Source organism: Bos javanicus, chromosome 22 (assembly GCF_032452875.1).
Source record: "Bos javanicus breed banteng chromosome 22, ARS-OSU_banteng_1.0, whole genome shotgun sequence".
Classification (NCBI taxonomy): Eukaryota; Metazoa; Chordata; class Mammalia; order Artiodactyla; family Bovidae; genus Bos; species Bos javanicus.
Genome location: NC_083889.1, coordinates 34340126 through 34628483, shown reverse-complemented (window position 1 = coordinate 34628483; position 288358 = coordinate 34340126). Strand labels below are relative to the sequence as shown.

The window sequence follows — 288358 nt, the reverse complement described above, 5'->3', positions numbered from 1 at the left end:
ATCAATAATTACCTTAAATGTAAATGGGTTGAATGCCCCAACCAAAAGACAAAGACTGGCTGAATGGATACAAAACAAGACCCCTATATATGTTGTCTACAAGAGACCCACCTCAAAACAAGGGACACATACAGACTGAAAGTGAAGGGCTGGAAAAGCATATTTCACCCAAATGGAGACCAAAAGAAAGCAGGAGTAGCAATACTCATATCAGATAAAATAGACTTTAAAATAAAGGCTGTGAAAAGACACAAAGAAGGACACTACATAATGATCAAAGAGTCAATCCAAGAAGAAGATATAACAATTATATATGCACCCAAAATAGGAGCACTGCAATACGTAAGGCAAATGCTAACAAGTATGAAAGGGGAAATTAATAGTAACACAATAATATTGGGAGACTTTAATACCCCACTCACACCTATGGATAGATCAACTAAACAGAAAATTAGCAAGGAAACACAAACTTTAAATGATACAATGGACCAGTTAGACCTAGTTGATATGTATAGGACATTTCACCCCAAAACAATGAATTTCATCTTTTTCTCAAGTGCATATGGAACCTTCTCCAGGATAGATCACATCCTGGGCCATAAATCTAGCCTTGGTAAATTCAAAAAAATTGAAATCATTCCAATCATCTTTTCTGACCACAATGCAGTAAGATTAGATCTCAATTATCACTCATTATCAGAGAAATGCAAATCAAAACCACAATGAGGTACCATCTCACACCAGTCAGAATGGATGCTATCCAAAGGTCTACAAGCAATAAATGCTGGAAAGTGTGTGGAGAAAAGGGAACCCTCTTACACTGTTGGTGGGAATGCAAACTAGTACAGCCACTATGGAGAACAGTGGGGATTCTTTAAAAAACTGGAAATAGAACTGCCATATGACCCAGCAATCCCACTGCTGGGCATACACATCAAGGAAACCAGAATTGAAAGAGACACATGTACCCTGATGCTCATCACAGCACTGTTTATAATAGCCAGGACATGGAAGGAACCTAGATGTCCATCAGCAGATGAATGGATAAGAAAGCTGTGATACATATACACAATGGAATATTACTCAGCCATCAAAAAGAATACATTTGAATCAGTTCTAATGAGGTAGATGAAACTGGAGCCTATTATACAGAGTGAAGTAAGCCAGAAAGAAAAACACCAGTACAGTATACGAATGCATATATGTGTAATTTAGAAAGATGGTAACGATAACCCTATATGTGAGACAGCAAAAGAGACACAGATGTATAGAACAGTCTTTTGGACTCTGTGGGAGAAGATGAGGTTGGGATGATTTGAGAGAATAGCATTGAAACATGTATATTATCATATGTGAAACAGATCGCCAGTCTAGGTTTGATGCATGAGACAGGGTGCTCAGGGCTGGTGCACTGGGATGACCCAGAGGGATGGGATAGGGAGGAAGGTGGGAAGGGGGTTCAGGATGGGGAACACATGTGTACCTATGGCTGATTCATGTCAATGTATGGCAAAACCACTACAATATTGTAAAGTAATTAGCCTCCAATTAAAATAAATTTTAAAAAATGAAAAAAAAAAAAGAAACCTTTAAGGAAGAGGAATACATTATGACATATTCCCTCACATATTAAATGTGAACGGATTCATTTCTAGAAATTATACCTCACTTACCATGATCATTTGAATCTTAGCTGAAACTTGAACACCTAAAGTTGCCTAAAATGTCTAAAATGATACTGCATTGTAATACTGAAACAAAAATGTATTGGGTAAGGAGAAGACTGTTGTCAAAATAGCAAGCAACACAAACAATGCCAGTAGAATCTGTATGTGACAGGATAACTAAGAGGAATGCAAAGTGAGGAGATGTTGGCATGTTTGATTTATTCATCTAGAAAATCTATTATATCATTTCTGGACATCTATGCATCAAAAAACTCTCTCATTTTTAAAAGAAGTTTAATATGTAATAAAATTTAAGAGGAAAACAAAATGATGTGCTCTGTCAAAAAGAAAATCCAGAAACCCCAGTGTGCCTTAGTATGCCTCAAGAAAATTCTGTGAGAAAGCAGGTCAGTGATTGCCTGGAGAGAAACAATGGTGGAGAGAAAGAGGGAGTGATGCCAAAGGGGTACAAGCAAACTCTGGGGGTGATGGACAAGCTTATTATCTTACTTGTAGTGATGGTTACATGGGTATATACATACTTCAAAACTCAAAGATCATTCACCTTAAATATGATATGTGCTTGTGGGCACATTTCAGTTATACCTCTGAAAAGGGGCTCATTCTGTCAATAATAAAGATAACACAAAAATCATGGTCATGAGCATGGATTATCAAAGACAGCATGACATGAGATGCCACACCAAAATGATTCAGGAAAATCTTCAGACTCTGAATAAATCTGAAGATCATTACCACCTTCATCATCAACACAAGCATATATTCAATGCTTGCTCAGCATGGACCAGGTTTCCCACAAAAACAATTACTTGTTTTATTTTGTTTAATCCTCACAACCACCCCAGAAGCCATATCTTACTATTATTCCTGTTTTTGAGATTGGGGGGTGAGAGACATAACAGGATTAAAACCTGCCCTGGATCACACAAATAAAAGGCAGCAGATGCAAGATTTGAACTCTACAGTCTGTGTTCTGAAAACACTCTACGTGGCTTTTAGGACTGGGAAGATGACACTTAAAGGTTGTTTTTCAACAGGATTTTCCATACTGGTATATAAGGATAGAATAAGGAACAATGACATTTCTTTAAAAGTTCTGTACTTTGTAGGACCTTCAAGAATATCTCAAATCTGTGGCCTATTAGAGGGTAACCACAAGTTCAAAGGCTATGTTGAAAATGGTACATGAGTACTTTGGATGATCTGTGGTTTGACCAGTATGCAGTTAGGGTTTCCAAATGTGGTCAACAAGGGGCAAAGGTGCATAAATTTTGGTTTGGTTATTTCATTACCTTTTAGAAAAAGGGGGTTGGTGAATCAGAGAGTCTAGAGGGACTTGGAAACTCTGAATATTTCTAAACATCTTATTCTGTGTGAGTATATAGTCTTGGTCTTTGATCTTTTTACTGTAGTAAAATATACACAATGTAAAATTTACTATTTTAACTGTTTTAAGTGTACAATTTAGTGGCATTAAGCACATTTTTCACCTTATTTTTAAAGGTAATATTTTACTCTGGGGAGACAGTATGCATAGTGTTGAGGGCATGCGTGCTGGAGTCACACAGGTCGGCATTTGATTTTCACTTTTGATTCTTACTGGTCCATGGTCTTGGACAAATTAAAAACGTCTCTTTCAGTTTACTCTTCTTTAAAATGGTGATAGTAAAGACCTACCAGATAGTACAGTGGCTAAGATTAAGCAATATAATATTCAAATTGCTCAGTAAAATTCTTGGCATGGAGTAAAACCTTCAATATGCAATACAAAAAGTAGTTACTCTGTTTACCATTTCTGTGAGCCAGAGGTTTGTAACCTGGGGAATGCGAACCTTAAGAGGGTTTGGACTTTTGACAAGAGTCTCCTAAATAATGTACAAATTTATGTTTTCTTACCTAGTAGACTGTGCATGCCCTTGTCAGCATTTTAATGTGCATGTGAATCACCTTTGAATCTTGTAAACATGTGACTCTCAGTAGGTTCTGGGTGGGTCTGAGCTTCTAAACTTCTAACAGCTTCCTAAGGGACCACCCTAGGAATAGGGAGGCTCTAACCTCTTTATACAATTATCAGTATACTTGCCTTCTCATCAACTTTCTCTGGACAAAATGAAGACAGGGTCAGGGGTGAATCTGATTCTATTTCCCAGGGGCTTTGCACAGAGGACAAACAGAAGTCGAAGTAAATGCTGAATGATGTATGAGATACACACTGAAGAGAAGGAGGTTGTTCTCTGGAGGCATGAAGGTATTTCTCCAGTTGTCACAACTGGACACATTTTCCAAATACCCATTTCACATACTTTCCAGGTATTTTTCTGCCTCTAAGGTAAAAGTTTCCTCCCTCTCTGGGTCTCAAGGAAGGCTCCCTCCCATGCTAATCACTAACAAAAAGACTTGAGTGTGTCCAACATCAATTCCTAGAGAATAAGAACATTTACTGTGTAATGAAGTTCATTGTGTAAAACCTGCCCTGGGCATTAACATCTGCAGGACATAGATCCTCACCTGGCCATTCATGCACTTTGTTGTAGAAGGGGCTGTGCTTTGTCTAACATGGATTAAAAAGGATTAACTGACGCAGCTATGTTAGCCTGTACTGCTGATACAGGAAAAGTAAAGACCCAAGGAAAGAAGGAGGAAGCTGCATTGGAGCAGACACAGTAAAGCTCAACTTCTATGAGCAGGTGGGGACAGCTGCAACACCAGGTGTGACCACGTATTAGCTTTCCTGCTCAGAGTCACCGTTGTCTTTACTTGCCCGTGAGTCGGCTCACAGAGAGGCAGAGAAAGTGAGTGCCATCAGTCAGAACACTGTGCCCTGAGAGCACGTGGTTTCGTCGAGCGATGATGGATCACACTGACGCTCTCACATCTCCTTTCCCACGACCTCTGAGCGACTGGGGAAAGCCAAAGAACAACTCTGGGCATTCAATTTCCCTAACAAAGCCACAAAAGTCCCAGATTAAACTGGCCTCTTTGAAACTTCAAAGAGACCACCATTTGTCACCTTTTAAGGAGGCACACTGATGAATGGGCAGTGAATAACCGCTAGACAATTCCCTGATTAAAAGTGTAGCCATTATAAATGCAGATTCAAGTGCTTAGAAATAAATGTGGACTCTTGAGTTCAGCTGAGTCTGCTCAGAAGTTTTGTATTTATAAAGAAAGTGAAAATTGCAAAGGCAACTTCTGAGCAAGTGTTTAAGAGACACAAAGAAAAAAGAAAATTTTTAGCACAAATTCTGAATGCATTACTCAACAGTACCGAATACATTACTAAATTGCTAAACACTGTCTTTATATTACAATCAATCTTCTGTCACCATTCTAACAAGGGCCTCAAAAGCTGGAAAAAGCCACCCATCTTCAACAAAATGTCAGTGTTATCTGACATTTCCTGATAACGGTGATGGTAACTGTTACCATCAACCACTCTTCATATATTAAACTGTTTATTCCTCATGACAATATAAAATCGATGATTATTTAACCTCATTTTTAAGGTACAGCGTTTAGGTAACCTGCCTAATGGTACATGCTGGTTAGTGGCAGAACCTCCTCAAACTTGGGTAATCTGGCTCTAGGACACATGCTTCCCATTCACCTCAGTTTGAATGAGATATAATTGACATTCAACATTGTGTATTTTAAGGCATACGACTGTACTGATTTGATAAATGTGCAATGTGATTACACCACAGCATTAACTGATGCTTTCCTCCATTGCATTATACAATTACCCTTTACTTATGGTGACAACATTTCAGATCTACTCTCTTGGCAACTGTCAAACATATAATTCAGCACTGGTGACTATAATTACAACACTGTGCCTTAGATGTCCAGAACTTTTCCTCTTCTAACAGGAAGTTTGCACTTTTTAATCAACATTTCCCACTTCCCTTACCCCACAGCTCCTGGTAACTCACCTTCTACTCTCTGTTTCTCTAAGTTTGCCCTTTTTGGATTCCATATATATTTGAAATCAGACAATACTTGTCTTTCTCTGCCTGACTCACTTCACTTAGCATAATGCCCTCAAGTTCCACCTATCTGGTTGCCAACAACAGGACTTCCTTCTTTTCTCTGGCTGAATATCACACACACACATGCATGTTCACACACACGCTCTCTCTCACACATATACAACACCCTACATCTTCTTTATCCATCTATCCAAGGGATAGACATAAGGCTATCTGACAGACACTTAGGCTGTTTCTATACTTGGCTACTGTGACTAATGCTGCAGTGAACGGGGTGGGGGTGGGGGTACCACAAGTGCTTTCCATTCCTCCTGGCACCAATCATGAGGGTACCAGCACATTAACTGCTATGCTTACAGGGCATTGCAGATTCTACCATATTTACTTCAATTATCCACCAAGTTGCTCTCCCAGCTCTCATATTCCATGAGATCATGAGCCAACTCATGGCAACAGGAAGGTGAGTTTAGTTGAAGTGGTTCAGTCCAAAATCAATAAAATATTAAGTGACCAGTAAGTCCTTTTTGTGGCTCAGGAAAGGAGACGGGTGGTGGCAAAGGACATAAATGACAAACAAAAATGTGGTCCCTCTCCTCAGGTGTTATATTCTCTTTTTTAATATTTATTTATTTGTTTATGGGCTTCTCATTATGGTGGTTTCTCAGTTGTGGAACATGGGCTTAGTTTGCTCTGTGATATGTGGGATCTTCCCAGACGGGGGTTGAACCCGTGTCCCCTGCACTGGCAGGTGGATTCTTAACCACTGGACCACTAGGGAAGTCTCATGTGTTATCTTTTAAAAGATAGTAGTCTTAGTCATGTTTGACTCTTTGTGACCCCACGGACTGTAGCTTCCCAGGCTCCCCTGTCCATGGGACTCTCCAGGCAAGAAAACAAGTGGGTTGCCATCTCCTTCTCCAGGGGATCTTTCCAGGACCCAGGAATCAAACCTGGGTCTCCTGCACTGCAGGTAGATTCTTTACAATTTGAGCTACAGGGAAGTCTAGAAGATACGTTTGAACTAAAGATGCCTGAACCTTGGGAGGCCTCACCAAGAGAACTGGATGACCACCCTAAAAGGAAGCCAAGGGTGGTGGTGCTGATTTTGTTGCCCAGGACCCTTTAGCTCCTCCACTGGTAATGGCATCCTGAACTTCTATTAGTGTCTAATACTTTCTACTCTCAAGATTCTCAGTCTTGTTTTGATATCTAGGGGCAGACAAGTGGCTTGAGTTATACCATCTGGAGTCATTGTCTTGGGAATTCAAATCTTGAGCAGAGCAACGCAAGGACAAAACCTTTTCAAAATAAAGAACAAACAAAAAGCCCATTAATATCAACATAAACTGCATACCCACTTGGAGAAGGTGTTAATTCAGTTCTACTACCTGGATCTCCAGAACCCTGATGAGTGCCTTTGAGTGTTGTTCTTCACTGTTGCCTCCACAAATTCATTTCGAGCCTAGGCTTCCCAGTTTCTGCTGCTTGTAACAAAAAAACCCTAACTGGAATACCAAAATTACATACTCAGTTATTCTATGCTGCTGCTGCTAAGTTGCTTTAGTCGTGTCTGACTCTGTGCGACCCCAGAGACAGCAGCCCACCAGGCTCCCCCATCCCTGGGATTCTCTAGGCAAGAACACTGGAGTGGATTGCCATTTCCTTCTATAGACCAGTTAATATTGAACTACACTTATCTCAAGTCATTTTAGCAAAGCACTCTGTTGGCTATAAAGGGGAGTTCAGATAGGATTCAAAGAAACCTGCTCACATGCTACTCACAGTGGCCAAACATGGAAACAACCTAAAGGTCCATCAACAGGTGAACGGGTAAAGAACATATGTGGCGTATATGTGTGTGTGTGTGTGTGTGTATATATACACACACATACATATATACACGGAATAGTGGTGGTTTAGTCACTAAATCATGTCTGACTCTTGCGACCCTATGGACTGTAGCCCTCCAGGTTCCTCTGTCCATGGGATTCTCCAGGCAAGAACAGTGGAATGGGTTGCCATTTCCTTCTCCAGACACTTGGAATACTCAGCCATAAGGAAAGAACAAAATAATGCTGTTTTCAGCAAATGAATCCACCAGAGATCATACTAACTGAACTAAGCCAGAAAGACGAACACCATATGATATTACTTATATGTGTAGTCTAAAATATGACACTAATGAACCTATGTATGAAACAGAAACAAAATCAGAGACACAGAGAATAGACTGGTGGTTGCCAAGGGGAAGTGGGGGGAGATGGACTGGGAGTTCGGATTAGCAGATGTATACTGGTAATATATAGGATGGATAAACAAGGTCAAAAAAAAAAAAAAAAGAAACAAAATCTCAAATAAACCTGCTGATGAAAGTCCATGTGGTCATATTTTATATAGAAAAATAGCACATTATAAATTTATAATAAATGTCCCCCAAACTCTCTATGCAGCCTTCATTAATTGAACTGAGCACTGAGTCAAGAATCAGGAGACGTTACCAGCAGACCCAGCTCAGCCATGAAAAGAGTATGTGTCCTTGGGTAAGTTACTTCCCCTCTCGGAGCGTATTTCATTTCTATAATATTAAGGACCGGAGGGTCTTTGAGTATTTTCTAAGCCAGGGTTTAAGGTTTTAAATGAAAAAAAGATAAGCTTTAGAAATTACTGAGGAATTGCGTAGATGCACCTTAAGACCTCTTCTTTCTATAAAGACTTTTTCCTCATATGGATGGGTAAGCTGGAGTTGAGTTCCGACATGACTCCTTGAATTCTCAGAGTATGAATGTTATAGTATGTTTCATATGCTGCTTGTAATGATCTTACCACTCAAGGGGCGATCTCCAAAAGTCAGGATTATTAGAGAACTCCTCTGTCATTTAACTGAAATCTAGTTATGGGCCAACCCCAAGGAGGTCAGCAACAAGTGTAATTTAATTCTTAGCTATTAATAAATGAGTTTTAGATTAATTTGGATCTTCAAAGGAACTCTGTGTTGAAGCAAAATTAATCATAAAGCTTATTGCATTATTTTGTTGGCAACTGTTCAAACTTCATGGTTTCAAGACTTAGCTGTATCACTAAAGAAGAGCAAAGGAAAAATACATCTCTCAGTTGAAATAAACAGTTAGAGTCCTAAAATGTATTTGTCTTTTCAACATATTTCCTCATCTTATACTCCTCTGACTTACAAAAGCCACCCAAACCATAGATTTCCTAAAGCTACTCCTGATCTCTTTTTTCCTTGTTCTAGAGCTTACTCTTGAAACATACTGACATCATTTCTCAATCCTGTGGTCAGTGGCCGTGAGCTGAGCAGAAGGATCAGTTCATAAGGTGAAAGGCTAACTATCAAATGATTCTGATCAATTGTATTTGCAGTTAAATTCCAAGTGTTGACTAAAAAAGATGCACAACTTGAGAGTTGCGAGTTAAGTTTTATCTGGGGCAAAATGAGGACTGATCTCCTGGGTGTTCATTGGAAGGACTGATGCTAAAGCTGAAACTCCAATACTTTGGCCACCTCATGTGAAGAGTTGACTCATTGGAAAAGACTCTGATGCTGGGAGGGATTGGGGGCAGGAGGAGAAGGGGACAACAGAGGATGAGATGGCTGGATGGCATCACCGACTCGATGGACATGTGAGTTGGTGATGGACAGGGAGGCCTGGCGTGCTGCAATTCATGGGGTCTCAAAGAGTCGGACACGACTGAGTGACTGAACTGAACTGAAATGAAATGACTGAGGACTGCAGCCTGGGAGGCAGCACCTCAGATAGCTCTGAGAGACTGCTCCAAAGTGGCAGTGGGGGAAGGTCAATATATAAGGTTTTGGTGAAGGATGAGTTCAATACCATTAAGCAATCATTATTCAAAAGGTTTTTTTGTTAGTCATGAGGATCTGATGTCACCATGAAGGGATTTAATGTTTTTCTCCATATGAGAAGATGTAAGGATTGAGATCATAAGATCTGTTCCGAAAAACAGATCAGATCAGATCAGTCGCTCGGTCGTGTCCGACTCTTTGCGACCCCATGAATCACAGCATGCCAAGCCTCCCTGTCTATCACCAACTCCCGGAGTTCACCCAGACTCACGTCCATCGAGTCAGTGATGCCATCCAGCCATCTCATCCTCTGTTGTCCCCTTCTCCTCTTGCCCCCAATCCCTCCCAGCATCAGAGTCTTTTCCAATGAGTCAACTCTTCTCATGAGGTGGCCAAAGTACTGGAGTTTCAGCTTTAGTATCATTCCTTCCAAAGTAATCCCAGGGCTGATCTCCTTCAGAATGGACTGGTTGGATGTCCTTGCAGTCCAAGGGACTCCCAAGAGTCTTCCCCAACACCACAGTTCAAAAGCATCAATTCTTTGGCGCTCAGCCTTCTTCATAGTTCAACTCTCACATCCATACATGACCACAGGAAAAACCATAGCCTTGACTAGATGAACTTTTGTTGGCAAAGTAATGTCTCTGCTTTTGAATATGCTATCTAGGTTGGTCACAACTTTCCTTCCAAGGAGTAAGCATCTTTTAATTTCATGGCTGCAGTCACCATCTGTAGTGATTTTGGAGCCCAGAAAAATAAAGTCTGACACTGTTTCCACTGTTTCCCCATCTATTTCCCATGAAGTGGTGGGACCGGATGCCATGATCTTTGTTTTCTGAATGTTGAGCTTTAAGCCAACCTTTTCACTCTCCTCTTTCACTTTCATCAAGAGGCTTTTTAGTTCCTCATCACTTTCTGCCATAAGGGTGGTGTCATCTGCATATCTGAGGTTATTGATATTTCTCCCGGCAATCTTGATTCCAGCTTGTGTTTCTTCCAGTCCAGCGTTTCTCATGATGTACTCTGCATAGAAGTTAAATAAACAGGGTGACAATATACAGCCTTGACGAACTCCTTTTCCTATTTGGAACCAGTCTGTTGTTCCATGTCCAGTTCTAACTGTTGCTTCCTGACCTGCATACAAATTTCTCAAGAAGCAGATCAGGTGGTCTGGTATTCCCGTCTCTTTCAGAATTTTCCAGTGTTTATTGTGATCCACGCAGTCAAAGGCTTTGACATAGTCAATAAAGCAGAAATAGATGCTTTTCTGGAACTCTCTTGTTTTTTCCATGATCCAGCAGATGTTGGCAACTTGATTTCTGATCTCCGGATCCTCTTCCTTTTCTAAAATCAGCTTGAACATCAGGAAGTTCACGGTTCACATATTGCTGAAGCCTGGCTTGCAGAATTTTGAGCATTACTTTACTAGCGTGTGAGATGAGTGCAATTGTGTGGTAGTTTGAGCATTCTTTGGCATTGCCTTTCTTTGGGATTGGAATGAAAACTGACCTTTTCCAGTCCTGTGGCCACTGCTGAGTTTTCCAAATTTGCTGGCATATCGAGTGCAGCACTTTCACAGCATCATCTTTCAGGATTTGGAATAGCTCCCCTGGAGCACAGAATGCCTCACTCCACCCTGAACTCCCTCAAGGGTTGTTGAAGGTCAACAGCTATAGAAGCAGGGTTCTCCATAAAAGCAGATGGCAAATGCCTTTGCTGTTCAGTCACTGGCAATGTTCTTGGTAAGTGCCAATTTGTAGCTGACACCAGACAGGATGGGAGAGCATAATTGATGGAAAAAGGTTACTTCTTCCAAGTATCATGAAAACAGATAAACAAACATAAACATTACTAAGATACACAGGGCTTCCCAGGTGGCACTAGTGGTAAAGAACCCATCTGCCAATGGAGATGTAAGAGATGTGGGTTCAATCCCTGGGTCGGGAAGATCCCTGAAGGAGGGCATGGCAACCCACTCAAGTATTCTTGCCTGGAGAATCCCATGTACATATCTCTATATTAATATGGTTTTTCTTTCAAAAATAACATCAGAAAACATTCTTTGCTCAATAATTCTGAATTTAGCCATTGGTATTAAGGTTTAGATTAAGATTAAATAAGGTAATATATGGAAATTGATTAGTTGACAAACTTCAGCTTGCCAACTCCAGAGCTCTGACACTGAGCCAGGGACTGTTGGAATCATACTTAAACCACAACATTTGATTCTACCGCCCTTTAAAATAGCACCTATTACTATTCCATTTTTCCTGATTAAAAAACAGACTCAGAATAACTGAGTCTGTGTCCAGGGTCACATAGCTAGAGTGGCAAATTCAGGTTTACATCTAAGTGTCTTATAGTTCATCTTTTCAACTTCTCTGCCATGTTAACAGATTAAAGAAGAATCTGAAGTAAAAAGAAGGCAGACAGTGGTTTCTTGAGAACTTTGAAATATTAACTGAGTATTATGCCAAAAGGAAAAAAGCATTTTTACCCCTTTAAACGGCATTGTTAGGAATTGTTGATACTACTGTGTATGTACATGATACCTGATGCCACTGGCAAACCTGGTGACTGCAAATCTGATCTGATTGTCTGGGTCTTCCTGGGGGTATGATTTAGAGGGAAGGAAGGTTGCCATCAGAAATAGTGGCTCCCTGTCATTGAGAGGTAAAACCTAGAGGTATGTGACCTAAGCAGAAATCTTTTCAGCCAGCAACCACCGCTGGCTTGGACTAGAGACTGACCCTGTATGAGGATCCATCTGTGCTGTCTACTCAGGAGGGGTTACATATTTATCTCCAGAGAATTTGACATAAGCCATTTGTCAGCCACTGTCACATGTGCTTGGTGTGGCCATGCTTTAGTCCTTTAGTCAAAGCAATAATTCCTCGTTGAGAGAGCAACTGTGGGATGCCAGGTGTTGATATTTTAGAAACACTGGTAGGGACAGCTGTGAGGGCAGATTTCAATTTTTTTCAGTCAAGCTGGTGGTTGAATTGGATGCCAGATGAAATCAAAGAGTTCCAGTTTTATGTCTTTGCATCTCCACAATAATGTGTGATTTGCCATGACCTTTCTCAGGGATACCATGGGATTCACCTTCATTCTAGAGCACGAGACTCTAAAGAGGGGCTTTGCTCAGGCACCTAGACCTCCTCAATGCAGTCAGAGATCCCTCCAGTTGTCCATGCTGGGGCCCTCCACCACTGTGCCTGTTCTCATCATTATCACTCATCACTCTGATGACCTTCTTGTCAGATCAAATTCAATACGACCTTTGCTTTCACTTTCTTTCATGGATTGATGTCCATCTGACCCACACTAAGTACTGCCTCTGACATAATTTTTACTGTTTTTTGTGATAATCATTTCTATGAAGAGAGAAATAATACTTTAAGGAGATTTTAATGGAATCTTTGGTTTTTCAGGTAAGAGCAATGCAGATTTAACAAAATTATGCTCTAGATTCTTCAATATCTAGTAAACTCAGGCTCTCAAATAAAACAAAATTTCACTGCAGTACAAGACTAGTAGGGAATTACTTTGTTCAGTTCAGGGATGTAAGAAAATGCTATGTTCACAATGGTACTTGTGTGTATGTGTGCTCAGTCGTGTCCAACTACTTGCGACTCCATGGCTTCTATGACATCCTGCCAGGCTTCTCTGTCCATGGGATTCTCCAGGCAAGAATACTGCAGTGGGTTGCCATTTTCTTCTTCAGGGGATCTTTCTGACGCAGAGATTGAAACTGCATCTCCTGACTTTGGTACTTAACTTCTTTGAAAGCCATGCACCTCTTTCCAGAAAAAGACTCAAGTATCCTCAAAGTTTCCTATCCTCCATTTTCAGGTTTTCATGGATCTGAATACTCTACAGTGTGTGCTCCAGACCAGTACTTCTGTAACACGTTCCTAGAAGGAAAATGTTTTCTATCTGCACTAATATGGTAGCCACTAGCCTAGACTGGACAGATAGCTCTAGACTAGAGGTTCACAGACATCAAAATAAGAACTTATTTCATATAGATGTATTTCTAAAAAACAGCTTTATGCAGCTATAATATGTATCATACAATTTGTTCCAATGACGTATACAGTAATTCAATGGTGTTAAGCATATTACAGCTCTGCAATCATCGGCACAATCAATATTAGAATATTTCTGTCACCCCCAAAGAAATCCCAAACCCATTAGATGTCATTAATTTTCCCCAGTCTCTCCTAGCCCTTGGTAACTATTAATCTATCCCCACTTCATAGATATATCTATTCTGGACATTTCATATAAATGGAGTCATACAGTATGTAGTCTTTGTGACTAGCTCTTTTATAACTTCTGTAAAAGGTTCTTTAAAATACTTTTAAGGTTTATTCATGATGTAGTATCAGTGGTACTGATCAAGATACTTCAGTGATCATAATGTGTCAGCACACCATTCCTTTGTACTGTTGAATAATGTTTCATTCTAGGATAGATGACATTTTGTTTACCTATTTATCAACTGAACAGCTTTTGAACTGTTTCTGATTCTTGGCTTTAATGAATAATTCTCCTATAATTATTCATGTGCAAGTATCTGTTCACATATATGTTTTAATTATCTTGGGTATATACCCAGGAATGGAATTGCTGGGTTACACGGTCACTCCATTTCTAATATTTTGAGGAACAGGCTGTTTTTAAAAAAACAAACTCAGAAAAGTTTTTCAAAGTGGCTATACCACTGTATATCCTTATCAGCAAAGTATGAGGGCTCCAATTTCTCCCCATTCTTATCAACGTTTACTACTATCTACCTATGATCATTTAAAAATTATTTTTAAAATATTTACCTATGATCACTAAGAAAATCATTATCTACTCTGATCATGTAAAAATTATTTTGTTTAATTTTGGCTGTGCTGGGTCTTCACTGCTATGCCAGCTTTTCTCCTGTTGTAGCAAGTGGGGGCTACTCTTTGTTGTAGTGTGTAGGCTTTTCCTTGCAGTGGTTTCTCTTGTTACAGAGCACGGCTGTAGGGCACGAGGGCTTCAGCAGTTGCTGTGTGTGGACTCAACAGTTGTGATTTCTGGGCTCTAGAACATAGGTTCAATAGTTGTGGTGTGCAGGCTTAGGTGCTCCATGGCATGAGACATCCTTTTGGACCAGGAATTGAACCTGTGTCTCCCGCACTGGCGGGCAGATTCTTGACCACTGAGCCACCATGGAATCCCCTCTGATCATTTTTTATATGTGTAAAATTTATAAGTATATTATGTCCTTTTCTGGATTGTTTTTTCACTTTTTAAATAAGTGCCCTTTGATGTGCAAAAATTAATTTTAATGAAGTCCAGTTTATCTTTTTTTTTTCTTGTCAGTTGTACTTTTAATGTCATGTCAAATAAACCACCTGATCCAAGGTTGTGAAGGTTAACTCCTAAATTTTCTTATAACACTTTTTGTTCTTATATTTTGGTCAAGAATCCACTTTGAGTTCATTTTGGAAGGGGTCCAATGTCATTTTTTTGTATGTGAATATACAGCTCTCCCAGAACCCTTTCTTACAAAGACTATTTTTTTTTTCCCTGTTGAATTATCTTAGCACTAACAAAAATCAATTGACCATACATATAAGGTTTCTTTCTGGACTCTCAATTCTATTTTATTGTTCTATGTCTATCCTTAAGCCAGTACCACACTACTGTAGCTTTGTAGTAAGTTTTGAAATTGGCAAGTATTACTTCAACATTTTTGTTCTTTTTCAAGATTGTTTGGGTATTCTGGGTCTTTTTCATTTTAAGTTGAGTTTTTCAATTTATGTAAAAAATAAATCCAGTTGGGATTTTTATAAAAATTCTGTTGAATCTGAAAATCAGTTTGGAGAATGTTGTCATCTTAATAATGTTAAATTTTCTGCACATTAACAAGGATCTACATCCCGGAATATATTTATCTGAGGTTTTTCTCCAATAATCCTGTCCCACAGAATTTTTCTTTCATTTACTTCAAATTTTCACATCCATCTGATAACATAGAATCATTTTAAAATTCTAATATTATAATAGCATTAATTACCTTAATTTTTATGGTACCTCATTTTTCATTCACTTATTTAACATTTTACATATTATATACTTACTATGTTCCCTGAACTTTACTGATCATTCCTGTGCTGTGCTTAATGGCTTAGTCATCTGACTCTCTGCAATCATCCCTTATTTTAGAAATTTGAGTCTTCTCTCTTTTGCTGATCATTCTGATCATTCCAGCAAAAGATACATCAATTTTATAGATCTTTTCAAAGAATCAAATTTTTGTTTCAACAATTTTTATATTGTTTTTCTATTCTTTTTAAAATTAATTTTCATTCTATTCTTCATAATTTCCTTTTTTTAGCTAGGTCTAGGTTTAATTAGCTCTTTATTCCCCACAGTGTCTTAATACGGAAAGTTATGTTACTGACTTGTAACCTTTCTTCTCTTATAATATAGGCATTTACAGCTATAATAAATGCCTGTGTTATAGTTTAGGAACTCCTTTAGCAGTCTCCCAGAAGTTTAATAAGTTATTTTTTATTTTCATTAATCTAAGGATTTTCTAATTTTCCTGGGAACTTCTCTGATCCATTGGTTAGTTAGGCATATAAGTTCCTTTTGAAATGTAATCTAGTTCAAAAATTAATTATGAAAGGGAAAATACCAATTTTTAACCCATTATATTTTAATTTTTAAAATGAGTCATTTGGATTCAGCAAATAACACATTCTATAGTGATCAAGTTAATTTTCACGACTACATCTCTGTACTGCTTCTCAAGCTTTAACATAGACACAAGTCACCCGAGCTTTTGCTAAAATGCAGATTCTAGGTGTGGTGTGGGTGGGCTCCAAGAATCTGCATTTATATTAATAACACATTCCAAATGCTGCTGATTCTGATGCTGCTGGTTCAAAGAATCTGCTTGGGGTACAAAGGCTCTGTTCAACTGCTTGGGATACCTTTCATGCAGTCTTGTGCTCAGGTGCAAATGGCCTTTTCTCCCAAAACTCTTACACCTTGTCCTTCTAGTCAGAGGGTGAACATTCTTTTGTGTAACTTCTAACACCTTCCCCATACCCTTTTTTTCAACTTGTCCCATTCTTGTAATAATTTCTTAATGTACTGTTTTCTCCAGGTAGACAATGAGACTAAGAAGAGTAGGTCTCTGTTCTCTTCATGCTGCTGTTGTTTAGTTGCTAAGTTGTTGGACTATAGCCCACCAAGAACAAAACCTCATGTCTGTCCATGGGATTTTCCCAGGCAGGAATACTGGAGCGGGTTGCCATTTCCTTTTCCAGGGGAATCTTCCCAACCCAGCAATCAAAACTGGGTCTCCTGCTTGGCAGATGGATTCCTTACCATTGAGCCACCTGGGAAGCCCCATTCTCTTCATGACTTTATCTCTATTGTCTGGCTTAGTATTCAATGGCTCAGACTAGATGCTTAGTAACTCTCCATTAGTAATGATAAATAACACTTACTATATGTTTACTGTGGGTCAGCACAGAGTCAGATGCTTGGCAGACATTATCTCAGGTCAGCCCTACAAAGAAGGTCCTACAATTATCCCCATTTTGCAGATGAGAACTGAAAACCTTGATGTCCATGATTAGTTGTGTTTGATTCTGTTTCCTTTAGAAAATTAACTCAGTTCAATTTAACAATACTGATCAAATCTCTGAGCAATCTAACACATGTTACATTCTAAATGTATATATTATGGCAGCCAGTTCAGAAAGAGAAAACAGCAGAACACCTTTCTATCTTCTTCCTGCATGGGATATTGAGACAGGTGGGCAGCAACAGTGCCCCTCTAACTTTAGCCCTGCCCTCACCTCTTCTTGCTTGGTCACAGCATGTGCCTCACATTTTGGTCTCCTGCCTCCAGATCCCTCTCTTTTGTGCTTCTTCTAAAGTGTATTTGATCATGACGCTGGCTGAAATTTTCAATGACACATAATATATAATATCCAAATTTCTTAGGTCTGCTTACAACTTTCCTACAAACTACTTTTGTTTAGCATTTCCTCCTGCTGGAAGAGGGTAGTTCTGGAATGCAGAATGACTAGTCATTCCTCAAACAAGACAATTTCTACTCCTTTGTGTCTTTACACACTCACTTCCCACTGCTCTCGGTGTCCTTGTCGAGACCTGTCCTGTCCCTTAACCATTCATTTTTTAGGATCCAGTTCCTAATAACTATATTGAGAAATGACCTTAGCTCTACTCTAGGCTCCATTCCTTCTCCTTTGTGCTTCTTTACAATTACACACGTACCTCTAATGCTACAGTTGCCACATTTCATGACAGTGATCTATTTATGTCTTCATCACTAGCTTGAGAGCTTCTCAAGAGCAAGAAATTTCCCATCTTCCTATTTTCAGCACCCAGCACAGGACTTGGCCCTCAACAGATGTAGTTGCTTAAACAAATTAGGTCAAAACATAAGACACCAACTGTTAACCTTCTCTACAGAGTTCTTTCACATTCATTCCCAAAGCTTTCCATGTGTTTGATTACTATAGTAAATATCAGATCTTCTTTGAATGATAATTACACTTGTGCATGGGATTTGTGAGGACTGGAATAGTACCTGTTGGCTTGTCACATATGACAGTATCCTGTACACTGAAACCGTTCTGTGAAGCTCTCCAGATCTGAAATGAACCTAACGAGCTTCTTGGGTTTTAGCCAAGTTATTATAATGCCTTCTACTACTCTGAGGAAACAATTATCTCCAACATAGGAGTGAATGATCTATCACAATGCTGTTTGATGTTTCACAGTTTCACATTCCTATGACAGGAGGTATGTTCAAATCAGGTTGGTGTACTGTCAACTCTGATTACATCGGTCAACACCTAACCCAGATAATGGCAACATAGAGGGTTTGAAAAGAGGGGAATCATTTTAGAAAATAGAAGTCAACTGAAGAAGAAGTAATAATTTAGAGGGAAATATACTTCAATTTGAAACAGTGTTCATAGATCCACTCTCTTTCTCTTTTCTTGCATCACAAATTTGTTCTCAGTGAAGAAACATTCATGCATCTTACCTCCTGTCAGAGTCCCAGAGCATGTAAAGGTGAACCCACTGGGGCTGGCCAGGGTAGAAGAGGAAAGCTTTTTCCAGAAGGAACTGTCTGAGGAATCATAAGAATTTTAAACATGGCAAAGGGAGGAACAAATTACTATTTGAAAAATCAGTTGTTTTCCCCCAGGACTGAAGAAAGAACAAAGCATACCCAGTGGACTCCAAATCTTGGAGGATATAAAAAAATTGAATTTTCTTGGGAATTCTTGGTGGGCCAGTCATTAGGACTCTGCACTTTCACTGCTGAGGCCTGAGTTTGATCCCTGGTCAGGGAACTAGAATTCCACAAGTCTTGAGGTGCAGTCAAAAAAACAAACAAACAAAAAAGGTCTTTTCTTAAACAACCTCACTGTTCAAATTAGCATACAATCATTTCAGCTTTTCTAAATAAAAGTGTTTTTGTTTTTTTTAAAGAAAGAAAGAAATTTGTGAGATACTAGCACATGGCTCTCTCAATGACTCCTTGAGAGGCCTTTGCATTTTGCATTCTAGAAGGCCTCTGGCAACCTCAAGCTCATTCTTTCTCCCTCACCACCCTGCAAGCATATACTGATCACTGGCTAAGCATGAAGCACTGTGCCAGGGACCACTAGGACAGATGATTAGGTAGAGAAAATATAGAATCAGAAAGCATTATTGGGTACTTTAAAATAATACTTTCAAAATCAAGGGCAAGAAAGATCACATGCCAACAGCAAGAATAACACTAGTAACTCCACTAGGCCATACAGGTATTTGAATTCAGACTTGTTGGATACTGCACAATGGATAACAGAGATAATGAGTCTAATGGTTATAAATGATCAACATTTGCTACTCTAAGACAGTGATAACTGAAATTAATGTAACTGCTCTTAGGATGAAGACAAATATTAATATGGCCACTGCTTTCTTCACCAACTTTACCTCTTATCACACTCCCCCTCCTCAAGTATTTCAATCACAGTGGCCTTTGTTCAGAGTCATGGACACTCTCTGCTCCCATGATAAGATTTGCATATACTCTTCCCTCTGTATGGAACATTCTTATCTCCTTCCCCTCCCTCACTCACAAAAGTAACCCCTATTTATTCTTTCTGTCTCAGCTCAGTGTCACTTTCTCAAACTCACTTCCCTGACTTTTCAAACCAGATTATATCTTCCTTTCATACACCCTCCCAGCATCCTTTACCTCTTCTTCAGAATATTTATGGTAGTTACAATTTTAAAAACATCTTATTCTTATCTACTTATCTGGCACCTCTACAAGACAATGAATTTCATGAAAACAGGGAGACAATTACTTTTTGTTCACCACTGGCTCCTCAGTGCTCAGCAACATGAAGGGAACAAAGAAAGTACATGATAAAAAAGGGCAATAAATGAATAAAATATAAGTTGAGGTGTCTTAAAAATATTAATATAGTGATTACTACTATAATATTAGAGTTTGAAAAGAATTCTATGTTGGCAGATATGAAACATAGATATGAAAAAGTTCAAAGTGAAAAAGAAAAAAGCTATAGAAAAGGACTGTTGGAGAAGAAATTCAAATATATACAAAGGTGTAGATTTAATGTAGATTCTGAAAACATGAGGAATGATGGACAAGACACTTCATAAACAATGGGAATTAATGGATGAATTACAAGAATCTTCTCCAAAAAGCTGTAATGCTAAGAAAAATACGGGGACAGATCTTTCAAACTCTGAGGAAAAGGAAAGAGCGACATATTAATGGTAGAATTACAGACTTTTTCTGGACTGAGTATTAAAAACACATGAGAATGTAATGACTTTAAAGATTGAGAAATTCCAATTCTAAATTCTAAATCCACCCTGTATATTTCACCAGTGTGAACTATGAATTAAGCACATAAATTATGGATGCAGGAGTGAGGTGAGGGTGTAGGCCTATGGAAATAAAAACTTGTGATTAATACATCTGTCAGAAATTAGAATGCTATGCCAGCTGGTGATTTGTTTTAAGCTTGTCTCACTGAGAGTTCATGTTGCAAAAGATGCCAGCTGTTCAATTCAACATCACCATTTGTTTCTGGTGGACCACCTAGAACTGGATCTTAGACTCAGTTCTGCATCATAAGAAGAAAATCACCTTCTTTCTTAGCTTGAAAGAAGTCTATGGGCTCCCATATAACATGCATGGCTATGGCTAGGTGGAATCTTTGGGCCAATAACCAAATTCTACTTTTATGAAAGTACCCTATGGAAAACCCTTGGTGAGGGTTGCATGGCTGTTTCCCAAAATTTACTTACAACATCTAATGGACCTGGCCCAGGAAACTGGTCCCCTCAGCAATTACAGAGCCCTCTAAAAGACTAGGTGTGTAGTCTGATGATTTAAATTCTCAGCAGTTCAGGGCACTTCCATGATGTGAAGTCCCCAGGCCCACATGAACAGACTTGCTCTGAAATGACATTCTGTTTTCTCTGCCTCTGCTTGTCTTTATCCTCTATCCCGATACCAGGTGCCTTCCTGCCTCTGTAAGTGGTGGGTTTCTTTGCAACATGACTCTTGTAAAGAGCCTATGATTAATTATAGAAGAGACAGAGGCTTGGATAATCAATTGTGCAATGCACCTGTTTATAACCAATTTCATGCTTGCTCTCATCCTCTTAATGGCACATGGCCAATTTCTCAAAGGCTTAGGGTGAATTTGCACATATGTCCGCAGAAAATCCTGTGGACATAACGTTAGTTGCAGTGGAGAGCTATTAATACTTGCCTACACAATACTTAACAAATGACAGAGAAACTCTATGGAAGGAAATTTGGCAAAATTCACCAACATTAGAAAATGTTTCATAGTATTTGACACAGTGTTAACACTTTCTTTTTACCAACGGGTGGAAGAAATAACCCCTATAATAAGAAAAAGTACATATACAAAGCTGTTTTTTGATTCACTCACATTATAGCAAAGAAATGAATACAAATTGAATGGCAAATAGAGGAAATGTAAAGTAAGATATGGTATGTCCACTTCTGGAAAATAAGTAGTTAGCATCAATGGTAGTTATAAAGACCAGGAAGCAAAATGAAAACAAAACAAAACAAAACAAACAAACCACTTACAACTAACGTAAAGAGGGAAAAAAAACAGAATAAAAGTTAAATGTACATGTGAATTACAAGTAATAAAATACACAATAAACTGCAAGTAGGAAACACATTAAACGTTTCAACAAAAGTTTTTAAATTGTGGGTATATTGGCTATTTTTTAAAATTTTATTTTAATTGGAGGCTAATTACTTTACAATATTGTTGTGGGTTTTGCCATACATTCACATGAATCAGCCATGGGTGTACATGTGTTCCCCATCCTGACTCTCCCTCCCACCGCCCTCCCCATCCCATCCCTCTGGGTCATCCCAGTACACCAGCCCTGAGCACACTGTCTCATGCATCAAACCTGGACTGGCAAACTATTTCACATAATATACATGTTTCAATGCTATTGTCTCAAATCATCCTACCCTTGCCTTTTCCCACAGAGTCCAAAAGTCTGTTCTTTACATCTGTGTCTCTTTTGCAGTCTTGCATATAGTGTCATCATTACCACCTTTCTAAATTCCATATATATATGTGTTAATATACTGTATTGGTGTTTTTCTTTCTAACTTACTTCACTCTGTATAATAGGCTCCAGTTTCATCCACCTCATTAGAACTGATTCAAATGTATTCTTTTTAATAGCTGAGTAATATTTCGTGTGATATACCACAGCTTTCTTATCCATTCGTCTGCTGATGGACATCTAGGTTTCTTTCATGTCCTGGCTATTATAAACAGTGCTGCAATGAACACTGGGGTACACGTGTCTCTTTCAATTCTGGTTTCCTTGGTGTGTATGCCCAGCAGTGGGATTGCTGGGTCATATGGAAGTTATATTTCCAGTTTTTTAAGGAATCTCCATAGTGGCTGTACAAGTTTGCATTCCCACCAACAGTGTAAGAGGGTTCCCTTTTCTCTACACCCTTTCCAGCATTTATTGCTTGTAGACCTTTGGATAGCAGCCATTCTGACTGGCGTAAGATGGTACCTCATTGTGGTTTTGATTTACATTTCTCTGATAATGAGTGATGTTGAGCATCATTTCATGTGTTTGTTAGCCATCTATATGTCTTCTTTGGAGAAATGTCTGTTTAGTTCATTGGCCCATTTTTTGCTTGGGTCATTTATTTTTCTGGAATTGAGCTGCAGGAGTTGTTTATATATTTTTGAGATTAATTCTTTGTCATTTGCTTCGTTTGCTATTATTTTCTCCCATTCTGAAGGCTGTCTTTTCACCTTGCTTGTAGTTTCCTTCGCTGTGCAAAAGCTTTTAAGTTTAATTAGGTCACATTTTTTAATTTTTGCTTTTATTTCCATTACTCTCGGAGGTGGGTCATAGAGGATCCTGCTGTGCTTTATGTCAGAGAGTGTTTTCCCTATATTTTCCTCTAGGAGTTTTATAGTTTCTGGTCTTACATTTAGATCTTTAATCCATTTTGAGTTTATTTTTGTGTATGGAGTTAGAAAGTGTTCTAGTTTCATTCTTTTACAAGTGGTTGACCAGTTTTCCCAGCACCACTTGTTAAAGAGATTGTCTTTTCTCCATTGCATATTCTTGCCTCCTCTGTCAAAGATAAGGTGCCCATAGGTGCGTGGATATATCTCTGGGCTTTCTATTTTGTTTCATTGATCTATGTTTCTGTCTTTGTGCCATTACCATATTGTCTTGATGACTGTTGCACTGTAGTAGAGCCTGAAGTCAGGCAGGTTGATTCCTCCAGTTCCATTCTTCTTTCTCAAGATTGCTTTGGCAATTCAAGGTTATTTGTATTTCCAGAAAAACTGTGAAATTATTTATTCTAGTTCTCTGAAAAATACCGTTGGTAGCTTGATAGGGATTGCACTGAGTCTACAGATTGCTTTGGGTAGTATACTCATTTTCACTATATTGATTCTTCCAATCCATGAACATGGTATATTTCTCCATCTATTTGTGTCATCTTTGATTTCATCAGTGTTTTATAGTTTTCTATATATAGGTCTTTTTTTTCTTTAGGTAGATTTATTCCTAAGTATTTTATTCTTTTCGTTGTAATGGGGAATGGAATTGTTTCCTTAATTGCTCTTTCTGTTTTCTCATTGTTAGTGTATAGGAATGAAGGGATTTATGTGTCTTGATTTTAAATCCTGCAACTTTACTATATTCATTGATTAGCTCTAGTAATTTTCTGGTGGTGTCTTTAGGGTTTTGTATGTAGAGTGAGAGTTTTACTTCTTTTCCAATCTGGATTCCTTTTATTTCTTTTTCTGCTCTGATTGCTGTGGCTAAAACTTTCAAAACTACTATTGAATAGTAGTGGTGACAGTGGGCACCCTTGTCTTGTTCCTGACTTTAGGGGAAATGCTTTCAATTTTTCACCATTGAGGATAATGTTTGCTGTAGGTTTATCATATGTGTCTTTTATTATGTTGAGGTATGTTCCTTCTATGCCTGCTTTCTGGAGGGTTTTTAACATAAATGGATGTTGAATTTCATCAAAGGCTTTCTCTGCATCTATTGAGAGAATCATACGGTTTTTATTTTTCAATTTGTTAATGTGGTATATCACATTGATTGATTTGCAAATACTGAAGAATCCTTGCATCCCTGGGGTAAAACCCTATTGGTCATGATGTATGATCTTTTTACTATGTTGTTGGATTCTGTTTGCTAGAATTTTGTTAAGGAGTTTTGCATCTATGTTCATCAGTGCTATTGGCCTGTAGTTTTCTTTTTTTGTGGCACCTTTGTCTGGTTTTGGTATTAGGGTGATGGTGGCCTCATAGAATGAGTTTGGAAGTTTACCTTCCTTTGCAATGTTCTGGAAGAGTTTGAGTAGGATAGGTGTTAGCTCTTCTCTAAATCTTTGGTAGAATTCAGCTGTGAAGCTGTCTGGTTTTTGCTTGTTGGAAGATTTCTGATTACAGTTTTGATTTCCATGCTTTTGATGGGTCTGTTAAGATTTTCTATTTCTTCCTGGTTCAGTTTTGGAAAGTTATACTTTTCTAAGAATTTGTCCATTTCTTCCAAGTTGTCTATTCTATTGGCATAGAGTTGCTAATAGTAGTCTTTTATGATCCTTTGTATTTCTGTGTTGTCTGTTGTGATTTCTCCATTTTCATTTCTAATTTTGTTGATTTGATTCTTCTCCCTTTGTTTCTTAATAAGTCTGGCTAATGGTTTGTCAATTTTACTTATCTTCTTAAAAAACCAGCTTTTAGCTTTGTTGATTTTTGCTATGGTCTTGTTTCTTTTGCATTTATTTCTGCCCTAATTTTTAAGATTTCTTTCCTTCTACTAACCCTGTGGGTATTTCATTTCTTTTTTTCTAGTTGCTTTAGGTGTAGAGTTAGGTTATTTATTTGATTTCTCTCCTGTTTCCTGAGGTAGGCTTGTATTGCTATGAACCTTCCCCTTAGCACTGCTTTTACAGGGTCCCCCAGGTTTGGGGTTGTTGTGTTTTCATTTTCATTAGTTTCCATGCATATTTTGATTTCTTTTTCGATTTCTTCTGTGATTTGTTGGTTATTCAGAAGTGTGTTGTTTAGCCTTCATATGTTTGTACTTTTAATAGATTTTTTCTATAGTTGACATCTAATCTTACTGCATTGCGGTCAGAAAAGATGCTTGGAATGATTTCAGTTTTTTTGAATTTACCAAGGCTAGATTTATGGTGCAGGATGTGATCTATCCTAGAGAAGGTTCTGTATGCATTTGAGAAAAAGGTGAAATTCATTGTTTTAGGGTGAAATGTCCTATAGATATAAATTAGGTCTAACTGGTCCATTGTATCATTTAAAGTTTGTGTTTCCTTGCTAATTTTCTGTTTAGTTGATGTATCCATAGGTGTGAGTGGGATATTAAAGTCTCGCAATATTATTGAGTTATTGTTAACTTCCCCTTTTATACTTGTTAGCATTTGCCTTACATATTGCAGTGCTTTTATGTTGGGTGCATATATATTTATAATTGTTATATCTTCATCTTGGATTGATCCTTTGATAATTATGTAGTGTCCTTCTTTGTGTCTTTTCATGGCCTTTATTTTAAAGTCTCTTTTATCTGATATGAGTACTGCTACTCCTGCTTTCTTTTGGTCTCCATTTGGGTGAAATATGCTTTTCCAGCCCTTCACTTTCAGTCTGTATGTGTCCCTTGTTTTGAGGTGGGTTTCTTGTAGACAGCATATACAGGGGTCTTGTTTTTGTATCTACTCAGCCAGTCTTTGTCTTTTGATTGGGGCATTCAACTCATTTACATTTAACGTAATGATAAGTATGATCCTATTGCCATTTACTTTGTTGTTTTGGGTTTGAGTTTATAAACCTTTTCTGTGTTTCCTGTCTATAGAAGATCCTTTATCATATGTTGAAGAGCTGGTTTGGTGGTGCTGAATTCTCTGAGCTTTTGCTTGTCTGTAAAGCTCTTGATTTCTCCTTCATATTTGAATGAGATCCTTGCTGGATATGGTAATCCGGGTTGTAGGTTTTTCTCTTTCATCACTTTAAGTATGTCCTGCCATTCCCTCCTGGCCTGAAGAGTTTCTATTGAAAGATCAGCTGTTATCCTTATGGGGATCCCCTTGTGAGTTATTTGTTGTTTTTCCTTTGCTGCTGTTAGTATTTGTTCTTTGTGTTTGATCTTCATTAATTTGATTAATGTGTGTCTTGGGCTGTTTTGTCTTGGGTTTATCCTGTTTGGGACTCTGTGGGTTTCTTGGACTTGGGTGACTATTTCCTTCTCCATTTTAGGGATGTTTTCAACTCTTATCTCCTCAAGTATTTTTTCATGGCCTTTCTTTTTGTCATCTTCTTTTTCTGGGACTCCTATGATTTAAATGTTGGGGTGTTTAAGATTGTACCAGAGGTCTCTGAGATTGTCCTCATTTCTTTTAATTCTTTTTTCTTTTTTCCCCTCTGCTTCATTTATTAACACCATTCTATCTTCCACCTCACTTATCTTATCTTCTGCCTCAGTCATTCTACTGTTGGTTCCCTCCAAAGTGCTTTTGATCTCATTTATTGCATTATTCATTATTGATTGACTCTTTTTTATTTCTTCTAGGTTCTTGTTAAACTTTTCTTGCATCTTCTCATGTTTTGTCTCCAGACTATTTATCTGTAACTCCATTTTGTTTTCAAGCTTTTGGATCATTTTTACTATCATTATTCTGAATTCTTTTTCAGGTAGACTGCCTATCTCCTACTCTTTGGTTTGGTTTGGTGGACTTTTGTCATGTTCCTTTACCTGCTGAATATTTCTATGCCTTTTCATCTTGTTTAGGTTGCTGTGTTTGGGGTGGCATTTCTGTATGCTAGAAGTTTGTAGTTCCTCTTTATTGTGGAGGTTCCTCCCTGCGGGTGGGGTTGGACGAGTGGCTTGTCAAGGTTTCCTGGTTAGGGAAGCTTGGGTCAGTGTTCTGGTGGGTGGAGCTGGATCTCTTCTCTCTGGAGTGCAATGAAGTGTCCAGTAGTGAGTTTTGAGGTGTCTATGGGTTTGGTGTGACTTTTGGCCGCCTGTATTTTTGTGCTCAGGTTTATGTTCCTGCATTGCTGGAGAATTAGCTTGGTATGTCTTGCTTTGAAACTTGTTGGCTCTTGGGTGGAGCTTGGTTTCAGTGTAGGTATGGAGGCTTTTGGATGAGCTCTTGTTAATGTTCCCTGGAGTCAGGAGTTTTCTGGTGTTCTTAGGTTTTGGATTTAAGCCTCCTGCCTCTGGCTTTCAGTCTTATTCTTACCATAGCCTCAAGACTTCTCCATCCATACAGCACCAATGATAAAACATCTAGGTTAATGGTGAAAAGATTCTCCACAGTGGGGGACACCCTGAGAGGTTCACAGAGTTACATGGAAAAGAGAAGAGGGAGGAGGGAGATAGAGGTGCCTTGGAGTAGAAGAGGGGGAGTCAAAAGGGGAGAGAGCAGTCTAGTGAGTAATCAATTCCCTATTTGCACTCCACAGTCTGGAACACTCAAAGAGGTTCAAGGAGTTTCACAGAGAAGGGAAGAAGGAGGAAGGAGATAGAGGTGACCAGGAGGAGAGGAGGGGGGAATCAAAAGGAAAGAGACCAATTGAGCCTGTGATCAGCTCCCTAAGTGTTCTCCACAGCCTGAAATATCCAAAGAGATTCACAGAGTTAAGTAGAGAAGAGAAGCGGGAGGGAGGAGATAGAGGTGACCTGGGGGATACCATACAATCCATCTTTTAAGTGTACAATTCAGTGTTGGTTTTTTTTTTTTTTTTTAGCATACACATAGAACTGTACAGTCATCACCACTGTCTAATTACAGAGTGTTTTCATCACCTCTATAAGAAACTTGGTACCGTTAGTACTCATTCTCCATTTTGCCCTTCCCCTAGTCCATGTGAAAGTGAAAGTCGCTCAGTCATGTCCAGAGAGTCAAAAGGGGAGAGAGCAATCAAGCCAGTAATCACACTCCTAAGTAAAAATGGGTACTGAAGATTGGATTCAGTACAGAATTGATAACAAATACCAAAAAGCAAAGATTAAAAACCTAGAGTAGGGGTTATACTCTCGAAAATACAATATTAAAAAAACAAAACAAAATCGCAAAAGTTATAAAAAAGTATATGAAATTTGCTTTAAAAGTAGGGTCTTTTATTTTGCAAGGTATTAGTAGGTTTTAAAAATGAAAATTAAAGGAGTAATAAAGAACTTAAAAATAAAAAAAAATTTTTAATTAAAAAATGGTACTAGTAAAATAGTCTAGGAATTTCTCTGGAGAATTAAGGGCAGTGTGGAGTCAGTTCAGTTTCAGATAGTTCCTTGTTTCAGCTTATACTTCTCAAGGTCTATAGGTCCCTTCCAATGTACCCAATGTTAAGTACAGGGTTTTAATCTATTGCACCTGTGACTTCCAAAGTGGTTACCTCTTCCTTGTTTATTTTGGTTTCCTCTGTTTACAAGTCTCTTCAGTATCTAACTTTCACCCTCACACAAGGGGGCAAAGGTGGTCATTTATTTGCTGCTGCTGCTGCTAAGTCACTTCAATTGTGTCCGACTCTGTGCGACCCCATAGACGGCAGCCCACCAGGCTCCCCCGTTCCTGGGATTTTCCAGGCAAGAATACTGGAGTGGGTTGCCATTTCCTTCTCCAATGCAGGAAAGTGCAAAGTGAAAGTGAAGTCGCTTAGTCGTGTCCAACTCTTCGTGACCCCATGGACTGCAGCCCACCAGGCTCCTCCGTCCATGGGATTTTCCAGGCAAGAGTACTGGAGTGGGATGCCATTGCCTTCTCCGGGTCATTTATTTAGGCTCACTTTATTCAATTGTGCTGCCGGGAGGGTGTAACACTGCAAACAAGTATCACTGGAGCGTGTCGGGAGTGCTTGCAGTGTCTGGGTCACACTGGGTTTGCCCTCACTCAACGGTGTGTGCTCTTTCCAGGTCTACACTGCTCAGGCTCCAGGTTGCTCTGCAGGGGAACCGTCTAAGGTGGGCCCTGGCTTGTGTGCGCTTCCCAGGTCTAAGCCACTCAGGTTCAGGTTCTTGGGTACTCCACAAAGGCACAGACTCGGTTAGGCTTGTATTTTGTGCCCTTCCCAGGTCTGAGCAGCTCAGGCGACCAGGTGCTTGGCGAGCTTATGCTCCCCAAGTGTGGCAATGCATCTTATCACCTCTTCCGTCCCAGCTGCTCAGTTTCCTGGTGTGCAGTGGGAGGGCTATCTCAGGTGTGCCGTGTGTTTCCTCTGGGGAACTGATCTTTGCTTGCGACCCTCCTAGCAGATGTCAACGGTCCAGGATCCCAGGAATCTTAGTTAGCAACTGGGAACCTGCTCGCAGTTTGGTAGAGGATGCCATCTCTGGGGCCGAGTTTGCCCCTTGCCTTCCGGCTATGGCTGTCTCCACCTCTGGCGGGGCATGGGCCAATCTGCAGCTGGCTAGCTCTCCTCTGGTATTCGCTCAGTCCTTTGTTCTGTGAGCAGCCTGGCAGTGCCTTAGGTTGGAGCTTTTTGCATGAAAGTTCTCTCTTTTTTTTTCTTTCTCTGGCTATCCCACAGTTGGGCTTCCCTGGTGGCTCAGAGGTTAAAGTGTCTGCCTGCAATGTGGGAGACCCGGGTTCAATCCCTGGGTAGGGAAGACCCCCTGGAGAAGGAAATGGCAACCCACTCCAGTATTCTTGCCTGGAAAATCCCATGGATGGAGGAGCCTGGTAGACTACAGTCCATGGGGTTGCAGAGTCGGACACGACTGAGCGACTTCACTTCACTTCATCCCACAGTTAGCTCCCTCAGATTGCATCAGGGCATTCAGGCCCAGTCCTTACCCTAAACAGTAAAGCCCGGGCCTCCCTGTTCAGACACACTTGCTGGTGGCAGACCCGAGTGTCTGGGCTACTTCTCCTCTGGGAGTTGCAGTTATGCACGTAATCTATGGGTTTTATTTATTTTTTCCTCCTGGTATGTTGCCCTCTGAGATTCCACAACTCCCCACAGACCGCCAGTGAGAGGGTTTCCTGATGTTTGGAAACTTCTCTTTTATGACTCCCCCCCAGGATGGGTCTCCATCCCTAATTCTTTTGTCTCTCTTTTTATCTTTTATCTTTTGTCCTATCTCCTTTCAAAAACAATGGGCTGCCTTTCTGGGTGCCTGGTGTCCTCTGCCAGCATTCAGAAGTTGTTTTGTGGTATTTCCTCAGTGTTTAAATGATCTTTCGATGAATTTGTGGGGGAGAAAGTGGGTCTCCCTGTCCTATTCCTCCGCCATCTTAGTACCACCCCCCTATTGGCTGTTTTTAATCTTCATCTTTGTTTTTTAAACGTACAGCATTGTGCATTTTTTAAAAGAGAGTTTTATGGAGATCTAATTCCCATACCATACAATCCATCCTTTTAAGTGTACAATTCAGTTTTTTTTTTTTTTTTTAGCATACACATAGAACTGTACAGTCATCACCACTGTCTAATTACAGAGTGTTTTCATCACCTCTATAAGAAACTGGGTACCATTAGTACTCATTCTCCATTTTGCCCTTCCCATAGTCCACGTGAAAGTGAAAGTTGCTCAGTCGTGTCCAACTCTTTGCAACCCCATGGACTATACAGCCCATGGAATTCTCTAGGCTAGAATACTAGAGTGGGTAGCCTTTCTCTTCTCCAGGGGATGTTCCCAACCCAGAGATCAAACCCAGGTCTCCCTCACTGGAGGTGGATTCTTTACCAGCTGAGACACAGGGAAGGCCAAGAATACTACAGTGGGTAGCCTCTCCCTTCTCCTCTCCCTTCTCTATTCCTCTTTCTGACCCAGGAATAGAACTGGGGTCTCCTGCACTGCAGGTGGATGCTTTACCAACTGAGCTATCAGGGAAGCCCCCGTAGTCCATGGTAACCCTCAATCTACTTTCAGTCTGTATGAGTTTGCCTATTCCACTGACTCTATATAAATGAATCTGCACAATGCGGCCTTTACATTTGGCTTCTATCATTTAGTATGACGTTTTCAAGGTGAATCTATGCTATCACACATATCAATACTTCCTTCCTTTGATGGCCAAATAATATTCCATTTTACAGATATACCACATTTATTTATCCATTTATCAGGTGATGAACATTTCAGCTGTTTCTACTTTTTAAATAACATTGCTATGACAATTCAACTACAGGTGACTATTTTTATCATAGGTATTTATCTAGAAATGGAACTGTTACATCACACATAAACTTTATGGCTAGCTTTTCTGATAAACTGCTAAAATCTTTTCCAAATCAGCACCACTGTAAAACCCTGCCAGCAATATGTGAGAAGTTCCAATTTACCAACACTTGTTACTGTCTTTTTTACTGTAGACATTTTTGTGAGTGTGAGGTGATAAATCATTTCAGGTTTGATACACATCTCCCTAAGAATTAATGATGTTGACTTTATTTTTCATATGCTTATTGTCCATTTGAACAATTTGACATATTTTTTGCAGAAATGTGTATTCAAAACCTTTACCCATTGGGTTAATCATAGTTTTATTATTAAGTTGTAAGGGCTCTTTTAATATTGTTTTTTCCTTTTTTAAAAATTGAAGTATGGTTGATTTACAACGATTCAGGTGTTTAGCAAAGTGATTCAGCTATATGTATGGGTGTGTGTGTATATATATATACATATATATACACATTCTTTTCAGATCTTTTCCATTATAGGTTATAAGATATTGAATACATTTTCCCTGTGTTCTTTTATTGATACCAAGCCCCTTATGATCTTCAAACTTTTTTTTCCATTCTAAGTATTATATTTCACTTTCATAATGCTGTCCTTTGAAGCCCAGATATTTTTAATTTTGAAAAAGTTCAATATATCTATTTTTCTTTTGTTACTTGTATTTTTAATATCAAATCTAAGAAACCACTGCCTGAGCTAAGCATCATGAAAAAACTACTTCTATTTTTTCCTAAGTTTTTATAATTTTACCTCCTAAATTTAGGCATATTATACACCTTAATTTAAATTTTGTGTATGATGTGAGGAAGGGGTTCAACTTGATTCTTTTGTATGTGACTATCTAGTTGTCCCAGTACACTTTGTTGAAAAGATTATCTTTTGCCCATTGACTTTTCTTGCAGCTTTGTCAAAAATCAACTGACCACAAAGGGAACAGTTTATTTATGGACTTTCAATTTTATTTCATTGATTCTTATGAAACAGCACACTGACTTGAATAGTGCAGCTTTAGAGTAAGTTTTGCAGTTGGAAAATATAAATTCTCTAACTTTGATCTTTTTAGAGACTGTTTTGGATACTCCTTGCATGTTAGATGAATTTTACAATGAGCTTGCCAGCTTTTGCAAAAATGGCAGCTAAGATTTTGATAGGTATTCTGTTGAACCTATAGCTCAGTTTGGAGGAGTATTACCATCTTAACAACATGAAAAAAAGGGAACCCTCTTTTATTGCTGGTGGGAATGTAAATTGATACAGCCACCATGGAAGACAGTATGGAGATTCCTTAAAAAACTAGGAATGAAACCACCTTATGACCCAGCAATCCCACTACTATATACCACTAGGCATATACGCCCCTAGGCATATATCCTGAGGAAACCAAAAATTTAAAAAACGCATGTATCCCAATGTTCATTGCAGCACTATTTGCAATAGCTAGAAAGTGACTTAGCAGCAGAAAAAGGAAACAACCTAAATGTCCATCAACAGATGAATGGATAAAGAAGTTGTGGTACATATATACAATGGAATACTACTCAACCATAAAGACAAATGCATTTGAGTCAGTTCCAATGAGGCAGATGAACCTAGAGCCTATTATACAGAGTGAAGTTAAGTCAGAAAGAAAAATACAAATAACGTATAGAAAGAAAAGTGAAAGTCACTCAGTAGTGTCCGACTCTTTGCAACCTCATGGACTATACAGTCCATGGAATTCTCCAGGCCAGAATACTGGAATGGGTAGCCTTTCCCTTCTCCAGGGGATCTTCAAAACCCAGGGAGCAAACAGATCTCCTATACTGCAGTCAGATTCTTTACCAGCTGAGCCACAATCGAAGCCCAAGAATATTGGACTGGGTAGCCTATCCCTTCTCCAGCAGATCTTTAAATATTGTATACTGACACATATATATGGAATCTAGAAAGATGGTACTGATGAATTTATTTTCAGGGCAGCAATGGAGAAACAGACATAAAGAACAGACCTATGGCTATCGGGGGAGAGGAGAAGGAAGAGGGTGAGATGTATGGAGACAGTAATGACAGCTTATGGTGATCAGTGTTGGATTCTTGATCTCCAAAGAAGAAGATTTAGCTTTGGGACCAGGCTTGATCACTCAAGAGCTTTTGTGTAGCAGAGTTTTATTAAAGTATGAAAAGGGACAGAAAAAGCTTCTGACACAGACATCAGAAGGGGGATGGAGAGTGCCCCCCTCGCTAGTCTAAGGGAGTTATATACTTTTTAATTGGTTATTACAATAAATCTAAAGAATGTCTCAAGGTTGTAAAGATCTTACTAGACCTACTCACATACTATTCATTTTAAGATAATAGGATTAGTCAGAAGGTTTTCAGGAAGAAGAAACTGTCCTCAATCAGGACACATTGTTGCTATATAATCCTTAGTACAGAGTTTAAACTGAGTTGTTTGTTGTGTAATCATCAGTTCCCGACTTAAAGAAAACAACATTTTATGTAACTAAGACTAAGGAACTAGAGGGAAAAAAAAAAAGATGTTTGTCCTTTTCTCCTCCTTGAGAATTCCAGACCCTTCTTTCCTCCTCGGGGACCCTGGACTTCTTATCAACCTGCTTATTGACTCTCTCAGTAACATGGAAATTTACAATTCAATATGTAAAATCAATAGCTAATGGGAATTTGCTGTATGACTCAGGGAACTCAAACAAGGGCTCTGTGACAATCTAGAAGGGCGGGATGGGGAGAGAGTTTCAGGAGGGAGGAGACATGGGTGTATCTATGACTGATTCTTGTTGATGTATGACAGAAAAGCACAAAATTCTGTAAAGCAATTAACCTTCAATTAAAAAATAATAATAAAGTGGCATAAAAAATAAAAAAGAAATGCACAACATGTTTTAAAAAAACCTGCTAAAGAGAAGAGAGCAAATAGCGTTTCAGAGAGAGTTGTGGATGGAAGGAAAGGGAAAAGTCATCTGGTCTTAAAATAATGTATCTGTTTCTAAGCAGCCATGTTTTAGCTTCAATGTATTAGGGAACATTAGAAAACTCAGCAGTGGTCACAGGACTGGAAAAGGTCAGTTTTCATTCCAATCCCAAAGAGGGCAATGCCAAAGAATGCTCAAACTACTGCACAATTGCACTCATCTCACATGCTAGTAAAGTAATGCTCAAAGTTCTCCAAGTCAGGCTTCAGCAATACGTGAAGAGGAACTTCCAGATGTTCAAGCTGGTTTTAGAAAAGGCAGAGGAACCAGAGATCAAATTGCCAACATCCTCTGGATCATCGGAAAAGCAAGAGAGTTCCAGAAAAAGATCTATTTCTGCTTTATTGACTATGCCAAAGCCTTTGACTGCATGGATCACAATAAACTGTGGAAAATTCTGAAAGCGATGGGAATACCAGACCACCTGACCTGCCTCTTGAGAAACCTATATGCAGGTCAGGAAGCAACAGTTAGAACTGGACATGGAACAACAGACTCGTTCCAAACAGGAAAAGGAGTACATCAAGGCTGTATATTGTCACCCTGCTTATTTAACTTCTATGCAGAGTACATCATGAGAAATGCTGGGCTGGAAGAAGCACAAGCTGGAATCAAGATTGCTGGGAGAAATATCAATAATGTCAGATATGCAGTTGACACCACCCTTACGGCAGACAGTGAAGAGGAACTAAAAAGCCTCTTGATGAAAGTGAAAGAGGAGAGTGAAAAAGTTGGCTTAAAGCTCAACATTCAGAAAATGAAGATCATGGCATCTGGTCCCATCACTTCATGGGAAATAGATGAGGAAACAGTGGAAACAGTGTCAGACTTTATTTTTTGGGCTCCAAAATCACTGCAGATGGTGATTGCAGCCATGAAATTAAAAGACGCTGACTACTTGGAAGGAAAGTTATGACCAACCTAGATAGTATATTGAAAAGCAGAGACATTACTTTGCCAACAAAGGTCCGTCTAGTCAAGGCTATGGTTTTTCCAGTGGTCATGTATGGATGTGAGAGTTGGACTGTGAAGAAAGCTGAGTGCCAAAGAATTGATGCTTTTGAACTGTGGTGTTGGAGAAGACTCTTGAGGGTCCCTTGGACTGCAAGGAGATCCAACCAGTCCATTCTAAAGGAGATCAGTCCTGGGTCTTCTTTGGAAGGACTGATGCAAAAGCTGAAACTCCAGTACTTTAGCCACCTCAAGCGAAGAGTTGACTCATTGGAAAAGACTCTGCTGCTAGGAGGGATTGGGGGCAGGAGGAGAAGGGGACGACAGAGGATGAGATGGCTGGATGGCATCACTGACTCGATGGCTGTGAATTTGGGTGAACTCCAGGAGTTGGTGATGGACAGGGAGGCCTGGCGTGCTGCAACTCATGGGGTTGCAAAGAGTCGGACACGACTGAGCGACTGAACTGAACTGAACTGATATGCTTTTTGATAAACGGCACTGCACTTAAATATTCCCTCAAACAGTTGTATTTCTTTAGCCATTAGCAGTATGTTCTATAATTAAAGCATCATAAAAGATCCTGGATTAAGAGGCAGGGAAGGAAAGTCAGGTGTCAGCCACTTAGTTCCTCATGTTTGGAGCAGCATATACCACTGATGGTACCCCCTCATCCTCTATAATAGCCCACTTTACTTTATATCTGAATACCACTGGCTGAATCAAATCTATCACTTCTTTGCTACTTTCTATTTAAAGATAAATAAATAAGGCATAGGTAGCACTCTATTTTTTAATGCTTTCCTCTTTTAGAAACTGATACAAAGCCTTCCAACTTGGAAACATATTCAGGTTTCTATTTCAGATACTTTCATGTTTCTACAGTCAACAAATTCTTCAGTGGCACTGATCTGTGTACAGTGATTTATAATCCTCTTTGGCTACTCAGGTCTTTATCACACATATGAATAGGACTGATGTTACTTTTTTGTACTGTGAATGTTACCACGTTTTTTTTTTTTTTTTTAACTTCCTCTTTCCCCTCAAAATCATTCAGGTCACTTACTTCCTGCTCCACTTAAAGAAAAATGTTTGCTATTTCTTTAAGAAACTTGTTCAGTTCAGTTGCTCAGTTGTGTCCGACTCTTTGCGACCCATGAATTGCAGCACGCCAGGCTTCCCTGTCCATCACCAACTCCCGGAGTTCACTCAAACTCATGTCCATCAAGTTGGTGATGCCATCCAGCCATCTAATCCTCTGTCGTCCCCTTTTCCTCCTGCCCCCAATCCCTCCCAGCATCAGAGTCTTTTCTGATGAGTCAACTGTTCACATGAGGTGGCCAAAGTACTAGAGTTTCAGCTTTAGCATCATTTCTTCCAAAGAACACCCAGGACTGATCTCCTTTAGAAACTTGTGGTTGCATGCAAATACATAGAAACCATTTTTCTCTTACAGAAAACCTAAACTCTCAAATATCGCAGGAACTTTTAAACTGATCCATAAATAGGAATCTCAAAAGTAACATTTCCAGCTTACTTTGTTTAGAAATATCTCCAAAGAGTTGGACACAACTGAGCAACATACACACACACACACACCAATTTACATTCTCACCAACTGTTTGCAACAAATTAAGGAGTATTATGCAAGAAGAATGGTAGATGTTCAGTAAGCACCATGAGCTTCATAGCAGTTTATCTTTCCTTAATTTTATCCCCTCACCTCAGTTCCATGCTAGCCTTTTACAGTATCAACCTATGCTACAAAGCTACAGTAATCAACACAGTATGGTACTGGCACAAAGACACAGTGATAATGGAACAGGACAGAAAGCCCAGAAATAAACCCACATGCCTATGTTCAATTAATCTATGGCAAAAGAGGCAAGAATATACAATGGAGAAAAGATAGTCTCTTCCATAAGTGATGCTGGGAAACTGGATATCTACATGTAAAAGAAATCAGAACACTCTCTAATACCATATACAAAAGTAAACTCAAGATGAATGGAAGACCTAAATATAAGGCTGGATACTATAAAACTCCTAGAGAAAAACACAAGGAGAACACTCTTTGACATAAATCACAGCAATAATTTTTTCAGACCTATCTCTTAGAGTAATAGGGGCTTCCCAGGTGACACAGTGGTAAAGAATCCACCTGCCAATGTAGGAGATCCAACAGATGTGCATTCAATCTATGGGTTGGGAAGATCTTCTGGAGTAGGAAGTAGCAACCCAATGCAGTATTCTTGCCTGGAAAATTTCATGAACAGAGGAGCCTGGTGGGTTACAGTCCATGGGGTCACAAAGAGCTGGACAGGACTGAGCAACTGAGCTCACATACCAAGAGTAATGGAAGAAAAGCAAAAATAAATGATGGAACCTAACCAAACTTAAAAGATTTTGTAGACCAAAGGAAATTGTAAAACCTATGGAATAGGAGAAAATATTTGCAAATAATGTGACTGACAAGGGATTAATTTCCAAATTATACAAACAGCTCATATAGCAAACTACCAAACAAAACAAAAACCCCAAAACTATCCAATCAGAAATGGACAATAAACTTGAACAGGCATTTCTCCAAAGAAGACATCCAGATGGCCAACAGTCACATGACAAAATGCTCATCATTGCTAATTATCAGAAAAATGAACATCAAAACTACAATGAGGTATCACTTCACATTAGTCAGAATGGCCATCAGCAAAGTCTACAAATAACAAATGTTGGAGAAGGTTTTAATAAAAAGGAACTCTATTATGCTGTTGGTAGGAATGTGAATTGGTATGTGTGTGTGTGCTCAGTCATGCTCAGTCGTGTCTGACTCTTTGTGACACTATGGACTGTAGCCCACCAGGCTCCTCTGTCCATGGGATTCTCCAGACAAGAATACTGGAGTGGGTTGCCATTTCCTCCTCCAGAGGATGTTGCCAACCCAGGGATCGAACCTGTATCTCTTGAGTTGGCAGGCAGATTCTTTACCACTGGAAGAAAACAATGGCTACTATGGAAAACAGTATGGAGGTCTGGGTTCCTTAAATAACTAAACACAGAATTACCATATGACCCAGCAATCTCACTTTTTGGCATGTATCTGGAGAAGATGAAAACTCTAATACGAAAAGATACATGCATTTCAATGTTCACAGCACCACTATTTACAAAAGCCAAGACAGGAAAGCAAACAAAATGTCCGATGACAGATGGATAAAGAAGATGTGGTACATATATACAATGGAATATTACTCAGCCATAAAAAGGATGAAATAATGTCATTTGCAACAACACAGATACTGCATAGATCTAGAGATTATCATACTAAGTGAAGTAAACCAGGAAGACACATCATATTGCTTATATGGGGAATCTAAAAAAAATGATACAAATTAACTTACATACAAAATAGAAAAAGACTCACATACATAGAAAACAAACTTACAGTTACCAAAAGGAAAAAAGGAGACAGAATATAGGAATTTGGGACCAACATATACATACTATTATATATAAAATAGATAAACAACAAAGCCCTACTGTATGGCACAGGAAATATAATGTCTTGTATATAATCTACAATGGAAAATACTCTGAAAAATAATACATGTAAGAATGACTGAATCACTTTATTGTATACCTGAAACACTATAAATCAACTATACTTCAATAAAAAAAAAACTGACCTTGAATCTTTAAAAAAACTAAAAAACAAAACATTGAAAAAAAAAAACTGGCTCTAGGAAAGACCAAAAAAAAAAAACAAAACAACAAAACACTCAAAGGACTTAGCTAGATAACCAAACAAAAGAAAGAGACTGAAGTTACTATGTTAAGGACTTTAAAAGAAGCATGTCACTATCACTCTTAGAGGAATAACAGAAATTATAAAGGTATACTATGAATACTTATATAGCAATGAGTTAGGTAGACAGACAAAAACTTCTGAAACTGACTCAAGAAATAGGAAGTCTGAATAGATATATAACAAGTAAACATACTGAATTATTAATCAAAAAATTCCACAAGATAAGCCTGGGCTCAGGTAAGCTCAGACTTTGCTAGTAAATCTACCAAATGTTTAAGAAAAAAAATTATTACACATATTTCATCAACTGTTTCAAAAAAGTAGAAAAGGATGGAATATGCCCCAAGTTATTCTATGTGATCAGTAATATCTTTATAGCAAAACCAGACGAAGACATGACAAGAAAAGAAAACTATGGCTGAATATCTCTGATGATTTATAAATGCAAAAATCCTCAACAAAAATACTAGCAAACCAAATCCAACAAGATATAATAAGGATTATACAGAAACTGACAGCACTCTGTAACAAAAGTGCAATTTATTCCCCAGGGATGCAAGATGAATTCAACATATGAAAAATCAATGTAATAGGCTGTATTAACAGGATAAAGGACAAAAACGACACAATCATCTCAACAAACCTAAGAAAAGAATTTTACAGAAATCCAGCAAGCATCCTTTCACAGTAAAATATTTAGCAAACTAGGAAGAGACAGAAATTTCCCCAAAAATGCTATTTACGAAAACCTCACAGCTAACATCATACAGAATGCTTTTTCTTGTAAGAACACGAAGAAGATAGTAACACTCTTGACATTTTTATTCAATGCTGTATAGAGGTTTTATCTAGGGCAATTTAGGCAATAAAAAACATTCAGATTAGAAAAAATAACTAAAAGTATCTACCTGCATAGCATGTGATTGTATATCTTAAAAAATCCAAGAAATCAACTAATAAATAATCAGATCTAATGAGCCAGTTCAGAAAAGGTACAGGACACAAAATCAACTTTTTAAAAATTATATTTCTATACACTGTACTAAGTCCCTTCAGTCCTGTCTGATTCTTTGTGATCCTATGGACTGTAGCCCACCAGGCTCCTCTGTCCATGGGGATTTTCCAGCAAGAATACTGAAGTGGGTTGCCATGCCCTCCTCCAGAGGATCTCCTGACCCAGAGATGGAACCTGCATCTCTTGTGTCTCCTGCATTGGCAGGCAGGTTCTTTACCATTTGTGCCCCCTGGGAAGCCCCTTTCTATACCCTAGTAATCAACAATTCTAAAATAAAATTTAGATGACAATTACATTTACAAGAGTACCAATAAAATATTAAAAATAAATAAAAATATAAAATTATCACTAATAATTGTAGAACTTTTCAGAGAAATTAAAGAAATTAAATAAATGAAAATACATCTCATGCTTATGGGTCTGAAGACTTGATTAAGATGATCTACAAACTCAACCTATCCCAGCACAATCCCAGCTGCTACTTCTACAGAGATGAAAAAAGTGATCCTAAAATTCACACGAAAACATAAGGAACCCAAAAAAGACAAAATGATTTTGAAAATAACAATCTTTCTTTAGCTGATGAAAATTTTCTGAACTAAAACAATGTGCAATGCTGAACATGTTAGAAACCTCCCTGTCCCACCACCCGCCCCCTAAATTGTACACTTTAAAAGGGTGAACTTTTTGGAATGTGAATTCTGTCTCAGAGATGCTATTTTTATGAAAACCTGTAGCATTCATGTCAGGTGAAACATATTGATGGTGTAGAGATTAGTTTATTTTCCTCATATTTCTTTCACACTGAGAGATATTGGCATATTTATGATTTATTTGGAGAAGGCACTCCAGTACTCCTGCCTGGAAAATCCCATGGACGGAGAAGCCTGGTAGGCTGCGGTCCATGTGGTTGCTAAGAGTCGGACACGACTGAGCGACTTCACTTTCACACATTGGAGAAGGAAATGGCAACCCACTCCAGTGTTCTTGCCTGGAGAATCCCAGGGGCGGGGAAGCCTGGTGGGCTGAAGTCTATGGGGTGGCACCAAGTCAGACACGACTGAAGTGACTTAGCAGCAGCAGCAGGATTTATTTAGAATGATTGCTTCAGAATTATTTTCTAGAAAATAATATCCAATGTCTGAGTTCAGAATAATTACAGTAGAAATGACTGTTTCTAAGAATTTTCCAATTTGGTCATAATAAGCAACATTTACCAGGTGATCAATACTGGTCTTGCAAATGTTCTTCAATGGAACAGTGATTTTAAAGATCTTTTTTTTTTTCTTTTAAATTTTATTTTATTTTTAAACTTTACATAATTGCATTAGTTCTGCCAAACATCAAAATGAATCTGCCACAGGTATATATGCGTTCCCCATCCTGAACCCTCCTCCCTCCTCCCTCCCCATACCATCCCTCTGGGTCGTCCCAGTGCACTAGCCCCAAGCATCCAGTATCGTGCATTGAACCTGGGCTGGCAACTTGTGTCTTACATGGTATTTTACATGTTTCAATGTCATTCTCCCAAATCTTCCCACCCTCTCCCTCTCCCACAGAGTCCATAAGACTGTTCTATACATCAGTGTCTCTTTTGCTGTCTCGTACACCGGGTTATTGTTACCATCTTTCTAAATTCCATATACATGCGTTAGTATACTATATTGATGTTTTTCCTTCTGGCTTACTTCACTCTGTATAATAGGCTCCAGTTTCATCCACCTCATTAGAACTGATTCAAATGTATTCTTTTTAATGGCTGAGTAATACTCCATTGTGTATATGTACCACAGCTTTCTTTATCCATTCATCTGCTGATGGACATCTAGGTTGCTTCCATGTCCTGGCTATTATAAACAGTGCTGCGATGAACATTGGGGTACACGTGTCTCTTTCCCTTCTGGTTTCCTCAGTGTGTATGCCTAGCAGTGGGATTGCTGGATCATAAGGCAGTTCTATTTCCAGTTTTTAAAGGAATCTCCACACTGTTCTCCATAGTGGCTGTACTAGTATGAAAATTACTACAAGAGGTCTTATTTTGCAAGTGTTCAAAAATGTGTACTGTTGTGACCTTCATCAACAGAAGGTCAGACTTGTTGGATTAAGACCAGATGTCAAGGCTTTTCACTCTCGGTTAAAAATCAAGGAAGCAATTTCAAGAAGTGTCCCTATTCTTCTCTGCCAGATATTAGTCTTTGTAAGATCAGTTCATCTGGACTCTTAAATTATGGATTACTGATTTTCAAAACACTAGGCTAACAAGCTTCCAAGGATAAGTATGAAACAAATATTTCACAAATGGAGAGCTGTAGGCCTAGATCACTAATTTCAGATTCCGTTTCCCTGCTTTCTCCTCTGACTTCTTACATTAAGCAGATACAAAGAAGAAGAAAAAGAAAGCCTAAGGCTATTTGAAAAACCAGTTACCACATGCCAAAAGATTCTTTTAAGGTCTTATGTATTTTGGAGACCATACTAAAGACAGGAAAGTGTTCTGCATAGTGAATTTATAGTAGAAATAAACAACCAGGAGCTAGGTATTTATTTTAGCTCTTGATTTTCAGAAAAGATGGTACTGACCTTGAGATAATCCACTAGAAATCCTTACCATTCTCATGGACACCTGGCAACAGGATCAGTATATATGGAGACAAGTCAGCTCATATGACATAACACTGTCTATCAGGAATACCATCTTTACCAGCTAAGCTTAGTACTATGGTCTGGTTCAGATGGTAAAGCGTCTGTCTACAATGCGGGAGACCTGGGATCGATCCCTGGGTCAGGAGGATCCCCTGGAGAAGGAAATGGCAATCCACTCCAGTACTATTGCCTGGAAAATCCCATGGACAGAGGAGCCTGGTAGGCTACAGTCCATGGGGTCGCAAAGAGTCAGACATGACTGAGTGACTTCACATACATGGTCCCTACCATTAGGAATGAGCACCAATAAGCAATGCCAACTGAAAAAAAGACTCCCTTGTGCTAACATGGATGGGAGACATATAAACAAAGGTACATATCTGAAGGCATAACTCAGATGATGCTTGTGATAAGGATGGGAGTTTTGTGAAAACTTATGTGGTATCAACCATAAAACTGGAAAGCTATTCAGCTGTCACTTACTGAACATTTCCAAGTTGGTGACACATTGTTAAGATTTATCTGGGATTTGTTACTAAGATATGAGATTCTAAAGTCCATACAATTAATCATAATTCTATTTGCCTCCCCAAAGTAAAAATGAATTTCATTCAGTAAAGAGCTCTATTAGAAGGACAAAAGGAGAATTTTCTTTGATTGCTTTTTCCAAACAACTATCAATATTGTATATAATATTCTGTGATTCTACAAAAATGTATTAACTTCCTGCTATGTGCACGGAATACAGTCTTTAAAATACTATATAATGTGGCTGAATGGAAAAATGCATAGGTGAGAAGTCAGGGCAGGGGTCTTGTACTGTATCATTTGCAGTATTTTGAATTAGTTTGACTTCATGAGGAGGATCTTGTTACAAATAGGTTCATTACCAACTATCAAATTCTCTGAATGAAAAGAAAAATGATCATATATCTGTACCATGATGATTTTACATATAAATATTAATAATCTTGTACTCACTCAGATCATTACATAATACAGTCATTTTTCAGTTCAGTTGCTCAGTTGTGTACGACTCTTTGCAATCCCATGGACTGCAGCATGCGAGGCCTCCCTGTCCATCACCAAATCTCGGAGCTTACTCAAACTCATGTCCATTGAGTTGGTGATGTCACCCAACCATCTCATCCTCTGTCATCCCCTTCTCCTCCCACCTTCAATCTTTCCCAGCATCAGGGTCTTTTCAAATGAGTCAGCTCTTCACATCAGGTGGACAAAGTATTGGAGTTTCAGCTTCAACATCAGTCCTTTCAATGAATATTCAGGACTGATTTCCTTTAGGATGGACTGGTTGGATCTCCTTGCAGTCCAAGGGACTCTCAATTCATTTTTAGATAACTTTTCAAACACAGCTATGGGTCTTCTACTAGCATGTTATCAGATCAGACCAGATCAGTCGCTCAGTTGTGTCCGACTCTTTGCGACCCCATGAACCGCAGCACCCCAGGCCTCCCTCCCTGTCCATGACCAACTCCCGGAGTTCACTCAGACTCATGTCCATCGAGTCAGTGATGCCATCCAGCCATCTCATCCTCTGTCATCCCCTTCTCCTCTTGCCCCCAATCCCTCCCAGCATCAGAGTCTTTTCCAATGAGTCAACTCTTCGCATGAGGTGGCCAAAGTACTGCATGTTATAGGGGACACTAAAAAGAAATCAATAGGCTTATAACTAATTATCTTGTAGAGTAATTACTGAATACAAATTAGATGGCTGACAATGTTTATGTTACCATTTTAGTTTTTTTCCATCCCAATCTGTAATATATGCTAGGTAAAAAATTAGAAGCTCAAACTCAGGCCTAAAATTATGTTCAGCACAGAACAAAAATACCACATCTGTCCTTAAAAACCCTTTGCAGATTAAAAAACACACCACGTGCATAGTAGAAGGAGTCAGGTTTTATCTGACAGACTTGTTTTAAGAAGTCTGACCTCTGGCTGCCTTTACATTACTGCAACTTAACTTTTCATGTAGAAAGTGTCCAGCGTACTTTTTTTTCCCAAGCAAATTTCCTTGTCAAAACTACAAACGGACATTTGATCAAAGGTCAGTTCTTTCACTGTTTGATAAAGAAATTTCTATTTCATCTTCAGCGATCAGGCCAGTTTGAGAAAGTGTTACCTGACAGAGAAATCACTGATGCATTTCTTTCTGGCCCTCTTTAATTTTTTTCTGCCTCCTACCTTTTCCCTTCTTTAAATTTTCTGGGTATTTAAATATGTTTTCACTTTTTAATGAGATACTTAAAATAGCTGTGGAAGGAATCTGAGCTTTGCTTGTTAACCGAGGTCCAACTGTGGGTAGATAACACCTAGTAACTTAGAGAATAACTTTTTTTATCAGCAGTATTTCATGCTTAACTCAGAACTTGTGTATTGATATGCCTAGAAATGGCAAGTAGTTACCTAGGGCCGAATAAGGACTTTCCCCCCTAACCAGTATTATTTTTTAGTTTAAAATGAGTTTAATTTTTTTAACTAAAGTTTAGCTGATTTAAAGTGCTGTGTTAGTTTCGGGTATATAGCAAAGTGATTCAGTTATACACACACATACTTATATATATATATAATATATATACACACACATATACATATTCTTTTCTAGAATATTTTCCAATATCAGTTATTACAAAATATTGAGTATACGTTCTCTGAGCTATACTGTAGGTCCTTGTTGATTATCTGTTTTATATTCAGTAGTGTGTGTGTTAATCCCAAACTCATAATTTATCCCTCCCACTCCCTTAACCTTTGATAACCATAAGTTTTCTATGTCTGTGAGTCTATTTCTGCTTTATATATAAGTTCATTTGTATCATTCTTTTTTAAGATTTCACATATAAGCGGTGGTATGATATCTGTCTGGCTTACTTCACTTGGCATGACGATCTCTAGGTCCATCCATGTTGCTGCAAACAGCATCATTCCATTCTGTTTATGGCTGAGTAATATACCATTGTGTATATATATATGGACCATATTTTCTTTTGTCATCTGGTAATGGATATTTAGGTTACTTCCATGTTTACACATAACCCAATGTTCACTGCAGCACTATTTACAATATCTGATTATTCCTTTGTTTTTATCACTGAGAAGAATAAGGAAAAGAGAAACTAAGAAATTCTTAAATTAGTTCATATAAATATACTGTTAATATTCTGTAATCAGTTTTTCACACCGAAAACCCAGGTTGAGTTTGCTGCTGCTGCTGCTAAGTTGCTTCAGTCGTGTCCGACTCTGTGCGACCCCGTCACACAGGGAGCCCACCAGGCTCCCCCATCCCTGGGATTCTCCAGGCAAGAACACTGGAGTGGGTTGCCATCTCCTTCTCCAATGCATGAAAGTGAAAAGTGAAAACGAAGTCGCTCAGTCGCGTCCGACCCTCAGCGACCCCATGGACTGCAGCCCCCCAGGCTCCTCTGCCCATGGGACCTTCCAGGCAAGAGTACCGGAGTGGGTTGCCATTAATATTTATTATATTTTCAGTTACAGATGAGAAGGTTAACTTGAGATGCTACAAGATAGGCAAAGATTCACTTGAATCTTCAACGAGACTGCTTCAGCTAGTTATAAATGGTGTAGACACTTGAAAACTTCAGTAAGTTTTTTTAAGAAATGGAACTCCTGATTATAAACACAAAAATTTCATCTGACAAAGAAGAAATTGTCAAGTGAAAATTTGGTGATCTAAATAACACTGTACCTGTAGAATACTTCACTATTTAATAAAAAGAAAAGTGACCACTGGAAGAAAACGACTTTGAAAGGAAACAGACTGGGTTTGAACCAGTCCTGGCACTATCTAGGTATTTGACCTGGCATCACTTAGTGAATTTTTTCAGAACCAACTTGCTGATTTATAAAATGGGATAATGACAGTTCATTACTTAGGTACACTTAATAGATGCTGCTATTTCTCCCTTCCTTTTTTACATATGGTAAGTATATACATATTTATATATATACTTATCAGTAGTATAAGTAGATAAATATATATTTATCAGTAGTAGATACATGTAATAACCAAAACAGTAATAGTGTTGTGGGAAAGCCAAGTAAAAAATTTTCTTCACCACCCATTAAGAAGGCGAAGATTAGTGAGGTAAACTAGCCTGCCTAGAGTCCCTGAGCTAAGAAGTGAGTCAAGCTTTTGTGTTCAGATCTTCTCTCTCCCCAAGAGCTCTTTTCTAGATTTTTCTCAATAGAAACTAGGAGCAGAAGGACTTTTAGAATTCCTGTGTATTAAGGAATCTGAAATCCTTCTCCAAAAAATAGTGTTGTCTACTTACCCCACCTCTATTGTTAAAGTTTTATCAATTTAGTTAATACTTGGCAAAATAAGCTGTCACTAGTTCTGTCCAATCCTATTCATTTAGAAAATCTGATTTGTGTTAACCAAGGAGAAAGTTTACTTTCCTTTAGGTAAAGTGCAGTGTCCTTGTATTCTGTCCCCAGGATTCTAAAACCCTCTGCTTACCGTCTAAATGTACCACCAATTGTTTTTAAAAACATATCTAAGGGGTCCTCTCTCAGTGGGAACATCCAGGGAGAATTCTTGACCCATGTGGTGAGTCTCAAGGCAATGTATTAAGCAGAGGCAATAAACCCATGGCCCAAAGAACTGCTGGGGTCAAAACCCTTACTTGTATCTTTCAAAGCTCAGGAATATAGGAGTGGCCATTTTTCCTTAGAGTATCCAGCTTTTTCCTCCCCCAATTTTTCCTTTATCTTATAAGGCATTCTTTCCTATGCAGATTAGAGTTTCTCCTTAGGGGAATCTGGAGAAAACTACCTACAGTTCTGGTTTCTCTTCTACAAGCTAAAGAAGCAGGGAAAGCTAAGAAAGAGACTCCCCCTGTGCTGTGACACACATCAGCTTTAGTTTTGTGGATCAGAAAAAAAAAAAAAAGAACATTGTTGAGGATGAGAGTTGTTTAGGACAGGAGGCACCCCGAAGTGATCAGCAGTTACTAAGGTCACAGGTGGAGAGAAGCGGGAAATCCACCTCCTCTTGGATGTTCAGGGTGAAATTAATCAAGATACTGAAATAATAGGGTCAGTAGATGCCGATAGTTAATGGTCACTGGTCCTGCCACACTAATCATCTTTCTTTTGTTGGATGTCCCTGCCTCAGGTGAGCTGAGGCTCATTGTGAGTCTACGTTTTTCAAAGCTGAATGGCAGTTTCCCCGCTGCACAGCTTCCCTACAGTCAACATCTCCTGGAAGGTTCAGTTCAGTTCAGTCGCTCAGTGTCCGACTCTTTGCAACCCCATGAATCGCAGCACGGTTAAGAACAGCATATTGGTTTGTGGAACTCAGTTACGGTTTACTTTTCTAGTCCCTTTTGTTGTTGGGAGTTAGGACAAGAAGAACATTTGTGAGGCAAAGTGGTCATTGTAATTGCCTGGGACATCTGGATGTGGGTCCCTAAGTAAGGCCACATCAAAGGCAGGCATTCACAGGATTCTGTGCTGTTTTCTTTCAGATGCTGATGATCTTTCTTACTTTTAAAGGAGCAGAAGAGGGTGGCTGCACCCAGAGCTGCTTGCAGGCTTCCTAGTCACGGGGCTCAGTAACCTTGTGCCAGATCAGCAACAATCTGAAAAGGAATACTTTCTGGAACCCCAAATCCTCCAGCCCACAAATATATGCAAGTGAAAACCAAGCACCATTTTATGAAAAAAATTACTGGTTGTGAATATGAGGAGTAACAGCGGCATTACTGCCAGTTCCTACACATGTGCTGTATTTGGTTATCCAATAGATTTGGTAAAAATTCTAGTGCGTTTTTTTTTCAATCACAGTTTTTGAGATAGAATCCAGATAACTGACAAATCACTCGTTGGAAGTGTAGAATTCATTGTTGTTGCTGTTTTAGCATATTCGCAGGGCTTTGCAATAGTCACCATAATCAATTTTAGAATATTTTCAACACCCCACATGAAAACCTGTATCCATGAGTAGTCAGTTTCCATTTTTTCTTAATCCAAAGCCCTAAGTAATTTTAAATATACTTTCTGTCACTATATAATGGGATTCCTTTCACTCCTGCCTTTTAAATCAGTGGGAAAAAAATCTACACATCACAGTACTAAGAACTACGGACAGCCTTCAGACCAGGGCCAAGCACAGAAGTCATTGCTAAAGAGGGTCCTGATGGAGTAACAGCTGAGCATCTAAGAAGAAAGACTTGGATTCAAGTCCTAGTTCTGCATGGGTTGGGGCTTCCCTGGTGCCTCAAATGGTAAAGCATTTGGCTGCAGTGCAAGAGACCTGGGGTTCAATCCCTGGTTCAGGGAAGATCCCCTGGAGAAGGGAATGGCAACCCACTCCAGTATTCTTGCCTGAAGAATCCCATGGACAAAGGAGCCTGATGGGCTACAGTCCATGGGATTGTAAAGAGTCAGACACCACTGACCGACTAACACACACACTGCACAGTCTAGCTGTGTGCTTGCTGAAAAGTTAACTTCTCTGAATCTCTTTTCTCAACTAAAAAATAGGCTTGTTTTGAGTATTAAATAAGAATGCATATAAATCATTACATGTTAATTAATATGAGTATATTTCGTCTCATTATTTACAAACCTCTTTGCAGAATGGATTCAGGTTTTATAACAAGTGACTGGAGCTGTCACTTGACAGGTCAGTTGTGAGAATGGCTTCAGAGCAGGGGAGATGGATGAATGAGAGCTGAACAAATGACAGCAGCAAAGGCAGACTCTTCTACCAAGAACTCGGGCAGTGGCATGAGGCAGAAGGTCTCTCCAGGATGGAGAGGATATTCAGAAGGAATCAAAAAAAGGAATGAGACTGGAGATGCCACAGAAAAGAGGGTCAAGATCCCAAAGACAAGCCAAGAGTCAAGGGCAGTCTGTAAACAGACATACCATATGAGTAACTGGGTAACCATTTTTAAAGTCAAAGCTAGGAAAATTAAAAACAACTGTTTTATCCTGGGTTCCCCTGAAAGTGGAGCTGAAGACAAGCTTTCAAGTGCACATGGTTTATTTGGGAAGGCGATCCCAGTGAGCAGGAGTACAGGGGAACAGGAGGGAAGTAGGGAGGAAGTTTCTATATGGGCTTGGCCTCCTCTGCAGGCACCTGGTGTTTAATTCCAAACCTTCTGAAAAAGCTCATAAAACATGTTTTAAAATTGCCTACCTAGGAGCAAAAAAAAAAAAAAAAAGAAATATTTTTTTTTTTGTTTCCATTTCACCTAGGTCAAAGATAGTCCACTAGATGAACTTCTTTGCATTTCTGGGATGAGAAGATTTTGAGTACCAAGCAGGTTGCTGAGGGTACCCCATGATGTGGCATCTTAGAAACCCAGGGGCTGAAAGAAAAAGGTACAGGGCTGTGGCCCAGATGGAAAACTGTGCCACTGTACATATTAAAGCCTTCAAAGCTGGCACAGAGCTGTCACAAGTAGTGGCTGGTGACATAAGAGGTAAGGCTGAGAGGATTTTACAGTGATAGGAAGAGATGTCCCACATAGACAGTTATCATCATTCAACATTTATTATACATCAAGCAGTAGGGTCTAAGCTTCTGACATTAACTCATTTGATCTTCACAACCACCTTGTGAAGACAGACAAGATAAGACAGACAAATAAGAAAACTGAGGCACAAAAAAGGTAAGAAACTCAGTCAAAGTCACAAAGCTAGTAAGTATCAGAATTAGGAGCCAGAATCCAGCACACAAGCTCCTAACCATTACACTAAACATCCTCTGATAGAACTGGGCTGGTTGAAACTGGGGTAGGGGAATGACTGAGTGAATGAGTGAGTGAGTGAGTATGTGTGTCTTTTACATTTTTCTGGCCCTCTCCCTGCAATGGTCAATAAATGACTGCTAATGAACTTGAAGTGTAATTTATTCCTGGAAAGTGCCCAAGACAGTCCACTAGGAAGACCCTGTAGTTATCTCCTCCCAAGGGCACACCAAAAATTAAAGCTACTCACAGAACAGCTATTTGTGTGAACAACGTAAAGACTAGCAGAAAAGAATCTCCACAACTAAAGATATAAAGAAGCAGCCTCAACATGACAGGTAGGAGTGGCAGAGATGTGGTTTAGTCACACTCTGGGGCTGGTGATTCACAAACGGGAGGAATATCACAACCGCAAAGGTCCTCCTCAGGAAGTGGGAGTCTTGAGTCCCACATTGGGCTCCCCAGACTGTGAGCCTGAAGAAGCTGTGGGCAAGCAAACCATGTGGCCAGCCATGTGGGAACCTGGCCCTGACTACCAACAGGCCAGAAGCAAGGGTGTCTGCAGGGCTGTGCAGCTGACCACGTGAGAAGCCTGCCCTGTGCACCCAGGGGCCTGCAGAGTCACATGCCACTGGGCTGTTGTGCAGGAGGCCTGCTCTGTTCTCCAGTGGACCTGCAGCCACAGCATAAAGCAGGGCATCACAGCCAAGAGGGCCCGTGGCCAGCCCTGCCTAGCGGTGCACACAATGGTCCCTGCACAAGGGTGCACAGTCACACAGGCGCATCCCAGAGCACACAGCTCCAGTGACCAGCGGGGAGCATGCTGCTGGTAACATAGGACATCTCCTACAGAAGGCCACTTTTCCAAGACTGGGAGACACAACAGACCTACTAATACACATAAACAAAATCAGAGAATTAGGTAAAATGAGGGAACAGATGTTCCAAATGAAGGAATAAGATAAAACCTCAGAAAAAGAACTAAATGATAGAAACATGCAATCTGTCTGGTAAAGAGTTCAACCATAAAATTTTCAGAATAAGACAGAGGCGGTATGGCCTTTGTCATTGGTCTTACCAATATATATTTATATTTTTGGATCTGTCTCTTTAGGAAAGGGAAATAAAAGCGAAAATAAAAGAAACAGCACTACATCAAAGTAAAAGGCTCTTGCACAGTGAAGGAAGCCATCAAAAAATGTAAAGGCAGCCTACCAAATGGGAGAAGATATTTGCAAACAATGTCTGATAAGAAGTTAATATCCAAAATACGCAAAGAACTCATATAACTGAATATCAGAAAAATAACCCAATTAAAAATGGACAGAGGATCTGAACAGACGTCTTTTTAAAGAAGACAGACAAATGGAAAAAGACAAATGGGTAGATGCTCAACATCACTAATAATCAGGGAAATGCAAATCAAACCCACAGTAAGATACCACCTCACACCTGTAGTTACTTCCTTACTTCTTCACTTGTATCCAGTTAGGGTGAAGAACTGGATCAGTAGCTCAAGGATGTTTACAAGAGTCTTTTCCCTCAGAAGGGGCGTTGACTTGCCTGGCCTTCCAGTGAAAGTAAAAGTCACATAGTCATGTCCAACTCTTTGTGATCCCATGGACTGTAGTCTGCCAGTCTTCTCTGTCCATGGAATTCTCCAGGCAAGAATCCTGGAGTGGGTAGCCATTTCCTTCTCCAGGGGATCTTCTCAACCCAGGGATGGAAGCCAGGTCTCCTGCATTTGCAGGCAGGTTCTTTACCATCTGAGCCACCAGGGAAGCTGCCAGTACCAAGGGGTTCCCATCCTCTCCCATTCACAGGTGCCTGAGTTTTCTTTTCTTCTGTGTCCTCTAGCTTCAGCGACAGCAGAGGGCAGCAGAGTTCTTTGCACAGGGTGCATTATGAGCAAAGACCCAACAGTCTCCACTGTGCATAAAAAAGCCCCCTTCAGAGAGAGATTGCTAATTAGTCCTATTATGTCTAAGATGGGACTTACAGAAATGACATATTTTCTTTCATATCTAATATATAAATGATTCAAATTTCTGAGGGAGGAGGGTCTGCATATTTGGAAGTTAAAGTATTTTTGCAACTTTGTCAGAAAAAAAAATCAGTTTTATGTTCCATATCCTCCTTATTAAATTATTTTATCTTAATTTTTATTTCCTTCTTTCCATTGTATTTAATTTAAGAGTTTTCTGAGAAGCTGTAGGACTAGAGTAAGTTGATATTTGGTAGATTTGCATGTATTTGGCCTACATCTCATTCCTGGACTTTCAGGAATGAAAGCTGGCTCCTTGTGGTATGTAAGTCCTGAATTCATCTATACTGATTTCACTGAAAGGCAGGTGATTTTAATTCTAACTTTCCATATGACCCAGAAATAAAAGTCTGCATTAATCCATTACCATTATAGCATTGGAAATTCTCAATTAAAAAAAAAAGACATATAGAATAATTAATAACTCATTTCTGGGGGTAAATTTTCCACTCAATTTCCCAAAAGTAATTTTAAAATCCAATAGGTAGTGAGGGTGCTGGTAAGGAATTACTAAGTGTCTTGGCCCACCAGTAATTTTATTTTTTTATTTTTTTTAAATTTTATTTTATTTTTAAACTTTACATAATTGTATTAGTTTTGCCAAATATCAAAATGAATCCATCACAGGTATACATGTGCTCCCCATCCTGAACCCTCCTCCCTCCTCCCTCCCCATACCATCCCTCTGGGTCGTCCCAGTGTACCAGCCCCAAGCATCCAGTATTGTGCATTGAACCTGGACTGGCAACTCGTTTCATACATGATATTTTACATGTTTCAATGCCATTCTCCCAAATCTTCCCACCCTCTCCCTCTCCCACAGAGTCCAAAAGACTGTTCTATACATCAGTGTCTCTTTTGCTGTCTCGTACACAGGGTTATTGTTATCATCTTTCTAAATTCCATATATATGCGTTAGTATACTGTATTGGTGTTTTTCCTTCTGGCTTACTTCACTCTGTATAATAGGCTCCAGTTTCATCCACCTCATTAGAACTGATTCAAATGAATTCTTTTTAATGGCTGAGTAATACTCCATTGTGTGTATGTACCATAGCTTTCTTATCCATTCATCTGCTGATGGACATCTAGGTTGCTTCCATGTCCTGGCTATTATAAAGAGTGCTGCAATGAACATTGGGGTACACGTGTCTCTTTCCCTTCTGGTTTCCTCAGTGTGTATGCCCAGCAGTGGGATTGCTGGATCATAAGGCAGCTCTAGTTCCAGTTTTTTAAGGAATCTCCACACTGTTCTCCATAGTGGCTGTACTAGTTTGCATTCTCACCAACAGTGTAAGAGGGTTCCCTTTTCTCCACACCCTCTCCAACATTTATTATTTGTAGACTTTTGGATCGCAGCCATTCTGACTGGTGTGAAATGGTACCTCATAGTGGTCTTGATTTGCATTTCTCTGATAATGAGTCCATCAGTAATTTTAGAATTAACACTTAGCTGGAAGCTTCAGTAAACCAGCAGCTTTGAGGGTGTTTTACCTGTTGGATTTATACAGTTTTCAAATTTTCATTACATTTACTTTAAAAAATCACAATTATTTCTTCATCTCTGTATTTCATGGACCAAAAAAATGGCTTAGAAAAGACCACTTGACCTTGGCATGTTGCTCATGAAAGTTAGGAGCTGGTGACTTAGCAGCTTCCTCCACTAGCTGTACTCAGTAGGTTTCCACCTAGAAACTGTTGTTTGTTGTCTCAGTTAACGGCATTTTGATTTATAACTGAATTTATTCTGAAATTACATCCTACTGTTTTGCTACCTAGTAGTTACATGGATGTCTGCTATCCTGTTCTGGTGGCTTTTATCGTGAGTGTTACATTCTCGACAAATTCTGTTTAGGAAAAACAGTTCCAAGTGTGCAGGGCCCAGAGGAGAGAAACTTGACTGTTATGTTGCAATCATAGTTATTATACCAATAGCTACTGGAAGATTGTTACTGTTTATGGCCACACAAATCAGTCTCAGCTGGGATTGTCTGGGCTTTGTCTAAATTTGATACTTAACTTTGAACTCTAAGTTTTGAAAATTTCCAGTCTCAGGAATATAACCTTAGGAAATTGGATTCTCAAGAGATGGCAGGAGATAGTGTTGAGCATGCCTTTTAGATATAAAATAGGATTAAAGAGCTTCATCCTGTTGAAATTACTTACCACTGGAGTCTCTGAATACAAATAGACTCCTAAAAGCAGTGTAGCTTAAAGCAGCCATAGAAAGGAGAACAAGAAAGGACTTCTATTATTATACATATGAGATACTGAGAAAGAGATGAGAATAAACTACAAGGAAAATATAGATGTGGGACAGACATTCCATTTTGAACGTATAAAGATAAGTCAGGGGCAAATTCTATTTTCACTTATAGTATCTCTATGCAATATGCATAAACCAACCAACTCTTACTCAAAAAACTAATTCTGATTTAAGAGACAGGAAAAAGATCTTTGCATCCTGAATTTGTCTTTGTAGTGAGAAAGAAGTGAGTTATGATCACAACTCTTACTGATAGATATGAAGTCAGGACACTGAAGTATACATTTGATAAAAAATACAATGAATATTTCTTTGTGCCAAATATGGTGCTAGGCATAGTGGATACAAAAATGAGCAGGAAGGAGAAAGATGGTCTCTGGCCTGGAGGACTTCAGTGTTTGAAGGAAGAGACAGAACAACTAATTTAATACATTTATTGAACAATCACAGTACACTATGAGAGTATGGGCAAAATGCTGCAAGAATGAGAACTAAGCGGAAACAACTTCTCGAAAACAAATCTTACATATGTACCTATTCAAAACACTTTGAAAATAAATCAGCATACCAATACACAAATACAAAGGTTACACAACTTATTTTGTAACCTCAGATTACTTCTGAGTATGATTTGTTGTTGCTTAGTTACTCAGTCCTGTCCGCTTCTTTGCAACCCCATGGACTGCAGCACACCCGGCTTCCCTGTGCTTCACCATCTCCCGGAGTTTCCTCAAACTCAAGTCCATTGAGTCAATGACGCCAATCCAACCATCTCATCCTCTCTTGCCCCCTTCTCCTCTTGCCCTCAATCTTTCCCACCACCAGAATCTTTTCCAGTGAGTCAGCTCTTAGCATCAGGTGGCCAAAGTAGAGGAGCTTCACCATCACATCTTCCAATGAATAGTCAAGGTTGATCTCCTTTAGGATGGACTGGTTGGATCTCCTTGCAGTCCAAGGGACTCTCAAGAGTCTTTTCCAACACTACAGTTCAAAAGCATCAATTTTTTGATGCTCAGCCTTCTTTATGGTCCACCTTTCATGTCCATATGCGACTACTGGAAAAACCATAGCTTTGACTATACCAACCTTTGTCAGCAAAGTGATGTCTCTTCTTTTTAATATGTTGACTAGATTTGTCACCGGAGAAGGCGATGGCACCCCACTCCAGTACTCTTGCCTGGAAAATCCTATGGACGGAGGAGCCTGGTAGGCTGCAGTCCATGGGGTTGCTAAGAGTCGGACATGACTGAGCAGCTTCATTTTCACTTTTCACTTTCATTCATTGGAGAAGGAGATGGCAACCCACTCCAGTGTTCTTGCCTGGAGAATCCCAGGGATGGGGGAGCCTGGTGGGCTGCCGTCCATGGGGTTGCACAGAGTTGGACACGACTGAAGCGACTTAGCAGCAGCAGCAGATTTGTCACAGCTTTTCTTCCAAGGAGCAAGCATCTTTTAATTTCATGGCTGCAGTCACTGTCCACTGTGATTTTGGAGCCCAAGAAAATAAAGTCTGTCACTGTTTCCACTTTTTTCCCCCATCTATTTGTCATGAAGTGATGGGACTGCATGCTATTATCTTAGCTTTTTGAATGTTGAGTTTTAAGCCAGCCTTTTCACTCTCCTCTTTCACCTTCATCAGGAGGCTCTTAAGTTCCTCTTCACTTTTTGCCACTAGGGTGGTGTCATCCGGATATCTGAGATATTGATATTTCTCCCAGCAATCTCAATTTCAGCCTGTGAGTCATCCAGCCTGGCATTTCACATGATGTGCTCTGCATATAAGTTAAATAAGCAGGGTGACAACATACAGCCTTAACATAGTCCTTTCCCAAATTTGAACCAGCCTGTGGTTCCATGTCAGGTTCGAACTGTTGCTTCTTGACCTACATGCAGGTTTCTCAGGAGGCAGGTAAGGTGGTCTGGTATTCCTGTCCCTTTAAGAATTTTCCACAGTTTGTTGTGATCCACACAGTCAAATACTTTAGTGTGGTCAATGAAGCAGAAGTAGATGTTTTCCTGGAATTCTCTTGCTTTTTCTATGATCCAACCAATGTCAGCAATTTGATCTCTGGTTCTTCTGCCTTTCCTAAATCCAGCTTGTACATCTGGAAGTTATCTTATCACATACATAACTGTATCACATACAGTTGAAGTCTAGCTTGAAGGATTTTGAGTATTACCTTGTGAGCATGAGAAATGAGTGCAACTGTGCAGTAGTTTGAACATTCTTTGGCATTGCCTTTCTTTGGGATTGAAATGAAAACTGACCTTTTCCAGTCCTATGGCCACTGCTGAGTTTTCCAAATTTGCTGGCATAATGAGTGCAGAACAGTTTTTCAGTATGATTATTTCTCTGTCATGACAGCCCTTATATGGTTGACCTTTGAACAATGAGGGGATTGGGGGGCCAACCCTTGTAGCAATGGAAAATCTGCCTATAACTTACAGTTGGCCCTTTGTATCTGTGGCTCCTTTTGAATCCGCAGTTCTACATTAGTGGATTCAACCAACACAGATGTTGTGGTACTACCTCATTGACTCTTGAAAAAAACCTGCTCTTAAGTGGATCCTCCCTGTTTAAACCCATGTTGTTCAAGGGTTAACTGTAGTTTTTATGGCTATTTGGGACTCCATTTGTGTTGAGTCATTCTAAGTCTCTCTCACAAAACAGAGTTCTCTTATTCTGGCATACCTCCATAGCACCTAACTCTGGGTCAGCATTTGACAAAAATTTTAGAGCTAAATTAAGTTTGAGTATGTTCTTATGGGGCAGATGAAATGGAAAAAGAGGTTACTCATTGGTAATATCTGAAGCAAAATTGGATAAGTACTTAAAGAAAGGAAGATTATATGTATTTAAACCCTGCATATGGTCATCCACCCAGACTCTACATTAAATACATGATTTACAACTAAAAATGTAACCTTAAAATTTCCATCACTTGATACATATTTATTAGGGTTTTATGACAGAAAATATATATCTAGTAACTAAAAAATAGAAATAAGACATTACGTATTAAGACATTTTCTTCTTAATACAAATGGGATCAGCTTACAAAGCATGTTTTATCCACAGCGGTCTGGTCTTAGGTAAAAATGTAGTCTTTAAAGTCTGCAGATTTCATAATGAGTTGTTTTTTTTTTTCCCTCTTAGAATTCATTATGACTTTTCATAGGGATAGTTGCATTTCTAAGCTTTGCTTAACTGGGGTAAAAAAAAAAAAAAAAAAAAAAAAGCCCTATCTAAAGTATCAGCAGGCAGATAGAGCATTTGTTTTGGGAGGCAAGGTGTCTTTCCCTGGCAACTCCCCTCCTAAACGACATCTCATAGATACATGCTGCTGCTGCTGCTGCTGCTAAGTCGCTTCAGTCGTGTCCGACTCTATGTGACACCATAGACGGCAGCCCACCAGGCTCCCCCGTTCCTGGGATTCTCCAGGCAAGAACACTGGAGTGGGTTGCCATTTCTTCAATACATGAAGATGAAAAGTGAAAGTGAAGTCGCTCAGTAGAGTCCAACTCTTAGCAACCCCATGGACTGCAGTGCACCAGGCTCCTCCGTCCATGGGATTTTCCAGGCAAGAGTACTGGAGTGGGGTGCCATTGCCTTTTCCAAGATACATGCTAACAAGGTCCAAATGAAACTTGGACTTCCCAAATGGTTCTGTTTTTCTAAAACAGCAAGTCTTAGACCAAAAGTTCTCCATGCAAGAAGCTGCTTGAACCACCATGTAACCACTGGCTTCCCTCTGCCCAAAGCCACAAGTAATTAACTGCCCATAATAATCACAGCACCTTGTACTTGCAGCAAACATGTGACATGAGTAACATCACAGCCCACGTGGCAAATCTCCGCTTTAAGATACAGAACCAGCTTACACAGTTTACAAGAGACGAAAAACATGAACTTACAGATAAGCACAAACAGTCCACCACTAACTAGAGACACTGGTCTCATTTTGTAGTTTTTTCCCCTCTAGGCATGGTGTTTTATAAAACTAGAGAAGATGCTATTTATTTCATGGACCCAAACTCTGTGGGTAATTTAATTTGCTAACTAGTGGAAATCATCACCCATTCAGAGCAGGCACCAACAACAATGGATTTCCAGTGAGTCTGTTACTGGCAGGATTTGAGAATGCCTCTGTTTCTGAATTCTGAAACAAAGATTTAATGAGTTCCTGCTGCTCTGAAGATACAGTATTCAAAGCTCAGGGTACCAAAAAATAAATATAAGTCTAGGTTTAAAAAAAATTTATAGTCTACTTGCAGAGGCTAGTAAGTACACAAAAATTTAACCAGTATTTGGAGACATATTTAATAATATGATAGACTGGAAAGTCAGATAGAGGAGGCAGGGATTTTTGTCTGTCACCACTGCCCCCTCAGCTCCTAACACAGTAACAAGCTCATATTTAGTGCTCCATGAAACATTTTTTTTTTTTTTTTAATGAATGAGCCGCACAGGCAATGGGTATCATGGGATTCAGGGGGAGAGAGCTGCATGAATGAAGAGGTCATCAAAGGCACCATGGATGAGGCGATATGCCATCTGAGCCTTAACATACATAGAGTTAGGTGAGCTTATTAAATTTAGTATATCATTTATTCAGTGTCTCCTACACGGTGAGGTACTGGTCGGGAGGGGAGAGCAAAAACCAAATCCCTCACTGATCAGGATGATCCTGAGAGTTTCACTCTGAGGCTAAAAGCCAGTCCTCTTTGCCAAATACTGCTTATCATTCAAAACATGTGCAGAAAACCAAAAGAGTGAAATAATTAAGAAGTCAGTAGTCTGAAAGCAGATGGTGTAGCAGTAGAAAAAGAGAGGGTACACTGTTTCTTTCTTGCCTGCCATTTCCTTTCATTTCTTGCTAAACACAGTTCAAAAGTCCTGGGAAGGGGTGGAAATGCAGAGGAACAAAAATGCTGCCCTTTTTGTCACTGTGTGCTGAAGGGATTCCCTTCACCTTTGTTTTCCAGCCTAGAGGCTGGTTATACATTAGGCACGGTCATCTGAACATCACTGTTGTCTAATGCTTAACCTCACTGCCCTCTCCTCTCTCAACCCATTCACAGCTGCCACCCTGAAGTGAACAACAACAGACACACATACACTGCTGTCTGCGTTCCTGGGAAATCAACATAGTTGTTCTTCATCATTTCTCTTGCAAGTATAAAAATTACCCTGACCCTGGCCAGTCAGGATGTAACTGGGAGACTAGAAAAATAGACACCGAGAGGAGGTCTGAAATCTTTCCACCACCTGCTCCTTAAGTAGGAAAGCCATGCAAAGTGACGGGTCTTTGATGGTAGAAATCTCACCATTCTTAACTGTTACCTGGCATCTTCGCTGTGTAGGATTCTCTGATGGCTCAGCTGGTAAAGAATCCACCTGCAATGCAGGAGACCCCGATAGGATTCCTGGGTCGGGAATATCCCCTAAAGAAGGGATAGGCTACCCACTCCAGTATTCTTGGGCTTCCCAGGTGGCTCAACTGGTAAAGAATCTGCCTGCAATGCTAGAGACCTGGGTTCGATACCTGCCTTGGGAAGATCCCCTAGAGAAGCGAATGGCTATCCACTCCAGTACTCTTTCCTGGAGAATTCCATGGACAGAAGAGCCTGGTGGGCTATAGTCTGGGGTTGCAAAGAGTCGGATATGACTGAGCCGTTTTCACACTTTTGCTGTAGCAAATTAGCACACATTATTGTTTCATGTTGCGGGACTCGTGTTTAGAGGAAAAACCCCCCAAAGCATGTGTATGTGCACATATATGTGTGTGTATATATATATATATATATATATATATATACACCTTTTGGCTTCACTGCTTCTATTCATTGGCTTCACTTGGAAACATGGTGAATTCAGGAAGCTTCTGTGACATACAGTTTGGCTCTGAGCTTCAGGGTTCAGAGACCTTGGCTGAATTCAGGCACTACAAGAAGTTAAACCATCTATGTTTCCAACTACATGTTGCTGCTGCTGCTGCTGCTAAGTCGCTTCAGTCGTGTCCGACTCTGTGCGACCCCACAGACGGCAGCCCACCAGGCTCCCCCGTCCCTGGGATTCTCCAGGCAAGAATACTGGAGTGGGTATCTACATGTTGAGGGATGTCAAAACATACCTCAAAGCATTATTTTGACCAATAGACAATAGGATCACCCCCTCAACGTGTTGCTTACAGTCCCTGAGGTAGTGCACATATTAATATGTTAGCTATTCCTATAACTATTCTCCTCTGTTTCCCAGTCTTGAGCCTGACATCAAATTAATCATCTTAGTCACACTTTATTAGCCTAATTACTTAGGCCAAACACCTTAGGGTAGGCTTTCTCACTCAATGTATGGCACTTTGAACCAGATAATTCTTTGTTGTGGAGGGATCTCTTGTGCCTTTTGACATATGTCCCCTGGGGGGCAAAAGCATTCATGGTTGAGAACCACTGTGGTAGAGTCATTCTTGACTTTTCTCTTTTTTGCACACTTTTGTACCTAATCCATCAACAAACCCCATTAACTACTTTAAAAATGATCTTTTCTTACTCTCTCTACTCTTACCTCCCTCGCCTACGCTACCAGCATCTTTCTTGGTCATTTCTGCGTCAGTCTCCTTGCCCATCTGTCATCCCCTAGCCCTCTTCTCTACCCTCATTCAGTTCCAACCACAGTGGCCTCCTGGTTGCCTCTTAAACACAACAGACAGGCTTTGCAAAAATCTCCTTTTGTTCTTGCAAAACTGAAACTCTCTATCCATTAAACAGTAACTCCCAATTGCCTCTTTTCCCCAGCTTCTGGCAACCACCATCATACTTTTTGTCTTTATGAATTTGACTACTTTTAGGGAGTGCTTACAAGGGCAATCACATTACTCTTTGTCTTTCCACAACTGGCTTATTTTGGTTAACGTAACGTCCTCAAGGTTCAATGATGTGTCAGAATGCCCTTCTTTTAAGGCTGAATGTATTTCATGATACATGTATGCCACATTTCAGAAAGTCCATTCACCTATCAATGGACAGAAGGGTAATTCTTGGATCAAACAGTAATTTTATTTTTACTCTTTTGAGGAACTACCATATTGTTTTCCATAGTGGTTGCAACATTTTATATTCTCACCAACAGTACACAGGGTTCCAATTTCTTTTGCTGTCTCGTACACAGGGTTATTGTTACCATCTTTCTAAATTTCTTCACTCTCTCACAACACTTGTTACTGTCTTTGTTTTTGATACTAGCCACCTTAATCGGTGCAAGATGGTCACTCACTGTGGTTTGGACTTGCATTCCCCTAATGATTAGTGATGCTGGGCATCTTTTCATGTGTATCATCACTGTTTTTAACTTCTAGAGTCCTCATCAATAGGGTGCGTGCCTTATCCAGGCAGTGTTACATACATCTGTGTCTCATACCCATGTCTGTTTTACTTGATATATCTTGAGGCTCTGAATCTCTGTCTCAGTCTTTATTCACCTGGCTTCAGTTGTTAGTGAGGGAAGGGGCTGCCCTTTTCTGTTTGACAATAAGATAGAAACCTGTGGATTAAAGTCCATTTTTGTCCTTCTCTCACTGACATCATTCTTTATGCTTCTATAAGCAATTATCTCACAGAAAAGTTACAAGAGTAAACAACTGAATGTTTAAATTAGAACATTTATTGGTGAGACTTTCAGAAGCTCTCTGGGTGGATGATCATTCAGTTGACTTATTTATATAATTTTAATGTAACACTTGTTAATCAGATGTTTAATCTAGAACATGGCTTCTTTCCCATCTAGTTTCAAATTTTTTCTCTTTTCAATCTTGCAGCATCTTAGCTTTACAGAGTTACTTGCAGTCACTGACTTACTTTATCTTGTACATATGATCCATATTAATAATCCATAATAATTAGTATTCCATACAGTCTGGAACAAGCTCATGTGTATTCACTAGAAACCTACCAATAATAAAGACATCTCATATTCTCATGATAAAATTTTTTCCATTTAGCACTGATGAGTTCCTCTAAGACACTCTGAAATATTTCTCCAAGAAATATTACATTTTGCATATAAAATTCTGGACTGACCTGCCTTTGAGAGCTCATTTCAGTCAACACTTGCTTTCTTTACTGTGACTTTAAGGCTGTTTTGTAACAATGATCCAATGGTGATTATACTGTCAAATGACAATACAAATTTGCACATTATCCTAAGCTTCAAGAACACAGATGACTGACTGCCCAGAAAGTAGATGGTATCTTCATTCTTCCTTTCTTTACTGTCTTCCATTTTACCTAACAACTTTTAGAATAATTCTTTGGCTTCTCTATAAGTTGTTTTCTATTCCATGTGGCAGAGAGCTCCCTCCCAAATTCTTTCAGAAGTTCCTCTTCTTTTTGCAGTCTTTAAACATAGGTGTTCCTCAAGTCTCTGCTCAGTCTCTTTACCATGCCTTCCTGTCAATCCCATTCATCTCAAATTTCCATTTCTATCTCTCTGCATGCCCAAATGCATGCCACTGGCATGGTCTTTCCTGAGCTCCAGACAGGAATCCCCAGTGCTGGTAAGGAATTTTGTCAAAGTCACCTTATCGCAGTAAATCCAATCCTCCTCTATACCTCCTTTCTGCTTATAGACACGTATCCTACTCATCTGAGTTTATGAAACTTAAATATCTTCTCTACTTTCATTTCTGCTGTCAACAACAAGTAGCCAGTACTTAATGCATTTAAAGGAGAGAAAGACTGTTCCGGGTTGGGGAACTCAGGGAAGGCTCCAAGGAAGAAATGACTTTGGGGGTGGACTTTAAAGGATATGGAGACGACTGTGCCAAGCAGAGAAGAGTGAGGGAGGGTTTTCAGACAAGAGGATGAAAGAGGTAAAAAGGCCATGTTTCAGGAGAAGACTTAGCTGGACCAGTTAGAACAGAGTGGAAGAGGAGTTTAAGGTCATGGAGAATCATGAGTTTAGAGTAAGAAGTTTGATTTGAAGTGAGAAGCCCTGAGAATCTAGTGAAGACGTCCCAGTTGAAGTAACATCATCTGAATTTACAATCTATTCTGTTGTATCCCACACTCTATCTTCTCTGAAAAACTATCCATCCTTAAGTAATCCATCTCTCTCTTTCTCTCTCTCTCTGATTCTTCTCTGTATTCCCCAGAATGTTACCCAGCACACTGGTAAATGTTTCATGCATGAGTAAATAAGAAAATAGTACAAGTATAAGGGAGCAGTGAGCACAGACAACAAACCACTAAAAAATACATGTTCCATTTAGCACTGGTACTTCATAAGCTTTTAGGTTTTCCCTCTAGGCTCAGCTGGTAAAGAATCTGCCTGCAGTACGGGAGACCTGGGTTCGATCCCTGGATTGGGAAGATCCCCTGGAGAAGGGAAAGGCTACCCACTCCAGTATTCTGGCCTGGAGAATTCCATGGACTGTATCGTCCATAGGGTAGCAAACAGTCAAATGTGCCTGAGAGAGTTTCACTTTCTAACCATCCAATGTCTCATTTATCATCCTCCCTTCTCTCACCCAGCTAACTAGTCCTGTTTACTTATAATGTATCAGATATAAAAGAGTAAGGCCTCAAGAATGTACTTGTGGGAATCAAACAGATGTATTAACAAACTCTGAAATAAGCCACAAGAAGGATTTGAGAGAAAAATGCTTAAAGTGATAACGGAACACAGTGAAAAGAACAAGTTCTGTGGAATGATGTATGAGCCATATAGACCATTCACTCAAAAAATATCATCTATGTGTCTGTCTCATCACTGGCAGGATTGTGTGTGGGATGTACACCCTGTTCCTAAGAACTCAGAATCTGATTAATAGAAAAATGCTCTTATTTATTGGGCACTGCCATTATCCCATAACTCCTCACATAAAAGCCTTTATACAAAGAATCTGAGAAGCAGAGAAGACAGGTAATCTACCCAGTTGGAGCTGGGGTTGATTTCAAAGCTCATTATTTGTTTACTACACAGTGCCTCTCAGAACAGTACAGGGAAGGATGTACAAAGTGTTATGAGAACTTAGAACAGGGTATAACTGGAGGGAAACTAGGAAAATCTGCCAGGAAAAGATGGGATTTTATAGCAGAAAAGCAACAGGATGGCTGTTACCTTTATTTGCTCTAATTAAAAAATCTTTAATATTAAGATCTAGTGACAGAATGTTTTTCATCCATTCTGCTATGCATTTGAAGCAGCATACAGATGCAATTTTACTGGGTTTTTTTTTTCCCCTTTTGGGTACCCAAGGTTATATGCAGAAGTGATTTAGAGGTGACATTTCCAGAAGAATGTATTTGCCCCATCAGAAGTCTGTTGCATGAGGCCTCTTCTCACCCATCCTAACCCAACAGCAAAAATATCTGGGGCTCAAAGTTCACTGCATATTAGTACAGAAAACAAAGCCAGGGCACTGAGGAAAATCGGCTCATCCTTTTCCCTTATCCAAGCATAGCTCAACTGGTATAAATCAATTTATTTGCTCTGGGTTTGAGAACAGACATTTGAGCCTTATGTGTATAAAAAGCAAGTCACAATATCCCCAGCCTGAATAATTCATGTTGTTTGTAATGGCTCTTTTAAGCCTTTCTGTTAAACTTGAAGATTAGTTTTTTGGTTGTTTTTTTTTTTTTTTCTTCCTTAATCAAAGCTTATTTTGATTCAACTTTGAACAATTCCTCAAGCTGGATTGCTCAACTATTGGATTTCGTATTGTGGGCATTTGGAAGCAGGTTGCTGCTGGTTCTTAGGCCTGCTGTATTATTCAATGCCTTTGTAAATGATAAATAGGTTGAAAGACTAGAAGGCTATTTTCTAATTTCTCAAGGGTCTCTTTACCACCTAATTTTCTTTTCATCAAATGTTATTTACTGAGTAACTCCAATCAACTGCTTTGGTATTGCAGCTTGCTGTGATTTTAGCAGATAATAAATGTTAGCATGGGGAGGGTAAGAGATCCTAGCCTCAAATTCAGTAATACTGTTTGTTTGAAACTGACTCTGCTTTCATCAGACCAAGTCTCACAGGGGGCAAGCCCTTTACTCAGCCATCTTGGTAAGATACCCCGGGTTTCTGTTGGAATCTCTAGAATTTGCCACATGTGCAAGAGAAGAAAACATTTCAGTGATCTAAGAAACAATGTGATTTCATTTCTGTTTTGGAAATTGCTTTATATTATGTGTTTTACAGGCACACAGGCATATTAATGTGAAATCTATCAAAAACATAAGAACAAAGATGTTAAATTAATATGTCACAAAGAGATTAACAGGAAAGAATCATTTCTACTTGAAAGGGAAGAAGACTTAGGATGGGAAGTCACAGAAGGCAAACATGTACAAGGCAAGTCAGAGTAGCCCCTTCTACACCACCAAATGTCAAACTGAGCACTCTTTCATGCTGAGCTCAAATGCAGCTCAGAATCCTTCTTAACAAAGTTCTCCAGTAAGCAACTGGTGATCCTCAGCTGCTATGCCAGAGAAAAATTTCAGCCATTACTGATTTCTTAGAATAATTTTGTCTAAACACAGGGACATTCATAAACAATCCAAGAGGTGGCCTTATTAAACACTGTAACAAAATAATCTAACCACAAATGGGGAGGGAATCCATGTGATTATTTCAGAATTGACAAGCAGAATGCCAGGGTTCCTGTTGCAGTGGGTTTTCCATGACAGTTTACTGTGAGTATTTTATCTCATTATTAGCTAGTTTATTGCATGGCCATCTAGTTTACTCCATTAACATTTATTCTGCCTCATTAATAGCAGGCTTGCACCTCCTTTGAACATTTTGGCCAAGATCTCTGTGTAGGATCTCCTGACATCAGTAATGGCATCTTTGGCCTTCACTATGCAGAGCTTCCAAATTTTGTATTAGTCCCTAACTTCTGTCTCACACCTTTTATGCCTGAAATATAAAGAGCAGTTTTTATTTCCCTGTGTGAAATGCAGGCAAACAAGAGATGCCACATTTTACCATTTTACAGTCTAAAAAAGGCAGGTGTTTTTCTGTTCTTTTGAGCTCTAAATATAGTTTTCATCCAGATGTTTATTTCTCTGTGCCTTTCAGTATGACATTTCATAACAGTTATATAAAACCTATGCCAAACACTATTGCTTCACATGTGTTAAGTCTTAGCCTCACAAAAAGATGTTGTAAAGCTCTTTGAGAATTCAGGTAAGGACAAGACAATATCCCTGTTTTCCTTCTGACCTTGTCGTTTTCAGAATTTATGAAAAGCTGATTATGAGAAGACTAAAACTTACTTTAAACAAATGCTAGAAGATATTTTATCATTCAAGTTAGTAATATCAAATGTCAACTTTATGGCTTCACTCAAAAAGGAATGAGGTAGAGACAGGGACACACAGGTTGCCTTCAACACCATGGGTTTCTTCTAGTTGCCACCTGCAAATGAGTGAGTGTGCCAACCTGTGTATTGTCAGCTTGGTAAAAAGTAACCACCTTCCCACAACTTTGTCAGACTATTTTAATACAGTATTTAATAGGGAATTAACCACTACCAGCCTTCCAAGCTTCCCTGGTAGCTCAGTTGATAAAGAACCTGCCTGCAATTTAGGAGACCCTAGATTGATTCCTGGGTCAGGAAGAGCCACTGGAGAAGGGATAGGCTACCCACTCCAGTATTCTTGGGCTCCCCTGGTGGCTCAGCTAGTAAAGAATCTGCCTGCAATGTGGGAGACCGGGGTTCGATCGCTAGGTTGTGAAGATCCCCTTTGAGAAGGGAAAGGCTACCCACTCTAGTATTCTAGCCTGGAGAATTTCACGGACTGTATAGTCCATGGGGTCACAAAGAGTCGAACACAACTGAGCAACTTTCACTTCACACCAGCCTTCCAAGCTTTCTTCTGTTTCACAGAGGAGAAGTCAGGGACTATATCCCCAATCACTGTCCCCATACAGTTCTAGATTACAGCTGGCCCTCAAGAAGAACAAATATAAGATCTGAAAGGTGAAAGAGAATAAGAAATCTTTATTTCCTCAGAGCAGTGGTAACCAGACATGTAGGCTGAGATATTTCACAGCAGCTTCCCAATGAGCTGATGAAAACTATGCTTTGTGACTCTGCAGTGGGAGCTGGTGGGAGTTTCCTGGAGACTCGAGAACCACAGCAGGCTCTGAGTGAGCTCTACAAGCTCTATAAGCCACCTGCTGAGATCTGTGTGCCATCCCCAATCTTTACTTCCCTAGCACTTCTAATATAAGCCCCTAATTCCTATCTATCGGGTTGGCCAAAATGTTCTTTCTGGTTTTCCCATGTCATGAAAAAATCCTAACAAATTTTTTGGCTAACCTAATAAAATTCATCACTACTGAAATATAGCGTAGCATCTTTTGTTCCCTGCCTGAACATTATCTAACATAAGTAAAGGAATAAAAGAATGAATACTCAGAATACTGCTCATCCTATTATGAAAACAACTGAGAAACAGACATTTGTTGCTAAGCAAATACTTGAGTTTCCCATATTTCCAATCCTCTTTTGCAGTTGGTTGGGATCACAGAATTAATTCTGGCCATGAGGACTATCCATAAGCAAACTGATGGACCATTTCAGGGCCAAGGCATTTAAGAGCTTCTCTTTCTACCTCCACACTCCGTTCCTCTTTCGCAGAGGTTCTGTGTTACAATGGTTCAGCTACAAGATGACAGAGTTTCCAGGAGATGGGGGCTCTGAACACTATGAGCAGTGGAGCTACCTTGTTGACCTTTGTTGAACAGGTAACATTAACAAGAAGGAAATCTTTGCCGAGTACAAAGTGCTGAGATTCTGGTTAAATTTGTTAACACAGCTGGCCCTAGCTTGGTCTGTTTAACAGGCACAAGACCTACTTAAGAAACAATGGGACCTGTCTTAAAATTTGAAACAATTTCACTTCTAAGTAAAATGTACTATATTATCATTAAAAGAAATGCACTATATTATTATTGAAATAATCCTACTGAAATAGTGTATGCAGATACTGACACAGACACAAACACATACACGTATATGTAAAGCGTTAGTCGTTCAGTCGTGTCCGACTCTTTGTGACCCCATGGGCTACAGTCCGCCAGGCTTCTCTGTCCATGGAATTCTCCAGGCAAGAATACTGGAGTGGGTTGCCATTCCCTTCTCCAGAGGATCTTCTAGACCCAGGAATCAAACCTGGGTCTCCTGCATTGCAGGCAGATTCTTTACCATCTGAGCCACCAGGGAAGCCCCTATGTATATGTAAAGCATACACTCAAATGTTGAGAACTACAAAACAATTAGTCAATAAATGAACAGAGACACAAAAATATAATTCACACAGTGAAAATATGAACTCCAAACAAGGTATTTTCCTTCACTAGTAATAAAAATGCAAACTGAAATAAGCTGTCACTTTAAAGTTATGAGATTATCAGTTAAAGTGTCCATCTTAGAAGAACAATACTTCAAGTTGGCTGAGTCATAATAGGAAAACTTTCTCACCCAAATTTTGGTGATGCAGTATAAATAAATGTTTTTAGAAAGGAATTTAGCAGGAAATGTGAAATAAAACTGGTCCTAACCTTTGCCCTCATAGTCCCACTCTGGTGAATAATTGCAAAGTGGAGAAAGAGTGGAGCCATATATAAGAACAAGTTTGTTGCCAATACTGTACATAATAGTGCAAAAACTGAAGAACAGATGTAACAACTATGGTACATTAACATGATATGATGCTATATCACTATTAAAAAGGTAATATAAAGCAGGTTTTCAACTCAACCATGCATCACAATTATACACTGCTTGGCCCCAGTCTCAGAGGATGTGATCTGGTGGATCTGGATTGGGAGCCAAGAGTTTGTATTTCTAAGAAGTTTTCAGGAGATACTGCTGATGCTGGTCTAAGGATCGCACCCCTAACATAAGGTTTGCAAAATATAAGGCAACATTTATAATATAATGTTAAGTAAAGGAAAAAAACTTTGAAATCATGCACTAAGACACATCTAGTCAGTAATACAGAGACATTTTTAGAGGAATAGTGGTTAAGAGCATAGGATGAGGAACTGGCTAGACAAAATGGAGTTTCAGCTCTGATGGTAGACGCTATGGGCCCAGTGGTCTAGTCCTATGAACTCTTCATGGCTCTTTAAAAATGCTGTCAGAGAAAAAAGAACTAGCAAAGTACACAGAGAAAATTGCAGGATAAATTAGTATTTAAGCGTCTAAAAAAACAATATATTGGGCTTATATCAATTAAAAGTCAACTCAAAATTATACACAGATTTATTTCAACACTAGCAGTAGGAGTGTACTAAATTGTGGAGTAGGAAATGGCAACACTCGAGTATTCTTGCCAGGAAAATCCAATGGACAGAGGAACCTGGCAGCCTACAGTCCAGGGGGTCACAAAGAGTCGGACATGCCTAAGCAACTGAGCAATATGTGTATGTGTTTTGATTAATTTTTTGCCATGGTATGCAGTGGTGCTTCCAGAGTAAAGAAGTTGGCACCTTTTTTTGTCAATAGTTTTTAAACACCAATCTCAATTAAACTTATCAATGGCAAAGGAAGAGTCCTTGTTACATTTGGCTCTCTGCCATTCATCAATAGGCTTCACTCATCTCATCTCCCTAAACGGTGTCAGTTAATCTTTATTTCATGCATGATCTATTCTCCACAAATCTACCACAGCAGATTAAATATGTGTGCATGTGTGTATGTGTGTGTGTGTATGTGTGTATCTCAGTTAAAACTCTCCAATGGCCTCCTACAGAAATGTGAAGGAAAGAAAAAATTCAAACTCTAAGTACAGGGACCACGTGACCTGGTTTGCTTGAGTCAGACATGGTTTTTACCTGATGTCCTGGATTAGCTGTCAGTAATGCCCAAGTGATCCAGAAGTGTTTTTGTTTGGACAATAAGGATAAGGATAGTTGTGATATTGTGATTTATAAGAAAAATATATGTTTGGTCTTTACCCAGGGTTCCTGAGCCACAGTGCACCAAACCCTTGGATTCTTAAATAGGGGGAGTGATGAAGCTGTCTCTTATCATGTTAATGAGGTCAGGGCCCCACCTAGGACAGCAGTTGCCTGTTAGAAAGAATCAATCAGGTTAGGTTCCATCCATTACTCCCCTCACCACACCCACTCTCCTCCACCCCTGACCCCCAAGGCGGGCAGAGAGAGGGCCAGTGGTTTATTTAACCAATCACGACTATGTAATGAAGTCTCTGCAAGACCCGAAAGGACAAGGTGTGGGAAACTTTCAGGCTGGAGAACTTGTGGAGATTTGAGGAAACTGGTGTGTCCAGAGATGGCATGGGAGCTCTGTGATCCTTCTTCATACCTTGCCCTAGGCATCTCTTCCATTTGGCTGTTTGCCAGTTATATCCTGTCATAATAAACAAATAATCTGCTGAGTAAAATGCTTCTGAGTTCTGTGAGCTACAGAAGAGTCCAAGAAGGGGATCTTGGGAACCTCTGTTTTACTGTCAGTCGATCAGAAGTACAGGTAAAAAACAACCTGAACTTGCAACTGGCATCTGAAGTTCAAGGAGCAGGTGGTGGGAACCCCTCAGTGTAGCCCGCCAGTCAGATGCACAGGTAACAGTCAAGACTCAAGACTGACTGAAGGTTAGCGGGAAGGAGGGAATGCAGTCTTGTAGGACTGAAACTTAACTTGTGGAATCTGAAGCTGTCTTTGGGTAGATAGTATCAAAATCGAGTTGAATCACATGACACCCAGTTGGTATCTGGAGAACTGCTTGGTGGTACAGGAACACTCCTTACTTCAGAAATGATACCAGGATTGCACTTAATAGGATTGCCAGATAAACTGTAAAATACCAAATATTGCATAGGATATACCTATAGTAGATGTTTTTCATTGTTCATCTGATATTCAAGTTTAACAGTCTCTTCTATTTTTATTTGCTAAATCTGGCAACATTATTAACTTCACACAATGGCCTTAGGAGTTATGCCCCTGCCTACCACTCTGTCCTCTCTGCACCAGCCCTACTTGCCCTCAGACACCTTGAACATCCATACTCATTCCCTCCTCTGTATCCTGCACTTGCTCTCTGATCTCCATAGATCACTCACCTTCTTTTTTTTGTCTTTACTCAGCTGACTGCTTCTGATCAACAGGGTCTCAGCAAACGTCAGCTCAGAAAGACTTTTCCCAACCACCCGAGTGAAGGATGGTCCATACCCTCTCCTCTCCTTCTGTCACTATCTAAAATTAATAGCAGCTATTTCCATGGCTGATTTTCTCATTATAATAGATAGTCCCTGAGATTAGAAGACTTGCCGGGGTTAAGTATACATGCCAGAGCAAAGCTTGGAATAGTCGATACCCAGTAACTAACAATACTTTTGTATCAAAACCCTAGTCTTGAGTTTCTGGGCACACACAGTATTTTTCTCTAGAAGGAGGGTCACACTTCTTTAGAAAGATCTAAGACTTGAATCTGAGCTATTTCCAAAAATGCAATGGTTGTGCACATGATAATGGTTTTAGAAAGTATGCTAATCAAGGAACCACAAAAATCATTTAGCCTAAGAAGTTTCCTCACCACCATCAAATACTGATTATATTTCCATAGAAACTGACTCATTACCATGCAGCTGATAAACATGGCTGAAGGGAGACCCCTGCAGAAATGTATTTGTCAGAATCTCCAATTTCATCTGCTGGCAGGAAATAATAATTTTTAAGACTGACACACAAAAAGTAACAATACTGCATACTTCCTTTCCCTACAGTAGAATCAAAGATTAATAAAGATAATAAAAATAAAACTACCGTATTAAAAAATACGTTAAGGGCTTAGAAATATACAATGCTAGGTGTTGTGATGATGTCTAAAATAAAGACCTAAAATAAATATTTGAAGTTCTTAAAAAAAACTATTTGGTTGTACTCTGTTAAAAAAATTTAAAAAGATGAGAATAACGGAATGATTCCATGGATGATGTGTATGCTTGAAACAATTCTCTGTGTATGTAAATAAACACATAGGTACACACATGTGAACTTTTGTTTTCTATTTAAATTTAAACCAAAGGTATGAAATGCTTAAATGGAAACCCACCCCAGTATTCTTGCCCTGAAAATTCCATCAAAAAGGGAGCCTGGCAGGCTACACAGTCCATGGGGTTGCAATGAGTTGTATGCTCACATTCAAACACCATATTTTCATTCTTCTTTGTATATTATTTTAAAATAAGCCTCCTTTTCATTTATGCTGCAGGTAATTTTAAGGAGCACACCCCCATGAGAATCTGAGCTCCATACTGACCTGTTGTTGAAACCAGTAGGAAGGCTGTCACACCAGCACCCTGGTCTCCCAGGTGATTTTCCCTGCCCTGTTCCACGTTCAGAATTCAGGCCCTCAGCGTAAAAAGCCCATTCAGACTATGATACCTGACTCAGAATTGGCTCAGCACTGATCTCAAGGTAAGGTAAGTCACTTCAGTCGTGTCCGACTCTGTGCGACCCCATAGACGGCAGCCCACCAGGCTCCCCCGTTCCTGGGATTCTCCAGGCAAGAACACTGGAGTGGGTTGCCATTTCCTTCTCCAATGCATGAAAGTGAAAAGCGAAAGTGAAGTCGCTCAGTTGTGTCTGACTCTTAGCGACCCCATGGACCGCAGCCTACCAGGCTCCTCCGTCCATGGGATTTTCCAGGCAAGAGTATTGGAGTGGGGTGCCATTCTACAGCCCTCTCTTGTTCTAGAGAGCATTTTTATATTGAGGAGCTAAAACAGTTTCTATAATGCAAAAATGTGTTATCTGATGATTTTAAGGTTTAAGATCAATGTAGTGATTAACTTTTTTGTTCTGATTTACCTCTCAGTTTCACTCAGATACATGTAATCTTACTATCTAAAGTAATAATTTTCACAAATGATTTTCTAATTATGAGTAATTAGTTCATGATTATAGAAACAGGTTTTCTACAAACTCTTTCAGTTACGTTAAAAACTGCAGTAATTAAAAAGTCCAGTAAAATGTGCTGAAGATAAAACAGTTTGGAGAAAGTAAAGAAGAACATTCTATAATTTAATGCATTCTTCTTCTATTTCAGTTTGTACTCTGGGATAATCAGTTAATTTAAAACGACCCCTAGACTGAATACAGAGTATAGCACCTGAAGATTTGGGGTGGCCTTTGTTTGACTCTGGATAATGGAATATACTTTTGTTTACACCACTTTACTCCCTAGTCAAGGCAAACCTCTAGCTGACATTACTGGCTGGAGACCTGCTCCAGTACTCTTGCCTGGAAAATTCCATGGACAGAGGAGCCTGGTAGGCTACAGTCCATTGGGCTGCAAAGAGTCGGACATCACTGAGCACACACTCATAACAATATATTGTAGTAAGAGTTACTTGAATGTGGACTCTGTGTCTATCAAAATACCTTGTAGTCCAAATTTACTGCCTTTTTCCATCTTATCTAAGTACTCGTTGTGCGCTGTGGCCTTAACTTTTGCAGTTTGAGGTATGACAGCAAAACTAGTATGATTTCTTTTTCCTTTTTCACATGTTCATTCTTACTGCAGAAGCAACTTCAACATATGATTTTTTTTCTTATTAAGTTGAGAACTTTTACCTTTTCACTTAAAGGAAGTACTTTATGGTTTCTCTTTAGCACATCTGAACTGCCAGCATCATTGGTCTTGCCCTTTGCGGCCATTTATTATTATGTATAACGGAGAAGGCAATGGAACCCCACTCCAGTACTCTTGCCTGGAAAATCCCATGGACGGAGGAGCCTGGTGGGCTGCCGTCCATGGGGTCATGAAGAGTCGGACACGGCTGAGCGACTTCTCTTTCACTTTTCACTTCCCTGCATTGGAGAAGGAAATGGCAACCCATTCCAGTATTCTTGTTTGGAGAATCCCAGGGACAGGAGACCCTAGTGGGCTGCTGTCTATGGGGTCGCACAGAGTTGGACATGACTGAAGCGACTTAGCAGCAGCAAGAGTGACTTACACACAAGCACTGTCATACTGCAACACTTGATTTGATAACTGAAATGGTTACTAAGTGACTAACAGGCAGACATGCTGGACAAAGGACCATTCAGGGCAAAATGGAGTGAGACTGTGAGAGATTTCAGGACAGTACCCAGGACAGTGTGCAATTTAAAACTTACATAAGATGTTTATTTCTGGAATCCTCCATTTACTATTTTCAGACTGTGGTTAATCATGAATAACAAACTCTGAAAGAGAAAACATGAATGGGGGGGTCTACTGTATTTTGTAGACTCTCCTTCAACTTGTGTTTGATGTTTCCTCATGATTAGACTCTAATTAATGAATCTTCAGCTTGATGGACAGAGGGGGAATGCAGTGCTGTTTTCATTGCATCCAATCAGATGTCAGATGGTTTCTATCTGTCCCATTCTTAATGATACTCATTTTGATTCCCTGGATAAGCTGGCCTCTGCCAAGTTTCTCCACTGTAAAGTTATTTGGTCCACCTTTGTAAATTATAAGTATTTGGGAGGGGGTACTTTAAACCATGCAAATACCTAATTCTTCATCAAACTTTCTATTTATTCATTCATTTACTTGTATCATATGATAATGGGGTTTCTATTTTTATTTAATGCGTTATACTCTATCCTCATCTATTTTGATGTTCATACTGTCCCATATTTACACAAAAGGCGTGTCTTTGAGCTGACATAGCCCCATGGTTCTTTGAGCACTTCCTTGTTTTCTCACACAAGATATTCAGATTCATCTTCTCCTTTGCCTGTTCCAGCCTTGAAATCAGCCATTGCTAAAAGAACCCTTAATCTTTTTTAGTGGAGAATGATTTTGAGCAGCCAAGATGTGGATGCCAGCTGTGCTGATTGCTACTGTAATTGTACTGGTACAAATTCTGTTAGTAGACAGAGTTGAAAAAACATATACCTCCCCAAGTACACATACAGAGACATGTACATACACCTATATAAATTTGCATGTTTATCAGTATGTGTATGTATGCATATATATATACACACACACATATGTACAACCATCCATATATAAAATCTATGTATTTTGGGGGCTTCTGCTAAGTCGTTTCAGTCGTGTCCAACTCTGTGCGACCCCATAGACGGCAGCCCACCAGGCTCCCCCATCTCTGGGATTCTCCAGGCAAGAACACTGGAGTGGGTTGCCATTTCCTTCTCCAATGCGTGAAAGTGAAGTTGCTCAGTCGTGTCTGACTCTTAGCGACCCCATGGACTGTAGCCCACCAGGCTCCTCCATCTATCTATATTGATTAATTTTTGTTGTTGTCATTTAGTTGCTAAGTCATGTCTGACTCTTTGTGACCCCATGGACTACAGCTTGCCAGGCTCCTCTGTCCATGGGATTTCCCAGGCAAAAACACTGGATTCGGTTGACATTTCCCTCTCTAGGGGGTCTTCCTGACCCAGGGATCGAACCCATGTCTCATGTTTGTGAGGTGGATTCTTTACCACTGAGCAACCCTGGAAGCCCGCATTCATGAATGTGTATATATACTGATTTTCATATCAATCTATATATTGAAAATATGAATTAACACCAAAACATTTAATTTCAACCCCACATCACAGGATTCATTCTGGTATTCTGTCTCCATAGCTTTATTTTCCTTCTCTGACAGCAAGAAAACAGATTTACTCTTCCCTCTGTGTCATCAATTTCCCATCACCGCCTCATCCCTCCCATTTGGTGATGCCTTCCTCAACCCACTTGGGCTCTGTCTGGGCCACACTCTTACATGGAAGCCATTTTTACCAGTTTGGGCTCTGACTTCGTGGGCCAGGCTACCCATGTATGGATACTTTACTCACCACATGTGGGCTCTTGCTTCTGATGGGAGCCATCCCCTCTCCTGCATGGGCTCTGATACCAGGCAGACTCTTGGCAAGAATCCCTCCTCACTCCATTTGCACACTGTGACGGGCCTTTCAACTTCATGGATGCCCTTATCAACCAGTTTGGGTTCCCCATGCCTGCCCATAGCTGTTTGGGTGACTTTATCACCTGCTTGGTCTTGAAGATCCCATACCAGGCCACTCCCCCATGCAAGGCCTACCTAGCTCTGCCCTACTTAACTGATCTACTCTGTGGCCTGGATTGTTAGGAGATGGAAGGAAATAGAAAGGAAGGAAAATAATCTAAAGGAAAAGCCATTAGATTATTTTCAAGGACTTACTGTGGTGATCATGTATCAAATCATCATATTGTACTCATAAGACTAATTTATATGTCAATTATATCTCGACAAAAGTAAATAATACATTTAAAAAGAAACAAATGCTAAGCATATCTACTCTTACTGTGGCTATTAATTATCTATATGAGAAAGGCACTGATATAATAAAGACACAAACTATTTGTGGTTGAAAAAAGAAACAAAGGCCTCAAATTGACACTCTAAGTGTCCATCTTAGCAAACCAGAAAAAGAGTAAATTAAACCCAAAATAAAGAAAATAATAAAGGTAAGGCCAGAAATTGATAAAACTAAAAACAGAGAAACAACATAGGGGGAAAAAATGAAACCAAAAGTTGCTTCTTTGAAAAGATCAGTATAATCTACAAAGCTATAAGGGCAAACAGGAGAGAAGACACAACTTAACCAATATCAGGAAGGAAAAGGGAAATATTACTACTGATTCAACAGACAATAGAGAATAATTAAGGAATACTATTTAACTTATATGCAGAGTACATCATGAGAAACGCCGGACTGGAAGAAACACAAGCTGGAATCAAGATTGCCGGGAGAAATATCAATAACCTCAGATATGCAGATGACACCACCCTTATGGCAGAAAGTGAAGAGGAACTAAAAAGCCTCTTGATGAAGGTGAAAGCAGAGAGTGAAAAAGTTGGCTTAAAGCTCAACATTCAGAAAACGAATATCATGGCATCTGGTCCCATCACTTCATGGGAAATAGATGGGGAAACAGTGGAAACAGTGGCAGACTTTATTTTTCTGGGCTCCAAAACCACCGCAGATGGTGACTGCAGCCATGAAATTAAAAGATGCTTACTCCTTGGAAGGAAAGTTATGACCAACCTAGATATCATATTCAAAAGCAGAGACATTACTTTGCCAACAAAGGTTCGTCTAGTCAAGGCTATGGTTTTTCCTGTGGTCATGTATGGATGTGAGAGTTGGACTATGAAGAAGGCTAAGCGCCAAAGAATTGATGCTTTTGAACTGTGGTGTTGGAGAAGACTCTTGAGAGTCCCTTGGACTGCAAGGAGATCCAACCAGTCCATTCTGAAGGAGATCAGCCCTGGGCTTTCTTTGGAAAGAATGATGCTAAAGCTGAAACTCCAGTACTTTGGCCACCTCATGCGAAGAGTTGACTCATTGGAAAGGACTCTGATGCTGGGAGGGATTGGGGGCAAGAAGAGAAGGGGGATTGGGGGCAAGAAGAGAAGGGGACGACAGAGGATGAGATGGCTGGATGGCATCACTGACTCGATGGACGTGAGTCTGAGTGAACTTCAGGAGTTGGTGATGGACAGGGAAGCCTGGCGTGCTGCAATTCATGGGGTCGCAAAGAGTTGGACACGACTGAGCAACTGATCTGATCTGATCTGATGAGCAACTTTATGTGAATAAGATCCTCCCCAATTTTTTTTTTTTTACATAAAAGAGTTCAATTGTAATCAAGGAAACAGAAAGGAAACCTTCATCACACACTAATAAACAATAAAGTAACACATGCAACCAATGAAAACGCATGCAATTTTAAGGACCACTTCAAACCCCAGTCCACCTGTATGCATACATGAACTTAAGTAAGAAAGATCTTCTCTTTTTCCCACTAAGTGGGATCATACTACATTAACTGGTTACCAATTTTTAATTTTCCCATTTAACAGATCTTGAAGATATTTACGTGGCATCACAACACATTTATAATAATAACTGCATAACATTTTTCAGTTTGAATTATGAACAGTATCAGTCTTCTACTGTTGGACACAGAGACAGTTTTAGATCTTTTCTTCTTACAAACAACACTGTAGTGTACATCCATGGAGAAATGCCTTTGGGTATGTGTCACATTTTCAAATTGTAAAATTTATTTAGTCTTAAAATCAGGTAGTTCAAGTACAAGAATGTGAAACGAGGGCACCGTATCCTAATCGTGAGTTTGTGCCATAGAATTTAAGGTTAAAAGGTCATGAGAGATCATTTTGTCCAAATGCTAGAGCCTGCCTGTTGTTGTAATTGTTTAGTTGCTTAGTCATGTCTGACTCTTTGCAACCCTGTGGACTGCACCACACCAGGCTTCCTTGTCCTTTACCATCTCCTGGAGTTTGCACAAACTTATGTCCACTGAGTCAGTAATGCCATCCAACCATCTCATCCTCTGTTGTCCACTTCTCCTCCTGCCTTCAATCTTTCCCATCATCAGGGTTTTTTCAAATGAGTCAGTTCTTCGCATCAGGTGGCCAAAGTATTGGAACTTCAGCTTCAGCATCAGTCCTTCCCATGAACAGTCAGGATTGATTTCCTTTAGGACTGACTGGTTTGATCTCCTTGCAGTCCAAGAGACTCTCAGAGTCCTCTCCAACACCACAGTTAGAAAGTATCAATTCTTTGGTGTTCAGCCTTCTTTATGGTCCAACTCTCACTCCATACGTGACTACTGGAAAAACCATAGCTTTGACTACACCGACCTTTGTTGGCAAAGTAGTATCTCTGCTTTTTAATACGCTGTCGTGGTTTGTCACAGCTTTTCTTCCAAGGAGCAAGTGTCTTTTAATTTCACAGCTGCAGTCACTGTCCGCAGTGATTTTGGAGTACAAGAAGATAAAGTCTGTCATTGTTTCTGTTGTTTCCCCATCTATTTGCCATGAAGTGATAGGACCAGATACCATGATCTTAATTTTTTGAATGTTGAGTTTTAAGCCAGCTTTTTCACTCTCCTTTTTCACCTTCATCAAGAAGCTCTTTAGTTCCTCTTAGCTTTCTGCCATAAGAGTGGTGTCATCTACATATCTGAGGTTACTGATATTTCTCCAGCAATCTTGATTCCAGCTTGAGCTTCATCCAGCCTGGCATTTAATATGATGTACTCTGCATATAAGTTAAATAAGCAGGGTGACAATATACAGCCTTGACATACTCCTTTCCCAGTATTGAACCAGAATCTGCCTAAATCTCTTTAAACAGGTGAAGGAAGGTCAAAGCAATTTATGGACAAGGTGACTACTAGCACCCATGAAAATCCAGACAGGGCTCCATACAGAAGTTGCCATAGGACCAAAATCCCAACCTCTAGGAGGTGACCTTCTCACTATCTTCTTTGCATCACTTGCAGCTCCACCCGGTACTGCACTGCTTACATTCACAGAACCCTTTGAACTTCATGATGTACAATTTACTCATTGACATAGTTGAGACCCTAAAGTTGAAATCAAGTTAAACTTTTGGCTCCTCTTCTATTAATGTTCCAGCACTAAATCAATGACTTTGTTTTTAACACTTAATTATCTTTATCATCCCCAAATGCATCACATTAATGAAAGATAAGATCAATAAGAAAGAGGATGATCAAAGAAGATAAAACTGAAGACATGATCTTAAAGATGAGGACAACCCATGGAAGAGAATAAACAAATAAAATAGAACAAAACAAGGTAAAAGTGTTTCAGAAGGCAAATTACCTTTTAAGAGTTGAGAGAAAAGACCACTGAGTTACAGGAGATACAACAAACTGTAGGCTTAATCAGCTACAGAAATTTACCAGACAGGAAGTGGAGTAAGAAAAACTTGGACATATCAAGGAAAAAGAAAAAAAGCACAGTCTTGGCTTGTTTGCCTTCTACTTTAAATATTTCAATGTGTCAAGTTACTTTCCACTGCATGCCTGCTTAGTCGTGCCCGACTCTTGGCGACCTCATGGACTGTACCGGGCCACTCTCCTCTGTCCATGGGATTTCCCAGGCAAGAATACTGAAGTGGGCTGCCATTTCTTTCTCCAGGAGATTTTCTTGATCCAGGAATCGAACCCACATCTCCTGCATTGGCAGGTGGCTTCTTTACTACTGAGCCATGTGGGAAGCCCCCATCTCCCACTAAATCTTCTTAAACCCCAAACTGAGTAGTTATATTTGGATTGCATTAATTAGCCATCCCTTTAAATTACTGTCAATTATTTGTCTCAACTAAATACAGAGGAAAAAATAATGTAGGAATAAAACATAAGGTATATCCTTACAAAGAAAATCTTCCATCACACACACACATACAACTATCTTAACACATCAAATTAACAAGATCCTAAACTTAAAAAGGAGATACATGAATTTTTCATGTCTCATGCCACAGAAACGGCAACCTGCAGTAGTTTTTAAGTAATTTTTTTTTTTTTTACAACTCTAAAATATGCCAACTCAAGTTTCTGATGATTCAGCTGGTACCATCTTCAGGGGACCACACTATTCCTTGTGATTTCCTTCCACCCTGCCCACATGTTTATAAATAGTCCTTCTATTAACCCTTCTTGAATTGCCCTCAATTGCAGTGTGCCTTCTATTTCCTGCTGGGACCCTTGCTTCTTCTTACAGATCATGAGTGGTGTGCAATGCTCTTTCAGGGGACTTGGTCATAAAGGAAAGGTAGGGTAGATATGAGTAGAGGGAGGAACAGGATGCAGTCACCTTTTCCTTCTTTCACTCTTCAGATGCATGTGTGCGTCATATTATGTTATTTAAGAGTGCAAAAAAAAGTCATATTTTCAAAAATTCTTACAATGACACCTAACTCTAGCTTTACTTGTTTGAGATTAAGCTCTAGAGAGCTACTTTTAACTGGGCTGGCAAAGCACAGGAGAGCAGGTCAAATTCTGATCTTCTCTCCTGGGCACTGCTCAAGCTGGGCTCCTTTGCCCTTGCATCATGGTCCTTTTGGAGGCAGGCATCCTGTGTCTTAGTTTAGAACTGGGATGAGGTCTCCAAGGCCTCAGAGACCATTCCACAGCTATTCCTCCAAAGTCAGTCCCTCCTGGGATATATGGTGACCCATGTCACCACCATATGCAGTCCCAGCAACCTGAATTCTCCAAGCCAGAATACTGGAGTGGGTAGCCTTTCCCTTCTCCAGAGGATCTTCCCAACCCACGGATTGAACCCAGGTCTCCCACATAGCAGGCAGATTCTTTACCAGCTGAGCCATCAGGGAAGCCCAAGAATACTGGAGTGAGTAGCCTATCCCTTCTCTAGCAGATCTTCCCAACTCAGGAATTGAACTGGAGTCTCCTGCATTGTGGGAAGATTCCTTACCAACTGAGCTACCAGGGAAGTCCAGAGTTTGGCGTATATCTCATTTAATTCACCCACTGACAAGGCCACTGAGGCTCAGCACGTAGGAACTGGTGAAGTCTTTGAGCGGGGCCCAGCCTTTCTAACACATGTGACCTCCAAGGTTCAGAGCTGCCACTGGCAAAGCCCTCCCCAGAATGTTCTTCCTCACCTCTCCACCTGGTAGAATCCTTTGCTTTCTTAAAGCAAAGCCTGGCTTTTTATCTCCCTGAGCTCTTCCATGGCTGCAGTCAACAGGGTTGGTCCTTTGTCTCCCTGTCCCCAGAGCTACTTCAAGGCCTTTTTGTTACAGTTCTTATTACTTGCCTCCTCCTTACATGCATTTCTGAGGGTCTGTAAAATACTAACTGCAAGATGTTTGGGAAACCAAGACTGAAGGTATATTATTCATCTTTGATCTTTAGCTCTTGCACAGGGCCTGGTGAGTGTGATATGCTCTATCTTATTTGGTAAGATAAGAAAAGAAGGAAGGAATTTCTTACACTATCCTACCACCATCTATGGAATGGAACAAACAAACACACACACACATGCTTTATCTGGTAGGAAAGTTTCTAACCAGTAGTATCTTGTCATCCCAAATAATGAGATGTGTCACATACACAACTGGGAATAACAGATAAGCTAAAAAGGCAGCAAAAAAATAATATTTAATGAAAATAATATTGAAAGTAGTGACAAGAACATCATTCCATAATGATTCCAAAATTGATCTAGAACATAAAATACCCTGAATTAAGTTGAAAAAAGGAGAGCAACACAGATGAATTATTTTTATGTAAGGAAAAAGATAAAGAACTTGCAAAAATAGAAAACTGACAGAAAGATTAACATTTAAGATCAAGGCAACATCTCTAAAATTTTAAAGCTTGAACAGGAATTTTAAAAAGTGGACTGTGCTTGTGTACTAAGTCAACTCACTAGTAGTGTCTGACTCTGTGCAACAATATGGACTGCAGCCCGCCAGGCTCCTCTGTGCATGGGATTCTCCAGGCAAGAATACTGGAACAGGTTGCCGTGCCCTCCTCTAGGTATCTTCCTGACCCAGGGATTGAATATGCAATGCTTATGTCTCCTGCACTGGCAGGCGGGTTCATTAATACTAGTGGTTTATACTCATTTATAAAATGGATTATAGAGTAGATTACAATGATTCTATATTGTCTTCATGGTGGTTGAGATGAATAAAAATCTGCAAAAGTAACACAATTAGGGTCGAAAACTGTCATTTTCAATGTTCCAATCTAGAACTAAAAGGAAAAAAGAGAAAATATCAGTTTGTATAAAAAATACAAAGTGAACAGTATTAATAAGATCTCACTTTTAAGGTACAGAATAAAATTAACTTACTCTCCTCAACATACTGTGAGGCATGGTTTTAACAAAATTCTTTTAGTTTTCCCTGTGTACAATTATATAAAATATTATACCACTGCAAAGCTAATTTATGTCAAATTGAGACACTAAAATGTAAATTTAGGATATCATATTCAAAATTCAGCACTCTTTCCACTGGTTGCATTAAGCATAAAATAAAAACAGTTCTCAGGAAAAAAAAAAAAGACTGTCAATTTCAGAAAGAAAAATACTGTTGACCACAAAACAAGATGTTTACGGAAGAACTTTAAGGTCATAATTTATAAAGTAAGAGAATCTTACTTTAAGGTGATAATTCGTAAAATAAGAGAATCTAAGAAGATCATTTTAATCTTGCATATACTGAACCAGTTATTTCAAGAGTCTTCTTAAAAGTGACTCAGTACAAAACAAGCATACTTTTACTAAGACATCAAGTCCCTGAGCTAATTACTATACAATGAGTGAGCCTGAAATACACCAAAGACGATGTTACATTATTTATCCAAAGAAAGTTCAAGAACCTTTGTACCAGGTAGTTAATGTTGCATTTGGAGAAGCCATTCTGTTGCAAATTACTTGATTAGGAGTTAACTTGAAAAGATCCTATCAGAACAGACTGGTTCAACAGATATTATTTGTAAACCTTTTTAATAAGGGATTTTGTAACAAACTTTGCTATTTTATCTTAAAAACTCAGGATCTAGAAGGAAGATAGTTATTTTAAATTCTAGTCACACATTCCTCTCAATATGTTCACTAAAATCCATCCTGAACTCAACACCAAATGCCTACACTCATCCTCTCTAGTAAAGAAATATTAGTAGCTGAAAAATAAGTGTTATGAAATACAGGAAGTGAAATAAGTCTGTATGATTATTTATGTTTCTAAAGCATTTCTTGTTTGTTCATTCAATTCATATTTCTTGAGCACTTACTCAGGATTCAGGAAGTGTGACAGGGCAGACAACAGGGCAGTAAGTGAGGAAAATTCTGTCTCTGTTCTCAAGTTTACAGTCTAATGGTAAAGACAGGCAGGAAATAAATATTTGCACAAAAATGTATTTCTTCCATGCAAGATGGTGAAATAGAAAGCTCTCAAGGTTTGGAGTCAGACAACCTGAAACCAGAATCCTGCCTAGCAGTGAGCTTGTGATCACATTTTAGTATGCTTATTTTTAGCAAAATAGGAATTGTGAAACCCACCATTGAGAATTCTCCTGAAGACTAACTGGAATAATGTCTGGGAAAGACTGACAATTTACAGGTATTCAAATCATTCTGTTTCTTCCCTCATTTCCTCCCTAATTCTTATTTTCCATCAGCTAAATTTGGCCACAAAAATGTGACAGTGAAAAACCCTTTTTCTCTATTAAATTTAAGAAGTTATTTAACAAAACAATTCATTTCAAAACAAAAACTAAAATAATTTTCTTAGTTAATGAAAGAATTATCTCAATTGAGAATAAGTGTATATTTAATTTTGTTATCAAGTTTCCAGTCCATTCTCAGTGTTCATCCATTTTCCCTACAATTTAAAACTTTTAAAAAAAGGAATAACATTTTCATTGCCTTAGGGAAAATAAGATTTTATATTCAAAACAACAAAGCTCACACAAAGCAAAGAATAAAACACATATATTCTGAGCTATTTCTTCTTAGGTATAAGAAAATCAAGTTCATGGAATTAAAATTACTTAGGGTTATGAAATCAGTGTAAGTTTCACAAGCAAATGCAGTTAAGACAATTATTTGTAATTTATAGACTAACACTTTTTTTTTTTTTGCTTACTGAGGTTATTGGGTACAATAAAATATTAATCTTCATTGGAAATGTTCATGAATATTAAATTTTCTCCAGCTTTTAACTATATTTTTAAGACACTAGTAGTGTTAGAAGACTTGATCTTGTATGTGACATTTTGAAGAATGACAACCATACTCTTCAGTACTGATGATGCCTTTTTAAACCCTATAGATTTAAACTCTGAGCATTTGAATTTATTACAGTCTATTTTAATATAACCTTCCTTGAAAGAAGGTTTAACATTTTGCTTATAATCTAAAATTCTGATGAGGAAAAGAATCTTGCTGCCTTTTGTACTTGAGATGTAAAGAAAGAAAACAGATGTCAGAACTTCAGAATAATAGCATTCTGTTGTTGGAAGGGAACTTAAAACAAATTCCCTTATTATATTGAAGAGCAAACGCCAGTGGTTTAAAGTCCTATTTCAAATAAGTATCAGAGTCAGGACTGGAGTGCAACCTACCAGAGTGGATGGGTGGGGGTGCGCATGCACAGCGGTGGCGAGGGGAGTGGTATGGTAATGTGTATGCTAACTTGTGTTTGCCTCTGTATATTGTTATATACGGTCGCTAAGTCATGTCCAACTCTGTGATCCCATGAACTACAGCCTGCTGGGATCCTCTCTCCATGGGATTTTCCAGGCAAGAATACTGCAGCAGGTTGCCATTTCCTTCTTCAGGGGATCTTCCCCACCCAGGGACAGAACCCGTGTCTCCTGAATTGATAGGCAGGTTCGTTACCACTGAAGCCATCAGGGAAACCTCTCTGTATACTGATGGCAAATTTAACACTCAAAAATGTCTGCTCTACTGAAAGTTGGGAGGGAGAATTTTACTATTTTTCTCCAAGTAGTTTTGCATCCAAGTTTTAGGGTTCACACATGTGCTTCCAGCATTCCATGAACATTAAACAGTTCTTATTTTTATATCATTTTAATTGTTTTCAAACAATAAGTAAAGGAACAAATCACATGAACAACTAAATGTATTAGACACCAGATTTTAACTCATTAGAACTCTTATATACAAATCTTTGCAGCTTAGTTAACCTGCTTTTCTGAAGACCTTGGAATAAAGCAGGAATTACAAATGACATCAGGGACCAAGGAGGTAACATGAGGGACTGAAGGCCGTGAGGACGCAGCTGCATCTCATCCAGGCAGCTGATCTCTGTGTGAGGAAATACAGAGCCAATGTCGGCCACACTGATTCTCTCAAGTCAAGAACAGAACCCTGTGTCTCTATGAAATTAGGAAAGCAGGAAAAAAAAAAATTACTAGTTAAGGATTCAACCACTGACTAACTTCATCACCACCTGTTCTAATTAACTGACTAACCATAAGGTGAAAACGTAAGTCAATGAAAGAGATATAACACAGCATAAGGACCCAGAATGTCCCGGGACTGAAAACATCACCCTCATTTGAAGTGTTTCATGACCACCTGCAAGTACTTAAGTCAAAGACTCAATCTGCATCTGTCAAATAGAGAATAACAATACCACCTCATGGGAGTCAGTGGAAATTAAATGAGATAATACACACAGATACTGAGGCAGAGCGCCAGCCTTCTAGTAAACCTCTCTTGTCACTGTCATCACCATTTATTTGGGGACTGTTTCTCCAAGAACAAGCTGAATTGAGTCAGTGGACTCAATAATACAATACAGCATACAAGTGAACACGTACTCTGTAAGAAAAAAACAAACTCCAAAAAAATGCATATATATTTTGGTCTTTTAACACAAATGTATCAAATGAAAATAAAACAATTTATCTTCAATGTACTTACAAGTCAAAAATTACTGATTTATAAATACAATATTCACCTAATAAAGAACACAATTATACACAGGAAGAGAAAATATAGGATGAGATTCCCCCAACATAGATTATCATTTAAAGCTATAGTCTTTTATGTAGTACTCGGCATAATCTGCCTGATTTCTTAAAACTGTAACTGCTCTTGGCCCTATTAAAATCCGTAAAGGCTATCATTTTTAGATTAATTTTTTGAAGTCATTTATATGAGATTTTTTATTTTTCTTCAGTATCAAATTTTAGTAATTTAGGAAGCTTTTCTTTCCCCAACCACATTACAGATAACCATTGGTTTCAACAGAATTGTTTAATAAAATTGTTTCCATTTGTAAGAAGAGACATTTGTTACCATTGGAAGATCAATAGTCTATTAGGTTTTCTGCTTCAATCAGACTCTCCAACCTATTGCCTCTGTGGTATAACCAGAAAAAGCACTAGTATATTTCAAGGAACTTAGTCAACACAGGAAAATGAGGTGAAAATTTAAAAGATAATTTACCTTTAAAGGTACTATAAATTTAAGCTTGTGCAAAAATAGATCATTGTAATAGTAAGTTAATCGAACCAATTTAAAATAACTTTAAAACATGGATTTATATATAAGGATTTATATAGTGCTTTTGCTATTTAGTTTCAAACACATTTGTAACTTTATAGGCATGCTTCCTAAATAAATATAAATAAGAGTAATCAAAGAGATAAATCTTTTCTTCTGTAAAGTTTAGAAGTCAAGGAAACAAGCCTCCAGATACTTGAATAACGCAATACTCAAAGAGGAGATGGGAGGAAAATAAAAACAGGGAAGTTAAGGGCTTTTCTGTATCTGTACACAGGAACAGAAAAGCCCTTAACTTTTCTGGCTATATTCTCCATATGTCTCCCAAGAAAGTTCTCAAGTACAGAGCATCATCTTTTTCCTCAAAATGTTTAGGACTGAAGGCCAAAGTTCAAAAATTGCTCTGGAGCTTTCCAACTTCATTTTTGTCAAACCAGATAACTCATTGTATAAAAGGACCAATTTGTGAGAAGCCAGACGACAGAAACCACAGGTGAAATTCTACTAAAGAAGCCTGCGTTGTATTGTCACAGGGCTGACTCTGAAACTGAAGCCAATTAGTTCATACAAACAAATATCTGAAATCCACCTCGGTTAACTTTTATTTCTCGACTCATCACACTGGAGTATCAAACCTCATTTTCCAAAAGATCAAGGAGTTGCCAAATTAAAAAAAAAAAAAAAGGAAAAGCACGCATAAGTTGACTAACGTTTCATACAACGTAAAGAATACGCCTTGCAAAACACAACCAGATTCCTAGCCAACAGAAAAGGTTAACATCAAAAAAAAAGCGCGACCTTTCTCGGCGAACAGCGCTAGGTGGCAGAAGAGAGTCGGGTAGGCGCCAGCTCTGAGCCAAGCTGAGGCCTGTGCTGCTCTTCCGCTCACCTTCTTGGTCTCACAGAGTAGCTATTTAGACTGACCTGATTCCAACCCGCGGCCACCTCATCAACGGGAAACCGTATGAGCTAAATACAATCCTCTGAAGCTTCCACTGCATCTTATCTGACTGGCGGAATTAGGCCCAAACTGAAGGGACCAGGCTGGACAGCCCTTTCCCTCAGTCTAGCATATCACCAGTCACCAGACAGCGCCACATAAGTAAGAGAAACATGCCCCAGACGGCGGTTGGGGACCCTTTCCCCCCTAAAAAAGGGGAAAAAAAAAAAAAAAAAAAGATGAATTACTTACAAATACAGAATCTCTGGAGGAAGAGCTGAGAGGGCGCCTGCTCTCTGAGACGCCGAGGCCTGAACCGGCTTCATCTGATCCGGCTTTAAGAAGCTTGCGTGGGCGACGCACGCAGGCGCGGTGCCTGCTGGGATGCCGCTAGTGGCCCTCGTGTTGGTGGCGATCGCAGACCTGGAGGATGTTTTCTAGGCGTCAAGCTTCAGTAGTCACCTAAGCCACCTAAGCCTCATTTTATTTCAAAAACGTGAGGCTAATAACAGTACTTATTTAAAGGGTTGTTGTGAGGAGTGAAACAGGTGATCCATACAAAGTGCTTTGGTGCTTTGTCAGAACCATAATCAATGTGAGCTGTGGATCTGCCCACCATCAAATGCGACAGGAAATGGAAGGGGGTTGATAAAGAACAATCATCATTATCACCGTTATTGTTATTAACATTCTCTTCATGTCCTCTTTGCTCCATCTAAACCAGATGCATTGCGGTTTTTGCTGGCACGCCCTGTAATGTCTCCTGTCTCTTTAGAATTCACAGCTCTTGCTATAGAATCACATACAATTGATTCTGAAGTCTGTGTGCGTGCCTGCGTGCTAAGTTGCTTCCGTAGTGTCCAACTCTTTGCGACCCCCATGGACTGTAGCCCGCCAGGCTTCTCTGTGCATGGTAATATCCAGTCAAGAATACTGGAGTGGGTTGCCATGTCCTCCTCCAGGGAATCTTAACAACCCAGGAATCTAACCCAAGTCTCTTATGTCTCCTGCATTGGCAGGTGGGTTCTTTACTAGCGTCTCCTGGGAAGCCTCTTGTGAAGTCTACCTCTGCCATTTACCAGCTATGTAACTTTGGGCAACTGGTTTCATTTTTCTGAGCCTCAGTTTCTCCACATGAAGAATAAGGATAGCAATAGGACTTCTCTTCATAGGTTACTTATGATAATAGGATGCCGTAGCACCTCATGCAGAGTAAGAATTCACCAGACATCCTTGTAAATAATTAGTATTTACTTTGTTTGGCATATGCTGTCCATCTAAAACCTACTTTTTCTTTAAGGCTCATCCATTCTGTCATGTAAAATATATTCTTATGTCTCTTTCATACTCTCGGGGATTAATAAGTGAATTGGACTTAGCTTCTGAGCTTCAGGTATCAAGGAGTTCCTAGCATGGGAGCAGGAACAAGTCAAGTGTACATTGCTCTTAGTGAAATGTAGTGTTAAATGACCAATGAAGTGTTTATTTTAGAGATGGTGTTAATTTCACCCTGGAAGAATCTGAGAAGGGAGACAATGTGTACCATTGTGATTAGAAGAATAGAGTTTTGTGTTACATCTGAGTTCAGCTTTGCCACTTGTTAGCTGATCACTTGGGATGAATCACAATACTGTCTCTGAATCTCACTTTGTGTTCCTGTAAAACAGATTTATTTGGAAGGAATGATGCTAAAGCTGAAACTCCAGAACTTTGGCTACCTCATGCGAAGAATTGATTCATTGGAAAAGACTCTGACGCTGGGAGGGATTGGGGGCAGGAAGAGAAGGGGACGACAGAGGATCAGACGGCTGGATGGCATCACTGACTCGATGGACGTGAGTCTGAGTGAACTCCGGGAGTTGGTGATGGACAGGGGGGCCTGGCGTGCTGCGATTCATGGGGTGGCAAAGAGTCGGACATGCCTGAGCGACTGAACTGAACTGAACATAGGTAATATCATCATTAACACTTTGTGATACTGAACACACTTTGTGTGTAACACTTTATGATGGGGATACTGAATATGGTTCTTGAATTATGAGGTAGATTCAGTATAAGTTTGGGGCAAGGAGATGAGGAAAACTCAGAAGTGAAAAAGCATAGAACATCTGAAGCAATCTGAGAGCGGCTCACTTTGGCCTCATCAAACATTAAAGTGTGTAGTTTGGGAGACCACCTGTCCTGGTTTGTCTGGAATGATCTGTTCTCCAGGGAAGCAGGACTTTAAATACTAAAACTGAATAAGTCCTGGGAAAACCAGGATGAGTTGATTACCCTAGACTTAGAGGACTGTGGCCCAGGAAACTAGGGTCTTAAAGGCCATGCCGTAGGGGTTAGGCTGTATTTGTACGCAATAAGGAGCTCTTGAAGTTCTTGAGTGGGGGAAATAACTGTTCAGAAGTGTGTTTCAGTAGTCTACAAAATGAATGCTTTCTCTATTCCTTACCAAATCAGTATCCTCATGGCTCCCCCACGGTCTTTCGTTTGTCTGCTCTCTACCACTAACATGTCATCTGTATTAAAGATGTGTATGTGTGTCCTCATAATTTTATAATAGAATCTCCTTGATACAAAGTTTGGATCTTATTACTATCTTCAGTATGTACTCAACTGATTAAAACCATGATTCTATGGGCTTCTCTGGTGGCCCAGATAATAAAGAATCTGTCTGCAATGCAGGAGACCTGGCTTCAGTCCCTCGGTCAGGAAGATCCCCTAGAGAAAGGAATGGCTATCCACTCTAGTATTCTGGCCTGAAGAATTCCATGGATGGAGGAGGCTGGTGGGTTACTCTTTGTGACATGGGGTCACAAAGAGTCAGACACAACTGAGCAACTAATACTTATAATTCTATACAGTATAATATTAATTGACATTTACTATTCATCTCAGTTTGAAAATGAACATCAGTTTTCTGTGTGCCTAGTAATTTTTCTTCTGGTGACACATAAAGTCAATTTATTAAAATATTGATTGGCAAATCTATACATAAAATCAGTTCAGTCACTCAGTCATGTCCGACTCTTTGCAACTCCATGAACTGTAGCATGCCAGGCCTCCTTGTCTATCACCAACTCCCAGAGTCCACCCAAACCGACGTCCATCGAGTCGATGATGCCATCCAACCATTTCATTCTCTGTCGTCCCCTTCTCCTCCTGCCCTTAATCCTTCCCAGCATCGGTCTTTTCCAATGAGTCAACTTGCATCAGGTGGCCAAAGTATTGGAGTTTCAGCCTCAGCATCAGTCCTTCCAATGAACACCCAGGACTGATCTCCTTTAGGATGGACTGGTTGGATTTCCTTGCAGTCCAAGGGACTCTTAAGAGTCTTCTCCAACACCACAGTTCAAAAGCATCAATTCTTCGGTGCTCAGCTTTCTTTATAGTCCAACTCTCACATCCATACCTCACCACTGGAAAAACCATAGCCTTGACTAGATGGACCTTTGTTGACAAAGCTTTTTAATATGCTGTCTAGGTTGGTCATAACTTTACTTACAAGGAGTAGTGTGTTTTAATTTCATTGCTGCAATCGCCATCTGCAGTGATTTTGAAGCCCAGAAAAATAAAGTCAGCCACTGTTTCCACTGTTTCCCCATCTATTTGCCATGAAGTGATGGGCCCGGATGCCATGATCTTAGTTTTCTGAATGTTGAGCTTTAAGCCAACTTTTTCACTCTCTTCTTTTACTTTCATCAAGAGGCTCTTTAGTTCTTCTTCTTCACTTTCTGCCATAAGGGTGGTGTCATCTGCATATCTGAGGTTGTTGATATTTCTCCCAGCAATCTTGATTCCTTGGAATCAAGCACAATCTTGATTAGCTTGTGCTTCTTCCAGCCCAGCATTTCTCATGATGTACTCTGCATATAAGTTAAATAAGCAGGGTGACAATATACAGCCTTGATGTATACCTTTTCCTATTTGAAACCAGTCTGTTGTTCCATGTTCAGTTCTAACTGTTGCTTCCTGACCTGCATACATTTTTCTCAAGAGGCAGGTCAGGTGATAATCCTCTGTAAAATGTAAAAGAGTATTCTTCCCTTTTCTGGTAAAATTTTGAAATAAAGATGTTTTTCTTATTTATTAATTTATTCAGTCATTCAACCAGCAAATGTACCTTAGTGGTTATTATGTGCTGGGTGCTAGCCTGTGGCCTCAGATACAAATAAGGAATCAGGGTTCCTCACTTTATTAGGTGGCTGGTTAAATCCTTGTAAGGCAGAGCAACAGAGTATTCTCTGCAAAGTTCAAGTGAGCTTAAGGTCATTTTCAAATGCTTAACTAACCTCATGCAAAGGCCTCTTTTAGGCACCATAAAATCAACAATCGAGTATAAAAGAATTAACTTATTTCTATGCATAAGGAACTGTGGAGGAAACCAAGATATAGTAGTCAGTGAGATACTAGAGCATTTCAGCTTTAGAATACAGGTTCTAGAGTCAGAAAGGCATGGATTCAAATCCCAACTTTGTGTCTCACTTACTTACCTTTGACAAGATATTAACCACTCTAATCCTCAGTTTCTTCACATTCAGAATGGGAACAAAATAGTATCTGCTTCAGAAGGCTGTTATAAGACTAAAACGAGATTATGCATGGAAGGCACTTAGTGGCCCTGAATATGTTATATGCAAGGAATATGTTCCTGAAGCCCTCAGATAATCTAAGACTGACCCAAACAGAGGATGGAGGGCACTTTTATCTACTGGCTACAAAGGGACTTCCTGGTAGTCAGTTCATTCATTCATTCACACAAGAATATAATCGCTTGGCTGACCAAACCTTGAAATTATGAGATTCTTGGGCTTCCCTCATAGCTCAGTTGATAAAGAATCCGCCTGCAATGCAGGAGACCTGGTTCAATTTCTGGGTCGGGAAGATCCTCTGGTGAAGTTAAAGGCTACCCACTCCAGTATTCTTGGGCTTCCCTGGCAACTCAGCTGGTAAAGAATCCACCTGCAATGCGGGAGACCTAGTTTCAATCCCTAGGTTGGGAAGAACCCAGGAGAAGGGAAAGGCTACCCACTCCAGTATTCTGGCCTGGAGAATTCCATGGACTGTATAGTCCATGGGGTCACAGAATTGGACATGACTGAGTGACTTTCACTTGGCACATTTTGGTTTGGTTGGGTTCCTGGGAGGCAGACTCTGTGTGGAGGTGAGCATTTGGGAGATTTATTAAGGAATACTGTAGGGATCAGTACATACAGAAGGGAAGGATACAGCTGTAAGAGGGCCCCAGTCAACCCTCCAGGATGCTCTGAGGCTGAGATGGCTCTTCTAGGGCATCCAGTATTAGGACTTTCATCCCCTTGTTGTAACCAGTTCTTGGAGGGAAGGGGTTATGGTCTTGAGCAGGGCAGCTCTTTTCAGATGAGGCGATCTCCAGAGAGACACTGACCTGAGGCCAGTCAGATTATTTCTCTTACAGCAAGCAGCTAATTAGGCCCTCAAGTGGGGATGTTGGCAATGTAGCATCCCATCCACTGCACAAGTGACTGTCATAATTTCAGGTGTTGTATAGTGGTATAATTTTGAAATTATATACATGACTACCTTTGTGTGTATATTCCCTGTTACTACTATTTTGCTACCTTTAGCCACTTCTTAATTTCTTATCTGTTTGCAGTGTCTATCTCATAGCATTTTGGTGAAGATTAAAAATCATATAATGTATGTAAGGTACTTTGCAAAGTTCCTGGCATGCAGCAAATGTCTGGTTTGTGTTAGCTATTTTTTTATTAAGAGAAGGTCTTGGAATATAGAAGGACTCAGTAATAAATGGAGAAAAGGAAACTATGTTAAAATTCTAAAACTTACATACTGACTTTAAGCACTGAGCCTGTCACTGGCAAAGTTTACATTATGGTATTTGACTAGTGGGTGTCTTGGGCTAGTCTTAAGTCAATATTAAATAAAGATTTGGGTTTTGGCACCTAGTAGGAAGTCCTGGCCAGACTGTGAACATTCTTCTCTCTCTCTTTAAAAAAAAATTTTTTTTTCACTCCTTCCTATGAGAAGGGAATGTGGAATGTTAGAATGATACTCTTGTCCATTTGGGGAATGAACATGAAAATAATGATAACAGGAAAGGGATAGAACTAAAACCTACTTACTAAATGATCTAAATTCAAGTTACAGGGTATTTATCGCTCAATTAGGTCTTCATATCATTTTTTCATGTTAATTATCTCATTTGAATCCTTAGAACATGTATTCCCTTAGCCAGTGACCAAAATTCTGTAACTGCTTTTTAATTTACTGAACTAATCAGCACTAACAGACAGAATGATAATCTTCCTTTTCACTGTCTTATGAAAGTGAAAGTCACTCAGTTGTGTCCGATTCTTTGCGACCCATGAACTATATAGCCCATGGAATTCTCCAGGCCAGAATACTGGAGTGGTTAGCTTTCCCTTCTCCAGGAGATCTTCCCAACCCAGGGATCGAACCCAGGTCTCCCACATTGCAGGTAGATTCTTTACCATCTGAGCCACAAGAGAAGCCCAAGAATACTGGAGTGGGTGATCTATCCCTTCTCCAGCGAATCTTCCCAACCCAGGAATCGAACTGGGGTCTCCCACATTGCAGGTGGATTCTTCACCAACTGAGCTATCAGGGAAGTCTTAGGGGCATGGTTATCTTTTTAAAGTATATTTCATGTTCCTATTGGTAAAAGAAGCTTCAAAACAAAGCCTTCCTACTGTTGTCCTGCTCCTGCTGCTGCTAAATCGCTTCAGTTGTGTCCGACTCTGTGTGACCCCATAGATGGCAGCCCACCAGGCTCCCCCGTCCCTGGGATTCTCCAGGCAAGAACACTAGAGTGCGTTGCCATTTCCTTCTCCAATGCATGAAAGTGAAAAGTGAAAGTGAAGTCGCTCGGTCGTGTCCAACTCTTAGCGACCCCATGGACCGCAGCCTTCCAGGCCGTCCATGGGATTTTCCAGGCAAGAGTACTGGAGTGGGGTGCCATTGCCTTCTCTGTGTCCTGCTCCTACCCAACCCCTAAAATGGGGTTCAAATGAGTATTTAGGGATCAGGAACCATGTCCTATTCTGATTGTGTTTCATTTTATTCTGGTTTGTTTTATTGATCCACCTAGAGCAGCGCTTGGAATGCAGTGGGTACTCAATGAAAATCTGTTGCATGAATGAATGAATTGAGGAGCTGGGAACAACATTGGAGTCCTTATTTTAGAATCCTGTTCAGGGAGATGGAGGCATATGCAGGAGGGTGCTGAGCTGTCTGAGTCACAGCAAGAACCTAGGTCTCTGAAGTTTCCACTGCAATACATTTCTGCATTTTGTATTCTGGGAACCCAAGGAAATCTGCTCATAGCATTGCTGTACAATTATCCCCACCCCAGGCATTCCTTTTCTTAGAGCTATTTTCTTCTCTAAAGCTAGATGTTGAATAGAGCATGTTTTCCTCATTGCAGGCCCATAAAATAATTTATTAATATCATGTCCCATTTACCTTCATGCTTTTTTTCTTTCATATCTTTGGGAAACTTTCTTTTATTTTTAGGGTATATCAGATGCCTTCTTTAATGATTCCTTGTAGTTCTGAGGTTCTTCTTAATTACCTACTTAATTCCACAAATTTGGAATAGATCTAGATCATACACTAGATAGAGAAATCAGGACAAGAGCAAGTTGGAGACATGTAAACCTTTAGATCAATTATTATTAAAATCTGTATACTCCCAGTGCACCAGCCCCAAGCATCCAGTATCATGCATTGAACCTGGACTGGCGACTCATTTCATATATGATATTATACATATTTCAATGCCATTCTCCCAAATCATCATCAGGATGGGGAACACATGTATGCCTGTGGCGGATTCATTTCGATATATGGCAGAACCAATACAATATTATAAAGTTTAAAAATAAAATAAAAATTAAAAAAAATCTGTATACTCATCTTCAATAGAGAAAAGTATTTCCTGAAAATCTTCTATGATTTTGCCTCACTAACAAAGGAATGATAATAGCATTCTGGTGAATTTATTCACAGTATTTTTCTTGTTGACATATTTTCTCCTATGTTATAATCAGAGTGTACCACACTAAGATCTACAAATTCTACCTGTCTATTCAACATTATATGATAAGCATTTCCATTTTTAAGATATCCTTTATATAACGTTCATTGGCTGTACAATGTTCCATTACAGGCATACATCACAACTGACTTTACACTTTTTCTAAAGGTGGACATGAATGCTTTTTTTCCCCATCATTTGGTATTATTGACCAAGTAGGCCTGAATATTTGGGGTCATATAGCCTTTTCCATGTTTTGGGCAGCTTCCTTAGGACACATACCCAAAGTAGAATTACTGAGTCAAATAGACTAGACATTTTTATGGCTCTTAAATCACATATGATCAAATTCTTGGTTGGGGGATAGAATTCTTTGTTTAAAAATTGGAAGAAAGGGTAGCTATGGTGATTTTCCTGCAATCACTATTGCCAGGCAAGCAACTGAGTTCAATGGTGTGAACAGAGAGAGTTGTTTTAAGGAAGTGTCCACCTTTCAGCCCAACCTCTGGAGACTTATTAGAATTCTAATGGATCAGAAAATGATTTCTGAGAGATCTGCACTAGAAACTCTAGCTAGACTTCACTGTTGACTCTTCTTAATCCTGTTTTGGTCTGTTACAGTTATCTAATAAGCAGAAAAAAGAAAGCTTTTCAGATAAACACATTTTTATGTCCTTCCTTCTAATGATAGGTTCTGAAGTTGAGACTTAAAAGAGACAGAATATTATGACTCTGAACATTTCTGTAACATTAAGTCACACTGTCAGAAGCCACTATGATTTAAATTTAGATTTAGATTATGATTTAGACCCTGATCAAATAGGGTCCTCGGGGCCTGGGTTCACCACTTGAAGCTCATAGAAGTGAGACGGAGAGATTCCTCTAGAGGTGGGACCCTTAGGAACACATCTGAGTAAGTCAGGCAAACCCTTAGAACACATCTGAGTAAGTCAGACCCTTAGGAACACATCTGAGTAAGTCAAGTATCTGGATGTTTAAATCAGGACAAAGAGACTCCCATCTATTCTTCAACCACACGTCTAACTTTTGGGTAAAAAAAAAAAAACAACAAAAAAAAAACTTCCTTTCCTGCATGTTTATTTCTCAAAGCAAAGAAGACTCTGTGATGTGTCAGAGACCCACTGCATGATGACGACAGCGAGCTCAGCCCTGGGGGTGGGAGGGAGACTCAAGAAGGAAGAGATATGTTATACATACAGCTGATTCATGTTGTTGTACAGCAGAAACTAAGACAATGCTGTAAAGCAATTCTACTCCAAAGGAAAAAAAATACAATAGATAAAAAATTTATGCTGATCCCCCAAATTTAAAAACAATTAAAAGAACCAATAACACCTCCTATCATTTGCACATGCTCTCCAGTTTTATGAGTGATTTCACACACATTACCCTCACAAGAGCCTTGAGAGCTTAATACCTTTTGAATCATGATTTTACAGATAAAACAGTGAAGGCTCAGGTGCATCTCTGATTTCCCTTCAGTCAGCAGGCCAGCAAAAGACTGAATGAAGACCTCAGTTCCTCTGATCTCAAATCTTGTAAGTTTATTACTCCCTTCATCATAAAGGACCAAAGACAGAAATATATTAGGTGACTATCAAAAATCCTGCAGTCATTTAAAAGAAAACCTCTGAATATGAGAATTACAATTGACAGAAGGTAGAAATAAATAGTAATAATAATAAAATTGGGTCAGAACTATTATGGAGCCCAAGCCAGCAGAGAAAACAGGAAAACAGAATATCCACCTTCCAATTACAGATGAGCTACTTATTGAGGCCAAGGAAGACACTGTACCCAGAAGAGCTTGAGATCGTGCCCTGAAACACACCTTTTCCATTCAAATAGCTTTCCCCACAGCCAATTTCTCATCATTCAGAAGACAGATTATGCACCTCACAGTCAGGTCTTCATAAGTACATACATTTTGTGCTGCCTTTAAATCATCAGTGTGCCATTTGGAATGTTCTTAAGATTTTAAGAGATCTCTATAGAGTATCTGAGCCAGCTCCTATTCTGAGAAATATGGAATATTTTGAGTTGGAAGGAAGTGAGGTCTGCAAAGTTGTGCCTTGTTCAAAGAAAGAGGAAAAAGAATGGGTCTCCTACAGGTAAGATGCTTTTTGAACCATGATTGAGGGAGAACCAGTCTTGCTGTCTTTCAATAGTTCTTTCAGCTAATAAGATAGAAATGCTACCCTACTGGAAAGGTTGAAGCTCTCACCTCTTCAACACTTCCATGAAAGGAGAAATGAATTATCTGGCTGGTGAGAAGATGAACAGTCTGACGTCTGTGGTCTGTGTTTCCTTACTAGAAGACCTGGATGAGTTAGATGCTGTTCTGTTCCTCTGGCTGCACTCTCTCCATCTCCCTAGATTCCTCTTATGCTAAGAAACCATTCAGAATTCCCCTTTGAGTATCTGTCCACGTTAGGGTCTCCAATTGGGCTTGTACTCTGGTGCCTGTGTACTTTCTATGCCAAATTCTCAGTTGGTTTAGGATACATAGGGTTGTCGGCCGGGGCGGGGGGAGGTGAAGGCGTGTTTCGTGCATTTACTGGCTTACTTAGGAAACGCAACAATTCCTAAGTCTTGACATCATTTACACTTTGAACTTATTTAATTACTGCAAACATATAAACATATAATAGAAACTCCTTTAAATCTCTACTTAGCAACTTGCCAGATCAACTAATGCTCTCCAATCCAGAACTTCTCAATCTCAGGACTTTTGACATGTGGGGCTGTATAATTCTTTGTTGTGGGAGGCTGTCCTAAGCATGGTAGTGTTATTTAAAAACTGGATTCACCTCTTGGTGGATGTCAAGCCCGAAAGACATAACCAAGACAAAGAATGGGAAGAGGAGGATTTATTCCTTACAGTAATAAAGAAGGACACCAGGGATACTTCCCAAGCAGGGTCTCTCCAAACAGCACCACTGAGGAAGTTTTAAGTTAAGGGTATATGCATGATCATGAAAGAGTTTGAGCAGAGAAGTCAGCATAGAATTAGGTCAAAGGTCAACAAGTCCAATTTCAGTGGACTAAAGTCAGGAGAGTTAGAAAAGATCAATACCATCAACCCTTAGTTCCAACTGATCTAGTGGTTCAGCACCTAAGTTCAGTTCAGTTCAGTCACTCAGATCAGATCAGTCGCTTAGTCGTGTCCGACTCTTTGCGACCCCATGAATCGCAGCACGCCAGGCCTCCCTGTCCATCACCAACTCCCGGAGTTCACTCAGACTCACGTCCATCGAGTCAGTGATGCCATCCAGCCATCTCATCCCCTGTCGTCCCCTTCTCCTCTTGCCCCCAATCCCTCCCAGCATCAGAGTCTTTTCCAATGAGTCAACTCTTCACATGAGGTGGCCAAAGGACTGGAGTTTCAGCTTCAGCATCATTCCTTCCAAAGAAATCCCAGGGCTGATCTCCTTCAGAATGGACTGGTTGGATCTCCTTGCAGTCCAAGGGACTCTCAAGAGTCTTTTCCAACACCACAGTTCAAAAGCATCAATTCTTCGGTGCTCAGCCTTCTTCACAGTCCAACTCTCACATCCATACATGACCACAGGAAAAACCATAGCCTTGACTAGACGAACCTTTGTTGGCAAAGTAATGTCTCTGCTTTTGAATATGCTATCTAGGTTGGTCTTAACTTTCCTTCAGTCACTCAGTCGTGTCCAACTCTTTGCGACCCCATGAATTGCAGCACGTCAGGCCTCCCTGTCCATCACCAACTCCCGGAGTTCACTCAGACTCACGTCCATTGAGTCAGTGATGCCATCCAGCCATCTCATCCTCTGTCGTCCCCTTCTCCTCTTGCCCCCAATCCCCCCAGCATCAGAGTCTTTTTCAGTGAGTCAACTCTTCGCATGAGGTGGCCAAAGTACTGGACTTTCAGCTTCAGCATCAGTCCTTCCAAAGAACAGCCAGGACTGATCTCCTTCAGAATGGACTGGTTGGATCTCCTTGCGGTCCAAGGGACTCTCAAGAGTTTTTCCAACACCACAGTTCAAAAGCATCAATTCTTCGGCACTCAGCTTTCTTCACAGTCCAACTCTCACATCCATACAAGACTGGAAAAACCACAGCCTTGACTAGATGGACCTTTGTTGGCAAAGTAATGTCTCTGCTTTTGAATATGCTAGCTAGGTTGGTCAAAACTTTCCTTCCAAGGAGTAAGCATCTTTTAATTTCATGGCTGCAATCACTACCTGCAGTGTGGTTTAAATTCTGCAAAGCAGCTCAAGAAAGTGCTTCAGGCTAATCTTTATGATTGGGGGAAAAAACTGGGGATCTTGTTATATCATTTATTATCCTTGCTACAGTTACTTCATTTGCCTTTGACCCTTAAGATCATTACTACAAGACCTATTCAACGGCAACTGTCATGGGCAGGCTTGGATCACAAATGGCTTAAGCCTAAAATGGCTTCTCTTGTGTCAGAAAGCTCTATCTGGCTCTTTCCCTAGGGGAATCCCCTTCTGTGCTTACAGTGGGAATATTTAGCAGCTTCCCTAGCCTTCACTGACTAGATGCCAGTAGCACTTCCTAGTAATTACAGTAAATCTAGAAGAATTACGTTGCTCTAAATTAAAGTTTTTCAGATAATTAAAATTTTATATAAAATTATATACATATTTAATATTAAGTTTAATATTTAAGATACATTTAACTGTATAAATATATTAATTTAATTTTAAAAACATTTTAAAATATCTCCTACTTATATTAGAAACGTGTGCCAACTTAAATTTAAGGATGCAGTATGTTTGAAAGAAAAAGGAGGAAAAAGTTAGATCATGTAAATACCAATTAAAAGAAACCTGTGTGGCTATGTTAATATATTTTTTAATTAATTTTTTATTGAAGGATAACTGCTTTACAGAATACTTCTGTTTTCTGTCAAACCTAAACATGAATCACCCATAGGTATACATAGATCCCCTCCCTTTTTAACCTCCCTCCCATCTCCCTCCCCATTTCACCCCTCTAGGTTGATACAGAGGCCCTGTTTGAGTTTCCTGAGCCATACAGCAAATTCCGGTTGGCTATGTATTTTACATATGGTAATGTAAATTTCCATGGTACTCTTTCCATACATCTCACCCTCTCCTCTCCTCTCTGCAAGTCCATAAGTCTATTCTCTATGTCTGTTTCTCCATTGTTGTAAATGGAGTAAATTCTTCAGTACCATTTTTCTAGATTCCATATATATACGTGTTAGAATATGGTATTTATCTTTCTCTTTCTGACTCACTTCACTCTGTATAATAGGTTCTAGGTTCATCCACCTCATTAGAATTGACTCAAATACATTCCTTTTTATGGTTGAGTAATATTCCATTGTGTACATATACCACAACTTCTTTATCCATTCATCTGTCGATGGACATCTAGTTTGCTTCATTGTTCTAGCTATTGTAAATAGTGCTGTGATGAACAATGGGATACATGTGTCTCTTTCAATTTTGGTGTCCTCAGGGTATATGCCTAGCAGTGAGATTTCTGGGTTACATGGTGGTTTTATTCCTAGTTTTTTAAGGAATCTCCATACTGTCTTCCATCAGAGAAGGCAATGGCACCCCACTCCAGTACTCTTGCCTGGAATATCCCATGGATGGAGGAGCCTGGTAGGCTGCAGTCCATGGGGTCGCTAAGAGTTGGACACAACTGAGCGACTTCACTTTCACTTTTCACTTTCCTGCATTGGAGAAGGAAATGGCAACCCACCCCAGTGTTCTTGCCTGGAGAATCCCAGGGACGGGGGAGCCTGGCGGGCTGCCATCTATGGGGTCACACAGAGTCGGACACGACTGAAGTGACTTAGCAGCAGCAGCACCATACTGTCTTCCATAGTGGCTGTATCAATTTACATTCCCACCAACAGTGCAAGAGTGTTCCCTTTTCTCCATGTCCTCTCCAGCATTTATTGTTTGTAAGCTTTTTGATGAGGGCCATTCTGACCAGTGTGAGGTGATATTTCATTGTAGTTTTGATTTGCATTTCTCTAATAATGAGAGATGTTGAGCATCTTTTCATGTGTTTGTTAGTCATATGTATGTCTTCTTTGGAGAAATGTCTGTTTAGGTCTTTTCCCCACTTTTTGATTGGGTTGTTTGTTTTTCTGTTATTGAGTTGTATGAGCTGCTTGTATATTTTGGAAATTGATCCTTTGTCAGTTGTTTCATTTGCTATTATTTTCTCCTGTTTTTAGGGTTGTCTTTTCAGCTTGCTTATAGTTTCCTTTGCTGTGCAAAACCTTTTAAGTTTAATCAGGTCCCACTTGTTTACTTTTCTTTTTATTTCCATTACTCTAGGAGGTGGGTCTAGAGGATCTTGCTGGGCACAGTAATCTTTGTTATAGATTTTTCCCTTTCAGTAGTTTAAATATATCCTGCCATTTCCTTCTGGCCTGCAGAGTTTCTGCTGAAAGATCAGCGGTTAAATGTATGGGGCTTCCCTTGTATGTTACTTGTTGCTTCTCCCTTGCTGCTTTTAATATTCTTTCTTTGTGTTTAGTCTTTGTTAGTTTGATTAGTATGTGGCTTGGCGTGTTTCTCCTTGGGTTTATCTTGTATGGGATTCTTTGTGCCTCTTGGACTTGATTGGCTATTTTCTTTTCCATGTTGGGGAAATTTTAAAATATAATCTCTTCAAGAATTTTCTCATACCCTTTCTTTTTCTCTTCTTCTTCTGGGACCCCTGTAGTTTGAATGTTGGTGGATTTGATATGGTCTCTGAGACTGTCCTCAGCAGTTATTTCCACTATTTTATATTCCAGCTCCCTGATTCGCTCTTCTGCTTCAGATATTCTATTATTGATTCCTTCTAGAGTATTTTTAATTTCAGTAATTGTGTTGTTTGTCTCTGTATGCTTATTCTTCAATTCTTCTAGGTCTTTGTTAATTGATTCTTGCATTTTCTCCATTTTGTTTTCAAGGTTTTTTTTTAATCATCTTTACTATCATTATTCTCAATTATTTTTCAGGTAATTTTCCTATTTCCTCTTCATTTATTTGGACTTCTGTGTTTCTAGTTTGTTCCTTCATTTGTGCAGTATTTCTCTGCCTTTTTTTTTTTTTTTTTTACATTACTGTGTTTAAGGTCTCCTTTTCCCAAGCTTCAAGGAAAGGTGAATTCTTTCCTTGAAGAAGGTTGAATGCTTTCTTCCTTTTGGTTTCTGCCCTCCTAGGTTTGGTCCAGTGGTTTGTGTGAGCTTCGTATAGGTTAAAATTTGTGCTGAATTTTTGTTTGTTTGTTTATTTTTCCTCTGATGGGCAAGGCTGAGTGAGGTGGTACTCCTGTCTGCTGATGATTGGTTTGAATTTTTGTCTTGTTTGTTGTTTAGATGAGGCATCCTGCACAGGGTGCTTCTGGTGGTTGGGTGATGTGGGGTCTTGTATTCAAGCGGTTTCCTTTGTGTGAGTTCTCACTATTTGATACTCCCTAGGGTTAGTTCTGTGGTAGTTTAGGGTCTTAGAGTCAATGATCTCGCTCCAAAGGTTCAGGGTTTTATCTTTGTAACAGCGTGCTCTATTGATTTGTCTCAATCAAATCCACATAGTTTTCCATCTCTAAATATACCAGTTAATTATGTCATTCAAGGAAACACTTTTACTGTCCTTCAGTATCTCCCAGAGTTTGGTCAAATTCATGTCCATTGGGTCGGTGATGCAATCTAACCGTCTCATCCTCTGCCAACCCTTTTCTCCTTTTGCCTTCAATCTCTTCCAGCATCAGGCTCTTCGCTTCAGGTGGCACAAGTATTGGAGCTTCAGCTTCAGCATCAGTCCCTTGTAACCAATGGATGAAATGTGGGCTGGTGTGTGGATGTCAGTCTAGCAAGGCAAGTGGAAAGTCCCGTCTTGGAGCTTGTCTTATTTTTTTGGCAAGGTCCAAGGGCGGGGACCACCAGAGGTGGGCTCAGGAGAGAAGCCCACCCAGTTGTGGTGGATCTTCCCTCCTGGGTTTCAGCACCAGAACTTAAGGCGAGTGCAGAGTAAAAGAGAATGAGTTGGGCAGTCAGGCAAGAAAAAGGAACTTTATTAAAGGGAAAAGAGAGGGTGACTGACTATGTTAATCTTTGACAAAATAGACTTTAAGATGAAAGGCATTACTAAAATGCAGAAATAGAAAGATGAACATAAAATAATTCTTAAATACTATATACCCACATGTGACAAAAGTCATATCAATCAAATTTACTAAAAAGTAGTTGTTAAAACCCTAGTTAAGCTTTCCTACACATACTATATATATACATATATGAAGTTAGTCAATCTAAGAAAGGAATGGAAAATTTTAGTCAAGTCAAATTTGAGGATTATAATCCAGGAACAGCATCTCAGAAAGTTCTGAGAACTGTTTAATCTACTAGAAGTCAAGGCACAGTTACATAAATTTTTTGAGACAGAGGACTGTATATTACATATTATTGCTGGCTTACACAGTCCAGATCTAAGCACCATGTCACCTCTTAAGAGATCTACAAGGAACATTATCTTTCAGGAGTTGTTTCATTGATGCTAGGAGAATACTACTGTTTATGATTGAACAGGTATTTCTGTCACTGGGAAGGCCTGGAGCATGCAGAATGCAGATACACAAAGCACAGTTGGGAGAGAGAGGAGGCCAAAGGGCAGAGAAGATTTTTTGTTTAAATTTTTCTTGTCTTGCTATAAAATATGAATTCTATTTCATTTATATCATTGATGCATATAATGAATGTGTATATTTCAATAGGGAAAAAACATTGGGATGGTTTGGTGACAAAGTATGACAAAATAGGAGAAAATTCTTCAATTAGGTGTTTAGATTTCTCGGTCAATCTATGCCTAAACCCACTGAGTTCATTTTATTAGTCTGTGTGGCAAGTGAAAATGCAATTGAAGTTTTTTTATATTGTAGATGAAAAATTATCACTCGCCATCTCCCTCTACAAGGATTAGGTCTCTAGGCAGTCTAGTCACTGACCTTCAACACACCCTGAAACGAATTCAGGGTGGAAATTAGGAAGGAGGCACTCTGTGCTATGTGAAAGACTGGCAGAACAGGACTTCGGATAGTTAGACATTTTTCTTGGAGTTGTGACATCTTTTCATTATTAATTTGCCTTTTATGATCATCACCAATTTCCTCCAAAAGCATATTTCTATTTTACTATTTTTTCTCATGTTATTTATGTATTTATTTTTGTATTTGGACTATAGCCAATTACCCTGGGTCGGGAAGATCCCCTGGAGGAGGGCATGGCAACCCACTCTAGTATTCTTGCCTGGAGAATCCCATGGACAGAGGCGCCTGATGGGCTACAGTCCATAGATTTGCAAAGAGTTGGACATGACTGAAGCGACTTAGCATGCCCGCATGCATAGCCAATTAACAATGCTGTGATAGTTTCAGGTGAACAGCAAGGGGACTCAACCATAAATATACATGTGTCCATTCTCAGAAAAAGATTTTATGAACTCAAATTCTTACATCTTCTCATATCTAGAAAAGCCCTAAAATCATAAACAGAGATTATCTGTTCCTTATGACTGGCAGCAACCTTCTTGTGAAGAGCAGTAACCTCCCAAAATGTGTACTTTACATACCCTCCTTCACTAAAATAAAATATGTGATCATCTTTCTTTCCTCTTACCTTTTTGGAGCAGTTCCTCAGAGTTATCTGAGAGGCTGTCTCCCAAGCTACAGTCCTCAGTTCAGTTCAGTCACTCAGTCGTGTCCAACTCTTTGTGATCCCATGAATCGCAGCACGCCAGGCGTCCCTGTCCATCACCAACTCCCAGAGTTCACTCAAACTCATGTCCATTGAGTAGGTGATGTCCTCACTTTACCCCAAACAAAACCTGACTCACAATTCTCATGTTTGCATTTCTCTTTGTGGTTGACAATATCTGACCTCATTCCTTAAACTACCCACCCATTTCTGACCATTATCCATTAGGTAGAGTCAGGACCAATTCGGTGACAGCTTTAGAGATGTAGGGAATGTCAAAATTGGGTTGGAAAATACAAAGTGTGATATAAAAAATAACATGAAAATTAAACTTCAACCATAAGCTGAGAATCATGTAATAATTAAAATCATTTTCTTAAGAAATTATTTAGGGTTTCCTCAGTTGTTTTTGAAAGATGTTTATTGCTATTACCTTTAATATTATTTTTTTTTAGTACAAGAAATAGGCAGAGCTGACAATTTTTAGAATTACAGGGAGAAAGTTATGACCAACCTAGATAGCATATTCAAAAGCAGAGACATTACTTTGCCAACAAAGGTCCGTCTAGTCAAGACTATGGTTTTTCCAGTGGTCATGTATGGATGTGAGAGTTGGACTGTGAAGAAAGCTGAGCGCCGAAGAATTGATGCTTTTGAACTGTGGTGTTGGAGAAGACTGTTGAGAGACCCTTGGACTGCAAGGAGATCCAACCAGTCCATCCTGAAGGAGATCAGCCCTGGGATTTCTTTGGAAGGAATGATGCTAAAGCTGAAACTCCAGTACTTTGGCCACCTCATGTGAAGAGTTGACTCATTGGAAAAGACTCTGGTGCTGTGAGGGATTGGGGGCAGGAGGAGAAGGGGACGACAGAGGACAAGATGGCTGGATGGCAACACCAACTCCATGGACATGAGTTTGATGAACTCCGGGAGTTGGTGATGGACAGGGAGGCCTGGCGTGTTGCGATTCATGGGGTCCCAAAGAGTTGGACACGAGTGAGCAACTGAACTGAACTGAGCTTTCTGATGAAATTTAGCATACGATGGTATGCTTTCTATGTAACCAAATTGTGTTATGTATTTCTAAAGTGAGTGTTATAATACACTCTGGTGTGACCTTATATTGTAATTTTATTTACCACCATCTTCTTGCTAATACAATATGACAAGAGACTAGAAATTAAAACTGTCTACCTTTCTGTACTGCTAACTGATATACATGTGTGTACATGTGTAACATCCTAGGCAAGACCTCTCTCCTGCAAGTAATAAAAGAGTTTTAGTTTTAACTTTCTTTTATTATTGAAGCTTGAAAAAGTGAAAGTGTTAGTCACTCAATCATGTGTTATTCTTTGTGACCCCATGGACTGTGTAGCCTGCCAGGCTCCTCCGTCCATTGAATTCTCCAAATAAGAATACTGCAGTGGGTTGCTAGTCCCTTCTCCTGGGGATCTCTCCAAGCCAGGAATTGAATCTGGGTCTCCCGCATTGTAGGAAGATTCTTTACATCTGAAACACCAAGGAAGCTCCCATTATTGAAGTCTACAGAAAATTAATTCACATTAGCAAAGTATATTATGTTTTGAAATACTTTATGATTTGGAAAACTCAGAAGTGGCCACAGGACTGGAAAAGGTCAGTTTTCATTCCAATCCCAAAAAAGCCCTGGCTAGTAAAGTAATGCTCAAAATGCCAGGCTTCAGAAATATGTGAACCGTGAACAACCAGAGATCAAATTGCCAACATCCGCTGGATCACGGAAGAAGCTGTATTGACTATGCCAAAGCCTTTGATGGATCACAATAAACTGTGGAAAATTCTGAAAGAGATGGGAATACCAGAACACCTGATCTGCCTCTTGAGAAATTTGTATGCAGGTCAGGAAGCAACAGTTAGAACTGAACATGGAACAACAGACTGGTTCCAAATAGGAAAAGGAGTTTGTCAAGGCTGTATATTGTCACCCTGTTTATTTAACTTACATGCAGAGTACATCATGAGAAACGCTGGACTGGAAGAAACACAAGCTGAAATCAAGATTGCCGGGAGAAATATCAATAACCTCAGATATGCAGATGACACCACCCTTATGGCAGAAAGTGAAGAGGAACTCAAAAGCCTCTTGATGAAAGTGAAAGTGGAGAGTGAAAAAGTTGGCTTAAAGCTCAACATTCAGAAAACAAAGACCATGGCATCCAGTCCCATCACTTCATGGGAAATAGATGGGGAAACAGTGGAAACAGTGTCAGACTTTATTTTTCTGGGCTCCAAAACCACCGCAGATGGTGAATGCAGCCATGAAATTAAAAGATGCTTACTCCTTGGAAGGAAAGTTATGACCAACCTAGCTAGCATATTCAAAAGCAGAGACATTACTTTGCCAACAAAAGTTCGTCTAGTCAAGGCTATGGTTTTTCCTGTGGTCATGTATGGATGTGAGAGTTGGACTGTGAAGAAGGCTGAGCACTGAAGAACTGATGCTTTTGAACTGTGGTGTTGGAGAAGACTGTTGAGAGTCCCTTGGACTGCAAGGAGATCCAACCAGTCCATCCTGAAGGAGATCAGCCCTGGGATTTCTTTGGAAGGAATGATGCTAAAGCTGAAACTCCAGTACTTTGGCCACCTCATGTGAAGAGTTGACTCATTGGAAAAGACTCTGATGCTGTGAGGGATTGGGGGCAAGAGGAGAAGGGGATGACAGAGGATGAGATGGCTGGATGGCATCACTGACTCAATGGACGTGAGTCTGGGTGAACTCTGGGAGTTGGTGATGGACAGGGAGGCCTGGCGTGCTGCGATTCATGGGGTCGCGAAGAGTCGGGGACGACTGAGTGACTGATCTGATCTGATCTTACCACTTACGGGCTTCTCAGGTGGTGCTAGTGGTAAAGAACCTGCCTGCCAATGCAGGAGATGTAAGAATTGTGGGTTTGATCCCTGGGTCAGCAAGATTCCCTAGAGGAGGGCATGGTAACCCACTGCAGTATTCTTGCCTGGAGAATCCCATGAACAGCGGAGCCTGGCATGAGGTCACAAAGAGTCGGACAGGCTGAAGTGACTTAGCATGCATATTATCACTTACACATTATTTTGAATTTATTTGCTTTGACACTGTGTCCTCACATGGAGAGGGAGAGCATCAGCTCTCTGGTGTCTCTCTTTATAAGGGCACTAGTCCCAACATGAGGGCCTAGTCTCATGAATGCACCTAAACCTGATTACCTCCCAAAGGCTGCATCTCCACATGCCATCATACTAGAGGGAAAGGCTTTGACATAGGAATTTTGGGAAGACACATTTCAGTTCATAGTGGCAATCAATAAGGAGGTCTCCAAGGTCCAATCCACTACAATGAACTATCAGGTCTCATAAGCACTGAGTGCTGACAAAGCATTTTTTTCTACCAGCACAAACTGGGACTAGTCAACCAGGTAGCTTCGAGTCCAGTGTTGATAAATCAAAGTCAGCTCAGACTAAGTCATTATAAAGAGGCGTACGTTTATTGTCACCTTCTTGAGTAGGTCTCTCCCTCTTTTTTTTTTTTTCTTTTTCTTATAATGAGAGATATCAGTTGACACTGTGTAGCTAACTCTGGAATCATCCATCATCACTGATAGAAAAACACCTTGAGGAGAGAAGCATCATCCCCTTCATTTAACAAAGATGTATTAACAAATAGTGTGTTCCACCATATCCAAATATTCTTTCTTAATGACTCAACCTACAACCTTACTTCTACCAATTTACTTTAAAGAAAAATTCAAAACAATTTTTATTGCCATCTCATTTTAAGATTTTAAACTTTAATAGGAGAACCTCCTTTCTACTGCCTCACATATCTGGGATTTTCTTTGCCTGCCTGCTTGTTCTTTACTTCTTTATTTGAAACAGTGTAAATAAATCTGCAAGAGTAGAACAATACAGTCTTGTAAGTGTTTCACTTTGAATCACCAAAAGGTTAGTATTTTGTTACGTTTGCTTTATTCCTGTGTAGGCGTATATACTTTATTTTTAATTGAAGTATAGTTGATTTACAGTGGCATGTTAGGTTCAAGTATACAATGGCACCCCACTCCAGTACTCTTGCCTGAAAAATCCCATGGATGGAGGAGCCTGGTAGGCTGCAGTCCATGGGGTCGCTAAGAGTCGGACACGACTGAGCGACTTCCCTTTCACTTTTCACTTTCCTGCATTGGAGAAGGAAATGGCAGCCCACTCCAGTGTTCTTGCCTGGAGAATCCCAGGGATGGGGGAGCCTGGTGGGCTGCCGTCTATGGGGTCGCACAGAGTTGGACACGACTGAAGCGACTTAGCAGCAACAGCAGCATACAGCATAGTGATTCAGTTAAAAATATGTACGTGTAACTGAAATATATATGTGTATATATTTATATATACATTTATATATGTTCTTAGATTCTTTTCTCTTACAGGTTATTACAAAAAATTGAGTATAGTTCCCTGTGCTATACAGTAGGTCCTTGTTGTGTGTGTATACTTTTACAATTATTATTTATCCTAAACCATTTGAAAGTATGTTGCAAGAATCATGACTCTTCACACCTAAAGCTCAAACCTAGAAGAAAAGCATTTATGTAACAAAGTCCAGTGCATGAAAGGGAGAATATGCTGGTCTCCACCAAGGACAGGTGTGAAAGGGGCCAATTTTTTTTAATGAAGATGCATAGCAATTAAATTTCCTCTATGACTGTAGACACTTGATAAATGAAAGAATTCCAAACTGAATTTAGGCGTGCTCCTTTGATGTGAGTCATTCAGAAAGTGTTGGGATTGTATTTGCACTACAGGAAATCTAACACAGGAGGAAAAATCAGCAATTTATTGATTTGGTCCAAACACTTCCTTAGACCATTTCTGAGACCCCGTGCTGGATGCCTTCTTGTAAATGATTGTACTGGCTCTCTCTCAGCCATCGGGATTAACATACTGCTGGGCCAGGGTTTGCTTTTTGATTTACAGATTAACAACCCACAGATCTCCTTTTGGCAGGCATCGCATCATGGTTCTGGAGCCAATCATTCTACAAGCCTCAGGCTTGAGGCTCAGATGGGGAAACAAACCTTGCCATGTTTTGGGATCCAACCTTAAACCCAAATTCTAACACAAGCTGACAGTGGAGAGGCCAAAATTACCTTGGTGTAGTTTACTGACAGCTCCTGACCTTGAAGTACTATAACAAATTCCTTCTATTTCCTCCCTTACTTCTGGATTTGTGTCTGACAAAACTTGCCCACAAACTCAGTTAGCACCATGGATTTTTACTACATCCCCCTTCCCTGGTCACTAACCACTGATCATTTCCTGACTCCTCTTACCATGCTAGACTTTTCTTAGAGAAAGGTGCTTCAGGGCAAGAAGGTCTCACCATAGCCCTCACCTTATTATCCACAGTCAGCATCTAATTATGTCATGCCACTCTTTTTTTTTTCCCCATTGGGACTAAATCTTGCTTAATCAAGCTGGCCAATATATCAGTGGCTTTGGTTTCCTTTTCCCAGGTCAAGTAATCTTAGCAGCTGCTAGTTAATTTCAAAATCAGATGTGGGGACTTCCTTCGTGGTCCAGTGGCTAAGACTCTGTGCTCCCAATGCAGGGGGCCCAGATTTGACACTTTTCACTTTCATGCATTGGAGAAGGAAATGGCAACCCACTCCAGTGTTCTTGCCTGGAAAATCCCAGGGACGGGGGAGCCTCGTGGGCTGCTGTCTATGGGGTCGCACGGAGTCAGACATGACTGAAGCGACTTAGCAGCAGCAGCAGCAGGGAACTAGACCCAACCTGCTGTAATTAAGTGTTTGCATGCTGCAACTAAAGATCCCCCACGTCACAATGAAGATGGAAGATCCTGTGTGCCACACTGAATACTTGGTACACCTAAATAAATAAATGTTTTTTTAAAAAGTCATATGTGTTCATCACAGATTGCCTCTTATCTGTCAGGTCACTGAGAGTAGCTGATAGGTTTTGTTTATGCCCAATCACTAAAAGCGCCCAGCATAATCTTTGTATGGTATGTTTGTCATTGATGTGGATCTCCAAATATTTCTGGCTTTCTTCCTTCTGAGAATGGTAGAATTGAATGTTCCATCCTATTTGCAATGAGGAGTGCCCACTTGACTTTTCTGGCCACTGAAATGGGAAGGAAAGTGATGCATATTTCTCCAGGTGGAAATTTTAAGAGCCAGTGCACAATTCACCACCCACTTGCTTTCTTTCAGACATGGCGACCATCCCCATTTATGATGGTGGCCACCCATCATTCTGGGTCTCTGAGTGACTACAGTGAGCAGAGATTTCTGCTCGCCTCAGTTGGACATACGCAACAGTGAAAAATAAAATTTTTGGTGAGTTACACTACTGGAAGTATGGGATTATTTGTTACCACAACATATTTTAGTCTATTCTAAAGTATAGATGCTTCCCTGGTAGCTCAGTGGTAAAAAACTTGTCTGCCAAGCAGGAGATGTGGGTTTGATTCCTGGGTCAGGAAGATCCCCTGCAAAAGGGAATGGCAACCCACTCCAGGATTCTTGCCTGGGAAATCCCATGGACAGAGGAGCCTGGCGGGCTACAGTCCAGGGGGTTGCAAAGAGTCTGACATGACTTAGCAACTAAACCACAATGCGTGCTGGGTTTAATGTCAGGGACATTTGGATTTGGAGCACCCCTGAGGGTGTTTTGGTTCCTCTTTCCTTACCCTTAGCAAGGCTAGAGGTCCCTGATGGTGAGAGCCGGGGGAAGAGCTGCATCTCAGGTTCCTGATAAGGTTAACTCTAAGCTGCAAAACTGGTTAATGTTCCATGGAGAATAAAAAATTAATTGCCATAATTATCTGGAAAATTAAACTGAATCTTCACTATCACAGCCCTACTACTACTAATAACGAATATTCACTGAGCATTTTCTTTGTGCCCGTCAATGTACTAAATGCTTTGCAATAATCTATATAAATTATCTCCTATATTCTTTATAACTGTAAATGCTATTATTAGCTCAGTTTTAGAGCTGAGGAAACAAAGGTGTCAGGAAGTTATTCATTTGTTTGCGGTCACAGCTAGAATGCAGTTCAATAAGAGTTTGAACTGGGGTAGTCTGATCTCATATCCTGCACTTCTTGACAGCTATGATAATCTACTTCCTAGAGAATGATTCTCTGATTTTCCAGAAAATGAGGTCCTGGTAAATGTGCAGACATGTGCCTACATGTTAGGGCTACATGTTCTCTAACAAGGAAGTCTTATGAGATGGTTGGAAAAAATAGCCATATATTTGAAATGAGGCGAGATCCTAAACCTGTAACCAAATCGATCAAACCTATGTATATAAATGAACACATTTCTTTCTGGGGGATGGATTGGGTCATGCAAGAAAGCTGCATGTAAGACACCATCGGGTTTGGGTCACTTCTAATGTAGTGAGTGTTATAATTTTGGTTCCAGACCCACAGAAAGAATTCTGCCACAATTATGAGGCTTGAAGTCTCTATCGTGTGTGTGTGCATGTGTAAGTCACTCAGTCACGTCTGACTCTTTGTGACCCCATGGACTGTAGCTCTCCAGGCTCCTCTGTCCATGGAGTTCTTCAGGAAAAAAAATTACTGGAGTGGGTAGCCACTCCCATCTCCAGGGGATCTTCCTGACCCAGGGATCAAACTCAGGTCTCCTGAATTGCAGGCAGAGTCTTTACTGCCTGAGCCACCAGGGAAGCCTGTCTCTATCATAGTAACCTGTTTATCTTCAAGATTTAAATCTAGTAAAGTGGCTAATCTCTAGAGATGGCCACAAAGGAACCATACCTCCAAGGTATTCAAGTCCTCATCCCATATGAATCTCACTCTCCTTACAAGATGACCCAGTGAACCCCTGCTGCAGTCAAGTGGACCATCCAATTAACGGACAGATGTGGGCTGATTGTTTACCTCACAATTTCTCCTTTAAAGTATTACTCTTTGAGGTCTTTCATATTTTGAAATTCTCTCAATTTGTATGAATATTAAACATTTGATGGAGAGACAAAGAGGAGACAGGAAAGAGAAGTTCAACTGTTAGAAAAGTTTTGTACACTTATCTTTGTATTAATTCATCCACTGTGTTACTTTCCTATCGCTGCTGTAACAAATTATCACAGATTTAGTGGCTTAAAACAAATGACCTTACAGTCCTGGATGTCAGAAAACCCGAAACTAACACGTCAGCAGGACAGACTTCCTCATGCAGGCTCTAGGGTATAATCTATTACCTTGCCTTGCTAACTTCTCCAGCCTGCCTGCATTCCTTGGCTTATGCTCCTGAGTCATCTTGAAAGCACATCACTCATCCTCTGCTTCTGTCATCACGTCTCCTTGTTCTGGCGTTGACCCGTTTTTCTCCTCTTATAAGGACCCTTGTGATTATACTGAGTCCACCTGGATAATCCAGGGTCATCTTCCCATCTTGAAATTCTTAATTTAAGCACATCTCCAAAGTCTCTTGGAGAAGAAAATGGCAATGCACTCCAGTACTCTTGCCTGGAAAAGCCCATGGATGGAGGAGCCTGGTAGGCTACAGCCCATGGGGTCGCTAAGAGTCGACACAACTGAGTGACTTCACTTTCACTTTTCACTTTCATGTATTGGAGAAGGAAATGGCAACCCACTCCAGTATTCTTGCCTAGAGAGTCCCAGGGATGGAGGAGCCTGGTGGGCTGCCGTCTATGGGCTCGCACAGAGTCGGACACGACTGAAGTGACTTAGCAGCAGCAGCAGCCAAAGTCTCTTGTGCTTTATAAGGTAACACATTCACAGATTCTAGGGCTCAGAACATGGACGTCTTTGGGCAGCCACTATTCTGTCTACTATTCCCATTCACCATCTGATGTATTCACTTATGCAATTAATTATGTGAACACTTATTTGGCACCTAACATACATCAGACAGTAAGCTAGTTGATGGGGATATAAAGAAGAAGGATTGACCAGATGCACAAAAGCAACATACACAGATCTTAAAACACAGTACTGAGTGAAAAAAGTAAGATATAAAAAAGATCCATAGCACAATACCATTATATAAAGTGCATAAAACAACAATCAGAATTTACAGAACAGATGTAAACAGAGGGATCCACATCAAACCATTACAATGGCTGTATATGAAGTAGGAGAGGATGGGATTGGAGGATATGGAGAGGGGTAAAGAAAGTAGGACATCTGTAACACAAGAGATGGGGCTTCTGGACCAAAGACACTATTGTGTTATGAACACAAGAGATGATTAACTCAAATCCTTGCAATGAATATTTAAAAGGAAGATAAACAAAACAGCTTTAAATAATAAACATAGTAGATCGATATAAAGTGTAATAGAACTGTTAACAAAGCAGGAGGGCCCAGAACAGAGAGGAGAATATTGCACTACAGTGGTTCTCAACTGGGGATGGTTTTCCCGAGGGACATTTGACCACCTCTGGGGACATTTTTGGTTGTCAAGTCCTCATGGAAGGTACTGCTGGCATCTGGTGCATAGAGACTATGGATACTGGTGAGAGCATTTTGCACAGGACAGAACCCCCCTGCCCTCCGCCACCAAAAACTTATCTGCTGGCAAATATGGATAGTGCCAGGATTAAGAAATCCTGGGGTAGAACAAGCAGAAATAAAAATTAAATATCTCTGAAGTTACTGTGGCATGCCAGCAGATTTGCTTTCTAAATATTTGATTCTTTTAAGGATTAAAGTACCATCAGCTCTTCATCCTTTGTGTTCTCTCTGCTGTGTTTAATATACTTCTTTCCTAATACCTTATGCCTCTTCTCCATGAATTTCTGTTCCTATCGCTATATGCTGAAGACACTTATGTTTCTTCTCTTTATATTTTCCAGTGATACCATGAGCTTAAAAATTTGGATCATGACTGAGGTTAGAAAGAAGCAGCAATCATTGATTAATTCTATCAGTCCCATTTGGGTTATAAGATAATCTTCATACAAGGAAAGGTGTTGATGTCTCATATTTTGACAGTGGCTTTGGCTCTCTCAATCATTCTAAGTTTAATATTGTAACCAAAGGGTCCAGTAGAGTAATTCTGTTCAAGGTTTCCAGTTTTTCACTCAGTTATATAGTAGAATAGTGAGTTATGATCAGCTTAACAAATATCAATGGTTAATATGTTTTTTCCAGTAGTCATGTATGGATGTGAGAGTTGGACTGTGAAGAAAGCTGAGCACCAAAGAATTGATGCTTTTGAACTGTGGTGTTGGAGAAGACTCTTGAGAGTCCCTTGGACTTCAGGGAGATCCAACCAGTGCATTCTAAAGGAGATCAGTCCTGGGTGTTCTTTGGAGGGAATGATGCTGAGGCTGAAAGTCCAGTACTTTGGCCACCTCAGGCGAAGAGTTGATTCACTGGAAAAGACTGATGCTGGGAGGGATTGGTGGCAGGAGGAAAAGGGAACAACAGAGGATGAGATAGCTGGATGGCATCACCAACTCGATGGACATGAGTTTGAGTGAACTCTGGGAGATGGTGATGGACAGGGAGGCCTGGCGTGCTGCGATTCACGGGGTCGCAAAGAGTCGGACACGACTGAGCGACTGAACTGAACTGAACTGAACTGAATAATGAATACATATGATATATAATTATATGTGATTAACCATATACATGTAATTATATATATGGTTAATCATTCATATATATGTAATATGGCTTCCCTGGTGGCTCAGACCATAAAGAATCCACCTACAATGCAGGCGACATGGGTTTGATCCCTGGGTCGGGACAATCCCCTAGAGAAGGAAATGGCAACCCACTCCAGTATTCTTGCCTGGGAAATCCCAAGAACAGAGGAGCCTGGTGGGCTACAGTCTGGGGAGTCGCACAGAGTTGGACACAACTGAGCACATATGCACACACAAAGCACATTATATCATTTACATCTATCTATCCATCCATCCATATATAAGCCTTAGTCTACTCAAGCTCCTATAACAGAACACCATAGACTGGGTGGTTTATGAACAACAGAAATTCATTTCTCACAATTCTGGAGGCTGGAAAATCAAAAGCTCAAGGCACTGGAGGGTTTGGTTTCCAGTGAGGACTTGCTTCCTGGTTCACAGATGTCTGTCTTCTCACTGTGTCCTCACACGGTGAAATGTCTTTGGGGGTCTCTTTTACAAGGGCACTAATTTCTTTCATGAGAGCTTCACCCTCATAGTCTAATCACCTCCCAAAGGCCCTGTCTCCAAATACTATCACATTGGAGATAAGGTTTCCACATCAGTTTTGCAGAGACACACTCAGTGTCTCTATCTGTACTGCTATCTTTATCTCTATCATCAACATGTACTGTTTCTGGTATCAGGAACACTGCTTTATACAGTGTCTGCTCAGAATGCAGGTTCAGGTGAAGGATGGAGATGATAAGTATTCTTGAGGAACTGACTATCCCAGCTGCTACTTTTAGTGCTTCCCTGGTGGCTCAGATGGTAAAGAATCTGCCTACAATGCAGGAGACCTGGGTTGGGACCATCCCTTGATCGGGATCCCTTGGAGAAGGGAATGGCTACCCACTCCAGAATTCTTGCCTGGAGAACTCCATGGAAGAGGAGCTTGGCAGGCTGTAGTCCATGGGGTCACAAAACAATTCCCCCCTCCCTTTTTCTCACATACATGCTAAATTTCAAATCCTTAAAAGACAAATTAATATGATTTAACATCTTACAGTATGATCAAATTCAGCGATTTACAAAATGCAATCTTCTAGTTACTACCATGTTGAGTCCTCACATAACCTTAGATGGAATAAAAATTAAAATACAATAAAGGTTACTAATGTTCAATCAGTAAACCTGATGCTACTATCTATTTAAAGTTTTGTATTTCAAAGAAAGTAAATCATATACAAAATGTAAGGTTCTAGAAATTACCCCCCCAAAATCTCTTTCAATGTGTAATATTATATCAAATTTATATTCAAATAATCACTTATTTTCAAATAATCACTTTTATATTCAAATAATAAAATTGAAAATATAATTATTTGAAAATTACATTCAAATAATCACTTTTGTTACTGCACTTGAGGCAGTAATCCAGTCACCTCAACAGTCTTCAGCAAGGAAAATGTCATCTTTTATTGTAGCCATAGCCTGAAAAGAATGATACTATATATATACTATAAGATGTCATTTGTTAAAAAGTAGAAGTCACAGGAATTCTTTATTTTCCTTTTAAGTTGCTCTTGTCAATTTCATAGCCTGAATCAAAACTGAATAGGGAAACTGGAAAACTGCAGAAGAGATTTGCAGAAGTGAAGTCCTATTTTCTTTTATACTTTCTTCATCAGAGTTGCTATCATTCTTGTGTTATGTGGTATTATTATGGACAGGAGCCTGGGCACACCTGATAATTGCTAAGTCATTCTCTTAAAGTAGAAACAGAAAAAAAAAAAAACAACTAGGGCAACTGTGCAATTTTCTTATTTTCCAAATTTGTAGCTTTCCTTTCATCTCTGTCAGAATTTAAATGTGAAGACTTTTCAACTTTCAAACAACTATGGTTATAGAAATCTCCTTTGCCTTCAGTTCCTAGGTAATAAATAATAAAGTAATAACGCTCTAAATGTCTAATTTGAAATAAATATAGGTCCTTCAACTATTTTGATTTGCTTTTTCAATTTTCATCTTCACTAAAATTTACTTTTAAACTCTATTTGAGAAGATTGTTTCAGAGGACAATTCAGTACTTAGTACATAAAGAAGAAAACGGGTTTACCCTTGCTGCTGCCTTTCTAGATTGGCAATGAGTTCTTCTTAAATTTCAAATCAGAGCTATTTGAAAATAAAGCTCTAGTCTTTGGCTACTTAATATCAATCCTGAAAAAAATCTCCTTTGTGTTCTTACAGATCACTGAGAATAACTGCTATGGGACTACTGACTCAATTTTGACATTTTCCCACTTATTCTGTATTTTTCTAAAGTGCCTTTTGAATGATGATGGACTCTACCAGGTAATGCCATTTGCCCAGTAGGATGAAGTTTATTTATAGTGTCATATAAATGGCAACCTTGTAATTATAAATCTTCATTTTTTCCCTATTTATATTTAAATTGACTTTTGCTTTTTATATTCTGCCCACCTCCAAATTTAGAAATACCTGTGGCTCAAAGAATCAGAAAACTTAAAAAAATGGAAAAAAAATATTGCCAAATCTATTTCTTAGTTAAGTGAAAATTAAATGAAAAAGCAAATTGGCCAAATTTCTAACACCTTAAACAGGTGGCTACCAAAAACCAAACTCAATAAAACCCCTATTTTAACAGACTTGAAAAGGTTGACAGATAAAATACAAACACCCAATTAAATCTGATTCAGATAACAAGTGATATTTTACTATAAGTATCTCCCCAATACTGTGCCTTCTGTGTTTTTATTCGCTAAATTTGGCAACCCTAAGGATTGATGTCATTTGTTTTGTGTGTGTTAGTTGCTCAGTTGTATCCAGCTCTTTGTGACCCCATGGACTGTAGCCTGCCAGGCTCCTCTTTCCATGGAATTCTCCAGGCAGTAATACTGGAGTGGGTAGCCATTCCCTTCTCCAGGAGATCTTCCCAACCCAGGGACCGAACCCAGGTCTCCCGCTTTGTAGTCAGACTCTTTACCATCAGAGCCACCAGGGAAGCCATTAATATTGTGAGTGAAATTCCCACTATTTCCATAAGGTAGAATGCAACAACATTTGGCTCATAAAAAAATGGAAATTTAAAGTCCTGAATAACAGAAGTTAAATCAATTTCATTCATGCAGAACTGTGTATATAGGGTTATCAATGTCCACATATCCCAGTCCCAAAGAAACACCAATTCTTGTTAACCTGAAGAATATCACAGAATTATAATACTTTGAGGTCTAAATTATTCAGCCGACCTTGTAGGACAGAATTGTATTGTTTTTCCTCATTCTCTCTGTTCCACAATTACAACTTAAATTCCGAGATCCTTCATCAGGAGATTCAACTATTTGGTCTTTTCAGGATTAGAAAAGCTATGCTCATGCACTAACTATATATCATCCAAAACTTCCTTCCTATTCACTGGTAAGACTTCCTTACAAGTCATATATTTGGAAATAGCATTTCCAATGTTAGCTCATTTATGCCTTACATTTATTTTTCAAATATTAACTACCTATAATGTGCCAGGCACCCTGTTAGATGCTAGAAGTACGGGACAAGAAAATCAAAACATGTCAACAGTAAAAACATTTTTGTTTTCTTTCAAAAGGCTCGCTGCCTATGAGGCAGCTAGAAAAGGAATTATTATTCACACATTACAGGTGAAGGAGCTAAGTGACCAAGAATTAAATGGTCTTATCTAAAGGTCCGACATTAAGAAGTAGAGCCAGGGAGTCAATAATCGTCCCTCGTTTCAGGCTCAGGGCACTTTTCAGGATTTCTTCAAAGGAAAATCCAGACTACTTAGTATCTTCACTACTCAATTTACCAGGAGCAAAAAGGAAAGCGTCTTGATTCCCTCTGTAATGTTCATGTACTCTTAAAAGTGGAACAGGTGTTCCCCGGGTGCTCAAGAAAAGCAACGCATTGAGTGTGAGTTAAAGATCCTGAGCAGCGGTTGTAACCAGACCAATTAATCTGTGGAAACCGCAGCACTCAGCCAAGTCGATGCTGTTTCAATTGGGTGTCACAGGTGACTCATCAAAGATGGCTTGCTTTTTGGCCTCCTGATATTTTTCTTAGGGGTGAGGTGTCAGGTTTCCTTCCCATTTTTGGACAACAGCTCTCTTGTCCATTTCCAAATTTTTCTGGTTTCACAGCCCTCACGTGGACCCCCGCTTTCATACCGGAAGCTAGTCATTGGCAGGAGGTTTAGGAAACGAAGAACGAGGTGGGGAAGAAAAAAAAAAAAAGAACCGGGGGCCTGGAGAGAGGCCTAAAATGGGGAAATTTGCACTTCAAGAGCTTTCCCTATCCTAGCCTCTCAGAATGACAGCTCTCCTCAGCCAGAAGACTACCTCTTCCGGCAGGCGCTGCGCGCCCCACAGACACAGGCTGGCGGGCTCCCTGCTCTCCGCCTCCACCCAAAACAGCCAATAGAAATTCCGAGCTTGGGCCTCCGCCCTACACGGACCACGCGGGAGCGGGGGCAATAAAACTACATTTCCCGACGCGCCGGTGCGCTCCTCGTGACCAATAGACCCCCTGATTTCGGAGCTTAGGGGCGGAGCCGGATGCATAGGTCACCCCATTGGCTAGGGACGGCTTAGAAGAGCCGGAACCCGGGAGAGAGAGAAGCGAAATGACATTTCCTCTTTAAATAGCTGGAGCCCGGGCCGCGTCTAGAAATGGCCGCGTCGGCAGGTGGGTCGTGTGGTGGCTAGGGAGGTGTGGAGGGGAGGTGGGCCGGAGGCCAAGTTCGGGCTGCGAGCTTAGGCGGCGGCGCTGAGGACTGGGAGAGAAGGATGGAGAGGTGGACAGAGATGAGGAGAGGGAGGATGAATGGCGTGGAGGGAGGTGGGCGGTCCGGCCGGACAGGGATGGGGAGGCCGGGTACCCGCCGCCGCTCCGACCTGTTCGCAAGGCGGTTGAGGAGGCAGTGGCGGCCGCCATCCATCGAGCTTCCCTTGTGAGGCTCCTGCCCTCCGCTCTCAGCTGGGACGTTCTGGCTGTCGGCGGAGTCGCCGCAGACACCTCGCCTGTTCTGCCTGCGCTGTCTATCGGCGAGCACGGGGCTTCGGGCTCGCCGGGCTCCGGGAGAAGCAGGCTGGTGTTTGAACTTGCATCTCACCTCGCTCTTTCCCATATCCTATCTCGCGTTCTCACTGAGGGAGTCTATATACATATGTGTATTTTTGTAGCGGGGAGAAAGCAAGCCAAGCAGACAAACAGTCCCCAGCCCCATCCCACAGACAACAACAAAACCAACCAAACACAAAAACAAAAAAATAAAACCCGCGACGCCGAAACTGGCCCCGAACTTCTTGTGGTTGTACGATTTTTCTCCTCCTAGATTTAAGTAAGTCTTCCCCAACACCGAATGGAATACCATCTTCAGACACAGCCAGCGATGCCATGGACCCCTTCCATGCTTGCAGTATTCTTAAGCAACTCAAAACAATGTACGATGAAGGACAGCTGACAGACATTGTAGTGGAAGTGGATCACGGGAAAACATTTTCCTGTCATAGAAACGTTCTTGCTGCAATCAGCCCTTATTTCAGGTATGATGTTGGTGGAAACCTCTATTGATGTCTGCACCGAGTCCCCTTTCTCCTTCAGTACTGCCCACTTCATTTTTATATTGAGATGCAACAATGGATGAAACTAATGTATTTGTTTCCTGAGAATAAATAACAGGCCCTATTTTATTAAGCCCCCCTTTTAAAAAAAACTGACAGATTCTTCTAGAATTCAGATGACTGGTTTTAAGTCAGTAAATATGTTTTTGTTTGTATGTTTCAGAAAAATCTAAAATTGCATTGCCCAATATGGCGGCCACTAGCCACGTGTGGCTAAACTTCACTTATCTAAAATTAAATAAAATGAAAAAAAAAAAAAATCAGTTCCTCAGGTACACTAGCCACATTTAAAGTGCTCAGTAGCCACATGTAGCTAGTGGTTGCCCCACTGTATAGCCCTGAAACAGAACCTTTCCATCACTGAAAGTTTTATTGAACAGTGCTGATCTGGAATTTGTTCCAGAAATTTATCCAGGATTTCTTTAGTGCATGTTGACTCTTTTAGAATTTAAAAATTAATAGCCTTTTCTTTTAAAAACAAATTGCCCACTTAATGGACTATTTTAATCCCATGATGATAACAGCAGTGAAATAAAAATCGATGAAATACAGTTTCTATGTGTGTTAGGCCCCACACTAATGACTATTTCTAAGATTTCCAGAAGTATTTTAGAGGTCAGTTTTCATTTTCATTTATATTCATCTTTATATATTATAAAACTTTGAAAAGTACAATTTCAAAACTTGAGTCTAAAAAATAATGTCGTACTCTAAGACAAGATCAGTGATAAAGGCAATTTCCTGTTCAAGTTTAACTTTTTTTTGTTTGAAGTACTCACTTTAAGCCTTTTTGTTTTCAAAAATGGTGCATGAATGACTGTGAAATAATTTTCTCAACCACACAGTAAATATATTTTTTACTTTTGAAGGTGCTTACCTTTATAGGGCATATAGCAGTGTAATGTTCCCGACAGTAGTTTCTGGTTCCTCTTTCTCAGAATACTGGGTTAAATATAGTCACTTCAGTTTGATGTTTGTGATGTAACCATTTAGATTTGCATTGGATAGGCCATTGCACTATTAAGAATTAACCATAACAAGGGTGTGACCTGTAAAGAAAAAAGAAGAAACTGGTATACACAAAAGGTATGAAGTATGAAAATTGCTGGTGAGATTCAGTTATCAAGGCTATCCATTAGATATGGTTAGGTCATTTATGTTTATATATGCTACAGTTATGCTTATCAAGCTCTAGGCAAAGCTCATTTTACCTATGTCACTTTATATAATCTTTATAATCCTATTTCTACACTCTTGTTATTCCTATTTTACATGTGAAAAAACTGAGGCTCAAAGAGGTTACGTGAACTGCCTAAATCATCTAACTAGTAAGTGGCAGAGGCTGGATTGGAGTCCAGAGCCAGGCTTCTTAGTCACTGTATATAACTTTTAAGGAACAAGAGTGGGTCCTCTTTAAATTTTAATTTACAGAAGTGTTAACTGTATATTAGATTTAAATAGTAAAAAAAAAAATTGAAACTTTAAAGTGAAAATATTTATATCTCAGTGTAATTTTATATTCTGGTTTATATCATTTAAATATCATACTTGCTTAAAATTAGTTTTGAGGACCTGACAAATCTCTTGGAAAGAAGTATGCTACAGTAGATTTCCTTGCTTTCCAAGAAGTTCAGGAAATGCTTGGAAGGCTTTCTAAGCGTAAGACAGGAGAAGTCAAATGAAGGTATTTGGCTAGAAGACTCAAGGATTAGGTTCTTCTCACTTGACTAGAGCTTTTGTACAGAAGTTTCTTGGGCACCAGTGTTGCACCTTATGTGAGATGTAAAAAAATCATACTTAATATTTGCAAATCTTGCATCACTGATGGAAAAAATAGAATAGCTTGCAATCTGCCATGGCTGTTTCCTGATCCCAGAGACTTGTCAGAAATAAAATGTGCAAAAAAAAAAAAAAAGAAATAAAATGTGTATAATTATTAGAAACATGCTGCTCAGGATTTTGTGTGAGGAAGTACTCCCACTTGAATTAGAGTTTACATACAGAACATGATAGAACAGTGTGTGAGGCCAGCGTATTCAAGTCAGTAGAGTAGCTCCCTTGATAAAGGGTTATGTGGTAATGTTCTCCTTTGGGATTTAATCTTTGCATAATGAAGGGCTTTCTTTTTCTTTTTAATTGGGACCTATATAACTGAGTTTTTCAGTACCTGAATTAAAAAACCAGCTCATACATTGGAACATTTAATTTTCAGTCATTTAAGGGGAAAAAAAAGTCTGCAGGATATTAAACTTAAATTTTGCATAATAGCAGTAAAATTAGGACTCAAAGGATAGTTAACCCAGGTAACAAGCTGGGTCCAGGTACCCCTGTATACCTCCAATATTACATATTGCATTTTTGAATTAATTTCATGTTTTTGACAAACACATTAAAAGTGATCTGAAAATCTTCCCACTTTTTTTTCATAACATCACACTTAATATAGGAGAGGTCTGGATCTGAATAATCAAGTTTATCCCCAGTGTTAGGTCAATATTTCAACAGACATCTATTAAGCATTCTAGGGCATACCATCCTTTTCTCAAGAGTATTTTTAAAAGAGCTTTTGACCTTTTTATAAGTTTAATTTTAAGAACTTCTTAGAAACATCAAAGGAGGGAGAAGAAAGGCAAATGATGTTTAGCAATGACACCCCACTCCAGTACTCTTGCCTGGAAAATCCCATGGATGGAGGAGCCTGGAAGGCTGAAGTCCATGGGGTTGCTGAGGGTCGGACACAACTGAGTGACTTCACTTTCACTTTTCACTTTCATGCATTGGAGAAGGAAATGGCAACCCACTCCAGTATTCTTGCCTGGAGAATCCCAGGGACGGGCGAGCTTGGTGGGCTTCCCTTTATGGGGTCGCGCGGAGTCGGACACAACTGAAGCAACTTGGCAGCAGCAGCAGCACTTTAAATGGAGAAGGTGATGGCACCCCACTCCAGTACTCTTGCCTGGAAGATCCCATGGATGGAGGAGCCTGGTGGGCTGCAGTCCATGGGGTCGCGAAGAGTCAGACACGACTAAGTGACTTCCCTTTCACTTTTCACTTTCATGCATTGGAGAAGAAAATGGCAACCCACTCCAGTGTTCTTGCCTGGAAAATCCCAGGGATGGGGGAGCCTGGTGGGCTGCCGTCTATGGGGTCGCACAGAGTCGGACACGACTGAAGTGACTTAGGAGCAGCAGCACTTTAAATAAAAAGCTAGGATTTTGATGTCTTAATGGTTTGGCCAAGAAAGTACCATGCTGTGCTGTGCTTAGTCGGTCATTCTGACTCTGTCCATGGGGATTCTCCAGCAAGAATACAGGAGTGGGTTGCCATGCCCTCCTCCAGGGCATCTTCCCAACCCAAGGATCAAACCCAGGTTCTCCCGCATTGCAGGTGGATTCTTTACCAGCTGAGCCACCAGGGAAGCCCAAGAATACTGGAGTGGGTAACCTATCTCTTCTCCAGGGCATCTTCCCCACCCAGGAATCAAACTGGGGTCTCCTGCATTGCAGGTGGATTCTTTACCAGCTAAACTACTAGGGAAGCGCTGAAAGTACCATAAAAGCACATTAAAAAAGAAAAGGAAAAGAAAGCTTGGTCTCAAAGACAAGAACCTGGAATTTTTGAAAACCAACAAAATCAGATCTGCAACAAATCCGTTAATTCTTAAATTCTCTTTAGAAGTAGGCATTTAATTGATATTAACCCTACTCAGATCTTTATTTATGGCCTCCCAGGTGGCTCAGTGTAAAACAATCCCTCTGTGATGCAGGAGACAGGGCTTCAATCGCTGGGTTGGGAAGATCTCCCAGAGAAGGAAATGGCAACCTACTCCAGTATTCCTGCCTGGGAAATCCCAGGACAGAGGAGCCTGGAGGGCTACAGTCCCTGGGGTCTCAAAGAGTCAGACACAACTGAGCATCAATGAGGCTAACATTTTTATTATATTTTATAAATAGATAAAACTATGATAACTTTGAGAAAATCAAGTATATTTCTTGATTCTCTCAAGCAAAAATTTTCAAAATATCCAAGGTTAACTGATGAATTGATGTGCTTTATATTCTTTATAATGATTAAGGAAGCATTCAAAGGATAATTATTTTAAAAAGGAGTAGGAAGAAAATAAGAACTTCTGAAGAACATCTTATTTATCTAAGCTAAACATTTTAAAGATACATTTTGGGTACAGGTTGCCTTGTAAATTTCCACTGGGTTATGAGAAGTTTTATTAGACAGTTTCTATATGTTAATGTGTCACACTGATACCCCATAGATATTTGTAAACTTTCTGACTGACCTGGTGATTGAAGTAAGTCCCTAAAGCAACTTGATCAGAAGCCTGGATAGGGCTCCAAGGAAAATAAGATGTCCTGGAATATGCCTTGCCACTTTTCAGTTTGATTTAGTTGGGTATACTCTGCTTTTCTCAGAGTTGGCACAAAGTGGACTGACTGGCCCTGACAATGGGGTTTCTTTGAGATTACCCAGATTAAATCCTTCTGCTAGATGATCAACTTTTATCCCTTTCCTGATATTCAGGATATCAGGAAACACATTAGGAAATGTTTTTCAGTTTCAAAAAGTGATCCTTGTGATAACTTTTTACAAGCTTGCCACAGTAATTTTTATTTGTAGTGCAGATAAATTCACCACTCTTTCCTTCCTAGATCCATGTTCACTAGCGGCCTTACAGAAAGCACTCAAAAAGAAGTTCGAATTGTTGGTGTTGAAGCCGAGTCGATGGATTTAGTGTTGAACTATGCCTATACCTCCAGAGTTGTTCTGACAGAGGCCAATGTTCAAGCCTTGTTCACTGCAGCTAGCATCTTCCAGATTCCCTCCATCCAAGACCAGTGTGCCAAGTACATGATCAGTCATTTGGACCCACAAAATTCTATCGGGGTCTTCATCTTCGCTGATCATTATGGTCATCAGGAACTTGGAGATCGATCTAAAGAATACATTCGTAAAAAGTTCCTGTGTGTCACCAAAGAACAGGAGTTTCTTCAGCTGACAAAAGACCAACTGATAAGTATCCTAGACAGTGATGATTTAAACGTAGACCGGGAAGAGCATGTTTATGAGAGTATTGTAAGGTGGTTTGAACATGAACAGAATGAAAGAGAAGTGCACCTTCCAGAAATTTTTGCCAAATGCATACGTTTTCCTCTGATGGAAGACACCTTTATAGAGAAAATTCCACCTCAGTTTGCACAGGCTATCGCCAAAAGCTGTGTGGAAAAGGGACCAGCCAGTCCCAATGGCTGTACACAGAGACTTGGAATGACTGCATCGGAAATGATCATATGTTTCGACGCAGCCCACAAACACTCAGGAAAGAAGCAAACAGTGCCTTGTCTAGATATATTCACAGGAAGAGTGTTCAAACTATGCAAACCACCAAATGATCTAAGAGAAGTTGGAATTCTTGTATCACCAGATAATGATATTTACATTGCAGGAGGTTACAGGCCAAGCAGCAGTGAGGTATCCATTGACCACAAGGCAGAAAATGATTTCTGGATGTATGACCATTCCACCAATAGGTGGCTTTCCAAACCTTCCTTGCTTCGAGCCAGAATAGGCTGCAAACTGGTGTACTGCTGTGGTAAGATGTATGCAATTGGAGGGCGTGTCTACGAAGGTGATGGGAGAAACTCACTAAAATCTGTGGAGTGCTATGACAGCAGAGAGAACCGCTGGACTACTGTTTGCGCCATGCCTGTTGCAATGGAGTTTCATAATGCCGTGGAATACAAAGAGAAGATCTATGTTTTACAGGGTAGGTGCCCAAGGGGTTAAAGTATTTCTTGGAATAGTCTGTTCTTTAAGGGACTAGTAAAGAAAAGAAAATTTTCAATCAAAAAAGGCAGGTACTTTCAAGTTCCTAAAAAGATCCTGTAAGTTTTTTATGTTCTTACTGTCTTTTGACATCATGTGACATAAGTATTTTTGAAAACTTTTTTTCCCATAAATAATAGTTCAGCATTTGAGAAAAACTATTTCTGTTCCATTTTTAAGACTTTAACAAGGAAGCAAGTTTGATACATAACTTTTTGCAGTTGAATGATATATAATCAAGGGATGGTAGCAAGTATTCTTCTTATGGAACGTACTGGATTAGTTTAAAAGAGAAAAAAAGAACAAAGCCTCAACTGCAGTTGTACTATTCAGTTGCCAAAGAATTTTGTATGAAGTCTTATGATGGCAAAGGTTATGAAACTCACAAAGAGTTTGAAATCACGCTGTTTAAGATTTTAGTTTCACTGCAGTTGATGTTGTCACCCATAATACAGTGTTTTCAATTTTTTTTTCACTGAAAAATTTTGAGATGCCATCTTTTTAACATAAGATGAGAGGGATGGTAATATACTTAGCTTAAAAATTTTTGTTTAAACAATTGAAGACTGGTACCTTGGTAAAGATACCAGAAAGAAGAACTGAGTAACAGTAAATAAGATACTTGATTCAAGGTTCTCATTTGTGCTAATATTTTCCTTGTGTTTGGTTTCTTATTTTAGTTGCTTGAATGCTGAATACAGTATTGACAATGCCAACATCCTTCTTCTTTTGCATTTCTTAACTGCTTACAGATAAATGCTTTCCTTCACTACTATAAAAAAAAAAAAAAAAAAAACAAGGAAAGGGGTGCAAGTTCTGTGTAGATACATATGATTTTTTAGTTTTTTTCCCCACTGTAAGTTTTTTTTTTTAATATTCTTTGCTGTAATCCTTTATTTGACTTATAATTTCTTAGAAATGCCTAAACCCATTTGTTTAAACTTCAGTGTAAAGTTAATTCTCCAGAGAGAGTAAGGAATACTCTCTCGTGCATTTTAGTTGAATGGAAGCCTGGGATGATGGAGGTTTGTTGGTCTTGCCAAAAAATGGAGTATCTGAATGGATGTAAAAATCTATAAAGAATGGTTAGATAGGGCTTCCTAGGTGGCTCAGGTGGTAAAGAATCTGCCTTTAGTCCTGGAGAGCCAGGTTTGATCCCTGGGTTGGGAAGATCCCCTGGAGAAGGGAATGGCTACACTCCAGTATTCTTGCCTGGAGAATTCCATGACCTGAGGAGCCTGGTGGGCTACAGTCCATGGGGTTGCAAAGAGTTGGACACAACTCAGCGAGTAACACTTTGACTTACATGGTTGGATGGGTTGTATCATCCAATATGATGAAGCTCTCTCTTCATAGATTTTTGGTTTTACTGGCTAAGCAGTTATTTTTTAGTAGAGGCAGAATTAATTAGAAGACTCCCAAATGGAATATAAGGTTGTATACTAATTTAAATACTAAAGCAAAGTAACAGTGAATTAACAGAATTTCAGGGTTGGAATGAACATTGTTTAATCAGATTGTATTTTATATAAGACAGATCTGAGGCACTGAGGGTTTTAATTGCCCATTACTGGTTTTAGTTTATTAAAGTCAACTTTAGGTTTAAAAATCAACTTTTAAAATGTATTATCTTTCCTTTTTATAAGAAATTTGTAGCAAGGTAGTACATGGTAAAAAGTGTTCATTCCTGTCTTCTTTATTAAGAATCCTGTTACATTTTAGTCAAGAAGCATAGGGAATATGCAGGCAAAAGCTGAGAGTTTAACAAATTATTTTATGAAAACATATTTTTTCAGCATCACTTTTATTAGGTAGGTAGTTATATTTATTGATATGAGTTAACCTAGTTCAAAACAGTTTTCAAGGGGAAGCTCAATTTAGAAGTAGGTATTTCTGATCTAAACAAAGCCTCTTTATATAAATAAACTTGACGTGAACAGTCAGAAGATCATGCCCGACTGCGAGTGGCTTATTGGAGTACCATTTAATCTGATCATAAAGGGTTCAGATTTTCATATCAAAGACTTTGATTCTTTCAAATCCAAGATTTTAATGTTATAATTAGCCAAGCTCTTGTAAATCTTCACTAGCTTAATTCTTTTAGACAGTTCTACATAGGCAGTGTGACTCAGCACACCTTTTCATTGTCAAAACAGAATGGAAAAGGCCTCATAGTCGATTCCATAAATGATGTGCATGTTTTCTATCAGCTTAAGGTCATATTTTCTCCTCTTGATATTTGTCTTTGCCTTATAGCAACACTAAAGTAAACACATTAGTGGCCCATAGACACAAATCTGAACAATTCTATGTACTACCTTATAATTAAATAACTAGCACATAAATTTATCATGGCTTATTCATGATTGAACCTATATTCATATTTTGATCTTACTGGCTAACCATTAGTAATAGTACTTTTTATAAGAGCTAGCTTAAAATCAATTTTCTGAAATACCCAGATATTTGGATAGAGTAAATGAAACCAAGCTCTTAACCCTTATACTGCCATCAAGCCAAAGTAACTTCTCACACTTACCAGTTTGAATGCCCCAAATCAGGTTGATTCTAATATTATGTTGTGCCATGGGATGTAGATGTTTTAAGCTATCTTAAATTTAAATGTTCATATTCTTGTTTTCTTTTCTCTCTCTCTCTCTTTTTTTTTTCTTTCTCTTTCTTTAGGAGAGTTTTTCCTCTTCTATGAGCCTCAGAAAGACTACTGGGGTTTCTTAACCCCCATGACTGTGCCTAGAATCCAGGGCTTAGCAGCTGTATACAAGAACTCTATCTACTACATAGCTGGAACCTGTGGAAATCATCAGCGGATGTTTACTGTAGAAGCCTATGATATTGAGCTCAATAAGTGGACTCGTAAGAAGGACTTTCCATGTGATGAGTCCATAAACCCATACCTTAAACTGGTACTTTTCCAGAATAAGCTCCATTTATTTGTTCGAGCTACTCAAGTGACCGTTGAAGAACATGTCTTCAGAACCAGCAGAAAAAATTCCCTTTACCAGTATGATGATATCACTGACCAATGGATGAAAGTGTATGAGACCCCAGATCGCCTCTGGGACCTCGGCCGGCATTTTGAATGTGCTGTTGCTAAACTGTATCCTCAGTGTCTTCAGAAAGTCCTTTAATGAATGGCAGGCCTTAGTGAGCTCGCCGGCATCTTGTGCTGGAGGAAACGTAGTCTTTCAGTGATAAGAAGTGCTGTCAGTATTTAAGAAAGCTGAAGAGAGTTTACACATGGAGATGGGTGCTGTTTAAGATGAGTGTAGGGAGGGATTTCTTTTCATCCATGTGATGTTTTCATTTCAGTAAGCAAAAGGTAACAAAGTGCAATTATCTGCATTTTTTTTTTCTGGTATAAAAGTAATTACATCATTCTAGAATTTCGTGATGAATAGTCACTGAGATACCAGACGAATTGACAACTATGCACTCTTAGAAGAGCAGTTGGGGTACTATGGATTAGAGACATCCAAAATAGTTTGATGTGACTTTTTATTTTAAATACGGGTAAAAATTTGAGGCAATATCACTAGGACTTTAGCTGTGACTTCTCTGCTACAGAGACGCACTAACTTAGATCCTCATTCTGAATATGTGTATATTTTGTGTACTGTTTTCACGTGTACTGGATTTAAATGTGTTATTAGTTTGAAGGAAAAACAAATCAGTCTCAGAAAGAGCTTTTAGCTGGATTGTTTTATATTTCCCATGTTAGTTTAAATTAAGCTAAAGTTTTAAAGTAGTTTTGTGTTGACAATTTTTTCAAGTGCTAACACTGTCTCATTTTTTTTTTTTTGAATCCCGAGAAGGGCTCAAATTCACAGGTGGCTGGTGCTAGAATAAGTTAACTCATGTGTATAGTTAGGTATATTTCAAATGTCTGAGCCTATGCTTACCTTTCAAATTGGTATGTTAGTTTCATGGCCATAGTACTTGACTTGCTGAACTCTTGTGATTTCACAAGATTCTCTGCTTACATGATGGCAAGCTATGGCTAGTTACTGGTCTAACTGGATTCACTCTGAGAATAGTGAGAAGACTATTATCCTCATTTTGCACTAACATGGGCCATTTGTCGCCTAACCTCCTTTCCATCCTTACCTGTCCATTCATTATCGGTACAATGAAAGGTAACTTATTTGTCTTCTGCACAGAGCAGAATGTGAAGTTTTAACTCCTAATTTGAAAATTCTGTTTTCCAGAAACATAAAACTCCTGCAATAGTCTCATTTAATGTCTTTTGCATTACCTATGACAATTAAAACCTCATTTTTAAAAAAGTTTTTGCACTTAACAGTTATGAATAGTTTTGCATTGAAAACCTTTGTTCTAACTGCAGGTGACTGAGAAGGAAAAGTGTGAGTGAATAGAAGCGTAGCATTATAGGTACTAAATCATTTTTCATATTTAACTGATTAATTTCTAACAGAAATACTCACAGAGAGGACAAACCAACTCATGTGTTATACCTAAGGCAGATATTTAGATCAGTAACTTATTTTTTACTCTTCCCGGAATAAGTAATAAAGGATATAAGTATAGCCAGAGTCTGTCCTTAACTGGAACATTTTGATTCCCTTAAAGAAAACAAACTGGCACAGTTTGTATTAAAAACTCTTGCACAAATTGTAATGTGATACTGTGAAACAAATCGAAAACATTGCCTCTTTGCATCACATACCTCGTTTTTCGGAAACTTTCCAAACTGCTTGTCATAGCCCTCTACAAGTAGGGAATGTTTCCTGAAGCCGAATTGAAAGTGGACAGCATTTAGAGAATTGACATTTTAAAATCCAGTCTTGGGAAGCTGGGTACGTGCTTTCTTCCTGCTGGCCTTGGTAGTGTGTCTATAGTCTCCTTATTGACTGTCAACTAACCAGCTATTTTTTTTTTCTTCTCAGCTTTTCTTTCTCTTCGTGCTGTTTTGGGGCTTTTTCTGTGAGCATTTTGAAGCATCTACGCCGTGATGCATTGCCAAGGGGAGGAAAAACCAAACTAAACATTACAAGAGATGTTCCCATAATTTATTTTTGAAAGCTTTGTTGCTTCCTGTGACTTCCTGCCGCTTTTTGACAATCTCCTGTATTTATTTAGAACACTGTGTTACTTGAAAACATGACATTAGAACATTAACAATTTCCATGTGCCGTGTGATGTATAGGAGTACAATGTACTGTGGTTAATTCTGCAGTCGATTTATTCTATTGATCTGCACAACAGTTGATCCTCTAACAATTGATCCTATAACCGTTTATACTGAGGGTGTGCTCTAAGGATAGTGTGTCAAAGCCAAGGTTTAGAATTTGCTATGGAAGTATCAATAGAATATATATTGAATTTTGTATGAATAACTATTTGTTTAAATTATATAGCTGGGATATTTTGCCACTTTTCAGATGATTTCAGAAGAGGTTCTAGAAAACTAGGATTAGTAATATGTGTGGGTCTGTGTTTAGATATTTAAGGTACATTTGCTTAGTATGATGAGAATATAAGTAAAAGGCATAATGGGTACTATAGAATTAAAATAGAGGGTGATAGATGCCAGTCCCACTTGAGCTTTGTTTTTGCATTTGAAGAAAGTATGTAGCACTTTCCTATGTATTTTTTATACATTGAAAACTGGATGTGGTATAACTATGTTATAGGAAAGTAGAAATTGTATTATTTTCCATCTTTGTTTTCTGTTATCCTACAAAGTTGATGCTTAAGCATCAAGCTGATTTCACTGGTGCATGAGAGAAAGTGGATGTGATCTTGCAAGGAATCAGATTTTCTACGTGAAACAGTTTAAAATGGCATTCGATGTTCTGTGCTCAGGTATGTAGTTAAGTACTGTAGTCCTTTGGGGGCAAATGTGTAGATATTTTTAAACATTTTGCCATAATTGCACAATTTTTTGCATTTTTACCTGATGGCATTGTTTCTTGTAATAAAACTTTTTCTGACTGACAAGTTCCATTGTCATAAATTGATCTCTGACCTAGCAAATTTGGAAGAATTAAAACTTTGTGAAAAATCATGTAATACCTTTTATCGGGAATCGGAGGAGATTTTCATCTACCAGATGCCTGGTCTCTGGTACAAAATGAACAAGGTAATTCATAAGGCTTGAATAACGCTCTTGAAATTCTGAAGCAAGCGCACTCATCAGTAGCCCCTTTGTTGAGTGGTTCTGCCCTCAACTCTTGGTGTCCCACTCCTCTCTCTCACAATTCATGTCAACCCATCAGGAAATCTTGTTGCCTCTTCCTCAAAATATACCTCAACTCTCACCACATATCTCTTGCACCACTATCACTCTAGTCTAAACTAGCCGACCTTGTCTGCCTTAATGCTGTGCCACTGAGTGGATCTCTCCATCACCTTTGACTCCTTGTAATCTATTCTGTCCACACAGTAGCCAGAGTGTTCCTGTTGAAACATAAGTCAGATTACTTTCTTCTGCTTGGATCGCAGTGGCTCCCCATCTCCCATCATGTGAGAGCCACACCCCTTCCTCCCATGATCCATCCCAACCCTACTCTTGGAACCACATTGCTGTTGCATCTGCTCACTCCATTCCAGCCATGCTGACTGCTGTTCCAAGCCCCTCCAACATCAAGGCCTTTTTCCTTGCCGTGTTTTCTGCTGAGGAAGCCCTGACAACTCACTTATTTCAGTATTAAGACTCCAGACAGGCCTTCCCTGACCACCTTGTGTAAAACAATTCCTTCCAAACTCACCCTCACCCGTACCACCAGTCTTTTCCCAATTTATTTTTCATACATCTCCCCCCATTCAAATGTAAGTTCCATGAAGGCAAGGGATTTATTTTATTTCTTGTTCACCTCAGCCTGGAACCTACAAGGCATTCAAAGTTGTAAAAAACAAATTTTCATTTCAGTCTTAGAAAACCCTGAGAAGTGACAGAACCAGTGCTATCACCTCCGTTTTATCAGATCAGAAGCACAAAGCCCAAGTAAATTGCTGAAGGTCGTGTAACTAATGAGCAGCTCACCAGGATTAGAGCCAAGCACTCCACTTTGACTCAATCTAGTTCTGATAGGTGCTCCATTGAAAACTGAAAGTGAAAGTCACTCAGTCCTGTCTGACTCTTTCCTACCCCATGGACTATACAGTTCATGGAAATCTCTAGGCCAGAATACTAGAGTGGGTAGCCTTTCCCTTCTCCAAGGGATCTTCCCAACCCAGGGATCGATCCCAAGTTTCCCGTGTTGCAGGCAGATTCTTTACCAGCTGAGCTACCAGGGAAGCCCAAGAAGACTGGAGTGGGTAGACTATCCCTTCTCCAGCTGATCTTCCCGACCCAGGAATCGAACAAGGGTCCCCTGCATTGCAGGCAGATTCTTTACCAACTGAGGTATCAGGGAAGCCCTAGGTTCTCCATCGTGTGTTAGTTGTTCAGTCTTGTCCGACTCTTTGTGACCCCATGGATTGCAGCCCGCCAGGCTCCTCCATCCACAGGTTTTTCCAGGCAAGGATACTGGAGTGGGTTGCTATTTCCTTCCAAACAAAACTGATAGAAAAGCAGATGTTCTACATTTTGTGTTTACTGGTTGCCTTTTCTGAGTCCCACCTTTTTTCCAACACTATTATTTAAAATATCTATGTCATGGGATTGCAAAGAGTTGGAGAAAACTTAGAAACTGAACAACAACAACTGTATATTATGACTGTGATTAGCTCTCAACAAGGGAATGGATGAGGTAGGAACACATCTCTGTCACCCCACCTGCACTCCCATAATTATATCATTATGCTTATATACCACTGTGCTGAGTTCTATCCCTCAAACAAGTTGAAAAAAAGAAAAGGCTTGAGAAATATTGATTTAAATTAGAGTGCTGTTACTTTGGTTCTCTGTGAAGTTAAAATCACTTGCCAATTTAAAAACCTTGGCTGTATGACTTTTTTTTTATTGACAAATTATTTGCAAATACAAAAATTAAAAATAAGTGGTCTGGAATCTAACTTCAAAAAGTGAAAGAAAGTGAAAGTGAAGTCGCTCAGTCCTGTCTGACTCTTTGCGATCCCACGGACATGGGATTCTCCAGGCAGGAATACTGGAGTTGGCTGCCATTTCCTTCTCCAGAGGGTCTTCCTGACACAGGGATTGAACCCAGGTCTCCCGCGCTACAAGCAGACTCTTTTCCTGTCTGAGCCACCAGGGGCTCCAAAAGAATGCTGGAAATGACACCTAGTTTTTTGAAGTGAAATTTGGAATTTTATAAAATGGAGTAAGGAAAAAAGTATTTTCCTTCGGTTAATGTATCCCTCAATTGTGCTTTCAAACTGTGGTGTTGGAGAAGACTCTTGAGAGTCCCTTGGACAGCAAGGAGATCCAACCAGTCAGTCCTAAAGGAAATCAACCCTGAATACTCATTGGAAGGACTGATGCTGAAGCTGAAGCTCCAATACTTTGGTCACCTGATATGAACAGCCCACTCATTGGAAAAGACCCTAATGCTGGGAAAGATGGAAGGCAGGAGAAGAACAGGACGTCAGAGGATGAGATGGCTGGATGGCATCATCGATGCAATGGACATGAACTTGGGCAAACTTTGGGAGATGGCGAGGGACAGGGAGGCCTGGTGTGCTGCAGTCCATGGGAGTCTCAAAGAGTCAGACATAACTTGGTAACCTGCTTTAGCCAAGTTTACTTGTGTAGGTTCGTAAGAAAGCTATTCTACACATTTGAACAGGGGAATCAATAGGGCTACCATCCCAGAGAAAGGAAAAAGTGTAGACATTCCATCATAAAGTATATATTTGGAGATTTAAATTGCTAAGCCACAGGCAAAATTTTAATTTATGTAAGTATAAAGTATTTTATGCCTACTGAGAGGAGTATAGTTCAGTATGACTTAAGTAACCACAGACACAATATTCTACTTTTAAGTCATGCATTTTAAATCACTCAAATGATAGAAAGTATGTAATAAGCTTCCTACTAGCTACCACCTCTATTATTTAAATCTACTTGCTCAAGAATCCTGCAATTAGGTTTTTTGGATTTCATTGAGATGCCAATCCACTGACCCCAGGACTTTTTCTACTACCCATCATCCCCTACTGGGGACTTTTTCTGAACTTACCCATCTTAAATTCCATAATCTATTCAAAATAATGCCATTTTACATTTCCTCAATTCCTTCTTGTTACTGCTGCCATACTTGCCTGCAAAACCCCAACTCTGAAGATCCCGGCTATGAGCCTCCTCTGTGCTTGGGCCCTGAGTGAAGGAATATTGCTGGAGAAATTCCATATGTTCATACAGACTCTCTTTTGACATGATGGACCTCCCATGGGTTCTCAGCATAATGGAGCAGTTTTTACCTTTTCTCAAACTTCTGTATATATATCTTTTATCCTTCTTGGTTATTAGTTCTCTACTTTTCTTCCTGATGTACTGAGGTGGCAGCCATTATATAGGTGCTCCCCTTTCCTTCCACCATCTGCCTAAATCTTCTCTGCTCACCGTTTTAAAATATGTGAAGGCTTTTTCTACCCATGGTTACTTTGTGCTCTTCACCATCCACTCTCCTAAGTCATCCAAAAATCCCTCTCAGATCATTTGACGAAAACAAAAAATTCACTTTTCTTTACCACTTAGCAAAACAAAAACAAACAACAACAAATTGTCCTTTAGTCCAGCAGCTCCCTCCACTTAGTGCCCCTACTCTTGGCTTCCATGAAAGCCACAGTTTTGTAATCGGGTTGTTTCTATAAACTTTCTATTTCCCAGCTTTCATTCACTCTTCAAACCACTGCAGTCACTATATTCTCCTCATAACCAAAACTCCCGTCATCAAACTTAATGCTTAACAACATTAAGCTGTATATTCATTTTGCACATTTCTGTCCTTAACTCACTTGACTTCACAGAGGTGTTTGGCACAGCTGACTGCCATCTTCTGAAGCCCTCCTGGGACACCATGCCCTGAAAATTCTTGTTACTCACTTCTCCTTACTGCTGCTGCTGCTAAGTCGCTTCAGTTGTGTCCGACTCTATGCGACCCAATGGACGGCAGCCCACCAGGCTCCCCGTCCCTCGGATTCTCCAGGCAAGAGCACTGGAATGGGTTGCCATTTCCTTCTCCAATGCATGAAAGTGAAAAGTGAAACCCCCCCTTTACTGGCTCCTTCTCTCCCTGAGTCCTCTTCTGTTTTTTCTTCTCATCTGACCTCACCTATTTCTTTGGCATTGGAATGCTGTATGCATACTGATGACTTTCAAATCTATATTTTCAAACCATATCTCAACTCCTGTCTCGAGGTTCCCATCCGACTGACTACTAGATAGCTCCTGTTCGATTGGTGGACACATCTCAAGCTTTGCATCTTTAAATCCTCCTTTTCTGTTATCCCCTGAAAAGCTCCATCTGCAAAATGTAATTTATACCTGTCCACCCCTCTCCATTTCCACTACTCTCACCTATGCTGAAGCTAGACTTCTACTGCCTGGACCACTATAGCAGGACCATAACAGTTCTGCCTATTTCAATTTACGCCACATCCTCAGTCTCCATTCCCAGTACAACAGCCGGAGTGATCTCACACAAATGGTGTTTTGTTATTGCCAAGTGTGGAAGGTAGCAATTGCCTGCCATCAGGTGCTACAGAACTGGCCTCTTGCTTACTCCTCCAACCTTATCCAGTGCTACTTTTCTCCTGGCTACCTGTTCTTTAGGTCCAGTGCTGTATGTAAAGACCTCGTGCGTGTTTCTCCCATACACACTTGGCACTCACTGTTTCCATGCCTACTGACCTTTATGACTTTCACTTGTCATACAGGTATTCAAGTTACAGGTAGTTACCCCGGAGGAGCGGCTTACAACCAGTTTCTTATGGGAGCTGGTGGATAAAGATCCCAGTTTCTTTCCATAGGTAGGATAAGTGAGGCATGTTATCCACTGTCTCCTCGAGTTCCCCAATGAGAATGAGCCCTGCTGCTGCTGCTGCTGCTGCTGCTGCTAAGTCGCTTTCAGTCGTGTCCGACTCTGTGCAACCCCACAGACGGCAGCCCACCAGGCTCCCCCATCCCTGGGATTCTCCAGGCAAGAACACTGGAGTGGGTTGCCATTTCCTTCTCCAATGCATGAAAGTGAAAAGTGAAAGTGAAGTCGCTCAGTCGTGTCCGACTCTATCGACCCCATGGACTGCAGTCTACCAGGGTCCTCCGTCCATGGGATTTTCTAGGCAAAAGTACTGGAGTGGGGTGCCATTGCCTTCTCCGAGAATGAGCCCTAGTTGCCCATAATACCTGCTTGATAACTGTGTCTTCTCCCATTCATTTTCTTCCTATCCTACCAATGCTTCTTGGGACTACCTTCTCTCCCCATAACTAACTACCTGCATTCAGATCCTTGTTCTTACACTGAAATCCTGGCTCATGACTGGCTTCTGCAATAACTCAACCTAAGACAGTGGTCATTTTTTCAATACCTCAAGGCACCTATATTATGAGCTTTGTTCATGCTGTCTCCTGCACCTGGAAACTTCTGTCTTCACCTCTGCTCTTTGCAGGACCATTTCCTTCTTATATTTCAAGTCTCAACAAGATCTCGCTAGCCAAATCCTATTGAAGTATTTAAACTTTTGTTTAAAGAAAACAATCCTAACTGAACTAAATGTCCCTGTCACGTTAGATCTTACCACCCAAAGTGGTCTATTCCCCCAAGGGCAGAGCCCAGGCATATTGTCATCCAATATTTGCCCATACCTGGAACAGTGTCTCACATATAATTTTTTTAAAAATTATTTTTAATTGGAGAATAACTGCTTTACAATATTGTAATGGTTTCTGCCATCCATCGACATGCATCAGCCAAAGACATACTTCTCAAGCCCTCCTTCTCAAACCATTCTCCTACCTTCCTTTGCATCCCACCCCACTAGGTTGTCACAGAGCATCAGTTTTGGATTCCCTGCTGTTCCACGTTCAGTCACTAAGTTGTGTCTGACTCTCTGCAGCCCCATGAACTGCAGCATGCCAGGCTTCCCTGTCCTTCACTATCTCCTGGAGTTTGCTCACATTTATGTCCATTGAGTCAGTGATGCTATCTAACCATCTTATCCTCTGCCACCCTCTTCACATTTTGCCTTCAATCTTTTCCGGCATCAGGGTCTTTTCCAATGAGTTGGCTCTTTACATCAGATGGCCAAAGTTGCAGTTTCAGCTTACACATCAGTCCTACCAATGAATATCCAGGACTTATTTTCTTTAGGATTGACTGGTTTGATTTCCTTGCAGTCTAAGGAACTCTCAAGAGTCTTCTCCAACACCACGGTTGGAAAGCATCAATTTTCAGCACTCAGCCTTCTTTATGGTGCAACTCGCACATCCGTACATGACTACTGGATTCCCTGCATCATACAGCAAATCCCCACTGGCTATTCATTTTACATATTGTATATGTTTCAGTACTGCTCTCCGAAGTCATCCCACCCTTTCCCTCCTCCACTGTGACCATAAGTCTGTTCTTTATGTCTGTGTTTCCTTTGCTGCCCTGTACATAGGTTCATCAGTACCAACTTTCTAGATCCTATATATATTTATTCAAATATATATATGTTATAAATATATATGTTATATATATATATAACATATATGTTTTTAAATAAACTTTTTACTTCAAAATAATTTAAATTTCCAGAAAAACTGAGTAGAACAGAGAGTTCTCATATATCCCACACCCAGTTTCCCTTATTATTAATGTATTAGTAAGCAAATATAGATTCATTCAGTTCAGTTCAGTCACTCAGTCATGTCCGACTGTTTGTGACCCCATGAACCACAGTATGCCAGGCCTCCCTGTCCATTACCAGCTCCCGGAGATTACCCAAACACATGTCCATTGTGTCAGTGATGCCATCCAACCATCTTATCCTCTGTTGTCCCCTTCTCCTCCTGCCCTCAATCTTTCCCAGCATCAGGCTCTTTTCCAATGAGTCAGATCTCTGCATCATGTGGCCAAAGTATTGGGAGTTTCAGTTTCAACATCAGTCCCTCCAATGAACACCCAGGACTGATCTCCCTTAGGATGGACTGGTTGGATCTCCTTGCAGTCCAAGGGACTCTCAAGAGTCTTCTCCAACACCACAGTTCAAAAGCATCAATTCTTCTGTGTTCAGCTTTCTTTATAGTCCAACTCTCACATCCATACATGACTACTGGAAAAACCACAGCCTTGACTAGATGGACCTTTGTTGGCAAAGTAATGTAATTAACTAAATTCTATACTTCACTAAGAAATTCTTAGTTCTTACATAATCTCCTATTTATGCTCCAGGACCTCATTAAGGATACATAACATTTAGTTGTCATGTCTCCTCAGGCTCCTTTTGGCTGTGACAGTGTCTCAGAAATTCCTTGTTTTGGATGACTTTGACAGTTTTCAGAGACACTAGTCAGGCATCTTATACAATAGCCCTCAACTGGGATTTGTCTGACATTTTTCTCATGATTAGACTGAGGTTATGTGGTTGAGGAAGGAAGACCATAGAGGTAAAAGTACTAGTCACATCATCATATTAAGGGTGTTTAGTCTCAGTATGACTTGTCACCACTGATGTTAGCCTTCATCACCTGGCTGAGATAGTGTTTGTTAGGTTACTTCCTTGTAAAGTTATGTCCCCCTCTTTCCTCTGATAGGAAGCCACTGTATGCACTTCCTCCTCAAGGAGTACAGAGTTATGGCCTCCTTGAAGGCAGATTATCTAAGTAAGTTATTTGGAATTCTACTGTACAGATTTATCACTCTTCCCTGATTTATTTATTTATTCAATTATTTATTTATATTAGTATGGACTCATACTTTGGGCTATTATATATATTTATACTTTGGGATATAATCTACTGCTACTTTATTTTGTGGGTCAAATTGTTCCAGCTCTGGCCACTGGGAGCTCTTTCAGTTGGCTCCTGTGACCTTTGGACATACTCCCATTAGCATATTTTCTTTTTTTATATGTACATATTTTATGAGCTGTTCCTATTTTCTGGTCCTACAAGATGCTCCAGGCTTAAATCATAAGTTTCCTTTCCCAGTCCTGGGATTAGCCATTTCTCCAAAAATCTGTAGTTCTTTTTCATTGGACATCTGGGCACTCGGTGTTCTCATTGCGACTGGAATATCTTTGTGTCTAGACCCTCTTAGCTGACTGAAAAAAAAGTCATGTGTGTGTTCTAAGAGCTTTATAAGCACATATCTAAAAAATTCCTATATGCATTCGTATCAACATGAAGCTAAATTTTAGTTTATACTGTGTCCTACCCTAATGCATTGCTACATGGAAATTCCTAGCCTTCTCTCCCATTCAGTGAGAAGCCTGGCTCCAACCATCTACCATTCATTTACTAAACTGTTCATTTCTACTGTATGCATCCAGTGATTTCAGAAATGATAACCCACACTCCCATGAGAAGCAGCTTTATCAGTGAGAACATGGTGCTTATATATAGTTCTTTCAACTTTACTCTTATAGACTCCATTCATTTCTAGAGTTATTTAGGTCAGCACCTTTCCCTCCCTGGTTTCCCTGGTGGCTCATATGGTAAAGAATCCACCTGCAATACAGGAGATCTGGGTTTGATTCCTGGGTTGGGAAGATCCCTTGGAGAAGGGAACGGCTATCCACTCCAGTATTCTGGCCTGGAGAATCCCATGGACAGAGGACCCTGGCAAGTTACAGTCCATGGGGTCGATATTGTTTCATACAGTTTAAATAATTTATGTGATGATATAGTTTTTCTTTTTCAGCCTATGGTGTGGTGGATTACACTGATTGATTTATAAATGTTAAACCAGACTTGCTGCTGCTGCTGCTAAGTCGCTTCAGTCGTGTTGGACTCTGTGCTACCCCATAGATGGCAGCCCACCAGGCTCCTCCATCCACAGGATTCTTTAGGCAAGAATACTGGAGTGGGTTGCCATTTCCTTCTCCAAACCAGACTTACATACCTAGAATTAAACGTATTTTGTCATTATATATAATCCTTTTTATACATTGTTGTATTTGGTTTGCTAATATTTTTTGAGGATTTTTGTGTCTGGGTTAATGAGAAATATTGGTTAATGTCTTTATTGTGTTTGGTGTGAGGATAATGCTGGAATCATTAAAAGTCATTAAAAGAAGTTTTCCCTCTGATTCTGTTTTCTGAAACAGACGGTGGAAAACTGGTATAATTCCTCCTTTAAAAGTATGGTAGAATTTACAGTTGAAACCATGTGAACCTAATGCTTTATTCTTGGCAAGTTTTTTAAAGAACATTCAATGTCTTAAATAGATATTTGGTTACTCAGGCTATATATTTCTCTTTGAGTGAATTTTGTTCATGTCTTTCAAGAAATTGGTCCATTTTAAAAAGACGCTTACTCCTTGGAAGGAAAGTTATGACCAACCTAGATAGCATATTCAAAAGCAGAGACATTACTTTGCCAACAAAGGTTTGTCTAGTCAAGGCTATGGTTTTTCCTGTGGTCATGTATGGATGTGAGAGTTGGACTGTGAAGAAGGCTGAGTGCCGAAGAATTGATGCTTTTGAACTGTGGTGTTGGAGAAGACTCTTGAGGGTCCCTTGGACTGCAAGGAGATCCAATCAGTCCATTCTGAAGGAGATCAGCCCTGGGATTTCTTTGGAAGGAATGATGCTAAAGCTGAAACTCCAGTACTTTGGCCACCTCATGTGAAGAGTTGACTCATTGGAAAAGACTCTGATGCTGGGAGAGATTGGGGGCAGGAGGAGAAGGGGACGACAGAGGATGAGATGGCTGGATGGCATCACTGACTCAATGGACGTAAGTCTGGGTGAACTCTGGGAGTTGGTGATGGACAGGGAGGCCTGGTGTGCTGCGATTCATGGGGTCGCAAAGAATCGGACACGACTGAGCGACTGATCTGATCTGATCTGATCTACATTATCAAGTTTGTGGGCACAGACTTATTCAGAGTATTCCTTTATTATTCTTCTAATGTCCATGGAATTAGTAGTGATTAACCCTCTTTCATTCCTGGTGTTGGTAATTTGTGTCTTCTTTTTTTCTTGGTTTATTCAGCTTTGGTTACTCTTAGTTTACCCAGCTAGAGGCATCAATTTTATTGTTCTTGTCTAAGAACCAGATTCAGGTTAACCAGTTTCCTTGATTGTTTTGTGGCTTTATCACTGATTTCTGTTCTAAGATTTATTATTTATTTTCTTATCCTGGCTTTAAGCTTTAATTACTCTTCATTCTCTAATTACCTAAGGTGGAAGCTTAGGTTACCGATTTTAGATCTTTCTTCTTTTTCTAGTATATGCACTTGAAGCTATTAATTTTCCTCTAAGCACTACTTTTGTCGCCTTTCACAAATTTCAATATGTTGTTATTATCACTTTTGTTAGTACAAAATATCTTTATTATGTCTTCTTGGAGAAGGAACACTTTCATAGTTATGTAATTTCTGATAATCTTCCTTGTTCTAGAGACTTCTTCTGTGAAGTTAATATAGTTATTCCAGTATTCTTTTACCTAGTGCTAACTTGATATCATCATCTTTCCCCATCCTTTTTAACTATCTGAATCTTTATACACAAATGAGTTTCTTGTAAGCGACTTATACTTGGGACTTGTTTTGATGTCCATTATAAGAAGCTCTATCTGTTCATTGTATACATAGACCATTCACATTTAATGTGACTATCAATATAGCTGGATTAATATCTACTGTTATTTGTTAGCATTTTGTTATCCTTATTAGTTGTTTCTTCTTTTCGTCTATTTCCCTGCCTTCTCTTCACTTATTCCTTCTCTGACATTGTCCATCTCTTTATGTAGATCCAAATTCCTGACCTACGTTGTTTAACCAGTTTCTGAAGAACTTTTTACATGGCTTGCCGAGCAGGTGTGTAGGTGATGAATTCCTTCAGATTTTGTTTGTCTGAGAAAACTTCTTTGTTTTTAAGGATAAGCTTACTGAATCAAAAATTCTATGTTGCTTTTTATTTGTTGGCTTTTTTTCAACCTTTTAAATATTGCATAGCTTCCAATGAGAAGTATAATGTAATTCTTATTTTTGTTCCTTTTTAAATAGGGTGTATTTTTCATCTTATCAAAAAGAAAGATTTTCCCTTTCTATTTGGTTTCCTTCAGTTTGAACATGGTATCTCTACATGATGGTTTTTGGTATTTATCTTGGTGTTCTCTGAGCTTCCTAGCTCTGTAAGTTGGTGTCTGTCATTAATTTAGAGAAATTCTCAGTCATTGTTAAATGTTTCTTTTTTGCTCCTTTCTCTCTTTCTTCTTCTGGTATTAAAATTATGCTTATGTTACACATTTTGTAACTGCCTAACAGTCTTTGGATGTTCTCTTCCATTGTTTTCATTCTTTTTCTTTGTGTCAATATGCCAAATTTCTACTGACATATATTCAAGTTCACTGATTGTTTTATCAGACATATCCAGTATACTGATGAGTCCATCAATGGCAATTTTCATTTCTTGTACAGTGTTTTTGACTTCCAGTATTTACTTTTGATTCTTTCTTAGAGTTTCCATCTCTTTGCTTACATTACCCATCTGTTCTTGCCTGTTGTCTGCACTTTTCCATTAGAGCCCTTACATGTTAATCAGTTATTTTAAATTCTCACACCGACCTTTCCAAAATCTTTGACATATCTGAGTCTTGTTCTGATGCTTGATTTTTCTCTTCAGATTGTGTTTTTCTTGCCTTATTTTAGCATGCCATAGTTTTTGTGAAAGACAGACATGATGCATTGGGTAACAGGAAATAAGGTAAACAGACCTTTAGTGTGAAGATTTATGTTAAAATGGCTAGGGCTGTATTTAATGACTAGCTACTGGCATTAGAGGCATCAAATTCCTGTAGCTCCCTTGTTTTGTCTTCTCTCTTTCTGTTGGACTTTTCTAAGTACTTGTCAGAAACAGTTTGTGTCTTGTGGCTCTTTCTGCTATAATTCACTCTTATTATCTACAGTCCTGTTGGTGTGGTGGTATGGGTGAGGGAGAGCACCGTAAAGTTTTATGATTTAATCTCAGTGTTTTAGTGTGCCTGTGTCTTGGGCTGTTACCTTCTGTACTGGTACAGCTTTTTCTTTTCTCTTGCCTCATTCCCCCTTCCTTGGTGCAGCGTCCCTAAGCTATTTCCTTAAAGCTCTGATCCCTGTGGACCTGCTCATTCTTTTTCCCCTTAGATGAGATGGAAGGCTAGCTCTTCCTCCAGCTTTTATCAAGCTGTCTCAGAGTATTTTTCCCTGGAGAGGAGGCCTTTGTTGTGGAAAGGCTCTGGGAGTATTTCACAATTATCACCCCTCCTCTCCTGCCACAGCTGCTAGGAAACCTTTCTCAGCTCTTCACTATGAGAACTGGTGCCTGTAGGCAATGTCCACTAAGGTGTAGGGGTCCAGGAGTTTCACACTCTCCTCCTTCTCTACACTCAATTTCCAGCAATTCATCAAAATTACCGTTTTAGCATTCTTATTAGTTGATAGCTCTTGGGATTTCTGGTCTAGGTGAGCAGATCTTGACGACAGCTGTTTGGACTCACCTGCACTCTAGATTTCAGAGTGACTGCCCTGCAACCTAACTTCTCTGATTGGGCCAAGAAAAGTCATTAATTCTCAGTTGAATAGCTTTTCCTTGTTGTAAGGTTGAGAGTGACAACTTCCAAACTCCTTACATTTCAGTGCTGAATCTGGAAGTCTCTATAATAAGCTTCTATTTATTTACCAAGTGAATGAGTTATTCTTTCCCTCATACATAAGTATTATATAGCCTGTTTTATATGTATATATTTCACAATAAAAAATAAGTTTAAAAGTTAGTCTTTCTTTGTAAACATGTCCATAAACTTAATCATATGTAGGTATCCTTACATGGTCACAGAGTTATTTTTTTTTTCCATTGGAGGCTAATTGCTTTACAATGTGTTGATTTGTGCAGTACAATGCCATGAATCAGGTATACACATGTCCCCTCCCTCTGCACCTCACTCCCACCCTCCACCCCATCCCATCCCTCCAGGTCATCACAGAGCACGAGGCTGGGCTCCCTGTGCTGCACAGAGGCTTCCCACTAGCTAGCTATTTCACACATACTAGCTTATATATGCCAGTGCTTCTCTCTCAATTCATCCCACCCTTGCCTTCCCAGAATTATTTAATACATAGTTCAGTGATTATTGACTCTTGAGTACCTAATAGCCCAGCTTTTCAGGACCGAATCAAAATTATATGATATAATTTAATTAAGATTTTATTTTTGAGCATAATTATATATTTGAGTATAAAATCTATTTTCATATATATAATTATACTATTAAAACTAAATTGGACATTTGAATGTAATCATTTTAAATTATCCTTATCATGCATATACCGAACATTTTCTATTGATTAGTTTGTTAGAAATACATGAAAGTTAATAGATCCTTTTCTTTCTTTCTTTTCCCTTCTACGGATATATACACAAGCATATGATTTGGTGGAAAAGAAAGCTAGACACAAATATTAACAAACAGAAAATGTGTAATATGTTTCCTAAATATTTAGGTTGGTCTTATGAACAGGAATTACAGTGTTTTGGGTGACTGAGCAGATTACTTGAAGTCCCCAAGTTTTAATCTTTCTCATATATACAGTAGGACTTTTAATATAATTCAATTTATAGTTTTTTGAAGAGAAAATAAGCATGAAAAAATCATATCACAGTGCCTGGCACGTAATAAACACTCTAAAATGGTCCCTGTTAATGTTATTCACAGCTGTCCTGCCATCTCTTGGATACACTTAAAACAGCCTCAGTAGAATAACATCTCCTTTACAGCTAATATAAGGTACATGCTAAAAAGAAGGGTAGCCGTTTGGACTCTTATTAATGAGACTGTGCCCATAATCCACACATGAAAACAATTTTCACAGTTTCACAGTCACACAGTTCTCACTTTCACTTCTTCACCACTCATTTCTAAAGGATTGAAACTAAACAGCAGTACCCTCAGCAATTGCCACAAGGCTAGTGACTTCTGTCTGCAAAATAAAAATTGGGCTTGTGTGTGTTTGCTTGCCTATTTTTAAGAACTGAAAAGAGTCTGTCCTCAGGGCTTAATCCTGTCCTCTGTTCTCACTTATGGATGAGGATCTACAGGATTCAAGTGACATAGTTCAGTTCTTGAAAAATGTCATTCTAAAGCTCCTTTAAGGATAAAAAAATACAGCCAAAGCATTGTATACTGACACCTAATTAGGATATCTGAGGCCTATGCCTGAGTCAGGGGATCAAAGTTTTAAAGGTCACATGCTAAGAAGAGCCTACACAACACAGGGGGGCATTTCCTTGTAGCTAGTGAGCATCTCAAATGACAAGAAATCCACAGATGCTCTCTGACAGTTGGTCTAAAGCCGAGATCAGGGTTAGCAATGGAACTTAGGAGTCTGGCACCAAATTAGCTGATTTTAGTTAAATTTCAGTAAATAGATACATTGGCTAAAACATAAAGTGTAAAGGGAGAAGAAAAATTATCTAAGAACAAAAATCTGAGAAATTGAGTTGAAAAGGCAGAAGGAAGGCAACTAGGAAGTTATCAGAGGAGAATGTGATCCTAAGAACATGAGGAAAATGCAGCTAGCTCCAGGCTCTGGCAGTTTAGAGATCGGAAAGGATGCAGCGGTTTCAGCAGAGTGCTAGGGACAGAAATCAGATTGCTGTGACTTAAGGTACAGGTTGAAGGTATGAGTGGGGGAGGGTACAGGTGCTCAGCCCAGGAAGCCTAGAAGTAGCAGGAGTCAGAAACAGAGGCCCTGGACACATGGAGTTTAAAAAATAAATCAGAGCACGTCATGCTTTTTCAGTAAAAACAGGAAATGAGCAATACCCATGCAGTCAGAACCGACTCTATTTCTAGACTATTCCCAGGTGAGAGTTCTGCAGTACCCCTGTTCCCACTCAAAGTAATGAAGACTACAGAGACAAGGACACCCAGAGAACTGCAGGCTGAGCTCTGAATCAGCACAAGACAAACTCTTAGAAACAGGAGCGGATGAAAAACCATGCAGGAAAATACTGACCCAGAGAGAAACAGACACCCTTTCTGTGGCCTCTCACATCTCTGCCAGAGAGTACAAATGTTAACCGATTTTGCAAGTTCTTGCTACTTCGCCCCACAGGCCGGATGAAATTCAGTTGAGAGCCCAATCTAGTTTCCACCCCTGACCCAAGACATCTGGTTTGTGATAAGTACTCGAATATCCTGTGTTTTCTAAAGTATGTGGTGGGTGTGGTGATGGCGGGAGTCACAGGCAGAAGAGCTGATGAGCTAATCAGAACAGGCATATGTGAAGGTATGGAGGACCTAGTTGCTCTCACATGGTGTTCGTGCAGCATGTTTGGGCAGCCGGGGTGGCTAGGGAGATGGTACCCATCCCCTGGCCAGCCCCCAATGAACACAGACTTCCCCGAATTTCAAATTTCAACTCCTGGTTGTGCAGCATGTGCCTGGGGATTTAGTCCTAGAGCAACTATTGTCCACAGTTCATAAAACCACAACAGAATGATAACTGGAGCGGCAGAAATGAGGCAATTTGGGCACGTGGATATTACACTTTCATAGTCATACATAAATGTGATACACAGCAAATTTTGTGCCTCTGTATTCTTGAGGGCTTCTAAGAGGTGATTCTGTTTTTTTTTTTTTTTTCTTAAACCTACATTTCACTCCTCCAAAAATACAATACTATCCACCCTTTTCTGGGCACTGGGCTGTTCAAGATTGATTTGGAGTTTGGCATGACAGACTCTATATTTTAAGGCTGCAGATCCTCTTGATCATACTAATATATGACAATAGCCTCCCACGTGAAAAATATTTTAAGATTTATGAGCCAATAGCTGATATCTCAGGGACGGGGGAGCCTGGTGGGCTGCTGTCTCTCGGGTCGCACAGAGTCGGACACGACTGAAGCGACTTTTAGCAGCAGCAGCTGATATTTTATTCTTGTGTGACACTTTCTACTTTTCAGAACGGTTTTGTATGTATTATTTGCTGTCATCTGTCACTGCCTCTATTTTTACTGTTGAAGAAACAAAGGAACTGAAAGGCAATTGTCAAACTAATGGGATAAGAACGTAGCTGTAAATGGAAGCGGATTTATGAATTTCTCCCTAGTCCCTCGTGAGTGGGGACCCAAGCGATGGCCAGAATGGGTTCTATTGAAAAACAGAACATGTTGGTGTGAGGACAGCAGACGGCTGGAAAGGCAGCCAGCGTGGGATGTAAAGCGAGTGAGCTCACTTTTGGAAGAGCCCGAGTTGCAAGTGACAGAGGGATAACTATGTATAGACTGCTGTGCGGGGAAACAGCCAGGATGGGCCTGGAGACAGGAAACTGAAGGAAGGTGATAGGTCAGGCAAAGATGTGAATTTGGCAGCCAGCCAAGACTGAGCAGAGCTGGAGCCCCCAGGCATGCATGCGAGCATTCACGGAGGGAGTGTGGAGAGAAGGGTGTGGGGAGAAGCCAAGCCTTGGAGGGCCCACGTGAGGCACGGGAAGGGGAAGAGTCCTTCGAAGGAGCCAAGAACAGAGAGGTCCTGGGAGAACCAGGAACTCGGGACTGAGAAAGGAAAGAGGCCACACAGTGTCAAGTGCAAACCGGGTGTTCACAATGACAGGACTTCTGAAATGATGCCTGGAAACTCAGTAACGCCTTTTGCTTCTGAGTTCACTGTTAAGTGTAAGTTTCAAATTCTGACTCTGAAAATTGTTTATTCGTATAGAATAACGAGATGATTTGATGAATCAGAACGCCTCTCTCCCTAACCAATACGGCTCAGAGGAACTTGATTTTGTTTCTTACTGCATGTTGCTGAGTGTCCTCTTACACACCTGTACCTTACAGGACACTGGTCCCCCTAAGCTCCCACATGGATTTGAAGCTCCCGAGGACAGGGACCATGTACCTAGTGCATTTAGTCTCAAGTGTCCCCTGAGCGCAGAGCAGGGTGTGTGGCAGACAGGAGTTCCCCAACTCTGATTAACGGAGGTGTGTGAAAGTCCTTTTTTCACTTGCCACGGGTTTCTTTCTCCTCTCTGGGACTTTCAGATTCCACATTCCCCCACACTGTTTGGAAAGATACATTTTCAGGCTTAGCAGTGATTGGCAAACATTTTTATACGGGGCTTGGCATTTAACATCCGGAAAAGTTGTGAAATCAATTTGCTGCAGATAAAGATGGACAGATGGAAATATCTGGTGCTTCCTTCACATGTACAATATACATAATGAGATCATTGCTTACTGTGATACACTTGAACTCTGTTTTACCAGGGTTTAGGAAGAACATTGTCCTTTGTTCTGCAGCAAGACCACGTGGGTAGAAACATTGTCCCCTGACTAAAAAGAGGACTGGGTATGGAATATTTGTCAGTGTTGAGATTTCATACGCTTTTCCTAAATGCTTACCAAATCTCTTTGGAGACTTTAGATTTCCTTTTCATTTGAAAAATGGTACATTTGCACTGACTCTATTTTATCATGCTGTATGTGTAGGGGGAGGGCAAAGAAAAAATAAAATTAACAGAGATGGGAAAAGGGGAAGGGAACTAGTATTTTTTTTAACCACACATGGGAGCCTATCTTGGAAAATAAAAAAAGTGTGTGCACCAAGAAGGAGGTTGTAAGACTTTAATATTGTAACTTATGGGGTGCAATAATAATTTCATTATTTTAAATATAATCAATCAGGCCATCTTTCTAGGTGAATGGGAGGAAATGTATAACATGTCCACTTTCATTTAATTCTAAGTTTGATCCAAAAATTTAACAGTTGCCTTTCAGGAGTCTTCAGTTTCTTGGATAGACACACCCAGTTTTCTCTCTGCCTGAGCAGGCAGTTCCACTAAATCAGAGTGGCCTGCCCTGGATTGGTGTGGGGACAGTGCAGGGTATCATTTTGTCCAGGATTCTAAACAAGGATGAAGGATGGCTCTGCTCTTGATGTTATTGCCACATCTCTCACACATCCTTTCTTCCCTTTGAGAAGGAAATAATGACACAGTCATCTGGTAGCTCAGTGGTAAAGAATCTGCCTGCACTGCGGGAGACCACCTCCAACGTGGGAGATGTGGGTTCGATCCCTGGGTTGGGAAGATTCCCTGGAGACGAAATGGCAACCCACTTCAGTATTCTTGCCTGGGAAACCCCAGGGACGGAGGATCCTGGCAGGCTACAGTCCATGAGACAGCAAAAGAGTCAGACATGATTTAGCAACTAAACAACAAGAACACATCTTGACCACTCAGTTCTTTTCCTTTCTGTCTACATCTCATTCTCTCTCCATCTCATCCTTCTCTCTCTTCTCCTTGATTCCTGTCTCACAGAAACCTCTATGCTCCAGGTGACTAACCCTGGTGCTTGGTCGCATGAAGGTGAATGGTCAGGCACGGATAACTTTCCCTCAAGAGAGAAGTTGGCTTTGCACGATTACCTTCTTGTTGCATAGTCTTACTTCGTATGCCATAAGCCAAGTATCGCTCTATTCCCTCTCTCTGCAGTCTTTCTCTAAAAGAATTCTAACCATCAGCGGGACACACTCTAACTCCTAGAGGCCAGAGGAACATTCTTCAACGGTAAAAGAAAAAAAAAAAAATATTGGTCCAATTTAAGTACAAATACTTAATTTTGTGTCTAAATACCCTCATCTCCCCTTGTCTCTCTTTCCCTCTCCTCATCTCTTCCCTCTCCTTTTCCTGGAGACCTCAGTGAAGCATCCCACAGTCCTGAACACTTCTGTCTCCAAAGCCAATTACATGCTGTCATTTTAGAACTCTTGTCTTAATCTTGTGTCAGACTTATTATTTCTTCTTTCTTAACCTCTGCCTAATTTTACATGAGCTCATTTTCTACCAGTTTTCTAAAAACACTTGGAGATAAATTGTATTAAATCCTGTTCATAAAGGGTTCACAAGCTAGGTATACTTTTAAATCCTTGTGTATCAGAAAATGTATTTTACAATTTAATTTTACTCTTGCCCTTGACTGTGAAAATTCACAGTCCTTTACTCCTAGAACTTGGTAGGCATTTGTTCATACCTTCAAGCATTTAGTAGCATGGCTAAGAAGGCTGATGCCAGTTTAATGCTTATCGTTTTGCAAATAACCAGTTTTAGCTTCATTCTAGAACATGTAGTATATTACCCTTAGTCTGGAAATAAGAAACATCATGAAAGACTACAGTGGGCTGGTGGTTGTGGGAAAGATACCAGGCTTTCACTACTTGGTATGGATCAGAAGCACTGTTAGGACTGGGGAATGTGCTGCCACTGTGTGTGCTCAGCCGCGAAGTTGTGTCCGACTCTTTGCAACCTCATGGACTGCAGCCCACCAGGCTCCTCTGTCCATGGGATTTTCCAGGCAAGAATACTGGAGTGGGTTGCCATTGCCTTCTCCACGGGATCTTCCTGATCCAGGGATTGAACCCATGTCTCTAGCCATGTGTCCTGCATTGCAGGCAGATTCTTTACCACTGAGTCACCAAGACAGCCCAATACTACTATCACCACACAGTAGTATTTTCTTCTGGGTCTCACACCTGAGAGAAAGTAAGGCTTAAAAGGATCATCTGGGGGTCTCTCGGGTGTTTTAACTTTTATTTTTTTAATATTTAACTTATTTGTGCTGCGTCTTAGTTGCGGCATTTGAACTCTCAGCTGTGTCCTGAGTCCCTGCATTGGGAGTGCAGAGCCTTAGCCGCTGGACCACCAGGCAAACCCCTCATGTGTTTAAACCTTAGACCCCAACGATGCAGAGAAATAAACAGTTCATCAGTCAAAGACCTGATAGCCGCCATTCTCACCCAACTTCTTACCAAAATGGCATGCTGACCCTCAGATTTCAGGAGTTCCCCTAGGAAGGGTTTTAAAAGTATCCAGTTGAGCGGAAGTGATCCTTATAGCAAAGGATTCAACACTTTCAGAGAGAAAGGGCAGAGTATCACTCGCTGTGAATATGCATAGGGGAGAGGTTACTTCCCTCTCCTCTCAGAAGTTGGATAGCTGAATAGATACTATTAATATAATACCCAACTTTTATCTCATATCTAAAGGGTAAGCTTCATATGACACCCAGATAGATGTAGAAATGTGGAATCAAGGAAACATCTCATACTAAAACTAACTGGGATAGATTTGTATTTTCCTCAGAAGTCAGTGAAAGTAGCCTGAAAGATCCTACAAATGAGTGATAACTTTCATCAATAGGTAGGCCATAGGAAAAGAAAAAGACCTCGTTACAGGGGTGCCACTTCAGAGTAGGATGGGAGGGTAGGGATGAGGAGGAAACACATAAGCTTGCCATCCAGATTCACTCTAAACCTTCCCAGGAAGAACAAAACAAAACATGCCTAAAAGTGTGAGGAGGTAAGTGACAGAAAAGAAGCAGTGAGGAACTCTGTATGTGCCAATCCGGTCAGCTGAACAGAGATAAAGCAACAGGGAGTCATGGAAGGATTTGTGACACAGGAAGACACTCTCGCCTCCTGCTCACCCCAAAGTGAAGAATGCTAGAAACTGACAAATGATGTTGCCCCTAGGAAAAAGACACATGATTTGATAAGAAAATATTAATATTTAAAAACAAGAATACAAACTAAAGCTACTGGCTAAAACCCAGCTCCCCTAAACTGCTCCTACTTTGTTAACCAGGTGCCTGAGGAAAAACTCTCCACATACAAAGAAGAGGAACGTGCATAAAGGAATAACATTGGGATCTATGCTTTGATAATACAAAAGAAAATGGGGGGTTGAGAGAAAGAAGAAGGAGGAGGAGGGTGGGAGGGGGACAGGGAAGGGGTAGAAAGAAAGAACAATAAATAACCTGTAGATAATGAAAATATGAGAGCAGAATTACTCCAGGAAACAAAAGAAAACTTCACACACATGTAAATCTATTCTCATATTCTCCTATTAGTTGAAGAAACAATATACTGTACTATAGAAAAGGAGAGGTCAAAGAAATCTCAAGAAGACAAAAAATAAGATGAAAATGTGCTGGGAAACTTATTTAAGAAATGGGAACCAAACACATATGTTAAAGGACAGACATTCCTACTCAAATCAGAAGAAGGTGTGCACCAACCACTGTGAAATTAGACAAGGGAACAAAATAGATTTTGTGGGTAAAGAGAGATATTATTTGTCTGTGAATGATTGGTTTGCCTACCTAGGAAAAAAAAATCTAAGGAAACCAAACTGATAAGAGTGGAACTAATTGTACAGTTTAGTGTTGGGCAGTGACCATAGATTGTGCTTCCCTGATGGCTCAGACGATAAAGAATCTACCTGCAATTCAGAAGACCCAGATTTGATCCCTGGGTCACTCCAGTATTCTTGCCTGGAGAATTCCACGGACAGAGGAGCCTAACGGGCTATAGGCCAATGGGGTCACAAAGAGTTGGATACCACTGAGCCACTAAGTGCGCACACACACACACACACACATCAAAACTACTGAGTAAATAAATCAGAGAAAGACAAATATCATATGATACTGTTTGTATCTGGGATCTAAAAAAAATGGTACAAAAGAACCTTTTTATAAAACAGAAATTAAATCATAGATGTAGAAAACAAACTTATAATTACCAAGGGGGAAAGCTGGGGGAGGGATAAATTCAGAGATTCTGATTGACATATACACACTACTATACATAAAATGGATAACTAATAAGAACCTGCTGTATAACAAAGAGGACTCTACTCAATACTCAGTACTCTGTATATCCTATGTGGGAACAGAACCTAAAAAAAAGTGGACATATGCATACATATATATAACTGACTCACTTTGCTGTACAGCAGAAACTAACACAATATTATAAATCAACTATACTCCAATAAAAAATTAATTTAAAAAATCAAACTTGTGTACTGGTTAAAAAAAAGAAAACACTGATGCATGCACACCAAAGTTTTTCAAAACAATGATTTTAAAAGGATGATCAGATTTTAACATTATATTTAAGGTGAAAAGTGAAAGTCTCTCAGTCGTGTCCAACTCTTTGCAACCCCATGGACTACATAGTCCATGGAATTCTCCAGGCCAGAATACTGGAGTGGGTAGCCTTTCCCTTTTCCAGGGGATCTTCCCAACCCAGGAATCGAACTGGGGTCTCCTGCATTGCAGGTGGATTCTTTACCAACTGAGCTATCAGGGAAGTCCATATTCAAGGTGGTAGTTAATTATTTTAGTTAATTAATTAATTCTCATCTTAGAGGATAATTTGTCATTATCTGTCAATGTTTCCTTAAGCACACAGACTTGAATTAAGAACTTTACTCCTCAGAATTTGTTTCAGAGAAATTCAGCACATGTAAAAACATATATGTGCATAAGAATGGTAATTGTTGTATTATCCATAATAGGACATGGAAAGGTGTATTTTAAAGACACAGAAACATGCATGTTAGATATTAAGAAAAAATGATATGCATCGTATAAAAGTATCCCGTTTTTGTGAAAGTACTGTGTCTATACATATGTGTAAGTCTATGTACTTAAGTCTCAAACTGTTATTTTTTGAGCCCAGGATGGAGAGGTGTTCTCACTGCTTCATTTTATATACTTCTAAACAGTTGTATTTATTTGTTTCTGAGTATCTTTTTAGCTAGTTGACTTTTGTTTACTTATTCTTTTTTTTAATTTATTTATTTTTTAAATTTTTTTTCCCTAATTTTATTTTATTTTTAAACTTTACATAATTGTATTAGTTTTGCCAAATATCAAAATGAATCCGCCACAGGTATACATGTGTTCCCCATCCCGAAACCTCCTCCCTCCTCCCTCCTCCCTCCCCATACCATCCCTCTGGGCCGTCCAGTGCACCAGCCCCAAGCATCCAGCATCGTGCATCGAACCTGGACTGGCAACTCGTTTCCTACATGATATTTTACATGTTTCAATGCCATTCTCCCAAATCTTCCCACCCTCTCCCTCTCCCACGGAGTCCATAAGACTGTTCTATACATCAGTGTCTCTTTTGCTGTCTCGTATACAGAGTTATTGTTACCATCTTTCTAAATTCCATATATATGCGTTAGTATACTGTATTTATGTTTTTCCTTCTGGCTTACTTCACTCTGTATAATAGGCTCCAGTTTCATCCACCTCATTAGAACTGATTCAAATGTATTCTTTTTAATGGCTGAGTAATACTCCATTGTGTATATGTACCACAGCTTTCTTATCCATTCATCTGCTGATGGACATCTAGGTTGCTTCCATGTCCTGGCTATTATAAACAGTGCTGCGATGAACATTGGGGTACACATGTCTCTTTCCCTTCTGGTTTCCTCAGTGTCTATGCCTAGCAGTGGGATTGCTGGATCATAAGGCAGTTCTATTTCCAGTTTTTTAAGGAATCTCCACACTGTTCTCCATAGTGGCTGTACTAGGTTGCATTCCCACCAACAGTGTAAGAGGGTTCCCTTTTCTCCACACCCTCTCCAGCATTTATTATTTGTAGACTTTTGGATCACAGCCATTCTGACTGGTGTGAAATGGTACCTCATAGTGGTTTTGATTTGCATTTCTCTGATAATGAGTGATGTTGAGCATCTTTTCATGTGTTTGTTAGCCATCTGTATGTCTTCTTTGGAGAAATGTCTATTTAGTTCTTTGGCCCATTTTTTGATTGGGTCATTTATTTTTCTGGAGTTGAGCTGTAGGAGTTGCTTGTATATTTTTGAGATTAGTTGTTCGTCGGTTGCTTCATTTGCTATTATTTTCTCCCATTCTGAAGGCTGTCTTTTCACCTTGCTAATAGTTTCCTTTGATGTGCAGAAGCTTTTAAGGTTAATCAGGTCCCATTTGTTTATTTTTGCTTTTATTTCCAATATTCTGGGAGGTGGGTCATAGAGGATCCTGCTGTGATGTATGTCAGAGAGTGTTTTGCCTATGTTCTCCTCTAGGAGTTTTATAGTTTCTGGTCTTACGTTTAGATCTTTAATCCATTTTGAGTTTATTTTTGTGTATGGTGTTAGAAAGTGGTCCAGTTTCATTCTTTTACAAGTGGTTGACCAGATTTCCCAGTGTTTACTTATTCTAAACAAAGACCATGCATTACTTATTACACAAACTAAACAAAACTAACACTCAGTTCAGTTCAGTTCAGTCGCTCAGTCATGTCTGACTCTTTGCGACCCCATGAATCGCAGCACGCCAGGCCTCCCTGTCCATCACCAACTCTCGGAGTTCACTCAGACTCATGTCCATCGAGTCAGTGATGCCATCCAGCCATCTCATCCTTTGTCGTCCCCTTCTCCTCCTGCCCCCAATCCCTCCCAGCATCAGAGTCTTTTCCAATGAGTCAACTCTTCACATGAGGTGGCCAAAGGACTGGAGTTTCAGCTTTAGCATCATTCCTTCCAAAGAAATCCCAGGGCTGATCTCCTTCAGAATGGACTGGTTGGATCTCCTTGCAGTCCAAGGGACTCTCAAGAGTCTTCTAAAACTCCTTAAATTTGAACATGAACTCTACCACTCACTGGCTTCTGTGATCTTTGCCAAGTAATTTGAGTTTTCATGGTGTCAGTTTTCTCATTTCAACATGGGAGTAATAATAATACCTACCTTGTAGAGTTGTTAGAGGATTATTAAATTAATATATAATATATAATATAAAACATATACAAATATTCCAGCATACACTGGAATTCTTTGTTAACTACTGTTTAGGGGCACTCTTTTAAGAGTTGTGAATTATTTGCCCTAAGCTTACTTTTTGAAGACCATTTAGTTTTTATAAATAACATATTAAATAAAGCTTTGATATATATTTTTATAAGTGGATATCTTTTATGTTTTATATAATTATACTTTTTTACTGCTCAACTGAATAAACTGATTTGCAGAACAATTTTCTCAATTTTCTTTTTTAAAGAAGATATGACACACTACTTAAGATATATATTCTCTTGATATATGAAACTGATTTTTATAAAAACAATGTAGAACTCTTCCCTCAACTCTATTCATTTTATTGCCTCCCTCAAATTTTATTGCTATTTAATTTTGTCACTCACATCCAGAAACCTGCAGAACTTTGAAAAAGCCCTCCTAGGAATCCACGGTAAGAAAATAATACATTCATCTCTTCTTTTAAAAAGAGTACTTTGAACTTTTTATGCATATAGTTTTTTGCATATATTTCAGTAGAGAAGGTAGTTAATATTTTGTGGTTATATTTTTATCACCATGTTAAGTGGTAGCTTGAAAAACCAGTTTATCCTCTGTCTCAGGGATCATATGAATCTGAAATTGTGTGGGTTAAACTCAGGTCCTCTAGCATGGAGCTCCCTTTCTGGTTTAGAAAAAGTGATGTGTTTTCATTATATTCTGGGGTAAGAATTAGTGAGGCTGAATACTGTCACAGCTCTGTTCAAGTTAGGACTCCGTATGACTTTAATTCTTTTGTCTGAAGGTCTACACTATGAATCTCTGAAGCTGATCATACTTAGGGGCTGATAATATTAAAGTTCTAAAATTAGCTTTTTGGTACAGTTGAATGCAGCCTTAGTGATCATATTTCATAACTAATCTGGTGGCAGATAGAAAGCTCATTGGTAAATAAATGTCTCATACTGCCTAAAATGTACTGTATACACTGAAGAGGTTTTTTAAAAAAACTTCCATTAGTTTGTAACCTTTTTTTAAGAATTAAAAAACTATATAATGTATGTTCTTTTAGTGTGAGGAGATCAGGTTAAATGAAGCCATTCTAGCTGTAGGAATTTAATAGTGGCAATGTTATTAAAATATCCTCATATCGGAAAAGTTTGGTGCAGAAGTAAGCCTACTAACCCAGTTATATGGATTTTGAGTTAGAAAATGTAGGAAAATTTAATGAAATATGTGAAAAGTTCTGAATATTTATAGTTTCTTCCATTTCTCCTGGGAACATTGTTTCACAGATGCATTTCAAACTTTTTTACTACAGCTTCATAGCAGTCATCTACATTCTCTTGAAATTGAATGAAAAAGGGTCTGCTGATTCTTCCCTATTGTACAAACTTTTCTGTTAATGACAAAGGTGTGATTTTGAAAGTGCATTTTGGTCTTTGATCATCAAATCGTGACTCTTTGCAAAAGGTCCTTGAGAAGGCAGCTCAGCATCTTCAGCTGGATGAGCATCTAATTAGCAGAAAGAGGGCTGCCTTCTCTGACAGAGGATCTCTGGGCAAGGCGAGTGCACAGTCGTTCTCCAGCATCAGCAGGAACCAAGCCCTCCCCTGTGTGCCCTACAACCTTAACTTCTCAGCAAGAGGACCCTCACCTCTCAGTGATGATTTCACGGTCATGGAGGATACCCAGTTAGATCTTTTCTGCAAACTCTTCACATAATTGTAAAGGGTAACTATGATGGTTAATCATATGTGTCAACTTGACCAGGCTAAGAGATGCTTACATGGCTGGTTAAAAAAAAAAAAAGAAAGAAAGAAATGTCTGTTTGTGTCTCTGAGGGTGTGTCTGGAAGATATTAGCAGCTAAATCAGTAGACTGAGTAAGAATATCTGCCCTCCTCTTTGTAGGTGAGCATCATTCAATGCAGTGAGGGCTCAAATAGAACCGAAGGCAGAGAAAGGGTGAATTTTCTCTCTACTTTGCTGGCTTTAAGGATGAAGAAAGGGGCCACAAGCCAAGGAATGCAGGTGGCCTCTAGAAGCTGTGAAAGATGAGGAAACAGATTCTAACTTAGAGCTTTTAATAGAAGCAGAATAGACCAACTGACAGCTTGATTTCACCCATTGGAACTGATTTTGTACTTCTGACCTCCAGAACTGGAAGTTGATAAATTAATGTAATTTTAAGTCACTAAGTGTGTGGTAATTCACTACAGCAGAGGGAATGGAAACATACTCATCACACTGTCCTACCCTTTCAGCCTCCCTCTCTCCCTTGGTTCCTTGCTTTCTTAGCCTGTACATGCTCTTGAGCTTCCCTGGAGTCTAAGCTCCTGGATTCTTTAGGCCAGTCTGTCTTCACCATCATCTTTCTTACTGCTTCTATGTCCTAACCATACACTCACTACTTCATTCTCTGCAAATGGAGTTCAGTGCTCACTGAAATGTATCTTTATTTTTTTTAATTTAATTTTATTTTTAAACTTTACAATATTCTATTGGTTTTGCCAAATATCAAAATGAATCCGCCACAGGTATACCTGTGCTCCCCATCCTGAACCCTCCTCCCTCCTCCCTCCCCATACCATCCCTCTGGGTCATCCCAGTGCACCAGCCCCAAGCATCCAGTATCATGCATCGAACCTGGACTGGTGACTCGTTTCATATATGATATTATACATATTTCAATGCCATTCTCCCAAATCTTCCCACCCTCTCCCTCTCCCACAGAGTCCAAAAGACTGTTCTATACATCAGTGTCTCTTTTGCTGTCTCGTATACAGGGTTATTGTTACCATCTTTCTAAATTCCATATATATGCGTTAGTATACTGTATTGGTGTTTTTCTTTCTGGCTTACTTCACTCTGTATAATAGGCTCCAGTTTCATCCACCTCATAAGAACTGATTCAAATGTATTCTTTTTAATGGCTGAGTAATACTCCACTGTGTATATGTATCACAGCTTTCTTATCCATTCATCTGTTGATGGACATCTAGGTTTCTTCCTTGTCCTGGCTATTATAAACAGTGCTGCGATGAACATTGGGGTACACGTGTCTCTTTCAATTCTGGTTTCCTCAGTGTGTATGCCCAGCAGTGGGATTGCTGGATCATAAGGCAGTTCTATTTCCAGTTTTTTAAGGAATCTCCACACCGTTCTCCATAGTGGCTGTATTAGTTTGCATTCCCACCAACAGTGTAAGAGGGTTCCCTTTTCTCCACACCCTCTCCAGCATTTATTGCTTGTAGACTTTTGGATTGCAGCCATTCTGACTGGCGTGAAATGGTACCTCATAGTGGTTTTGATTTGCATTTCTCTGATAATGAGTGATGTTGAGCATCTTTTCATGTGTTTGTTAGCCATCTGTATGTCTTCTTTGGAGAAATGTCTATTTAGTTCTTTGGCCCATTTTTTGATTGGGTCATTTATTTTTCTGGAGTTGAGCTGTAGGAGTTGCTTGTATATTTTTGAGATTAGTTGTTTGTCAGTTGCTTCATTGCTATTATTTTCTCCCATTCTGAAGGTTGTCTTTTCACCTTGCTACTAGTTTCCTTTGATGTGCAGAAGCTTTTAAGGTTAATCAGGTCCCATTTGTTTATTTTTGCTTTTATTTCCAATATTCTGGGAGGTGGGTCATAGAGGATCCTGCTGTGATGTATGTCGGAGAGTGTTTTGCCTATGTTCTCCTCTAGGAGTTTTATAGTTTCTGGTCTTAGGTTTAGATCTTTAATCCATTTTGAGTTTATTTTTGTGTATGGTGTTAGAAAGTGCTCTAGTTTCATTCTTTTACACGTGGTTGACCAGTTTTCCCAGCACCACTTGTTAAAGAGATTGTCTTTAATCCATTGTATATTCTTGCCTCCTTTGTCAAAGATAAGGTGTCCATAGGTGTGTGGATTTATCTCTGAGCTTTCTCTTTTGTTCCATTGATCTCTATTTCTGTCTTTGTGCCAGTACCATACTGTCTTGATGACTGTGGCTTTGTAGTAGAGCCTGAAGTCAGGTAGGTTGATTCCTCCAGTTCCATTCTTCTTTTTCAAGATAGCTTTGGCTATTCAAGGTTTTTTGTATTTCCACACAAATTGTGAAATTATTTGTTCTAGCTCTGTGAAGAATACCGTTGGTAGCTTGATAGGGATTGCATTGAATCTATAAATTGCTTTGGGTAGTATACTCATTTTCACTATATTGATTCTTCCAATCCATGAACATGGTATATTTCTCCATCTATTAGTGTCCTCTTTGATTTCTTTCACCAGTGTTTTATAGTTTTCTATATATAGGTCTTTAGTTTCTTTAGGTAGATATATTCCTAAGTATTTTATTCTTTCCATTGCAATGGTGAATGGAATTGTTTCCTTAATTTCTCTTTCTGTTTTCTCATTATTAGTGTATAGGAATGCAAGGGATTTCTGTGTGTTGATTTTATATCCTGCAACTTTACTATAATCATTGATTAGTTCTAATAATTTTCTGGTGGAGTCTTTAGGGTTTTCTATGTAGAGGATCATGTCATCTGCAAACAGTGAGAGTTTTACTTCTTCTTTTCCAATTTGGATTCCCTTTATTTCTTTTTCTGCTCTGATTGCTGGCCAAAACTTCCAGAACTATGTTGAATAGTAGTGGTGAAAGTGGGCACCCTTGTCTTGTTCCTGACTTTAGAGGAAATGCTTTCAGTTTTTCACCATTGAGGATAATGTTTGCTGTGGGTTTGTCTTATATAGCTTTTATTATGTTGAGGTATGTTCCTTCTATTCCTGCTTTCTGGAGAGTTTTTATCATAAATGGATGTTGAATTTTGTCAAAGGATTTCTCTGCATCTATTGAGATAATCATATGGTTTTTATTTTTCTTGAAATGTCTCTTTAGAATTTGACTGAGGAAAGTGTAACCCACAGGTCCATCCTGACTGCCTTCTCTGCATATCTGAAGCATTTCATAAAGTGAATCACTTAACCTACAAATCTTTCTCCCCTTTTAAGTGGACTTTATTTATAGAACATTTTTGGATTTATAGAAAAATTGACAATATAGTGCAGCGGATTCCCATACACCCACTTCACAAGTTTCTCTATTTATTAACATTGCTGAGTTGTCCAGTCATGACAACTCAGAGTGGTATTTCATCTTTCTTGCTAACACCTAATTCAGTAATTTATCACTTCCTGAAATCCTCCATGTAAAATATTTTTCTCATCAATCTCTTTCTTTTCGTCCCCATGGTCAGCCAGAGTCAAGGTCTCATTTCCTCTTATCTCAGTAGTTCCAGCGGGTATCTGATCACATGCCTCTTTCCTCACAGTCTGTTCTATTGTCTATTGTCAGATGATTCATTCAATACAGCTGAAGTTACAGAATCCTGATACAAGCATCTCTATGGCTTCCTATTAGTATCTCCCTTCTTCCCTATCTTCTCCCTTCCCTCCCTCCTCCCCAACCCTTCTCCCTCCCTTTCCTCACTCAGCCACACCACCACCAGCGATTACTGAATGACATTTTGATACTAGTGGGATAGAGACAAAAATTGTTAAAATGTATCTTCTGTCAACCAAGCTAAAGACACAGTCTTCACTGTGACATATCAGGCACCAAATATACCAGTTCTCAGCTTCAAATACATCCTCTGCTCACTGACACCAAAATATGTCTTTACAAATGTTTATTTAAACATATTATTTAATTTATATAGAAGGCCCTGCTTTCTGAGACAGCCCCATTACACACAGAGATAGAGACATAAACACACACAAACACACACACATGATGATGTCTCTCTGGTCAAATTCAGATAGTATTTTGTATCCTCAATACATGGGGTGCTCTTTTTGCTAAATTATAGCCCTTTGTGTACATGTCTTTTCTCCCTTACCAGATGGGTAGTCCCTCCAAGCAGGTGCTTTGTCTCACTTATCTTTTGTTATCTTCTATAGTGTTTGCACAAAGTGGACACTCAGTAAATCACTGTTGACAGTTTACCTTGCTTTGGATTAAAGCGAAATCCTTGAAATCAGAAACGGTGCCTAGATAATTACTGTGAGCATTGCCCTGCATCCCACACATGACTATCAAGAATGGACTGTAGTTTGTATCCAGTTTGGTAGGCATCAAATAATTATCTGTCCAGTATGTACGTACTGTTGGAAATTATTTTATCATTAGAAAGAACGTTAGTGATAAGAAACAAAGTGAAACACATAGCTGAGGGTTTTCGACCTACTTATAATAAGCAGCTATTATTTAGTAGCTTTTAAAATCCCTTGTCAGCCAAGATATTTTAAGCACCTTTCTATGACTTAATTGTGTGAAATAAACATGGTCTTACAGTTGAACTTCTAAGTGATCTTTCTTTTTTGTGTCCTTCCCAGATTCACTTCGGACATAATTTTCAGTTTTGAGTAATAACATTTAAATTCAACCCCAAGGTAAAAAGTGTAAGACAACATAAAAAATGAAGTCTTTTTCATGTTTCCCATTGGCAAATTACTGTGTTTTTTCCTGCCATCAGATTTTATCTAATGATGTGACCTTTACTGTGCTAATAGACAGCAAACAAAAATCTGCCAAATTGTGATAAAATATAGGTTTTAAATATAAAATTAATTTAGCCAAGAAACTTTACAAAGGTCAAAAGCATGAAAAGAATTAAGTTGAAACAGTGATTTGTGTTTGACACATGTTGTACCAGATTTTCTCCTAGGTTAGTTATTTTTTTGAAATTTTAATGCTCAATAACTGTAGGAAAAAAATGTATTTTTAAAAGTAGCACTATGGAATTACTAATCTTTTGGCTAAAATGTTAGTTTATTCAACGACTCTTTACTGTGTGTCGAATAAGTGCCAAGCGGTAGTGACACACTGGTGAGTGACCTGGTAATGGTCCCTGACATCTGTGACTTCTGGTTTAACAGGTGATGGAGACAAGCAAACATTCCACTGCTCCACAGAGGAGGGCCACCCATCGAAAGGGGAGAGACTGGTGAGAGCTGTACTCACCTCACCCAGTCGTCTAAGCTGAGCCGTAAGATAAGACGGAGGCCCCTAGACACAGAGGAGTGGGGAGACTGCTGTGTACATGAAGGGCATGCAAGTACACAGATACAGAGGAGAAAGGACAGTGTGCATCTGAAACCGAAAAGAACTCGTTATGGTGGGAGGTCAAGTTGAGGGAGAAAAAGGCTATATATACACTGGTGACCGTCAACCAGGGAAGGTTTTGGCTCCCAGGGGACACTTGTCAATGTCTGGAGACGTTGCTGTTTGCCACAGCTGAGTGTGTGGGGAGGCTACTGGCTTCAAGTTGGTGGAGGCCAGGGATGATGCCAAACATGACGATACACAAAACAGTCGCCTACAACAAAGGGTTATGGGCCCCGATGTTAACAGTGCCTAGCCCAGAAAGCCCCATTATAGATAAGCTTGTAGATGAAAACTGGGGCTAGATCACAAAGCTAACTGAAGGGATTTGGGATTAATTCTTGGAGTCATGGGTCACTATGGAAGATTTAAATGCATGTTTTTTAATCATGCTGAGAACCAGTCTCTTATTATGACTGAACTTAGGTATCTGTTTATTTACATTGTGTCTCGCATTATCAGAAAATTGTGCTTCCTGTGAATTACAAATTACATCTACTAGTCTTTTTTTTTTGGCCATGCCCTGGCCTTATGGGATCTTAGTTCCCCAACCAAGGACTGAACCGGAGCCCTCAGCAGTGAGAGTCCTGACCACTGGACCTCCGGAGAAGTCCCTTCTCATCTAAGAAAGATTGAAAAAGCATAACTGTGGAAAGTTTGCTAAAAGCTTAAAAATAGAAAGAAAACATGGCAGAATTTTTCATCCTTGCCAGTCACAATATTTAAATTATCTCTATTTATTTTATTGGACTCTCCCACACAAGGTCAAGCATGAACACCCATTCTCACGAATGCGAAGCACTACTGGAGATCAACAGAACACACACTGGACCACGATGCAGTTTCAGCTAGAAACAGAAAGCTTGTACATTAAGAGTAAAGAGGAATCATGCATACAAAGCTCTGAAACAGAGATTCTTCCTATTACTAACATTATTTTAATAATAATATTCAGACTCCTTTGAATATCTGATGACACTTAGGACTTTTCGGAAATATGCACTTATTCCCTCAAATATACCTAATACTTAGAGGCCAACAGATGCTATACAAATACAGTACTTTCTTACATAATGCTGATGTTCCCAGAAATATTTAAGGCCAGAAAGATAACCACAAAAATTTGTGAAAAGAAATAGGGCATAATTTAGAATCATTCAGAGAAGGCTTTACACTTTTTAATCAATGAAGAACTCTTTCTAAAAAAATGTTCATCACAATACTATTTGTGTCACCTTGTAATATATACGTAATACTTCATCAGAGCAAAAAAAATTCAATAGAAATGAGCAATTTTTCTTATGATCCATAATGAGTACAATACATTGCTTTGGTTACAAATGTGATGAATGGTTCTGTAAACCATGAGCTTTCTGCTATTTCTCATCCATTTAATCATCACTTTCTCTAAAAATAATGATTGAGAGTAGGCTCAGTGACTTGTAAGTTAGGAGAAAGGGTGAATTGATCTGTGCTTCAATTCATTACTGTTCTTTTCTTTGACAATCAAGTACCAAACTTTCAATTCTCTTTACTTTCCTTTACTACAAATGTCCCAGTTACCTTCAGTTCAGTTCAGTTCAGTTGCTCATTCGTGTCCGACTCTTTGCGACCCCATGAACCACAGCACGCCAGGCTTCCCTGTTCAGCACCAAATCCCGGAGCTTGCTCAAACTCATGTCCATGGAGTTAGTGATGCCATCCAACCATCTCATCCTCTGTCGTCCCCTAATCCTCCTGCCCTCAATCTTTCCCAGCATCAGGGTCTTTTCCAATGAATCAGTTCTTCACATCAGGTGGCCAAAGTACTGGAGTTTCAGTTTCAGCATCAGTCCTTCCAATGAATATTCGGGACTGATTTCCTTTAGATGGACTGGCTGGATCTCCTTGCAGTCCAAGGGACTCTCAAGAATCTTCTCCAACACCACAGTTCAAAAGCATCAATTCTTTGACACTCAGCTTTCTTTATAGTCTAACTCTCACATCCATACATGCCTATTGGAAAAACCATAGCTTTGACTAGACACACCTTTTTTGTCAAAGCACTGTCTCTGCTTTTTAATATGCTGTCTAGGCTGGTCAATTACCTTAAGCCAATTACCCAGTTGACTTAAGTCAGGACAAAAGCTGTCCCCAGAATACCTAGACCATCTCAAACTCACACATATACACATACACACATCTTGGCAATTCTTTTGAGGAGATAATACCTGAGTTTCTATCTCTATCTGTACTAATGCCATCGCCATTAACCCAAAGTGTTTTCCATTTCTTATTAGTCAATCTTCCCATGATTTTTTTCACATGGGCTATTTCTGCTGAGAGAAGGTGAATGTCCACTTATCTCCAAAGTAACATATTCCTTTGAGTTCAATTCCATGATAACAATCTCAATGTCCCTGATGCTCTTTAGATTTGGATTTTGCATACTCCAAAAATATTAGCCAAAAGTTAACATCTAGCCAGAATCAAGGTATCAGCTGGGACTGCAATTCTTATGTGGATCTCAGCATTTCTTACAAGTTCATTGGTTTTTTGCAAAACCCATTTTCTTCTCAGGTTTTAATGTTGCTGCTTCCACTTGTAAGCCAGCAATGAGTCCGTTTCAAGCTTCCAATCTCTGAGTCCAGCTGAAGGAAGTTCTTTGCTTGTAAGGCTCATGTGCTGTGCAATACAGGCTACCCTAGCTAGTTTTCTAACCTTAATTCTGCAAAGCCTCCTGGCTGTGTAACATACTCATATGTTCCTAGGATCAGGGTGTGGAACTTTTGTGGCAGGGAGGGGCAGGGGGGGTTATGTTACCAGAGAGACCTGCAGGTAAAGTGTCGCAGACATTCAGCAGGGATAACCAGTTCTGATTAGAACTATAATGGAAGACCAAAACCACAGCGACTATCACCTCACATCTGTTGGGATGACTATCATCAAAAGGAAAAAAGATAAGTGTTGGTGAGGATGAAGGGAAATGGGGGGGGGCTCTTTTTGCATTTTTGCTAGGAATGTAAACTTGTAGAATCACTACTGAAAACAGTGTAGAGATTCCTCAAAAAATTAAAAACAGAACTACTACATTATCCAGTACTTCTCACTCTGGGATATATATATCCAAAAGAAATGAAATCAGGATCTCAAAGAGATAGCTGTACTACCAGGTTCATTGCAGCATTACTGACAATAGCCAAAATATGTAAACAACCTAAGTGTCTGACAATGGATGAATAAAGAATATGTGGTATATACATAACAATGGAATATTATTCAGCCACAAGAAAGAAAAAATTCTGCCACTTGTGACAACATGGATAGACCCTGAGGGCATTAAATTAAGTGAAATAAATCAGACACAGAAAGACAAATACTGCATAATATCACTTACACATATAATTGAAAAAAGCCAAAGTCATAGAAACAGAGAGTAGAATTGTGGTTACCAGTGTAAGGGGAAGTGGGGAGATATTGATTTAAAGGTAGAAACCTTCAGTTAAAAGATAAACAAGTTTGGGGAATCTAATGATGAGTATGGGTAAAAATACTCTATTACATACTTGAAAGTTGCTAAAAGAATATGTTAAATGTTCTTAACACAAAAAAGAAGTGGGAATTATGTGGGATGATGGTGGCATTAGCTAACAGGATGAGGGTAATCATTTTGCCATATATAAGTATCAAATAAACAGGCTGTATGCCTTAAATTTACACAGTGTTAAATCTCAATTACATCTCAATTCAAAATTAGTAACCAAAAAAATAAAGTTTCTAAAGCTAAATGATAAGAAAGAACTATTACAAAAGTACTATCCAATTACAACTATTAGAGGTGGGGCCTTAAGTGGATAGAATTTTGACTGGTGGAAGTTAGGGGTATTCTGGATGGTGATAACAGGGTGCTTAGATATATGAAGGTGGAAAAGTATGGGACTGTGGAAGAAATAGTGAGTACTTCAATTCTGGGATGTGAAGGATGAAAAAGTAGGTTGGAGCCAGTGAGTAGGGAATTTTAAATGATGGGTCAAGAGTCTACTCTTACTAACAATATACCCTCAACCTTAAATACATGAAAAAAATAAGCATTAAAATTAAAAATTAAATGGAAATTTTCCTTAACTGATGCAGGTGAATTCTGAGAAATGTCAATTTTCTGATGGCTGGAGAAATTTATCAGCAGGGTTGTGGCAAAGTTCTGAGAACTGATGAAACCAAATAAAACTGGTACCAATTAGCAGTTCCTATACAAGGACTTCTCAAGGTTGTGATTCTTTTCTATCAGAAAGCCTCAGATTTTACAGATGTTCATTCTCAAACATCATTATAAATGCCTGTCTCTTTGAAAAATTTGAATGACTTGCAGGTTATCCCTTTTCCCCTACCATTCATGACAATAACCAAGCATATTATGATGAAAAAAAACTGAGAGGATATAATGGAAAAAAACATCTCATTTACAGTATTAAATGAAAAAGTAAAAGGGAATAAATTTGAGAAATATGCAAGACTTAAAACATAAAAATAGCTTTAAAACATGGTCAAAGTATACCAAAAAGAAAGATGTATTAATGTTCTAGATCGAGAAGACTCACTACCATAAAGATATAAATTCTCCCTATGTAAATTTAAAATTTAATGTTATAATGCCAATAAAAATACTAATAATCTTCTTCATCTTTTTTTATTAGAAAAGCTCTATATAAAATATAAAAAATATCAAAACAATATAAAATTCACATGGCAAAATAAGCAAAAATATCCTCCAAATAAAAACTTCAGAAAAGAAAGGCAGAGAAGTGAGACTAACTGTAAGAGACAGAAAATCATACCCTAATAAATCAATAATTTAAACACTGTAGTAGCAGTTCAAGACTAAACAGAGAAATCAATGAAATAAAACAGAAAATATAGAAATTGACTCAAACACATGCTACACAGTAAAGAAGCCATCTCAGGTTAGTGGAATAAATATAGAGTAGTCAATAAATGGCATTGGTACAACTGGATGAGTATCAAGAAAATAGCTGTGTCCAAACCTGATACACTGATCTACCAGATAAATTCCAAGTGGATCAAAAATCCACAAGTAAAAAGTGAAATCATAAAAGCATTAGAAGAATACATGAGAAAATTCCTTTATGATTGTGGAAGGTCAGAAGCTATAAAACAAGCTGTTTATGTCGACATTAAAATTTAGTCTTAGCTGAAAACAATGTAAACTAAGTCAAAATGCAGTAACTGATAAATATATTTGCAGCAATATTTGAAATAGCAAAACTATTGGCAACATTTTGTATTTCATCTGTGCTATGCTGTGCTTAGTCCCTCAGTCATATCTGACTCTTTGTGACCCCATGGACTATAGTCCACCAGGCTCTTCTGTCCATGGGGATTCTCTAGGGAAGAATACTGGAGGGACTACTTAATAAATCATGCTGATCAATACAATGGAATACTGTGCTGCTGTATAAAATAGGGGAGCTCTCTATGTATTGATATTGAAAGAACACAATGATATACTACAAAGTGAAAAAAGCAGAGTACACAACACTGCTTTAGTATGATACCTTGTATAGAAAAAGGGGGAAATTCAGGCTATACATTTATATTTGTTTGTGTAAGGATGAAAAAACATTGGAAATATATAAAATAAACCAATAATAATAGTACTTATCTGGACATTGGCAAAATGGAAAGAGAGGGTCAGAGGTGAGGGTAAATTTTTTCTTTGAATCCCTTTTTAAATTTTTGTATTACTAATTAACATTGTAAAATAATAAAAAACAATCTAGCAATACTTTTTCTGCTGCTGGTAAGTCGCTTCAGCTGTGTCCGACTCTGTGCGACCCCTAGGGAACCGTAATTTATTCTATGTACCAACTGAAGAATTCCATCAAAACAACAGAATTACATGACATTAATCCAAAAGAAACTGGCTAAGTATGTGATACCACATGGTTCTAAAACACAAAACTGCTAGAGCAATGCTCAATGTGAGAAGGGTAAAGTCCTCCTGGGTTTTGGCCTCCGTGGCTCAGAGCCACTGCCATAGCTGGCCACATTGCTTTATAGCTCTCTGAATCCATTCATTCAGCTTCAAAATATTACAGCTCTAGGAATCCGGTGGCTCTGGGGCCAGAACTAAGTAAGTGGATCCATGACTAGGATACAGTCATGGATCCATGACTAGGATACATAGCAAACAGAAGGAACATAGCACCCAAATGTTGGCTGGGATCCCCACTCTGAATTTCCTTACCCCGCTCCCCTGGTTTCTGTGGATCTTCCCTGACCTCTTACTCAACAGAGCCCCACGAGTTCCAACATGATATAGAGTAAAGGGAGACAGACAAGGAATTAGACAGAGAGGGAGAAAACTGCCATTTTCATCTGTCACTTCCACGAATGGTATTTTCAGTTTATAAGACATTTTGGAGAAGCTGCTTTAGAGTTCCATTTAGAACCATTTTAATATGTGTGTAGGTATACCTTTCTTTCGGAGAAGGCAATGGCACCCCACTCCAGTACTCTTGCCTGGAAAATCCCATGGACAGAGGAGCCTGGAAGGCTGCAGTCCATTGGATCGCTGAAGGTCGGACACGACTGAGTGACTTCACTTTCACTTTTCACTTTCATGCATTGGAGAAGGAACTGGCAACCCACTCCAGTGTTCTTGCCTGGAGAATCCCAGGGACGGGGGAGCCTGGTGGCTACCATCTATGGGGTCGCACAGAGTTGGACACGACTGAAGTGACTTAGCAGCATACCTTTCTTTAAAAAGTTAAATTCCAAGAAATGGAGTCTGGATTCATTTAAATAGGTCAGACTGTGATGCTGAAAACCATTTATGTGCATATAGAGGGCAGGTGGTAGAAGAGAGTACACAAGCCTAGAATAAATGAAATCCCATTCCAATTAAAAAAGGAGGCTTGGAAGTACTTCAAGCAAACTATAATTACTGCCACGCCTGTTGATGTTCTAATCTCTCCTTTTCTATTGGGTGAGAGGCATGTAAAAGAGAAGAGAAACAAGGCAAGTAACTTGAGAAATCAGATGAAATGTTTTTCTTTATAAATTTTAAGTGGACAGAGGCTGGCTGCTGTCGAGATCCAATTATGGTATAAATGGTCTGAAAAGAAGGAAAGCTACAGTAATTTTGATAACTGACCTTAGCGAATAAGATATTAATTCCTTAAAGAAGTCCTAGAAAAACTAAAAAAAAAAAAATCAGATTGCAAGGGATTCACTTGAGCTTTGAAGGGGAACTCAAGGTTAAATCGAACACTGAGCAATAGAGCTGAAGATGAGTAAGCAAAACATCCAATCTCACCTGGTATCTTTCTAAGTTTTTCTCTAAATTGTGCCTCTTGTTTAAAGACAGTCTTTCTTCATGTTCTGCTATTTTCTTTAATAGAGAATTCTCCTTCAGATAAACCTGAGAAGAAAATTTAGCTAAATCCCGTGACTGCTTAAGCATGCCTGTGGGAAGCTAGCAATTCACACTTGGAAGCTATAACTTAGAGATCACGATGAATAGGATGACAGTTCACTCCAACAGTAGGCAGGGGATCAGGAGAAATTTAGAATCCGCTTAACTGCTAGATTGAACATGCAAACCTACACAATAACCTTGGTAAATACCAGAGATGGTATAAATGAGATTTTTCTGGGGGGTGGGGAATCTATTGCTTAGAGCACAGTGGTGAACTTGGCTGTCTGAGTGGATGCAGTTTTCAAAATGAGAATTAGATGTTAGATCTTCAGAACCTAAATAACAAGAAAACGAAATAAAACTTAGGGATGGTCATAGAAGTATACTGAATGCTTACTTGTACAACTTAAAAGCCAGTAATTTTCATCTTTGTATTATTTTAACACAACAGTTTTCAAAAGCTTTAAGCAAAAGTGGACCTTATATTTCGTTGTCTTTTATAGACTCTGGAGACATAAAACAAGCACAAATAGAAATTTAGTCATTTTAATCTGTTTTATATGTTCACATTTATAATGTGTTTTTATTTATAAAACCAGAGGATATAATTAGGCTGTTTTCACACACTGATTATTTGAAGCAATGGTTATTATTACAGTAATGATGACAGCTGTACTCTTTTATCAGTTTTGGCAAAACATTGTTTTTTTAATTTTTTTGTTGTTGTTGTTTGCACAATAGGGAGAAATTCCTAATTCGTAATATAGGAGAAGTGACACTTCTCTCAGTCATTCATCTTGCATTCTCAAGGTACTGGACACTTAAACTGATTCTGAAACACTACAGAGGATACTAGATATTTTCCTGCATTTATTCATTTTGTTATCCATCTATTGCTCAGATAATAAGGTAGGTAAGTGCTTAAATTTCAGAGAAGCTGATTAAAAAACAAAGATTTTTTTTTTTTGGTAGAAAAGATTTTTAAAAATTATCTTATAATGTGACATCTGGTGTAGTTATTTTAAAAAGTCTCCTGTATACTTCAAGGCTTGTCTCTAGTAAATAGAGGGTCACTTAAAATTTCAAAACAGTAAAATGGACTTTGCTTTGCATTTTAAGTTCAAGAATTGCCTTCACTGCTTACTGCTTATGGTCTGCAGTAGGCAGGATGGTGTGACTACGGACTGCACAGTCTAATGAATCTTATTCATATTATAAAAATGACTGGCAAACACAAAAGCTGATACGAAATTACAATCTAATGTGACAGACATGTACAGTCCTGAATAATTATTTAATACTAAAAATACATGTAAATTAAGAGACAGGATTGACATACACACACTCCTATATATAAGAGATAACCAGCAAGAGCCTACTGTATAGCACAAGGAACTATACTCAATATTTTGTAATAAGCTATAAGAGAAAAGAATCTGGAAAACAATGTGTGTGTATATATTTATACATACATATATTCTTGCACATATATATAATAATATAAATATGTATAACTGAATCACTTTGCTGTACACATAATACTAATACAACATTGTAAATTAAAAATACTTCATTAAACATAATAAAATAAAATGACATTTCCATACTCAAAAGTAAAACATGTATGTAAAGTCACATACATTTTTTAAGATTAATATTGCATTGGTAAATTCAACTATATGCAAAAGAGGTTAAAGCAACTATTATTTTCACATTTGTACCTCAGTGATTTCACATGAGCACATGAGATCAGGCACTAATTCTCTCTCATGTGTTAAAATTTGATATTCAACACTTTTGAAAAATTGCATCTATTATAGTCTGCATGCGTGCTAAGTCGCTCCAGTGGAGTCCGACTCCTTGTGACCCTATGGACTGCCTGTCCATGAGATTCTCCAGGGAAGAACAGTGGAGTGGGTTGCCATGCCCTCCTCCAGGGGACCTTCCCAAATCAGGGATCAAATCCACATCTCCCATGGTTCCCACATTGCAGGCAGATTCTTTACCGCTGAGCCACCAGGGAAGCCTCTATTATAGTCTATTACAGTTTAAATAATATCTAAAAATGTATGAATTAATGTTTGAATTAAATAATTGTGGGACTCCTGAAGCACATTTTGAAATATCCTTTAAGATATCTCAACAGTGGAGTCAGACTTTGGGGACCTAGGGTTGGAACAATTAGTACAAGCCTAAAATCCTGAGCTTTCATGTTGGTGTATAAATCCCATAAATCTCTTAATCACTGCTAGGGCAAGCTTTCATCTAATTTTCCCAAGAGAGAGTTATCAAAGCAATTCTTGGAGCTGAATTAGGGTAGGTTGGAGCTCTTTAGAGGATAGGCTTCTTATTCTTCTCACAAATCAATATGTATCCCAAGTTGCCTAATACAATAACTGTATTAAGTTCACTTCTTCAGACTATTGTGCTCTGACATTATGTCTTCATATTGTTATCACAAAAAGGCTGAATTTCTTTCCTTAAAAATGTAAAGTTAAGCTTTCTTTAAGTAAATAATAGAGAACATTTTATAAGACTTTCTCACAGTAAATTTTTCTGGTTTGAAGTTTAGTTAATTTTACCTTTCATCTCTATCAACTAAAGGTCTTTTATATAAGATGTCATGAATGGAAACAGCTATTGATGAAGATAACAACATCCTGACTTTTCATTTTTTACTGAGATATAGCTGATTTACAATATAATATAAATTTCCAGTGTACAACGTAGTAATGCATAACTTATGATTATATTCCATTTGTAGTTATAAGATACCAGTTATGTTCCCTGTGCTGTTTAATATCCCTTAGCTTATTTATTTTATACATAATAGCTTGCATTTCTTACTCTCCTAGCTTTATATTTCCCTTCCCCCATCCTCCCCCTGATGATAACCACTAGTTCGTTTTCTATATCTATTGAAATCCTAACTTTTCTCAGTGGGTTGATAATCCAACTGGAAGCATAAAAAACATTGATGTGTCTATCGTTTAGGTTACTGATTGGACTTAAAGAGGCAGCTTACCAGGGTCTGTAGTTACAGACCAATTACAACTTTCACTTTTGGTGTCAATTAGCATGGGATGAAACCATTAAAAAATATAATGTCTTCATCTTTGTTATTCTCCTGTCCTATTTCAGAAGAGTAGTCAACTGGTAACGATCTTTTTCCCATAAGGAGACAACATAAAACTAGTCACTCTAGAGCATTCATGCTAATGATTTTAGCCATTCTTGAGTCTTGACTTTCACTCACATTTTTCTCACTACTAAACAACCTGTAAAAGGTAATATCATAACTCTGACCTCTGCTAGTTACTTGTGAAGGTTGTATCTGCAGTCTTCATCCTCCTCCTGTTTTGTCCTTAAGCTATTCTGTGAAGATACTAAGGGAAATAAGTCCTTTAAAAAAAAAAAAAAACATTTTAATGCAGTAAGGACACTTAGCATGACATCTACCCACTTGATAATTTTAAAAGTGCAGCCTACATTATTGTTTACTGTAGGTACAATGTTGTATTCTTTTGGCCTCTGAATTTTATTGGCCAAGTGAGGTTCCTGATGGAGCGTGGCACTAGTGGCATGGCGGGCAGTAGCACAGGAAGGCAAAAAGAATGTCAGGAGGCTACTTTGTTCCAAGGACTCACTAGTGAAGTGTGGCTGTCCACCTCAAAGGCTCTCCGGACAGACAGATTCAGCAGTCAGGTTTAGCCTTCTTGTTCAGATATATTTTAACTGGTTAGAAAACGTTTATAGAATATTTATTAAGTGATTCCATCCCTAGATATGGGAAAAAGTTGTGTTAGCAGATTTGTGGTATACAGAAATCCCATTTCCTAGCAAAGGTGCAATAAACAAGCTCTGTTATAAAGCTATATAGCTAATTCTTGTTCAGTGCTGACCCAGTCAGCCATCAGAAGATGGTCTATTGATCCACATGGGAAAAACCTAAAGAATTCTTTATTCTTGCTTTTGGATTATATTTACACATGTATATTTGGATGTGTCCTTTGTTCTGGAAATTCACATGGCTTTGATTAGCTGACTCAAGAGACAAGACGCTTGTATCAGTTTCCCACTGGTTTTTGCTGACCAGTCCTTCTGGTTCTAACATAGCACCTCATTAACTGAAGCAAAGCAACAGTTTTGAAAGAAGCTGATATGTTTCTATTTACTAATAATCATCTATCATGTAGGAAAATGAAGTACTTTGCCATACATTCCAGTTTCCAGAAAAAATAAAACAACCTATTTACATACATTAGAAAGCCCTTAAATGAGTGAAGCAAGTGACACTGTCAGTAAAAGGATGAAGTCCTGACTTAGCGCGTTAAACAGAGATTCCCTTCAAAGGTAAGGGACAGAGGCTGGGCCTCATTTATCTCAGCGCTGACAGGTAACATAGAGGCCTAATGCGTCTATCCACTTTTTCACCTTCATTTTGCTTCATATAACATGCAAAAAATGTTTCAGGTGAATCAAAGATCAAATTGTGAAGCACAAAACTTCAAAACATTTTTTGTAGAGGTTAGGAGAATATTTCACAATACTGAAGTAGAAAGGAGTAGATTATAGAAGAAAAGTGTGATAAATTTAACTACATACAAACAAAAATATGTATTAAAAAAAGAACTATAAGCTCAGTTACATGGCAGTGGCACGTGAGGAGAAATCAGCAAGATTTTAAGTGAAAAAGTGTCACTATTCAGAACCTGCAGATAATTCCTACAGATCTATAAGAAGACCCAAGTCAAAAATGGCATAGGAGTAGGTAACTCACAGATGAGAAAACTCAATAAACAAATTAAAAAGATGCTCTATTTCACTAGGAATTTGGTGAATGAAAATTAAAACTACAATGACAACATCTCAAGCTTTAAAACTTAATAGTAGGTTAATACGAGGTGTCAGTAAGCATGTGGTCAAAAAGGAAGTTTGATAAACCTCTGGCGGGAGTGCACATTGGTACAATCACTTGGGAAAGTGATTTGGTGATAATTTGTAAAGTTAAACAGACTCACTCTCAGGTATATACGCTGCCTTGAACATGTGCACAAGGAAACACTTAAGAATATTCAACATGGCAATTCAAACAAGTAGAAGAATGGGCACATAAACAATAGAATTTTATATGGCAGCTAAAATTAGTGAGTTTGCCTTATACATACTGAAATATAATGTTGAGTGAAAAGCAAGATTCACAATGTTAATTACGGGATGACGGAGGATGAGATGGTTGGATGGCATCACTAACTAGATGAATATGAGTTTGAGCAGGCTCCAGGAGTTGGTAAGGACGGGGAAGCCCGGCCTGCTGCAGTCCATGGGGTTGCAAAGAGTCAGACGTGACTGAGCAACTGAACTAATACAGTACTAAGAAAATGCGCACATCCCGGGTGTATGGGATCTTCCGTCGTAGCTTAGTTAGTAAAGAATCGGCCTACGAGGCACAAGACCTGGGTTCGATTCCTGGGTCGGGAAGATCCGTTGTAGAAGGAAATGGCAACCCACTCCAGCATTCTTGCCTGGAGAATGCCATGGACAGAGGAGTCTGGCAGGCCACAGCCCATGGAGTCACAAGAGTCAGACACCACTTAGCAACTACAACGCTTCCATCAGGTGTTTCCACGGGGCAAATAAATATCGGAAGATACTCATGATTCCCAACTCAATGCACGCATTAAAAGAAGACAATTTTTTCACTTGAAAAAATTATCCTAAAATTAATCTAGAAGAGTAAACAAGTGAGCCTCCAGCAAAGTCTGGCATATGGTAAAGACTCAAGGTCTATTAAACAGAAGATCTTACAAAGAGAAAACTCAACAAGAAGAGGAGAACCATAACAATGTGGGTGGAGCCAGGGAAGGGGGAATTCAAGAAAGAGGGAGACATCCACACAATTGAAAGGTCAAGAAAAAGAATAAATTTGGTAATTAGAATGTCAATGTGGGGTTTCAAAAGAGGAAAAAATATGTAATCCTTTTCTTCCCTGCTTAACTGTAACAATTGAGAATTCGGTCAGAAAGAGTGAGGCAAATGGAGGCTAAGGCATTGCCATTACTAATGAAACTGATATTGCAGAAAGTGAATGCCACAAAGCAGGCCAGTGACTTTCCAACACGGAACTCAGTTTTAAAGTAATCCTCCTATTCTCAGCTCCAGCTAGACCTGGCTGGAAAAACCTGAGAACACATTTTCTCTGTCCAGACTTGCTCCTAAGAAAAAAGAAAAAGGCCTAATATTTAATAGCAGAGGGCCAGAAAGTTCACCGATAATCATTTCATAATCAGAATACTGTTTAGCTTTGAAAAGTAAAGAACTACAGCCAGGCTCATGAAAGACAAATCTTAAAGACATAACAGTAGCAAAAGATGCAATTCACAGAAGAAAACAAGTAGTATGCTCCCATTAATATAGAGCTCAAAACAGACAAGGATTCATGATATAGTGTTCAGAGATAAATACACAGAAGGGGACTATTTTTGGTGTAATTGTGCAACAGTGATAAACAGTTTTTATTCTTGATATTCTCATCTGGACCAAAGCACAAGGAAAGCACACATATACATTAAAAAGAGAGAACAAGAATGTCTGGTAACAGGATTAATTTATTTCCTGTTCTTTAGTTTTGGCTATGGGATTTTAAGTATTTTATTAAACAAGTGTTGCTAACTGGACCAAAATAGAACTTTAAAAGGAAATAAGCAGTTTATGTTGATCTTGAATCTTGACTATAATAGTATTCAGTTCAGTTCAGTTCAGTCGCTCAGTTGTGTCCAACTCTTTGTGACCCCATGAATCGCAGCACGCCAGGCCTCCCTGTCCATCACCAACTCCCCGAGTTCACTCAAACTCATGTCCATCGAGTTGGTGATGCCATCCAGCCATCTCATCCTATGTCGTCCCTTTCTCCTCCTACCCCAATCCCTCCCAGCATCAGGGTCTTTTCCAGTGAGTCAACTCTTCACATGAGGTGGCCAGAGTATTGGAGTTTCAGCTTCAGCATCGGTCCTTCCAATGAACACCCAGGACTGATCTCCTTTAGGATGGACTGGTTGGATCTCCTTGCAGTCCAAGGGACTCTTAAGAGTCTTCTCCAACACCACAGTTCAAAAGCATCAATTCTTCGGTGCTCAGCTTTCTTCACAGTCCAACTCTCACATCCATACATGACCACTGGATAAACCATAGCCTTGACCAGACGGACCTTTGTGGGCAAAGTAATATCTCTGCTTATTACTAAATGCTTTTATGAATACTTTCTCTAACACCTCTTTGATTTGCTATTGACCTCATGAGTAAGTTTCTGGCTTCCTCTCCCATTAGAAAGGAACCGTTTTAACCAGAGGATTATCACAGATGTCAGGAGAGAGGTTATCTTTAGGGCACAGAGGGGCTGTCATAACCATCGAATACAGGGTCTTTCTAAGATTTTGGTTATATTCAAATTCTAGAGTGACATTTAAGTATTTATTTTATATGCATAATGTATTTCAAGTTGAAAAAATAAAAATGATATGAAAAGTAACTAAAAAACCTTTCTATTATATCTATATCTTGGTTTTCCTAAACAAAGAAAGTCTCATCATTAATTAAACTTTTAGCTGTTTCTTTTGGAAAGATATCAGTTGACTCCATCCCATCTTTTGCCACAATTTTTTTTAACTTAAAAAGAATTATAATTTCAGAAGAGTTGCAAAGATAGCACCTCAAATTGCAAGTATCCATAACCTGGTTTCCACCAATGGTTCTGTCTTATATAATTACAGTATGTCATCAAATCGGAAACTTGACATTGTATGTATAGCTCTGTTCTTTTATCACAGGCATAGATTTCTGTAACCATCACCTTAATAAACACACAAGACAATTCTATCACCATAAAGATTTCCCTCATGCTACACCTTTACAGTCACAACCTGCCCCCAGCTGCCCAACATCTCTAATCCCTTGTAATCGAAAACCTACTTTTCATCTCTATAATTGCATCATTTTGAGAATATTATGTAGAGTGAATCATATAGTAAGAGATTTGGCTTTGTTTACTAAGTATAATGCCGTCAGACCATCCAAGTTGTTGTGGGTATCAAAAGTTTATTCCTTTTTTTATTGGTGACTAGTATTCTATGTTGGAGAAGGAAATGGCAACCCACTCCAGTGTTCTTGCCTGGAGAATCCCAGCGACGGGGAAGCCTGGTGGGCTGCCGTCTATGGGGTCGCACAGACTGAAGCAACTTAGCAGCAGTAGCAGTATTCTATGTTATGGATGTACCACATTTTAACCATACACTTACTGAAGGACATTTTGATTGTTTCAAGTTTTTAGCTTTTACAAACAAAGCTGCTATGAACAATCATGTACGGGTTTTTGTGTGGACAGAAATTTTCATTTACCTGGGATAAATGTCCAGGAGTGCAACTTTTGGATCATATGGTAATATATATGCTTCGTTTTTTAAAGAAACTGCCAAACAATTTTTCAGGGAGGATCTAACATTTATATTTATATTTCTAACAGAAATGTAAGGAAGATTTATTTTCTGTGCGTCCTCACATGCATTTGCCATTGTCACTATTTTTCAAATTTTAACTGCTCTCATAGGTTTGTAGTAAGATCTTTCTGTAAGAAATAAGATCCATTTCTCTAATGGATAGCTTAATTAATTTCCTATTGCTGCTGTAGGAAATTATCTCAAATTTAGTGCCTTGAAACAAAACAGATTTATTTATTCCCTTACAGATCAGGAGGTCAGAAGTTTAGAATGCAGGAAGACTCTAGGGGAGTATATTTCCTAGCTTTTTTTGGCTTCTAGAGATAATCTTTGGCTCCTGGCCCTTTCCCCCATCTTCAAAGGCAGTATCATAGCATCTTCTTATCTCTGATCGTGCCTCCCTCTTATAAGGACACTTGTGATTACATCAGGCCCTGCTGTATAATCCAGGACAGTTTCATTGCAAGATTCCTAAAAACTTATTCACAGCTGCAAGTCCCCTTGGAATGCAAGATAGCATATTCAAAGTATCTGGGAATTAGAATTATGGATTTTGAGGGGTTATTATTGTGTCTGTAACAGCTAATGATGTTGAGCATCTTCTGCTGTATTTTGTCATCCATGTAGTCTTTTCAGTGATGTCTTCTGTCATTTTCTAATAGGATTGTTGTTTGGATTTTGTCACGTTCTGTTCTACTGTTAGGAGAGTTCTTTGTATATTATAGATGTAAGGTTTTTGTCAGATATATTTCTTTGAGTTTTCAGCTTGTCTTTACATCATTTTGATTGTGAATTTTAAGATATTTCTGTTTACATTTTTAATTTTAATTAATTTCCTCATCTTAACAGGGTCTTTCACAGAGGGAATTTTTAAAATTTACTTTTGATGAAGACCAATGGATTGACTTTCTTTGTCTTGCTTTGATGTCAAGTCTATGAAGTCTTTGTGTATCCCTAGATTACGAAGATTCTCTATTTTAAAAAAGTCATAGTTCTATATTTTATACTTTAGTTCATGATTCACTTTGAGTTAATTTTTGTGATCTAAGTTACAGTTCATTTGCTAACACTGTTTCTCTGCTTAGGCTGCTATTTCATCTGTTTCAAGTGTGTTAGGAATTGCTCAGAAATATTTTTATGATGGCTGCTTTAAAGTCCTTATCTGATAGTTCTAACATCTGTATCATTTGGTCTTCACAGATGCTGCTTCTGTTGTAGAAACTGAGATTTATTTTGTTCTTACACGATTAGCGATTTTTGATTAAAGTTACAGTACCATTCCTCAGGTCTGAGGACTTTAGCCCATCTGCCTCTTCTCTCTACCCATATATAATACCCAAGGGTTTTTAGATGTACTTTCTAAATGGGGAATGGGGAAAACTGTCTACTTTATCTTTCCAGAAATAGAAATATCCATGAAAGATTTTTAATGGCATTTTGGTTACTGAGCACAATTATGTCACAATATTTGAAATAAAAAAAAATTTGTGTGTATATACTTGATTGAAAGCCAATAGGGATAGCATGTGATCACATCAGTGGACTGGGATTTATAATTTTGATACTTAGCTCCAAAATCATGGATATATATCTGGATTGAAGAATTTTTAGATGTTAACTACATTTTTAAAATTCAAAATTCTAATATCTTCCCTAGATAGTCCTAAGAGGTTTAAAAGCCAAATGACTCAGCAAAAAGTTAAGCATTCTTTCACTTTATATAAATCTCACCTATATAATTTTAACTCTCTAAGCAGAGTTGTCATATTTGTTATACAGATTGTGCAATGCACACCTTCCTGTTGTGAAATACTATTCACAATGTTTTCTACTAGAAGCAGGATAAAGAGAACAAAAATTATCACAGTCCTTGCTCATTGTCACCTTTTATAGTCATAATTAATCTGATGTTTCTTGCTCAGTTTACTAGAGCAGAGTGACATGTTCAGAGTTAATCCAACAATACTCAGGTGCAAAGTTAATTGGATTCTAAATCTCCTAACTGCTCTCTTCCTTCCATACATAAAGACACTGCTCAAAAATACCAGTGGGAGCCCAAGACTTTTTAAGGGCTATAGTGATACAGACAAATGTAAGAGAAGGGAGGGGATTTACAACTGACAGCATGGTGATATTTCCATTAGGTATGTGTTCCCTTCAAGTTCTAGATTTGAGGCTCACATATATTTGGCCTTGTGCAAAACAAGTAGTTTCCAGCCCCATTTCTGAACTCTTCTTACATCCCCATGGGTTGGAAGTTTCTGGAGGAAAGTGATAGCTCTGTACTCCTGCCCTGTCTGAGTGAGGGGTGGGGTGGGGGACAGAAGAGCAGGTGGTGAGGAGGAAGGCATGGTGTGAGAGCTGCAGAGTAAGGGTGGGCTGAGTGTTCTCTTCTCACCTGGTCAAGTGGAAGATAAGCATGGATATAGTCCTCTCATTTCCGTCTTTTTTTTAGGCAACAGCATAAGGAGGGAAGCATGGGAACACTATTTTTGTTTTAAAGCAAGAAGCACAAGCTGCTTTGAAGAGGACTTTAAAATTTTACCCTAAAAAATGAATGTACCCAGAAAGAGGGGAAATATATGAATAAATATGGTATTAATACCTTAATTTTAAAATTAATATGAATTAATATTAAATTAATATTACTGACAACCCAAGAACAATACAAAAAATCACCTAAATCAAAGTGTCAGCACATTCTCAAGGAAGTGACTTTATAATGTAAAATTTCAATTTTTGGCAGGGAGGAGGTTATCTCTAAACATTCTCGAGAGAATCAAACATTTCTTGGCAGGTAAAAAGTATTTATTTATATAAAATATAACAGATTACAAATTAGTTTTAATTACAAAAACTTGAAGATCCCTCAAACTTAACAACAATCTCTATTTGTTAGATAATAAATTATTTAAAATATAAGCAGAAGACTTACTTTAGGAGTTTTCAATAATCATATCTTTCTGGCATTAATTTGAAGTAGTGAAACTTTACGTTGTCTCAAACTCGACTTCTGATAATGTGTGAGTCAGTTTCACTGGGTCTATAAATTGTACCAGGTATCCGCATCTCCTTTAGCCAACTAAAGAATAGTCATTATGGGTATAAATAAAGTCACTGCAGGTGTAAAACAAGGTAGGGATTTGGAAAGTAGTTTGAAAAAAATGTGTATTTTGTTAACATAGCTGATAGTTTATGCTACTGATTTAGATTATTCTTAAGTTTAGATTTAAAAAAAACTTTAACATGAACTACACAGAACTGCATCCTCTGGACCCCTCTGCCCACACTGCTAACATTACCCCCATGAGTCTCTCTCTGACTTGCTCCACTGCGCTGGAAGAGAAGCTGCACAGTGCTGAGCACACGAGGACCATTTACATGCTAACTCTTCTTTTCTAGGGAGGAAAACACTGTATGCAGAGGGTATGAACAGTTCCAATAATTGGTTTCAGAGATATTCTTCACTGAGAATGATTTCAAAGCACTTAAAAGAGGGCTAATGGCACCACGATGACAAGTATCTGATGACAGTGACCTTTCTGCTTACACTTACCTAGCTGACATAGCTATGGCTGGAGGGGGCAGACTTGTATTAGGCAGAGTTCTCTTTAATTATTTAATTATTAGCAAATTCTGTAAGGGTCCTTCAGCATCAAGGCACAAAAAGTAAAGTCAATGCCGCCGGCAATGAAGTGTTTGAATTTTTTTTTTAATTTATTTATTTTAAATAGAGGCTAATGAAAATAAACTTTATCGACTGAAGAAAAAACACATGGCTCCTTTAATATTGGTAACTTCTAGACTCTACCTTTTGGAGCATAAAATTTAGCTAATTTTCTTGGAGATGCAAAGACCATTCAAATCTTTCCCTTCTTAAATGGTTTGGTAAGGCTGCGATAACGAATACCATGGGCTGAGTGGCTTACACAACAGAAATTAATTTTGTCTCAATTCTGGAGACTAGAAGTCCAAGGTAAAGATGTTGAATGGTTGGTTTCTTCTGAATGTCTCTTCTTGGCTGGTAGATGGTCTTCCTCTCCCTGTGTCTTTACATGGTCCTTTCTTTGTATGTGTCTCTGTCCTATCTCCTCCTCTTTAAGGACACCAATCATATTGGATTAGGGCCCACTCTAAGGACCCCATTGAACTTAAATCTCTTTTTTTAAAGACTCTACCTCCAAATGTAGTCACAATCTAAGAGACTAGGAATTTGGATTTCAATATACAAATTTTGGGTGAACACAATTCATCTTATAACTTTACCCAAACTATTTCTGATACTTCAGTTAGTCCATTGGAACGAACCATTTATAGCAACTTCTTCTCAGAGCGTTGAATGCCTTGTGTATATTGTTTCCAGGCCTTGGACTTGAATGTGGGCAAAAGATAAAGTCCAGCCTTTACCTCCACATGGTAACGGTATAGTAGTTCTGTATGTTGAGGATCATGTAGATTAAGCATGAATTTTCTAGGACCCTTCTAGTAGTACATTGTGTTTTTGCTTCAGTGGCTTTATTGAGATATGATTTATGTACTCAAAAAAGTCACCATTTAAAGTTCCCAATTCAGTGTACACAGAGAGTTGTGCAACCACTAATCTAATTCCAAAACATTTTCATCCCTTCCTCTGCAAAAAACCATACCCATTAGATAATGCTACTGCCCTTTCCTCCTTCCCCCAGAGTTTTGTAATCACTAGCCTACCTTCTGTCTTTTGAGATTTACCCAAACATTTTATATAAATGGAATTATAGAAAGTATGTAGTCTTTGCTTTCATTCACTTAGCATAATGCGTTCAAGGTTCACACATTTTGTAGCCTATAACAGAATGTCATTCATTTTTATTGCCAAATAGTATTCTATTGTATAAATATATGACATTTTGTTTGGATATATATTGTTTATTCATTCATCAGGTGCAAGACATCTGTGTTGTTTTCACTTTTTAATTATTATGAATAATGCTGCTACAGTCATGTATAAGTTTCTGTGTGGACACATGTTTTCAATTAACTTGAGCATAAACTGAAGAGTCAAATTACTAGGTCATACAGTAACTCTATGTTTAACATTTTGAGGAACTGCCAAACTGTTTTCCAAAGTGACTACACCATTTAATAACCTACCAGCAATGTTTAAGGGTTCTCAGTTCAGTTCAGTCGCTCAGTCGCATCTGACTCTTTGCACCCCTGCAGACTGCAGCATGCCAGGCCTCCCTGTCCATCACCAACTCCCGGAGTTTACTCAAACTCATGTCCATTGAGTCGGTGATGCCATCCAACCATCTCATCCTCTGTCGTCCCCTTCTCCTCCTGCCTTCAGTCTAAGGGTTCTATGGGTTCTGATTTTTCCACGTTCTTGCCAACATTTGTTATAGCCTGTCCTTTTTTATTTTAGACATTCTAATGGGTCTGAGAGCATGTATTGTACGATTTTTATCCTTTTAAATCTTGTTTCTTTATGGCCCAGAATGTGGTCTATCTTGGTGAATTTTCTGTGTGAGCTTGAGAAGAATGAATTCTGATACCGGTGGATGAAGCAGTCTATACGATGTCCATTATATGCAGTCGGATGAAGCAGTCTATACGATGTCCATTATATGCAGTCTAACTGAGGTGCTGTTGAGTTCTTCTATGTCCTCTTTGCTGGGCCTTCCGTTTCTGAGAGAGGTAGTGACGATCAAATAAATAGTGGGTTTCTCTCTTTCTCCTTGTACTTTTATCTTATCTATTTCTCCTGGTACCTCAAAGTTTGACTTTCTGCCATTAGGCACATAGTATTTTGCAAACCATTGGTGTTATCCTTGAGTTTGAGACAGTTTAGAGAACACAGGTTCTCAGTGATGCGGGAATGTGTCTGAAACCACACGCACGATGACCACCTGGCTCCAGCTGAATGCTTGAACCACAGTTACTCCATTTCAATTTTTAAATGAATTATGTTCTTTGATGGGGGAAGCAGATGTACAATGAATGCTCAACAGGCCATAAGACAGGTTGTTCTAAGCATAAAGTTCAAGACAATCAAATATAAGGTAGAATGACTTCCCCATACTTCAATGTGTGAAAAAATTTTCCATCATGTTGTTGCTTCTGTTTGCTTATTTTGTGACTTTCTTGGTCAAATTAAGGAAAGTCTGCATTCTTTGTCATTTGAAGTAACCAAAGATTGTGCTTGGTTGGCTTGGTAGTGAGATAACGATTATTTAGAGACTTCCTTGACCCAGAGATTTCCTGCCTTTGCCATGGGGCTCTTTGTGTGTGGTTGGGCACACTGTCAATGCACAGGCTGGTGGTTTAAAACTCTGCCTTAACCTTCACTTCCTGTTTGCATAGAGCCTTAAGTAAAGTAAGTGTTAGTGGCTCAGTCGTGTCTGACTGTTTGCAACCCCATGGACTATACCCTGCCAGGCCAATGGTAAGAGAAAAAGGCCTTCTCGGGTCTCTGTGCCTGCACGTGCCTGTGTTCTAGGTCTCCCGGCTCACATCTGGGATTTTTTAAGTCCCCTATGGACATCTAATTCTGTTTTTGTCAGGCTCTTGTTAGCCTCAACTGATATCACCACCTCAGGAAAGAGTAATGTTAAGCAATTGCTGCTTGCTTATTTATTTATTTAGACCAATGTCTTAGCAATGACGCTGTTTTCAAAGTGAGTTCTGTGTCAGGTCAAACAAAGACAAGCCCTGAAAGTGGATCTTCTCCAGGGAGTTTTCAAACAAGTCAAAGAGTGACACATATTATGCTTTTTGAGGACGCCAACCCATCCTGCCTATTTTAGTGGCTGCTGCGCTTCTGGTTTTCATAGTTACCATGGCTGTGAGGCTGTTGTTCATCATGGCTATTTTCTTTCTTTTCTTTTTATTGTATCTACATGAAAAGAGAGATGTTAGCTGAACCTCTTCTGGTAATCATTTCACAACATATGTAAATCAAACTATCACACTATATGTCTTGAAAGTGATGTATGTCACTTAATTTTAAGTAAAACTGGGGGGAAAAAGTAAAGTGAATTACAGTGGTCTGAGAACTGGGGAGCTGGGGATGGGAATCAGGAGAGACAGAAGCCATGAAGCTTGCAGTCTTATTGAGATTCAGCTCTTTTTCTTGCATAAATGTATATGTAGCCAAAGAATGATTGCAAGCATTTGTTTAAGATCCAGAGTTCTGGACGTGTTGATTTTCATGATTTTTGCCAGTGTTCTCATTCCTTTTTGGAGGAGTGTTGTTGTTGTTTTTTTTTTTTTTTGGCCATGCTGCACATGTAGGATCTTAGTTCCCCAACCAGGGATCAAATCTGTACCCGCTGCAGTGGAAGCTCAGAGGCTTAACCACTAGACCACCAGGGAAGCCTCATGCAGGAGTAGATTTTTGGAGGTCCTTATTTTGCCATTCCAGAAGTGTTTCTCTTGTGGTGTTCATGGCATATGTTTTGACTTGATTGATTCACTACCATTTGAAACTCTCCCAGTCATGGTGAGAGCAACCTGACATGCAAGCAATTGCTGGGAATCAGCTTGCTGGGAATGTGTTACTATCATTATCTGACGCCCAATTTCTCCTCATGTCTCTTTTCTTAAAGACAGCTATAAATGGAGAATAAAAGGGAAAAAAAAAACTTTGCCAGGATATAAGAGAATAAATGCTAAACCATAAACTCCCAAGGATAAAAGTTAGCTCTTTGGATCCACAAAATTAGATTTAGTTGTTATTACTTTCAGGTAGATACAGTTTCCCTTCAAAAAGCATTTGAAATAAAAACGCTATGTTACTTTAGGAAAGTTGTTGAGAGTAAATTCTAAGAGTTCACATCACAGGGGAAAATTTTTTTGTCGTTTTTCTTTCTTTTCTTTTTACTGTATCTATATGAGAAGAGAGATGTTAGTTGAACCTCTCGTGGTAATCATTTAACAACACATGTAAATCAAACCATCATGCTATATGTCTTGAAAGTGATGTATATCAGTTAATTTTCAGCAAAACTGGGGGGAAAAAAGTAAAGGTAATTACAATGGCCTGATTTAGTTGTCCTATAGACTTAATTTGCATGCATGCTAAGTCACTTCTGTCATGTCCAACTCTTTGCAATGCTATGAACTTTAGCCCTCCAGACTTCTTCTATCCATGGAATTTTCCAGGCAAGAATACTGGAGTAGGTTGTTGTGCCCTCCTCCAGGGGATTTTCCCAACTGAGGGATCGAATCCTTGTCTCTCATGTCTCTTGCATTGGCAGGTGGATTCTTTACCACTAGTGCCACCAGGGAAGCCCCATAGACGTAGACATTTAATTGTATAACCTCTTTTTGCTCCTAGCTTATAAGTAGGAAGTATCTTATGTAATAAAACCTTGATACCTAGACTGATATAGGGCATCTGCTTCTCCAAACTTTAGAGCAAAGCTGGCTCTTAAATTACAATAAATCTACTCAATAATCTTCTTTCTATTAAAAGAATGATAAATTATTACTACCACATTTAATATAATTAATTCACTTAAGTACTTTCTGGACTTTAAAAAATATTTGTTTAGTTATATTATATAAGTGAGCCTCAGACCTGGAGTGAAAATCTCGTCTTAGTGTCTCACTATTCTAATATTTAAATATAGAACAACTTAATTTTAAGTTTAGAAGGCAGAAATGTTATTTCAAGAGAAAGCATGAAAATTTCTACATAAGTTATATGTGTGGTTATGGATTGTTATGGATCTTACAGCTGTGTGTTTGTCAGTCCTAGCATAGTTGAACTATATTCTGAATTTTCTTTTGCTTTATAATGGCCCACCCCAACAGAATAATTAAGAAAAGAGGGAAAACTAGAAATAAATAATGCAATAAGATAATAGCATAAATCAAAATATTAAATGTGAATAGTTGAGAAAGATAAAAGCAAGCTAAAATAAAGATATAGTAATTACTTCATCTTCAGCATACGCTACCCTCTGAGCACTATAAACACAGAGAATTCTCACAATGCTCTAGGATATTGCCTTCCTATAGCCATAGCTGTTTCATAGTTAAATATGAGTTTCCTATTAATGACTCAAAATATTCACATTTATATAAAAAGAATTACATATTTTAAGTAGTAGAAATACAAGGACACAAGGAAGTCACTGCAGATTTTGTATTCTATCAATAACTTCAGAGGCTTCTATTTTCAGATATAAAAATAAACTATAAAAATATCACATCACAAATCCAGTATTATTAAAAGTATAAAGAATTGAGAAATATTTATGTGTTACAAGCATAATATACTATAAAAACGTGTGTTGAAATTAAAACTAAAATTACATGGAGTTAATAACAATTCATTTGATCTATATGTGAGCCAACAGGTAGCTGTGACATATGAGAGTTGCCTTGGAATTGAAACCATATTACCCTAGCTGGAGAGACTCCCAGTAGATAGGCCCAGTGCTCTAAAACATGTGTAAACTTTTCAGTTCCTAGGAAATCCTTGTATCTTTTCAGATTTTGGCTCAATTTTAAGTTTTTCACCCTCCTACTTGGTCAACAATTTTAAACAGACACTGCTATTCATTCTAAGTTATAGTATAGTACCTTTTCAAATACATGCCTTAACTAATTGGTTAGAAATATTTATCATATGAAATATATAGGTATTTTCTCATCAAATATGCTATTTTTTCTATCTAATCCATATTAATAAAACAGGGCTAAAAACCTACATATAGTTTCACAAATATTATCTGATTTACTTTATGAAATGTGAACATCACAACTTTCCTATCTAAAGCTGACTTAAAGTTGTTCTTTTTTAATTTTTTTTATTGAAGGATAATTGCTTTACAGAATTTTGTTGTTTTCTGTCAAACCTCAACATGAATCAGCTACAGGTATACATATATCCTCTCTCCCTTTTGAACCTCCCTCCCATCTCCCTCCCCATGCCACCCCTCTAGGTTGATACAGAGCCCCTGTTTGAGTTTCCTGAGCCATACAGCAAATTCCCATTGGCTATCTATTTTACATATGGTAATATAAGTTTCCATGTTACTCTTTCCATACATCTCACCTCTCCTCCCCTCTCCCCATCTCCATAAGTCTATTCTCTATGTCTGTTTCTCCATTGTTTCCCTGTAAATAAGTTCTTCAGTACCATTCTTCTAGATTCCGTATATATGTGTTAGAATACGATATTTATCATTCTCTTTCTGACTCACTTCACTCTGTATAATAGGTTCTAGGTTCATCCACCTCAATAGAACTGACTCAAATGTGTTTGCTTTTATGGCTGAATAATATTCCATTGTGTATATGTACCATAACTTCTTTATCCACTCATCTGTCAATGGACATCTAGGTTGCTTCCATGTTCTTCCTTAGAACATAAACAGTCCAGACAATTTGGTTAACTGGCAACCAAAAGTGAATCGTATTTGTGGATATAAATACAAAAGGTTCTAGTCAATTGTATTTCTTATAAAGGTTACCTTTACCTTTCAAACTTTATATCATATGATCAATTTTCAATAAGGGCTTAATTTGTTAGTAGTATTTTACATTTTTTTCAGTTGTTATTTCAAAGAGTACTATGAATCTGTTATGACATTATGTTTTAAAGTATCAGCATTAATTTCAAGTGAAGCTCATCATTTAAGGAACTCTATTTGCAAGTAAAAGTAGTAACTACTTCTGTATGTACAAAGCATAGCTCTCCATAAAATTTTCAAATTTATGTGCTTTGTTGCATCATACATGAGTCAATTGTTTCCCACAGAAAAGCTTCAATTACAAAGAAGAAAATGTTGAATTAATAATAAGTAAATGAGAAGCAGGTTTTAAAGAAGGATGCTCTGAGTATAAAAATCTACTAGGATGTGAAAATATGTCTCCAGTGGAAACAATGCAAAATCACACAGATGAGGGGAAAAAAAACAAGCAAACCTAAAGTAGTTTTTTAGAAAAAGTTAAGAGCTGGTGAAAGTTAAAAGTAATAGGTGAAATTCTTAATAGAGATGTCTTTGAGATTCTGACTGGTGTCACTTGAGTAAAGGGTTTCCAATCCTATATGATGGAGACATGTTAGGCTAAGTGATAAAATGCTCCCTGACTGCAGGACTCCTCAAACCTATAATGTGTGCACTGTTAATTACCAAGAAGATGCAAAAAGGAGTAAGTAGGGTCTCTTAAATAGCTTTGACTACAGATTTTTAATCTATTTTATTTAACTTCTTGGTGGTGTACTGCACAGAGGATTCCTAAGAAATACTTTTGGAAATGCTATGGTAAATGTTGTCACCAAGTTTATTATGGAAAACATTTGAGGTTTCACTGAAATACTGAGCAAGTAAAGTGATATTACAAGGGTTTCTATGCTCCATTAATACAGTCATTTATCTTTGTAGATTATCTTTCAAAGAAGGCTATTTAATCTATTTAGCAAAAATATAGAATTTTCAGTTAAGACATGAAAGATACTCATTTCAACTTTTAAATTCTAAATAAAATCTCCCAGCAACATAGACCAATAATGGAGCAGACTAGACAGTCCAGAAACAGGCTCATACAGACATGCCCAATTGACATTTGACAAATACAACTTTGCAAAGGCATTTCAAAGGGTTTCACCAAAATAAGGGATTCCCTGGTAGCTCAGCTGGTAAAGAATACTCCTACATTTTGATTCGATTCCCTGGTTCAATTCTTGGGTCAGGAAGATTTGATGGAGAAGGGATAGGTTACCACTCCAGTATTCTTGGGCTTCCCTGGTGGCTCAGCTGGTAAAGAATCTGCCTGCAATGCAGGAGACCTGGGTTCGATCCCTGGTTTGGGAGGATCCTCTGGAGAAGAGAATGGCTACCCACTTCAGTATTCTGGTCTGGAGAATTCCATGGACTATATAGTCCAAGGGGTTGCAAAGGGTCGGACACAGCTGAGTGATTTTCACTTTCACTTCACTTCCACAGCAATACGTGAACCATGAACTTCCAGATGTTCAAGCTGGTTTTAGAAAAGGCAGAGGAACCAGAGATCAAATTGCCAACATCTACTGGATCATCGAAAAAGCAAGAGAGTTCCATAAAAACATCTATTTCTGCTTTATTGACTGTGCCAAAGTCTTTGACTGTGTGGATCACAATAAACTGTGGAAAATTCTGAAAGAGATGGGAATACCAGACCACCTGACCTGCTTCTTGAGAAACCTGTATGCAGGTCAGGAAGCAACAGTTAGAACTGGACATGGTTCCAAATAGGAAAAGGAGTACGTCAAGGCTGTATATTGTCACCCTGCTCATTTAACTTCTATGCAGGGTACATCATGAGAAACGCTGGGCTGGAGGAAGCACAAGCTGGAATCAAGACTGCCGGGAGAAATATCAATAACCTCAGATATGCAGATGACACCACCCTTATGGCAGAAAGTGAAGAAGAACTAAAGAGCCTCTTGATGAAAGTGAAAGAGGAGAGTGAAAAATTTGGCTTAAAGCTCAACATTCAGAAAACTAAGATCATGGCATCTGGTCCCATCACTTCATGGCAAATAGATGGGGACGCAGTGGCTGACTTTATTTTTCTGGGCTCCAAAATCACTGCAGATGGTGATTGCAGCCAGAAATTAAAAGACGCTCACTCCTTGGAAGGAAAGTTAGGACCAACCCAGACAGCATATTAAAAAGCAGAGACATTCATTACTTTGCCAACAAAGGTCCATCTGGTCAAGGCTGTGGTTTTTCCAGTGGTGATGTATGGATGTGAGAGTTGGACTATAAAGAAAGCTGAGTGCTGAAGAATTGATGCTTTTGAACTGTGGTGTTGGAGAAGACTCTTGAGAGTCCCTTGGACTGCAAGGAGATCCAACCAGTCCATCCTAAAGGAGATCAGTCCTGGGTGTTCATTGGAAGGACTGATGTTGAAGCTGAAACGCCAATACTTTGGCCACCTGATGCAAAGAGCTGACTCACTGGAAAAGACCCTGATGCTAGGAAAGATTGAGGGCAGGAGGAGAAGGGGACGACAGAGGATGAGAGGGTTGAATGGCATCACCGACTTGATGAACATGGGTTTGGGTGAACTCCGGGAGTTGGTGATGGACAGGGAGGCCTGGTGTGCTGGGGTTCATGAGGTCGCAGAGTCAGACACGACTGAGTGACTGAACTGAGCAGAAAACTACCTGGCACAAAGGACAAAGGGTCCAATCTTACATCTCTGTAAGGTGACCATATAAGTTGTCATCCCAAATGGATGCTTATGAATAAAAGGGGGGAATCTATGATTATTTAGAAAGTGAAGCGCTCAGTCATGTCTGACTCTTTGCGACCCCATGGACTATAGCCTACCAGGCTCCTTCGTCCATGGGATTTCCCAGGCAAGAGTACTGTACTGGGTTGCCATTTCCTTCTCCAGGGGATCTTCCCAACCAGGGATTGAACCCGGGTCCCCTGCATTGCAGGCAGATGCTTTACCGTCTGAGCCACCAGGGAAGCTGGCGATTATTTAGAATGAGACACCAAATTAGGACTCTTCCAGACACTTGGGATATATGATCACATTGATATAAGAGAACTTAGAAAAACATTCCAAAGAAACGATTCATAGCAATATAAATAAAATGTTAAATGCAATTTATGCAGCAACATTCAAGAATGGTTGTGATAATATTTGGTAAGCCACATGCAGGAAAGATTGCGGAGCCTGGAGTTATATAGAAAGATCTGAATTATGGAAACGTCTGTGTTTTTATGTAACAAACATGCTAAAAGTGATCATCTTTGCTTATTTCCCTACATTGATTGATATAACTCTTAAAAACAGATTGAGTTTGGGCAACATCCAGGAAGAGGTGGAGCCAGCTGGGGGGAGCCCTGCATCAAAGCCTGTTTTGACGAGAAGAAGCTTCAGGAGAGAGTGTAGAGCAGCAACACTTGGCAAAGAAAGTGGAGGGTCAGCGGCTTGGATGGGCATAAAGTCTGTGGTGCAAAGAGCTAGCTCAGGACAGGAAAGTGAACCAATTACTTACTGATGAGAGATTTGTATTTTTATGAAGCTCTAAAATGAGATGTATTGAGATAGGGAATTATTCAAAGGGACACCTAATAAGAAATAGGAGTGAAATCACAAACAACAGAAAATTTCAGTGCACTCAATCATTCAGTGAATATTTACTGAGGAAATAACATGTGTAAGATAGCATTCCAGGTACTGAGGGCACAGAAATGAACAAAATAAAGTCTCAAACTTTATGTGGCTTACTTCCAGTAGAGAAAAGAAAACATGTACGTGTGTGTGTGTATAGGTGAGTTCAGCTAAAAAGCATGATAAAAGCTAAAAACAATAAAATAAAATAAAGCAGGGAAGTGGGATATGGAACACTGCTTGCTTAAATCTGAGACATCAGGAAAGGCTTCACCAAGGAGATGACTGGCTTAGGGACCTCAGAAAGTGAGGAAGGTAGCTGTCTGAGTGCCTAGAGGAAGAGCCTTCCCGACAGACAGCACTGCAATTACACAGGCCCTGAAATGGGAGTGTGCCTGGTGAGTTCCGTGACCAGCAATAAGGCTCATGTGGCTGGAGCACTTCACTCAGGGAACAGCAGTAGGCAATGTGGTCACAGAGATGACACAAGCACACACCATGGTGTTTAGATCATGGGACACTTTCAGGGGGTTTAGAGCAGAAGCGTGATGTGATCTGGCACACATTTTCAAGGACCACTGTGGCTGCCTTGTTGAACATATACTGCAGTTGCAAAGGAGAGAAGCAAGGAGATAAAACAGGAGGCTCGTGCACTAATCCAGGTGAGTGATGCAGCTGGCTCAGGTGAGGGCGGGAGCAGCAGAGGGGGTGTGAAGTGCTAGGATTAGATTTATGCTGAAGGTATAGTTAATAGGATTTGCTACAAACTAGCTCTGGGATGCAAGGAAAAGAATTAGCACCGTTGTTTTTAGTCTAAGCAAACTGAAGGAATTTCCATTAACTGAAAAGCAACAAGTCTAGAGAGGAGTGGGTTTGGGGAGAAAAGTCAGGAGTTCTGTTTTGGGCTCTTGGGCATTCATGTGGCGATGTCAAGAGGCAGACGAATAAATGAGGCACAAGGCAGAGGACTGGAGATAGAAAAATGCGAGTCAGAATGGAGATGGCATTTAAAGTTAGAAAAATGGATGTGATCACATGGACAGAGGATCTAGATGGAAAAGAGAGACCCAAGGTCTACATCATGGAGAACTCCTCCTCTAAAGACATGGGAGAACTAGAGGGACAGGTGAGCCCTGCCGAAGTGGCAAACAGACAGACAGCCACAGGAGCTTGCCCCAGTGCTCATATGTCCATGCACTGTCACGGAGCTAGATCCCTGCTGCCTCTCACTGGAAAGCATATGACCACTCTAAGAATACTGGGGAAGAGTAGCTGCTAAATAACAAAATAGTGACAGTGCCTCCCCTTTATCGGGTGCTTACATGTGCCAGGAAATATACTAAACAAATGTAAAAAGTTTCAACTATTTTTTATCTTTATTATCTACACGAGAAACATACAGATGGAGGGGATTCAAAAACATGCTTGGGGCCACACCTCCAGCCTGTGGTGAAACCCGGATTCCATTTCAGGCAGTCTGCTTTCTGAGCCCGAGGGAGCTATTTTTGATACCAAAATGAACACATCCTGATGAAGATCATGGCTTCATTGTCAGGGTGAGTTGGGTTCTACTATCTGGTTATTAATTCTTTCCACCTTGAGCACGTGATCAACGTTTTTAGAACTTTCACCTCATCTACAAAATAGGTCACCTGTATCCTGCAAGGCTATGTAAAACCTAACAACTGGAATCTCTTATTATTTCTTAGCATTCTCCTTCCCTTCCCATCACAGTCCAATCCACTGTCAAGTTCACTGATTCAATTCTCTGTGGCTGCCTGGTATTTCCTTCTTTCTATTTCCACACTAGTTCAGACCACCATCACCTCTTAACTGGATTTCTTTTTGCCTAACTGATCTCTCTCTCTCCCTCCATCCCTCTCTTTCCTTGCATCCCTCTCTCTCTTTCTCACACACACACACACACACACACACACACACTCATGCACACACAGCAGCCAGAGTGATCTTTCCAAAATACAAATCAGATTGGGTCATCCACACTGGTAAAAACTCTTTAATGGATCCCTTAGGATAGAGTATTTTGAAGGTGACTTTAAGCCTTTCCTATCCCAGGTTATATCAGAATCAGCACTTTTTGTAGATAACAGATTGGGAGGGAGATGGATTGAGACAGTCAGTTTACTGGTCTGGGCCCCTTCTCTCCCTCCACGTGCCCTCTGGACTAATATAAATCATGATCTGGATAAGATTCTGGTAAATCCCCAGGGTCTAGTATAGGGCATGGCATGGAGCAAATATTGGCTTAAGAACGATACACAGTAAGTATTATTGGTTCAGTGACAAAAAATACTGCTGGCTCAATAACACAAGGTATCGCGAATGAATATAAAAATGAATGAGAATGAGTTTGCCAAGACATATATGGTTCACTTAAACTTAAACTGCAAAAGGCAGAGGTCTGCGCATTTAGGATAGGAAAACGAAGGTCAAAACTGCTACTGGCAAAGTCTAAGAGAGAGGAGAAAGCCAGAAGGATCTATGCTATTGAGTCACAGGGTAAACATTACATGAAGGACCTCTGATCCTAAGGCTGGGTTAGAACCTGGGTGTATGAACCACCTCCCTCACCACACACACATCTGCCTTGTTTACTTATTTTGTTACAGATCTCTGAGCTGAAAAGACAGTCTAATGAGGCAGTAGTATACTTTGGTCACAAGACAGGAAGCTTAGTACCAGGTCAAAATAGTAGCAGCCTGGACCCTCCTACACACTCCCCTTTCACACAATCACTGGGGCTTCTTGGCCTGGAAGACACTGAAAACCACCACCCTACTCAAAGGAAGGGAGTAAGACTGAGACCAAACGAGGGACCCTAGGAGAGCCCAGGGAAGTGCTGGCTGTGACGACGTAAGAGAACTGGACACGAGTGACACACCCTGCCTCCTAGGGTTGTTGGGGATGGCTTCAGGTGTGTATCCAAGCACATCCTCTTGGAAGTGATGCTATATTTGAGGAATTCTTTATTTTTCTGGGATAAACTACATGTTTCCAGTTTTTCCTCCCATGTCGACTTGGTAGCTGAGCATGTTTTTGAGTTTTCCTCAAAGTGCGGCTTGTGCAAGCAGCCCTGGCATTATTAAGGAATTCATCAGAGAGGCAGAATCTGCATTTTAACAAGATCCCTAAGTGATGTGTATGCCTATTAAAATTTGGGGAGCACCCTTATAGAGGACTATCAGAGATGAGCAGGACACCAGAGGTTCTCCAAGAGTCACAGTCCTCTACCAGCAGCGATATCACCTGGGAGCTTGTTAGGAATGCAGATCCTTCGCCCCATCCCAGGTCTACTGAGTCAGATACTCTGGGATAGGGCCCAGTAACCTGTGTTTTAACAAGTCTTCAGGCTGTGGCTGCTGCTCACCAGCGTTTGAGAACTGCCCGTCATCCAGGCAGATTGCCAGTAGTCAGTGCCGGCTGTGGGTACACGGTGCAGTAAGAGGCCAGTGCCATAGCAGTAGGGGGATAAGGAGGCTGGAGCTCTTGCCAGTTGCAATTAATTAGCTGTGTGACCTTGAGGAAAGGACTTGTCTAATTATCTAGATCTAGTTTGTTTAACCCCAAAGAGAAAAGCGTATAAGTTTCTTGGAGTAAATGTTCTCAAAATGTGGTTTGTGGGGGTCTAGGTGGTTTATTGAGGGCCCATTAGGCAACTGAGTTATTATGGAGATATAACAGCACATACGATAATAGGAAAAATGTATTTTGCTTACATGTAAGATATGAAAGCCACAGAACTGTGATTTTGAGCAATGATTTGCAAGTGTAAGATATGAATGCTACAGAACCATGATTCAATATCACTGCACACCTGCTCTGAGGTCTGGGCTGAACAAAGCTGATCAGTTCATCTCAGCTAACTTTTAGTTAACAGGGTAGCAGATATTTTCTGTAATGTGTTTTCACATCATTTACTTCTTACCATTTACATTTGTTACTCTCTCATATTTGTTTGTTGCAATTATATTATAAACACAATTTATAAAAATGGTTCAATGGCTCATAAGTGATTCAGTGATGCAAAAAAGTACCAATGCAATAACTACATAATAATAACCAGAATAACCCTGTGGATATAATGAATGTATATAGGATGTGAGCCTGATCATAAAGGGACATGTGAATCTTTAATATAAGGATTTTGCTCAGGTAGCAGAAAGAGTGTCAATATAAACCAAAAAGATAATCTAAATATTTTCTCTTAGTCTTCGCTATGCTGTCTGTTAAGAAACGTTGAGAATACGCCTTTGTGTCTGTTGCTTTCCATGCTACCCCAAAGGGTAAATGCCATACTTCATCTAAGAAGCATGTAAATACAACATTAATGACATACAAAATCTGGTTGGAAAGGAGAAAAGCCTCCTGGCAGATTCCTTAATGACAGTACTGGATGATAGCACAATCCCAGTTATGCCCAGTATGGTGGACTTACACGTGTGTGTGTGTGTGTCTGTGTTAGTTGGTTGAAATCTCTAAATGCAAAATATGAATCTCCTTTGTATGCACACACTTGGGACATATAGAATGAGGGGTGCTTGATGGCTTTTAATTCTGCTTGTCACCCATGCCATATGAGAAGCCATTTGCCAGTCAGCCAGTGTTCAAACTGCTGGCCAGATGCAGACTAGAAAAGGTACACTCTGGTCAACACTGGTGGGAAGGCAGAGATATAAGAGCCAGAAAGGGCATGGCTCTGGAAACAAAAGGGGGCCAGAATGCACGTGGCTTCATTGACGGGGAAGAAATGACATTCAACACTGTGCCTCATGGTCTCGATTCAGCACCGATGGCCAAAATAACAACTAGGAATATGATTAAAACATGGCAACTGGGTGAATGCAAGTTCAGTGAGAGGAGAATGGCAAGAGGTTCAAGACTGTTTTTCCATATTTAATCACTCGCGTTAACGACAGCCAAAGTGCTTGTGTGAGTTGTCTGAAGTTATTCTTACTGAGGCATGCCAAAGAATAATACTCCATAGCCAAACAACAGGATTTATCAAGAAGACCAAACTGTGGAACATATGCCTTGATTGATCAGAGTCTGACTATTTCCTTGAAATTAGTTGTCTTTTTTCATTTTTTTGAGAAAGAAATTAATGGTCTTATTGGCTATTAAATATACATGCATATACATGTGCATGCACACACAGAGGCACAAATGATACAAAGCATATGAACGTTTTCCAGATTCCCTCAAAACAGCTGAAGGGAATATTAAGAATACGTTAGCTGTCATCTTTCAGGTTACTTATTTAATCCTATGGCTTTTGAGTGTGATGTGTATCTGATAGTATACTATAAATGGTCTTCTGTGAAAATGCTGTATATATCTTGGTCTATCCATATTCAATGAGAACATCTAAAACTATCAATATTTAAGCCAAAACTCCCTTGCCACCATTTTTACCTTTAATTTCATATTCATATTTAATCCATAGTTTGTAAAACTTACTCAACTGTTTAGTTTTTCTTTATATTCATATCATCATAATTATTTTACTATCCTGTGTGACACAAACATTTTATATAATTAGTAAGGCTCATGGTGCCTTTCACAGAAACCAAGGATTACTTTATAATTTAAGGCTGCCTTTCCTATTTCTGTTTTTCTAAATAAATGGAAACGCTCAGTTGGGATTTTCAGGAAATCACCCAACTACAGGCTGCTCCAATGAGTTGCCATGAGAAATTGAATATGCAAATCATTTTTACACGCACGTTTATGTAGGCAAAACACCTGCACATCTGGGTTTCCAGCAGTCCCTGTTGATTAATATGCATGTAACCCAGAGCTGCCCATTGCCGGATAATAGGAATTTTAAATGCACTTGGCTCATTTTCAAGTAAATTCCTGGGACGTCAGTACTGCAACAAAATGTGCCAGGTTAGACACTCATTTTATATTAAATCAACTTCCTACTCTATGAAAGAAACTTCTTTTGCATTCAATATGTATTTTTTCTTTACTTTGGGAAAAACAATGACTCAAGTTAACAGCAAACAATGGGCTTTACAATATAAAGAGAACCATCTGGTAAACTAGAATGTTTTACAGAGTGATTTAAAAAAAATGTAGGGGAGATGGCTCCTGCCCAGCAACAGCTGAAAGCCCAAATGTAACTGAAAAATATGAGCCAGCTGGCTGGGGTGCCACCAATGAATGGTATCTCCTTTTTCTGTGGAGTTACTAAGAAAAATCACATGGTATGTGTATTATTTCACTTGGGCATCTACAAAACCTTGGGAGTAAGTAGCAACAACTGGATTGTATTTTGAGGTGGATAAAATGAGGCTCAGCATCCCAATGTCCCATTCAAGACCTTTCAAACAAGCAGAAATAAAAATCAGAAGCAGAGTTCAACGCAATTCACTTTCTTTGTTAAGCTTCTGCCACCATTTTGCTTTGGCAGTGTCCAGTCTTAGATCTGTAGATCATTTATTCTATCTTCACCAGAAATGAAAACGTTAACCTATAACTTTATAATTTAAATAAAATCATTTTTACATTTGATTACATTTTCTCTTAAACGGGTCTTCAGGAATCGCCAGGCAAAAAATCTTCAGGAATTAATTACCTACCACACCAGACTGAAAAGTAATGAACTTATGAATGCAATTTGCGAGAAGGGGTTACCAAATAGAACAGTCTAAGAAATACTGAAGAGCTAAGTCTGACACACATTATGACACTCCCCCAGAAAGCATAGTCACTGTGATTAAGAAACCATTCTTTTTATACTTTAGTAACACTATTTATGATCTATCACTAAAATCTCACACTGATATCAGATGATACTAACAGAACTTTGTTTCAATCCATGTGCTCTTGTTTATTTAAGTTCTTTCTATATATCAAGCATTACGTATTAATTTCATTTACTTAACTTAATCCTTAAAGCAACTTAACTAGTAGTATTATTTTCATTTTACATATGAGAGAAGTAAGACCTAGAAACTGTCTGAACCAGGGTGACTGAACCAACCTGACTCAGCTTGTACTTGCCTCTCCCAACCTCGACAACAGGTGGGTTCCTTCTCCTTCCTCCAAATTTCATCTTCTATTTACCTAAACACTATGTTCTGTTCTTCTGAACTCAAGTGAGGATATATGATACAGTGAAGAAAAGTTAGTGAAGCAAAGCAGTCAGTATACATAAGCAGTCTAGTTAAAGAATATGAAATAAGTTGACATGATCAATAAAATATCCTAAAAGGTGGTTCTTGCTTTTGCTCTACAGTTTTGTTTTACATCTCCACTAGTTTTTGGAGTTACTGGCTTTACACAACGTCAGCCACCCATTTGTAACAATCCACCTACATTTGGGACATTTTCCCACTTTTGACACTGTAAACTCAGACATTCTCCTCCCAGATGACAAGCTTCTTTTCTTCTGGTTCTCTCCATTATTCCCAATAATTCAATTATTTGTTTTTCACTGAGACCCAACATACTTTCTGGACTCCCCTGCAGCCTCCTTAATTTATTTTTCTATTCACTGTGCAGTTTAGAATTTATTTCTCTTTAAAGTAACTTGCAAATATCCTTAATCTCCTTGACCTCTTGTCTTTCTCTTTCACTTGCCCTACCACAACTCCATCCATATTTGGACAAGTCCCAGAGCCCCCCTTTCCATACCCAGGTTACTGACAAGTGGTGGATACAACTGTGCAAATGGGGGCCAATATACATTTGCAATCACTGACCTCAAACAGCTTGAGTATTTTCTTCCAACAATCTTATTTTTATTCTGAATCAGTTCATGCCCATATTCCACAGCACTCATGTCAAGTACTCTGTACTCTTCTCAAGCCTTCAATTCCCTAGCCCCTTGTCACATTATGTGATTCTTTCCATTCCTGTATCGCACTCTTAAAATCAGAGTCTTCTATTCTGTACACTTCTTGAACAGAGTTTTGTAACTTTTTGACCCTTTTGATATGGGTTTCAGTTAAAACCCTTGGCTTTTTAGAGGGCTGTATAGTAGTGTATCATAGTAATTGTGTACAAGTAGCATGATAAGAAAACTTGATGAAGAAAGTCATATTTCTGCCTGATGCATTAGGAAGCATTTCCTTTGAGCAGGAAGTACTGCTGCAAGAGAGAGGGGGTCTCCAGGGGATGGTCACATCCCCAGTCATGTCTGAGTCCCTGGGACAGTGAAGTATGGGTTCTTGACTTTGTGCAGGAAAGAATTCAAAGGCCAGAGTAAAAGGGGAAAAGGCTTATTCAGGGAGGAAACGCACTCCGAGGACAGAGTGTGGACCATCTCTGGAATGCGAGAGAGGCTTAAGTGGAGTCTTCTAAAAACAAAGGCCTGAGGTAATATTCAAATTTTCATGCTTTACAGAGAAGTGCAGTCTCAGAGCATTCAGGTTGAGGAAGAAGGGATGTGAGACAGAGAAGTATGGAAAAAAACAAAAGGTGAGGCATCATTCAGCTATCTGCTTCTTCCTGAGATGAAGAGAGACATAGTCAGTTACTTACTCATGTAGAATATCTATTCACAGGCTGTACAGAACACAGGTATTCAGGGATAGTCTGATGGGGTCAGGAATGAAAAGGGGTGTTTCTGATGGTTCCTGCTCATCTCTGGCCAGAGTCTGTTTCACCTCCCCCACACTGCTCTTCTGTGGCACTTTGCGTCTTTTCAAATTTTTTCAAATTTTCTTTCTATCTTCTTCTTTTCTGGATTCTGTTTACACAAATATGTGGCTGTCTGGCATTTCCTATAGTTTTTCTACTACCCCTTTCAATTTTTATAGCTGTTTATTATCTGTGATTTATTTTGAGTAACTTCTACTGTTATATCTTCAAGTTCCCTGATCTTTCCTGCAGCAATGTCTAATCAGTAATCACTATATTTTCCTGCATTTTTTAAAGTTTCAGACATTATAATTTTCATCTCTAGAATTTTCATTGAGGTATTTTGTTTATTAGTCCCTACTTAAATATTCAATCTTTCCTCTAGCTTTGTAAATATATGGAATAGTTAAGTAACTATGTAAATGTCCTTATCTACTCTATATCACTCGCATCATTTCTAGATGAGTTTTGATCAATTTTTCTCATCATTATGGGTTATATTTTCCCACTTTTTTGAAGTGTTGGTAATTTTTCATCAGATGGCAAATATTATACATTTTAACTCATTGATTGCTGGATCTTTTTTCTTCCCTCTAAAACTATTCTTTGTTTTGAGACATGGTTAAATTGCTTTGAAACAGTGTGATATCAGTACAACTCTAATTGATGCTATGAGTTTCTCTCATGTCCTCACATGCCCCTACAAAAGATGCAGTAGGACTGGGTGGGGTACCACTGTCCAGCGTCCTCAAGCCGCACCAAAGTTCCCACATTTACTAGGATGTATGCATAGGATGCATCCACCATACGCACAGGGAAGATTTATTACAGCAACATGACAGAAATAAAAGTCAACAAAAGGAAAAGGCACATGGGGTAAAGTCTGGAGAAACCAGGTACAAGCTTCCAAAGATCTTCTAGTGGAGTCACATAGAACATGCTTAATTCTTACACTAATAAGCTGTGACAACACTTGTGAAATGTTATCTACATTAGAAGGTCATTAGAAAACTAAGTGCTCAAAGTTTTTGTTGGGGGGCTGGTCGCATAGGCAGCCTTTGCCAAGCAAGTACCAAGATTCAAGACTCTCAGAAGGAGAGCAAGTGTTCACTATAAACCACGTCATTTGGACAAGTGGTTCAGGCACAGTGAGTCTTTCTTAACACAGAACGGTGAGAATTCTCATGAAATCTAAGGGTCAGCCTTGCAGGCAGGACTGTTAGGAAAAACTATATTAGGCCTAAGACTAATACAGACTGGTCTGCACAGTGCTGATCCTTTAGGTTTCCACAGCAACCTGTACTCCTCCTATAAACCTACTTGTTCAAATGCCTGTCTCTCATAGCCTGTAACCTCCATGAACAAAGAAGAAAGGCTGACTGAGATCTGAGAGAAAAGAAGAAACTGTTTCTATTTTATTCAATAAAGTGTCTCCCGTGTCTAGCATAAAGCTTAGCATAAAGTAGATGCTCAATAAATACTTGTTAAATGAAGACAAAGGGTTAATATTGTGAGACTATATAGGACTCTTAAAACTACAAAGAAAAATGAGCATATGCCATAAACAAATATTCACTAATAAACAAATATATTTATATTTAAAAACTGATAGCTTTTTCATGTATCAAAGTGATAAAAGTTAAATGTTAATACATAGAGTTAAGAATTTGATTAAACAGTAACTATTATACATTGCTGACAAGAAATGTATGTTATATAAACAAACAATTTAGTGATATATGTCAAGTATTAAAATGTTCATAACCATGCCTTAGAAAATTCCGTTTATAGTAATTTATCAAAAGAAACTAATATAAGAGACTAAAAGACAATAGATAAAAATGTTAATTGCAGCATTATTCATATGGCAAATATGTGCAAACATCATAAATGTCCAATGATAGGGGAAGGTTAAATAAATTATGGGATATAAATACAATGAGATATTAAGAAGTCAACTGTAGATTGCTTTCAATAAATATTTTTTGACATGGAAAAACACTGAGGATTCTAAGTGAAAAATTAAGAATTTCCAAAAGTTAACACATTTTGATCCAAAATCTGTTAATATATATGTGTGGGTTTATATATATAATATGTTTTCTTTAAAAATATAATAAATTTGAGATATATAAGCTAAAATAATAATGATTATTACTTTTGAAGAGTTTATTTACGGGGTCATTGGTCTTTTTTAATTTTTATGTGCTTTTTAAAATAAGTATATTTTATAATTAGGATACACACACACACTCCTGCATGAATATACATCCATACAAATAAATACGTATATCCTGATTTATTTTATTACTTGATCACTGACCAATAACTGCTGTTGAGAGAAGGATTTCTTATTAGACATCATATAGGAAGCTCATGAATGAAAATAAAGTATATATGTAAACAGGAAAAGATCAACTCTCACTAAAGACATTTGGAGAACTCACTGATCCTTAGCTGGCACTAACCTAGTATGACTCGCCATCATCAATATTCATTCAAAAAGGTACTTTTAACAGTATAATTGTTTTATTTCAGTAATTACATTTTCCATCTCTTCTTTCTATTTCCTTCCTTTATGATCTTGGGGTTATTTATATCTATTTCTGAAGCATGGTTTATTAAGGTATTCACAATATATTTTATATCGCCTTTGAGATTTTGATTTTACTTTCCTTCATATTCTAAGTTTTAAAGTATTTGCCTTCAAAATATGAGTGAAATGTGCAATCATCAAAGGTTAATTAAATTTTTTCAGTCTGAAAATCTGAATATTTACATAGGATTAAAGGATTTGGGTACACACACACACACACACACACATCTTGTAATTCTGGCTCCAAAACCCTCAGAAGGATGGGTATGTAACTTGATGACAAATGATTTATTAAAAAGAATCTTCCCTGAAAAGCTGTATTCTCTGAAACATCTGGCATTTTCCTATCTGATTATAATGCCTGCATTTCATTCAAACCATTATAGACAATGGGTGCTTTGATTAGTGAAGCTGGGAGGGTGAATTATCTTCAAAACCTGGCTTCATCTCTGTCTTGATTTGGGTTCTTTCTAAAGCAATCTCTGAGCCAAGGATTTGAGAGCAAGTAAATTATTTGGAATCCAATCTCAGGAGACACAATGAGGACTGGGGAGGAAGATAAAGAAGCAGATGTTAATTACCATACTACTTCTGAGGGCAGCCACAGCCCTCAAGAGATCTCTGTGGAACACACCTCAGAAATACCCCACTGAATGTGAACTGGTGCAGCTACTGTGGAAAACAACATGGAGGTTCCTCAAAAAAAAAAAAAAAAAAAACACAGAGCTGCCACATAACCCAGCAATCCCATTCCTAGACCTCTATCTGGATGAAACTGTAATTTAAAAAGACACATGCATCCTCATGTTCATAGAAGCACTATTTACAATAGTCAAGACCTAAATGTACTATATATTCTAAATATCCATCTATATTCTAAATAGATGAAAGGATAAAGATGTGTTACATATATATAACATAATACTACTCAGCTATCAAAAAAATAATGAAATAAGGTCATTTGCTACAACGTGGATGGACTGAGAGATTATCTTACTAAGTGAGGTAGGAAAGAGAAAGACAAATATCATATGATATCACTTATGTGGAATCTATATTATGACACAAATGAATATATCTATGAAGCAGAAATAGACTCAGAGACATATAAAACAGACTTGTGATTGCCAAGGAGGTTGGAGGAGGGATGGATTGGGTGTTTGAGATTAGTAGATGCAAATTATTATATATAGAATGGATAACAGACAAGGTTCTATTGTGTAGCACTAGGAACTATACTCAATATCCTATGATAAACCATGATGGAAAGGAATATGAAAAATAATACATACATGTTGGTATATATATTCAGTTATATGTAACTGAATCATTTTGCTGTACAGCAGAAATTAATACAACATTGTAAATCAATTATACTTCAATAAAATAAACAAAATAAATAACTAAAGAAATGTCCCACTTAAAGACAAGTAAACTGGGTATGAGTTCTATTTATCCATAAATACTTCTCTGTCATTGCTTCAGGGTCATCCCAGGGACATTAAGTTTCAGGCATTTCCAGCCATCTTCAGAAGTGGGATGCAGATATCCACAGGCACAGAGAAGCAGAAGATGCTCCGTGGGTGGGAGCTGTCGGCAGGAGACAGAGGCACTGAGCACACGCTCTGTGTGGATCCAGACGCAGTGTAAGAGAAGAAGTAACACTTTGGCTTCTTCTCTTTTATGGAGACTTTATCGCTGACAGTCACTAGTTCTGCCTGCAGCCTCAGCACTAAGGAGCCCCGTGGTTTTGAGCCAGTTAGAGAACCTCCCCAAATCTTAGTTTTCTCATCTGAACTAGGGTTTTTCCAGGGAAAAAAAGTATGACACACTTAGAAATAGGCAAACGGATTACTACAAACTACAAACGGATTACTACAAACTACTACAAACTACTGCATCTAAGCTTGATTTGCTATTGCCTGGGCCATTTTACCACTTTGGAAGGACAGAGGTGGGTTTTAAAATCTTGTTTTAGCTGTGAAACCCTCCTGTCTAAACCAACATAGACTTGTGTTTTGTGAAAAAGATGGGTGAGCATGGAGAGGCGCACAGATATGCTCACCTCCAAGCCTAGCCGGACAAAGCAAGTGATCTCCTGAATGATGAAGCAAGGGCTATTTATTCAGAATTTGTGGTACAAAGGAGTTAGCCACCATCACCTGAATTTGCCAGAGACTGAAAGGCAGGCAGAGGAGTGGGAAAGCTTTACAGCGGAGAAAGGGACGGCTTCAGGTGTGCCCTGATGGAGGCTGTCAGCATGGCGATGCTGAAGGCAGGGTAACCACAAACAATGCATCTATTTGACTGCCTTAGGAAACACATTTGGCCTTTTCCTTCTGGTCCTAAGTTGGAAATGGAGTCAGGTATTAGAGAACCTTATTAAGTTCTATTAAGTGACTACGTTGGACCAATTGCTACAGAAAATGTGATTTGGTTTCCTGGACCCGTTGCTGCAAGTTATGGATCAAAATTCTATTTTTATATAGTGTCTGGCCATTGTTCACTGGTTTGTTTATTCAGTCTCTCAAAACTGAAGACTTAAGGTTACTAAGTCTTTTGAGGTTGCACATGTTGTGGCTAAAGAAAAACTTTGTATCTCCTGTGAATTCCAGCTTTAGCTTCACTGTAAAAAGGTAAAGTTTCTTTTGGTTAGGAAGTAAGGCAGATCCCAAGACCCAGCAAGTAGCAACAACTAGGAAGGCTTGGTTGAAGAACAGGAAAGGGCAGCATGAGGAATCACAAGGCCTTCCCCAAAGTGAGATGGCAAAAAGGCAGTAAAGAACACTGAGGGGTTGCTAGAAGTTAGCAAATGTTTTGATATTTACATGACTTCAGAAATGCCAGACTAGTGGAATTCATGAGAGGTTATATCACATCTATATACATGGATACATCATACTGGATAAGCCACATTCCTTCCTCATGAATCTGTAAATAGCCATCCCTTCAAATCAGAGCTTGGCTTCCTCCCTTATCTGAAAACAGCATTACAAGCAGAACATAAGAAGCTATCACCATGGGGATGGATTGAAAGACTCTTTGATCAGCATTTCCACTCACGTGAGCCTATCCCTAAACCAGGGATGGTAATGAAAGTAATTTAACATACATCTATAATTAATTTGTTACACTTTTCCTGCTGCTGGCAAATCACACTGTTTTAGAGAAGTTCATGGAATTAATCTCCCAGAAGAGAGATGAGATGGAAAGCCTGCAGAAATAAATGGTTTTGTTTACTTCCAAACATGTGAGTTTTAAGAGCCAATTTTGGCTATAGGTCAGGGTTAATTTAGTGTTTCAAATTTGTCTTTTAGAAAACTGTATGAAGTCAAAGATTTTCTTCCCACCAGATAACGGGGGCCTGCAGTAAAAAAACCATTCTTCTTCTCAAATGGTTCCTATGATCTGGTAAGGAAGTAGATAATATGTTTTTATTTTTTTACCATAAAGACAATATGTAGGTAAGATATGTTATAAAAATGTGTTCTTCATTCAACTGTGTCTTGAGATTAAAGAGAACAGTGTGCATTCCTGGTATGGGTATTACCTAAATGACTTAGAAAACAAAGGCAGATACTCATTAAATTTAGAAGGGATCAAAATTTGGTCACACTGTTAGGTAAGGAGACCACCTCATCCTGGCTTGTCTAAGACTTTCCTGCTTGTGGCACTGAAAGTCTCATGTCCTAAAACTCCTGCAGTCCTGGGCACTGGGGTGACTGGTCAGTCTACCTAAGATTTCAGAAGATTTGAGTTTAAACAGACTCCATTTGGGAAAATGAGGAACACTGTAGTATGGAATTTAGTCAGGGCCAGTCTGAGGCTGTGCCTGTGCTGTTGTTTAGTCACTCAGTCATGTCAGATTCTTTCATGACCCCATGTACTGAAACCCACCAAACTCTTCTGTCCATGTGATTTCCCAGGCAAGAATACTGGAGTGGGTTGCCATTTCCTTTTTCAGGGAACCTTCCCAAGCCAGGGATCAAACCCGCGTCTCCTGCATTGGCAGGTGGGTTCTTTACCACTAAGCCACCCGAGAAGCCTACATTGTGTTCTTAAGGATGGAACATAGGTTTCCAAGATATGAGATAGGGAAAAAAATGACCAGAAAAATATAGGAACTAGAGAGACTGCAAAGTGCACAAGAGGCTCAGAATTAGAAACAGGAAGAAATCATTTAAGGGTAATCTCTCAGTTAATGTCCAGCTAGCAATACAAGGCAAGGTAGGACTTAGATTCTGTGACCCTCTTATTTGCTTATTCTATCCCACTAGATTACTTGGTTTGTTTCTAAGAACATCTAGAGCAATGGTTCTCATAGGGTGTTGTCTAGACCAGCAGCAACAGCATCACTTAAATACTTAATGCTGCTGCTGCTGCTAAGTCACTTCAGTCGTGTCTGTGCGACCCCATAGACAGCAGCCCACTAGGCTCTGCTGTCCCTGGGATTCTCCAGGCAAGAACACTGGAGTGGGTTGCCATTTCCTTTTCCAATGCATGAAAGTGAAAGTGAAGTTGCTCAGCCATGTCCAACTCTTAGCGACCCCATGGACTGCAGCCTACCAGGCTCCTCCGTCCATGAGATTTTCCAGGCAAGAGTACTGGAGTGGGTGCCATTGTTTTCTCCGAAATGCTTACTAAAAAAGGAAATTCTAGTTGGCCCAAGAGTTACAGAATCTGAAACTCTGGAGGAACAGCAGAGATCTGCCTTTTACCAAGTCCTTCAAATGATCTTGATGAGTGATAAATGTTGAGAACCACAGATTGAGACCAATCCTTCCTACACAAAACATGACAATGTAAAATACAGCATGTGGGAAAAATGGACCAGGCTACTTAGGGCCATATCAAGGGGCTAAAATGTCACTTTCTCAGTATTCAGGGACCATGTTTTGGCACACCAGATGGGAAGGGCATAGATGGCTACACCTACTTTCCCCACATGCCTGTCACTCTTTCCCACCTGTAATACCAATAACCAGTAACCAATAATTAGTCATTGATAATAGACTCTTCCCTATTTCTGATGATGATTAAGGTTCCAAATGATTTTAAAATTCGCTTGCATAGAGAAATCATAAAAACTAAGGCAACTTAAATCATAGATTTTTGCTTCAATCATGTTGCCAGAAACAGACACCCTAAATCCTAGGGCATCCTGCAAATGAATTCAGTCAAGGGGAAGTGAAGAATGGACCAGTGAAACAGACAAGTCATGTCCTGGTTTTGAGTCAAATTACATCACATCCTATTTGTTTAATCTAACAGATTTTCTCCTGTGTTTTAAAGAAAAGAGATTGGGTCTGTCATCTTTTTTAGCATCCAAAGAAGACTCTGCCCCAAGTGTCTGAGCTGAGGCATTCCCTCACCAACAAAGCTAGATCTTGATCTCATTGACAACCAGAAGCCAAGGCAGTTGTCTGGCACTGAGTCCTCAATGCTCCCAAGAGCAATGGACTGAGACATCAGTTCAACAGTAATTTCAATTCCTTGATGTAAGAATCTTGACTCCATGGGGGAATAAATGATTTGAATGAACTAACTTGTATTTAATGATGCCAAAACATTAACCAATATGTTTATATGAGGAGTTGTGTCAAAAAATACTTAGGCTTTAAATAAAAATTTAGATAGTCTCACATTGAAAATTATCCAGAAATACATTGAAAATGTCAACAACCACAGCTGACTTTGTACACATGGCTTTGTGAAGATGCCTGTATCTCAGGAACAAAACAGAAACTTTTCTCAACCTGAAGAAGTCTTTAGGGTCATCTGAAATCATTCAGCTATGAACTAAATTAGTCAAGAATGTCTGTCCAATTAGGAACAACTTCCAAAGCATTCTTTTCTTTTTAGATCATCAAGACAGTATTTTCAAAGTCTCAGTAGAGCATGTGTATCTTTTAGGAGGCCTATTGTTTCATCATCCAAGTTAATTCAATTGTGAGACAAATACTTCCATAATTTTTGCCATTTTTCAATTAAGGAGGCATGGTCATTCCCTGTGAGTTATCCCAACACTGAAGACTTCAAAGAGGTGCACAGGTACAAAAATAGATCAATTTCCACTAAAGAGCTGAATTCCAAAGCTATACTTATTTTTAATATATGGTCTTTAACCAACATTTTTCTTACTTGGGGTAGGGAGTATTTTTTAAATGGGTGCAACATCGATAAAGAATATTTTTGGTAGGAATGTGATTTTATTTAAAATGATACTTACAGGATATAGAAATTAAAAAGCCTGTGAAACTTCAGGACAATTTTAACTTCAAACTTGTCTCCTAGAAATAGAGTGTGCATGCGTGCTCAGTCACTTCAGTAGTGTCCAACTCTTCGCAACCGTATGAACTATAGCCCGCCAGGCTCCTCTGTCCACGGGAGGAGAATGCTGTTATCCCGAATTCATCCTACAGATATGCATCAGGTAGCTGTGCCTGCCTGGTATGATCTGAGAGTCTCCAACACTTTCTGCCTTTTCTTTAATGACTATGTCTGTACCTGATTTTTCACTCTCTGTGTGTGAGAGAGAGACAGAGAGGGAGAGAAGGAGTAGGAGAGAGAGGGAGAGAGAGAAAGAAAGAGAGAGAGAATGAAATGGGAGAGGGAAAGGGAAGGAAGGAAAGGGAGGTTGGGGGAGCACCTCTATAAAATCTGCTTTTTCTTTCCAACTGCAAAAATGCTTGGCAGGATTTTTATTTAAAGTAATTTAAAATGAAGTGTGGTCAACTTACTAGAGTGGACCACATTTCTGAGAGAAAAAGAGACTAGGATTAAAGGGTAAACCTCCAATTAAAGAGGGAGGAAAGGTCATCAAAATGCCAACTTCTTAATATTGCTTAGGATCTGACTTAACTAGGTACCCTCAAACTAGCAGAAGGCATTAGATGTTTTTAACAAGGCAATTTATCCAAGTAAGATGGCAACTACAAGGCTGATTGATGATGAAGCTATAATAGCATTAGATGTTTACTAACTACAGATTATGTACTAGGAAACACACTGTTCATTGTTCATTTCAATTTTTTAACTCTACAAAATAGACTATTATTACTCAAAAAAAAAAAAAAGGATCCGGAAACAGAGACTTAGAAGCATTAAATACCCCACATACATGAGAAATACTTGGCAAAACTAAGAAATGACTTGGTGTTTTGAATGAATGAAACTCTACTGCTCCACCCAAAGCCAAGTCCTCCCCTCCCGCTGAGCTGTGTGTACTGCTCAGGGAGCAGGAGTTGATGGGCTGAGGCGTTAAGAGGAAATTTTAAAGACCCACAGTTAACAGGAGTTAATTTTCCTGTGAGTCAGAACATACCCCCATTTAGGGGGAGGGTGGTTCCTCAAATGGGCAGGCCTCTGCTCTCCTAAAATACTCCAAATTACTCATAAAGCCCTTGATTCAATCCAGAGCTCAGAGAGTCTGCTCTGCCCCTGGCCCTCTTCCAGGAAGCTATTTACTGGTTCTTCAGATCTGACCTAATTTGGAGACAGGCAGTATGGATCCCTGGAATGGCTACCTCTGAGGTTAGCCTTCAGAACAGACCTCATTTTGCTCCACTCTCAGACAATCACACCCCACAGGTCTCCAGATCACACATGTATGGACAGTATTTTACCACGAAGAGTAAAGTGGAGAGGTGAAACAATGTTCGAGAACAGCTTATGCAAAAACTTCAGATGAATGATCCAGAGGTCATGTTAGCCAAGTAACTGTCCGACTCTCGACTATTCCATACCTTGACAAATTGGTTTTTTAAAAACTGAATCCACAGGGAGAGTTTCCACCACTGGGAACAATGGTAAACAACCCAGGGGTAGTATGTCTTTGAAGAGAAATGTGTGTGCTCAGTCGAGTCTGACTCTTTGAGACCCTTTGGACTGTAGCCCTCCAGGCTTCTCTGTCCCTGGCACTTTTTAGGCAAGAATACTGGAGTAGGTTGCCATTTCCTTCTCCAGGGCATCTTTCTGATCCAGGGATCAAACCTGCATCTCCTGTGTCTCCTGAATTGCAGGCTGATTCTTTATGCTGAGCCACCGGGGAATCCCCTAAAGAGAAATATTAGTCCCCAAATCTAGAAGCATAATGGTTGGAGGCCTGAATAAAAACATCCTCAACTCCAATGAACCACAGTCAGATCTATTTTCTTTAGGTCTCTGAAGGAGAATTCCTATTACCAACAGATGCAAGTTGTCAACAGAAAATTCCAACCTTTCCATTAATCTGGGCTCTCCCATCATTTGAGGGTTACAACCTTCCAGGGATTCTTGCAGGGTGGGATGGAAGAGGCATCGGAAAGGCTAAAATGTCTGATTCAAAGTTTATACTCCTTCCTCTGAATGAACCCAATACTTTGTCCCTTAAGTGTGCTGTGAAGAATAACTAATGAAGGATCATAAACTATCCAGACAACTTAGAGCGCAGCATCAGTGATGAATCCTATTTTTCTCTTGTGGCTTTCTTTCCATTTTATATACAGCACTGAGATTCTGTGTTTTATGTCTGCTCTTGGTTATGCAATCCCTGCGGCTTTTTGCAGGTAAAAAATGCCCCTCCTCAGCTAATACACACGACAAGGCCCCACATGCCTGTGTTCCGTGGAGACTGCTTTTATAGATGAAGTGACTGTGTGTGATTCCACCTCCTGTGGTAATGACCTTGTAACTTCTGAATATGTGAAATACAAGCTAATGAGAAGCAGCCCCCCAAATGTATCTCCGCTCCACAGAAACAGCAACTAAGCACAAAGCAAGTCCAGGACGGTTTTGAATTAGGTGTCTGTCACTGTCAGAGTCAGGGCCAAGGTTTCTCCAGAATCTATTTGGAGGCAAAGAGAACACTGCTTGGGGCTAACTACCTTGTTAAACAACAGGAGAGTCTCAGAACATCACATGAACATAAATTCGCTCAGTCTTCTGTGTAAGGAAGTACAGAGGACAGTCAATGAGTCACAGAAGCCACTTGCTGGGGACTCAGGTAAACAACCATCTGTGTAACCTCAGGGTTACAACCTTCAGACTGGAAAGGAAAGGCAATACAGTCCCTTTCCTGAGTGGCTGATTGTTAACTGGAGCACAAAAGGATGGATGAAACAGCTTTGTTTCCACTTCCAGGAGTTTATTTCAAATTGGACAGAGGCCACAGAAGGGATGAGGACCCTAGAATGTCTCTTCCATGCTATAAAAATTCGTTGCAGATCTGTAACAGCTTACAAGGACTGTGTTTAGGTCTATACTATCATTCCTGGTTTCAGCTGAGACACGCAGATAACTTGGGAATCAATACTCTTGTTATTACAACAGGAAAAATATGGACAAGCAGAAAACCAGTGATTTCTTTTTTTTTTTTTTTTTGCTGGGCCCATTAGAGTATTGAAGTTGCAAGTCAAACTGTCGCCACAAAATATGGGGAGACAGGGCTACTGCTGGAGCCATGAACTGGGAAGAACATTTCAACAGAAAGTGTGACGAGTTCTTGGAGGCTGAGTGCAGACCAGCATGAGAGCAAGAAACTCCTGGGTGCCAGTCTTAGGAGGCCCAAAGGCTTTCTTGGCTTTTGCATCTAGGAATCTACCAGATTCTCACAGTGAAGATCCAAGAAAGATATCTGGTGGCTCTGGAAGGAGTAGAAGAATAATCTTTGTGACATATGCCCAGAGCCTTCCACATAACAAGTAAAGGTCTCTAATCCAGAGGAAAAGATTTGCTAGAGTCTTACCCTAGTTGGGATAAGGACTTTTTTCTCAACCCTCTTTAGCCTTCCTGTCTCATCTAAGAGGAAATAAAAAATCAATTTTGGTCAGGCTTTAAGAAAACAGACCGGAAACATTTCAACCATTGAAGGAAGTAGGAGACAGGAGGCAAAAAGTTATACCATAGGAGACAAACAAGTGAAAGCAACAACCAAGTCACTGGACCACTAAAGCATGGAGATTTAATCAGAAGGTTATAGAATACTTCCTCTCCCCACATCTTATCACCACATTAACAGTTCTGGTATAAGGGCAGTGGATAATATTTTCAAGTATTGTGATACACAGAATCTTTCTGAGTAGGTAAACTTAGGAAAATCCAAAGTCAAGAGGGGAGACTCAAACAAGGACACTAGAACAATCTGAAGCTTCTGGAATCTGTAGGTACATCAGTAGGTACAGCAGACAGACTAATTCCTGGCCAGAGTAACATAAATCCTCACATCAGATCAGATCAGTCGCTCAGTCGTGTCCGACTCTTTGCAACCCCATGAATCACAGCACGCCAGGCCTCCCCATCCATCACCAACTCCTGGAGTTCACTGAGACTCACGTCCATCGAGTCAGTGATGCCATCCAGCCATCTCATCCTCTGTCGTCCCCTTCTCCTCCTTCCCCCAATCCCTCCCAGCATCAGAGTCCTTTCCAGTGAGTCAACACTTTGCATGAGGTGGCCAAAGTACTGGACTTTCAGCTTTAGCATCATTCCTTCCAAAGAAATCCCAGGGCTGATCTCCTTCAGGATGGACTGGTTGGATCTCCTTGCAGTCCAAGGGACCCTCAAGAGTCTTCTCCAACACCACAGTTCAAAAGCATCAATTCTTCAGCACTCAGCCTTCTTCACAGTCCAACTCTCACATCCACACATGACCACAGGAAAAACCATAGCCTTGACTACACGAACCTTTGTTGGCAGAGTAATGTCTCTGCTTTTGAATATGCTATCTAGGTTGGTCATAACTTTCCTTCCAAGGAGTAAGCGTCTTTTAATTTCATAGCTGCAGTCACCATCTGTAGTGATTTTGGAGCCCAGAAAAATAAAGTCTGACACTGTTTCCACTGTTTCCCCATCTATTTCCCATGAAGTGATGGGACCGGATGCCATGATCTTCGTTTTCTGAATGTTGAGCTTTAAGCCAACTTTTTCACTCTCCACTTTCACTTTCATCAAGAGGCTTTTGGGTTCCTCTTCACTTTCTGCCATAAGGGTGGTGTCATCTGCGTATCTGAGGTTATTGATATTTCTCCCGGCAATCCTGATTCCAGCTTGTGCTTCTTCCAGCCCAGAGTTTATCATGATATACTCTGCACAGAAGTTAAATAAGCAGGGTGACAATATACAGCCTTGACATACTCCTTTTCCTATTTGGAACCAGTCTGTTGTTCCATGTCCAGTTCTAACTGTTGCTTCCTGACCTGCATACAAATTTCTCAAGAGGAAGATCAGGTGTTCTGGTATTCCCATCTCTCAGAATTTTCCACAGTTTATTGTGATCCACACAGTCAAAGGCTTTGGCATAGTCAATACAGCAGAAATAGATGTTTTTCTGGAACTCTCTTGCTTTTTCCATGATCCAGCGGATGTTGGCAATTTGATCTCTGGTTCCTCTGCCTTTTCTAAAACCAGCTTGAACATCAGGAAGTTCACGGTTCACATATTGCTGAAGCCTGGCTTGGAGAATTTTGAGCATTACTTTACTAGCGTGTGAGATGAGTGCAATTGTGTGGTAGTTTGAGCATTCTTTGGCATTGCCTTTCTTTGGGACTGGAATGAAAACTGACCTTTTCCAGTCCTGTGGCCACTGCTGAGTTTTCCAAATTTGCTGGCATTTTGCACTCATTCCTATTATCTGATACAATATAGCTTTCAATAAAAAAAATTGTAAGGCATTTCAAAAGGTAAACTAAAAAATTAAAAAATGAACCCAAAATACCATAGTCTGAGTCTGCTTTATTGACTATGCCAACGTCTTTGACTGTATGGATCACAATAAACTGTTGGAAAATTCTGAAAGAGATGGGAATACCAGAGCACCTGACCTGCCTCTTGAGAAACCTATATGCAGGTCAGGAAGTAACAGTTAGAACTGGACATGGAACAACAGACTGGTTCCAAATAGGAAAAGTTGTACATCAAGGCTGTATATTGTCACCCTGCTTATTTAACTTATATGCAGAGTACATCATGAGAAATGCTGGGCTGGAAGAAACACAAGCTGGAATCAAGATTGCCAGGAGAAATATCGATAACCTCAGATATGCGGATGACACCACCCTTATGGCAGAAAGTGAAGAGGAACTCAAAAGTGTCTTGATGAAAGTGAAAGAGGAGAGTGAAAAAGTTGGCTTAAAGCTCAACATTCAGAAAACGAAGATCATGGCATCTGGTCCCATCACTTCATGGGAAATAGACGGGGAAACAGTGGAAACAGTGTCAGACTTTATATTTTTGGGCTCCAAAATCACTGCAGATGGTGATTGCGGCCAGAAATTAGACGCTTACTCCTTGGAAGGAAAGTTATGACCAATCTAGACAGCATATTAAAAAGCAGAGATACTACTTTGCCAACAAAGGTCCGTCTAGTCAAGGCTATGGTTTTTTCTGTGGTCATGTATGGATGTGAGAGTTGGACTGTGAAGAAAGCTGAGCACCGAAGAATTGATGCTTTTGAACTGTGGTGTTGGAGAAGACTCTTGTGAGTCCCTTGGATTGCAAGGAGATCCAACCAGTCCATTCTGAAGGAGATCAGCCCTGGGATTTCTTTGGAAGGAATGATGCTAAAGCTGAAACTCCAGTACTTTGGCCATCTCATGCGAAGAGTTGACTCATTGGAAAAGACTCTGATGCTGGGAGGGATTGGGGGCAGGAGGAGAAGGGGACGACAGAGGATGAGATGGCTGGATGGCATCACTGACTCGATGCACATGAGTTTGGGTTAACTCCAGGAGTTGGTGATGGACAGGGAGGCCTTGTGTGCTGCGATTCATGGGGTCCCAGAGTCAGACACGACTGAGTGACTGAACTGAACTGAGGGGACAAATAAAGTCCCAAAACCAGACTCATGTCTGACATGCATGTTGAAATAATCAAACAGGAATATAAAATAACTATGAGTAAGGAGTTATGGGCTTTAATGGGAAAGTAGACAATATGCAAGAAAATATGTGTACCATAATAACAGAAATGGAAATTCTAAGAAAGAACCAAAAGGAAATGCTAGAAATCAAAAACACTGTACAGAAATAATGTCTCCTACAAAGTGACAAAAAATTCAGTGACACTGAAGATAGGTCAAGAGAAAGTTCCCAAATGTTCCCAAATACAGAGAGAAAGAGAGACAGAGAGAAAGAGAAGGAAAAGAAAACCTAGTGTCTAACAAGTATAGGACAACTGCAAAATTTATATGTGCATTTGTAGTGCTAGAAGGAAAAAAAAGAGACAGTGGAAAAAAATATTTGAAGTAATAATGGTTGAAAACTTTTTAAAGACAGATACAATATTAGAGATCCAGGTAGCTCAGAGGTTACAGAGCAAGGTAAAGATAAAAAAAAACAAACAAACAAGAAACATAAAGTGAAGTGAAAGTGAAGTCGCTCGTCGTGTCTGACTCTTTGTGACCGTGGACTGTAGCCCACCAAACTACTCTGTCCATGGGATTCTCCAGGCAAGAATACTGGAGTGGGTTGCCATTTCCTTCTCCAAAGAAACATAAACCCCCTACAAACTTCACAAATAGGCATATCATATTTAAACTGCAGGAAGTTAAAGAGAAAAATCTCAAAAGAAACCAAAGAGAGAGGAAAAAACTTGCCTACAGAGGAACAAGATAAGAATTACTGTAGATGTTTCATCAGAAAACAGGCAAACAAGAAGAGGGTGTAGTGAAATACTTAAAGGATATGTTATAAACTGAATGTGTTTCACCGAAACTCTTATGTTGAAGGCTTAACCACCAGTGAGGCTGTATTTGGAGATGGGGCCTCTAAGGAAGTAATTAAGGTTACATGAAGTCATAAGGGTGGGGACCTGATGTGGTGGGATTAGTGTCCTATAAAAAGAGGCATCAGATCACTTTTACTCACTCACGTTTCATGCTGTCTCTAATTCTCTCCTCCCTCTCTCTTTCCCTCTTCCTTTAACTCTTTCTTCCCCCCTCTTGAAGTGTATACACCAAGGAAAGATCATGTAAGATACAGAGAGAAGGTGGTCATGTGCAAACCATGAAGAGAACCCTCATCAGCAACCAAATTGGCCAGAACCTTGTTCTTAGACTTGCAGCCTCCAGAGCTGTGAGAAAATAAACTACTGTTGTTCAACCCACTGATCTATGACATTTACTGATGGCAGTTGGAGAAGATGAATACAATGTTGACAGTAAAAAAACAAAACAAAACAGAACACCAATTTAGAATTCTATATCCAGTGCAATTATCCTTTATCAGTAGAGGAATATTTTATCATATAAACAAAAACTAAAGGAACTCACCAGAAGATCTGTTCCTGAAAGCACTGTCAAAAAAAACTTCTTCAGGTAGCATAAAAATAATGTAGGTCAGAAAACTGGAACTCTGTAAAAAATAGGTAGCATTAGACAAAGAATATATTAAGGCAAAATAAAATATTTTACCTTTCATCTTTTTTATTTGTTCTAAAAGATAATTGTGTGTTCAGGGTAATAATAGCAACACTGTATTGGGTGCTTATAGCAGATAGATAAGTGAAATACTTGATAATATTGTCTCTTTTATTATTTACCTACACTATAGGCAACATGGTATCATGTTATTTGAAAGCAGACTTACATTCACTAAAAATGTATACTGTAAATTTAAGGCAACCATTTAAAATTTTAAAAAGAAGTATAGTTCACATTCCAAGAGAGAAGAGAAAACAGAATTATAAAAAATGCTCAATTAACACAACAACAAAAAAGGCAGAAAAACAGAAGGGAAAAACAAAGAATAAGTTCAATGAATATAAAGCAGATATGGGGTAAATATTAATTCAACCATAGCAACAATTATTTTAAGTGTGAGTGGTCCATAAGCATCAATTAAAAAGAGATTATTTTGTTTGGGGAGTAAATCCTAAGAGTTTTCAAGTCACCACAAGTTCTCATGACATTGCTGTTATTCTTTTGTATTCCTTTTTTTTTATTGTATCTATATGAGATGAGGGATGTTAACTAAACCTGATTTTTTCACAATATATTTAAATCAAACCATCATGCTGTATACTTTAAATTTACAAAATTTAAAATGATATATGGCAATTATTTACCAGTGAAACTGGGGGGGGACCCAGAGATTGTGACTATAGATATAAAAACACATTGCAACTACATGTGGTTTATTAGATACCTATTTTATAGACTCAGGTTAAAAGAAAAGAGGTGGAGAAAACCACAGAATTACTACTAATCAAAAGGAAGCCATAATGGTTAGACTAATCTCAGACCAAGCATACGCTTCTCTGGTGGCTTAGTTGTAAAGAATCTGCCTCCTAATGCAGAAGACGCAAATTCGCAAATTCGATCCTTGGGTCAGGAAAGTGCCCTGAAGAAGGAAATGGCAACCCACTCCAGTATTCTTGCCTGGGAAATCCCAACAAAAGAGAAGCCTTATGTGCTACAGTCCATGGGTTCACAAAGAGTTGGACATGAGTTAGTGACTGAACAACAATACTTGAGTACAAGAACAATTATCAGGGATAAAGAGGGGTGTTACATAATTATAAAATGGAAAATTCCTCCCTCCAAAAGTGACAATCTTAAATGTTTAGGCATCTACAAAGAGAGCAACAAAATGTATGAGGAAAAAAGCAAAAAGAAATCTAAGGAAAAATAGATAAATCCACCATTCCAGCAGGAAACTCCAAAACCTCTGTTTGTCAGTGACAGACCAAGGAGGCAGAAACTTATGAGGACATAGACCGTCTGAACCATCAATAATCTTGGTCTAACTGATACTCATACAATAATCTATCCAACAACAGCACAATATACAGCTTTCTCAAGCACACATGGAAAATTCACCAAGACAAACCACATTCTGTGTCACAAAACACATCTTCACAAATTCAAAATAACAGAATTTATACAAAATACATCCTTAGACAACAATGAAATTAAACTAGGAATCAACAACAGGGAGATAATCTGAAAAATCCCCAAATATCTGAAAGTTAACACACTTTTATTTTTCTATTGAGGTAACATGGATTTATAATGTTATATAAGTTTCATGTGTACAACACTGCATTTCTATTTCTATATACCAAGCAACGTGCTCACCACCAAAATTCTATTTTCCATCTGTCACTATACAGTTGATCCCTTTTATCCTTCACTCCCCCAGCCTTTGACTTCTTTCCCTCTGGTAACCACTACTCTATTCTCTGTAACTCTGTGTTTTAAAAAGTACATTTAAAAATCAATCATAGGTCAAAGAAAAAGTTTCAAGAGAATCTCAAAACTATTTTGAACTGAATCAAAATGAAAATTACAATTTATGAAAACATGTGGGATACATGTCGACATTGTTCTCAGAGAGAAATTTTAGCATTAAATGCATGTATTTGAATAGAAGAATCTAACATTGTTAACCCAAAGCTCTCACATAGAAAACCACAGAAAGGAGTGCAGTTTAAATCTAAAGCAAGCAGAAAAAAAAAAGAAAAGAAATGATAAAAATTAGAGCAAAAATCAGTGAAAGTGAAAACACAAAACAATAGAGAAAATCAATGAAATTAAAAGCCAGTTCTTAGAAAAAAATCAATAAAATTGATAAAACTCTAGACAGGTTAACTAAGAAAAAAAGAGGAGAGAAGACACAAACTACAACATCAGACATGAGAAAAGGTACATCGCTACTGACCTCCTGGACATTTATAAAACAATAAAGAAATGCTATGAACCAGCTCTACACCCACACATTTGTTAACTTTGATGAAACAGTCCAATTTCTCAAAAGATACAAACTACCAAAATGCACACAGACAAACATATAACCAGAATAACCCTGTATCTATTAAGTAACTTGAATAAATAATTCATAGCCATCTAAAGAAAGAAAACTAGATCCAGGTGTTTACTAGTAAATTCAACCAAACATTTAATGTAGAAATTATACCAATTCTCTATAATCTCATATCTTTCAGAAAACAGAAGCAGAGGAAACACTTCTGAAATGTACTGCGTCTAGTTCTGCTCTAATATCAAACGAGGTAAACACATTGACTGAGAAAGGAAAACTACAGATCAGTATCTCTCGTGAAGTTAGATGCAGGATCCTCAACAAAATATTAACAAATCAAATACATATTTATAAATACATACAGGTACAAATATACTTGTATAAAAGTCATAAATCAAGTCAGATTTATTCAAAGTATGCAAAGCTGGCTCAACATATGAAAATTAGTTAATGTAACCATTAAAGAAGAAAGATATGGTCGTATCAGTTGATGCTGAAAAAGCATTAGACAAAATCAAAGATCAAGTCATCATAAAATAACTCTCAGTAAACTAGGAATTAAAAGCAACTTCTTCAACTTAATCAGTAACAGCTATAAAAAAGCTGCTTAGGAGAGACTGTACACCATGCCTCATAGAGATTGTACACTTTCCCTCTAAGGTTAGAAACAAAGCAAGGATATCCTGGCTCAGCCCTCCTAGTCAATGTTATGCTGAAAGTCTTTGCTAGCTTAATAAAAAAAAATGTAGGGCTCCCCTTGTGGTCCAGTGGTTAAGAATCCTCCTGCCAACACAGAGTACATGGTTTCAATCCCTGATCCAGGAAGATCTCAAATGCCCCAGAGTAACTAAGCCCAGGCCCGAGTGCCACAGCTACTAAAGCCCAGTGCCGAGAGCCTGTGCTCCACAACGAGAGTGCTGTGTTTAGTCATTTCAGTCATATCTGACTCTTCGCAGCCCCACGGGGTGTAGCCCCCCAGGCTCAGAAGCCTGCACACTGTAACAAAGAGTAACCCCTGCTCACTGCAGCTAGAGAAAGCCCATGCTCAGCAATGAAGAACCAGCGCAGCTAAATAAATTTCAAAAAAAAGAAAGAAAATATATACAGATTGGAAGGGAAGAAATAAAGTTTCCTTTATTTATGGATGGCATAATTATCTACACAGACAATATTAAAGAATCAACAAAAATTAATGAACTAATACGGAAGTATAGCAAGGGTTGTATGATAAAATGTCAAGACACAAAGGCAACTGTTACCTTATATGCCTACACTGAACTTTTGGAATTTAAAATTTTTTAAAAAATCACAGTTTCACAACACATGCATACACACAAAGACAAATATATGGTATAAATTAACAAAATATTTTTGGGATTTATAGGATGAAAAACAATACAAATAGATACTCCATGTTATTGGATTAGAAGACTCAATATTATTAACAGGGTAATACTTCCCAACTTGATCTATAGATTCAACATAATTCCAAGAAAAATCCAAGCAATAAATTCTGCATATACTGACAAAGTGATTTTAAAGGATATATGAAAAAGACCTAGAACAGTCAAAACAATATTGAAGAAGAATAAAACTGGAAGATTCATAATTCCTGATTTACTATAAAGTTATAGAAACCAAGACAACATGGTATTGGCAAAAATTAGACACAGATCAAGATCTATCAAGAAGACCTACACAAATGTAATCAATTGATTTCAACAAAGATGCAAAGGTAATTTAACAGAGTAAAGATAACAGCATGCTGGTTCTCTTTAGATACAGCACCCAAACACAGTACATTGAAGAAAAAGTGACCCACTGATTGTATTAAAATTAATAACTTCTGTTCTACAAGAGACACGGTTAATAGAATGAAAAGATAAGTCGCATACTTGGGGACAATATTTGCAAAATGTATACCTAAGGTTGGACTTGTATCTATATACATATGTATATTAAAATTCAACAATAAGAAAATGAGAAACCCAGAGAGAAAGTGGGCCAAAGATTTGAATAGACCCCTCACTAAGGAAGAAATACAGATTACAAATAAACACATGAAAATATTTAAAATATCATTTATTACTATGGAAATGCAAATTAAAATAACAATGAGATATCACTAAATTATCTATTAAAATGACAAAAATTTTTAACAATCACAATATTAATTTCTAGAAAAGATACAGAGCAATAGAAAGTCTCACTCAATGCAGAGGTGAATGCAAAATAGTATAGTCACTTTGGAGGTATTTTGCAGTTTCTTGCAAAGCTAAAATAGGCTTACTATATGTTCCAACAATCATGCTTCTTAGTATTTACCAAAGTAATATGAAAATGCATGTCCGCAAAAAACCCAGCATGTGAGTGTTTTTAGTTGCTTTATTTCTAAACACCACAAACTGAAAGCAACCAAGATGTCCTTCAATAGGTGAATGGAGAAAACACAGTTTATATATCCAAACTATATAATTTTCCAAACTGCATTATTCATATAATGACATACTTTTCAGTAAAAATGAATGAGTTCTTAAGTCAGTAACAGAAAATTAGCCAGGGGTGGAATTATATGCTTTAGAGCTGAAAGTGAAAGTGAAAGTCGCTCAGTGGTGTCTGACTCTTTGTGACCCCATGGACTATACATACAGTCCAGGGAATTCTCCAGGCCAGAATACTGGAGTTGGTAGGCTTTCCCTTCTCCAGGGGATCTTCCCAACCCAGGGATCCAACTCAGGTCTCCCACATTGCAGGAGGATTCTTCCCCAGCTGAGCCACAAGGGAAGCCCAAGAATACTGGAGTGGGTAGCCTATCCCTTCTTCAGAGGATCTTCCCCACCCAAGAATCAAATCAGGGTCTCCTGCATTGCAGGCGAATTCTTTACCAACTGAGCTATCAGGGAAGCCCCTTTAGAGCTGAGCTGTTCAATATGGTAGCCACTAACCAATGTGGTCACTGAAGGTGACATGTGATTAAGAAAATGAACTTTTAATTTAATTTTATTTAAATTAATTTAAATTTATTAATAAATAGCCACATGTGTCTAGTGGCTGCCATTTTAGGCAGTTAAGCTAAAAAACATAAAACTCTGCTCCCACTCCTCCCTTCAATTTTCTCTAACCTCAAATTTAGTAGCTTTCCCCCTTCTCTCTCTGTTCTTTGTTGTGAGTATCAATTTAGCTTTTCTTCTCATTTGATGGCCTGTGCAAGGTAGGGATTTGGAACATGGAGAATGGGGATAAATAGAAAAGTTGGCCAAAGAAAGATACTTCCTAATCCTTCCCTTTCCTTCTCTCGAAGCTTGTTTATAAAACACCAACCTAGTAACATGAGGCTGAATGATCTCCTTACTATTCCCACAAGCACTGCCCTAGCTTAAGTCCACTTTACCGAAACCACCACAGTCCCTTAACTGCTTCTTTCCTATAACCCATCTCTAAAAATGCTTCCCAAAGCTACTGGCTTGGTTTTCCTAGCGAAATTCAGCAGCTCAGAATTACTCCTTCACCCAAGTTTTTCACACCTTCCCCACTACATGGTAATAGTAATGTTTCTTAACTTTCTTGATCCTTGGCCTTCTTTCTTTTCCCCAAGCAAACTGGATCTTTTCTTTCCAGAGCCTTTGCACCCACTAGCCAGAGATGATACGCTCCTGGTGTTTCAGTAGTGGCTCCTGTCTTGCAGGAAAGCCTGTGCTCAATTTCACCCTCTTAGAGAGACTGCCCATGGCGAGCCTACCTAATCCAGTGCCCCCTTTATTCTCTTTTCCAATACTCAGATTTATTTTCCTTTGAAGCATTTATCATTACTCAACATATCTATTTTCTGTAGTTTCTTATTAGAATACAATTCTACAAGGGCCCATGATTATTTGTTTTATTCATTAATATCCATGCCCATGATTATTTGTTTTATTCATTAATATCCCAAGCACCTAGAATCATGTCTAGATTACTGGTAAACATTTGCTAAATGAATGCAAAAATGTGAAATACAAACCAGAAGAGCTCTGTTAATCAACCTCGTTACAAGGGACAGAAATCTAGGACGGCAAAACATATTTGTCAGTAAAAACAGTCTATATATGTTATGAGTATTGTTTCTATGGAGTTCTACTTCCCAAAGAGTGCTTGAGTGAATACTTGTCCTGCACAAGTCATTGTTGAAAGTGTCATGTGCACAAAAAAGATTAAAAAATGCTGCATTCTGTATCCATTTCATGGAGAAGCACTCTTCCCATTACCATGCAGAATGTTCTGAGCAGTCCTGCAGTAAATGAACTGGATTAGTCTTATTTTAAAATGTCTTAAATATATACTGGCAAAGAAATCATTTTGCAAAGAACTCCGTAGTTGGGAGTCACTTGACATGCAATAATTTCACCCCAGCTTCTTCTGATATAGACTTTGTGTATCTGGGCACTGTGGTAGGCAGGCATATGATCCATGCTGAACCAACTACAGTGGCTCATGATTTGTCTAAAGGGTGGGCCTACGAACCAGGCCAGGCCAATCAGGACATCTGCAAGAATTAAAGGCCGAAACTTAGAGACAGACATCCCTTGTATTTTAGGTCATGAATTCAGTGCTATAACTTTTAAGTAGCCTGTTCTATACTTTTTGTTACATGAGAAAGCTTGTGTGTAGCAAGAAAGAAAACAGTTTAGACACAGATCTGCATTTGAGATGTAGAGAAAGAAAGAAGGAGAAAGTAAATACTACCCATTCGTCCTTTAAGTCTCTAAGTCCAGTTATCCCTGAGGCTAGGTATACTCTGTCCTAATATTTTGTCACAAAAGAAAATATACCCCCATCTCCAATCCTAAAGGAAATCAACTGAATATTCATTGGAAGGACTGATGTTGAAACTGAAGCTCCAATACTTTGGCCACCTGATGCAAAGAACTGACTCACTGGAAAAGATCCCAATTCTGGGAAAGACTGATGGCAGGAGGTGAAGGGGACAGAGGATGAGATGGTTGGATGGCATCACCAACTCGATGGACATGAGTTTGTGCAAACTCTGGGAGATAGTAGAGGGCAGAGGAGCGTGGCGTGCTACAGCCCATGGGATTGCAAAGAGTCAGACATGACTTGGCAATTCAAACAACAACAATAACAACTTCCTTTTTTAGACTGGTTCACTAATACACATGCAATGCCTCTTTTTTTTTTTAACTGAATTTCTTTGGGAAATCCTCTCCTATGGCAACCTCAGCAATAAGTCTGAGCTGTTGACCAGTACACTCAAACTTGAAAGGACAACAAATAATCAACCAACCAATCAGAGAAAATGACTCTTGTTTCTGAATAACATACAGATTTCATAAACATAGATCTACTTCCTGGATGAAATCTGCATAGACTCTCAGCTTCAAGTTGGAGCCAGATATTCAGACACAGCATGATATTGTGCAAAGATGAGGGCAAGCACATACAGACTCTGAAGTACACAATTCTAAGGGATGGCAATTTCACGGGATGTAGTAGGAGCTATTCACAGCAGTCTCAGGAGTCTTTTTCGTCTGGCAGACCTAGCTGTGCAAGTTCTCTATACCTCTATTATCTTCCACCCAGGGAAACAAGACACTTGCCTAACACCTCTTGCTGTCCTCAAAACAGCGCTCAGAGAAGGAGCTTAATTCATGTTTGTGGACTGAATGAAACTTAGGCTGGTCCTATTCCTTATTAACGTGGTTACAGTCAAGGTTGACTTAAGGAATTCTTAATAAACTTTATTTTCAGCACATTACTTCATGAATGCTATCCTTGTAGATTCATATATATTCAGTATATACTCAGTGGTTGCTTTTGAGAAATCTAAAAATACCGTCCCTTGGCATTTGCCCTAGAACAGTGTGCTGCCTTGACATAGCCATAACAGTCCCACCATATGGGAGGAAACCTGGGTACTTTCAAACAGACTTTTCTTTTAGGATCAAGTCTGCTGCTGTTGCAGCAGGCTTGTAGCCTCCTGAACCTCTTTATTTAGGTACAAAATTCCAGGGCTACTATTTCATATGTGCGTGCATGTGTAGTCGTGTCCAGTTTTTTTGACCCCATGGACGGTAGCCTGCCAGGCTCCTCTGTCCATGTCCATGGAACTGGTTGTCCTTTCCTTCTCCAGGATTATTTCATATGTAGGATTTTAAAATAGCTTGTAGTTTCAGCTTTTCACCACTAGAGTTCAATCTTGCTCTTATCTAGACTATCTCAAAGAAGAAAAACAGAAGACCGATCCCCTTAAACAAAACAAAACAAAAAGAAAATTCCCAAAGTGCTTTCTCCATTTTAAATCCTGACCTTTGGCTACCAAGAGCTGACTTTATTAATGTGCCTTTTCTTTTCAACGTACTTAAGATTTCCTGGCTGGTATTGTCATCAAGTATAAAATTATTGAATGTTTTTGTTACAACTGATTTTTCAATTGTTGAGAAACAATTTCCTTTAGACTCAGTTTGTTCATTTCTAAGTAAAATCTTCAGCTATAATTACCTGGCTGATTTATGGGAGCTTATGCTTATGGTCAGTGGCACTTGGGGGCTCGGGCTCATGGCAGGGCACCAAGAGCTACAGTAAATACAACTGCTGTTTTGGGCCTCACAGCTAATCATTCCTTTCAAAAGAACTTTTCAAAAATAATTCAGATTTCTCCATGAGCCTGTGAGTTCCAACTTAAACAATGACTTAGTTTACCCCTTTATTTGTACCTATTGTCTTCAAATATATTTCTGATGAGACCAAAATCCCAAAATTTGCTTTCTATATAAGCAGTTTCTACAAAACTTCTCACACATGCCTGGAACAGTTCGACTAAATGAATTTAGAAAGTGACTTTAGAATTTAGAAACTGGGATGCAGGCATATATGTATCATTTTTCTAGCTTCTTAAAGGTCTTACTCTTTGCAGTATTTCTTATGTGTCATAGATAACACTTGAATCTTCCCTGTATAAAGAGGATCTCCCTGAGGCTGGACCCAGTTAGGACAAAGAGAAAAACCATACTGACTTAGCTAATATTAATTTTTAGACAAAAGAGAGAAAAAATTTGAAAATGACATTTTATAACCCTAGTTTTTGTTAGGCAGATGTGATAACCACTACACTATAGAAACCATATAACCCTAGTTTTTGTTTTACAAACAATTCAGGCCCATTTTACAAACTAAAGTACTAATAAGCATGAAGTGTGCTTTTCCATCACTTGTCTTTTGAGGGGAAGTGAGTGGTAGGATCACATCCAAAATCACTGCAGATGGTGACTACAGCCATGAGATTAAAAGACGTTTACTCCTTGGAAGGAAAGTTATGACCAACCTAGATAGCATATTCAAAAGCAGAGACATTACTTTGCCAACAAAGGTCCGTCTAGTCAAGGCTATGGTTTTTCCCGTGGTCGTGTATGGATGTGAGAGTTGGACTGTGAAGAAGGCTGAGTGCTGAAGAATGGATGCTTTTGAACTGTGGTGTTGGAGAAGACTCTTGGGAGTCCCTTGGACTGCAAGGAGATCCAACCAGTCCATTCTGAAGGAGATCAGCCCTGGGATTTCTTTGGAAGGAAAGATGCTAAAGCTGCAACTCCAGTACTTTGGCCACCTCATGAGAAGAGTTGACTCATTGGAAAAGACCCTGATGCTGGGAGGGATTGGGGGAAGGAGGAGAAGGGGACAACAGAGGATGAGATGAGTGGATGGCATCACAGACTCGATGGACATGAGTGTGAGTGAACTCCGGGAGTTGGTGATGGACAGGGAGGCCTGGCGTGCTGCGATTCATGGGGTCGCAAAGAGTCGGACACGACTGAGCGACTGAACTGAACTGAGTGGTAGGAAAATAACTTCAGTGACAAGAAAAAGAACATTGACGAGAGGCACCAAAGACATAATGTTTCATAGTTTTGCTAAGAATCAAGTGATAATTCCCAGGACCTCTAAAAGTGATGCCATGCCAAATGAGGGATATATAGTAACTACTAATATTTACTGAGCATTTATTATGTGCTTGGCACTTTAAGTGGTTTATTTCATGTCATCTTCACAGCTGCCTTCATAACTGAGTTAAGGCTGCTCCTCAGTCTCATTTTCCAGATAAATGAAGTCTAATAGAAGTAATTAAATTACAGACACCTACTAGTTCTTTACTAGTGGTAAAGAACCTGCCTGTCAGTGCAGGAGACCTAAGAGATGCTGGTTCGATCCTTAGGTTGGGAAGGTCCCCTGGAGGAGGAAATGGCAACCCACTCCAGTATTCCTGACTGGAAAATCCCATGGACAGGGGAGCCTGTTAGTCTGTGACCCACAGGGTGGCAAAGAGTTGCACACAACTGAAGCAACTTAGGATTGAGGGACAGATGGTAAATGGTGGAGCTAGGAGTTAGACCCAGGTGCCCAGCTGAACAAGGTTGTGGATAAGAGTTCTGTATCATATGGTCAGAGCTTTATTTGAAGTTATAGATGAAGAGAATCATTACAACTCTGATATAAAAGAATGGCCATTGCTAGGCAGAATAGTCGGAGAAGGCAATGGCACCCCACTCCAGTACTCTTGCCTGGAAAATCCCATGGACGGAGGAGCCTGGTGGGCTGCAGTCCATGGGGTCGCTAGGAGTCAGACACGACTCAGCGACTTCACTTTCACTTTTCCCTTTCATGCTTTGGAGAAGGAAATGGCAACCCACTCCAATGTTCTTGCCTGGAGAATCCCAGGGACAGGGGAGCCTGGTGGGCTGCCGTCTATGGGGTCACACAGAGTCGGACACGACTGAAGCGACTTAGTAGTAGTAGTAGGCAGAATAGTGAAAAAACTTGCAAGACAAGATCAGCAGGAATTAGATGATAAACAAGATGTAATAATGATGAACTTTACCATCTACTGGGGTTTTGTAACAGACAGATGTGTGACTCAAATAGCTGGACGATGTGTCCTTCACGCCTTCTACCTCTAGGACACAGAGCCTGGTCACATGGTAAGAACTTCTTTCCTCCGTCAAGTGCCTAAAATTTACACTATTTTTTAAAGGAGAATATTGAAACCCCTCTTGGAAACTCACAGTTGATATTTGCAGTTGTGACAAATAATTATGCTCAGGTTGGCTCTATGATGAATTATCTGCATTCTCACTCCATGGTACAGTGGGAAGTGCTAACTAATCTCTTTCTTATCAATGTTAGATTGTGGGTTAAACAATCCTGCCTCCCAGAAAATACTACTGCAGTAATTACCCATGATGAGCTGTTCATTCGTTCATGGTAGGGACAATATAGGAATCAGGATTATTTGTGGAGTGACTAATCCAGCCATAAGCAAGTATACCCCAACAGACTGTTCAGATCACAGATTCACTTGAGTATTTATTAAGAACTTACTACATACAAGGCATTACTAGGTGCTGAGAATATGGAAGAAAGTAAAACAAAAATATAATTAAAACAATAAAAATATCTGTCTACAACCTGGGAGGGGAGGTGAAAAATTAATACAAATGAGGGAAACATAGTATGTATGATGCTGATAAATTCTACAGAGAAAAATTAAAATGGGAAGATAAGGAGTGTCATTTTCTTCTGTTTGCTTGTCTTGCAGTTTAAAACAAGATGATCAGGGAAAGATACTAGTTATAATGGTAATAATACTAGTAGTTATTATTATTGTGTCATTACAGGCACTAGCACAGCTTATACTCATTGAACGCTTACTATTAATATATAACAGCTTCCTTTAATTTAGAGCTTATTTAATCATTACTACCACTCTTTCTCACAGATAAGGGAAAAAGATCAGGAAAACCATACACCTTGTCCAGATTCAGCTAATCAGAAAAAAGTGTACACATTCTGAGCCTCAACCCAAGTTCTTTAGCCCACCAGAAGGCTTCTGCTGAGTGTCCCTGCTATACATTGTAAATATCCATGAAGGAGAAAACATTGAGGGAACCATGATAACCTAATTTTCTCAGTCAGTCGGTTCAGTTGTTCAGACGTGTCTGACTCCATGGACTGCAGCACGCCAGGCTTCCCTGTCCACTACCAACTTCTGGAGCCTACTCAAAATCATGTCCATCATATTGGTGATGCCATCCGACGATCTTATCCTCTGCTGTCCCCTTCTCCTCCCACCTTCAGTCTTTCCCAGCACCGGGGTCTTTTCCAACCAGTCAGTTTTTTTGCATCAGGTGGACAAAGTATTGGAGCTTCAGCTTCAGCATCAGTCCTTCCAATGAATATTCAGGACTGATTTCCTTTAGGATTCACTGGTTGGATCTCCTTGCAGTCCAAGGGACTCTCAAGAGTCTTCTCCAACACCGAAGTTCAAAAGCATCAATTCTTCGGTGCTCAGTTTTCTTTATAGTTCAGCTCTCACATCCATATATGACTACTGGAAAAACAAGAGCTTTGACTTGACAGACCTTTGTTGGTAAAGTAATATCTCTGTTTTTTAATATGCTCTCTAGGTTGGTCATAGCTTTTCTTCCAAGGAATAAATATCTTTTAATTTCATGGCTGCAGTCACCATCTGCAGTGATTTTGGAACCCAGAAAAATACAGTCTTCCACTGTTTCCATTGTTTCCCCATCTATTAAGCTAACTGAAATTATGATTTATGCATATGTCGAGAATACATAATCCCTCTACATTAAAATATTTATGGCAGTTGACAGAATTTCGGGCAAAACAAACTGTCTGAAAGAATTATAAATTATAAAGAAATGTTCAGTTGGCTGTGCATGGAAAGGCAGAATAAACCAATTATCGATAAAAATAAAATAAAGATTGTGTGAAATACCAGTATTAGGTATTTGAAATGAACTCATTACTCCTGTTAGAAAATGAATTTGACTATATATTGTTATTGTTGTTCAGTCACCAAGTCATCTCTGACTCTTCAACCGCATGGACTGCAGCATGCCAGGTCTCCTTGCCCCTCACCATCCCTTGGTGTTTGCCCAAGTTCATGTCCATTATGTCAGTGATGCCATCCAACCATCTCATCCTCTGTCACCCTCTTCTCCTCTGCTTTCAATCTTTCCCAGCATCATGGTCTTTTCTAATGAGTTGGTTGTTCCATCAGGTGGCCAAAGTATTGGAGCTTCAGCTTCAGCATCAGTCCTTTCAATGAGTATTAAGGGTTTATTTCCTTTAAAATTGACCAGTTTGATCTCCTTGTGGTCCAAGGGATTCTCAAGAGTCTTCTGTAGCACCAGAGTTCTAAAGCATCAGTTCTTCAGTGCTTAGCTTTCTTTATGGTCCAGCTCTCACAATAGTACATAATTACTGGATAGACCATTGCCTTGACTATATGAACCTAGACTATGTATTACCTCATAATTAAGAGGGAGAAAACCATGCTAAGCTACATAATATTCGTTTTTGTTTCAGACAAAAGGCAGGTAAGTTTCCTTGATAGAAATTTTTTGTGTAACTGAATCCTTTTTAAAAGTTCATGGGCTAAGAGTGAAGAACAATATTGTAGGAGGCACACACTCCTGCAAGAATCATTTAACCAACCTTCTATAATAAATAAAAGCATAAATGAAATTGGAATTTCTGGGTGGTAAACAGCTGAGATACTGTGATTTGGCTATTCTGTATACTGCATATCTTATTTAACAATGGGGTGAAGAATGAGAAAATAGATAGTTAACATTTCTGAGTTCCTCCTCAAAATATTTTAGTAAGTAAACTTTTGACAGGTTTTATTTAAAATCAGTTTCATGACTGGCAGAAATTATAATAAGACTAACAAAAATAATAATAGCTTCCTCAGAACAAAAGAAACAGTTATCAACTATTACTTAACTGGGAGCTAAGGTCTATGCTGAACATTTATAAGCACTATTTCATTTCATTTTTCCCATGACTCTCTAAGTTCAGCAACATTTTCATTTTAGGGATGAGAAAACTGAGGCTCAGAGAAGTTCACCTCAGTTCAGTTCAGTCACTGAGTCATGTCTGACTCTCTGAGACCCCATGGACTGCAGCACACCAGGCTTCCGTGTCCATCACCAACTCCCAGAGCTTGCTCAAACTCATGTCCATAGAGTCGGTGATGCCATCCAACCATCTCATCCTCTGTCATCCCCTTCTCCTCCTGCCTTCAATCTTTCCCAGCATCAGGGTCTTTTCCAGTTAGTTAGTCATCTAACTAACTGGAAGTTAGTAGAAGTTAGACACCTCCAAAAGTTTCCCAGTTTGTAAATGGTAGAGCTCAGACTTAGAAATGGTCAGACCGATTCCATAGCTTGTATTTTTAACTACTACTCTAAAATTAGTCCCTTTGCATATAATCATTCCATATTTTTATTAGATTTAAACATTAGGATCAGAATGCATAGAGAAAGGCTTATGTGTTCCCAACTTCCTAGATCAAAATAACAAGTGTAATAAAAATGAAAAAACTTTAAATGTTACATGAGATAAGCTCTACTATATATGAAGATAGAAAAAAGAAACAAGGAACTCTTGACGGTGGTATAGCTCAGACCAGAATCCCTCTTCAGGTCCCAAATAATGAGAAACAGCTGTGACTTATGGGCAACTGATATTTCAGAACCAAGGACAGAGGCAGATATTTCTTCCACTAGAGGGCAGAGTAATCATTACTTTTAGGGAGTCTTTAGAGCCAACATGATTCTCCAACAGGCAGAAAGCTAGCTCAGTTTTCATAGTTTCACAGTGATTAGAGAGCACGCCAAAAACCCTTAATTGCTCCAGATAATAAATGTAGATTTTTATTTATTTTAAGGATTAAAAATTAAGAATATTTTATTCATTTTAAGGATTTTTTTACAGTGGACACCTCAGGGTTTATACTTGGTAGCCACAGTATCAAAGAGCAAAAAAACAAGTGCAAAATATCAAACAGCATAAGATAGTTTTGGACAATTTGGATCTGAAACTCCCTTCATAGCCCTTGTATTAATATTGACTGACTTCATATTTACCTATTGAATGACAGCAATAAATGTCCTTTTTAGGGTGTGTTTGGAATGAGGATTATGTAGTCTATTAAAATATTAAGAAGGGGAGTTCTGGGAGGGACATATGAAAATGGTAAAAACATGGGCTTTAGATCTGGACTTAAACTTGACTCCATCACTTACCCTCTATGTAACTCTGGGTAAACGATAACATCTCTGCACCTTAATTTCATCAATTATGAAACATGAAAAATAATAATACATATCTTAGAGAATGGTTATGATGAGTGAGTCTGTAAAGCATTTGACTTAACATCTGGCATACAATGCTCCAGAGATCATGATCACTACAATGATGATGATTCTACATTGTGAAGGGATAGAGAGAAATGATGACCTCAATGTATGTCAATTTACATTATTCAAAGTAGTTTATACATATCAAACAAATTTATATGCAGGAAATGTATATAACCATTTACTTGCTTATTTATTCATTCATCAAGCATTTATTAAACATCTACTCTGTGCCAGGCAAAGTTAATACAAATGCAGTCATTAAGACATTTTACAAACACTCTGGCAGATGGTAACAAAAGATTTAGCCAATGAAATGACAACAGTGATATGCATCGTTGCTACATCAAAGGTTCATAAGCTACTGTGTGCTTTGCCATGATTTTCTTCTCCCTGCCAACCCCCTCCTCAACCAGTACACAATGCTTCAGATCATGTTTGCCCTGCCAGCCTGGGTCCCTGAATGAGAACAATGACAGTGTGGAGGAGAGACTCTAGCTAACCCATGATGGACAGAAAATGTACCCAAGAAATCAACGTTTTAAAAAAGTTATTAGATTTAGGGTCATTTATTACCTCAGCATAATCCAGGTCTATCTTGAATGGTATACGTTGGTTGCTTTTAAAAGCACTTACATTATGGAATTCAGGGCTGGGGGGAGGAGAGATGCATATAGGTAAACTCTAAACTCTAGTGTAAAGCCTATAAGACATTTAAGAGCAAAGTGTGAAGCAGAAGCCAAAGCAATAACTTTGTGATGTGATGTAGGGGAGAATTTGACCAAAGAAGTGACATCTTACTGAACTACACTCTTCTAGCAACTATTTCTGTAAATTGGTATAAATGTATATCCTACACTTGGGTGCAAAAAAAAAAAAAAAAAAACAAAAGCCCCAAAACCACATTTCAACTCATTAAATCTGACTATGTTCTCTAATCATTATATAGGTGTCCATGGTTCTTGCAGTATCTCAGGAGGCTGATGCAACCTACAGAACTTGGAAAAAGACCTCTGGCCTTGCTGTACCATGATGGTCACCTAAATACTCCCTATCCAAACATTTATAGTGATTTACAGGTGAGGAACTCTGCTCCCTCAAGCATGCAAGCATGGAGACGAGACGTTTGCAGCTGTTCACAAATATGTGGAACTTGGTGACCCAACCACTTCCTGGACACTCCAGAAACCCATTATTCCTTTTTCCTGCAGAAGCCATGTTCCGAGCCAGGACACTCAACCCTGTTCATCCTTGAATTTCTAATGTGTAGCCATACCCTCCAACTTTGAAGTAATCTAGTCTACTCTTCTTTCGGGACTAAAACACAAAAGCTATTTCCCTCATATCTGAGTTTGCGTTAAGTATGTTGTGTGTGTGCGTGCGTGCATGCGTGCGTGTATGAGAGAGAGAGGAAGGGAGGGAGACAAAGAGAGAGAAAGACAGACAGAGACAGGAGAAAGACAGAGGGATGACTTAATTTTCTTGAAAACCCAACAATGCATTCTCATATCAGAGACAAGAAGTTAAATGTCTTATTCCTTTCTGATAGTCTACAGTCTCCCCAAAGAAAAGACAGTAATTAGCATTGAGGTCTTTGTGGCTATTACTGTGGTTGTTATAATAACTCATCATGTTACCTTGTAAAAGTTAGAAGAACTTCATGCACCTAGGAGCTGGCAGGAACAGAGAAAAAGGAAATGGGAAAGAGGCATTAGCTCCTTTTAGAATATAATAGGAGCCTTCTAGTATGACTTTTTCGTACAAGGAGCTTAAATCTTCAAGAATTTAAATGCACTCCCACAGGCATTTAAATTGTGAATAGGTTCTCTTTGCAATGATCTTGGGAGTGATAACCACTGATAGAGTGACAGTCTTTAGAGGTAAAATGGAACAGGTGCTTTTGATGACTACACCACTCTCTGACAACACGGTGGGTTTTTTTTTTTTTTGGTAGATATGACTAGGATTTCAGCCTTAACCTGAGTAACAGATATGGCCATTTTAACAAACACAATAGATACTGCTCCCCTTTACATGACTGAAAAGAAGCCTTCTTAGGGGAAGAGAGTTCTAGTATAGGGATTTCATTTTCCTACTTTCATTTTCAACTAGTCAATCTCTTTTCTCTATGCTCTGTAACACACAGATAGAATACGGACCCAAACAGTTAAATGTCTGAAAAGGGGAGAAATTTATATGCCTGAATAAGGACAGTCAGTTCTTTTAATGAGACCAGGCTACTAATGATCAGAGCACAGACTTGATCTCTACCAGTTTTATCAATTTCCAGTTGTTTTATGACCTCTTTATCTTCTATCAATCTCCTGGTGACCATCTCCCTAAAAGCTTTCCAAGAGGTGACTTTCTATTTCTGGTTATCAATTAAAATATTACCACCATCACCAAAAAAAAAAAAAAAAATCAAAACAAGACACTTAAACAACAAATTCAGCTAAGGGTGGCATGGAACATGGAGTGAATAACTAAAACATTTTTTGGGGGGGTGGATAAGGTTATAATTGATTTACTCACTGGTAGTGCAATTCATGCGATTCTGCAGAGTTACTTATGAACATAATGTGATTCCAGTTGTTATGGCAACATATACCAAAAAAATAAGTGGAACAAGTTCATGATTAAATTTTTTTTTAAGTAATCCAAAATATTAACTGCAAGTATGAGGATTCTGTAGAAAATGTTATTTAAACTCTTTCTCAGAGCTGTGGCTGAGTTGCAAGGCATATCTGCCTGCAGCTATTCAGGTGGTATAATCCCCTCCGAGATGAGGGCAAAACAGGATGAACATTTGAAGAAAAACAGAAGTCTTGCTTTGCCCTCAGGATATCGCTTTCTGACTCCCCCCTGTATTAATATGCAAGGTGTTAAACCTTAAATGTCACATCCATGTCATACTCTAACGCCTATGAACTGTGGAAGCAAAGTGTGGAATTCTTTTGCCAACATGATATGGGCTAAAAAAAAATATCCCATTAACCAGAAGAAAAGGTCAAAAACATAATTCTTAGTTTTCCTTCAAATTTGCTACCAAAGTGAGGACAAATTGGAGAAAAAAAATTTCCCAGGCTTTTAAGATATCATTTTCTTAGTTTTCCAGTGGAAAATAGGACTCTGAATGAAAAGGTCACAAAAACCCATCAAACTCCCTTTTATCATACTTGAATAAAAACCTATAGCTTCATCCAGAAAAGGAAACTCATAAAACCTTTTAGGGGGAGAGGCCACTGTTCTATCATCCTTTAAAATATTTTTTATTATTATTGTTTTTCAGAGGAGAGACCTGATATTTTTCTTGCCACTATGCACTTAACAATGGTGCTAAGAAAGAAAGTAAATCATCGATCATTATTTCTATTCCCAGTAGAACAGAACTCATTGTATCAATGATGGACCATCAGCATCTAATTCTGCAACTCTCTCTCACAAGACTTCTGAATGTCTCTTGATGAGAATTCAATTCACTTTAGTGACTGAGAATTTGCATGAGAATTTGAACCAGGCTAATTGTACCAGTCGGAGAAGGCAATGGCACCCCACTCCAGTACTCTTGCCTGGAAAATCCCATGGACGGAGGAGCCTGGTGGGCTGCCGTCTATGGGGTCGCACAGAGTGGGACACAACTGAGCGACTTCACTTTCACTTTTCACTTTCATGCACTGGAGAAGGAAATGGCAACCCACTCCAGTGTTCTTGCCTGGGGAATCCCAGGGACGGAGGAGCCTGGTGGGCTGCCGTCTATGGGGTCGCACAGAGTCGGACACAACTGAAGTGACTTAGCAGCAGCAATTTTACCAGTGGCTTGTCAAAAGCTGTCTGCAACTGTCCACATTGCTCTATACAAGCAGCCAGGTGGGATTAGTACAGACTGCTTTCCACTTCTCAGTAGACACAAGTTATCACGGTCACCCAAGAAACATTTCTATTCCAACAAGATTACTACACAGGCTTTGGTGTAAGTACTTAACTGATGCCAGAGTTGTAGGTGATACCCTGGGCTGGCAGGAGATGTGAACACCCAAATGCTACTTTGATACAAAAGACACACCTTTCTGATTAGTGGTCCTCTAGTTTGCTACTCTGTAATTCATCCATTTGTCTTCTCTTCCTTTATAATGTGAAAAGAATACACTCTTCAAATTCCACACTAGTGATTTGTATCTCTTTGTGTATGCAGCTGGATTTCATATGCAAACATTTGAGCCACACTCCTGATATCAAAAATACAGTAAGACATTGTTTTGTGGCTTCAGTAAATTTACCTGCAATGTTGCATTTTTCTCAGGGTCACCCTCAGAGTATGTCTTTTAAGTCAAACTGTTTATTGCATTGTGTGACTGAAGAACTGGACTCTAGGAATGCAGTGGGTGTGGGGGAAGACATAGGATTTGTCCTCATGGAGTTTATGTCCTGGTGACAGAGACAGACATTGAGCAGATAATTACACAAGCTGTTTAGCTACATGGTAATCAGTTTAATGTGGAGACAGAGAAAATCAAAGACAAAAAAGTTTAAATACTATTATGGATAAATAATTTCTCTCTTCTTTCTCTTTCTTATTCAAAGAGCTGTGGGGAGAGTGATCAGTATAGGCTGTTCACATTACCAATCAGCAACCATTAAATGCCCAAACATCACCAGGTGTCAATTCCAGAATGCACCATGGCTGTTATGAGAAACAGTGCATGCAAGAGCAGGCCTGGATTTTTAAATGTGTGGCGAGACATCTTGGAGGAACTCGGGGAATTTTAGGACAAGGTGAGCAACTGGTGTTCCATCAGCCAATGCCCTCTGGGAACTTCTTGTGGTTTGAAAATGCTCCCAGAGATGTTGCTTCCTCTCACAGCCTTTATCAATGCAGTGTGTTCAGCAAACCCAGTGTGGTGCCCTCATGACCTTTGCATGCTGCTGATTTTCTTGGTAAGGGCAAAACTGGAAGTTATGCTTGAAGTCTTTGACACCATGAAAAGATGTGCAAACTTGAGGGAGAGGAAACACAGACACACACACACACAGACACACACACACACACACACACACACACACACACACAACTTTAAGAGCCAGGCAAAAAGCACTGAACCAAGAATCAGGAGATGCGGTTCTCTCCCTGGCTCCATAACTCTAAATTTGTTTTGAGAGGTTGGGAAGACTGTTTCACATCTCAGCCCTCACTCATAAGAAGATAAGTTGGACAGAGCAACTCTAAGAAACAGAGTTTAACCAAGTGACTGATAGAATGGACTTAGAGGAGAGGCAGGTGTGGATTTGCATTGTTATTACTAGTAACTCACAAGGGTTACTTAGTCCTGCTAAACCTCAGTTTCTTCTTCTGTAAGATGGAGATGATCATAGGACCTACCTCATAGGGCTGTCGAAGAATAAAATTACATAAAAGAAATTAACTATTTATCACAGTGTCTAGCTAAGAGCTAGTTATTATTCACTACAGGTTTAGGAAATTTCTATACTTGCTTTGTAATTAAGGCAATGAGTATTCATATAACTTTTTATGAAAAGGCTAACCATAATAATGACACTATTTATATAATGACATTTGAAACAATGAGCTATTTCAAACCCTAAAAGATGATGCTGTGAAAGTGCTGCACTCTATGTGCCAGCAAATTTGGAAAACTTAGCAGTGGCCACAGGATTGGAAAAGGTCAGTTTTCATTCCAATCCCAAGGAAAGGCAATGCCAAAGAATGTTCAAACTACCACACAACTGAACTCATCTGACACGCTAGCAAAGTAATGTTGAAAATTCTCCAAGGTAGGCTTCAACAGTACATGAACCAGGAACTTCCAGATGTTCCAGCTGGTTTTAGAAAAGGCAGAGGAACCAGAGATCAAATTGCCAACATCCATTGGACCATAGGAAAAGCAAGAGAATTCATAAAAACATCTACTTCTGCTTCATTTAACTTCTGCTTCATTTACTATGCTAAAGCCTCTGACTGTGTGGATGACAACAAACTGTGGAAAATTCTGAAAGAGATGGGAATACCAGACCACCTGACCTGACTCCTGAGAAATCTGTATGCAGGTCAAGAAGCAACAGTTACAACGGGACATGGAACAACAGACTGGTTCCAAATTGGGAAAGGAGTATGTCAAGGCTGTATATTGTCACCCTGCTTATTTAACTTATATGCAGAGTACATCATGAGAAATGCTGGGTTGGATGAAGCACAAGCTGGAATCAAGATTGCCGGGAGAAATATCAGTAACCTCAGATATGCAAATGACATCACACTTATGGCAGAAAGTGAAGAGGAACTAAAGAACCTTTTAATGAAAGTTAAAGAGGCGAGTGAAAAAGGTGGCTTAAAACTCAACATTCAAAAAAAGAAGATCATGGTATCCAGTCCCATCACTTCATGTCAAATAGATCGGGAAACAGTGAGAGACATTATTTTCTTGGGCTCCAAAATCACTGCAGATGGTGACTGCAGTCATGAAATTAAAAGACGTTTGCTCCTTGGAAGAAAAGCTATGACAAACCTAGACAGCATATTGAAAAGCAAAGACATTACTTTGCTGACAAAGGTCCATTTAGTCAAAGCTATGGTTTTTCTAGGAGTCATGTATGGATGTGAGAGTTCTTTATAAGAAAGCCTGTGTGCTGAAGAACTGATGCTTCTCAACTGTGGTATTGGACAAGACTCTTGAGAGTCCCTTGCACTGCAAGGAGATCCAACCAGTCAATCCTAAAGGAAGTCCGTCCTGAGTATTCATTAGAAGGACTGAGGCTAAAACTGAAGTTCCAATGCTTTGGCCACCTGATGCGAAGAACTGACTCATCGGAAAAGACCCTGATGCTGGGAAAGATGGAAGGCAGGAGGAGAAGGGGACAAGAGAGGATGAGATAGTTGGATGGCATCAGCAACTCAATGGACACAAGTTTGAGCAAACTCCAGGAGATGGTGAAGAACAGGGAAGCCTGGCATGCTGCAGTCCATGGGGTGGTAAAGAGTCAGACATAACTGAGCAACTGAACTGAACTGAATAATGACTGAAAAATTCTACTGGCCATTTCTTTTTACCTGTTTAAGGTGTGCATGTGTGTGTTTGTATGTGTAAATATATGTATGGCTGGATGAAGACATTTATTTAATAAGGATTTACACAGTTCTTAATATGAAAATAACACTCTACTAGTTCTGTTACTGTGGAGATACAATATAACTTTCACTGCTTAAAGCATACTTGGAGGGTGGAGAAGATAAACTGTCACAAAATAACTAAGAGTCTAAGGAAAGACAATCAGTCACAAAATCAGAGGAAAAAAGGCAAGTACTATAGTATATATAAAAAATACACTTCACTATTATTTTCCTGGTTTTAGAATAAATTTGGACAAAAATTTTGGACTTTGTCTAAAAGGATTAATCACAGAAATATTGCAGGGCCTTTATTACACAGCTTGACTTGTCCAATAGACCTCTGATCATAATTTAAGGAACTCTCCTGACTGAGGGTAATGTTAAAGCCTTTCTTCAAAAAGTGTGTTATGTCATAAAAGGACAGAAAATGAACTACTAAAATTGGTTTTAAATTAGGTACCTGGATTCATAACATCTATAGTTTGAGGGAGGGGCTTTTTTCTAATAAGATTGATCTATTTCTGGTTTCATCAGTTGATTAATAAAACAAGTGCTTCTGAGAAGTGTGTTGGCCTTTCTATGATGCAGAGATATTTATTACTGTTTGGAAATAGTCAGATGGTATTATTTCCTCCTCAGTCAGTAGTCTTGGTAATGAAAATTGATTGATTCTATGTCCTTCTCTATCTGCTTTATAATTTTAATGATAACAAGTTAGCATCTGGATTTGACTCCACCATAAACTGCAGTTTGTTATATACACATATTATGGTGAGTGATGTCATTCTCTCCCCAGTATGTTTCTCACTAACAAACACATTCAGGGCTGTCAGTCAATCAAGCTAGGGGATACTGAAAAGGCCAGTGCTATCCTGTACAAAACTTCATGCTCTAAACCTAATGGACATCTCGATTCTACTACATCTTTCCACAAAGTCCCAGCAAGAAATCTCCAGGAACACTGCCTCAGTGAACCTGCATTCCTGGTAAACCTGACTGTTCCAAAAAGTATGCTTGTCACGTTTGTTTCACATGCCATCTTGTTGCAAGATTTCTTTTGTCATCCTACAGAGATGTGATTGTATCACTTGATAACTTTTACCTCCCTCCTCTTCAAAAAATAACAGAAATAAAAGTCTTTAAAATATCAGTTACTGATTGTTGTTTGGAACAGATACTCCCTTTTACTTTATTTGTGTGTTCTTTTCATTTTGCCCTCTTCAGGATAAGTGCCCAGCTGATTCCCATATGCAGAGAGACAGAAAGGAGCTGAACCTAGGCTACTGCTGTTCTCAGCGAGAGACTATTCACCAAAGCTTAGGCACTTGTCAGCAATTCACTAATTTCTATGAGTATTTGTGGACACTTAGCTTGTTTCAGGCACTGGGATATGCCTTTTACAAGGATTATTTTTTTTAATTCCCACAAGGATCCTGGAGGTGGGCACTTTCATGACCCTGTTATTCTCATGGGGAATGAAGCTCAGAGATGAAGGACACTTGTCATGGGTACACAGCTAGGAAAGGGGGGAGGTGGGATAGAAATCCTGGGCACTGAAGTCCATGCTGTTGGTCACTCTACTACAGGTTTGCTAACTCACAGTTACCCAAGCAGACCAGCACTGTATGATCACCCTGCATTGAAAAAATGTCCTAACTACTGCATAGCTTATGAAGTAGTTGAACAGTGATTAAAAGAACTCCAGATCTGAGGCCCAGCTTCTAATTTTTACCCTACCACATCCTATCCGTATGGCCTTGGGCAAGTTACCTAGCCTCTCTGACCTCAGTTTCTTTTGGTTCCAAAATGGGACAAATAAAGAGAATCTTCTGCCAAGGATGTTTGTGAGGATTAAACATGATAAAACAGACCATGTATTTAGAACATTGTCATGTGCCAAGTGCTCAATACTACTGATTATCTATTCTTATTTGTTAAGAAAGTGATTCAATAGTCTGTTATCTATTAATTACGCACTTGTTGGGTGAAGGCTGTAGAGAGGAAAGCAGGAGAGAGGGCAGTTTGTTGGAAAGAAAAAGGCAAAGCATTTGGAAGCAGGTGCCTGAGGCAGCAGTCTGGGCTGAACACATCACACAGCTTCCAGCCCTGTGAAATTATTATGTTTTCCCTTTCCCATTAAGGATTCACATCTGGATATAAAGTTCAAGTACAGACTTTGTCACAACCACGGGACACAGGAGCTGCTGTTACTGGTGCCTGGGTTTTATATTTCTTGTTCTCCCCTGAATTATTTATCCAGAGCATCTGTGTTACATTATCTTTATGTAATGTCACAACAGAAATGGGAGAATGATGTTCGCTTCTTGTTCCCCCACTGACAGTGAGTCTGCATGCAGCTTCCAGGTGTCTTTCCTGCCTCTCTTCACTCACTTATTCAGTCATCTCCCTTCAAGTGGGACACATGCCTTTCTCCTTGGGGGCTGAGTGAAGCCAGTCTCCAGCCAGCTCAGGGATGACAGACAGTCCCAGCTCCACTCAAAGATAAGGCCAATCGATCTTTTCCAAGAGCTCCATAGCAACCCTGAATGCATAAGGAACCTGTAACTGCAGACTGAATTTTGTTTTGCAGCCGCCAAAATACAATGTCCTCTGTACATTGGCTGTAATCCCACTGCCCAGGCTGAATCAGAACTTCCTAGACTATTCCTAGACTATTATGACTATTTGGTAGGCATTTTAGAACCTAGAAACAGTGGAAAATAACAACAACAACAACTGCTAATGTTTTCAGAACCTAGAAACAGTAAAAACAACTCAACAACTGCTAGCATTTTAGATACTTAATATACACTAGGAACTAAGTTATATGTTTTACATTAACTCATTTAAATTTTACCACAACCCTCTGAGATAGCTATCTTATCCTCATTATAAACAAATGGAAGAAAATTAGGTTCAGAGAAACCAAGTGACTCGCCTAAGTTCACCACCAAGAAGGCACAAGAGCTAAGATTCAAGGTCAAATCCTGGTCCATGCTCTTCCCTATTACTTTTAGGTCAGTGTTTCCATGGTCATCTTTTGAAATTTAACTTGTCTGTGTTTTTTTATTTAAAGTGATTTTCTTTCAAGCAGCAAGTAGTTGAGTCTCACAAAGTATCCAATTTAACAATCTCTGAGTTTTAATTACGTTTAGAGAATTTACATTTAATGTGATTATCAACATGTTTGGATTTAAGTCTAGTTTTACTATTTATTTTCTATGTGCCTTTTCTGTTCTTTCTTTGTTTTACTATTTCCCTGCCTTCCTTTGAATTGACTATCATTTCTTATTTCATCTCCACTCTTAGCTTAGTTGATTCTTCCTCTCTATATTTTCAGTTTTCTCTAGAATTCATAATAAATACTATCACAGTCTACCTTCAAACAATATTATATCATTTCACATAATACATCAGAAGCATAAATTCTTCCCTCTTATCTTTTGTACTGATATTATATATTTTATTTCTTCATACTCTATAAATGCCATGTTATTATTTTTGCTTTAAATAGTCAAATATCTTTTAAAGATCATAAAAAATATTATATTTACCCACAGACTTACTATTGTTGTGCTGTTCATTTCTTTGTAAAGTCACACTTCTACCTGTTACTGATTTCCTTCTGCCTGATAAAATAACTTACATGTTATTAGTAAAAGACATGGGGTTCCAGGGTCTGCTTGCAGTTGCTCCTATAAAGAAACTGAGTCCCGGTGTCATCACTAGGGGTCACTGACTTGTGGACCATGTTGCAGCAGGTAGCTGAGCTACTTCTGCAGAGATGCACACCCACACAGTTAAGCTGGAAACCTTGATCAGAATCAGTGATGGGGTCCTGGAGGAGAGCTATCCATCTGCAAGCTCAGTTAAGCACCTTCTGGATCTTCCTGCTGTTGCATATTCCTTGACTGAGATTGAACTCAATAACATTTCAGGAGTCCCTTTCTACCCTACCTATACCTTAAAGCCTTTTATGAGTAGATGATTGAAAACTGTGGACTTCACCAGCTAGCTGTGTCTTTACATCAACCTGGGGTCTACAGAATGAGTAGGTATCATCTGTAAAGGAGCTGCCTATCAGTCCTCCAAGGACCAGGAAGCAGCTCAGCCTTAAGAAATCTGTTCAGTGGTGATCACACTACACGGAGAACTGGGCTGGAACCAGGCACTGTCATGGCCTACCTCTAAGAGCTAGTGATGATTATGATGAATGATAATAATAGTTCTAAATCACACCAACTAACGATTTGGTAAGGACCAAGCACTAATCTAAGAGCTTTACAAACATGGATTCATTTAATCCTGGTAATGACACCGAGAAGTCGATCCTGTTATTTGTGATTCTTCCCACTTCTAGGACACAGAGAACTTAAATACCCTGAACAGGTTATATGGTTATTAAGGAGCAGACATGGAATTTTAACCATGAAAGTTTGGCCTTATGGTTTCTACACACCACTTTAGAATGCTTCTAAGCAACATGGAATTTCCCACTTTGCGCAAAGCCAATTTTCTTCCTTTTTCCCAAACCACAATATCTGGTATTTTTCTCCTTACCGATTTATAACGAGCAATGATTCACTTAGTTCCACCTGGTCTGAAAGGATCTCATTCAACCAGAGAAACAGGAAGCCCACTGAGGCTCAACGCTTCTGCATCTCAGTTCTGGTTTCTTCACGTAGGCCAAAGCTTTTCAGACTTTCTCTGGAGACATATAGGGAAATGGGAAAGGGTGCATATGGAGTCCATGTTTCTTATGGTTTCCCCAGTAGCTAGACCAGGGTCTGCAGACTGGAGGTTCTGGTCCAGCAACGCCTCCAGGGTCTAGCAGCTGAGCCCTCTGGAGGATGCAGACCTCAAAATAAGTGATCCTTGCACAGTAAGGTGCACAGAAATAGGCGTAACTTGTAGAGCTGAGTTTCTGCAGAAAGCAGAAATCACAAAAAGACAAGGCCCTTATGGATCTGGAGGCTAAGTTAAAAAGGCCATAATTTTCAGTGGCATAACATCCTTAGAAGAGAGGCCTGGAGTATCATTCTTAGAAAGGAGGTATTTGCTTCACAGCAGCTTTGAACCATGAGATGCAGAAACTGAAGTGTTAGGATGCTGATTACTTTCTAGCTAAAAGGACAGAAATCCTATTCCTTGGAGAAATGAAGCTTGTAGATGTGACTCTACCAGGAGCTGGCCTTGGGAAAGTCTTAGAGTCTGGACCATGCAAACTAGGACCAGCACTTGCTTCTGGACAGGCATGGGATGCCCTACAGGAAAAGAAGAGAGGGATGCTGGGATCCCATTTCCCATTGGTTGCTCAATCTTCTCTCTTCTTGGGGACTGCCTCCAACTTAACCCAGTGATATCCCCAAATAAATCTCACCAGCCACGACACTCTGCCTGTAACGTCAGATGACAAGGTGATCCTTAAGGTAGCTGGGCTGCTGGAAGGGGATTCATGGGAAAGGAGAAGAGGTATGGCACTTGGTAGGCTGTTAATATGGATAATCTTGCTGCTCAACAGCCAGTGTCTTTATTCCAGAAACTCTGTCCCAGGTACTCAATTAGGATTCTATCAAATTTTCCAGCAAACAGAGGAGACAGAATCCACAAATAACCAGCTCTCTGATTATGGGTATGCGGTCCAGCACGTGTTATCAACCAACCATCTCACTATCTGTGATTCATAAACCTTTCTGAAACAGTGGGTAAGGAGAAGGAAACACTGCTCAGTTATTAAGTTATGTCTGACTCTTTGCGACCCCATGGACTGTAGCACACCAGGCTTCCCTGTTCATCACTATTTCCTGGAGTTTGCTCAAACTCGTGTCTATTGAGTCAATGATGCTATCTAACCATCTCAACCTCTGCCAAAGGAGACATACATGTGATTAAGGAGACATACATGTGATTATACTTATTCTGCCATTTTCAGGCCCTCAAGACTATCTGTACTTTTCCAAAACAATTTTGCTGATTGGAGTGTTGTGACACTAATATAATCCCTCCTGTGTCATAACAAAGACATTTTTAAAATGAATGATGCATAATGCAGGATTTGAGTAATCATGACTGGTGACCAAGATCAATAAGAGAAACCAATATGGTACCCGGACTTGGACAAGAAGGGCTCCAGCCCTGGGACCCTCATGTTAGAGACCTTTCTTCTCAAAACATTTATTAACAGAAATTTATTTATTAAAGAACATGAGGGAGGGGGTGGGCTTCTGTCACTCAGGATCCAGCCCTCTGTATCACTGTAGCATGGCCATAACCTTAATCATTCACTATCGTGACTGACCCTGTTCATGTCTAGGAAAATGCTTCTTTTCACTTCCTATGTATTCAAAACAAATGTGTGGGTAGTTGCTATGGAATGTGGGGAGGTTTTGAGTGATAGAAAATCTTAGGTAAAAGATAAGACAAATTAACTTCTACAAATCCTTCTTTCAGATTGTGAGCATGCAACAGATTTTTTGCACTGTGTACCACCATTTAAAAGGTACATGAAAAGATGCCCACTAATTATCAGGGAAGATGGTATTTGCTATGACCAGTGCGTTCTCTTGGTAAAACTCTGTTAGCCTTTGCCTTGTTTCATTCTGTACTCCAAGGCCAAATTTGCCTGTTACTCCAGGTATCTCTTGACTTCCTATTTTTGCATTCCAGTCCCCTATAAAGAAAAGGACATCTTTTTTGGGTGTTAGTTCTAAAAGGTCTTGTAGGTCTTCAGAATTTCAGCTTCTTCAGCATTACTGGTCGGGATATAGACTTGGATTACCGCAATATTGAATGGTTTGCCTTGGAAATGAACGGAGATTATTCTGTCGTTTTTGAGATTGCATCCAAGTACTGCATTTCAGACTCTTTTGTTGACTATGATGGCTACCACATTTCTTCTAAGGGATTATTGCCAACAGTTCAGTTCAGTTCAGTTGCTCAGTCGTGTCTGACTCTGGGACCCCATGAATCGCAGTATGCCAGGCCTCCCTGTCCATCACCAACTCCCAGAGTTCACTCAGACTCACGCCCATCAAGTCAGTGATGCCATCCAGCCATCTCATCTTCTGTCATCCCCTTCTCCTCCTGCCCCCAATCCCTCCCAGCATCAGGGTCTTTTCCAATGAGTCAACTCTTTGCATCAGGGGGCCAAAGTACTGGAGTTTCAGCTTCAGCATCAGTCCTTCCAATGAACACCCAGGACTGATCTCCTTTGGGATGGACTGGTTGGATCTCCTTGCAGTCCAAGGGACTCTCAAGAGTCTTCTCCAACACCACAGTTCAAAAGCATCAATTCTTAGGTGCTCAGCTTTCTTCACAGTCCAACTCTCACATCCATACATGACCACAGGAAAAACCATAGCCTTGACTAGACGGACCTTTGTTTGCAAAGTGATATCTCTGCTTTTTAATATGCTATCTAGGTTGATCCTAACTTTCCTTCCAAGGAGTAAGCGTTTTTTAACTTCATGGCTGCAGTCACCATCTGTAGTGATTTTGGAGCCCCCCAAAATAAAGTCTGACACTGTTTCCACTGTTTCCCCGTCTATTTCCCATGAAGTGATGGGATAGATGCCATGATCTTCGTTTTCTGAATGTTGAGCTTTAAGCCAACTTTTTCACTCTCCACTTTCACTTTAATCAAGAGGCTTTTTAGTTCCTCTTCACTTTCTGCCATAAGGATGGTGTCATCTGCATATCTGAGGTTACTGATATTTCTCCCCGCAATCTTGATTCCAGCTTGTGCTTCTTTCAGCCCAGTATTTCTCATGATGTACTCTGCATAGAAGTTAAATAAGTAGTAGATAAAATGGTCATCTGAGTTAAATTCACCCATTCCAGTCCATTTTAGTTCACTGATTCCTAAAATGTCGATGTTCACTCTTGCCATCTCCTGTTTCAGCACTTCCAATTTGCCTCGATTCATGGACCTAACATTCCAGGTTCCTATGCAATATTGCTCTTTACAGCATTGGACTTTGCTTCTATAACCAGTCACATCCACAACTGGGTGTTGCTTTTGCTTTGGCTCCGTCCCTTCATTCTTTCTGGAGCTATTTCTCCACTGATGTCCAGTAGCATATTGGGCACCTACTGACCTGGGGAGTTCATCTTTCAGTGTCCTATCTTTTTGCCTTTTCATACTGTTCATGGGGTTCTCAAGGCAAGAATACTGAAGTGGTTTGCCATTCCCTTCTCTAGTGGACTGCATTTTGCCAGAACTCTCCACCATGACCCGTCTGTCTTTTATTAAATAAAAAACAGAAACATTACTTTGCCAACAAAGGTCCATCTAGTCAAGGCTGTGGTTTTTCCAGTAGTCATGTACAGTTGTGAGAGTTGGACTATAAAGAAAGCTGAGTGCCGAAGAATCGATGCTTTTGAACTGTGGTTGGAGAAGACTCTTGAGAGTCCCTTGGACTGAAAGGAGATCCAACCAGTCCATCCTAAAGGATATCAGTCCTGAGTGTTCACTGGAAGGACTGATGTTGAAGCTGAAACTCCAATACTTTGGCCACCTGATGCGAAGAGCTGACTCATTTGAAAAGATCCTGATGCTGGGAAAGATTGAGGGCAGGAGGAGAAGAGGACGACAGAGGATGAGAGGGTTGGATGGCATCACCAACTCAATGGACATGAGTTTGGGTAAGCTCAGTGAGTTGGTGATGGATCGGGAGGCCTGGTGTGCTGCAGTCCATGGGGTTGCAAAGAGTCGGATATGACTGAGTGACTGAACTGAATTGAATCATTAGGAAAATGCAAATCAAAGCTACAATGAGAAATCACCTACAGCTGTTCAAACCACTATCATCAAACAGATAAGAAATAACTTATGTTGGTAAGGATCTCAAAAAAAAGGGATCCTTCATGCACTGCTGGTAGGGCTGTAAACTGGTATAACCACTATGGAAAACAGCATGCAGACTCCTAAAAAAATTGAAAACAGAACTACTGTATGATTCTGCAACTGCTATTCTGGGTATTTATCTGAAGGAAACAAAAATGCCAACTGGAAATGGCATATGTAGTCCTATGTTCATTGCAGCATTATTTACAACGGCCAAAACACGGAAACGATGTAAGTGTCCATCAATGACTGAATGGAAAAAGAAAAATGTGGTGTGTATGTATGTATATACAATGGAACATTATTTGACCATAAAAAAGAAGGAAATCTTGCCATCTGCAAAACATGGATGAAGCTTGAAAGCATCAAGTAAGTCAGACAGAAAAAGACAAATACTATACAATCTTAGTTATATACGGAATCTAAAACAAACAAATAAACAAACAAAAAACAAACTAAAAACTGATATCAAAGTTACACAGAACGGTTTGGTGGTTGCCAGAGGCGAGGGGTGAAGGTTGACAAAATGGGTGAAGGTGACTGAAAGTACAAACTTCTAGTTATAAATAAATAAGTAAGTAAATTCTGCAGATACAGTGTACAACACAGTATCCACAGTCAACACTGCACTGTAGATTTGAAAGTTGCTAAGACTGTAGATCTTACAAGTTCTCATCACGGGAAAAAAATTGTAATTATGTGTCATTGGATGTTAACTATTCTTATTGTGCTGATAATTTCAATTATACCCAAATATCAAGTCATTTTGTTATACATCTGAAACTATCTGAAACTATTGTGTTATATGTCAATTACATCTCAATTAAAAAATGAAAGGGAGAACTACAATTCTAACAAAAATTATCACCTTCCATTAGGGTTAAATGTCTGGATACCCTTGGTTTTCCAGTTTATAGTTCTTGAGGCATATGCAAGTTAGCATGGTAGTCACAGCAATTGAATGTGAGGAACATTTTACAATATTAAATACGCATTTTATTTCTAAATGTATGTATGTTGATCTACTCTAGACGTATCGCTCATGAACTCTCTCACTGCTGCTTTATGTGTGTAAGTCGTATGCAGATATAAAGTCTAGTACTGCAAGTACTAATATTTCCATAAATGTAACTTAAGTTATTAAGGATAACTTAATTGAAATAAAACATTATATGACTTTAGCTTAAAAATAACTTAGTTATGATTTATAATTATGATTAATATTTTGACTCAATTTTATAAATACTTCTAGATAATTAAGAAAACTTTTTGGGTGCATTTTAAAATGATTATAAGTTCAACTTTTTACATTTAATTTGTATTTCTGATGCAATATATTTAAAATTAAGCAAACTGATCACCTTTCTTTTTTTAATTCTTTAGCTTATTACTGTCACCAAAATGCAAAATAAATGAAAATTAAATTATAACATTTTGTTGAAATGAAACCAGAAAAATAATTTTTGCAATAGATACATATGCTTTAAGAATCTTTTCTATTACTCAAACAAATATCATTGTCTTAACAGAACAACCCAGAACAATACTCAACAATAATTAAATCCAGCTGCTTCTGATATTCCACAAACTGTTCAACAAATGAAGTTACCTTTTCATGTATTTTTGATTTTCCATAATGAAAATTTATTTGCCCGGGTAGCAGGACCAATTGTTCTATTTAGTACCTGGTCAGACTGATTTACAACTTTTAAACATTTAGAGCTATTGTAAGTAGACTTCCATTTATTCTCTTCCTCCAGCCAGACTTCACAAATGTTAGGAACATAAATGAGGAAAACAACAATTTTTTCCCACAGTTTGTGACACGTGTCTCTTGAGAAGTGACCATGACCACTCTCTGAAGGGACTATTTGCAGTGTTGATCTCGGACTCATCATCAGCCAAAAACTTCTACTTAACATAAACAGCTCCATTTTTACAGCTAAAAAGTTGTGAACACCGATTCACTCTTCAATTAACCTTGACAAACTTAAAGGATTTTTGGATTTCAAGAACTTAGGAAACTTTTTGTTCCTGTAAAAACTGACAGTGACTCCAGTTTATACCTCTTTCACTGACCTTGCCAAGCCTCAGGGATCTGCTCCATTTCTGTCTTCCCCAGACCAGCCAGGGTCTCTACCCCTTTTCAGAGCCCTCTCTTCTCCCTTAATTCTCTACTCTGGACCTTTCTCTACCGTGACCTCCTCCTCTCAACACTAACACTTGCCTGCTCTGATTGCATTCTTGCTGGGCTTGCTCTCTGCTTGGCCTTAAGGCTTCCCTGTGCCTTGAGTGATCTCATTAAGTCTCTCGCTACAGAGAGGAGCCAGGTAGGAAAAGCAGACAGGGCTTGTCACTCTTCTTGGAGCAGAAAGATGCTAGGAACTCCAGACTCAAGAAAGGAAGTGCCCCAAGGCAAGAAGAGAGCTGTACAGGTATCAGCTTCTTTCACTGCAAAGATAAAGGTTGGAGGTAGACGTGCGGGGCATCCCAATTATGTGTGCTGCTGCGTCGCTTCAGTCGTGTCTGACTCTGTGCGACCCCATAGACGGCAGCCCACCAGGCTCCCCCATCCCTGGGATTCTCCAGGCAAGAACACTGGAGTGGGTTGCCATTTCCTTCTCCAGTGCATGAAAGTGAAAAGTGAAAGTGAAGTTGCTCAGTCGTGTCTGACCCTCAGCGAGTCCATGGACTGCAGCCTACCAGGCTCCTCTGTCCATGGGATTTTCCAGGCAGGAGTACTGGAGTGGGGTGCCATTGCCTTCATGTGTACTTCCTTCAAATAAGCTACTAGGCCACTGTAACAGAGTAGTTTGCAATTACACAAGTGGCAGAATGATTTATTTATATATTAATTTGTATTTATTTTTGCTGCAGTTTTCCTTCTACCTATTCCAAGCAAGTAGCCAGAGTCTATGCATTCCTTGTGCTAAGGAATTTTGCAGGGCCGCATAGGTAATGGCAGGAAAGTGAAGCTTTATGAGAAAGTTTGAGCTCAGGGAAAATAGGATGCTAGTTATTTCCAGGAAGTGGGAAGAAGAGGTGGTCGCCTTTGAGGACAGGGACAAAAGAGAGCTTCTTCCTTTTTTTTTTTTCGCCACCCAATTTTAGACTGGGAAGTGGAAGGAAATCAGGAGGCCCAGGTGTGGTTTCTTACAGATGGACTCAAAGCCTTAAGGGCATGACTTTCAGGTACACTTAAGAAAAAGAACCCTAGCTCTGGGATTTCCATTCTTGTCTGTTCTCCCCAAACAACAGAGTTGTTAGTTTTACGAGACCTTGTGGGTGTAGACAAAGATGACGTTAATACTAACTTCAGTAGGCAGAAAACCTGATGCCTTGTGGGTACAGGAAAATGACAGGGACTGAATTTCCAGCCAGGCCAGTAGAATGAGGGCTAGAGTTGGGTTTTAATTTTGAAATACATTTTCATTTACAGAAAAACTGCGAAGAGAATAGAATTTCCATATATACCTCACCAATTGCCCCATCACTACCATCTTACCTTATGAAGGAAAATTTTTCAAAACTAAGAAGTGGACATTGGTACATCACTATTATCTAAATTTTTATTTGGATTTCACTCATTTTTCCACTAATATCCTCTACTGTCAGGATCAGTCCAGGTATCATGTTGTGTTTAGTTGTCACGTCTCCCCAGTCTTCTCTGTTCTGTGAATTTCTCATTTTCCCTTTGTTTTTCGTAATCTTGACAGTCTTGAGCAGGTATTTTGTCAGGTATTTTGTAGAAAATCCGTCAGTGGAATTTTTCTGATGTCTTTCTCATGATTAAGATTGGGATTATGGGTTTTTGGAACAAATGCCAGGAAGTGAAGTTCCCATCTCATCATATCAGGGGAGTAAAGTATTTTTTCATTTTTTTCTTGATAAAGAAAACTAATGATTCTTACACATCAGAATCTATAGATAAGATTCACTGCTTTTTATTAATATATATTCATATACAAAAAGGAGTTTATACCACCACCTAAAAGAACACTGCTCTAATCATTAAAACTGAAGAATCAACAGCTCTTGCAGTTCTCGTTTGGTAAACGTTTTTATCAAAACTCCTAACAGACCTTCATGGGGCTTCCCAAGTGGCTCGGTGGTAAATAATTCACTTGCAATACAGGAGATATGGGTTCAGTCCCTGGATCGGAAAGATCCCCTGGAGAAGAAAATGGCAAACCACTCCAGCATTCTTGCCTGTGAAACCCCAGGGACAGAGAAGTCTGGTGGGCTATAGTCCATGGGATGAGAAAAGAGCTGGACATGACAGTGACTAAACAACAACAAACAGACCTTCTTATGTGTTCCACATCCACTGAAAAATATTTAGATAAAGATATCTTAAAAAGCCTCTTGAAAGCACAGCAAAGTCAGGAAGGAAGGAAAACCTTCCTTACTTTGTATACTATTAATGGCTCTTTTGGCCAAATGAAATCAGTTTGCTTTGAGTTTTCAGAAAAAAGAAAAAAAAAAGTACATAAACCCCTAACACTGTGCATCTCAGGGGCACAAAACAGCATTGTCTCATGGTTTTCAGGATACAGGAGCTCATTAATAATAACTTTTTAGACTGGATTTTAATACTGTGGAATAAGTTTAGAATTCATGGTAAGAGCCACAAAAAGGACAATGACCAAGGTTATTAAAAAAACCGATTACTCCTTATCCCATTTTCACCACAAGTTTTAGCCCTTGGCATCATCCCAGGTCACCATGTAGGCATTAATCAAAATGTTTCCTCCAGCATTGCTGGAAATTCTGACCCATGGATAATGACTGACGGTCCCTTCCCAGGGACTGGAAAGCTGTCTCCCAGAGAAGCTGAACATCTGACCAGGGCAGAGAGCATGCACAAGGCTGAGCAACTGGTGAGCAACAGGATCCCATCTGTGCTGTCAAGACGACACCCCTCCTTGCTTTGCCAGACTTCCTTAGTTTTAAAAAAGAGTTCCTGCATGTGGATACACATCTTCACTGGGAATATAGAAATCTAGAGATTTGACAGAATAGGGTTTGGCTAAATTATTATTATTATTTTAAATACAGAAGTATTCTCTTTGCCAAGGAATGCTAAGATGAATAGCCTTTAAACTGACAAGCTTTGGAGTATAATAATGGAGTCATTAGAGTAAGAGATAAAGACGAAGAGGCTGCAGGTACCCATAGTTCAGTGACGTCCCAGAAAGCAATGACTCAGTCTACTATTGGTCTGCATGGAGCAAGGGTACCATATTTTATTTTTCTCTTATACATCATCCTGTCCTCTGTTCCATTAGAGGCTGGGCGTCTCTGCCATTAATATCTTTTCCACTGCTTGGCTTTTCACTTACAAAGAATAGTTGGATAATATTTTAAAGGAGAAAAAAAAATAAGGCATGTGTACAGTGGTTAAAATATTAATGTGTGGTTGTCAAAATGCAAATTTCACTGCAGTGGGTGGGTGTCAGTTCAATGTGAGTCAGGCAAGGCCTAAACAGAGACACAAAGAGAACTTGTCTTAAGAATATGAAGGAGATAACTTTATTAGTAAATCAACCCCTCATTATGTGCTGATTTTAGATAATGAATCAGTTAGGCTCTCACTTCCATGAATGCAGATCTAATGCTAACTGAAGCTGGATCCCGATAATGGCTTGCCAGGTACAATTTAAGATGAATTACTAATACAAAAATAAGATGAAAATGCAGGCTTCATTTTGATCTCCAAAATAGCAGAAGGAATTGTCTGGTTCCTGTTCATGCACAAGTAATACCTGTCCATGGTAGTATTTTGATTAACATGGCTCAGTATAACTGAAATGTAACATCTATGAAGCATCAGCAGTGTAGACCAAAAACCTCCTGGAAGACAGGATCACAGTGTGTTGGGATCATTATTTTCCTCCTCACAAACTTTGCCCCATGGAAGTTTTTGGGACTATTTCCTTCAAGCGAAGGAGACAGGAATGGTATCAAGACCACAGCCAGTTCTCCCAAGTTCTTCTTTTTTGTTAAAAACTTCTGATGTTTAACAGCAAAATGGCAAGCTGATCAGAGAAATATTTTCAGGGGAATTGACTTTTAGGGTAAATGTCTATTTTTAATCAAAAGTATGTAATCAGATCAGAACAGATCAGTCGCTCAGTCGAGTTTGATTCTTTGCGACCCCATGAATCGCAGCACGCCAGGCCTCCTTGTCCATCACCAACTCCCGGAGTTCACTCAGACTCATGTCCAACGAGTCAGTGATGCGATCCAGCCATCTCATCCTCTGTCGTCCCCTTCTCCTCTTGCCCCCAATCGCTCCCAGCATCAGAGTCTTTTCCAGTGAGTCAACTCTTCACATGAGGTGGCCAAAGTACTGGAGTTTCAGCTTTAGCATCATTCCTTCCAAAGAAATCCCAGGGCTGATCTCCTTCAGAATGGACTGGTTGGATCTCTTTGCAGTTCAAGGGACTCTCAAGAGTCTTCTCCAACACCACAGTTCAAAAGCATCAATTCTTCAGCGCTCAGCCTTCTTCACAGTCCCACTCTCACGTCCATACATGACCACAGAAAAACCAGAGCCTTGACTAGACGGACCTATGTTGGCAAAGTAATGTCTGCTTTTGAATATGCTATCTAGGTTGGTCACAACTTTGCTTCCAAGGAGTAAGCGTCTTTTAATTTCATAGCTGCAGTCACCATCTGCAGTGATTTTGGAGCCCAGAAAAAAAAAAGTCTGACACTGTTTCCACTGTTTCCCCATCTATTTCCCATGAAGTGATGGGACCAGATGCCACGATCTTCGTTTTCTGAATGTTGCGCTTTAAGCCAACTTTTTCACTCTCCACTTTCACTTTCATCAAGAGGTTTTGAGTTCCTCTTCATTTTCTGCCATAAGGATGGTGTCATCTGCATATCTGAGGTTATTGATATTACTCCTGGCAATCTTGATTCCAGCTTGTATTTCTTCCAGTCCAGCGTTTCTCATGATGTACTCTGCATATAAGTTAAATAAACAGGGTGGCAATATACAGCCTTGACGAACTCCTTTTCCTATTTGGAACCAGTCTGTTGTTCCATGTCCAGTTCCAACTGTTGCTTCCTGACCTGCATACAAATTTCTCAAGAGGCAGATCAAGTGGTCTGGTATTCCCATCTGTTTCAGAATTTTCCACAGTTTATTGTGATCCACACAGTCAAAGGCTTTGGCATAGTCAATAAAGTAGAAATAGATGTTTTTCTGGAACTCTCTTGTTTTTTCCATGATCCAGCGGATGTTGGCAATTTGATCTCTGGTTCCTCTGCCTTTTCTAAAACCAGCTTGAACATCAGGAAGTTCACAGTTCACATATTGCTGAAGCCTGGCTTGGAGAATTTTGAGCATTACTTTACTAGCGTGTGAGAAGAGTGCAATTGTGCGGTAGTTTGAGCATTCTTTGGCATTGCCTTTCTTTGGGATTGGAATGAAAACGGACCTTTTCCAGTCCTGTGGCCACTGCTCAGTTTTCCAAATTTGCTGGCATATTGAGTGCAGCACTTTCACAGCATCATCTTTCAGGATTTGGAATAGCTCAACTGGAATGCCATCACCTCCACTAGCTTTGTTCGTAGTGATGCTTCCTAAGGCCCACTTGACTTCACATTCCAGGATGTCGGGCTCTAGGTCAGTGATCACACCATCGTGATTATCTGGGTTGTGAAGATCTTTTTTGTACAGTCCTTCTGTGTATTCTTGCCACCTCTTCTTAATATTTTCTGCTTCTGTTAGGTCCATACCATTTCTGTCCTTTATCGAGCCCATCTTTGCATGAAATGTTCCTTTGGTATCTCTGATTTTCTTGAAGAGATCTCTAGTCTTTCCCATTCTGTTGTTTTCCTCTATTTCTTTGCATTGATCACTGAAGAAGGCTTTCTTATCTTTTCTTGCTATTCTTTGGAACTCTGCATTCAGATGTTTATATCTTTCCTTTTCTCCTTTGCTTTCTGCTTCTCTTCTTTTCACAGCTATTTGTAAGGCCTCCCCAGACAGACATTTTGCTTTTTGCATTTCTTTTCCATGGGGATGGTCTTGATCCCTGTCTCCTGTACAATGTCATGAACCTCATTCCATAGTTCATCAGGCACTCTATCTATCAGATCTAGGCCCTTAAATCTATTTCTCACTTCCACTGTATAATCATAAGGGATTTGATTTAGGTCATACCTGAATGGTCTAGTGGTTTTCCCTACTTTCTTCAATTTCAGTCTGAATTTGGCAATCAGGAGTTCATGGTCTGAGCCACAGTCAGCTCCTGGTCTTGTTTTTGCTGACTGTATAGAGCTTCTCCATCTTCGGCTGCAAAGAATATAATCAGTCTGATTTCGGTGTTGACCATCTGGTGATGTCCATGTATAGAGGCTTCTCTTGTGTTGTTGGAAGAGGGTGTTTGTTATGATCAGTGCATTTTCTTGGCAAAACTCTATTAGTCTTTGCCCTGCTTCATTCCGTATTCCAAGGCCAAATTTGCCTGTTACTCCAGGTGTTTCTTGACTTCCTACTTTTGCATTCCAGTCCCCTATAATGAAAAGGACATCTTTTTTGGGTGTTAGTTCTAAAAGGTCTTGTAGGTCTTTATAGAGCCGTTCAACCTCAGCTTCTTCAGAGTTACTGGTTGGGGCATAGACTTGGATTACTGTGATATTGAATGGTTTGCCTTGGAAACGAACAGAGATCATTCTGTCGTTTTTGAGATTGTATCCAAGTACTGCATTTTGGACTCTTTTGTGTACCATGATGGCTACTCCATTTCTTCTGAGGGATTCCTGCCCACATTAGTAGATATAATGGTCATCTGAGTTAAATTCACCCATTCCAGTCCATTTCAGTTCGCTGATTCCTAGAATGTCGACATTCACTCTTGCCATCTCTTGTTTGACCAATACTTACAGGTAACTTTACAAAATACTTACTAGGGACCAATTTCTACTCTAATGTGCTGTACATGCATCCTTTTTTAAATCCTTTCAGCAAAGAATAAGAGGCATACTATGTAATCCCCATTTTACAGACAATGAAACCAAGGTGTGGAGAGGTGGAATCACTTGCCCAAAGTCTCATAGTAAGTGGTGAAGCCAGAAGTCAAATCCTGGCAGTCTGATTGACATTCATGGGCTTACTGTGCATCCTCTTCCCTTTTCTCCTCTGTCCTGAAGAAGACTGCTAAGCTAAAATGTTTGAGATTAAACTAGATGGATATCACTGGTAGAAAAGAAAAAAAAATCAATCCTCTCTAAGGTGATGTTAGGAAACTGGGCCATAAAATATCTGGGCAGCACTGAGTAGTAACAGAATTCTTTTAGTCTACTTGACTTTACTTGTGAGTTGAAATAAATCATACTTGCAGATTTGCTCCCCATCTTCCTGTAATAATGTTACTTTCAGAGCAACTCTGCTAGGCTCTTAGGCCCAACTGCGGTTGATAGAAATACCAGGCCAATAACTCTAGATGCTATTGAAACTACAGCTAAGGCTGACAAGAAGAGAAATGACTTTAGCACCTAGGCTGGCTTTTATCTGTATGGGTAGAATGAAAGACTGAATGGTGAGATGTGTACTGGTCTTTCTTTCACTTATCTCTTTCAGAATTTCTTAATTCTCACCTATTCTCAGGAATCATGATTTCTTTGCATGTTTTCTGGCTGGTGAAGCCACATCACTTTCACCTTCTGCTTGGAGGTCAAAAGACTATTATGAAATGCCTCAGTTTCCATCCTTTCATCCTTCTAATATTAAGTGACAGCAATCTCATTCAACCTCATTATGTCATGGAGTGTTCAATCAGAAAATCTGCAACCCATACACAGCTTTATTCATTTCCAAGTTAAGTTCAGTCACTCAGTTGTGTCCAACCCTTTGTGACCCCATGGACTACAGCATGCCAGGTCTCCCTGTCCATCACCAACTCCTGAAGTTTACTCAAACTCATGTCCATTGAGTTGGTGATGCCATCCAACCCTCTCACCCTCTGTCATCCCCTTCTCTTCCTGCCTTCAATCTGTCCCAGCACCAGGGTCTTTTCCAATGAGTCAGTTCTTCACATGAGGGGGCCAAAGTACTGGAGTTTCAGCTTCAGCATCAGTCCTTCCAATGAATATTCAGGACTGATTTCCTTTAGGATTGACTGGGTTGATCTCCTTGCAGTCCATGGGACTCTCAAGAGTCTTGTCCAACACCACAGTTCAAAAGCATCAGTTCTTCAGCCCTCAGCTTTCTTTATAGTCCAACTCTCACATTCATATATGACTACTGGAAAACCATAGCTTTGACTAGATGGACCTTTGTTGGCAAAGTAAAGTCTCTGCTTTTTAATATACTGCACAGAAACAAACCCCGACCCCTCCATTTACACCTATCACAACCATGTTTGTGTAGCCTGCTGGGCATGTTTCAAGTGTACCCTACAGCAGTTTTGCAGGTGGTTCATCTACATATGTGACTCACAAATTTGAAATCTCATGTTTCAAGTTCCCTCTGAAATCTAAATGCCTATCCAACTGTTTAACTGACATCTTTGCTTGACACATGAAAACTTAATATCTCAGGTTCAACTACTATTTCCTTTGTTTACTTCAGATATATTGGCTTTCCTGCTGTTCCATAAAATGCCAGAAATATTTTTAACTGTTTTTTTTTTTTTTTTTAACATTTGCTGCTCTCACTGCTTGGGGCTGCCTTCCCTCACATATTCCTTTCATTCAGATTCCTGCCACCTCCTCCAAGAAGCCTTCCCTAACCATCTTAGCCACAAGAGATGGTAGCTACCCCTTATTACTCAACTTATTACTCCACTCCCTCTTTCCAACCTTGCTTGGTTTACTTCACAGTCTTATCACTGGTATTTTATTTAAAAAGGCATACAAGGGGACATATGCCCACCTATGGCTGATTCATGTTGATGTTTGACAGAAACAACAAAATTCTGTAAAGCAATTATCCTTCAATTAAAAAATAAATAAATTTAAAAATAGGAGGTGGAAGAGGCTACAGAAGTGAAAGAAGAAAAGGAAAGAAAAGAAAAATAAAGGAAAAACTAAAGTGTGTTCTTAACCTGATCATACCTATGTTGGCAAATTCAGTCAATTTAGATTCTTTCATGGATTGTTTGAATAAGTGATCTATTCACATCAACTAAAATTAAATATCTGGAAGATTTAGCAAATATTACCTGTCCATATGTCTTCACAAAAGGGGTGAGACTAGTAATATTACCAAGCTGAATATCTTAAGTATACCTGGCACTTTCAGAAATTATATGGATGTAATTTCCATGTAATTCCTAAGTAAACTCCAAATTCAAGGTGAAAAATCAAAACAAATTCTTAATTAAAAACTCGCTAATATAAACACAACTTGAGTCTATTTCCCGTAGTTCCTAAACTACATCAGTGAGGCCCTGGGGAAAGAAATGGACTTTTTCTTGCCCCTGACATTGTATTCACAGTCCATACAATAGATTTACAATATAATGCCTATGGATGTGTTTAAGTTCTGGTCTATTAATTCTATTTACTCATCTCTGTCTCACAGAAATTGGCTCAAGCAGGTAAAGACATATGTACATGATGTTCACTACCGTGTTGTTTATAAAAATAAAAAACCTGAAGCAACTTAAAATGTTAACTAATAGAGAACTGGTTAAATACGTTATGGTATATCTACATAACGGAATTCTTTCCAGCAGTTAAAATTATATAAAATTATATTTCTCCTGTTCCTATTAGGGAGAAATATTTGTGATTTATTCCATGAAAAAAATGGATAAGTTAAAAATTTGCATATATACACATGGGTGTGTATATTTACACATATCTAATTATTTACTTATAAACACAGAATAAAAGGTTTGAAAATACATTGCAGTGAATATTAAAAATTTGTGAATATGCACATTATGAGCTTTCAAAATCTTTTTTAATTTTTCCTAATTTTCAGCTATTTAAAATATAAGGATGCCTCAATTTAAAAAAATAGTTAAAAAAATTAAAGCAAACACAGAGTCGACATAACAGAATTACAGGTTAAGGTTATATTTGCTGGCTTGGAGTGCAGCATTCATTAAACGGTATCTAGTTCAAGAAACTCTTCCATTTTACAGAAGAAGAAACTAAGACCCAGAAGGAAAATTATCTGGTACTAAGATTTACAACTTCCTTCCTCCCATCCTTGTCGCATGTTCACACCCTGGCAGGTGCTCAGCTCACTACGAGGTTGATGTAATTGGTTATATTGATGTGGAGGAACCTGAGGGTGATCTCATTTCACTGTTGAACTGTGGTGGAAAATTTCACAGTGAGAACAGAAGGGGTTCAATTTTGCCCTCTGAACCAATTATGCAAGCCTCTGATTTACATTGATCAGGACATCTTTTTGGATAGCAAAAGAGTTGATAGAAATTGCTAATGTAAGATTTCCTCTGACTGGGAATGTATTTAATGACTCCTACCCTCAGCAACCATTTGCAGTGTTCACTGAGAGAAACACTTGCCCTAAAATCATATTTTATTTAGACCTTGTTAATTATTTTATATGAATTCCATCTTGATGGAAGGACTAGAGCTGAAATTGATTATAAAAATACTACACAGAACTGTCTTTTTTCTCCATATTTTTGTAGTGTAGAATAATGTGCATCAGAAAGAAAGTATGTTAATAACAAAGAGTTTGAAAAATTGTTTTCTAAAAGGGCAAAAAATGCTCACAGCAAAAGCTCAGATTCCAGTTGTAAGTTCAGCACTGGGTTTGTGAAGGTAATCTTTGCGATCTTTTGATGACAGTGTCACCTAAAAGGAGGGAAAAGTAGCCTTTCAATAGAGTTTCAGGATTGTCAAAAGAATATTAAATTTTCTGTCTGAAATGGAGCATAACTCTTGCCTTTTTGCCCAATTTCCCTGTTCAGTGGTTCACCAAGAGATGATCATAACTTATGGCAATCGTCACTAACCTCTTCTGTTACCTTGTGTTGGCCAAGAACCAAAAGTCACATGGTCCTGTGCATCTTTATCAAACAGTTAATGCAGAAACAAAAAAGTATTACTTTTGTCTCAAACTTCAATGGCACTGGACATTAATAGAGTGGTTTGCACATAATGAGGAAAAAAATAATGATCGTGGGGGAGAAATGACTCTCTACTATCATCTTTCTTGACAACAGCTCACTGCCAGCAAAACTATTATTTGAGAAAGTTTTGTATTTATTAGGTAAATCAGAGCCAACCTAGGACGTGTTTGACAGGAGACATTCAATTTCCTCCTCAGTAGGACATCTTATTCAATAAAGGTGGCTGAACCGATCTTTCATCCACTGCCCTCTGTGGAAAAGTGGTGTGAACTGTAAATCGATTGCATTAAGTCACCAGAGCACTGAACTCTGTTGTCCTGGGTTTGTTTTTCTTTCTCTCCTTTCTTTTTTTAACCTTCTACAGAATGATTTATTTCCTCAGCAGTTTGACTCACATGTTCTGCCCTTTATCTTTCACGTTAGTATCTACTTTGCACAAAATATTCCAGTATGAATACTGTTGGACTCAAAAACTGGTTCAAATGTCATTGCTCTGTACATCTCATTCTCTTGAAATTATGTGATTCTGGAATATATAAGTACACTGGCACTAATGACAGAGAGACCTGAATGAAAATTGTAATTTAAGAAGTCTTCTCTCTATATTTTATTATATGCCAATAAATCTTTTCAATCAATGTAATTATGGGCTTCCCTGGTGGTTCAGATGGTAAAGAGTCCACTTGCAATACAGGAGACCCAGATTCAATCCCTGGGTCAGGAAGATTCACTGGAGAAGATAATGGCTACCCACTCCAGCATTCTTTCCTGGAGAATTCCATGAACAAAGGAGCCTGGTGGGCTACAGTCCTTGGGGTTGCAAAGAGTCAGACAGGGCTGAGCAACTAACACTTTCACTTCACCTGGGTTCTAGTTTCAGCTGTGATTCAAAATAGCTGTGCACCTTTGAACAAGTGACTATATATAGTTTTCTATGGTTCCTGTAACAAATTACCACAAGCTGAGCAGCCTAAAACAATACAAACTTGTTATTTCATGGTTCAGTAGGTCTTAAGTCCAGTCAGCTTGACTGGTTTCTCTGCTCTGGGTTCCACAAGGCTGAAATCAAGGTGTTGGCCAGCCAGGACTCTTCCCTGGACACTCTGAGGAAATACATGCTTCCAAGCTCATTTGTTCTTAATAGATCATTTGCAGAATTTTGCTCCATTGTTGTAGTTCTGAGGTTTCTTGCTAGCTGTCAGCCTATGGGTTATTCTCAGCTTCTGGAGGTCACCTGCATTTCCTAACTCTGTGTTTCCTTTATTTTCAAAGCCAGAAACATTAGTTCCTCTCAGGTTTCAAATCTCTCCTGCCTCTTCTGTTCCTCTAAGTCTTTGACTCCAGCCAGGGAAGGGTTTCTGCTTTTAAGCATTCTGATTAGATATGGCCCACCTAGGCAATTCAGGAAAATCTCTTCATTGCTGTTGTTGTTTAGTCACTCAGTCACGTCTGACTAATGTTTGACTCAGAAATCTGACAGGTTTCTCTGTCCTTCACCATCTCCTGGAGTTTGCTCAAACTCGTGTCCATTGAGTTGGTGATGCCATCCAACCATTTCATCCTTTCTCATCCCCTTCTCCTCCTGCCTTCAATCTTTCCCAGCATCAGGATCTTTTCGAATAAGTTGGCTGTTCGCATCAAGTGGCCTTAGTATTGGAGCTTCAGCTTCAGCATCAGTCCTTCCAGTGAATATTCAGGGTTGATTTCCTTTAAGATTGACTGGTTTAATATCCTTGCAGTCAAAGGACTCTCAATAGTCTCTTCCAGAACCACAGTTTGAAAGCATCAGTTCTTCGATGCTCAGTCTTCTTTAGGTACATAAATCAAGGTAAACTGGAAGTGGTCAAACAGGAGATGGCAAGAGTGAACATTGACATTTTAGGAATCATTGAACTAAAATGGATAGGAATGGGTGGATTTAATTCAGATGACCATTATATCTACTACTGTGGGAAAGAATCCCTTGGAAGAAATGGAGTAACCATCATAGTCAACAAAAGAGTCCAATGCAGTACTTGGATGCAATCTCAAAATCGACAGAATGATCTCTGTTCGTTTTCAAGGCAAAACATTCAATATGGCAGTAATCCAATCCTATGCCCCAACCACTAGTGCCAAAGAAGCTGAAGTTGAACGGTTCTATGAAGACCTACAAGACCTTCTAGAACTAATACCAAAAAACGATGTCCGTTTTACCATAGGGGACTGGAATGCAAAAGTAGAAAGTCAAGAGATACCTGGAGTAACAGGCAACTTTGGCCCTGGAATACAAAATGACTCAGGGCAAAGGCTAACAGAAGCTCCCCATCAAAACATCCAAATTGAAATACATTTGCAAGGACTGTTCTACTGTATAAGGTAACTAATTCACAGGTTCTGAGGATCAGAGTGTAGGCGTCTTTGGAGGGGTCAGCCATTATTCTGCCTATCCCTTATTTACCTCTCCTGTAAAAGTGTCTTTACCTATAAAAGAAGCAGGCTGAGTGAAATCACTGTCTCTTCAGAGTGTGTGGAAGCCATCTTCTGGAAGATCACAGTGTAAGTGGGATCAGTATCTGAATATAACATTAAGTCACAATGAATCAGACAGTCTCTTTCAAGTCTTCATAGAAACAAGGAAAAGGTCTGTTTGGTGCTAATATTTCTTTTAGACTGCTCTAATACTTGCTTATTTACTTCCTCATTAGGGTGGAGTTTAGAAATAAAGAGAATAGAGAATGGGACTCAATCTACCTAGTTAAATTTGATAACATGATTTTGCTTTCATTGTATTCATTTAACTGTTATCTTCTGTTTATGGGAAGTTTATATTGCCTTTCCATTTATAATACTCATAGAAATTTAATTCTAAAATCAATATATAGTATGTAAAAATAGAATGTGTCAATTTATAGAAAAATATCAAATAAATAATAGCAGGGATATAGATAAGTTTCATACTTTGAACATGGCATAAGAATGAGAGAAGATGCAGACGTGCTGTACTAGATGGATGAATGCTTAAGTTCCTTCAAACTCCTGAAAGAGTCAATTTTACCAATAGGAAAATGGGCCAAATCCTGAATAAGTACTTTTAAAAAAGAGGCTATCCACATGGCCAATGAACATATGAAAAGGGTCTTAGTTTTATTAATAATCAGGAAAATGTATTATTTTCCTGATTAGTGAGACACCATTACATACCCATCAAACTGACCAAATTAAAAGGTCTGACACTATCAAGTGTGGCAAGTACATTGCAGGCACTATTATCTGTAAAACAGATAACTAATAAGAACCTGCCATATAGAGCACTGGGAACTCTACTCAAGACTCTGTAAGGGTCTATAAGGGAAAAGAGTCCAAAGAAAAATGAGTGGATATATATATGTATATATATACACATATAGTTAACTGATTCACTTTGCTGTACACCTGGAACTAACAACATTGTGAATCAAGTATATTCCACAAATATTTTTAAGACAAGAATGTATGGGAACAGGAATTCACATGTACTGCTAAGGAGTGCAAAGTGATACTATGGGGAGAAATTGTGAAAGACCTTGATAAGGATCATAAGTTTACTATCTTTCCTATTTAATGCCCCCGTCCAAGTTATTGCTGTCTTTCATTGTTTCTGAGGTATTTTATACTTCTGTAAACTGCATAAAATTGACATAAATACAAATTGTTATTTTTCATAGAAATGCAAATTGTGTCCAGTTGGATGGCATTAACAATTACTCAATGTATACTGACCTATTTTGCATCTATTTGTCAAATCTTTTCAGCATCTTTGATGACTATATATTTGCATGCTTTTTGGTTTCTTCTTTGAACTGACTGTGACACTAAGTTTCCTTCATCAATTAATAAATTAAATAAACTCTTTGACATGTATTAATTTTATAATTGTATGAAAATCAAATGGCTTTATATTTTAAAATATGCTTTAACAGTAAAAGCTAGAAAATAGTTGAATATTAACAGGTAAAGATAAGCATCACCCAGAAACTCCACTATCCTGTATATCCTAGAAAAACTCTTTCACTCATGTAACAGAGGGCATATATAAGACTACTGACAAAATATTATTTGGGGACTTCCTTAACAGTCCAGTGGTTAATACTCTGCACTCCTGATGCAGGGAACACGGGTTTGATCCTTGGTCAGGGAACTAAGATCCTGCTTGTTACATGGTGTGGCCAAAAAAGAAAAAGAAATACTATTTGTAAAAGCCTAAAGAACTTAGAAAAGCCCAAATTTTTCTCCACAGAAGCAATTAATAAATTATATATTAATAATTTATTAATACAATATAAATTATATTTATAATATAAATTATATATCAATAATTTATTAATGATATATTCATATGATTGAATAATATGTAATAAAAATGAATACAGTAAAACTATCTATAACATGAATGTATAAAGAACATGATATTTAGTAAAAGAATTCAGATACAAAAGAATATATATTTATAATCCATTTATGTAAACTTCAAGAAGGAGTCTAGGGATGCATGCTTAGGTGGCAAAATTAAGCTGTCCTATTTAGTACCCCCTTCTCCAAGTTACTGCTGTCTTTCATTGTCTTTGAGCTATTTTATAGCTCTGTAAACCTCATAAAACTGATAGCAATACAAATTGTTCTTTTTCATAGAAATGCAAATTGTGTCCAGTTGGACACATGCATCCCTACAAGTGTCTAGGGATGCATGCTTAGATAGCAAAACTATAGAGAAGAGCAAGGTAGTGAGTATCACAGAGGTTAGAACAGTGGATGCCTCTTGGATGGGTTAATGTGGCGTTCTGGTAATGTTATATCTTGTAAGCCAGGTGGTGGGTACTTAAATATTTGCTTCACTATTACTTTTTAAAATGTGCATGCGTATTTTATACTTCCCTAAATATATCATGTATGGATATAGGAGTTGGACCATAAAGAAAGCTGAACACAGCAGAATTGATGCTTTTGAACCGTGGTGTTTGAGAAGACTCTTGAGAGTCCCTTGAATGCAAGATCAAGTCAGTCAATCCTAAAGAAAATCAATCCTGAATACTCACTGAAAGGACTGATGCTGAAGCTGAAGCTACAATATTTGGCCACCTGATGCAAAGAACTAACTCATTAGAAAACACCCTGATGCTGACAAAAATTGAAGGCAGGAGGAGAAGGGGATGACAGAAGATGAGATGGTTGGATGGCATCACCAACTCAATGAACATGAGTTTGAGCAAGCTCCAGGAGTTTGTGCTGCAGGACAGGGAAATGCTGCAGTCCATGGGCTTGAAACAGAGAAGGCAATGGCAACCCACTCTAGTACTCTTGCCTGGACAATCTCGTGGACGGAGGAGCTTGGTAGGCTGCAGTCCATGGGGTCGCTAAGAGTCGGAAACGACTGAGTGACTTCACTTTCACTTTTCACTTTCCTACATTGGAGAAGGAAATGGCAACCCACTCCAGTATTCTTGCCTGGAGAATCCCAGGGATGGGGGAGCCTGGTGGGCTGCCGTCTATGGGGTCACACAGAGTTGGACATGACTGAAGCGACTTGGCGGCAGCAGCAGCAGCAGCAGTAGCAGCATGGGCTTGCAAAGAGTTGGACACAACTGAACGACTGAACTGAACTGAACTGAACTATATGACATACTCTTTACCAAAAAAGTCAAACTTGGTGCATCTATTAATCTAAGTCTTTTGGATAAGTCAACAGCTAATTGAAATATTAGAACAAATGACCTCAGAGACCATCCTGTGAATCCGGAAGCTGGTATTTGAAAATTATTCCTTCCTGGCAATAATGTACATCATGAGGCCAACCATAAGCTTGGGCTCCAAATACCCTGCAATGAGAAGGTCTCATAAACACTGTGATCCCTACTCTGTCTTCCATATTAAATTGTGGGATTAAGGACAGAGTTAACAGGAAGTGTGTTAGGAACAAGTAGTGGCTGCAGCTGTGCCAGTTCTTGAGGAGGATGAAAGCCATCTCAGCAAGTTCTTAATCAAGAAAGAATAGGGGAAATAGAGGAAGTGATAGAGGAAAAGGGAAGAGAAACCTTGCCTTCCAGTTTGTTTTGGGGACCCAGATTTGGAACATATTCTACTGATTGAGATAATTAACTTGGTCTACAACAGTAAAGCATAAACTGGACTGTTCTATTTATTCTGCCTCTTTCCTTTTCAATTCCAATTAGTTTTGGATATTATTTGCTGAAATATTAATAGATTTTTATCTTAGCTATGAATGCATTTTATAACCTGTATAACACAAATGGTGCAACACAGTATGGTGAATGTACTTGTTCAAACTGGCCAGCCCTCATTTGGGTAGTTATATGAAAGAAATGGTGCTGACTAATGAAGTTTGGGCAAACTTAGACTTTAAAAATGGCAACCCACTCCAGTGTTCTTGCCTGGAGAATCCCAGGGATAGGGGAGCCTGATGGGCCGCCGTCTATGGGGTCGCACAGAGTCGGACACGACTGGAGCAACTTAGCAGACTTTAAAAAAGCATCACAATTACCACTATACCTATATATTTATCATTGTTGTTGCTGTTTATTGGCTAAGTTGTGTCCAATTCTTTTGTGACCCCATGGACCATAGCCATGGGGCTATACAGGCTCCTCTGTTCATGGAATTTCCAAGGCAAGAATACTGAGTGGGTTGCCATTTCCTTCTCCAGGGGATCTTCCTGTCCCAGGCATCAAACTGGCATCTCTTGCATTGGCAGGTAGGTTCTTTACCACTGAGCCACCAGTGAAGCCCTACATATTTATGGTGGTGGTGGTTTAGTTGCTAAATATTCCTAAATATACACCTAGGTAGAAAAGAATAAAGGATCTTTTAACCTTTAACATCAAAAAGCTAATCAAAATTGCTCTGAATGTTAATAACAAATTACACAGAGCAGAACTCTAGCTCCGTTTCAGCCCAACACTTGGGCTGAATTTGCAGAAGCTACAAATTTCCTATAATCTAGAATTTCTATGCTTTAGTTTTGACTATACTAGAAAAATTAATAATTAACCAATCTGTAGGATAAATGAACAGCTCTACTTGAAAATCACAAAGTAGAATGTCACTATAATGAGATTATAGCTAGAACAAAAAACTATTTCAATAAATGACCATTTATCACCCCATAGCAATAACCTCCTACAAGAATAATCATCAAATTCTAAAACCACTTAATTATTCAGAACAACTTCTTAATTAGGGTGCCTAGAAACCTTTCTTTAGCTGTGTAATCTGCCACCATAATTAATATTAATACTATTGATCCCGTGACTAGATGGTTACTACTACTAATTTGCTACAGCTTTCATTTGTCAAGTACTAACTGTTACTTAGATGTGAAGGTTTGATCAAAATAGATGAGCCACTTAAAGCAAACATCACCTCCTGGGCAGAGTTAGTTGCTGATAGTTGCATATAATTTTTAAAATTGTGGATAGTTAAAATTACCCTTGAAATTCCTTTAAATCACCCATTTAACATAGGTAATAGTTTTGTCTACTGCTGCTGCTGCTAAGTCACTTCAGTCGTGTCCAACTCTGTGCGACCCCATGGACTGCAGCCTACCAGGCTTCTCTGTCCATGGGATTCTCCAGGCAAGAACCATCTTAACAAGTCAACAAAGGCAGTTTTCCCCACAGCACTGTAACTAATCACTCTCCCGTTACATGAGATACTAGAATAATTTGGAGGGACATGTGTCCAGGTGAAATGTGAACAGGGTAGGTTCTTTTTAACATCCTATAGTGATAAATCTACCCTTTCTCTCTCTTCAGGCTGGATTCTCTCTGTATAATATGTGAAATCAATCAGTTTACATTTCAGGGAATTTGTAAACTTAAATGTATGTGTTTGAAATGAAAGAGTATTTACATCTTTTGAGGAACCACTGGCTCTCTTTCGCAAGGTCTAATAGCTCATTCATGACTCAAGTCAAGATCTCTGGCATTAATTTGGATGACTGGAGACTCTGGGATTTAAACCAGTGATTAATGAGTCTTTAAACAACCGGTTGCCTGTGTGTAACTCCCCAGCTCAGTACTGTCTTATTTATTTATTTTTAAACATACCTCAACAATACAATAAATCTTTCAGAGAAGGCTTTGGAATCAGAGAAATCACCATTTAGAATATTGACTGCCATTCCCATTGCAGTGTTCTCATAATAATTATTTAGTGATTTTGAAAAGGTACAAGATCAGGTATGCTTTATACACCATGACTTTGGATATGTTTCAGTCCAGGAATAATCTCCAAGCTCTGTCTTACTCTAAACTAACAGGAGAGGAAAGCCTTGAGCTCTGGACATCAAAAAACAAACAAACACAAAACCCCAAAAGTTTCCATTCTAAGTTATTGGCTTTGCTTGCATGCCTTACTCTTAGTCTCAGTTTTGAACAGAGACTGTCTCCAAACTACCACCCTTTGAAGCACTCTCCTGTTGAGTAATATCACTTTTTAAAATGATTCTGCAGCAGCATCCATCTTACCCTCCCAACAGCCAAATAGGACTCTCCTTATTTTACCAAAGCAGAATATATTTAGATGAAGAGATCAAGTGCCATATTCACAGTATAGATATTATATACCTGACAGGAATCACGATCCAAATCTAGCTTCTAGTTCTGTGTTTCTTCAGTCAAGCTGAGACCTAGAACAAACTGGTTGCCAAGTTCTTCTCTGAGTTTCTGAAGTTATCAAGAAAAATCTCCTGAGCTGTTTTGCTCTGTTTCAGATGCATATATCCAACAACATACCTGACCTCTACTTGGTGAATAAACATCTCACTGTTGTTGCTCATTGTTCTTTACACTATAGGGGAAGAAAAGCTTTTCCTCTACCCTGTTAGGTTCAGTGCTGTCAGAATTGTGAATTAAAAAAACGACAGATTAACAGGAGAAAAGGCATACACATTTATTAAATTTTGTTATGCACAGAGGCATCAGAGAAAGAAATGAGTACCCAAAGAGCGGTAAGATTCAGGAGCTTTTACACTCTCTTAACAGCTTCTTTGGTGGCTCAGATGATAAAGAATCTGCCTGTAATGCAGGAGACCCAGGTTTGATCCCTGGGTCACGAAGATTTCCTGGAGAAGAGAATGGCAATCCACTCCAGTATTCTTGCCTGGAGAAGTCCATGGACAGAGGAGCCTGGTGGGCTACAGTCCATGGGGCCACAAAGAGTTGGACATGATTGAGCAGTTAATACTATATATACTCTCTTGGAGAAGGCAATGGCACCCCACTCTAGTACTGTTGCCTGGAAAATCCTATGGATGGAGGAGCCTGGAAGGCTGCAGTCCATGGGATCGCTGAGAGTCAGACACGACTGAGCGGCTTCACTTTCACTTTTCACATTCATGCATTGGAGAAGGAAATGGCAACCCATTCCAGTGTTCTTGCCTGGAGAATCCCAGGCACGATGGAGCCTAGTGGGCTGCTGTCTATAGGGTCGCACAGAGTTGGACACGACTGAAGCGACTTAGCAGCAGCAGCAGCATACTCTCTTAATAGGTTTGCCAGGTAGCACTAGTGATAAAGAACCTGCCTACCAATGCAGGAGATATAAGAGATGTTGGTTCGATTCCTGAATCAGGAAGATCCCCTGGAGGAGGGCATGGCAACCCTTTCCAGTATTCTTGTTTGGGAAATCCCATACTCAGAGGAGCCAGGTGGGCTATAGTATATAGGGTCACAAAGAGTCAGACATGACTGAGGCACTTAGCACTCATTCATGCAAACTCTCTTAATAGAGGAAAGCGAGGAACAGAAGGGCACTTCTGGAGGAATAAGTGCTTTCTTAGAAGCAAAGGGAGAAAGGGACCTTATGGAGACACAAATGACTTTTATGTAAAGATAACAGGACCATTAGGAGAACAGATGGGATACAGGATAGTGACAGTTCATGACAATGTCTCTCTGGGTGTGATAATAACTTCTCTCCCAGACAGAAGATTAGAGTTGAGGAGGGCATTTATGACAATTGAGTTCTTTTGGGAGGCTCTGCTTTTAGGCAGATAAGGGATTTCAGAAGCTCAGATGCCTTTAGTACAAAATAATTCTTATGCCAAAATGGCATATTTTGGCCTGGCATATAATGATTCCCTTCACAGCTTTTTAAAATAGAGGTTTACTGAGGCTTAACTGAGTCACTGCACATATTAAATGCATGTAAAGTGTTGAATTTTAGCTTGTGTGTACATGTGTGAAACCAACACCACAACTGAGATAAGAAAATGAACTTATCTGTAACCCTCCAGAGGTTCCTTGTGACTTGTTATAATCCATTTCCTTTTGAATCAAGCAACAAAATGAACTGCTCAAAAACAAATCCAGTTAAGTCACTCGTTGAAATCCACTTGAAATCCTCCAATACCTTTTCACTGTCTTTGGAATAAAATACTTACTTGTCTGAAGGCCTTAGAAGGTTGGTGGTCATCAATGGCAACCAACCTGTCTGATGTCATCCCTTTCCCTCCACTATCTTCTCCTGCCTCCATCTCCCCACCACCACCCCCAACTCCCTGCAGTCACTCCACTCTAGTATCTCCAGCTTTCTCTCGGTTTCTAGAATAAGAAAAACATATCCATGCTTCTGTGCCTTTCTACCTATTCCTGCCTCTGGCTGCAACACTCATTGTTTGATTTTACATGACTGGCTCTTCTCAATCACATCTCAGCTCAAATGCTATCTAAGAGCCATCTTGGACCCCAACATCCCTATTCCCCATCGCCAAGTCATCACTCATTCTACTTCTTTATAGCACCTCTGAGTTTGGAATTCCTTGTTTATATTTTTATAGGTTTATCATCAGGCTATTCCACTGGGATGCAAACTCCTTAGGGGAGTTTTGCATCCTTCACTCTACTCTTCTCCACTAGAACATTCTAAGTTTTCCATTCATTCTCTCATTCCAAATCCATGACACCCCAATGAGAGAGGAACATTATAATCATTGTATGAAATCAAAGAAACTGAGGCTCAGAGAGTTTAAGTACTTTTCTCATAATTGTACAGTTAAGAAATAGTAAACCCAAGTAGCCTGGGCTACAGAACCTTCACTTCAACCTCTCTGCCCATTGCCCAAACTAATTAATTTCTCGGCTCAGTCTTAAATGTATTACACAGTATCCATAACACCATAATTGGGTAGTTCTGAACCACTGGTCAGATCAGAGATCAGATCAGATCAGATCAGTCACTCAGTCGTGTCCAACTCTTTGCGACCCCATGAATCGCAGCACACCAGGCCTCCCTGTCCATCACCAACTCCCGGAGTTCACTCAGACTCATGTCCATCGAGTCAGTGATGCCATCCAGCCATCTCATCCTCTGTCGTCCCCTTCTCCTCTTGCCCCCAATCCCTCCCAGCATCAGAGTCTTTTCCAATGAGTCAACCCTTCGCATGACATGGCCAACTTACTGGAGTTTCAGCTTTAGCATCATTCCCTCCAAAGAAATCCCAGGGCTGATCTCCTTCAGAATGGACTGGCTGGAACTCTTTGCAGTCCAAGGGACTCTCAAGAGTCTTCTCCAACACCACAGTTCAAAAGCATCAATTCTTCGGCCCTCAGCCTTCTTCACAGTCCAACTCTTACATCCATATATGACCACTGGAAAAACCATAGCCTTGACTAGACGAACCTTTGTTGGCAAAGTAATGTCTCTGCTTTTGAATATGCTATCTAGGTTGGTCCTAACTTTCCTTCCAAGGAGTAAGCGTCTTTTAATTTCATGGCTGCAGTCACCATCTGTAGTGATTTTGGAGCCTAGAAAAATAAAGTCTGACACTGTTTCCACTGTTTCCCCATCTATTTCCCATGAAGTGATGGGACTGGATGCCATGATCTTCGTTTTCTGAATGTTGAGCTTTAAGCCAAATTTATCACTCTCCACTTTCACCTTCATCAAGAGGCTTTTGAGTTCCTCTTCACTTTCTGCCATAAGGGTGGTGTCATCTACATATCTGAGGTGATTGATACTTCTCCCGGCAATCTTGATTCCAGCTTGTGTTTCTTTCAGTCCAGCGTTTCTCATGATGTACTCTGCATATAAGTTAAATAAACAGGGTGACAATATACAGCCTTGATGTACTCCTTTTCCTATTTGGAAGCAGTCTGTTGTTTCATGTTCAGTTCTAACTGTTGCTTCCTGACCTGCATACAAATTTCTCAGATCAGGTGTTCTGGTATTCCCATCTCTTTCAGAATTTTCCACAGTTTATTGTGATTCACACAGTCAAAGGCTTTGGCATAGTCAATAAAGCAGAAATAGATGTTTTTCTGGAACTCTCTTGCTTTTTCCATGATCGAGTGGATGTTGGCATTTTGGTCTCTCGTTCCTCTGCCTTTTCTAAAACCAGCTTGAACATCAGAAAGTTCATGGTTCACATGTTGCTGAAGCCTGGCGTGGAGAATTTTGAGCATTACTTTACTATCGTGTGAAATGAAGCAATTGTGTGGCAGTTTGAGCATTCTTTGGCATTGCCTTTCTTTGGGATTGGAATGAAAACTGACCTTTTCCAGTCCTGTGGCCACTGCTCAGTTTTCCAAATTTGCTGGCATATTGAGTGCAGCACTTTCACAGCATCATCTTTCAGGATTTGGAATAAGTCTACTGGAATGCCATCACCCCCACTAGCTTTGTTCATAGTGATGCTTTCTAAGGCCCACTTGACTTCACATTCCAGGATGTCGGGCTCTAGGTCAGTGATCACACCATTGTGATTATCTGGGTCGTGAAGATCTTTTTTGCACAGTTCTTCTGTGTATTCTTGCCACCTCTTCTTAATATCTTCTGCTTCTGTTAGGTCCATACCATTTCTGTCCTTTTTCGAGCCCATCTTTGCATGAAATGTTCCTTTGGTATCTCTGATTTTCTTGAAGAGATCTCTAGTCTTTCCCATTCTGTTGTTTTCCTCTATTTCTTTGCATTGATCGCTGAAGAAGGCTTTCTTATCTTTTCTTGCTATTCTTTGGAACTCTGCATTCAGATGTTTGTATCTTTCCTTTTCTCCTTTGCTTTCTGCTTCTCTTCTTTTCACAGCTATTTGTAAGGCCTCCCCAGACAGCCATTTTACTTTTTGCATTTCTTTTCCATGGGGATGGAATCTTGATGGGGTCTTGATCTCTGTTTCCTGTACAATGTCACGAACCTCATTTCATAGCTCATCAGGCACTCTATCTATCAGATCTAGGCCCTTAAATCTATTTCTTACTTCCACTGTATAATCATAAGGGATTTGATTTAGGTCATACCTGAATGGTCTAGTGGTTTTCCCTACTTTCTTCAATTTCATCTGAATTTGGCAATCAGGAGTTCATGGTCTGAGCCACAGTCAGCTCCTGGTCTTGTTTTTGCTGACTGTATAGAGCTTCTCCATCTTTGGCTACAAAGACTATAATCAATCTGATTTCAGTGTTGACCATCTGGTGATGTCCATGTGTAGAGTCTTCTCTTGTGTTGTTGGAAGAGGGTGTTTGTTATGACCAGTGCATTTTCTTGGCAAAACTCTATTAGTCTTGCCCTGCTTCATTCCGTATTCCAAGGCCAAATTTGCCTGTTACTCCAGGTGTTTCTTGACTTCCTACTTTTGCATTCCAGTCCCCTATAATGAAAAGGACATCTTTTTTGGGTGTTAGTTCTAAAAGGTCTTGTAGGTCTTCATAGAATCGTTCAACTTCAGCTTCTTCAGCGTTACTGGTTGGGGCATAGACTTGGATCACTGTGATATTGAATGGTTTGCCTTGGAAATGAACAGAGATCATTCTGTCGTTTTTGAGATTGCATCCAAGTACTGCATTTCGGACTCTTTTGTGGACCATGATGGCTACTCCATTTCTTCTGAGGGATTCCTGTCTGCAGTAGTAGATATAATAGTCATCTAAGTTAAATCCACCCATTCCAGTCCATTTCAGTTCGCTGATTCCTAGAATGTCGACATTCACTCTTGCCATCTCTTGTTTGACCACTTCCAATTTGCCTTGATTCATGGACCTGACATTCCAGGTTCCTCTGCAATATTGCTCTTTACAGCATCGGACCTTGCTTCTATCACCAGTCACATCCACAGCTGGGTATTCTTTTTGCTTTGGCTCCATCCCTTCATTCTTTTTGGAGTTATTTCTCCACTGATCTCCAGTAGCATATTGGGCACCTACTGACCTGGGGAGTTCATCTTTCAGTGTCCTATCATTTTGCCTTTTCATACTGTTCATGGGGTTCTCAAGGCAAGAATACTGAAGTGGTTTGCCCTTCCCTTCTCCAGTGGACCACATTCTGTCAGATCTCTCCACCATGACCTGCCCATCTTGGGTTGCCCCATGGGCATGGCTTAGTTTCATTGAGTTAGACAAGGCTGTGGTCCTTGTGTGATTAGATTGACTAGTTTTCTGTGAGTATGGTTTCAGTGTGTCTGCCCTCTGATGCCCTCTTGCAACACTTATTGTCTTACTTGGGTTTCTCTTACCTTGGGGGTGGGGTATCTCTTCACGGCTGCTCCAGCAAAGCGCAGCCAATGCTCCTTACCTTGGACGAGGGGTATCTCCTCACCACCACCCTTCCTGACCTTCAACGTGGGATAGCTCCTCTAGGCCCTCCTGTGCCCACGCAGCCACGGAGTGGGGTTGGTCCTCCCACCCGCCACCCCTGGCCTCGGGCTTAAGGGCGTAGGGTATCTCCTCCCGGCTGCCGCCCCTGACCTCAGACAGGGGGTAACTCCTCTCGTTGCTGCCCCTGACCTCGGACACTGGGTATCTCCTCTCGGGCGCCCCCCCTGACCTCGGACATGGGGTAACTCCTCTTGGCCTCCGCCCTTCAGGCATGGGGTCCTCTCAACTTCTGCCCCTGACCTCGGACGTGGGGTAGCTCCTCTCGGCCACGCTTAGCGCGCCCGTCGCAGCCGCCTAATTTGGCTTTCTCATCTAAAAAACAATAGGAATCATGCAGAATGTAATTCAGAGGAAAATCATGAGGTTAAATACTGATAGGCTAACACAGGTTAAATACTAGTAGATCTGTGCTTCTTCAAGAGCAATCTCTGGACCAACAAAACCAGTACCATATAGAAGGTTATAAAAAAATGCATTTTTCAGTCTCATCACAAACCTAATGAATCAGAAATTTTAGGGTGGTGCCCAGCAATCTGTGGTGTAATCTTTCTTCCAGGTGACTGTATGCACAATAAATGTGGAGATTTATGGGTAGGGTGAATTTTTTTTTAGTGTCTGGCACAATATAAGTGAAAATAATGGGGCTGTTGTTAATACAGCCAGATAAATAGTCCAGTGGTGCTTCTCTAGGTACATTACTGATGTTTTAGCAGGATATTTTCTTGTTACACAAGACTGTTCCTCACATGTCAATTTTCAGCATTCTTGGATCTTCGGTGCTAAACATCAGCTACAAATACTCCAAATTTTGTGACAAACAAAATATGCCTTCCCTGCATTTCCAAAAACCACATTTTGCAGGAGAGGGACTCAGTTATATCACCAGTTAACTCAGTAATCAGAATGGTCCCCTGATATGCTTCCTTGTCAGATTATAAATGGACTTCTGTGAAAGGGAGATGTTGGTACGCATTAGAAGAAATTTGAGTGGCAAAGCAGCACTGACATTTTGGATCCTCTGAATTGCCTATTTATCAGACTCTGCAGGGAATATAAAGATGAATTAGAAATGATTTCTGCCCTCAAGGAGTTTCAGCATAATTGGAGGAGTTAAAGTAATTGCAAAAATAATTATATCAGATGGAATAGTGGAAGTCTCTAAGAAATGCCAACTGATATTGGAATTCTGAAAGAGTAACCACTAATAGCACAGGGAGCTAGGATACATTGCTTGATGAAGTCAGTATTTGAGACAATAAATAAATGCCTTTGACTAAAAGGATTTAGATTTCCTCAGTTTAACAGAAAGTAAATAATAACACTATGTCATTTTTATGGATAAGAAGAAACAGATGTATGTGAGTAAAAGAGTGAGAGATACAAAGACATGAGGTGATTATGAGTAAAAAAAATCCTTTCAGAACTAATAATCCACTGTTTCCGAATACAAATCAACTAGGAAAGTTCTCAAAAATGCTAGCACCATCCTAGCACCTAGCATCTACCAACTCTCCACAAATTCTTATCAATAGAGATCTCCATTTCTTCTTGCCAATCAGCGAGAAGTTTCAAAGTCTTTAATCAAATACTGCCTCCTTCATCAGAGATGGAAGGAGATACTCCCAAAGAATTCCACCTGTTAACAGAGGAGCACAAATGTTTTCAGTTTTCAAAATTCTCATGCTGTTCCTAGTCTTGGTGTTACTAGAGGAAAGGTGTGGTGGGAGGAGGGGAACGAAGACAACCTGTGCTGCTCATCTGGGACACAGGGGTCTCCTTAAGGCTTGTACAGCAAAAATCACGAGCATCATGCTAATCAGCTATTAATGGTGGCTGGGAGAGGACTGTGAGGCCACAGTTAGCAAGAACAATGCCATAAACAATTAACAATGTCTACCATGAAAAAGTGTTAACTTGTGATTAGAAAGAAAGTTTGCCCCATATAATTTCTATGCAGTGGTAAAAAAAAATGCCTTAAGCTATTATTTAGTCAATAGGATAAATGAATCTGTATTAAACTCGGGGCACTTGATATTGGAATTCTGTTGAAGTATTTGATTTCTATTTAGACAGATCTACACAGAGATCTACACAGATCTCTGAAACATTGTCTTCCATCCTAATAGCATGTCCTTTTCTCCATTTGGAATCAGACTAGCAGTAATAAGCTGTACTTTGTTAGTTCATTCATTCATTCAGACTGTCATTCACCTCTTGGTTACCTACTACTGTGTAACAGATCTCTCCCAAACTTGGTGGTCTGAACCAACAATAATCATGTTATTACCTCTCCTAGTTTCTAAGGCTCAGAAATTTTGGAAAGGCTCTGATAGGTGGTTTTGGTTCAGGGTTCTCATTTGGTTTCAAGTCAGATGGTGGCTGGAGGGAAGAGAGGACAAGGCTGGGGCAGCTGGGGGATGGGGGAGTGCAGGGGGAATGCAGCTGGGTACCTCATTCTCTTCATACGGTTTCAGGGCCTCTTCAAGTGGGTTGATTTGGACTGCAAAGGGAAGATGTATCACCATGTATAACCTCGTCTCTGAAGTTACACAGTATCAATTCCACAGTATCCTATTGGATATAAGCGAAAAAAAAATGCCCTTCACCCCTCCAAGATTGAAGATGTGGAGACTAATTCTCTACCTCTTGATGAAGATGTAACTGCTGCTGCTGCTAAGTCACTTAAGTCGTGTCCGACTCTGTGCGACCCCATAGATGGCAGCCCACCAGGCTCTGCCATCCCTGGGATTCTCCAGGCAAGAACATTGGAGTGGGTTGCCATTTCCTTCTCCAGTGCATGAAAGTGAAAAGTGAAAGTGAAGTCGCTCAGTCGTGTCCGACTCTTCGCAACCCCATGGACTGAAGCCTACCAGGCTCCTCCGTCCATGGGATTTTCCAGGCAAGAGTACTGGAGTGGGTTGCCATTGAAGATGTGACTAGGTTTTATTAACAGAAAAACATGGGGGCTGGGAGATACTACTGTCATAATCTTCGGAAAATATGATCAGCCATAGTCACAAATGTTTGCTGAGAACCTGTGATGTGCCAGGCTACAGACATACTGAGAATCACGAAGACAAACAAGGTCCTTCCTCCTGTGAGGTGTATGTCCTACTGAAGATGAGTGAAGAGATGAACAAAAAGTAAACACACCAGGAAGCCCATTTGGGATAGTGATAAGTGACATAAAGAATATTTTAAAATTAGAGTAATTGGGTCTAAGGGAGGTTTTAGAGAAAGGTGGTTAGGATAGGGCTCTCTTAATCAGAGAACTTAATGATGAGAGGAAACCAGTTACATAGACATCTTGGGGGAAAACAGATTCTAGACAGGTGGAAGAGCAAATGCATAGCATGTGAAGTAGGAGGGAGTTTGGTATGCTTGAGAAACAGCAAAATGCAGAATAGTGAGCAACAAGGAAGGTGACACAGAATGAGGTCCGAGAAGCAAACTGGGGACAGCTCAGGGAGAGCTTCAAGGGTAAGAGAAGAATGGATTTTGTTTCAGTCCTCATGTAAGCTCTATGAGTGGAGGTACTTACTCTGCTTATTCACTTGTTGGCACCACATGACACAGAACTCTGAAACAGCTGACACTCACCAGAGATCTGTTGGACTGAGAATGAGTCAAGGGCATCAAAACTCACTGAGGGAATAGTTAGCGTCACACTCCCAACCCAAGGCAAGCTCCATGTGGCAGGAACATTTTCCAAGGTGATAGAGTGGTTGAGATCTCATGTCAAATCTTTAACTTAAGACTGGCTGGGCTACTCAATTGTATCTATTACCACCTAAATGAAGATGCATAAGAGGGAATTAATTACAATGTGTCTTGCCCTGCCCCTGAATAATTAAATATTTTATTGTGATGTTACAATCTGAATTTATTATCCTTTGCTGGGGAACAAAATTAAACGTAACGAGGGCTGTTAGTCTCCTCACAGTTCTGCTTGTATCCTGTATCTTATATCATTTTTACCACTTTGATTAATGAGTTTAATTTACTCTGACTGGAGTATGTAGCACTCAGTGCGGTGGGGGGAGGTGAGACTATTAAAATCCTTTTAATTATACTAATAATGCCAAATCTGCATGTGTTAACAAGGGTGCACCATTAATTAGCTTTTGGAGGTGGTTTCTGGAAAGGTAGCAGAGTAGCTTTAAAGTTGCCTCGGTGATACCAGGAGATAACTATTAAGCTGACAAACAGAGTGTGACATTACGTATTCCCTCAAGATGAAGAGCCTTTGGTATCTCAAGGTGTAGAAAATCGCACATGATAGATGGACACATTCTTAACTTGCTGTGTGAGATGACTTCTGCTTACCCCTCCAGGTCCACTGTTTTTCCTCCTCCCTCTGCTCTCTGCCCCAGGGCTGCCCTGCATGCAACAGATCAATGGGACTTGCAGGCACTCTGCCTGTTGGTTGGATGTGGCTAATGGAAGCTCAGCAGGAGATGGGGGTATTTATTCCTTGGCTTTCCCTGGAACTACAACCACTTTAGCTCAAGACAACTCTCCTTACTCATCTCTCTCCCTCTGGTTCTGCTAACATCTTTCTATTTTGGTCCCCTTTCGATCTAGAAGAGGTAATCGCATTCCCTCCAGTCCTGGCCCAGGTCCTTACGCCCCTCTATGACTCTCCCACACCCTATCCCCATCTTTGTAAACAGTGCCTTTGAAAATGGACCCTCCCTGAAATAGCCCGCTTTGAGTGTACTGTTTCCTGTTGGAACTCTAATTGCTGCCCTCTTGTTAATACCAATGTTTGATATATTATAATTCTGTAAAAGTTTCATTAAAATTGACTGCATCATTCAAACAGGTTTCCATATTCTGTTTTTAAGATGAGATAGGATTATATTTAAAGGGTTATGCTTTTTCATATGGCCTTCCCAGGTGGCTCAGTGCTAAAGAATCCTCCTGCCAATGTAGGAGATGTGAGTTTGATCCCTGAGTTGGGAAGATTACCTGGAGGACAAAATGGTAACCTCATTTCTCTACTGTCAATATTTGTTTTGAGAAAAACCTAGAATATTTTGGATGGCTGGTAGGTGGGAAACAATCTTTAACAGTTGAAACAAGTGCTTCTAAAACCATTTTTTAAAATTACATATTTCCAACATATATGAAATAAATATAATGCAGTCAACAAATTTTCTCCTGGGTCACTATTTTAAAAACAGCACATCAGTTATTCTCTAAGAGAGGAATACACAGGCCTCAATGTTTATGCAAAGAAGTATATATTAGAAATATATATTCATAGATCAATGTACAGTATACACCTGCACTTATTTAAAAAAATGTTCTAGAATTCCAATTATTTGAGGAGAAAAAGGTGATGAAGCTTCTTAGTACCAAATTCTAAAACTTAGTCACAAAATTCTTTTTATGTTTGCTAGAGAGAAGTTGACACAGGAGTCTGTGCGAGGAGCGTCCTTAGGCCCTGGTCTCCTTTGCCTGACGTTCCACTCTCACGCCCACAACATTTTTCTCCTCCAGATTAGAGATTTCAGTGAGGTCCTTGTGTCTCAGTTGCAGGGGTGGTGAAGCCTGCTAGTCCACCCAGCACTCTTTCTCCCCTTAACACTTGCTAACAGATTTTACTGGGATTGGAAATGAATGTGGCCGCATAATGAGTTTTGGCGGAAGTTATTGGGTAGGGTTTATGGACAATATACTTTAAATGTATGTCCCCTTGTCTTTTTATTTCCCACCTGGAAATTAAGTTTAATGGCTGGAACTCCAAGAACCCTTTTTGAAACGTTACCCTGCAGATAGATGCCATATCCTCAAGGAGAAGGGGCGGGAGGAAAGGAAACGTGCTAGGACACTAGTGGAGCCATGGGTCTACAGCAGCCCTGGGTAACTCACCACTCGCTATGTCAGCAACTCTCCTGCTGAACCCACTGTCACTTGTACCTTAATGAAATGCCTAAGTAACACCCAGAGGAAATGACCCTGGGTACCATTTGCGCCATCCGCAAGAGGAGACTGGCTTCTTTTATGATTAAGACACATTTCTGAAATGTAGGTTTAGACAAGCTTTCACTCCTGAAGTGGGGTTAGAGCATAGATATAACCTTATTTTTACTAACCAGAATAGAAGATTTATCGATTCTCAGAATCCCCCTGTAAATTTCCATGTTTAGATCTTTCTCTGGGTTCTTGATACACTTTTTCACTCTAAGGTTTATTTCATATGATTTGTAATTTTTTCAATAGTCTTGCTAAAGATGACATACCATGTTGGATTCTTTGTAGACTAGCATGTGTGATTCTGCTTCTTTTTGAAGTGGAAACTTACAATCCACCCTGCTATACTGTGAATCCAGAGAGCATGGACCACGTGTGTTTTGTTTCCCAAGTACCTGGTAGAGCCACCTCAATAGACAAATGTTCAGACAGTGAATGAATAAAAGAAGAGGTCAGTGAAAAAAATAAAAGAAAATAAGTTAGAATAGAGAGGCTCTTTAAAGGTTGAAGCAATGAGGGGAACTATAAAAGAGAATTTAATTTTGTCAAAGTGGAGGCTAGAGGGGAAGGGGCTACTAACCTAACTGAATCCTGTGTGTTGTGGAGTGAAGAAGTTAGGAGTTAGGGGACCAGGAGACAATGTCTATGAACTCTATTTTGTCTCGTTCCAGAAGCCAAACTGGAACAGAAGCCAAGTGTTTAAGAATTTAAGTACTTTGGTGTGACAAAGACCCTAAGCAGGAGGAATGACCTCAAGAACCCCAAACAATCTCTACATTCTGGTCAAGGGTATTTAAGCTCATCACAATCAGAACAACAAAAGCATTTTTGGTCACTCTTTAGTTAACAAATAACTCCAATCAGTAGGTATTAAGAGTGGGGAAATGTGCACAGCAGTAACTCATTTCACAACTGTGCCCATGACCTTGGCCCCTCTGGCCCCTCTGCTGCTGCTGCTGCTGCTAAGTTGCTTCAGTCATATCCGACGTTGTGCGACCCCATAGACGGCAGCCCACCAGGCTCCCCGTCCCTGGGATTCTCCAGGCAAGAAGACTGGAGTGGGTTGCCATTTCCTTCTCCAATGCATGATAGTGAAAAGTGAAAGTGAAGTCCCTCAGTCGTATCCGACTCCTAGTGACCCCATGGACTGCAGCCTACCAGCTCCCTCCATCCATGGGATT

At 39.3% G+C, this 288358-nt stretch overlaps 1 protein-coding gene, 1 long non-coding RNA gene and 1 other non-coding gene across 4 annotated transcripts; 2 read left to right on the top strand and 1 right to left on the bottom strand.

The window, feature by feature from the left end:
- The first annotated feature begins 18549 nt into the window (after positions 1-18549).
- On the top strand, positions 18550-18675 carry LOC133235818 (small nucleolar RNA SNORD22). Its single transcript, XR_009732680.1, has one exon. It is a non-coding gene; the product is annotated as a small nucleolar RNA SNORD22 (small nucleolar RNA).
- A 102887-nt stretch (positions 18676-121562) lies between these two features.
- KBTBD8 (kelch repeat and BTB domain containing 8) lies at positions 121563-134518 on the top strand. 2 transcript variants are annotated; one of them, XM_061396441.1, is made up of 4 exons: positions 121566-121763; positions 122413-122623; positions 127366-128480; positions 131225-134518. In XM_061396441.1, exons 1-4 carry the CDS (start codon positions 121748-121750, stop codon positions 131686-131688), a joined length of 1806 nt encoding a protein of 601 aa, XP_061252425.1. In that variant the 5' UTR covers positions 121566-121747; the 3' UTR covers positions 131689-134518. The 2 variants fall into 2 exon arrangements, with proteins under 2 accessions (XP_061252426.1, XP_061252425.1); XM_061396442.1 differs by lacking the exon at positions 122413-122623 and having other exon boundaries at positions 121563-121763.
- On the bottom strand, positions 123509-282020 carry LOC133235236 (uncharacterized). Its single transcript, XR_009732492.1, has 3 exons — positions 281368-282020; positions 221835-221916; positions 123509-123750 (listed from the first exon to the last, which is right to left on the bottom strand). It is a non-coding gene; the product is annotated as an uncharacterized LOC133235236 (long non-coding RNA).
- Positions 282021-288358: the final 6338 nt, after the last annotated feature.

Bases quoted from the DNA above. Each gene is read 5' to 3' on its own strand.
- KBTBD8 (XM_061396441.1), top strand. The intron at 122,624-127,365 runs GTATGATGTTGG...TTTCCTTCCTAG, and splicing joins GCAATCAGCCCTTATTTCAG to ATCCATGTTCACTAGCGGCC. The intron at 128,481-131,224 runs GTAGGTGCCCAA...CTCTTTCTTTAG, and splicing joins GAAGATCTATGTTTTACAGG to GAGAGTTTTTCCTCTTCTAT.